The sequence below is a fragment of the Schistocerca cancellata genome, chromosome 9 (assembly GCF_023864275.1).
Source record: "Schistocerca cancellata isolate TAMUIC-IGC-003103 chromosome 9, iqSchCanc2.1, whole genome shotgun sequence".
NCBI classification, from domain to species: domain Eukaryota; kingdom Metazoa; phylum Arthropoda; class Insecta; order Orthoptera; family Acrididae; genus Schistocerca; species Schistocerca cancellata.
This window is the reverse complement of record NC_064634.1, coordinates 260,425,430-260,672,453: the sequence shown is the minus strand read 5'-3', so window position 1 is coordinate 260,672,453 and position 247,024 is coordinate 260,425,430. Positions and strand designations below refer to the sequence as shown.

At 38.6% G+C, this 247,024-nt stretch overlaps 1 protein-coding gene across 3 annotated transcripts; it reads right to left on the bottom strand.

Annotated features, from left to right (window-relative positions):
- Positions 1 to 57,144: 57,144 nt before the first annotated feature.
- On the bottom strand, positions 57,145 to 209,493 carry LOC126100336 (uncharacterized). 3 transcript variants are annotated; one of them, XM_049910947.1, is made up of 12 exons: positions 207,105 to 209,493; positions 184,057 to 184,371; positions 167,912 to 168,092; positions 154,229 to 154,461; positions 134,105 to 134,335; positions 116,822 to 116,954; positions 98,611 to 98,782; positions 98,150 to 98,327; positions 97,778 to 98,017; positions 93,009 to 93,132; positions 82,682 to 82,786; positions 57,145 to 61,050 (listed from the first exon to the last, which is right to left on the bottom strand). In XM_049910947.1, the coding sequence occupies exons 1-12, from the start codon at positions 208,899 to 208,901 to the stop codon at positions 60,893 to 60,895; spliced, it is 3,867 nt and encodes a 1,288-aa protein (XP_049766904.1). In that variant the 5' UTR covers positions 208,902 to 209,493; the 3' UTR covers positions 57,145 to 60,892. The 3 variants fall into 3 exon arrangements, with proteins under 3 accessions (XP_049766904.1, XP_049766905.1, XP_049766906.1); XM_049910948.1 differs by having other exon boundaries at positions 60,912 to 64,585; XM_049910949.1 differs by lacking the exon at positions 57,145 to 61,050 and having other exon boundaries at positions 82,674 to 82,786.
- Positions 209,494 to 247,024: the final 37,531 nt, after the last annotated feature.

Sequence of the window (247,024 nt, the reverse complement as noted above, 5' to 3'; positions counted from 1 at the left end):
ATGAATACATGATTTGCATTTGCGATTGAGATCATCCTTTTCTGTGCTGTGATTACTACAACGTCATCTTGCTGAATATACAGTGTACACCAGAGCAAGCGCCATGGATGTGTGAAGTGATAGTGACAACTGACACAGTGAATAGAGTGAAAACTTTGAACAACCTCAAATTACTAGTGTATCTTACGTTTTGACAATGATGACTTGCAACAATAGTTGTGCTACAGATCCAACAACAGCAGCACTTCATCAGCACTCCTCATATGCATCAATGCAGTGCCCTCACTGTACAGAAAATTTCATGTGATGAATGGCACCTCAACCGATCACCACATTGCCATTGTAGGCCACACAACAACAATGGGCTTTCATCCCCCCATTGTCAACTGGCCTCCTTCTGAAGGTGACTACCACTACTGCTGAACTCAATGGCATAATTTCACCAGTCAACCATGGTGATCATCCAGCATTTTAAACTTCCAAGGACTCACCTGAGGTGGCATTCCATATTAAGACAGAACAACAGCAACTGACAATCATGGCACCATGTAGCCATCACAACCACAGTTGCCACCTGGCAAACAGCACAGCAACTACCATACCACACCATGCAACATGCATGCAAACAGTCAGCATGCCACGCACCCTCACCAGGCCAAACATTAAGCTCCCGCTGTTCTATGCAGATGATGCGGTATTATGGCTTGCTACAGCTGAATACAGTTTTGCACACTGAGACATTAAGGATAATTCAGAAAAATTCATCACTCTACTGTGTCACTTAGGCGAGCATGCCAAACTAGCAAGTGATGTCATTCCATCACTGCTGCTCTCCAGTAAATATGAGATGGTGAAACGAGTGATTCTGAGAAGACTTACAACCCACCAGAACAACAACTACATCAAGCACTGTACAAAGCATTCCTTGATGATGGCATTCTGTCACAGCTATGGCACCACCTCCAGCACTCAACTGACACAGAAGTCATCAACAATCACACACCGTGGACTATCTGGCTTGCAAAGTTGATGACAGTGGTCCAGTCAGCACTGATAGCCCCTGAGCAGCTGATGGAAGACAGACTTACATTGGCTGACAGAATATATGCCCTAGCATGTAGAGATAACTGCCACCCAGATGGACCGCCCCACAACAACACACCACAGCACACTATTGGTTCACCACAATTCACCACAGCATGATGTCTGACCCACACAAGCACTACTGACCAGCCACCATGATGAACAACCATGGCCGAATTGGATAATACTGAAACTGCATGCTGGTACCATCGAACATTCAGTGATATGGCACAAAAATGCTGATCTCTGTGCTGGCATCCAAATGCCACTGACAGGCAGGAATAGATGCACTCTCCTGCCACACCACAAAAGCTGCCTTTCATCCAGGATCAGCCTGAAAGTGGGTGTACACATTTTTGTCACAGATGTCGTGGACAACACCCACTTCCTGATTGACACAGGGTCTGACATCAGTATACTATCGCAGCAACTTGCCTTGGTGTGATCCACCTCAGAACTCTGCACCTCCTGGCTGCTAGTGAGATGTCCATACTGGTATGCAGCAGCATGACCAGAACAGGATGGAATACAATGCACGTGGACCTTCTATGCAGCTGTTGTCATGCAACCAGATCTGGGGTGGACTTCTTGCAACATTTCAAACTTTCTCATGACTTGCAGTGGTCTGAACTGTACCACCACAAAATGCACACCATCATCAGGATCACACCTACTGATATTACAACATCACGATGTACCACCAATGGTCCACCAGTCCATCCCCCACATCAATGCCAGCTAATGTAGCAAACCTTTGCTGCATTTGACAAGCTGAATACAACCCACTTACAGCTCCTGAATGCAAATGAAGAAAACCATTGCTGTACTATGACTTCAGTCACTCATACAGGAGCTCACCATGGCCTGCACTAAAACTGATGCAGTGCACCTGCCAATCTATGAGACCCACAGCCTCCTCATCGGACATGTTAGAACCATGCCCACAGCCAACTTGGGCGGACAAGTCGACATGGATATGAACTTGCTCTGCCTCACCTACCTCTTTGGCCGATGCCTGTGTGCCATATGGAACGGAACAGTCCATGGGATTATCACTACCCTGGGATCAGTGGTGTGACACAAGGTGTGTAGACTAGATCCTCAGAAACTCAATGCTGCAAAAGAAGCAGTCAATCATATGATGTCATGTGGTGTAATTCAAAATCTGACATCCTGTGGGCCTCACAAATAAAAGTGGTTCTGAAGAAAGATGGAGCAGTCCACATACATTGAATGCTCAAACTGTGTGTGATTCCTACCCAGTACCAAACATCCAAGACTAGACCCACAAACTAGCAGGGGCTACTGTGTTTTCCATCACTGATTGTAAGAATGCATACTACCAGATTCCCATGCACCTATACGATATTTGAAATACTGCCATCATCAAGCCTTTCAGTTTGTTCAAGTTCTTGGTAATGCCATATGGACACAAAAATACCATCCAGACATGGCAACATTTCATCGACAGCATGCTTTTTAATGTCCCCAATAGCTATGGCTACACAGATGATATGTTAGTGTTCTTCAAAGACAATGAAGCACTTAACAGACTCCCTAAGACATGTTTTGAGATGCTGTAGACAAAGTTGGGGTCGAAATCAACAAGGACAAACTACAGCTTCACCATAAACAGGTGTTGTTGCTTCAGGAATACTTCTGACAGACAACCAGTTGGCACTCGTACAAAATCTTCCACGACCACAAATGTTCCACAAATTCTGGCAGTATCTTGGCATCTTAAATTTTTACTGAAGAAGCATCTCACATGTAGCAAAACATCGAGGCTCCCCTCACTGACACAGTAAAGGACCAGACACCCACAGACATTGCCAGCTTGCACAGACTGAAGACACACAATTAGCTTTCACACATTCAGTCAACAGTTTGGTTTCAGCAGTTGCTTTAGCCCACCTGGTGATAGGTGTGCCTCTTACAATCATGACCAAAGCCAGTGAGATAGTGATAGGGGAAGTACTCCAACAAATAATCAAAGAGCAAATGCAACTGCTCTTGTTTTTCTCCAAAAAAACTCTCAAAAGCCAAAACACAGTATTCTGCATTTGACCAAGAACTTTTAGCAATCTACGAAGCAGTCCACTATTTCAATGATGATATTGACGGGCAGGTGGTTGTGATTTATGTAGAACATAAACCAGTCACAGATGTGATTTGACATTTGTCAACACAAATTACCCTAAGACAATTTAGATACTTGGACTATATTCCTCAATTTACTATGCATGTCTGCTACTTGTGGGGAGTGGATAACATTGTGGTGGACTACCTTTCATGGGTCAGTACTATATCACTTCAAGTGGACTATCTCAAAATGGCACAGGAACAGACATTGGATCCATCGATTATGGCACTCACTTCTGACCTAGTGACCAGTTAAAATACTGAACAATGTCAGCTACCAGAGACAGACGCAGTTCTCCTCTGTGATGCTTTGCTTGGAAAATGACAGCCATAGGTTCCAGCACCCTTTCGCAACGCCATTTTTTGGTCATTGCACAATCTCTCCCATCCAGGAATACAGCCCACAACAAAGCTTGTCACTGACCACTTTGTACAGCCAAATGTTAAAAGAGACTGCAAAGTATGGACAAGTGCATGCACTGCCTGTCAACAAAGCAGAGTCAGCCATCACTAGGCCACTGCACAGTTCTTCGGGGATGATTTTGTGACATTCATTTGGACCTCAGTGGCCCTTTACTGGAATTTTCAGGACAAAAATATGTCCTCTCCATGGTTGATCATGTGACACAATGGGTTGAGGTGACAACAATGACCAAAGTGATGATGGAAGCCACAGCTTTGTGCACAAATGGACCACCTCATCATGATAATGATGGACCAAAGATAACAGTTTGAGGCCTCGCTGTTTGAAGCATTACGCAACATGAGCGACATCAACCACTGGCATATGACAGCATACCACCCACAGAGTAATGGTCTTGTCGAGAGGCGGCACAGAACAATGAAAGCAGCACTCATGTATCATGGTGGTGAATGAGCAGATGCATACCCTTATGTCTTGAGTGGATCTACAGGAATGCTTGCCAAATTGCTATACAGAGAGATACTGCATATACCGGCAGACCTTTTCATGCCACCCATGGATAGCCAAAAGTCCTGAGTTTGAACCTCAGTTCGGCACACAGTTTTAATCTGCCAGAAGTTTCATATCAGCACACACTCTGCTGCAGAGTGAAAATTTCATTCTACCCACAACCATTACCGGAACTACTACAAGTGGTACAGAATTAATTCAGTGCGTTGCCATCCAATTGCCACAGCCCCACACAGCACCATCTACTTTCATACACATGGCACTCACCATAAAACAATTTGTCATGCTGCATGAGGACACAGCCTGACTTGCACTCACAAGCCCCCCTTACAAGGGCCCATACCAAATCATCGCTCCATAATGACAACACCTTCTGAATTGTGGTCAATGGCAAACTGACAACAGCGGGTGTCAACTATTTGAAGACAGCTTAGATCCCGCAAGATCTCTCCACCAGCTACACATCACTTTGTTGTTGGCACCCAAATTGATGAAATGTGAATGACTGGTGTCACCCATGCAACAGCTGACAACAGTGGATGACAAAATGGCACTTCCCAGCTTGGTGTTCTGGCAATCATGATGCCTCCTGTGACACCTCAGGGATGACGAACTCACAAAAGTGGTGGAAGTCATTCATCACAGTGATAGCACCTCCACTGGTGCTCTGCACTCCACATTGGGTGCCCTATGGGGACTCTGAACAATAATATCATTGACGGACAATGTATATGCTCTTTTGTGGAACCATAGTTAGTACACTTTGTGCTTTCATATCGAATGGGCACTATGTATTGTACTAAGTGGAAATAAAATTGTGTACAGAATGCAGCATGGTTGGTAATAGTTTGCTACCATATGGCCTAAACTGTGAAAACTCACTACACTCTCATATGATGTACATTGTCTTTGCTTTAGAGCATCCAGCAGAAGATTGTTGATCATTATTGTCACTCTTACACTCATTCACAAAACACTGCACAGCTTTTCTATTTATTCTGGTAATGTAACTGAGTAATAGTTCTCAGTGATGGACTACACTCAGGAACCAATTTTAAAGTGACCTGTTTAGTGAGTGAATTTCAACTGCTTCATATTCTTCCAATGAATCTCAGTCTGACACCTCCTTTCCTCACATTTAGACTCCTCGATATTTGACACCTATGGCTAATTAAAGATATTGCTCAGTGTTGATATAGTCAATGGTTAGCCTTCCAGTGAGCCAGGTTGGACTTTTGTGGACTGTATGCCTCCATCTGGCCTTATCAATACAAACTTCTCTTTTTACCTCTTGTAATGTTACTCCTTTCAAAAGTCTTCATTTATTTGGTTTAGACATCTTCTTCTAGGATGTCTAACAGATATCATTCCATGTACTGTTATTTCCAAATAATGTCTAGGAGTTCTAGTCTCTACATCCATTGCACATACCAAAACCATTTCAACTGTGCAGCGCATAATCTTTCCTCTATTGTGCAGGTGACTTGCATGACATCTATAATGCACTCATTTCTAACTTGATCACATCTTTTCTTTTGCATAGCTATCTATAAAAATTTTGTTTTGCATGCTTGTAGTTTCTTTCTGTCTCTTTTCAATAATGTCCAAGTCTTGAAGCCATATATCATAATTGATACAAGGTATGTTTTGAACATTGTCTGTCCAGATTTTACAGGAACTGCTTGATCCCACACTAGGTTGCATACTTGGTAGAAGAATATGGGATCTTTCAACATGGTTTTGACTCCTAAATTAGCAATCCTCTTGTTTGATACACCACTTTCAAGATAACTGAAGCTTTATGCATATTCAATTCTTTCTCTGTGAAGTCTTAGGTTACATTTGTTAGATGTTCTACTCAATTTCATTGCTTCTGTTTTCTTCTTACTCACAGTTAACTTGTACTCATTAAAGTTGTTTAGCCAGCAATCTAATTTGTTCTGAACCTCATTCTCTGTCTCTGCCAGGTGGCAACATCGCCTGCAAAAACTAATAGGTTCAAATCACAAATTTCTACAAGCTATAATTTTGTTAATAATTACATCCATGAGCACAATGAAAAGTAGAGGGGAAGTGCAGTACCTTCTTGTATGCCTCTCTTTGTTCAGAACCATTCTGATATATCATATCCTACTTGTACAGTTTTTCACCGTTTTTGTACAGCAACTGGATCTTTCAAATTAGAGAACTTGGAATCGCTAGTTTATGTACAAATTCCCATTTTTGCTTCTTGGTACTTTGTCAAAGGCTTTTTCTGTATTTAAAAATACTGTCATCACATCTTCCCCTTTTCCCAGTACTTTTCCACTATCTGTCTAATGGCAAAACCTTGGTCAGTTGTTCCTCTGTTGCCTCTAAAAAAAACATGTTGTTCATCTTCAAACTGATGTTTTATCATTATGCTAATATCTTGAGGCAGTGATAGCAGAGTAATCTCTCTATAGTTTGTACACTCTCCCCTGCTCCCTTTTTTGAACACTGGCATGATCAATTCTTTCTTCCTGATCAATTATTTCTTCCTGTCATTTCATACTTATTTTCTTTCCACATTACTCCTAGTGTGTGGTGTAGCCACTGAAGACACTGTATGCCTCTTCCTTTGATCATATCTTCATAAAAATCCATCTATTTATGGTGACTCTCTCCCCTTCATAGCTTTCAAAGCATTTTCTGTTTCTGACTGTGAAACTGGTCTTTCCCCTTCTCTTGGTTTGTTCAGTTAATTGATTTCATTTAACAATATGACAAAATAGTTTCTCATTTTCTCTATTTTTGCACAATCTCCCACTCTTCCTTATTCCATAAATCATTTTTTTAAATTTCTTTAAAGTCATCTTCTAGTTGTTGTGTGAATGTTTCCCAACTATTATCTTTCTCACCCTTTACAAATTATTTGTTATCTCTATATTTTTGTTCATATTGGTTAGTTTTTAAGCATCTCATGGTATAATCCCTTCGATTGGTTTTTCTTTCTCAACATTCTTATCTTTCTTTACTATATTCCAGTCTTTAACAGCTGCTTTTACTTTTTAATTCCACCAGCTGGTTTCTTTCTTGTTTAGTGTTCCTCTCATTTTGCCACACACTCCCACTTCACTTTCCATTAATGTTGTTTCAAACAAAAGTTGCATTCCTCTTCTGCACTTTGTGTTTTATTCCTTGGTAACTTTTGCATTACCAGATCTTCAAAATCTTTCCTATTTGAATCATCTTTTAGTTTCAGTTCTTTTATTCTCAGCACTTGGTGTGTACTTGGTGCTCAGGCAACCTTATAGTTCAACTCAACTACTAGTAGCCTGTGGTCACTATGTAAACATTCACTCTCACACTTTCTCTATTTATTATCACATAGTCAATAATTGTTCTGATCTTCCATTTATGGCTGTCTTGTTTCTTGAAGAAGATCTTATTCACTATCAAGTTATTTCTGGCACAGAAATCTGGGATATCCACACCTTCAGTATTTTTTTCCCTGTATCCAAAAGGTACTATCACCTCTTCATAGCCAGATCTATCAGCTCCAGCCTGGGTCCTTAGACCCCATATTATCATAATACTTGCTTATGTACTTGGTCTTCCAAATTTCCTAGGAAATCTTATTTTTCACTGTCACCGTACATTCTCTTTGTGGAGCATACACTTGAATTGGTCAGTTGGTTGATTTAGGGGAGGGTACCAAACAACGAGGTCATCAGTCCCATTGGATCAGGGAAGGATGGGGAAGGAAGTCAGCCATCCCTTTCAAAGGAAACATCCTGGCATTTGCCTGAAGCACTTTAAGGAAATCACGGAAAACCTAAATCAGGATGGCTGGATGCGGGCTTCAACCATCTTTTATTGAGACTGTTATTGCCTAATTTCACTCTGGCTCTGATGATTCATTTACATGCACAATATCTGTTATGACCTCAATACATTCATGCAGGACAAACACAAGTCCACTCTTTGCTTCCTTCTTGTTACCATTGCAAGTACAGCTTGCAACCATTCCTCAATTTGATTTCATCCATTTCCATTTTGTCTCACTTGCTCCTAATACATGCCTTTTCCTTCTTTCTATCAGGTTGACTATCTCACATGTGCCCATAAATGTAATTATGTTCAATGTTCTTACTCTCAGTTCACTTTCCTGCTAAGGTCCAGTCTTCTTGTTGGGTCTTCAGTTGGTATATCTTCCCACATTCTCAGGATGAGCATTAGGCTCTGTAGGGTCATCATTAATTCCTTAGGTGCTGGAAGTGAAATCTTAAGTTGGTGTGTGTTTGATCTGAGGCTTATGATTGTAGTGAAGCAGCATAACAACTTTTTCTCTACTGGCTTGCTAGGTTTACTCCGTTAGCCTTTTAGGGTCAGTCCTCATCGCACAAGACAGTGGGTTTCATCTGCACTACCGCCAGAGCAATAGATCATCTCCTCTGCCAGTTCCATCATACCAAATCATTTTCTCTGCTTTTGCTGCCATTATGGTCTAAACCCATAAACCTGGGCAGGGATTTTGCGATATACTACAGCCTGTCCTCCAGCGTACTGGAATGTAGGATGCCCATCCCCACAGTGTGGATGCACCAAATGGAAATTACACAAGTAGAGGAACAGGGAAGGTGGCCTTGACCACCTCAAGCTGTGGTAATGGTATGATGACACAACCAATGGTCAGTCAAATAGAAATGAATCTTTGTTCTTTCTTGTGTGCTTAACTTTACTCTTGTTAATCTTCAGAAGCATCTACCACTCTTTACAATAAATGTTGATCATCTTGCAGATCTTTTCATATTTTATATTCTCTAATGATGGAGTCTTGTTACATACAATCATCGCAGGCCAGTGATGAAATTCTCATTGTTAGAATAGAATCAAACAATGGAAACTCCAGGTTGGAATATCAACAGTGTTACAAAAATGATAGATTGCCACTCACCATAAAGGTGACATAAGAAGGAATGGCCACTGCCAACCTGTTGCAAAGAGAAAAGTGGACCAACCTGTGGCACAACATCCAGGTGAACATTACATGCTTGACTTTAATGGCTGTTCACAACCCACGCCATCTGGATCCTCCCCTCCACCATTAGCTTTTCTCAAATGTGCAGATGGTAAGTATCCTAACAACATATTCTCTGCTCCCAAAATTATCTGGGCTCACCCTATGGTAATCTACTGTCCCCACACCTTCCACCCAACTGTTTCCATCCTTGCTGTTCTATCACCTCTTCCCAATTCACATCGCCTCACCCTCATTGTGTGCTGCTCTCTGCCAACACACTCAATGGTCTTTTCCCCTTCTCTGCTTCTTTTCTCTCCTGTTCTTCATCCTCTCCTCCTCCTGCCTCCACAGAGTGACTCCAGGAACTCTCTCCTAATGCTGAGCCTGGCAGCCTTATCCTTCTGCCATCTAGTCCTTCCACTTTCCTCTTCTCCCATTAATAGCCTGCTATTCCTCTGCCTTCCCCACCCCAATCCATATTGCTGGTTTTGTTCAATGTGACAGTTGCACTTTGGCTGGAGATACCAGTGTGCTTACGTGTGTGAATGTGTGTGTTTTCTTTTCTGAAGAAGGCTATGGCCAAATGCTCAACGCATAACAGCCTTTTTGTGGTGCATCTATGCAATTCAACATTGTTAGAACAATAATATAAATATACAAGTATTTACTTAACTTTGATGCAGGACAAACTGGTCCAAGGTTGTTATCACGTGTTAGTAACCAGACGTACTTTTCTGACTGCACTTCTTATACTTTATTCAGGCACAAGACTTACTTACAAATATTTTCATAGTCACATATCATAGCTTATTTCATAGTCACATATCACATTTATCCTGCCAATCAAATATTGCACAACAAAAATGTTGATGACTGGAAACATGTTGACTGGTCAGATGAGTCTCATTTCAAATGGTATTGAGTGGGTGGATGTGTGTGGGTAGGAAATAACCTCATGAATCCCTGGACCCTGCATGTCAGTAGGGGACTCCTAAAGCTGGTGGACATGTGCAGTTGGAGTGATATGGAACCCCTGATGCACACAGATACAACTCTGACAGGTGACACTTATGTAAGCATCCTCTCTGATCACCTGTATCCATTCATGTCCATTGTGCATTCTGATGGACTTGGGCAATTCCAGCATGACAATGTGACACCACACACACCCAGAATTCCTACAGAATGGCTCTAGGAACAATCTTCCAAGTTTAAACACTTTCACTGGCCACCAAACTCCCCAAACCTGAACATTATTGAGCATATCTGGGATGCCTTGCAACGTGCTGTTCAGAAGAGATCTCCACCCCTCATACTATTACAGATTTATGGACAGCCCTGCAGGATTCATGGTGTTAGTTCCCTCCAGCACTAGTTCAGACATTAGTCAAGTCCATGCCACATTGTGTTGTGGCACTTCTGCATGCTCGCAGAGGCCCTACACGATGTTACGCAGGTGTAACAGTTTCCTTGGCTCTTCAGTGTAGAAAACTCTCTAGGTCAGCATCTTACTCTGTGGCAGGACAGTCTTTAGAGTAAGTTCTTTCTGAGCTCTTATAGGATGTGTACATGTTTTGATGTATTGTTGCCAAGGGATAATGCATATTTATTGTACACTAGTGGTATCAACCATTTTACCTGGAGCATCATCAACTGTGTCCTCCACAATTAGTGACCTTGCAATGAATGGCAGCACCTCTACTATCCTGCATACTTTGTATCATCTTCTATGTGACAACAATGGAACTATCTCGAAACTCAAATGCCGGAGAAGTATGATTATGAGGCAGTGACTTATATAGTGTTTGTTCAAATGTATGTGAAATCTTATGGGACTTAACTGCTAAGGTCATCAGTCCCTAAGCTTACATAGTACTTAACCTAAATTATCCTAATGACAAACACACACACCCATGCCTGAGGGAGGACTCGAACCTCCACTGGGACCAGCCGCACAGTCCATGACTGCAGCGCCTCAGACCGCTCGGCTAATCCCGCGTGGCCGTATAGTGTTTATTTTAAGGCTTCACGTCAACAGGAACAACCTTTACCTTCTGTGAAACGTGAAACTGATACTTTATTGTGCAGTGCCAGTGGTATCAACATTGGCCCTCATGTATACAGACAATGTGCACTGACCACCGGCTTTTTGTTGGCTTTGGTATTGAATACAACTCATTTATATATCAACAAGATGTTGTTCAACAAACTGTCCCAGACAGACACAGTAGAATTTTGCTTGATTCTGTGACACCTTCTGTGCTGTGTACAATTATGCCGAACCCATTTGCACCACCATTTGCATGCTTTCCGGTTGGGCTATGCATGAACACTTTCATGGATTTCCTTCCACATTGCAGGCTTCTCATGAGAGCTCATCCATCATTGATCTGTGACCAGCTACGATACCACATGCATACCAATTTCAACAACTTGTAACCTCCCCCCCTTACTAATCGGCCTATCCTGCTTGCAATATAAAATATGACCGGGGATCGCGTGTATGCCTAATGGATTTTTTCTAATTGTATAAGGCTATCTTTCCTGAAGAAGTGATACTGATAAGTAGGAGGAAAGTGTACAACCAACCCTTCTGATGGAAAGTCTACTAAAAATAAAAGTAATTAAACCAAACAGAGCTATAATTTGGAAAATGAAAATTATTTTGTGCATTCACTCACAAACAACACTGGACAGAAAGGCGTACCACTGATCATGAATCCAAATGTTACACTAATGAATGAAAAGGAAGTAATTAATGGTCACCAGCCCACTAGGGCAATTTATATCCAAAATCCTGTACAAGATGATGGGAAAGGAAAACTTGTATTATTACACACTCATGTGGCAACTAAAGGTTGCCATGTTTTTCTTTTTGTTTCTTTTTTCAATTTTTTTTTATTTTGACACTAATTTTAAGTGAGTGTGTAATGATAAAGAAAACTGAGAAGTCCCTCTTACATTATGTTTGGTATTAAATTTTGAAAAAAGGCAATTGAGTAATGATTCGAAAATACGCAATTAAACTGTATGTTAGTACTGAACTTTGTTACGTGAAAATGACTTTCAGTGACCTCAGCATTACGTCATCAAAGAAATTTAGAAAAAAAACAAACAAGCACTTTTTACTTTGCCATTACTTATTTTGCAAATTGGATTTCATGTTATTGTCTGAACAACTGAGCCTTTTTTACTGACTTGAACAGAATTAAAGACTAGAATACGTACCAAACCAAACAGCCATGTGCTCCAAGCTATATGTAAAATAAATAAAACTTCTGCACTCTTAATTTGTGCATTTCTTTAGATTTTGATTTTTTCCAGTGATTGATTCTCAAACTTGAAAACTGAAATTGCTTTACTTTAGTCATATACTGAAGCCTCTGTTGTACAACAGTTAATTGAAAGTAGACTGAGGCTAAAATTCTTAAAAGAGAAATTGTTCATTAACATACTGGTTGTAACTATTCAATTTGTTTCTTATGACACTCAGTTAGCATATTAGGAAAAAAAGGAACAAGGATCCTACTTGGTAACAATGTCTGGGGGCAATGAGGACACAATCACCCGGGTTTAACTGATTATTATTTAAATAAATCTTATCAATCAAATCACATTCAGGTTTGCTGCTGGGTTAGCTGTTAATACTTTCTACCAATGAACAGGCTTACTACAGTGCTGTACATATGAGAAAACTCAGAGCAGACGATGAAACTGTGTTGTGGAACTGCTGCTGTTGTTGAAGACAGTAGCATATTGTGGAGCCATGGCTAATTATAGGAATGGGCAATCGTAATTAATACAGCCTCTTCTGCCCATCCACTGTCCATACTCCTGCTGTAGCCATCTGGCCAGCGCGCGTACTTGATGCTGCCGAACATGGCACTCTCTACTGCAAGAACACTACAAGTGCTGGAACCCACCTCTCCTCTCTCCACGGGCTCTGTGCAACAACCCCCTACCCAAAGATTTTACAACCCACAAGCACTGCTATTATCATTGCTCGTCGATGCAAATAACAATTCCTTTGGATTTTTCCCAGAGCTTATAAGTTTCACAGTAAAACACAGATAAAGACAATGAAACATCAAGAGACTTCTACCTAAATGTACACATACAGTGAAGCAATGTCCTTACTTATTTAAAAAAAGCATTTAAATTACAAATATTTACATACAATTCAGAAAAAAATGTTATATATCGGTAGCAGGTGCGATGCATCCTGCATTTTCAGTGTTACAAACTACATAAAAAATTAGTAGTGTCACATCTCAATGAGAAACTTTGAACTTTCAGTACAGGTCAGGAGCATGTAGAGGAGCTCTTGCTCAAGTTTAAAAGAATAGTTGACCATGCACTGGATAGATACGTACCCAGTAGGACTGTTGAAAATGGGAGGGAATCTCTATGGTATACAGTCACTGTAAAGAAACTTCTAAATAAACAGAGATTCATGCATAATAGGTATAAAGCAAAGCATGGGACTATAGATAAAGAGATGCTGAATGAAATGCATTTAGTTGTCACGAGAGCAATGCATGATGGCTTCAATGGCTACCGTAGCAGAATATTGTCAAATGATATTTCACAAAATCCAAAGAAATTCTGGTTGTATGTAAAGGCTGTCAGTGGCACCAAAATTAGTGTACAGTCCCTGGCAAATGAGACAAGAATTGAAATGGAGGGTAGCAAAGCGAAAGCTGAAATGCTTCACTCCAATTTCAAGTGTTCATTTAAGAAGGAAAACCCAGGAGAATTGCCCCAATTTAATCCTCGTACCACTGAAAAGGTATTGGTGTCAGTGGTGTTGGGAAACAGCTGAAATCCTTAAAATAAAACAGAGCTCCAGTCCCTGATTGAATCCCTGTTAGATTCTATACTGAATTTGCAGTTGAGTTAGCCTCTTTTCCAACAATAATCTATTGTAGATCCCTCAAACCAAAAACTGTGCCCAGTTCTTTGAAAAAGGCACAGGTCACACATGTCTACAAGAAGGGTAGTAGAAGAGATCCATCAAACTACTGTCCAATATTGTCAACATTGAATTGTTGTAGAATCTTAGAACATATTCTGTGCTCAAACATAATGAAGTATTTTGAAGAGAATGATCTCCTCGATGCCAACCAGGTGGTTTTCAAGAACATCAATCATGTGAAATCCAACTCACACTTTTGTTACGTGACATACTGAAAGCTTTGAATCAAGGCAACCAGATGGATGCCCGAGTGTTTCTTGACTGCCGAAAAGCATTTGACTCAGTACTGCACCTATGCTTATTGTCAACAGTACAATCATATGGTGTATCAAGTGATATTTGTGACTGGACTGAAGAATTTTTGACAGGGAGGACACAGTATGTTATCTTGGATGGAGAGTCATCATCAGTTGTGGAAGTAACTTCGGGTGTGCCCCAAGGGAGTGTTCAGGACCCTTGTTGTTCATGTTGTATGTTAATGATCTTGCAGACAATAATGATAGTAAAATCAGACTTTTTTCAGATGATGCAGTTATCTATAATGAAATACTATCTGAAACAAGCTGCATATGTATTCAGTCAGATCTTGATAACATTTCAATGTGGTGCAGAGATTGTTCAGAAATGTAAAATTTTGCACTTCACAAAACTAAAAAATGTAATATCCTATGACTATAGTTCAATGAGTCACTGTTGGAATCTGCCAACTTATACAAAAATATCTGGGTGAAACACTTTGTAGGGATATGAAAAGGAATGATCACATAGGTTCAGTCGTGAATAAAGCAGGTGGTAGACTTTGGTTCATTGGTAGAATAGTGGGGAAGTGCAATCGGTCTACAAAAGAGATTGGTTACAAATCACTTGTGTAACCCATCCTAGAATATTGCTCAAGTACCATATAGGACTAGATTGCCATATTGACCAGATACAAGGAACAGCAGCATGAATGGTCACAGATTTGTTTAATCCATGGGAGAGTGTCACAGAGATACTGAAGGAACTGAACTAGCAGACAAAAACCATACAGAGAAAGTCTAAATTTCAGAACTGGCTGTAAATGATTGCTCTAGAGATATACTACAACCCCCTAGTGCAGTTCATACAGAGATTGTGAGGATAAGACAGGTATTTAAACAATCATTCTTCCCACACTCCATACTTGAATGGAACAAGAAGAAATACTAATAACTGGTACAATGGGATGTACCCTCTGCCAAGCACCTTGCAGTGGTTTGCAGAGTATAGGTGCAGATGTAGATTTAGATCAGTATTGTTAGCCTCATTCCACAATCCAAGCTGTGACCCTTCTGCCCTGGACAACTGGCCGAGTGAACTCTCTACAACCATGGTATTTCTGATGACAGCTCGAAGTTTGGTGCATTACTAAACCAATGAGGTGAGCATGTCAACATTATTAGTGACATTATTTTGAATCCCCAGCTACCAGCAAATACAACAGGGGAAAGACAATGCACCTCTAGTGCCTCTGCAGAATTTTGAAACAGCAGTAACTGCTGTTTCACTCACTTATTTATGATGAATGTTTATGCACCAAAATGCCCTTCCAACTCTGGAGACACCTTCAAACATAAATTAACATCACACTCATGCCACATCACACCCTGTGGACTGAAATTACCTCCTCAGTGGCAACTAGCAATGATCTCGTGTGAGCATAAGTCATTAGAAAAGAAACCAATTTTGGGTGGGGGGGAGGAGGGAGGGAGGGAGGGAGGAGGGGGGGAGGCAGACTTCTAGTTGTGTTACAATATTGACAGTGCATTAATTCAGCAGACAACAATGACCAGCTCTGCCTCAGTCAGGCACCGCTCCTTAACAGGTGATAGCACACAGCCGAGGGGAACTGAGAGAACATGGGCACCACCGAGAATGACGGCACTCACATCTGCCCACTCAGCAATCTCCAACAAGTAAAAACAGACAGGCAGCCAGATGACAGCAACACCTTGAATACTGACAAGAAGGTGCAGCCACACCTTTTTTTGGTTTCAAGCACTTTTCTGCAATAAAGTATGCGACTGCATGACACCTTGTGTTCACCCAAATGAAAGAATGATCTGCAATAGGTGTTCCACATCTTTGCATTGCTACAAGACACCTGCTTCTCAACATGTGAGCCAGTCTAGTTGTACACAGTCTCCCTGTGAGGGCAGTAGACTCTACATCCTAGATTATATTCGCAACCAATATTTTCTTGTCTATACTACATCTGAACTGAGTGCCATGCCATGAGAGCTGCCGCTGCAGGAAAAAACTTTATCTGTCTTCCAACTTCATGCAGTGCATTATTCACATTTTGCAATGTACAAAATCACATCTTGAACCTTGGACTTGGGTTTAAAAAGACATGTTTTCCTGGCAGTTTTCTATCACCAACATCACAGAACCCATTCTGGGCACTGACATTTTAAGACATGAAGAGAACTACTCCATATGTGATAAAAGTTGCATGTCTATGGATGAGCTCACACCTGTATGTGCATACTTGGAGCAGCTGATAGAGAATGAGCTCATTTTCCAACATTATCACAATAAGTGAGTCAACGACCATGGGGCAGCCAGTAACATTCACACACACACACACACACACACACACACACACACACACACACACCATCGGAATAGCCTGCACCATCTTCACCAGCACTAATACAGATCAGACCAGTATATCTTTCATCAGATGCCCGTGCAACTAATGCACAATCTGCATTTTTTCTAATTTACAGTTATCACAAATTCTTTCACATTAACACAGAACCAACTGTGAAGAGGAAAGCAAGGAGTTTTTTTTAAACCTTCTACTCAAATAAAATGAACTGAATGTTCTCCATGCCAAGCTTATGCACATATCTAGATTGTAGTTAAGATGAAAGAATTACGAGAAATGACATTGTGCAATAAGCCATTTTTTAAAATATAAAATTGCACAGTTATCAATACAAAGGTGATTATTATCTGTACTATCAGTGTTATGCTAAATTTAGAAGAATCTTCACGTTTATAATTAAATTGCTAAAACATTTGACACAAAGGAACATGAATATTTTGTAAAACACAGGCTCTACCAGAAATTAAATGTTTAAAATGTATCTCCTGAAAAATCTGTAAAATGTTGATGAGCCCTGATTTCCATTTATCATTCATTTAAGAATAAATGGATTTTCCATTTCAGTTGTCTCACCTCAATAACAACTGGTCAAGGCAGACAATCTGAATCAGCACTTTTTACCAAACTCTGTCATTTGTGTAGTGTTCAGCACTTCCAAACCACACTTACCACCCTCAAAGCAATGGACTAGTGGAGAGCTGGAACCACACATCAACAGCTCTGATGTCTTATGAAAGAGAGTGGATGGAAGCCCTCCCACAGGTGTTTTTATGTGTTCAGCATATTAGGGAGTCCTCTGTATGTCCCTAGTGGAAACTTACTATGGTAAACCACTAACTCCATTGGCGTTTTTCACAGAGCCATATAAACCACCAACTAAGAAAGAGCTTCTTCTGTTGATGTCCAAAGTGAAGCAGTAACACATTACTTATGTAAAGATACAGCCCCCCAACCATATGGTTCACACAAAATCTTCACCAAGCCAGCTCAAGGACTGCAACTATGTAATGCTTAGAGAGGACACTGTTCACTTGGCACTGTAACCACCGTACTTGGGCCCAAATAGTGTGATTAGATGGGAGAATAATATTTTAATGTCTCACTGATGGTGAAACCAATGACTGTTACCATCAATAGACTCAAGCTTATGTGGATCCTACAGGAAACCTCTGACATGACTGTAAACGGCACTGACAACACAGATAAGAATGCTCAGATTGATACAGATGATGATGTAGTTATACTGCGAGTAGGCATGCAACAATTTCAACCTGAAGTGAACTTGGTTAAACTCATAGCTGACATTCTGGTAGTGGAAGGACAGCATGGTGAAAGGCAGAGCAACAATGGCCACCACTGGTGGTATTCTCTCACCATTACAGACTTTCGCAGGATATCGACCCAGTCACCATCTCTTCTCGGTTGTTGGCTGCAGAACCCTCATGGTCATGGCCACTATGAAACAATCACAGCCTCAGCATTAGCAAATTAAACAGCACACACTGGTACCCATGATTTTGCTGCCTCCACCAGTTAAGGCTCCATCTCCTTCCCATGCTGATCAGGAATCCAGTTATGGACAAACACACTGAATTCCCCCTCCCCAGGCACAGTCTCATCTCTTCTGATCAGCAACAGTCATGCCTCACTCCATCCAGTCAATGTTCTGATGAATAGTCCGGCCTTGGCCTGCTTAGGCACCCTCTCGGTCAGCAGTTCAGTTCTACAGCAGGATGATATTTGGAGTCAGTTTGTTCTGAATTTTTGTAGTATACGCACACATTTGGATATACAGCTGCCAAGGAATGAAGTGTAATTATTCTACATTTGTGGCCTCAATCATTTTTCATGGAGCATCCTCAGCTGGATCTTTTCCACAAATACAAAAGCATATTCCATCACCAATTAGTTCAAATTCAACTAAACCTGTCAATTCACAAATGACTATTATCTCCTTGTAAGGTTTTTGTGTGATTAATACAGGGTGTTTATAAATGAATATCAGGGTTTTAACGCTTTATAATATTTATTACATGAAACTTACAGTTATAAATGACATGTCAAATGAAAGAGCAACTCAAACACTTGTGTTTGGCACCAGTGCACATGCACAGCATGCAATGTTTCCGCCACAATACACTAGACATTGGTTGAACTTCACTGTACCCAAGTGCTGGATAGGCCACAAGGGGCCTAATGACAAGACTTGCTTTGCATGGCCTCCACGTTCACCCGACCTAACGCCATGCGATTTTTTCCTTTGGGGCTTCATCAAGGACCGTGTGTACATGCCTCCGCTATCAGCAGACCTCCCTGAATTAAGAAACTGGATTGAAGCAGCTGTTGTTACAATCACTGAAGACACAATTATCAACCTTTGGGAAGAACTTGGCTATAGACTTGATGTGTGCCATGCGACAAATGGTGCTCACATTGAACATTTATAAGGTTCTTGGTAAAACTGTTTGAGTTGCTCTTTCATTTGGCATATCATTTATAACTGTAAGTTTAATATAATAAATATTATAAAGTGTTAAAACTCCAATATTCACTTATAAACACTCTGTATTTAAAAGTACAACTATTTGTAAATATCAAAAAATTACTAATGACAATAAGGAAACAATACATTGCTACTCACCACAGGGAGGAGATGCCGACTCACAGACGGGCACTATGAAAAAGACTGGAAAAATATTGAAAGCTTTTTGATAAAGTTTTCTTCTGCGGTAGAAAACATACACACATTCACAGAAGCACTACTCACACATACACGGTCACTGCTCCAGGCTGCTAGAGCCCAACTGCCCACCAGTCAGGCTCTAGTGCCCTTATCCAATGGCCATGCATGTCAGTTGTGGTGGTGTGTGGGTTTTCTGCTGCAGAAGAAGGGCTTTGTCTGAAAGTTTTTTGCAAACTTTTTCATACTACCTGCCTGTGACTCAGTATCTCCTGCCTGTGGTGAGTAGCAATGTGAATATTTTTTTTGCCACTTGGCCTGTCTGCAATTCAATGCCTCCATTATATGGTGAGTAGTAATCTATCTTTTCCATATTATTATTATTCCAGGGAGTACTTTCTGTTGTTTGAAAAATAACTAATGAAATATATAAATGTTTGTCAACTACAAAATCATTTTTTGTATTCATAATTTTTCATGTAAATTCATTTAAAACCTAGAATTGACTTTTTCACAAGAATTTTATATCTTTCTTTACAGTTCTGTATAAACAATTTCTATAATAACTTCTGACAATATTTTGAAAAGGATAGATTGCTACTCACCATATAGAGGAGATGTTAGGGAACAGACAGAGCAGCAAAAAAACTGCTAAACATGTGAGCTTTGCACCAAAGATCTTTTTCTAAAACACACACACATTCACACAAGTACAATTCATATAAACATATAACCACGAATACTATCTCTGCCCACTGAGGCCAGACTTTACAATACATAACATTTTTATTATTATTGACAGTGTAAAGGACTAGGTATGTCCACATTCCCTCCCCCACCCCCTCCACCCCATGAACCATGGACCTTGCCTTTGGTGGGGAGGCTTGCATGCCTCAGCGATACAGATAGCCGTACCATAGGTGCAACCACAATGGAGGGGTATCTGCTGAGTGGCCAGGCAAACGTATGGTTCCTGAAGAGGGGCAGCAGCCTTTTCAGTAGTTGCAGGGGCAACAGTCTGGATGATTGACTGATCTGGACTTGTAACAGTAACCAAAATGGCCTTGCTGTGCTGGTACTGCGAATGGCTGAAAGCAAGGGGAAACCACAGTCGTAATTTTTCCCGAGGGCATGCAGCTTTACTGTATGGTTAAATGATGATGGCGTCCTCTTGGGTAAAATATTGCAGAAGTAAAATTGTCCCACATTCAGATCTCTGGGTGGGGAATACTCAAGAGGACATCATTATCAGGAGAAAGAAAACTAGCATTCTATGGATCGGAGTGTTGAATGTCAGATCCCTTAATCGGGCAGGTAGGTTAGAAAATTTAAAAAGGGAAATGGATAGGTTAAAATTAGATATAGTGGGAATTAGTGAAGTTCGGTGGCAGGAGAAACAAGACTTTTGGTCAGGTGAATACAGGGTTATAAATACAAAATCAAATAGGGGTAATGCAGGAATAGGTTTAATAATGAATAAAAAAATAGGAGTACGGGTAAGCTCCTAGAAACAGCATAGTGAACGCATTATTGTGGCCAAGATAGACATGAAGCCCATGCCTACTACAGTAATACAAGTTTATATGCCAACTAGCTCTGCAGATGATGAAGAAATTGATGAAATGTATGATGAGATAAAAGAAATTATTCAGATAGTGAAGGGAGACAAAAATTTAATACTCATGGGTGACTGGAATTCGACAGTAGGGAAAGGAAGAGAAGGAAACATAGTATGTGAATATGGATTGGGGGTAAGAAATGAAAGAGGGAGCCACCTGGTAGAATTTTGCACAGAGCATAACTTAATCATAGATAACACTTGGTTCAAGAATCATAAAAGAAGGTTGTATACATGGAAGAAGCCTGGAGATACTAGAAGGTATCAGATAGATTATATAAAGCTAAGACAGAGATTTAGGAACCAGGTTTTAAATTGTAAGAGATTTCCAGGGGCAGATGCGGACTCTGACCACAATCTATTAGTTATGAACTGTAGATTAAAACTGAAGAAACTGCAAAAAGGTGGGAATTTAAGGAGATGGGACCTAGATAAACTGAAAGAATCAGAGGTTGTACAGAGTTTCAGGGAGAGCATAAGGGAACAATTGACAGGAATGGAGGAAAGAAATACAGTAGAAGAAGAATGGGTAGCTTTGAGGGATGAAATAGTGAAGGCAGCAGAGGATCAAGTACGTAAAAAGATGTGGGCTAGTAGAAATTCTTGGGTAACAGAAGAAATATTGAATTTAATTGATGAAAGGAGAAAATGTAAAAATGCAGTAAATGAAGCAGGCAAAAAGGAATACAAACGTCTCAAAAATGAGATCAACAGGAAGTGCAAAATGGCTAAGCAGGGATGGCTAGAGGACAAATATAAGGATGTAGAGGCTTATCTCACTAGGGGTAAGATAGATACTGCCTACAGGAAAATTAAAGAGACTTATGGAGAAAAGAGAACCACTTGTATGAATATCAAGAGCCCAGATGGAAACCCAGTTCTAAGCCAAGAAGGGAAAGCAGAAAGGTGGAAGGATTATATAGTGGGTCTATACAAGGGCGATATACTTGAGGACAATATTAAGGAAATGGAAGAGGATGTAGATGAAGATGAAATGGGAGATATGATACTGCGTGAATAATTTGACAGAGCACTGAAAGACCTAAGTCACAACAAGGCCCCTGGAGTAGACAACATTCCATTAAAACTACTGACAGCCTTGGGAGAGCCAGTCCTGACAAAGCTCTACCATCTGGTGAGCAAGATGTATGAGACTGGCAAAATACCCTCAGACTTCAAGAAGAATATAACAATTCCAACCCCAAAGAAAGCAGGTGTTGACCGATGTGAAAATTGCTGAACTATCAGCTTAATAAGTCACAGCTGCAAAATACTAACATGAATTCTTTACAGACGAATGGAAAAACTGGTAGAAGCTGACCTCGAGGCAGATCAGTTTTGATTCCATAGAAATATTGGAACATATGAGGCAATACTGACCCTAAGACTTATCTTAGAAGATAGATTAAGGAAAGGCAAACCTATGTTTCTAGCATTTGTAGAATTAGAGTAAGCTTTTGACAATGTTGACTGGAATACTCTCTTTCAAATTCTGAAGGTGGCAGGGGTAAAATATTGGAAGTGAAAGGCTATTTACAATTTGTACAGAAAGCAGATGGCAGTTATAAGAGTCGAGGGACATGAAAGGGAAGTAGTGGTTGGGAAGGGAGTGAGACAGGGTTGTAGCCTCTCCCTGATGTTATTCAATCTGTATATTGAGCAAGCAGTAAAGGAAACAAAAGAAAAGTTCGGAGTAGGTATTAAAATCCATGGACAAGAAATAAAAACTCTAAGGTTGACCACAATCTATTGGTTATGAACTGTAGATTAAAATTGAAGAAACTGCAAAAAGGTGGAAATTTAAGGAGATATGACCTGGATAAACTGACTAAACCAGAGGTGAGACAGGGTTGTAGCCTCTCCCCAATGTTATTCAATCTGTATATTGAGCAAGCAGTAAAGGAAACAAAAGAAAAGTTCAGAGTAGGTATTAAAATCCATGGACAAGAAATAAAAACTCTGAGGTTTGCCAATGACATTGTAGCAAAGGACTTGGAAGAGCAGTTGAACAGAATGGACAGTGTCTTGAAAGGAGGATATAAGATGAACATCAACAAAAGCAAAACGAGGATAACAGTATTTAATCAAGTTAACTCAGGTGATGCTGAGGGAATTAGATTAGGAAGTGAGACACTTAAAGTAGTAAAGGAGTTTTGCTATTTGGGGAGCAAAATAACTGATGATGGTCGAAGTAGAGAGGATATAAAATGTAGATTGGCAATGGAAAGGAAAGCGTTTCTGTAGAAGAGAAATTTGTTAACATCAAGTATAGATTCAAGTGTCAGGAAGTCGTTTCTGAAAGTATTTGTATGGAGTGTGGTCATGTATGGAAGTGAAACATGGACAATAAATAGTTTGGACAAGAAGAGAACAGAAGCTTTCGAAATGTGGTGCTACAGAAGAATGCTGAAGATTAGATGGGTAGATCACATAACTAATGAGGAGGTATTGAATGGAATTGGGAAGAAGAGGAGTTTGTGGCACAACTTGACTAGAAGAAAGGATTGGTTGGTAGGACATGTTCTGAGGCATCAAGGTATCACCAATTTAGTATTGGAGGGCAGCGTGGAGGGTACAAATCGTAGAGGGAGAGCTAGAGATGGATACAGTAAGCAGATTCAGAAGGATGTAGGTTGCAGTAGGTACTAGGAGATTAAGAAGCTTGCCCAGGATAGAGTAGCATGAAGAGCTGCATCAAACCAGTCTCAAGACTGAAGACCACAACAACAATAACATGTCCACTTTGATGTAAATCCCGCTGCTGCTGAACAAGACTAATACAGGTGCCCTGGTAGGTAGGATGCATGAGTTCTAGGGCAGCACACATGTAATAAAAGCAATACAGAAGAGTGAATAGTAAAACATATTACTCAACTTTGGTAATTCAGGTTACAGAAAATGTAGAAGGCAGATTTTTCCTGCATTGATTACAGTTCCACAAGCACAAACTAAATAATGTTCACTGAACTAAGGTCATAAGAAAACTAATCTTCTGTCTTGATGTACTATTTGAAGAACAGTTCCAAACTAACACTACTCAGAATAAAATTTTCATACTCTGCAGCAGAGTGTGTGCTGATAGTAAACTTCCTGGCAGATAAAAACTGTGTGCCAGACTGAGACTTGATCTTGGGACCTTTGCGTTTTGTGAGCAAGTGCTCTACCATCTGAGTTACCCAGGAATGACTCACCAAGTCATTGCTCTTTTCTTTACCTGAAGTCTATTACACCATTTCCTTCACTGAAGTCTATTATGTGGATTGCCTAGTAAGTTTTTACAAAAACAATGAACGAAACATATTTTTTGCACAAATCATTTTATTGTTTCACAAAATATTTTTCTTTAAAATCTACACACATCTGCATGTGTTCAAAACAATTCCAATTTTTCCACTCCAATTTCGGTACCTCAAAAACATGGTTTTGAAAAGATTCTGCAGCTTCCTGATGTGATGACACTTGCTGTCACATATTTCTATTGATCATAAGGGATTAAAAAGAAGTCATTGGCCTATAAATCAGGTAAATACAGGGAATGAGACATTACTAAGATGATTCTCTCTGCCAAACAATCAACTCTTCCTTGAAATTCTGGGCAAACTTGCTGCCACTATATTTTGGCAGAGAGTTTTCTGGGTGACTTAATGTGTGCAGTGGCAAAAGTAGGCTCACCACCCCTATTTAAGATCCTGCAGGCACATGCATGGTGTTTACAGTTGTCATTGTGTGTGTGTGTGTGTGTGTGTGTGTGTGTGTGTGTGTCTGTTACTTGAGCACATGTGGTTCTGCTAAAAGTCTTTGCGTTGCTCCACGCATCTTCCTTGGTGAATACTCATCTCATCAATATCAAATCAATCCTCTCTGTAAGTCTGAAGTATGGGCTACAATTTTTGCTTCATTGTATTACTTCAAATGACCAGTAGAAATCTGGTGTTTGGTGGTAGTGAATGTGCTGGCTTGGAGGAACTGAGTATGCCACTGGTGTTCCACGATGTCCTCCTGTAACGACTGCATTGTGCAACCTTTATAACATTTGTAGCACTCATGCAAAATATTATAAACTGTGCCTTGTGCAGCTCATAGTCATATTTCACCAATCCCAGAACTGCTGAGAGTTTAGATATATGGTGAAAGATTACTTGAACCTTATGTTTTCTTAGTACTGTTTTCACTTTTGCATAAACATTTCCAAAATATGGTAAGAAAGCTGTCAGCTTGAAGGCCTCATCCTCATCCTTGTCCTCTCATTTATATATCTGAAGCTCTCTCTGCATCTGCTGAGACAATATCCATTTTGCAGGAACACAGTTCAAAGGTGTTATAATTCTGCTTGCAGCTTATTGGCATCTGAGAGGGTATGTACTTGGTGAATCAAGGTCTTCAGAAAACTCATTGTTCATGCCAGATGCTGGTATCTTTTAGTTTGTAAATGCAGGTATCTATGGGTAGGATTTTGAAGGACTGGACTTCCAAGTGTACCATCACTCTTATATCACACTAAGATAACTAAAAATGACAAACGACTTTACACTGAGAAGAAAAAAATCATGGGATATCTTCTAATATAGTGTTGGACCTCCTTTTCCCTGCCATAGTGCAGCAGCTTGATGTGGAATGGACTCAACAAGTCACTGGGAGCCCCCTGTGGAAATACTGATCCTTGGTGCCTCTATAGCTGGCCATAATTGCGAAAGTGTTGCCGGTGCAAGATTTTGTGCAGAAACTGACCTCTCGATTAATTTTCATAAAGGTTCAATGGGATTCACATTGGACAAATTGGGTGTCCAGATCATTCACTCTAATTGTCCAGAATGTTCTTCAAACCAATTATGAATAATTGTGCCCTGGTGACATGGCACACTGTCACTGATAAAAATTCCATCATTGTTTCAGAACATGAAGTCCAAGAATGGCTGCAAATGGTATCCACGTTGCCAAACATAACCACTTACAGTCAATGATTGGTTAATGTGGACCAGACAATCCAGTCCATTCCATGTAAAGACAGCCCACACCATTTTGGAACCACCACTAGCTTGCACATTGCTTTGTTGACAAGATGGATCGATGGCTTTGGGGGGTCTTCGCCACACCTGAACCCTACCATCAGCTCTTTCCAGTTGAAATTGGGACTTGTCTGACCAGCCCACAGTTTCCCAGTTGTCTACAGTACAACTGATATGGTCATGAGCCAAGAAGAATTGCTGCAGGCAGTTTCATGCTGTTAGCAAATGCACTTGTGACTGTCATCTGCTGCCATAGCCCATTAACATCAAATTTCGTGACAATGTCCTAATGAATACATTCATTGTATATCCCACCATAATTTCTGTGGTTATTTCAGTTAGCACTGATAACTCTATACTGCTCTCAATTTTTAAGTTAAAGCTGTCACCCACTGCACCGTCTGTGGCAAGAGGTAATGCATAAAATTTTGTATTCTTGGCACACTTTTGACACTATGGATCTTGGTATATCGAATTTCCTAATGATTTCCAAAAGGGAATGTCCTAGCGTCTAGTTCCAACTACTGTGTTGTGCTCAAAGTCTGTTCATTCCCGTCGTGCAACCGTAATCAGGTGAATCACCTGAGTACAAATGACAATCCAACTGCTGCACTGCTCTTTTATACCTTGTGTATGCAGGAATATCGCCATCTGTATATGTGGATATCACTGTTCCATGACTTTTGACACCTCAGTGTATCTATCCATCTTCGTAGAAAATTTTACGTTTTCTCATTTGTAGTTAAGATGATGAAGCAATTCTCAGAGACTGTCCAACCCATGAGACTAAGCTGTAATCATTTCCATTATTACATTAATACATGTAAAATTGGTTTTGTATTTAGATAGATTAAATCACTCCACCTTTCTGGCTCTGTTGCCAATTGTAACCTAAATTAATAAACTCTTCATAAAAATTAAGAGACACTGTGTAGCATTATTGATGACCATGTTCTTAATTCAACAGTCACTTATATGCTGGGGAAACAACGAGAGTGTAAGAAGTGGAAGGAAATAAATATACATTCCAAAATGCCTAAAGTAACACAAAATAAAATATTATAGAACAGAAGAGTAAGCATTTCATTTATTTGTAAATTTGTTCAACCAAGTAGCCTACCATGAAACAATTTCATTAGTTTCACCCAAAATTTGTTTCAGGAACCACAAAAAAGAAAAAAACTTTCTGGGGCTCAGTTTCATAACCAGATGTGAGAGAAGGAAAGGCAAAAAGAAAATCTGGTAGGTTCTGTTATAAAATTTTTGACCAAATCTGTAAATGATGGCCATGAAACTCTTGCCTCTGCCATCCAGACCACAGAAACTATGGAAGCAAGTGAAGACAAGACATGTTACGCTATTACTGCCTCTGGTGGTCTCAACAAAAGCGTTGACACACATGATGTTGCTCCTGAAGAATCTTCAAGCAGTACAGTGGCAGTTTGTGAGAGGTTGATAATTAGCGAAGACCCAGGGCTGTGACCTCTTAATATTAATGGTGATTTTGTTAATGTTTTAGCTAAACGTGGTCCTGTTCAAGTATATAATCATACTTGTACCAATAACGATGAGCGAAGAAAATCTGCTGACACAGCTTGCACTGTCCGTGCTTGAGCACTGTTCTGCAAAATGATGGCAAGTCCTGCAGAAAGTGTCATCACTTCTGTTTCTATGCTGTTCATTTTTGGAACACAACCTACAACCAGCTTAGAGGCAGAACTGATGACACTCTGTGCAGGACCTGACCATCATTTTGAAGGACAATGCTCAAGCACGTACAGTGCAAGCTGTTACTTATTTGTTTGACTGATGGGGCTGGTAAGTGCTATACCACCCACTACACTCCCCTGACTTAAGCCCTTGTAAGTTCAACTCAATTTCTAAACTGAAGGAAACACTTTGGGGCATTTGCTTCAGAACTGTTACAAATTCATCAGGCAATATACTGCGCAGCTCGAACTGTCCACACAAATAGCACTGCTAAGAGTATCCTACGTCTTCCACATCACTGGCAATGCGTTATACACAATGCTGGTGACTACTTTGAAGGTCAGTACAACTTTGAAACATGTATCTGTTTTGTATGGGCTGTAAATAAATAGTTGCCACTATTAAAGTTTCAACACTCATAGTGTGGGCTCAGTTCTTTGTTTACTTTTTGTTTCATCATGTAAACAATCAGGTTATATAGTTTTTGTTTCTCCAGAAGTTTTAAATTAGTATCCGAACTTTAGGCCACAACTTTCTAAGAAATTTAATATATTAATTGAGTAGTTGGTAAAGCTATTCTTGTTTTACCTTAGACTAAAGCTAAAATTTGTTTGCCACGAGAGAGAAGTGCATGACTTGCTGTAGAATTGTTAGTTCCAGGGTGTGGTGTGAGGGTTGTAGCAGTTTCTTTTATGTGGGTGACTACAGTGGTGTGCGAACTGGAGAAATAAACAAGGCTCATTGGTTGAGTAGGATTTGCTGTAGAGATAGGAAGATAGTGGAACAGGAGGAGAAGATTGCTGCCATTCAGGTGGAACTAGATAAAGTGAAACAAGATCTGGAAAAGTTAAGGGGGGAGGAGGGAAAAGAGAGGTGGGAAGTCATGACAGGTTATAGAAGAAATAGGAATGTGGCGTTCTCAGACAGTGTGGTTGTGAATGTGGGAAACAGGTTTGCTCTGTTGTCACAGTTGGAAACTGATGAAGCACAAATAGATATAGGAGTAGACAGGACACAACACTCTTTCAAAAAGTCTTTGAAAAGTAAGAAGTCAGAAAAAGCTGTGAAGAAGAAGAAAGTTTGTTAGGTAATTCACATGGTAGAGGTGTTGGCCAGCTGCTGCAGGATGAACCAGGGTCAGGTTACCAGGTCACAAGTTTTTTTAACCTAGTGCAAGTCTGGGGCAGGCGACACAGGATGTAGGTTCACTTTGCAAAGATTTCACAAAGGAAGGCACTATGGTAATAATGGGTGGGGTGAGCAACAGGTTAGATAGGAACCCTAATTATTTAATTGAGAGTGACCTGGTAGCTTCTGCAATGAGATGCCACTATCACAAGTGGTAAAGTACCAATGGTTACATGTGACAGATCAGCAGTTTTCTTACAGCAGGGAGGGCAGAAACAAAAGATGTTCAGAGACAGGCTGAAAATGACATTCACATTGATAAAACAGGCAGCCAGAAATAAGTTTTAATGTGCACAATTCATGCAGACAGCCTCTGATTGAAACTAGAGATACTTAAAAATTGGCAGGAAAATTATGTTCATGCTATTGTAATTCAGCCAGGGCACAAAACCAGTTATCATTATTGCATCAGAATATCTGAGGTTATTGCATCAGAATATCCAAGGAATAAGGGGTAAGCTTAATGAGTTGCTTATTTGTGTTGAAGAATTAAGAGTTGAGCAAACCAGTTGATATAATCTGCCTCTCTGAACATCATGTGACCACTGGTATAGATTCGTTAAATGTTACATGATTCAAATTAGCTTCTTATTTCTGGAGAGAAAATATGGAGAAAGGAGGAGTTGCCACATTTGTCAGAAACAGTTTTGATTTCAAGAATATTGATGTTAATAAATTTTGCTCAGAGCAGCACTTAGAAGCTTGTCCAACAGAAGTAGTATTTCATAATAAGTCCTTTATATAGTAGGTATATACAGATCACCTTCATGAAATTTTAACTTCTTCAAAAAAAATCTGGAAGCTCTGCTGGCCCATTCATGGTAAAAAACAAGGAAATAGTGGTTGCTGGCAATTTTAATGTGGGTTTACTGAAAAGCTCTGTCAGTGAACAATTATTGCAGTGAACTTTGCTACTAGGATATGTAAATGTTCTGAGACTGCTACTAGTAATACCTTTGTAGACAAATCTAGGGAAAAAATTCATATCACAAAATCAATAGTAAATGGGCTATATGTTCATGACATGAAGCATCTTATGTTAAATGTTGAAACTTGTTAAAATAAAAAATCTATTGAATATTAGTACAGGAGTGTAATAAATAAGTCAAAAATTGATAAATTCAGGAAATTGCTCAAAGACATGAACTGGACAGATGTTTACAATACTTCTGACTCAAATGGAAAATACAAGGCATTCATCAATAAAGTTACCTCCACTTTTGAAAATAGTTTTCCCATAAAGGTAACGCAAATCACACAGAAGTCAAAAAAATAAACCACGGATTACATAAGGAATAAAGATACCATGTAGGACAAAAAGGAGACTGCATCTACTATCTAGGAACAGCTCTCATGTTAGAATTGTAACGCATTACAAAGAATACTGCAAAATATTGAAGCAAGTAATCCAGAAATCAAAGTAGCTTTATTATGAGAAAAACATAATTACATCAGGCAACAAAATAAAAACTGTATGGGATGTAATGAAGACAGAGAAAGGTGGGGCCACAAAGGAAGAGGAACAGATAGCTCTAAAAATAAATGAGACTTTGGTAACAAGTGCATGTAGTGCTGCAAACTTCTTAAATAAGTACTTCATTTTTGTTACTGACAGCTTGGGTTTATAAAGTTCGGTGAACAGTGTGATGGAGTGTCTGAGACCAGTCTTTAAAAATAACTTCAGTAAAATGGAAATGACACATCTCCCAAAGAAGTAACATCCATCATAAAATCCTTAAAATCTAAGTATTCAAGTGAGTATGATAACTTTTCAATGAAGTTAATCAAAGCGTGCTCATGGGAATTGAGTTCTGTCTTAAGTTATCAAACCCAGCAAAAGTTTTTAGGGTGTAAAAGCGTGTGATAAGAATCATTTATGGTGTAAATTCATGAAAATCTTGTAGAAACCTGTTCAAGGAACTTTGTATTCTAACCACTGCTTCTCAGTATATTTATTCCTTGATGAAATTTGTTGCAAGTAATATATCTCTATTTCCAGTCAATAGCGCAATACATAATATCAATACTAAGAATAAGAACAATCTACATAAAGACCTAAAATCAATTACCTTGGTCCAAAAAGGGGTCCAATATTCAGGAACACACATTTTAAATAAATTACCAGCAACCATTAAAAACTTGGTTTCAGATAAAGCACAGTTTAAACAGAGTTTGAAAGACTTTCTGATATTGGCAACTCCTTCTACTCTATAGATTAATATCTTAACAGAGATTGTTAAGCCAGCAACCACATGAGTCAACCCACCATCAGTCTCACCAGCAGCAATAAACAAGATGACACCTACAGCAGAGAAAACGGTGGTCAACAGAAGAACTGTTGTTCTTCCACCCAGATCCAATGATTTTTTATGGACATGACTGAAGAGGAAAAAGCCACCACCCAGTCAGATGCAGCATGTAAGGTAGAACCAAAAATTTCTCAACAATGTTCAATACTTCCTGACTCTTACAATCAGCAAATTTACTTCCACTATGTACAAGGACTCAGAAACAAAGTGAGTGAAACAGAAATTTTAATAAATAGTAACACTGAATTATCAAATATGCAAATACTATGTATTACTGAGCACTTTATGAGCTGTTCTGAAATTGAATGTGTTATGATACCACAGTTCAAACTGATAAATCATTTCTCAAGGGAAAAATTCAGTGGTGGAGGGAGCTGCATATTTGTAAAAAACAATAGTATTGCTCTACCACTGGACATATGCAACTCCCACAGCAGTGAAAAAGACATAGAATTATCGGGTATAGAACTCATTGAACATTGTATTTACTTTATATCAGTATATAGATCACCCTCAGGCAACCTAAGCTGTTTCTATAATAACTTGGCCTTAGTATTAAAGAAACTAACAAAACAGAAATCCTACAGAATTGTAATCTGTGGCAATTTTAACGTAGATTTCCTAGTAGAAGATAGCAACCATGTAAACTCCTAAAACTTTATGAATCTCTACAATCTGGAACTAAAGGTTAAATCCTCAACCAGAATAAGCAACCATAGTGAATCTTGTCTTGATCAAGTAGCTATTGACACAGAATGCACAGCATGCTCTGTAAAGCTAGGATTCACTGACCACAATGCCCTACTTATACAGATACCACTAAGCAAGCCCCCTCAAAAAACGTTTACAACACAAACTACAAATTTCTGTCAAAGCAATATCCACTCCTTTCCGTCCCACATACAAAAAGAAAACTGGCAGGATATATATCAGTCTCAAAATGTAGATAACAAATTTGAGACTTTTCTAAATACTTTTAGATATTATTTCAACTACCACTTCCTCAGGTATTATCACTTAGCAAAAAGAAAAAGAGAACTCTTCAACCTCATCAAGACCGAATTCGGCAATACTGAAGAATTTAAGAATTACTTTACTAAATATAAAAAAATGTTTAGAAATGTAGTTAATGCAGACAAACAACTGCAAAATGATAACCTGCTCAAATTATCAGCTAACAAAAGTAAATGCATGTGGAAAATCATTAATACACACAGTGGCAGAAATCAACAGCTGACAAGTAATATGAACCCAAAAATAATTGGGAAATCAATCACAAACGAAAAAGAAATAGCAGATGAATTTAACTCATATTTTATTAAAAATGTTGAAATTCTCACAGATCGCCCTAAAAATAATCATTTCCCAAACTTAGAATAAAACACCTGCACCAACACGCTGTTCTTATTACCAACAACAGAGGCAGAAATAGAAAAAATTATTCATACAAAAATTAAGAAAAAATCCTCTGCAGGACAAGACCTGATCCCCTGTTTTCTTCTCCATAATTAAAGCAACCTCATAAGTAAACCACTGTACCACATAATAAACTCTTCATTCCTCAATGGCATATTTCCTAATAAACTCAAGATTGCAAGAATCATACCCATTCATAAAAAAGGAAGTAAAGATGATACCAGCAATTACAGGCCAATAGCAGTATTCTCAGTACTCAGCAAAATATTTGAGTACACTATGGCAGACAGACTAAATTTATTTCTGAAAAAAAGAAATGCCATTATCACCTGCTCAGTTTGGTTTCCAAGGAGGAAAAACCACAACTGATACAATACACCAACTCCTAGCTTACACCTTAACACTAGCAGACAAGAAGCTTCCAGCCATAGGCATTTTTCTTGACCTAAGAAAGGCATTTGATATGGTCAATTACAATATGCTGGTCCAAAAAATGTATTCCCATGGTATAAGGGGCACTGGCCATGACTGGTTTAAAAGCTACTTCAAAGACAGAAACCAATATGTCCAAATGAATGTAACCAATCGACCAGGAATTGCTAATACTGCACAGTCATCTACCTGAATCACAGAACATGGAGTTACACAAGGCTCAGTGTTGGAACCCATATTATTCTTACTTTATGTAAATGACCTCATCTTAAATTTACATAATAACATAACCTTCCTCTTTGTTGATGATACCAAAATTATGATATCCAACTCAAATGAATATCTTCAAGATGCATTAAACAGGAGCACAACACAACTAAACTCATGGCTTAATTCAAACAGACTACTACTAAATATAAAAAAGACAGCTGGTATTACTTTCCACACAGACCAAAATAAAAACCCACCAGTACCAAATATATCACTGAGTGATGATAAAATCAACTATGTAAAAGAAACCAAATTTTTGGGGGTTACCATTACTGACACACTTACATGGAAAAGTTATATTGATATAACCTGCACCAAATTGAGTAAAGTACATTTCCTGATTACACAAATAAGGAATATTGTTAATACCAGCAACCTCACATCAATGTACTTACAGCAGAAAGAATCCTGTAAACCACTGTGCCAGAATCTGAACATATTACCCCTCACATGTCAGTATGTGCTGGACCTACTATGTTTCAGCTATAAACTCAAACTAGCACCAACATGATACAAGGTCAAAGAACTCTCTACGAGTAATTCCCAATTCAACAAAACTATACAATAAAGGTGTCAAATATATGTGAATAAAACTCAACAATCATCTCCCAATAGCAGTGAAGAATATTACACAAGTGAAGGATTTTAAAGTAAAACTACGGTCACTCCTAATTAAACACTGCCTCTACAGCATACAGGAATTCCTCAAAAAAACCTGTTATAAGGAACTGCTCAACAAAAACATCAGATAATGGATTGCAAACCACTGACCTTATGTAACATAACTGAATGTGAGTTTTATTGGTATAAATGCAAAATTCTGGTACAGAATAAATTTAAGGCCTAAGTACATTACACATGTGATATATATATGCAGTCACTTTATAGATTCATAGACATGTACCTCTTCTTATACATGCGTAACATGTATCAAATGACCTGTCTTATATCACGATGTGCATTTCTGTACAATGTATGATTCAGAGGATCAAAACAAATAAATAAATAAATACATAAAAGTGTCTGTCAGATTTCAGTTTTGACAGCACTTGGTCACATCAGTCAAGATTTTGTATATGATAAATTTATTAATAGTTCATAACAATGTTTCATTCTGACAGCATGTTAATTCTGTACATATTAGCTGTTCCAGTTTATTGCATTCTATTCACTTATTTTGACAATCTCCTGACAAATGATTGTTGTTGTTGTTGTGGTCTTCAGTCCTGAGACTTGTTTGATGCAGCTCTCCATGCAACTCTATCCTGTGCAAACTTCTTCATCTCCCAGTACCTACTGCAACCAACATCCTTCTGAATCTGCTTAGTGTACTCATCTCTCGGTCTCCCTCTATAATTTTTACCCTCCACACTGCTATCCAGTACTAAATTGGCAATCCCTCGATGTCTCAGATCATGTCCTACCAACCGATCCCTTCTTCTAGTCAAGTTGTGCCACAAGCTCCTCTTCTCCCCAATATCATTCAATACCTCCTCATTAGTTATGTGATCTACCCATCTAATCTTCAGCATTCTTCTGTAGCACCACATTTTGAAAGCTTCTATTCTCTTCTTGTCCAAACTATTTATCGCCCATGTTTCACTTCCATACATGGCTACACTCCATACAAATACTTTCAGAAACGACTTCCTGACATATGAATCTATACTCGATGTTAACAAATTTTTCTTCTTCAGAAACGCTTTCCTTGCCATTGCCAGTCTAATTTCTATATCCTCTCTTCTTCACCCATCATCAGTTATTTTGCTCCCCAAATAGCAAAACTCCTTTACTACTTTAAGTAACTCATTTCCTAACCTAATTCCCTCAGCATCACCCAACTTAATTCGACCACATTCCATTACCCTCATTTTGCTTTTGTTGATGTTCATCTTATACCCTCCTTTCAAGACACTGTCCATTCTGTTCAACTACTCTTCCAAGTCCTTTGCTGTCTCTGACAGAATTACAATGTCATCAGCAAACCTCAAAGTTTTTATTTCTTCTCCATGGATTTTAATACCTATTTCGAACTTTTCTTTTGTTTCCTTTATTGCTTGCTCAATATACAGATTGAATAACGTTGGGGATAGGCTACAACCCTGTCTCACTCCCTTCCCAACCACTGCTTTCCTTTCATACCCCTCGACTCTTATAACTGCCATCTGCTTTATGTAAAAATTGTAAATAGCCTTTCGCTCTCTGTATTTTACCCCTGCCACCTTCAGAATTTGACAATCAACATTGTCAAAAGCTTTCTCTAAGTCTACAAATGCTAGAAACGTAAGTTTGCCTTTCCTTAACCTTTCTTCTAAGATAAGTCGTAGGGTCAGTATTGCCTCATGTGTTCCAACATTTCTACAGAATCCAAAGTGTTCTTCCCCGAGGTCAGCTTCTACCAGTTTCTCCATTCGTCTGTAAAGAATTCATGTTAGTATTTTGCAGCTGTGACTTATTAAACTGACAGATCGGTAATTTTCACATCTGTCAACACCTGCTTTCTTTGGGATTGGGATTTTTATATTCTTCTTGAAGTCTGAGGGTATTTCGCAAGTCTCATACATTTTGCTCATGGTAGAGTTTTGTCAGGACTGGCTCTCCCAAGGCTGTCAGTAGTTTTAATGGAATGTTGTCTACTCCTGGGGCCTTGTTCCAACTCAGGTCTTTCAGTGCTCTGTCAAACTCTTCACGCAATATCATATCTCCCATTTCATCTTCATCTACATCCTCTTCCATTTCCATAATATTGTCCTCAAGTACATCGCCCTTGTATAGACCTTCTATATACTCCTTCCACCTTTTGCTTTCCCTTCTTTGCTTAGAACTTGGTTTCAATCAAAGCTCTTGATATTCATGCAAGTGGTTCTCCTTTCTCCAAAGGTCTCTTTAATTTTCCTGTAGGCAGTATCTATCTTACCCCTAGTGAGATAAGCCTCTACATCCTTACATTTGTCCTCTATCTATGCTTGCTTAGCCATTTTGCACTTCCTGTCAATCTCATTTTTGAGACATTTGTATTCCTTTTTTGCCTGCTTCATTTACTGCATTTTTACATTTTCTCCTTTCATCAATTAAATTCAATATTTCTTCTGTTACCCAAGAATTTCTACTAGCCCATGTCTTTTTACATACTTGATCCTCTGTGCCTTCACTATTTCATCCCTCAAAGTTACCCATTCTTCTTCTACTGTATTTCTTTCCCCCATTCCTGTCAATTGTTCCCTTATGCTCTCCCTGTAACTCTGTACAACCTCTGGTTTAGTCAGTTTATCCAGGTCCTATCTACTTAAATTCCCACCTTTTTGCAGTTTCTTCAGTTTTAATCTACAGTTCATAACCAATAGATTGTGGTCAGGGTCCACATCTGCCCCTGGAAATGTCTTACAATTTAAAATCTGGTTCCTAAATCTCTGTCTTACCTTTATATAATCTATCTGATACCTTTTAGTATCTCCAGGCTTCTTCCATTACCTTTTAGTATCTCCAGGCTTCTTCCATGTATACAACCCTCTCTCATGATTCTTGAACCAAGTGTTAGCTATGATTAAGTTATGCTCTGTGCAAAATTCTACCAGGTGGCTCCCTCTTTCATTTCTTACCCCCAATCCATATTCACCTACTATGTTTCCTTCTCTTCCTTTCCCTACTGTCGAATTCCAGTCACCCATGAGTATTAAATTTTTGTCTCCCTTCACTACCTGAATAATTTATTTTATCTCATCATACATTTCATCAATTTCTTCATCATCTGCAGAGCTAGTTGGCATATAAACTTGTATTACTGTAGTAGGCATGGGCTTCATGTCTATCTTGGCCACAATAATGCGTTCACTATGCTGTTTCTAGTAGCTTACCCGTACTCCTATTTTTTTTTTATTCATTATTAAACCTATTCCTGCATCACCCCTATTTGATTTTGTATTTATAACCCTGTATTCACCTGACCAAAAGTCTTGTTCCTTCTGCCTCTGAACTTCACTAATTTCCACTATATCTAACTTTAAGCTATCCATTTCCCTTTTAAAATTTTCTAACCTACCTGCCCGATTAAGGGATCTGACATTCCACGCTCCGATCCGTGGAACGCCAGTTTTCTTTCTCCTGATAACAACATCCTCTTGAGTAGTCCCCGCCTGTAGATCTGAATGGGGGGACTATTTTACCTCTGGAATATTTTACCCAAGAGGACGCCATCATAATTTAATCATACAGTAAAGCTTCATGCCCTCGGGAAAAATTACGGCTGTAGTTTCCCCTTGCTTTCAGCCATTCGCAGTACCAGGACAGCAAGGCCATTTTGGTTAGTATTACAAGGTCAGATCTGTCAATCATCCAGACTGTTGCCCCTGCAACTACTGAAAAGGTTGCTGCCCCTCTTCAGGAACCACACGTTTGTCTGTCCTCTCAACAGATACCCCTCCGTTGTGGTTGCACCTACGGTGCGGTTATCTGTATCGTTGAGGCACGCAAACCCCCCACCAATGGCAAGGTCCATGGTTCATGGGGGGGAGGGACAAATGATTAGGGTAGTAAGAATTATTAGGGTAGTAAATCAATAATAGCATTTTGAATGTGATCTCCCAAATAGTGGGCCATACCCATCCGACTTGAGTCAGATTTTGATTCAGTTCTGCAAATATGTTCCCACATAACTGAATCAAAAGTTGCCAGCATCTCCATAGCTTTTAAAAAATTAGGGTAGTAAGAATTATATGTTTTTATGTTATACTTTGTGATATGTTCCACACCCATGAGAAGCATCTCATTTTTTGGGTCTATGCACTGAAAATTGCATCTAATCTAATCTCTAGTTTAGACAATGTCTGGCTTTTCACAGTTCTTCCAAACCAATGTATGAACATGATAATGGAAATTATTTAAAAGCTATAGAGATGCTGGCAACTTTTGATTCAGTTATGTGCAAACATATTTGCAGAACTGAATCAAAATCTGACTCAAGTCGGATGGGTATGGCCCACTATTTGGGAGATCACATTCAAAATGATATTATTGATTTACTAGATACAATGCTAAAAAAATGCCATCATATTAGACTGCATACCAGATGCAAGCCATACAGAACAAATAACAGTAATATTTAGGCATGTTTATCTAAATCAACAAGTGGAGGTATATTAACTTTTCATTGTTTTCTGCCAAATTATCATTCAACTGCTAAGGGTTTGTTAAATTTAGTTTTGAATTTATTTTCTGAATTTAACCTGGACATTCAAAATTTTCACAGACAAGTTTATGATAATGGCTCTGACAAGTGTGGAAAACATAACGGACTGCGGAGAAGAATTTTGGATATTAATAATGGATTTTACGTCCCATATTATAATAATTCCAATCCCAAAGAAAGCAGGTGTTGACAGATGTGAAAATTACCGAACAATCAGTTTAATAAGCCACAGCTGCAAAATACTAACACAAATTCTTTACAGACGAATGGAAAAACTAGTAGAAGCCAACCTCGGGGAAGATCAGTTTGGATTCCGTAGAAATACTGGAACACGTGAGGCAATACTGACCTTACGACTTATCTTAGAAGAAAGATTAAGGAAAGGCAAACCTACATTTCTAGCATTTGTGGACTTAGAGAAAGCTTTTGACAATGTTGACTGGAATACTCTCTTTCAAATTCTAAAGGTGGCAGGGGTAAAATACAGGGAGCGAAAGGCTATTTACAATTTGTACAGAAAGCAGATGGCAGTTATAAGAGTCGAGGGACTTGAAAGGGAAGCAGTGGTTGGGAAGGGAGTAAGACAGGGTTGTAGCCTCTCCCCAATGTTATTCAATCTGTATATTGAGCAAGCAGTAAAGGAAACAAAAGAAAAATTTGGAGTAGGTATTAAAATCCATGGAGAAGAAATAAAAGCTTTGAGGTTCGCTGATGACATTGTAATTCTGTCAGAGACAGCAAAGGACTTGGAAGAGCAGTTGAACGGAATGGATGGTGTCTTGAAGGGAGGATATAAGATGAACATCAACAAAAGCAAAACGAGGATAATGGAATGTAGTCGAATTAAGTCGGGTGATGTTGAGGGTATTAGATTAGGAAATGAGACACTTAAAGTAGTAAAGGAGTTCTGCTATTTGGGGAGCAAAATAACTGATGATGGTCGAAGTAGAGAGGATATAAAATGTAGATTGACATTGGCAAGGAAAGCGTTTCTGAAGAAGAGAAATTTGTTAACATCGAGTATAGATTAGGTGTCAGGAAGTCGTTTCTGAAAGTATTTGTATGGAGTGTAGCCATGTATGGAAGTGAAACATGGACGGTAAATAGTTTGGACAAGAAGAGAATAGAAGGCTTCAAAATGTGGTGCTACAGAAGAATGCTGAAGATTAGATGGGTAGATCACATAACTAATGAGGAAGTATTGAATAGGATTGGGGAGAAGAGAAGTTTGTGGCACAACTTGACCAGAAGAAGGGATCAGTTGGTAGGACATATTCTGAGGCATCAAGGGATCACCAATTTAGTATTGGAGGGCAGTGTGGAGGGTAAAAATCGTAGGGGGAGACCAAGAGATGAATACACTAAGCAGATTCAGAAGGATGTAGGTTGCAGTAGGTACTGGGAGATGAAGAAGCTTGCACAGGATAGAGTAGCATGGAGAGCTGCATCAAACCAGTCTCAGGACTGAAGACCACAACAACAACAACATTCATCTCATAGCTTAAACTTAGTGGTAAAGGATGCTGCAAATATTTCCCACGAGACCATCAGTTTCATCGATGTAATTCCAGAAATTTACTTCTTCTTTTCATCATCAACAATTAGGTGGTCAGTCATTTGCAGACATATAACAGAACTAAAGCTAAAAGCTTTTAAGTGCTATGAGATGGTCTAGCAGAATTGAAGCAATCAAGCCCTTACAGTCCTACACAGAAGACATATTTGATGCTCTGTGGGAAATATCAGGAGCTTCTTCTACTTTGGATTGCACCACCACTCTCAAAGCGAAGTCACTTGCTTTAAAATTTCTAACTGTCATAATCTGGTACAATGTTTTGAGCGAAATTACTTTTTTAAGTACAATGACACAAAACCCGACAATTAATACTCAGATATGCATCAATTTGTTAATGAGCTTGATACACAAATTCACACAATATCGCACAGATGGAAACTTTGAAATAGTTTTAAAAGAAGCTACCAATGTGGCAAACAAACTACATGCTGAAACAGGTTTTCCTCCAGAAAATATATGTCCCCCAAGAAGAAAAACGACTCAGTTTCAGTATGAACATTGTGATGAATTTTGGTTGGACCCCAAAATGAATTTCAAAGTAGAATTTTTTTCTGAATTCTAGATGAGACGTTAATTTCCTTAATATACAGAATGAAGAGTTAAAAAATTTAGACAACATTTTTGGTTTTTTTCAGTAGTACATTATTTAGTTACCCTAATGATGAATTGATGAAACGTTGTAAAGATTTTCATATGAAACTTTTAAAGACAATTCAAGGAATGAAACCGACATGACGTTACTGATTTTTACAACAAAATTAATGCATTATGGTTGCATTTCCAGGAAAATCTGTCTTGCGGTCCATACACGATTCGTCAATATCTTTTCAAAAATGATTTAATATCAACTTTCACCAACAAAGCAACATTGCTAAGAAAATTTCTTACTCTACCAGTCACAGTAGCATCTGGTGAAAGTTTATTTTCGAAATTAAAAATCATACAATTATCTAAGGCCAACAATGCATCAACAGAGACATACAAGTTTTGCTATTATTTCAATAGAACACATGATCATAGGCAGTTAAGATACTAGCATGATAACAGAAGATTTCGCAATTATGAAAAGTTCAATTTGTGTGAGTATATCTAAGTGTCAAAGAAAACTTTAACTCAAGTCAGAAAACAAGCTAGAATTAAAGTATTCTTGGAGTTGCCAACAGTGATTCTCATTTATATGTAACAGCTAGTGATTTAGCATGTAAATGGAATTTCTTTTTGTAAAAATTAGTATTAAAAATATTCTATATCACGAAAATACCAATGACAAGTCTTTAATATGAGTGTGAAAAAAAAAAAAAAAAAAGTTTTATAAGGGGGCGGCAAAATCAGGTTTGCACGCGGCCGCCATGGGGCAAGCAGCGGGCCTGCTAACAGATGTGAATGAATGTCTCTGTGTATGGTGGGTGTTGCTTATAGTATATTTATTTTAAGAAAGGAGATAATAGGAATGCTTAAATAAAATGATTATGGGCAAACGGTATCATTATTCTTACGGAATGCTGACCTTTATGGATAGGAATATATAAAGGTGATTAGTAAAGAGGGATAATGAAGAGGGTACATAGGAATAAATACTCAAAGGTGTGGTCATGTGGGAATTATTATAAGTCCTTAAAGTGTGTGATATGAAGGTAATGTGCAAGGAAGAAAGATTAGTATTTAATGGTTTGTTGACATTGAGCCTGTTAGACATGGAGCACAAACTAACATTGTTTTAAGGAACCATACTGGCATTTGCCTGAAGTGGTTTAAGGGAATCATGAAAAACTTACATCAGGATGGCCAGATGCTGTCATCCTCCCTAATGCTAGTCCAATGTGCTAACTACTCTGGAGCCTCACATGGTGAAGGGCATGTGTCACTGTTGTGTATAATATCAGGCAGCTTTTCCTTGATACTTAAACTGCCAGCATGAAGATAGTGTGTAATATCATGTATGGTTATTAACCCATTAACGCCTCATGTTGCTATATGGCAACAGTGCGCAGGGCTCAACTAAATATTTTACTGTATATTCAAATTTCAAGCTACAATGTTGGGGAGCATTTCGTTTAATTCAGAGAGGAATGCTGCACTCAACAATACAGTCATTATTGGTTTCCGTCTATCTGTTGCTGTGCTGTTATGAAAGTAACAAGATTGTTGACAGATGCTGTAATAAAACATGAGTGTGGGCTTGGAGTAAGTTTATTACTGAGCAAATAAAATTAATTTTTTGGAAATGTATTACTTAGTAGTGTTACAGATGCATTGCTGAACCCTGATATTATAATATTTAGTATTTTGGGTAAATAATGACCAGCATATCTAAGTTCGAACATTGCTGTTGCCATACGGCAACGCTAGGCGTTTGCACTACTGGTATTATTTTCGTGTCCTTATACTTTAGGCCAGGATTTTCACTTGCTGAAGCCTTAGATGTATTACTGGTTGAGGATATGACTGGATGTACTTTCATGGAATCTCCAGATATCATTGTAGAAACAGATGAGGATTCAGGAGATGAAATAGGGGGTGGGTAAATATGTTATTTCCCATATAATTCACAATTTTGCAACTAACATTTTACATATAGCTTACCACAACATATGTCATTACAGGCCTCCTGATAATTTATCGTCTTAGGAGTTCAGGGCTAATGCAGAAGTTGGACTTCCCAATAATGAAAGAATGGTCATTGATTATGACACAGCTACTTAATTGGCAGGACCTTCAGCTTTGCCTGATCCAGCTTCACATTCTATTCTACTTTCAACCAATGATTGTGCTATACCAACCCCTTCATACTCGAAACAGGTCCATCACAGTGTATAAACTAAGCAGTTTTTCGCACTGAATCCTATACTTAACTTCCTGAAGCTGATTACTCTACACAGGGTATTTCTGTAAGAGTGTGCAAAAATTTAACAGGGTGTAGAGGAGGCTCCACTGAACGATTTGAGGTAGGGAACCTGGGGTCGGAGAAGCCAGCTTAAGGAGATAATTGGAATAAAATCACATTACTGTGTACTTTTTTATTTACATTAGTTACAGTTAACTGCAAATATCATCATTGACACTATGAACATACCATTTGTACTGTATCTTACAAAATGTGCTGAAACTGATGGTCATCAACCTCAATACAAGCATGACATCGGCGATCAAGATTCTTACATACCCTGACAAATATTCCTGGTTTGTTATGGTATATTGATAATTTTACTGGTTTGTTTCGAACCACATCACAGGCAGCTACAATTCTGGAAACCAATTCCATCTCTCTATCCACTGAGTTCTCATACACAAGTAACTTTACGTATCCCCACAGGAAATAATCAAGGCGATCCGTGTCAGATGACCTCGAAGGCCATGGAATAGGATCTCCCCTTCCAATCAAGTGACAAGGAAATACAGCATTGAGGTGGTTGTGGACATCCACGCTGAAGTGAGGTGGTGCACCATCATGTTGTATCCACATCCTCTCACGAACAGCAAAGGGAACGTTCTCCAACAACTCAGGCAGAACTCTTTGAATGAACCTCAAGTACTCATGGCCATTCAGATGGCCAGGTAGAAGCTATGGCCCAATGAGATTGTCACCTACAATGCCAGCCCACATGTTCACAGCAAAACTTACTTGACAGTGTAACTCTACCACAGTGTGGAGGTTTTCCTCATCCTACACATGGCTATTCCTGCTGTTTGCAATACCATCACGATCAAATGAGGTCTCGTCACTAAACAGCATGACTTGGAGGAAATCTGGTTGATCAATCTATTGTTGGAGCAACCACTGACACAAAGCGACCATTGGTGCAAAGTCAGTCACAAACATTCAACGGACTTGCTGTGGGTGTAATTGTTGTTTGTGGAGTACTCACCACACACTAGTATGCCCAGCGCCCTTTTCACGTGCAATATGATGAGTACTTGTTGTAGGGTCTGTTGTAACACATTCCAGCATCTCCTCTTCAAAATTAGTCCTCAAGTTTCTTCTTTCCAACGAACCAGTCTCGCATTCGTCCATCGAGAGAAATGAACACTCATCATCGCAGGTGATGCGTGTTAGGAAATCGTACCCTGTACAGTCTTGTTCTCCATGTTTCCATTCAGGAAATGAAGAATCTACATATAAATGAACAGCGCAGTATGTATAAACTTGTAAGCATGTTAGTTGTAAATAAACAGGAAAACAGTAATGCTAGACAAGTTTACTTCCATACCTCCTTTAGCTGGCTTCTCTGCCCGTACGTTCCCTACCTCAAATTGTTCAGTGCGCCATTCTCTATGTCCTGTTACTTTCTGCTTGCTCTTACAGAAACACACTGTATAAACATCTGTCTCCTTTTGAGATTTTTTAAAGGTTTATAGAGAAGGAGATAATTGAGCATTTAGTTTATGAAACAAGATGTTATTGCAATGTTTATTAGCTGTCCAGATCCAAATGCGACAGCTGATGAGATTGAATTTTTTAGTGGGATTTTGTCTGTTAGTGGGTACAATATTTTGGCATCTGAAAGAAATTACTGGGGTAATAATGATGACATGAAGAATCGAGCTGTGTATAACTACATGTGGTGGGATGGATTTCTACAAATCTGTCAATTTACGCACTGTGGTGATAACACCAAAATTGACCCTAATGATAAAGCTTGGAAAATCTGTCCAGTTACGGAAATGCTAAAGAAGTGTGATGTAGATAATTTTGTACCTGAAGAGCAACTGGCAGATGACGAATGCATCGTTAAATATTGTGGCTGCCATGGTTGCAAGCAATTCATAAGAGGTAAACCAATACGATTTGGGTACAAAATATGAAGTCTCACCACTAAGAATGGTTAATTAGTTAAATTTTAACTTTACCAGGAAAAATGGCCAAATGCAAACACAGAGTATGGGAAAGTATTTGACAAGGCAGTGAGACCCTTACTAGCATTACTTGATGAAAGATGGAGTAATATTGCACATTTTTCATAAATTAATTCTTTTCCGGTTCTGTCCCTTTCATTTTTCAAATTATCTGAGTATTCAGCCATTAGAACTATAAGAGAAAGCAGAATTCCAAAAAACTGCCCACATCAAAGTAAAGACTATTTCAAAGAAAGGTTATGGGTACTGTGAAACAGTAATTGAAAGAAATGATGGATTGCTGTATGTCTGTTGGATGGACAATGTGGTAGTCACAATGATCTCCTTCTCATGTGGCAGCCAACCTGTTGGTACGATTAAAAGGTTTTTTCAGAAAACAAAGAGGAATGTTACAATCCTGAGGCCCCAAGTAATTGCAAAGTATAACATGTACCAAAATCTGGGAGGCTACCAAATTGGAATTCAAAGCAAGAAATGATATTGACCCCTGTGCTCATGGATGCTTGATGTAGCTTTGCAGAACAGTTAATTTTCTGTATAAGAAATTAGGTACATCAAAAATTACTCAACCACAATTCAGGGGGAAAACAGTAATCATTTACTGTACACTTATGTAGTATGTTTGTGAATGCTGAACTATAAGGGTTAATTATATAGCTGAATATGGTCAACCATACCTATACTGAGTGCTTACATACAGGCAGAATATTAGCTCCTGTAATCGCCTAGAATTGCCATATGGCAAAAGCATTTATTTTGATAATTAAAAATTTGATAATTATTCTTACCCAGCATTTCATTTATTTAAGTAGCCTTGAGACATAGTAAATCAATAACCATTAAAAAAATCCGTCATTAATGGGTTAATTACTTGTTCTAAGTTGTGACTTGCCCAAGTTGGGTGGTTGGAGTCATGACATATTTTATCATCCAAACTTAGCTATGAACCAACTTTATGTTAAGTTTAACTTAGAACAGCATTGTTGTTATGTACATTTAATTTCCTTTATTGTAATTGCTGTTTGTAATATTTTGTAGAGATAAATGCGCTGAGACTGGTGCAAGTGAATTTGGTGACAAGTAGACATGCTCACAGAAGCTCCATGCCTCCCAAGGAATAAATGAACTGGCGGGTTCAGGATTACTTTTTGGGGCCTGATACCGTGAAGCTGGGGATTAATGTTCTGTAGGGTCAGCAGTCATGTTTATCCTCCGTCCCCTGCGAAGAATGGTCCAGGAAGGAAATCCTGTGGTGGGGGAAGGGATGGAAATCTTCTTTGGGCAACTATAAACTTTGCTTCGGCTCTGATCTCCTCTTTTTTTATATTTCATTTCTTTCTTTCTTCCTCTATTTTAAGAGGGATGAGACAGAATTACCAACTTTCCATTTCGTGACGTGTCACGAAGACATCCTTCTTACTCTCATCTATTAAGAAATTTCATAGTGAAGCTAATTAAAGAAGGTCCAGCAAATATTTCTTCTGAAAGGATGAAATATTATTGGGAGATGTTAGTACAAATTTTGCATTGTGCAATGACTGAATTCATCACACACTTATGACCATTAATAAGGAAGACTGCAGTGAGGAACATTACAGTGAAGTAGTTCCATGTTACTAACTATTATTAACATTCAGACTTATTTACCATATGTGAATCAGCAGTCAAGACTATTTTGTTGCTCTCAAGAACATTACTCTAATTGTAAATAATTCAGCATCACAGAAGAACCTGCAGCATTCAAAGTTATGTACAGTTCAATCATTGTGTGCGCATAGTGTAAATAAACTTATTAATGTGTTACCTTCATGTAGGTGTCTACTTGTATTTACTGGCCATCTCACTACCGATCGCAATATATTTTATTGCCCAAAACTAGTTACGAATCATGTTAAAACAGAGTTGGTGCTGTGCAAATTTATTTTCCTACGTTGTAATTGCTATGTGTAATATAAGCAGTGTGAGAAAAGTAATGAGACTATTTTTTTACCTACCAAAGTTTTTACTTTTTTCAAACAACAATATCGTCCACCTCGAATCAGTTCCCTTTGACAGCTATACACTGATAAGAGTCATTGTTGCCAGTCTGGAATGCTCTTTTCCAAAACGACGTCCTTTTGAGACATTTTTCAATTCTGGGAAAAGAACAAGAATGCCTTTTGGGGTCAACAATTCCATGATGGAAGTGGCTGTGTGACAAGGGGCACTGTCATGATGCAGCATCCACTTGTCTGGAATGTCCGGTCTCACTCAATTCACCCGTTTACTGAGTCTTCCAAGGAATCTGTGTAAAACACGTGTCATCCTTATTGTTAAATGTCAATCTGATATCACAAGAGCACGCACACATTCAGTATTTACATCAGTTTTTGAAGTTGAAAGTCTCCGAGAACTATGGTCATCTTCAAGATGTTCTCAGCCTTCCAAAAATGCTTTATGCCAGTGAAAAACTTGAATGGTTCCTACAGGCCTGTTTCGAGCCTTCACAGGTCACACTTGCAAATTCTCCAAGTTCAATATAAAACTTGATGGCATAACATTGCTCTAAATTCCGTTGTTCCATATTTGTAACACATGATAAAAACATAACTTCACTGATGGCACTCTCAAAAATCATGTGACGTATGCATGGAGCTGAAACTCAGACTGAGCATCTTGAAAGAATGAACACCCCAGTCTAGAAAAGTAGAACACAGCATTGTCAGATCACTTGCAGTGTTGTCAGTCTCATTACTTTTGTCAACCACCTCATATGTTGTAGAGAAAGGAGAACTGAGAACGGTGCGAGTGAACACTGCAGCAAGAAGGACAATCCACAGGAGCTCCATGTCACCCACAGAGTAAAGGAACTGAAGCTAGCAATGGAGAAAAACACAAAGACCAATTTTTACAATTTGAATATTGTTAAAGTACTAACAGCAGTCCGTTTGTCAAAGTTTAACAGTTATCTTTCAGGTTTCAACATGGAGGAAGAGGAGGAGATTAGTGTTTAACGTCCCATCTACAAAGAGGTCATTAGAGATGGAGCACAAGCTCATATTATGGAATGATGGGGAAGGAAATCACCATGCCCTTTCAAAGGAACTGTCCCAGCATTTGCCTGAAGCGATGTAGGAAAATCATGGGAAACCTAAATCAGGATGGCTGAACCATTGTCCTCCCGAATGTGAGTCCATTGTACTAACAACTGTGCCACCTAGTGCACTAACAACTGTGCTACCTTGCTCAGTGTTTCAACATGGATCAAATGTGGATTGTGTATCTGATGCCCAAAAGGGACTTATCACAGCAGCAGTGTAAGGGACGATGACCAAGTCTCCGTTTGAATGCCGTACAGTACAGAATAAGTATTCCAATTAGGCAAAATAACCGTAAGCATTGAGGCACTCTTCCCACTGATGCATCAGGTTGAAGAAACCCATTTGATAAAACACTGTGTCCTGCTATGTGAAGAAATCCAAACTGCCTGCCGCTCATTATCTTCAACAGGAATTGTTGATCCTTCAAGGCCTTTTTGAAGGGGCTGAAGGTATAATAATCACATGGCAAGAGATCAGGGCTATACGGTGTGTGCTGGAGTGTCTTCAACTTGAGTTGGCGTTATGTATGCGGTACATCCCACCACTGTCCAGGGCGTCTCCAGATACATCTTTGCTGGTCATGGGGGCTCAGTTTGAAGAAGGACACGTCACTAAAGATGGTTCATTCTACTTCAGTCAAAGGAATTCCAGGCCAAATGTCCCAACACCACTGCAAACAGGTTTGCTGGTGCACAGAGGTCGATGGTAGCCAGCACAAGGGGTGCCATGAGCTTAGCCTTCTTTCTGTGAGGTACCTATTAATGGTCCTTGGGGTCACTGAAGCACTAGTTTAATGTTGGATCAGTGATGATAAATCTAGGGCTCTGAGTGCCTCTCTGATGATTACTCAGCCTTCACATTCTGTTGTCTCTAGGTTGATTGCTTCCTTCTTAATGCTGTGTTCAGCCATGCTTCACCCATTCCTGCCAACATCGTTGAATAGAGGCATCACTATTAAAATGTAAGCAATTACTCCAACTAGCTTCTTTGACCCCAATTACACATCCTCTCTCAACTGCTGACAATTGCGATTATTGTTCACGTGCCTGTCTGTGAGTCATAGTTACTGTCCAACTGAGTACACAGAATGAAATTCACAAAGGCTAGTATCAACATGTCCCCTGTTCACCATCTTTTGTCAGCTGTGTGGTGCAATTGTGCTGCAGCGTCACACATTCGGCCACAGTTTACAATTGGGCATTTTCTGTCAATAAACGTATTAGTATCAATTTGTGACCAATTTGCTTAACTACTCTGATGCATTATCTTTTTTGTCTTAGAGTGTATATCAACAGAACTAAGTTCCAATTCACACTGAGATGAAACGATATGTGATATGACTGCTGAAATAAAGGGCAAGTGATGTGGCACTCCTCAGTGCGACCCTCTTGTTCCCTCTGGAATGATATTACATACATTATGACATTCAATGTGACTTGCTGTACTTTTGTTTGTGGTTGATTACTGCTTAGTTATTTTGAAGCAGTTTCAAATAACTTTGTCAGAACACACTGACACATTAGAAAGTAAGCTGCCAGTGAAAATCAAGAGAGATATTTTTTATTAATCAGATCATTATTCTTAAATGCCAAACCTTTGGACCTCAGTACATAAATTCATTCTAGCTAGTTTTGATAAGTGTTTAATAATATTACAACCTTGTAAAAATGCATAAGGTAAACACATACTACAGACTACTGTAAGCAATTTTCGAGTAAGCAATAAATACCAGCAGTGATTTCGTATCAGAAACTAGTTAAGCATGAGGACAGGATACAGTAAGGATTTCACTCCATGTATCTTGAAGTTTTAATATGATATGCAAAAGATAAAAGGTTACATGACTGACAAAACATTAAATTAGTATAACTTTTAGAAAATTTATCATTGAAGGGAGAAACTACCCACACATAAAATGTAATTAGCCATGGCCAAAATAGCTACAAAAGAAGACAGAACATGATTAAAAATATTGGAATTTGAATACATCATGAGGTTGATATGTGATATCGAGCAAATAAAAGGGCATATGGGGGGGGGGGGGGGGAACCCAACTTTCCCACACTTTTACCAGTTACTATTCATCACAGTGATGCCAATAATCATTCTCACCAATCAGTGGTTACGGAAATGACATTCAACACCTTCCATCTCACTGAACACTGCATTCTTCAGACTGAATGGTAAGCCCTTATTTGTGCTTCGGTTGTTTCTTACGTTGTTATTATATGTAGTAATAGTTATTTAGTAATGGTTGAAATGGCTTTAAGCACTATGGGACTTAACATCTGAGGTCATCAGTCCCCTAGACTTAAACCTAACTAACCTAAGGACAGCACACACATGCATGCCCGAGGCAGGATTCGAACTTGCGACCGTAGCAGAAGTGCAGTTCCGAACTGAAGCGCCTAGAACCACTTGGCCGCAGCAGCCGGAATTTAGTAATGTGTAAATCTATTTTAAGCCCATGTTCTTCAGAAACTGATTTTTTTCCTTCCTTGATAACAAATGCATGAAATCCACACAATTTGGGAAATCAAAGATTTTTTCAATCACAATCACAATCACCATGTGTTATTTTGTATCAAAAAGTATTGCACATAATGAAACTAACGATAACTCTACATTTTATTCTGCCTTATATATGTCTCTCCTGTTCACATGATCTGTCACTCTCCTATTATTTCCGAATTCAAGAAAATTTCCATTTTCTTTGGTCTTTTTTTGAAAGAATCCTGAACTTCACATGTAATAGACATCATCATATTTCACCAATGATTCGAAGAGCCATTCAGGTTTTCCATTTAATGTCATAATGAATATATAACATTATAACTTTAAATACCAAGAGCTTTATACCTATGATCATCACTGTGGAACATTTCACTGCACTGTTTTTATCTATGCCTGTGGGGCTTCAGTACACAAACTTCTTTGTTGTTCCTGTGCAACACGTAATGGCTCTCATAATAGTTTTTCTTTTCATTCTAAAAATAGCCTGCATGGTGTTTTAATTTACATCACTTTTTTCAGGCATAAAATAATCTGAACAAAAGTGATTGTGAAGAACTTTTATCTTACATACAATGCTAGAATGTAATTCAATTATTTGGGTGTACTCTCAGACAAGGAACAAAAATTCCCGGATTTTTCCTGGTTAAAAATACATTTGCTCCTGGGTGAAAATACACTTTTTCCATATTAAATGGCAGTATACTTTTCCTCGGAACAGTAAAACTTATCAATCTTCTGAATGGTTATGGTTTTATATACTAGCGGTGAATTTCCTGCCACTTTAGAAAACAAAACTCAGGGGAAAAAAACACTTTTAGAAAGATCTTTGATGTGCAACAACATGTACGCTGCATATTTTCATACTATGTAAGTGTAAATTCAAATTCCACCAAACACCAAGTTACGTTCCGAAGCATTGCAATAGAGACTGCAATGTGCTTTTGTGAGCCAGTCATAGCTCATGTCACGTGATCTCACCAGCCGATGACAGCGGGACACATGATGTAGTCAGCCAATAGCAACTTCACTGTTAAGTAGTGCGAACACACAAATAGGAAAAGTAATGTTTTAAATTAATATACATAGTGTTGCTACAAGAAAGGCAAAGCTTTCACGTACAATGCTGAACTTTTTTACGCATGTTGTACTTTAAGATACCTCACACAAATGTGCCAGTAAAATTTTTAATAATGACATAAATGTCTGATCTTCTGGGCTCGAAATTCTTCTAAATGGTCGACCTCAAAGAGTTGATTTTTAAATGAGAGTTAAAAACTCAGTAATTTAAGAAATACGTCGTGCATTCTCCCACATAGTCCATTTGCCTAAAAGGAAATTTAATTTGAAAGTAACACTCTTCAAACAACCCTTCGCAATTTTTTTCCTGCTGTTGTTGTTATTGTTGTTGTGGTCTTCAGTCCTGAGGCTCGTTTGATGCAGCTCTCCATGCTACCCTATCCTGTGCAAGTTTCTTCATCTCCCAGTACCTACTGCAACCTACATCCTTCTGAATCTGCTTAGTGTATTCATCTCTGGGTCTCCCTCTACAATTTTTACCCTCCACGCTGCCCTCCAAAGCTAAATTTGTAATCCTTTGATGCCTCAGAACATATCCTACCAACCGATCCCTTCTTCTAGTCAAGTTGTGCCCACAAACTTATCTTCTCCCCAATCCTATTCAATACCTCCTCATTAGTTATGTGATCTACCCATCTAATCTTCAGCATTCTTCTGTAGCACCACATTTCGAAAGCTTCTATTCTCTTCCTGTCCGAACTATTTATCGTCCATGTTTCACTTCCATACAAGGGTACACTCCATACAAATACTTTCAGAAACGACTTCCTGACACTTAAATCTATACTCGATGTTAACAAATTTCTCTTCTTCAGAAACACTTTCCTTGCCATTGCCAGTCTACATTTTATATCTTCTCTACTTTGACCATCATCAGTTATTTTGATCCCCAAATAGCAAAACTCCTTTACTACTTTAAGTGTCTCATTTCAAAATCTAATTCCCTCAATATCACCTGACTTAATACGACTACATTCCATTATCCTCGTTTTGCTTTTGTTGATGTTCATCTTTTATCCTCCTTTCAAGACACTGTCCATTCCGTTCAATTGCTCTTTCAAGTCCTTTGCTGTCTCTGACAGAATGACAACGTCATCGGCGAACCTCAAAGCTTTTATTTCTTCTCCATGGATTTTAACACCTACTCCGAATTTTTGTTTTGTTTCCTTTACTGCCTGCTCAATATACAGATTGAATAACATCGGGGAGAGGCTACAACCCTGTCTTACTCCCTTCCCAACCACTGCTTCCCTTTCAAGTCCCTCGACTCTAATAACTGCCATCTGGTTTCTGCACAAATTGTAAATAGCCTTTTGCTCCCTGTATTTTACCCCTGCCACCTTTAGCATTTGAAAGAGAGTATTCCAGTCAACATTGTCAAAAGCTTTCTCTAAGTCTACAAATGCTAGAAACATAGGTTTGCCTTTCCTTAATCTTTCTTCTAAGATAAGTCGTAGGGTTAGTATTGCCTCACGTGTTCCAATATTTCTACGGAATCCAAACTGATCTTCCCCGAGGTCGGCTTCTACCAGCTTTTCCATTCGTCTGTAAAGAATTTACGTTAGCATTTTGCAGCTGTGACTTATTAAACTGATAGTTCGGTAATTTTCAAATGTGTCAACACCTGCTTTCTTTGGGATTGGAATTATTATATTCTTCTTGAAGTCTGAGGGTACTTCGCCTGTCTCATACATCTTGCTCACCAGATGGTAGAGTTTTGTCAGGACTGGCTCTCCCAAGGCCGCCAGTAGTTCTAATGGAATGTTGTCTACTCCCGGGGCCTTGTTTCGGCTCAGGTCTTTCAGTGCTCTGTCAAACTCTTCACGCAGTATCGTATCTCCCATTTCATCTTCATCTACATTCTCTTCCATTTCTATAATAATGTCCTCAAGTACATCGCCCTTGTATAGACCCTCTATATACTCCTTCCACCATTCTGCCTTCCCTTCTTTGGTCAGGATTGGGTTTCCATCTGAGCTCTTGATATTCATACAAGTGGTTCTCTTTTCTCCAAAGGTCTCTTTAATTTTCCTGTACGCAGTATCTATCTTACCCCTGGTGAGATAAGCCTCTACATCCTTACATTTGTCCTCTAGCCATCCCTGCAATTTTGCACTTCCTGTCGATCTCATTTTTGAGACGTTTGTATTCCTTTTTGCCTGCTTCATTTACTGCGTTTTTATGTTCCCTCCTTTCATCAATTAAATTCAATATTTCTTCTGTTACCCAAGGATTTCTACTAGCCCTCATCTTTTTACCTACTTGATCCTCTGCTGCCTTCACTACTTCATCCCTCAGAGCTACCCATTCTTCTTCTACTGTACTTCTACTGTACTTCTTTCCCCCACTGCTGTCAATTGTTCCCTTATGCTCTCCCTGAAACTCTGTACAACCTCTGGTTTAGTCAGTTTATCCAGGTCCCATCTCCTTAAATTCCCACCTTTTTGCAGTTTCTTCAATTTTAATCTGCAGTTTTTAACCAATAGATTGTGGTCAGACTCCACATCTGCCCCTGGAAATGTCTTAGAATTTAAAACCTGGTTCCTGGTTCTCTGTCTTACCATTATATAATCTATCTGATACCTTTTAGTATCTCCGGGATTCTTCCATGTGTACAACCTTGTTTTATGATTCTTGAACCAAGTGTTAGCTATGATTAAGTTATGCTCTGTGCAAAATTCTAACAGACGGCTTCCTCTTTCATTTCTTACCCCCAATCCATATTCACCTACTATGTTTCCTTCTCTCCCTTTTCCTACAGTTGAATTCCAGTCACCCATGACTATTAAATTTTCGTCTCCCTTCACTATCTGAATAATTTCTTTTATCTCATCATACATTTCATCAATTTCTTCATCATCTGCAGAGCTAGTTGGCATATAAATTTGTACTACTGTAGTAGGCGTGGGCTTCGTGTCTACCTTGGCCACAATAATGCGTTCACTATGCTGTTTGTAGTAGCTTACCCGCACTACTATTTTTTTATTCATTATTAAACCTACTCCTGCATTACCCCTATTTTATTTTGTATTTATAACCCAGTATTCACCTGACCAAAAGTCTTGTTCCTCCTGCCACCGAACTTCGCTAATTCCCACTATGTCTAACTTTAACCTATCCATTTCCCTTTTTAAATTTTCTAACCTACCTGCCCGATTAAGGGATCTGACATTGCACGCTCCGATCCGTAGAACGCCAGTTTTCTTTCTCCCGATAACGACGTCCTCTTGAGTAGTCCCCGCCCGGAGATCCGAATGGGGGACTATTTTACCTCCGGAATATTTTACCCAAGAGGATGCCATCATCATTTAACCATACAGTAAAGCTGCATGCCCTCGGGAAAAATTACGGCTGTAGTTTCCCCTTGCTTTCAGCCGTTTGCAGTACCAGCACAGCAAGGCCGTTGTGGTTATTGTTACAAGGCCAGATCAGTCAATCATCCAGACTGTTGCCCCTGCAACTACTGAAAAGTCTGCTGCCCCTCTTCAGGAACCACACGTTTGTCTGGCCTCTCAACAGATACCCCTCCATTGTGGTTGGACCTGCGGTATGGCCATCTGTATCGCTGAGGCACGCAAGCCTCCCCACCAGCGGCAAGGTCCATGATCCATGATTCCTGCTGTCTGTTAGAAATAGGTTCATTTCAGTAGTTGCCAGAAAACGCCAGGTAACAGGCGTCACCGCATTTGCACAGCTACGACAACACAGGTAGCCAGTATGTTCGTACGTGTAAAACATTAAAAGATCTTACATTATGTCATAAACAAACAAGACATCAGAGGATACTTCACGAGCACTGGAATTTCGTGAACCACACTAAAATGAATAATTCGGCTTAAAGTGCACATTCATATGTCCGATTCGGATGTAAACTTTCTAGGAGTATCAGTACTGTATTATCTCATGTTTCGTTCTTTATTATGGCATAATATCATACGTGCTAGAAGATGAAAACATGCACTTCAAATGCAGTTAACATTTGAAACTAGCCAATAATGTGGAATTAAACACTTTGTTTCAAATAAATTAACTGCCTCAGCGGAAAATATTAATAAAAGATAAATTTCTTTAGCAAACTGACAAAAATAAATTCATTGTTCTTGAAGGCGATTAATGTTTGATTGCCAGAAACTTGGAAATAAAGTAAAATCTGAAACTAATAATATATTTTAGCCTGCTGTAATAATGTGACTGTGTTTTAATTCACTTGATAGCTCCCGGTCACAGAAATCCATTTTGTTTTCATTTGACGTGGGAGCAATAAACGAAGGGGAAACATTTTAAAAATCGACCTTTCAAAAATACATTCATACACGTCTTTCTGAAGAGTCTGATACATAAGCCACATGTGTTCGAGGAAATGTACATGTTATTTGGTACTAGGTATGCCAAAGCATAGTGCCACCCCCTCTTCATACAGCATCCTTCTATCGCATGTCACTGAATTTCGCTCTGTAGAATTCAAACATGTATATTTTGTAATGGGTGCCATCAAACTATATTGAGGACAGTGCAAATTAAAATGTCCTGTGGTGCCCCTCCTGCTCCCAGATGGCCGGTTTGACACCCTGAACATCATCTTTTTTTTTAAAAAAAAAAAAACTTAGTGTTTTGTGCGACATAAAATTAAATATAGGAAATGTAAAAGCAGTAAAGACAAGAGAGAAGGAAGACAGTACACATTTCTTCAATCCTTAAGTCCTAGCATTTTTTTCTCTCTAACCTTGCTACATCTTTACATGGTGTGCTTTCCTTCTGTGAAAGAATCTATTACCTCACCAAAGTTTGTCAAACATTTTGCTACATGAAAAGACAAAATGTCACTGTCTAATAGTGAAAAATCCTGTTAGTACAAATAGTACCCAAGACTGGAGTGGTTTCTCGATCTGATTGCATGTATTTTGTCACTGTCAGCTAGATAAAACGAAATAGGCCTGTCTAATATCGGAGCAATTGTAACACACACCAAATAAAAGAGACTGTTTTGGCACAAATGGTAATTTTTATAACATGACAGAATATAATTCTTGAAGTACCAATATCAAATGCCAGAATAAATAATAAAGTAATATCAAAAAAGAAATTAGAATTTATAACATTTTGTCTTAATCTTGTCTATGTAAATATGCTCAAGAGCTACTGAAGCTCAGTTTTGTTTCAATTGCTTAACATCTTGATTAATTATAAATGATTTTTTCATGGTGTTTCATATGACATCTGAGTTTTGTAATGTGATTCATAGTAGCTTATGTCTTATGTCTTGTGTACAGATACTGTGTAGTGGAAAAATATTCACTGCAAGCACTAACCAAACATTTGAAATAAATCTTACGAACAGTACAAAAATATTTAACTGATGAGCTGCCAGTGTTTTGAAAAATTAAGGTGGCTTTGTGTTATTTACATCTCACCAACTCCTATTTATTTGCCTCTTTGGTTCTAATATTAAAAAAAAGACACATTAGAAAAAAAGTAGCTTTAATGCCCCATAACATAAATCACAATGTTACTTTACAATAATACAATGTTGTATGCAGCAACAAAAATACTGTGTTTTCTGTTTAAAGCTTTGATTACATTTGTACAAAGAATTATTTTTAATTCTCTTTTAAAGAAAAATATTCTACATTTAAGAATTTTCAATCACAGTATTCACATTAGTATTATAATATTTAAAATCCACAAAAAATAAGGCACTGGTGAGTATGAATACATGTCTATGTTTTCAGTCTCTCTCTGACACTGTTGGAAGTAAAAAGCAAAATAATCTTACATTTATGAAAGCTGTTCAAAGACAACCTCTTTTCAAAGAGAAAATTGCAACATATAATGCCTGTATTTAAACAGAAAATTTTGTTGCTAAGTATTTCTACAGTATTATTTACAACAAATATCTGTTCTGGAAAAGGTAGTCAAAAATAAAACTTAAAATTAAATGATGAGAGGACAATGTCTACTTACTGGTGCAGAAGGTGACAGCAGACCTACACTTATTGTAGCTCATCATATACAAAAGGACTGAAATAACGAATCTGTATTAAATTCCACTCCACTTTATGCGGCGATGCCTCTCTTGCTTCACGGACCTATGTGACCGTCCCATCTGGTCTCTCATAACACATTAGTTTTATAGTTATTCTTCCTGTCTATGCTAGAGGAACCTTGTTTCAAAAGCTCTAGATTCTTTGTCTCTGCACACCTGCTATCACCTTGCATGCCAATAAGGGAGCACTGTATTTATTCCCATTTGGTATGAAACCAATGTAATTAATTACGATGACAAACATGTTACATAAACATGTAAATATTCCAGGAAACAATCACAGTGATGTATCAATAAAAGAAATACAATAGGTCACATTATCATACTGACAATATAATGGAAATTACAACAGTACACCAAACTGAATGCATGAAAATAATTATGTAAGCTGAAAGAATATATATATATATATATATTGCTCTGTTACAATCACTACTACAAATGAATCATGCATATTTGAAAAATACAATCCTGAGCTTTTACAGTGATAACTTCAAACACCAGAGAATGTAGCTCATAGTACTATAATGTATTTGCAGTGCACGTGTGTGTGTGTGTGTGTGTGTGTGTGTGTGTGTGTGTGTGTGTGTGTGCGTGTGTGTGGGCGCGCACGCATAAAGTGAGGGAGCACAACGAAAATTTTGTCAACGCCATGCTGCTTGGCTCTTACTAGTCTGATGTTATATTCTTTGGAAATGAGGGAAAAAATTGCTGCTTGTACATAGTTGGCATTTTATTTTTCCCTATAATGCAACTCAACATTTTTCTGTGGTTTCACGTTTGATGTGTTACTGTTGATGAGAGAGAGAGAGAGAGAGAGAGAGAGAGAGAGAGAGAGAGAGAGAGAGACATAGTGTTACAATGCAATGCTAAAGGCAACAGCTACACAATTTTGATGAAACAGAGATGCCTGGGATGATGATTATTTTACCTCCAGTCATTTATGCACTATAATTTGTAACCCAATTATGAAACCCTTATGGTGGTGTATCTAATTCACCAATATATTGCAGTTGATGGGATGTTCTTAAATTTTGCTTGATTTTATTTGTAGGTTAGCCGTGAATAAAATTTTCAAAGTGCCACTCACATTTGGAAGTAAGATTACTAAATGAAAATAACTTAAATAAAATCTACAATATGATAAGCGAAATTGGAGATATGCATTGGACTACCATTAATAAAAATGTTTCATGAAAAAAATGGGGGGGGGGGGGGAGGGGGGAGAGATAGGAAGATCAAGAATAAAGGTAGACAGACAATTACACAGTTCACTACAGTACACATGCAAACTTTGTTTGTTTACTCACACATATTTTTTGCTTAATTTAAATTCTGTACATCATTTTGTAAAACTGTTGCAACTACCATAATTGGGTGTACAATACTCCTACAAAATATAAACTTTTTCTGACATTGTACATGTTATACGAGCATTAATGAATAATTTACTAAAATCAAAACTAAATTTAACAAATTAGTTGCATTTTGATCTGCATAATACACTATCGTATCAGAAACCACAGTCTTTAGGGAAGACTGGACAGTACACAAAAAATAGACAATCTTCCACAACTGTGTTTAGACACAAGGGAAAAATTAGAAATCATATGAAAATGAGAACCTCCAATCTCAATTACAATACAGAAAAACCACTGACAGATGTATGCATAGGAGTTGTCTCAGGCACTTAAAAATTAAAATATGCTATTTCTTTAGTACTTCTGCAGCATTGAAATATGTAATATTCAATATACTTTTTAAATATTGGATATTCATGTAAATATTATGAAAAAGACAGACTGCTACTCACCACGTAGACAAGACAGGGAGCCACAGACTGGCACAACAAAAGGACTGCTATACATTTAAACTTTTGGAGAAAAAAGTCCTCCTTTTTGTTGTGCCTGTTTGTGACTCAACATCTTCTCTATATGATGCATAGCAATTTATCCTTCCGTAATACTGTTGTTATTCCATCCTTAATTTTCCACAGTTTGATATTCATTTCAGTGATAACCTTCACACATAAAAAAAGGCATAAATTCTAGTCCATGTATGCCTTCCTCAGTTTAAGAATATATGCTGTAAAAATATGCTGAGCATTTTAATACAGTCGGAAATAAGAGAGATATGCTAGGGAACTTTACTTATGGTTTCTGTATGTGCAATAGGTAGAGTACATGAATAATGTGCAATAGGTAGAGTACACGAATAAAAATATTTTAACAATAATGGACATTCCTGGATGGACCAATACATAAAATAATGGCCTGGAAACCACCTTCCTACAATAGATTGATGTATGGAATACAGTAACACACAACAGAAAACAGTATCCTCTATAGCTTTCAAGCACTAGCTCTTTTTCCAGTAATAGTACACACATTCTCACACACAACCATGAAGGCTCCCAAATGCACACTTCTGTGGCCATGAAAAGATTTGTCGTGGTCTCAGTAATGTGCATTTGGATGTCTGTGTGAGTGTGTGTACTACTGCTGGAAAAAGGACTAGTGCTCAAAAGCTAGTGTGAATGCTGTTTTCTGTTACGTATTACCGTGGTCCACGCACCAATCTGCAATAGGTGAGTGGTTGCCTTTTCCTTATTTTATATATGAACATAAAAATTGTTGAGTATTTCTAGCACTCTATATTACTTTATGTGGGAGTAAATTACTTTCAAGTAGCAGACATGAGCAAATGTCTCGCCTATACGATAAGGCAAAATGACCACCACATCTTTCTCTCTTGGATATGCAAGATAATTCCTTGTCTCTTCTGCTCGATTTTTAACCATGTATGAGCAGTCTTTAAGAGGAGCTAAGTCTAACAGACTATCCCCTGATGGCAGATCTGACTGACTGCTGTAGTGTATTTTATAAGCTACATGAAGAAATGAAGTGGCTAACAAGTAAAGCAGATGCACAAAAAATTATGTACTTTGACAGGAACCGCAACTTAGGGGAAAAGAGTAATGAAGAATGAATGGATTCCCTTGTAAAAGGAGCTATGATGGACCACTAAGAGAAATGCAGTTCATAAAAAGTGATCAGTCCTCATGACGGTGAAAATAAATAAAATTCAGGAGCTAAGATTTTCAACCACGCAGCAAGCCAGATTTTTTTTTCTTTTTTTAATGCTGCACAGAAATTCAGTAAAGCTCATCTATGACTTTTTGTTGCTATTGAGAGAAAGTTGGTGGTTCAAAAGTGTTCCTAACTTCCACCCACTTTTTCTTCGACATTGTCTCCCACTTTTTCAATTTTCTTGCCCTGCGAAGAGTCATGTGCTGTTCTTTCGTGAGGTTTGATTTTTCCATGGCATGCACAATGTCTACAACTGCAGAAATATAAAAAGAAAAAACAATAAAAATCAGAACACAAAAAGGAAACACACTAGGAAGAAACATGATAAAAGGTTGGCTTAAAGAAATTACTGCTTGAACTGCGTACAGTTCATCTGTTCAAGAAAAAATACATTTTAAAGAGATTACTGATGATGAACCAAAATTTTAATCACTAGTTTATGCCTGGTAACAGAAAAGTATTTAGTAAATGGAGTTATCAGTAACTGACAGCAAAGTTATTACATCCTCTGGTAATTCAATAGTGAGCAATTTTCAGGTCATGTGGGGACACAATGTTCTTGAATTGATTAGTTGAGGCAATTTAATTTATCTGAGTAACTCTTTCAAGCTATTTATGACTGTTAAAATTCTGCACATTTTACAGTTTGGTTGGTAACAAATTCAAAGCATGGACATACCAATCTATAGGGCATTGTGCAAGTCTTCTCAATAGCTTGCTTAATAGACATCTCAAGAGAAATCCCATCAAAGATATTAAATGTAATCAAGAAAATAAATGTATATTAGACTGAAATATTAAGTGGGGGGAATTAATTGCCACTATGGTAAATGTACTTATCCAATACATTTTTAGATATTAAGAGTTAGTATGTTAATCAACTATTTGAGGAAACTGCACTTGTGACAATGATATATATGCATGACATTTTTCTTTGGACCATTTGTGGATATCTGTAAGTTAAGGATATTGAAATTAAATAATTCTTAAATTACAATTACATTCAAATGGTCCAAAATGACTGGGATTCTGGAATGGATACCTGTAATAGAAATCCTATAATAACTAAATTTTTTTGCACTTAAAAGAGTGTGTCTCCTTCCTTCTTTCACTATATAAAATGTATAAACACATCACTTACACTTGAAATGAAGCAGGATACGAACAAGAATGTATATTACAATTGATACTAGTAAAAAGTATAAATGTTTGACATACTGTGAATATTGTCATTTAAGTACTACACGAACCCACCAGAGCACCAAACAAAGACCTTTTAGCCCGACAATAAGCACAACAGCATATTTTACAGTAAACATAATAAAGATAGTAAGTCAATCTCCACTATATTACACAAGTAACATATACATAAAATTATAACTAGACACAACAATACTTTTACTATATAAATAAACTTCCTCTATGCAGATGACCTAATATCAGTACAAATTCGTTAATAACTGTAACATGAATACTATAACAATGATGGATATGTATAATGTGATGCCTTAAAAAGGAGTCTTCAGATCTATATGGAATAACATTTGCTACCTATGTACATAACAGTTGGAAGATCTCTTCCAAATATCAAAGTATGGCTACTATGACTAGTAAACTGGTTTATAATGACAGCAGTCTCCTCTGATACTACCTCTGCCTGCAGAGAAATAAGTAAGCTGCACACTACATTTGTAAAAAGGTTGTCCACTCTGTATGTAAAAAGGCTGCCCGCTCCATATGCAAGTAAGTTGTCCATTCATAAATAAGAAATCTGTCCACTATTTTCATATGAGTGAGCTGCTCACTACATGTATAAGTAAGTTGCCTCTCACATCAAATCCCCCTCCGTTACCCCCCACACCAACCATTTATAATCCAATTGTCCTTGTGCAAGTACACATTACACTTGCTGTGCAGTACCAACCTTTGTTATGATGTAATTTCATAATTACTACTGCAAGATTTAAGTTTGCCAAGAGTTCTTCAAACACATGCATTTTTGTGAAAATCTTTACCCGTGACCATAACCCTAACCAGTATATGAAAGAATAATGTTTGTTTTAAAGCTTTGCTGAGTCTTTATATGTATAGTAATAGCTAAAGTACGACACTTAGGCTTTCTCAAACACACATATCAAATGACAGGACACAACAGTTTAATATAAGGCTTTAGTCATGTTAAATGGATTTTTACAGAAAAGAAGTGAAAATTTCATAATAATTTCCTAGTTCAACATAGCTCTATACTGTCAAATATTCTTTATTCACTGGAGTAATACTGTTCCCTGCTGCAGCTAACTAAAGTACACTTTAGAATTTTAGCATTGCATTGACTTACGTTTATTGCTCAAGTCACTCTGTAAGCACTTAAGTTTTATTAATGTAAAGGTTATAAAGTTCTATGTCTCCCTTTACATTTTAATAGCAAATAAATTTTTGAGAGCATACAGCATTTATATAACAGGAACTTCACTAGTGAAGCACATGTAATCAACAAAACACTATTTACCAGAGAGAGCCAAAGTAAACAATTATGTGGTGTACACTGCACTACACGTCACACATTATCAGAAAAAAAGATCCCAAAATAGTGCAGATACTGGGGTTAACTATTACCATGGAAAGTGTTTCCAAATTTTGCAACAAATGTAAAACATACACCCAAATTCTCTTGAGAAAATTATAAAATTACAAGGAGACAGAATGGCCTGCCACTATTTAGCATTATCAGGTGAAATTATTATTACTATTATTGCCAATAGATAGGTGGGTCACTTTTATCCTGGGACTTGAGGGGTCTGTCCCTCCTTTCTAACTTTCACCATCCTATCCCTCTTCCCCCCTCTTCCTCCCCCCATTCCCCAGAGACAAGCAATAATTGGCTCAAAAGCTAAGTCTTTTTTTCTATCAGGAGTGTTCTGAATTTCATCACCGGTGAAAGTTCAATGCTGGACTGCCCTTCGGTCTTCTCTTAATTTTATAAACACTCAAATCAATCAGTAAAACATATTAAATCAGCACCAGACAGGAACATATGCTACTGATCTAACAAACAGGTACCTTTAATAACTTGGATTCTAAGCAGTGCACTCTTTTGAGACATGATTTCAAAATAAATTAAATATAAGAAGGGCCTCTGACATGTGACGGTTTAAATTAACACTCAACAGTATGCGCTAAGTTGCACAACAACTTTTTATGTGAAACTTTGAGATTTTCATAATAGAATTAAATAGAACTGAAACACTATAAAATATTGAAAAATTAACCATTTACAGTATTCCAAGAAATACTAAAATACACACAAGTTTACAACTAATGCCATTTATCCACATTATATTTGAGTCAATGACAACGTCAACAACAACACACTAACCAGACAGATCTCCACATAAATAAACTTCATGGCATACATCTGCTACATCATATATCCCTATCAACACAAATAAGATAAAAAAAAATGTTGTCTGATAAATGTAACATGCCAAAAAGAAAAAACATAGTAATATTATAGATTACATGTAAAATGAGACAGAGCACATAAAGCTACATGATGGGTAAGCAGGGGTGGTGGCAGATGGCACTAATGTTTTGGTATAACCAAAACTACATTTTGTACTGCACTTTAGAGGGAAAATAAAACTCAAACAATTTATGAGATTCAGTCAGTTTTCTTGCAGAATAGAATGCCACATGGCACTTTTCTTCAATCAGCCAAACACTCAGGCACAGCTTCTAAAATCTTTGGTCTGTTTATGAGAAGGGCGTCCAGTCTTTGAGGCGATCTCCTGAAAAATAGAACATTTTCTTCCCCATATTATATACCCTTTTGCTTTCCTGCATGAGAGGTATTTAATGTAAACCAACAGGTCTGTTAGTTCTTTTTAACTGAACACCAATAATGCAAATTATACTAACACTATGCAAACTTGTGAAGATGATTAAATAACTATATTAGTGCAATATGTTAACATGCAGTGGAGAGCACAAAATGATGTTGGACAGCAAAAGCTTCAGTGAAAAAAAAGGGGGAAAGAAAGTCCATCAATACAACAGCAAGAGATTCCATTTTACTGCATTTTATATTAGCAAAATGGTGCCAACATGGTGACAACTGTAAATAAAGGACAGAGGAAAAGATGAAGCAGCGGGGAGGGGGGAAGATGGATTGGGGAAAGAGGAGTATACATTATTTAGCCACTGGGAAAGAAAGAAACTGAAGACTTGCAGTGGCAGAATGTGGATAAAATTAACACAACTATAATAAGGGGAAGTTGGCGAATAGTGGAAGGCGGGAATGAGAGAGGACACAAGCATTTGTGTATGTGTCAAGGCTTATGTCAACAAACACAGTAGGTAAGTACTGGTTTTGTATGCTGGGGTTAGGCTAAGGTCTAGTGACTGTCTGTGCATTCACATTGTCTAACAATGGAAAATCCAGTATGGGATAGTGATAATACATTTCAAATTGATAGACTGCTACTCACCATATAACGGAGATGGCGAGTCGCAGAAATGCCCGACAAAAAGACTGTCACACATGTAAGTTTTCGGCCAAAAGGCCTTCATTGGAATCAAACAAAACACACACACACACACACACACGACCACAACCTCTGGCTGCCGAGGCCACATTTTCTGTTTGACTCTGTTCAAAAATATCAAGTGTCTTTGACATGTTCAACTCAGTGATGAAGAAAGTAAGGCATAAGAAAAACCTGTAGACAGAGATCTGAAAGAGTGTATGATGTACATATATTCTCAAATAATGAAGCTAATATAAACTGGCAAACTAGTGTGATAAAAAGTCCAATTGTATGTTGCAGACCCCACGAGTGTATCCACAAGAAACTTAAAACTCACTGTGATTTACTGTTTTAGGGTTGACAAGAAAGGTTGATCTGATAATTCTGATAAATGTAGCAAACAAGATAGAATAAATGAATTCCTTAAGACAAATGATGAATGCCTCATGGTGAGAACAATGCTCCCCATTTTAAAAGTGAAGCTACACTTTTCCATCATCTCTAGACACTCTACAAAGTTTAAGGAGTTAGATAGACAACAAAAGCAAATTACCATAAATCATTAACAGAAAAAGAGGAAATTGGTAAAAGAAAAGTAGTTACAACTGGCATTCTCGAAACAGTGGATTGCCTATTTTATATGTGGACAGTGTGTAAAATAAGGAAAAGGAAACCACTCACCTTAGATGGATCGATGTGTGAGGCACAGTAGTACATAACAGAAAATAGCATCCACACTAGTTTTTGAGCACTAATTCTTTCTTGAGCAATAGTAGACCTACACACACACACACACACACACACACACACAAACAAACAAACAAACAAACAAACAAACACTCTGTGTGATACTCAATTATTGAAGGCAGTTGCCTGAGCTGTTGGAGGGAGTGTTGGTGAGAGGATGCAAGGAGAGAGTAGGATGCAAGGAGAAAGTATTGGGAAAGAGACAGGTCTTTGCACACATGACTTTGCGGTCGCACAACAACATGAAAAAAGTACAGAGTGTACAACAAAAAGTGATGTAGGAAGAGGGAGAGGGGGAAACTGAGCTGGAAAAGGAGAGAAAGGTAAAGGTAAAGATTAAAGAGAGAAAGAGAGAGAGAGAGAGAGAGAGAGAGAGAGAGAGGTGGGTACGGGAGGGGGGGTGTTGAAGAGGGCAGTGCATGATCTGGACAGATAAGTAGTAGAATGGAGAGAAGAAAGAAGGGAACAGGTATTGTGAGGCTTTGGGAACAGGTCAGCTGAGGTTTAGGCTGGGGGGATTTCGAAAGTGCAATGTGTTGGAGAGACTCCCATCTGCATGGTTCAGAGAAACTTATCCTGGAAGCAAGTATGCAATCTCTGTTCTCTCTCCCCTCACTCTCTCCCTCTTTATCTTCAACTTTCTAAGCCCCCCCCCCACTCACCATTTCTCCCACCCTCTTTCTACAACTCTTTTTGTTGTTGTTGTTGTCATTGTGGCTGCGCCCACCCGTAATGTTTTGTGGTTTGGAGTTGAGTGGAGAATCTAAATCAGAGCCTACGTCAACTCTGTGACGAAAATGGTTGTAGATTCCTTGACCTACGCTACGGGGTGGAAGGTTGTAGGACGCCCCTCGATAGATCAGGAGTGCACTAAACACAGGAAGCAGCTACATGGGTAGCACAGTAGTTGTGGTGCGCATGTGGTTTTTTTTTTAGATTAGGTTCCTCCCCACGGGAAACAAACTGTTGGCCTGAACAATTACCAGTTTATGTCACAGATGTGGGTGTGCCAACTGTAAAAATTGTTAATTCACCTGAACAGGTCATTCCAAAGGATTTAAATATGGTTAATCTCATGTTAGTAAATTGTCGAAGTGTCTATAGCAAGATCCCCGAGTTACTCTCCAAAATAATCAGTAGCACTACCAACATTGTATTAGGTACCGAAAGCTGGTTGAAACCAGACATAAAAAACAGTGAAATTTTGAACTTGGATTGGACAATGTTTAGGAAGGATACGACTGATGCTATGGGAGGTGGTGTGTTCATTGCAGTTAAATGCTGTTTAAACACTGTTGAGATCGATACTGGGTCGGACTGTGGAATAGTCTGGATAAAGCTGTCAATCAGACAAGGACTGACCATTGTATTAGGATGTTTTTATAGACCACCAGCATCCGCAACAAACGTCGCAGGATGTTTCAGGGAAAGTCTTGAGTACATTGGAAGTTAATATCCAAATTATCCATTAGTTGTAGGTGGAGACTTTAATCTGGCATCCATTGACTGGGAAAATTACATGTTTATCACAGGGGGCAGAAGCAAAGATTTGTGTGAAGTTATTCTAGGAGCGCTCTCAACATACAACCTTGAGCAATTGGTTAGAAAACAACTTGAGATGGGAACATATTAGATATCCTGGCGACAAACAGACCTGGTCTTCTTGAGGAAGTTACTCTAGAAGAAGATATTAGCGACCATAATGTTGTTGTGGCTTCTATGTCTGTAGAAATTGCAAAACAACCAAAGAAACAGCGTAGAGTTTTCTTGTTTGGGAAAGCAAATAAAAGTGTCATTAATGAATATCTTCATAGTCAGCTCCAAGCATTCACCGCAGGACACAAAGATATTGAGGATCTTTGGTCAGAATTTAAAGGCATTGTCCACCATGTGCTAGAGAAGTATGTTCCTAGCAAAAATATATGGGAGGGAAAGGATCCACCTCGGTACAACAAACATATTAGGTCTGTGTATGTGTGGTTGGATATGGGTGTGTGTGCGAGAGTATACCTTTCCTTTTTTCCCCCTAAGGTAAGTCTTTCCGCTCCCGGGATTGGAATGACTCCTTACCCTCTCCCTTAAAACCCACATCATTTCGTCTTTCCCTCTCCTCCCCTCTTTCCTGATGAAGCAACCGTTGGTTGCGAAAGCTTGAATTTTGTGTGTATGTTTGTGTTTGTTTGTGTGTCTATCGACCTGTCAGCGCTTTCGTTTGGTAAATCACATCATCTTTGTTTTTAGATATATTTTTCCCACGTGGAATGTTTCCCTCTATTATATCCATATTAGGAAGTTACTGAGAAAGCAGAGAATTTTGCACAGTTATTTTAAATGTAGTCACTGCCCCACTGACAAACAGAAATTATGCGAAATGAAAGCAGCTGTCAGAAGGACAATGAGAGATTCTTTTAACAAATTTGAAAGCAATATTTTATCTGCAGATTCTAAAAATAGCCCCAAAAAATTTTGGTCGTACGTAAAATCTATGAACTCTACAAATAATTCAATACCTTCTCTTGCTGACAGTATGGATAATGTAACATGATGATAGACAGAAGGCCGAAATTCTAAACCTAGCTTTCAAAAACTCGTTTACAGTAGAGGACTGCAGCACCATTCTCCCTTTCAATTATCGAACAAACGCAAGGATAGCTGACATAGTGTTTCGTGTATCTGAGATTGCAAAACAGTTAAGATCCTTAAGACGCCAGGAAGGCATCTGGCCCAGACGGTATCCCCATAAGATTGTATGTTGACTATGCTATAAATATAGCACCATTCTTATCCATCATCTATCAGAGACCATTGGAACAGCGGAAAGTTCCATGGGACTGGAAGAAGGCCCAGGTCATAGCTACCTATATAAAGGGTAGAAAATCGGATGCACATAAATACCGGCCAATTTCAGTGACATCAATTTGTTGTAGAATCATGGAACATATTTTGTGTTCAGACATAATGACCTTTCTAGACGCTGAGAAGCTTATCTGCAGAAACCAGCACTGTTTTAGGAAATAGCGGTCATGCGAGACACAGGTGGCCCTCTTTGTGCATGATGTACAACAGGCTCTAGATACCAGCTCCCAGGTTGATGCCATATTTTTCGACTTTTGAAAGGCGTTCGACTCAGTTCCACACTGTCGCTTGCTCCAAAAAGTGCATGCTTACAGTCTATACAATGACATATGCGGTTGGATGGAAAGTGTTGTAACAGACATGGAGCAGTATGTCCTCCTGAACAGAGTGACTTCAACAGTAACAAGCGTAACTTCAGGTGTGCTCCAGGGCAGCGTAATAGGTCTGCTGCTTTTTATGATTTACATAAATGATCTGGTTGATGGTACTGACAGCGGCATTAGACTGTTTGCCAATGATGCTGTAGTCTACAGGAAAGTAGTATCACACGAAAGTTGTGAACAAATCAATGAGGATTTGCAGAAAATAAATGTGTGGTTTAATGACTGGCAGTTATCTCTCAATATTAGTAAATGTAACCTTCTGCATATAACAAGGCAAAAATCCCCATTAGTATACAAGTACAAAATAAATGCTCAGACTTGAGAAGAGGTAAAATCTATCAAGTATCTGGGTGTGACTATTAGAAATGATCTCAAATGGAGTGATAAGATTACATAAGTAACAGGTGAGGCGAACTCTAGATTGCGGTTTATTGGTAGAATCCTGAAGTGATGCAGTCCTTCAACAAAGGAAATAGCTTACTATATGTTAGTTCGTCCAGTCTTAGAGTATTGTTCGTCTGTATGGGATCCTTACCAGTTGGGTCTGATTCAAGAGACTGAGAAGGTCCCAAAAAGAGCGACAAGATCTGTGACTGGTACATTTAGCCATCACGGGAGCGTTACAACTCTCATAGAAAGTTTGAAGCGAGACACGCTTGCAGACAGACGGTGCACTAAACGGAAGGGGCTGCTCATTAAATTCTGAAATCCGATCTTCACCGAGGATGTAGAGCACGTATTATTACCACCAAATTTCAAATCGCGCAATCATCACCATTCAAAGATAAGGGAAATTAGAGAGCTTGTATCGAGGTGTTCAGACAGTCATTTTTCCTTCGCCCAATCGGTGAGTGGAACAGAGAGGGGGAAATATGACTTTGGTGCGAACTGTGCCCTCCACCACACACTGCTTGGTGGCTGGCAGAGTATATACGTAGATGTAGATGTGGTTCCTGGATGGATGAGGAGAGGGTGATATGATAGGTGGGTGGCCTGTTTCCTCTCACTACAACACAAAATGCACACATGGTTAAAATACGCTTTATTACAGGAACCAATTGAGTACTTAACTTCAAGGACAATCCTGTTCGTGTCCGTATCACAACTATATAAAACAACATTCCCTTACAGCTAGCTAAGGTGGGAGGCAACACCTATCACTGTGGGAAGATTAGAGCACAGTGGGAAGATTAGAGCACAGTGCAATGTATTGAGGTGCAATGCAAACTGAGTCCCGAAGCAATGTACTAAGGTACAGAGAAATTGAGACAGCTCAGTCAGCAGTGATGGCTTATATGCATGCTGCCAACGGGGGTATTATCAGTGCTAGCCTGGGGGCATGTCTTCGTCTTTTCTTATCATAGGTGCACCTTGTTCAGCGCCTGCTTGACAGTTTCGTAGTGCCGAATGGTGTGCTGGCGGAGGCATACACCAGCACATTTGTAGCCTCTGCGCTTTTCTTTGTCTTGCTGAGTGGCTGCAAAGCCATCTGTCCAAAGACCTGCCACATTTCCCTTCATCCCCTCCTTGGTCCTTCGCTTCCCCCTCCCTCCTCCACCATCTCGGGCAACTGCTATCATCATCATCATCAGTAATTAGTGTTGCAATGGCCACTGGAGTGTGCAATTTTGTGTGTGTGTGGGGGGGGGGGGGGGGGGGGGGCCACGCGCGAATGTATGTATTACTGCTAGAAATTGAGCTTGTGCTCGAAAGCTCGGATAAATGCTGTTTCCTGTTATGTAAGGGTGTACTTAAAGTCCAGGAACACTTTCAATTATTTATTGCACAAGAACTAAACACAGCACAGATGTCATAAATATTGCATTTTGAAGAGAAACTCTGAAAGTTTTTTTTTAACAACATTCGATATGAGAACCATGAGTGACCAGGCAGCCGTCAGTACGGTATATCGAATTCTTGCCATACCCGTCATAGCATGGCATCGTTGACTGTCGCAGTCGCTTCCTGTATTCTCTCCTGGAGCTCTGCTACATCACGTAGTAGAGGCAGTACATACACCATATCTTTAATGTGTCCCCACAGAAAAAAGTCACACAGAGTGAAATCTGGTTATCAGGGAGGCCGTTTCACGTAACACCTGTCCCCTTCTGTAGCACGGCCGATCCATCGATGCGGCAGCTCCATGTTCAGGTACCCACTAAATTCTTGCTGAAAAAGGGGTGGAGCCCCATCCTGCTGAAAGATGAACGGAGAGTCTGATTGCACTTGAAGTATCAGCAATTGCTGCAACATGTCCAAGTAGGAATATCCACTGACAGTGCTCTCGGTGAAGAAGAATGGCCCGTACAGTTTTAGACGTGACAATTCACAAAAAAACATTTTTCTTTGAGGAATCGCCCTCAAATTTAATGCATTCTTGTGGATGCTTTGTACCCCAGATTCGACAATTATGCCTGTTCACTTTCCCATTAGTGTGAAAAATAATTGAAAGTGTTCCCAGACTTTATGTAAGCCCTGTATTACTGTGCTTCACACATCAATCTGCTACAGGTGGTTAGTTGTCTTTGCTTACTTTACATATTGCATTTTCCATTACTGTTAAACATTTTTGATTCAGCTCCTTTCCATACCCTTTTACTTTTGTTACTGTCTCTCTTTGCTTATCTACCACTCACTGTCCATTCTTTATTCCTTAACAATTCTATGCTTCTTCGTCCTCTACAGCACCTGCCTTCAATACACAACCCGGCCACCCTCTGCTGTACAATTTGAGTGCCCACTGTTGTCGCTGCTCATCACACTAAATAATGTTGCTCTCGCCGTGACACCCCTTGTTCAAACATTTAATTCTAGTTTGATGTTTAACATCTTCTCTTCTATTGACTTGTGCTGCCCAACTTAAATGTTAACAGATCGTGTGAGTTTGTTTATGATGTCGTGAGTATTTTATTGTCACCTGTATCAATTTGCAATTGTACTTATTCATTTATGAGTGCCCCCCTATTTCCTACTTCTTTAAAGCATTTTATGAACTTCCTACATAGCTCTCTATGTAGCACCTATCATTTATTTCCCTCACAACACTTTGACCATGAATTTTCACATTACTATTTTCCATCTTTTTTAACAAATTTCCATTTACCCCTTTAGTCCCCTGACCATCCAATCATATCCCTGCCCATTCCACCTTCACTAATTCCGAAAACTCACCTTTTCCCTTGCAAAACTTCAATCACACATCCTCTTTCTAAAATCCTGTCTGGCACACAGTATCCCACCTTATGGGCTTGACCATTAAAATTGGCATCTCAGGCTGTCATCAATCCTACTGCAAGAAACTTCACCTTTTGCCAATCAATCAGTCCCTCATCCTCACCATTCTGGTCCTTCAAAATCATACAATCCAAGTTCAAACCATACTTGACAACCTGTACCCTTTCGAAAAATCCTTTAACCCTGTGACCCCAACTTTCTGAATATCATCATTGCAATAGTAGCTCTTGCCATGCAACAGATGGAACAGCATTCCCAGCTACTCTTGTCTTATACCTGCATGGGACTACTTACTGCAATGAAAAGGCCCCCCACTCTGCTCCAACCCCCCCTCCCCCCCCCTCACCCTGGCCAACCCCTCACAGCTCCCTGACTATGCCTTGTTGGCTTACTCTGTATTCCACACCCAAAAACCTCCTCTGTTCTCAATGAAACATTCTGCTCCTGAACACCCATCCTGTAACACTGTTGTCAATAAACTCTGACCACTGTAGAAGTCTCAGTACTTTCTAAAGGCCTCACCTTTAGCCCCAAACCTAATTTCAACTAGGTTGCCCTCCATGGGGTGGGTGCACGCAATGACTGTGGTTATATTGGGTTAGATAGAGCAGCAATCAGTCGTAGAATTAAGTTGCTTTAATATGACATTTATAGTCACAACACAGATCAGATTTCGACCTGTGTCAGGTCATTATCAATGCTAAAACAAATACAAGAGTATATATTACAATGTGATTTACAAAAGTTATCAGTCCATCACATCGTTGTTTTTTAATGTTAACATTACATACCAGTGCGGAATTGTAGCAGTTGTTCGTGCTCAAGTGAATGCTTACACAATTCAACCATTACTGTCGTAATATTATATGTTGGTTTCGCAGTACACATCGCTTTTGCGTATGACGCCTGAAGTTTACAGTTTCGACGACATTTTTTGTAATTTTTATGTTGTATAGTAACTAAGTAGTAACATGAAATTATTATGAGTAAAACTATGTAAAATTACAATTCTTACTTTTTCACATGTCTGTAATGTGCAAACAAGGTTGCACATTACAGACATGAGAAAAAGTAAGAGGTTGCACATTTCATCATCTGCAGAGCTAGTTGGCATACAAACTTGTATTACTGTAGCAGGCATGGGCTTTGTGTCTATCTTGGCCACAATAATGCATTCACTATACTGTTTGTAGTAGCTTACCCTCACTCCTATTTTTTAGTTCATTATTAAACCTAATCCTGCATTACCCCTATTTGATTTTGTATTTATAACCCTGTATTCACCTCACCAAAAGTCTTGTTCCTCCTGCCACCGAACTTCACTAATTCCCACTATATCTAACTTTAACCTATCCATTTCCCTTTTTAAATTTTCTAACCTACCTGCCTGATTAAGGGATCTGACATTCCATGCTCCAATCCGTAGAACACCAGTTTTCTTTCTCCTGATAACGACATCCTCCTGAGTAGTCCCCGCCTGGAGATCCGAATGGGGGACTATTTTACCTCCGGAATATTTTACCCAAGAGGATGCCATCATCATTTAGTCATACAGTAAAGCTGCATGCCCTCGGGAAAAATTATGGCTGTAGTTTCCCCTTGCTTTCAGCCGTTATGTAATATATAAATGGAATATGTAAATGATATATATATGTAAATGTAATATATAAATGGAAAAAATCTTTAAAAGTTCTTCACCGATTTACTTCAAATTTCTACATGATCCCCAAATGAACATTTGGACGGACACAGGCTATATATTTTTTAATGTACACAATATACATAGGAGAAACTTTGCTATCAAATATCTCAAGTACTTGATTGATTTATTTCAAAGTTCTAGGCCAATTTACTTCAAATTTCTAAATTAAGACGAAACAATAAAGAAAATTAAATGCCTAACAAACTAAATATATCATGATAAACTGAATGTAATTCCTACTGTGAGAATAAATTAAAGTGGCAATACCCTTCTTAGCGATAGTATCATTAGATGTCCTAGATTACAAGCCAAGCAATAGCTCGAGAATTTACAGAAACATGATTACAAACCTATTTGTTATTTGCTATTGTTGCATATGACAAATACCCTAGAAGATATTTTAGTCTGTGTTTCGCATTTAATCTTGTTTTAAAAATTTACAGTGCAATGTAGGGCCAATCACTTTGTGTAACAGATATGAAACATCCTGGGCAATACTGGCCACTGCAACTAGATCAGATGTTGACTCATAGGATACCAAGTATGCTATCAGAGTGAGTGGATTAGGAAATCTTAACCAGCACAAACACAAACACAGTTGCACAAATCATGCGCAGGAAAGTGGGGCTCTGTCTGGATGGACACTTTATTTTCATATCTAATTGTAAGTTGTCCATGAAACCTGCACCCAATTCAAACACTTCCAGTGGTTTGTGGAGGATGGCAGTCGTAACACCCAAAATCCAAAGAGACCTCACATGACTGGTCTTATCTGAGAAAGCACTGATAGTAACAGAACACAACCTACACTAAATAATATTTTTATTATCATTAAATGTGGGAGCATTCATTTGACAAATTGTTATCTTACTGGATACATATAGGTTTAGGTGGACTTGAACGGTAACTTAACTATCAAAAGGCTATGTAGCAGCACACTCCTGTCGAAGCAATGAAATATACCAAGTAAAGAAGTTGTTAAATACCAAATCACTTGGAGAGCATGCCATGAATAGAGAGTTCCACATGGTGTTAAACTACTGTATGTAAGTTGTAACCTTCTGGGGAATCATGAACACTGACACCAAAGAACTGCAACAGGAACAAATCTTACCAAATACAACAGTGGGAAACATTGTCTTGACAGTTTTACAGACAACCAATCTGGAAGCACTACTTTCACGTAGTCCTCATCCTGGATACTCCTTCCATTGGTCTCCTCCATATTAAGATCGAGATATACCCCTTTTATGAACTCTTGAAATAGGCGAGTAGATATTTTCTTCAGTATGGGCAGTGCAAAGTGTTACTTCCTACAGTTTCATATTTTTCCCTCTCTGTCTCATTTTCACATACTGATGGAAAGGGAGAACGCCGGTTTGCCTAGATGCAAACACTTCCTTTCTTGTCCCCAAATAGGTTTGTTTAGTTATGTTCAAGTCATGGGGTTGAACTTGTTTATGGTGAATGTTTTGTATCCATTCTCAGTTGGAACTGAGATACAAAAAAGATGCCATCAACAAACACAACCACGAAACACAAATGAAAGGAAACCTAAGAGGTCACATACATAATCACCCACATACAGAACTTAACAGTGCAGAGGAGGGATACACAAACAGAACACAAAGCAAAACACAGCATGAAACACATAACAACAAAATGGTATAATGAAGAAAGGCAAAACACCATGTGTTTAATCGGAATACCAGTTATGACAACTGTTACAGATAATCTTTAGATCAATACCTGCCAAATTGTGATTCACAGTAATCAGATATGGACCTCAAGAAAACATACAGTAGAAACTAATAGTCCAATGACTCAGACAGTGTCTTTCTTCCTTTATTATGTTAAAACTGATCAGTGGCTATGGATATCTTGTCTTTAATTATGTAACAATGCTGTACATGGAACTAGCGACACAATAACCTCCACCACACAGGTTACAGTTCAACGACGAGAATCCACCACAATCAAGCACCAGTATTCGAGTTTAGGTATCAAACAGGATGGAGTCATAATGGTGTAACAGTTAAATTATTACAAGTAATTTATTTATCATGAAATAAAGTAACGTTGCAATTATAAGTCAATTAATTTTATGCAATCCTTCTGTAGTTGTTAAATCTTCATAATAATACAAACATAGCAAATTCTTTCCACATTGAACAATGGAAAATCGAGAATGGAATGTAACAATATTATGAAAAGGGAAGTTGCCACTCACCATGTATCAGAGATGATGAGTCACAGATAGGCACAACAAAAAGATTGTCACAAATACACTCCTGGAAAATGAAAAAAGAACATTGACGCAAGTGAATAAGACCTGTTATACGGGACATTATGAGAGAGCAGTGCATGCGATGATGAAATGCGTCAAATTGTGGACACACCAGGAACTGCGTTATCAGCTGTGGAATGTTGCAAGCTGCTCAGTGGTTGTACACCACCAGAGCACGTGGTAGCCAGTTTGCCGTGGTATATGGAGCTCCTTGTGTGTATTCAACATTGTCAGCATAACTGTTTGTGCAACTGACGGAGTTTGAGTAAGGACGTATAGTAGGCCAGATGGACATACCACAAAATTGTGCAACACGCGGGGCGAGATCCCTCCACAGTGCATTGATGTTGTTGCCAGTGGTCAGCAGAAAGTGCACATGCCTGGCGACCTGGGTCTGGACAGCGGTGACGCACAAATGCACGCCAAGACCGTAGCATCTTACGAAGTGCCGTACAGGACCGCACCATCACTTCACAACAAATTAGGGCCACTGTTGCTCTGGGGGTATCATTGAGGACCATTCGCAACCGTCTCCGTGAAGCAGGGCTATGATCCTGCATGCCATTAGGGCGTCTTCCTCACACCCCTACATCGCTCAGCCTGCCGCCAGTGGTGTCACGATAGGCGTTTATGGAAGGACGAATGAGACATGTCATCTTCAGTGATGAGTGTCACTTCTGCCTTGGTGCCAATGACGGTCGAACGCATGTGTGGCGTCGTGCAGGGGAGTGCCAAAATCTGGAGTATGTACGACAGAGGCACACAGGACCAACACCCGGAATCATGGTGTGGGCACCATATCCTACAATGGCCATTTTCCACTGGTGATAGTAGAGGGAACGTTGAACAGTGAATGGTACACTGAAACCATTATTCAACCGGTCTTGCTACCGTTCATGCACCAAGAGGACATGCTTTTCCAACAGGACAATGCACATCCACATGTCTCCCATGCCACCCAATGTGCTCTTGAAGGTGTACGCCAAGTATCCTGGCCAGCATGATCTCCAGATCTGTCCCCCATTGAACATGTTTGGGATCGGATGAAACGTAATCTTGCGCAGTCTGCACAATCAGCACGGAATCTGGCCCAGCTGAGGCACCTCTACGATCGTCTTCATGGGAGAATTGCAGCCTGCATTGCTGCAAAAGGAGGGTATACACAGTACGAGCTGACACTGCGCACACTCTGTTGACTTTACTCATGTGGGTATGGCTCTGTTTCATGATCGTATGTTCTATACATCCCCAAGAGTGTGTCAATAAAATTACTCTCCGTCGGGTCAATGAATTCATGGTGCTCTTTTTTCATTTTCCTGGAATGTGATTATGGAACGCTATTTGTGACAGTCTTTTTGTTGTGCCTAACTGTGACTCAGCATCTCTGCTATATGGTGAGTGCCAACTTTCCTTTTCATAATATTGTTTCTTTCCACATTGGTATTATGATCATGACAAATGTGTGTAAAATCTTATGGGACTTAACCTAAATTATTCTAAGGACAAACACACACACACACACACCCATGCCCGAGGGACGACTCGAACCTCCGCCGGGACCAGCCGCACAGTCCACGACTGCAGCGCCTTAGACTGCTCAGCTAATACCGCGCAGCTCATGACAAATGAAATGAAGACTAATTACTAAGCTCTGGAGGTGGTAAATAAAAAGCGTAACTTTAAAAAGGCTCCACCTAATATAGGACTGCAGACTTAACTGCCAATGAAACTGATAGAATATGCAATAATCCACACGCCTCAACATATTAAACCCAAAAATACATGCTAGAATAATAGCTTTCTGGGATATGGCAATGGAGGCGTACGCTTTCATGCCATTAATGAACTGTAAGAGAAAGTGACTGCATTGGCAATCATTCATGACAAGTCTCTATTTACCACGTTAATTCAGAACATAAATCATGGCATCACACCATCTGCTGGTTTCACTGCAAATGATTGATATCTACTAATCAAATTAGATTGACAATACACGACACACACTTCATTACAGCACTGACATATGAATAAGTTAACCACCAAAATCATTTCCAATGATATGATCTCACTGTCTTTCCCGCCAAGTCAATTAATATAAATTTCTTGGGTTCCCAGCAGGGTGATTCCTGTCTTCCCCAGGAAATGATGGCAGTGACACTCATCAAAATGTCAAACCATTTCCTGAACTTAGCCTAGTTTGTAATCTGAGAGCTTTATATTTTGTTTTTAATAGATCAATGAAGAGATTTATAGTTATGACAAGAAAGAAGTTACAGCTAAAATCAACCAATGAAATAGAACTTCTTTATGTAAAGCAAAGGAGCCCCCCCCCCCCCCCCCCGCCCCGCCCCCTACAGTCCCAATGTGACCCCCACCAGACTTTTTTTTGTTCCCCAAACTAAAAACTTCCCCGAAAGGACACCATCATGGGACCCTGGAGGAGGTCCAAGCTGCCATGACAAGGGCTTTGAAGGTCATTCCAGACTCAGCGTTTGGGGCAGCGTTTGAAGTGTGGAAATCTCACATGCAGCGGGTTGCTGACTCTCAAGTGTCATACGCTGAAGATTACTAAGTGGTTGTAGCGATATCTACAATAAATTTTGATTCAAAACCTCAGTCTCCTTACTTTTTATAAAAGCCCTGTATTGTAAACAGACCTATGTTGGCTCTTTGAAAACTACCAGTGTAGAACTGTAAATATTAATACACAGCAGCTATATAAAATGAGAAAGCAGTAAATGATTTCAATGTGGCGGATTTTCTGCTAATTTATTACGTTACAAAAATGAAAATATTAATAAGCAGTGCACTGAGAGTTTCGTGTTTCTCTTTTTGAAATGTCTATCTTGACTCATGGCACCTCGCTGCAAGTTTCCTTCTTGATAAGATGTAGAGAAGAATGAACAAGCAAATGGAAGAATTGTTGTAGGTTTGCAATGTGTACAAATAGTTTGTGGGATATCTTTACACTCTATGTGTACTGTCTAGCCTATGAGAACCACTACTAGCTCAATATAAGTGACTATCATGATCTTTTAATATGTGGAAAGTTCTGGTTGACAATTACGAATTATTTAGGAATAAAGGAGACGACTCACCAAAAGGCAGAAGCACTGCATCATCAATAGGTACATAAATAAAAAGTACAGAGCTTTGCTAGCTTTTGGAGTAAACTTCCTTTTTCAAGCTTGTAGAACGCACAGGCACAGGCACAGGCACGTGCCCCCCCCCCCCCCCCCCCCCCCCCTCCCACACACACACAAGGTTAAGTCAAGGGGGACAGCAAGTTACCTCAGGTTTAGTTTTAGGCCAGGTAGGTTACGGGAGTGAAGGATATGCTGTAAGGATAGCAGCTATTGAAATCTCAAATGTTGTGCCTTGCTGCATATTGTGCCACTGCGTGGTCCACCTTGTTTTCGGCAACAGTTTGACAGTGGCCACTGGTGTTTGCAGCTGAGCTAGTATATAACAGGGTCGCTTTCACATGTGGCCTGGCCTTTGATCGAGTAGGATAAGCCTGTGATTGGACTGGAGTAGGTGATGCTGGGTGGGTGGATGGGGCAGGTCCTGCATCTGGGTCTTCTATTGAGGTATGATCCCTGTAACAGGAGAGTAGGGGTAGGAGTGGCACAAGGATGGTCTAGGATGTTGTGGAGGTTGGGCGTTGGGCGGGCAGCAGAACACCAATTTGGGAGGGGATGGAAGTACCTTGGGTAGGATGTCCCTCATTTCAGTGCATGATGACACGACATGGTCCAGTCGTTCTGGCCCCAGGTGGTATTGGGGGACAAGAGGGGCTCTTTTTTTGTGATTGGTTGGTTGGCTGGGAGAGGTAGTGTTCAATTGTGGCAAGGCCATGGGCATGAAAGATGTTGGTGTATATGGATGTTGCATCAAGAGTGATGAGTGGGGACCAGGGAGGTAAGGGTGTGGGGAAGTGGAGAGTCGGTGCTGGAAGTGGTTGGTGTCTTTAATGTGGGAGGCTAGGTTTTGGACTATTGGTTGCAGATGTTAGTTAACAAGAGCCATAGATTCTATTGATGGGGCCACTGTAACTAGCCACAACAGGGCACTTAGGATTGTTGCTGTGCAGGTTCCAAACCCACCACTTCATTTCTCATACACCTAACCAACTACATACTACACCATAACTACTTCACCTTTGAAGGGAAGGTATACAAACAAATTCGTGGCACAGCCATGAGCACCTGCATGGCATTCTCTTATGCCAAACTCTTCGTGGGCCACCTAAAGGAAACATTCCTAGCTTCACAAAACCCCAAACCTTTGGTCTGATGCAGGTTTATTGATGAAATCTTTATTATCTGGAGGCAGAATGGCTGGCCAGTGTTTATCTTCTCTTTGAAGGGAAGGTATACAAACAAATTTGTGGCACCCCTGGTCTGGTTCATGTTTATTGATGACATCTTTATAATCTGGACCCATGACCAGGACATCTTATCCTCATTCCTCCATAACTGGAACACCTTCTCTCCCATCCACTTCGCCTGGTCCTCCTCCACCCACCATGCCTAGACATCAATCTCCTTCACTCCATCCACACCTCGGTCCACATAAAACCCACAAATCAGCAACAATACCTGCACTTCGACAGCTGCCACCTCTTCCACACCAAAACATCCCTCCCATAGAGCCTGGCTACCCACGGTAGATACATCTGCAGTGATGAGAACTCCCTTGCTCAGTATACTGAAGGCCTCACAAAGGCCTTCACAGACAGGCAATACCCCCCCCCCCCCCCCCCCCCCAAGAGATAATTCACAAACAGATCTCCAACTACTTCCTTCTCCAGGGCTTTGATTATCTATCATCATGCCCTGAAATGAGGGACATCCTACCCAGATACTTTCATCCCCTCCTAAAGAGCTGTTCAGTCACCCACCCAATCTCCGCAACATTCTAGTTCATTCCTACATCACTCGCACCCCAATCCCTTGCCACAGGGAGCACCCCGATCCCTTGCCACAGGGATCATACCCTTGTAGAAGACCCAGATGCAAGACTTGCCCAATCCACCCACCCAGCACCACCTACTTCAGTCTTGTCACAGGCTTATCCTACTCCATCAGAGGCCAGGCCACTTGTGAAAGCAGCCATGTCATGTACCAGCTCTGCTGCAACCACCAATGGCCACTGTCAAACTGTTGCCAAAAACAAGGTGGACCACCCAGTGGTACAATATGCAGCAGAGCGCAACACGTGAGATTTCAATGTCTGCTTCACAACCCTTGCTGTCTGGATCCTCCCCACCACCATCACTCCTGTAACCCCTGGCCTAAACATAAGGCAACTCGCTGTTCTCCACTTCTTACCCTGTAGTGTATCTCTCTCTCTCTCTCTCTCTCTCTCTCTCTCTCTCTCTCTCTCTGTGTGTGTGTGTGTGTGTGTGTGTGTATGTTTTTCCTACAAGCTTGAAAAAGGAAGCTCAATCCAAAAGCCAGCGAAGACCTGTACCTTTTATCTGTGTACCTATTGACAACAGAGGGCTTATGCCTTTTGGTTAGTCATCTCCTTTGTTCCCAAATATCACAGTCTTTTGTGTTACTTTACCTGAAATGTCTATATGACGTCCATCAGGTATAATACTTCTAGTTTTGTACATAATTGTCACAGCACAATGCATTGCATTTGAGTGAAATGTTCACATCGGCTGCTCTAAATCGGTGTTTTTACATTATTTGGTTCAGTTGTATATGCTTGCAAACAATGTTCTTAACATTATTCCCCTCCCCAACAAAAAGAAGCTACTGGTATCAGCACGAGTCCTCTTTTGTTCTCTGCTTCATAACCAAACTTTTTCACAGGAGATAAACGGTTTTGGTCTGCTATAACCTTCATATTTAAGATATTTCTCAAAAATCTTTCAATAAATTGGCTGTGCCTTCCTTAAGGGACCCATCCCAGCACTTGCCATAGTCAGTTTTGGAAAATCATAGAAAACCTACTCCTGGATGGTTGAAAAGGTACTTGAGTTCTTTTGTCTTAAATAAAAATACAGTGCCTTACCCACTTTGTGTCTTTATGTGGTGTTATTCTACTATTAATTATCACTAAAATCATAGGAACACAAAATGGAGAGTGAAATAACTGCAGTCAACTGAAACTCAATAGGAGAAAAAACTACTCACCAAATGTTTTTACTTTCTTGTTGATTCCTTTGTAATTTCGAAGGAACAGTACAGTGTTTTTTTCCATTTCCTCAATGTGTTCGGATACTCGCTGTTCAAACATACCTGCAGCATTGAAAGTTTTCCTTCATTAAAACAGAGCAATATGGCAAAAATTCGTTCAGTCTTTACGAAATACGTAAATATGGAAGTGAACTATGAAATCAAAGCAGGTCAAGAGGAGGCACCACAAATAAGAGAACAGCACACTCAGTCCAGCATGAGGATTTTTTGTGGGTCCTGACAACATGTGAGTCACTAAAAATTCTCTTAAAAATAAGCATTTTACAGGCAACATGCACAGAGTAGTTCTTCAAAAAATAAATAAATAATAAAGGCCATTCGTAGACATTTTAAACCATATGGATGTTAGTTTGTGTACATCCACATATTCATACAGTTTTTTGTTACATGTAGTTAAACATTGTGAGACATAAGTTATTTACAATCATTTTTACTACGGAATTCATTTATAGTGTAAAAACACTGTTCCTGCAAATACAATTTAAGATTTTTCCTAAAGCAGTGTATGTTATCTGTTGCTTTTATTTTCTGCAGTGGTTTATTATACTATTTTACACCTTCATACAAGGAACTATTTTGAGTCTTATGTTTATTTTTCCTGACGAGGTGAAGACAGTGACTTGTTCTTGTACTATAGTTATGAAAACTGCTATCTGTACTATAATTTTCTGTATTTTTCTTGATATACACTATGATTTGGAAAAGAAATTCACAAGGAACAATTAGAATTTCTAACATTTTGAAAAGTTCTTTGCGGTGGTCCCACTTGCTGCTTTTCATTACAGCTCTTACTGCACTGTTTTGCATTTTAAATATTGTTTGTAAATTCTGAGCACTGTTTCCCCAGAAAATTATACCATAACTGATTACCGTACTGAATGAATAACGTAAGTATACAGTTCTCAAACATCCATCACTGCATGCAGATACAAGGACTCTATAAGTGCATAACATGTTGTGGATATTTCTTTTTCGAGAGTGCCGTACCACTTCATTTGACTGTCAACGTGCAACCCCAAGAATTTTGTTGTACGTACATCATCTATGGACATGTTATCTAGTTTTAAATTTAAGGGACTCTGTTTCCTAGTCATTCTCAAGCATACAGTATTTGTTTTCTTTATGTTGAGAGTGCTTCTAACACTGTTTTTGTGAATTGTGCTACAGCAGATTCTGTGCCTCTGCCAGGCCTGAAACCATGCTGGTCATTGCAGAGGAGGTTGTATTTGCTTAGATTGCTTGTAAGCCTGTATTTAATTATTGCCTCAGCCTGTTTTTCATTATTGTCTCTATCACTTTGGAAAAGAATGACAATTGGGTTATTGGTCTGTAGTTCTCAATGTTTTCTACATCACTTTTCTTGTGAACTGGTGAAATTTTTGCATGCTTTGGATAATCAGGGAAGCAACCAGTTTTGAAGGATTCATTTACGATTTCTGTCAGTGGATCTTTGTTACCATTTATGCATATTTTTCAGCATACACACTGGGATTTCATCTAAACCTGCTGAGTTTTTGTTCTTTAACTGCCTTACAGCATTCCATACTGCCTTCTCAGTAGTAGGAAGCAATACCATTGAGTTAGCTAAATGCTTCTCTGTGGGTTGATTAACACTTTTCAGGTTCCCCCCCCCCCCCCCCCCCCCCCAATCTGCTAAAGAAGGTATTCACATAATTTGCTAAGTCTTCTGGGTTACTTGCTAAGTGTTCCTTGTTCTTGACTTGTGTGTTTGTACACCTCTGCTTCACATTTCCTTGTTTCTGGTTTCACTACAGCCCAGGTAGCTTTACTTTTATTACTGACTAAATTTATCAACCTATCATCGGTTCATTCCCCCCTCCCCCCAGGATTGAGTACCTTCCTGTAGATCCTTCTGCAGTTTTTGTATTAGTGCAAAATATTGGGATCACTATTGTGCTTTTTAATGAAATTTAGGTATTTCCAAGTTTGAGCAGATTTTCTATTTTCTTTAGTAGTCCATTTACTTTTGGCGTTGTGTTCCAATAGGAATTAATGCTTTGGAGAATGTTTCTTCAAATTCTTCTTCTGTATAAACTACTTCCCAACTTTTGTGTGTTAACTGTAAGGAAAATTCTTGCAAAGCTAATGGAGAGTAGACTCTTTTATATACATGCAGTTTGGATTCTTTTAGTTAGTTACTTAGTTGTTTGCGTGTTCCATTGATCAGTCGCATGGTATGGTAGCCATTATGATGTGGAACGTGTCAGGTGCACAAGAAATGCACATATGAAACAAGATTTTTTAATTTTTCAATTTATTTTTGAAGCTATTACTGCTGTCTGTCAGACATTTTATTTCATATGGTAATTTGTCAAATATTTTTATAGCAGCACATTTTACCCCTTTCTGTGCCAAAGATAGGTGGAGTAAACGATAGTGTAAGTCTTTCTTTTTTCTGGTATTATAATCATGAATGTCACTCTTGTTTATAAACGGGTTCATGTTGTTGAGAACAAATTTCATTAGTGAGTAAATGTACTGTGAGGCTGTTGTAAGAATTCCTAATATTTTAAAAAGATGCCTACGAGATGTGCGACTATGAAACCCACACATTATTCTAACCACTTTCTTTTGAGCAGTGAATACCTTTTGTCTGAGTGTTGAGTTACCCCAAAATATTATTCCATATGACATTATAGAATGAAAATATGCAAAGTACGTTAGCTTACTAATTTCTATATCCTCAAAATTGGCAATTTTTCTGATTGCAAAAGTTGCTGAACCTAGTTGCTTTAGAAGATCCAAATATGAATTTTCCAATTATAGGGTGTATATGAAGACAAGGAAAAAAAAATCCCTGATTTTTCTCGGTTAAAAATACTCTTTCTCCCGGGTGAAAATACACTTTTTCCGTGCTAAGTGACAGTATACTCTTCCTCGGCACCGTAAAACTCAATTTTTTGAATGTTTATGGTTTTATATACGGACGCAGAATTTCCCGACACTTTAGAAAATGAAACTCAGGGGGTAAAAACATGTTTTGAAAGACCTTTGATGTGCAGCAACATGTACACTGCATATTTCTGTATTACAAAGATATAAATTTGAATTCCACCACACACCGCATGTCACTTTCCGAAAACATTGAAATCGAGATTGCGATGCGCTTTTGTAAACCAGTCATAGCTCGTGTCACATGATCTCGCCAGCTGATGACAGCATAGGACACGTGATGTAGTCAGCCAATAGCAGCAAGATCACTCTTAAGTACCGCGAACACACAAACAAGAAAAATTAATGGTTTAAATTAATATACATAGCGTTCACGTATAATATTGGTCTCAAAGATTAATAAGCTGGAAGAGAAGCTAAGCTTCCACATATAATGTTGATCTTTTTTGCGCGTGTACACTTTTTTTTTTTTAAGATACATCACACAAACGTGCCAGTAAAATTTTTAATAATGACGTAAATGTCTGATCTTCTGGGTTCGAAATTCTTCTAAATGGCCGTCCTCAAAGAGTTGATTTTTAAATGAGAGTCAAACACTCTTTGTGATTTAAGAAATTCATCGTACATTCTCGCACACAGTTCATCTTGTGTAAAAGAAATTTGGTTTGAATGTAACGCTTTTCAAACTACCATTCACAATATTTTCTTGCGACCTGTTAGAAATAGGTTCGTTTCAGCAGTTGGAAGATAGCATCAGATAACAGGCATCACTGCGCTTACGCAGCTACGACGACGTAGGATGCCCATATGTTCGTATGTGTAAAACATTAAAAGATCTTACATCATGTCATAAAACAAACAAGACATCAGAGGATACCTCAAGAGCATCAGAATTTCGTGAACCATACTAAAATGCATAATTTGGCTTAAAATGCACATTTTTATGACCATATTCGTATGTAAATTTTCTTGGAGTACCAGTATTGTATTATCTCATGTTTGGCTCTTTATTATAGTATAATGCCGTACGTGCACTTGAAATGCAGCGAGCAGTTGAAACTAGCCAATAGTGTGAAATTAAACACTTTGTTTCAATTAAATTGACTGCCTCAGCAGAAAAGGTTAATGAAAGCCAAATCTCTTTAGAAAACCAACAAAAATAACTTCATTGTTCTGCACGGTGATTAATGCTTGACTGTCAGGAAGGTGGAAATAAAATCTAAAACTAATAACATATTTTAGCCTTCCGTAATTCATCTGATAGCTCCCGGATGCAAAAATCCGTTGTTATCATTTAACGTGAGAGCAATAAACGAAGAGGAAGCAACAAAATCACTGAATGTAAACACAGGTCATGTGGTGACGACCCATCTTCCCACCACAACTCAAGACTACTCTGGGCATCAGCCCCAGATTTACTATATTTCCGAACCGGGGCAGTATTAAGTAGTGGCGCACAGCCATACTTCCTGTAACCAGAAGCGAAAGAAGGTACTACTCATACGCGATTCAACTGTGAATCTAATTTAAACAGTTGTCACGTCACGCTCATCGGAGGCAATTTGTTGTTATGAAGCATTGCATCGTCTTCCTAAAGCCTTTGACACACTTTGCTGTCAGCAGAAGCTTGTATGAACACTGTGTTATGTTGTTGTATACGGCGCATTTCCTTTGCAACTTAAGTTTTATCCCCCCCCCCCCCCCACCCCGTTCATCTTTTGTTGCTGCAGTATTATTCTGCAATAGTGGGTACAGTAATATCCTTTATTAGAGTATTGGTTCTTACCAGTCAAAATCACAAAAAATTAACTGAAAACTTAAACAATGAAAAATTCTCGGGTTTCTACCAGTTGTCTGGGTCATATACACCCTGAATTAAGATTCTCATCTATATGTACACCCAAAAACTTAGTATGCTATACCCTGTCAACTGACTTTTTTGATGTGTTATATTTATCGAAGCAACTGTACTTTTTGCAGCAGAAAATTGGATGTACTGTGTTTTTTCAAAGTTTAAAGCAAGCCCATTTGCACAAAACCAATCTGTATCAACTATCTCTATTGCTGACACTTCAAAGTCCTTGTCTACACCAAACAGGATAATATCATTTCTGACTTTAAATTCAATACTGTTCTTAATATAAATACATGATCCTCCACCTTTCATTGTGTTTCTGCAGTAAGAACATGCTTGGACATATGAGGGTAAATTAATATATAAGATTTCATTTTCTTTGCACCAGTGCTCTGTGATGCAGATAACCGAGTTGTCTAAGAATTGTAACTCAACTTCCAGCTCTTGTACTTTGTTTTTTACACACTGAATATTTTGGCGGAGTACTGTCAGAGATTTACTCCCTTGAAAAAGCACATAGCTCTGTTCTGTATCATTTTCAACTGGAGTTTCTTTTTCTGGATTAATAATGATGTTTGTATCATCAGCAGTGTCAGTTCAGCTTCTTGTTTCAGATAAGAAGGGAGGTCGTTCACATGTATGAAGAACAGAAGGGGACCCATGACTGAATCCTGTGGAACACCCAATGTAATTTCACCACAGTTAGATGAAGTGGCAAACTTATTTAAATCACTTGATCCATATAAAGAAACTTTTTGTTTCCTGTTCTGTAGGTATGACTTAAACCACTCATATGCTATTCCATTTATACCATAGAATTGTAATTTCTGTAACATGTCATGGTTCACACAATCAAATGCTTTGGACAAGTCACAGAAAATTCCTATTGGTGACATTTTACTATTTAAAGAATCTATTATGTGGACAGTAAAATTGTACATTGCTGTCTCAGTGGAACAGCATTTTTGAAATCCGAATTGTGATCTACTAAGTATCCCATTACTGTTGAGATGGCTAACCACTCTTGAGTACATTACTTTCTCGAAGGTTTTTGAAAATGCTGTACACAAGCTTTTACTTTTGTAATCTGACATAGATGGTCTGCCAGTCCCAGATTTTTGACAAGTAGGTCACAATTTTCTCTGCCTGCACCTGAAGCTACATGGTCAATGGTAGAAGATGAAAGAATGGTTATTCTTGTTGCACAGCTGACTAGTGATGATATGGCAAAACAACGTAGGGTATTCGTAAATGTGTTACTCACGTCATCTATTTTTGCTGTATTTATGTTAAAGTCCCCACACAAAAGGATATTATGTTTCAGAGTCAATGCCAGTTCTAGGCTTTGTATAAGTTTTGAAAAGAATATCTCTAAATTACCACTGGAAAAATAATGCCCACATAATATATTTAGTTTCTTGGGCATAACCGCAGCAACTATCTCTATTGCTGACACTTCAAAGTCCTTGTCTACACTAAACAAGGTAATATCATTTCTGACCTTAAATTTAATACTGTTATTAATATAAATACATGATCCTCCACCTTCCATTTTGTTTCGGCAATAAGAACATGCTTGGACATATGAGGGTAAATTAATATATTACATTTCATTTTCTGTGCACCAGTACTCTGATGCAGATAACCGAGTTGTCTAAGAATGGTAACCCAACTTCAAGCTGTTGCACTTCGTTTTTTATACACTGAATATTTTGGTGGAGTACTGTCAGAGATTTACTTCCTTAAAGGAAGCACATAGTTCTGTTTTTGTAAGTTTCAAGACTCCCCTGTACTAATAGAATAGTGCTGAGCCACAGTGGTGCTGTATTTTTTGAAAGAATAAACTGCCATTTGACTGTATATTACTGTAACTTGTCTTTTGCACTATCTCAATTTTGGATTTTACACGATATTGAGTACAATGCTAAAAGTTCTTAGACCATTAACATGTCACATCTGGTAAAGTCAGTCCAAAGTAGGTAAACAACAGTCTTGTTTGCACATTATTGTTCAGTCTCTTAATCATAAGAGAACGAACTTCAATATTGACTGGGAAGCTTAAGAAATGCAGTGTTCCATCCAGGAAAATGGCTTGGAATTTGAAGAAAAGCCAGGTAAATTTTAGTTGAAATTACAGAGACATCAGCAATGAATCTGCACCAATCTGTGGCTGGTCCAGGGATTTCAAGAATGTCTCATCCATGCAACTTAGAAAAGGTCGGCATATGACAGCATCTTACTTGTTTCACAGATGCCTCCTGATTAACATGAAGGTCTAATGCTTAAACATGAAATTTAAGTAATTCTATTATAGTGCACTTAAATAAAATATGCATCTGTGACTAACTCATCTGTGGCTGACACATGACAACCAAACACATGCCCATGATTTCATGAAATCCTTCCCACTCCACCAAGAGTGTCTTTCCGCCGTCCACCTAACCTTCGTAACCTCTTAGTTCATCCCTATGAAATCCCCAAACCACCATCCCTACCCTCTGGCTCCTACCCCTGTAACCGCCCCCGGTGTAAAACCTGTCCCATGCACCCTCCCACCACCACCTATTCCAGTCCTGTAACCCGGAAGGTTTACACGATCAAAGGCAGAGCCACGTGTGAAAGCACCCACGTGATTTACCAACTGACCTGCCTACACTGTGAAGCGTTCTAAGTGGGAATGACCAGCAACAAACTGTCCATTCGCATGAATGGACACAGGCAGACAGTGTTTGTTGGTAATGAGGATCACCCTGTGGCTAAACATGCCTTGGTGCACGGCCAGCACATCTTGGCACAGTGTTACACCGTCCGGGTTATCTGGATACTTCCCACTAGCACCAACCTGTCAGAACTCCGGAGATGGGAACTTGCCCTTCAGCATATCCTCTCTTCTCGCTATCCGCCAGGCCTCAATCTCCGCTAATTTCAATCTGCCGCCGCTCATACCTCACCTGTCTTTCAACATCATCTTTGCCTCTGTACTTCCGTCCCGACTGACATCTCTGCCCAAACTCTTTGCCTTTACAAATGTCTGCTTGTGTCTGTGTATGTGTGGATGGATATGTGTGTGTGTGCGAGTGTAAACTTGTCCTTTTTTCCCCCTAAGGTAAGTCTTTCCGCTCCCGGGATTGGAATGACTCCTTACCCTCTCCCTTAAAACCCAATCCTTTTGTCTTTCCTTCTCCTTCCCTCTTTCCTGACGAGGCAACCGTTGGTTGCGAAAGCTATATATATATATATATATATATATATATATATATATATATATATATATATATATATATATATAAAAAAAGAAAGATGATGAGACTTACCCAACAAAAGCGCTGGCAGGTCGATAGACACACAAACATACACACAAAATTCAAGCTTCCACAACCAACGGTTGCTTCATCAGGAAAGAGGGAAGGAGAGGGAAAGACGAAAGGATGTGGGTTTTAAGGGAGAGGGTAAGGAGTCATTCCAATCCTGGGAGCGGAAAGACTTACCTTAGGGGGAAAAAAGGACAGGTATACACTCGCACACACACACATATCCATCCGCATATACACAGACACAAGCAGACATTTGTAAAGGCAAAGAGTTTGGGCAGAGATGTCAGTCGGGACGGAAGTACAGAGGCAAAGATGATGTTGAAAGACAGGTGAGGTATGAGCGGCAGCAAATTGAAATTAGAAATTAGCGGAGATTGAGGCCTGGCGGATAGCGAGAAGAGAGGATATGCTGAAGGGCAAGTTCCCATCTACGGAGTTCTGACAGGTTGGTGTTAGTGGGAAGTATCCAGATAACCCGGACGGTGTAACATTGTGCCAAGATGTGCTGGCCGTGCACCAAAGCATGTTTAGCCACAGGGTGATCCTCATTACCAACAAACACTGTCTGCCTGTGTTCATTCATGCGAATGGACAGTTTGTTGCTGGTCATTCCCACATAGAACGCTTCACAGTGTAGGCAGGTCAGTTGGTAAATCACGTGGGTGCTTTCACACGTGGCTCTGCCTTGATCGTGTACACCTTCCAGGTTACAGGACTGGAATAGGTGGTGGTGGGAGGGTGCATGGGACAGGTTTTACACCGGGGGTGGTTACAGGGGTAGGAGCCAGAGGGTAGGGAAGGTGGTTTGGGGATTTCATAGGGATGAGCTAAGAGGTTACGAAGGTTAGGTGGACGGCGGAAAGACACTCTTGGTGGAGTGGGGAGGATTTCATGAAGGATGGATCTCATTTCAGGGCAGGATTTGAGGAAGTCGTATCCCTGCTGGAGAGCCACATTCAGAATCTGATCCAGTCCCGGAAAGTATCCTGTCACAAGTGGGGCACTTTTGGGGTTCTTCTGTGGAAGGTTCCGGGTTTGAGGAGATGAGGAAGTGGCTCTGGTTATTTGCTTCTGTACCAGGTCGGGAGGCAAGTGCAGAGGCAAAGATGTTGTTGAATGACAGGTGAGGTATGAGTGGTGGCAACTTGAAATTAGCGGAGATTGAGGCCTTCTTCCCGTTATCCACCAGGCCTCAATCTCCGCTAATTTCAAGTTGCCGCCACTCATACCTCACCTGTCATTCAACATCATCTTTGCCTCTGCACTTCTGCCTCGACTGACATCTCTGCCCAAACTCTTTGTCTTTAAATATGTCTGCTTGTGTCTGTATATGTGTGGATGGATATGTGTGTGTGTGCGAGTGTATACCCGTCCTTTTTCCCCCTAAGGTAAGTCTTTCCGCTCCCGGGACTGGAATGACTCCTTACCCTCTCCCTTAAAACCCACATCCTTTCGTCTTTCCCTCTCCTTCCCTCTTTCCTGATGAGGCAACAGTTTGTTGCGAAAGCTTGAATTTTGTGTGTATGTTTGTGTTCGTTTGTGTGTCTGTTGACCTGCCAGCACTTTCATTTGGTAAGTCACATCATCTTTGTTTTTAGGTATATTTTTCCTACGTGGAATATTTCCTTCTATTACAACTATATATATATATATATATATAAACCATGCTTGTTAACTTCAGTGACAGCAGATAAGAGAGCTACAAAAGATAAGAGTTCTACCATTACTAAATAAAGAGTTGTGGTTACTGACTCTCTCTCTCTCTCTCTCTCTCTCTCTCTCTCTCTCTCTGTGTGTGTGTGTGTGTGTGTGTGTGTGTGTGTGTGTGTGTGTTAATCAACTGATGGCTCTCTGTGTCCACAAGGGTGTTCAAAAGGAGAATACAACAACAGGAGATATGGAGACCACAAAAAAGCACAATGATATTGAGGTTGACTCCACAGACATACCAAAAGAACAGAAGAAAGAAAAACAGAAAGACAATACAATGAACAATTCAGATACATAAAATATTGGATTCAAGAAAAGTGTTATGAAGATTGTTATGACAGAGACAAAATACTTGCTGGAAAATGCTGTTGGTCTACTGTTAAGAGTAACATAGATACTGAAAGAAAATACTCAGTTTTACAGGCAAACAAAGTACATCTCGACCTGAAATATGTATTTTTCAACATCTTACCTTTTGCCTCAGACTGTTGTTCAACACGTGTAGTAATGAACTCTGAGAACATCGCTGTCTCTGTGAACCATTCTAAAAACATCTGTACACTTCGTGACTGGACAGCTTTTATGAAAGACTCTCGCTGGAAAGTGCAAAACAAAATTATGAGATGGCAAGAGACTATGTGTTGCCATGAAACAGTTCACCTAAATAACTATGAATTAAAGCACTCAAAGGAAAATATTTTTACATGACATAAATGATCGATGACTAATGTTGGTCACATACAATGATGATATTCAGAGCTAAAAGAAAAATAAAATAAAAATACCTTTTTAAATAGATGAACAAAATGAGCAATCATAAAACTCTGAAATTTTAATGTCACCTAATCATTCACCATTTGTAATTGATCAAAATTTTTAGGTAAAAGCATACAGCATCAAATCCTTCACAAAAAATTATATTGGTATGTAATGTATTACTGAAGACAATTTGTAATGGACAAGACAGGGATGACAGGCAGAAGCGTTAGAATTATGCAATGGGAGGAAAGAGGTGAAAGACGGTGTCCGGAGAATGTCGTGTGATATGGCATAAAGTAGATCTTTTTCAAATGGAGATAATTAAAATTAACTTTAAAAGTAAGGATCTAGCTTTGATCAGTAAACAATGACACTGATGAATAACATATGTATCTTGGAAATACATTAATAGGTGCAGTGTGTTAAGTGTTAAATTAGCAGATTTCAGAAGGAAGGGGGTTGGGCGGGGGGGCAGAGGAGGGAGGAAGCCTGGTCCTCACATAGACCATCATGGGAAATGAGGAGCTGTATGTGTGGGGGGGGGGGGGAGAGGGTGGAAAGAGGGGGGGGGTGGAACATGCTAGGCCTGGCCCTTGCAGTGCTGGCACCATAAACTGCACTTCACACTTCTGTGAAAGCAGAAGTCACGTATAGAAGTAAAAAATAGCTTAAATGATGTTCGTAAATGAAATTGAAATTGTGAAATGTACTAACATGTTTAATAAAGATCCTAACTGCAACAATGATGTACACTTATCACAAGGAAAGGAATAAGTGCTAAACACAGTGAAGTGCAGCAAAGTAACACAGCCAACAACAATAGTTACCTAAAAAGCACTGTCAGCTAACTGGTGTTGGTTGCAGTCAAAAATGAATGACTATCAGCCGAAGCCATCTGACTTTTACCGATTCAAGACCAGGGAGTGGTCTGCCGACTTAAAATTAATACACACTAGTTCTTGAACTGTTACGTACACATTCCTTCACAATTATCAATTTCACAACTATTGGCTTCTTACTTTGAGCTTCTATCCTGGATACATTGCATGGAGAACATCAGTGTGTTGTACCTTGCTGGAGCAGTGGCGATGTTCACTACATTATATTTTTGTTGTAAACGGGACAACATATGGGGTAATACTTAAGAGAAAGGGTCATATCACAGTCACATTGGATAATTTAAAGATACAACCATTCATTATCTACAAGCAGTTTCCATTGTTTTCTCATTACTTGTTTACTACCAATATTGTCAAATCCAAAAGGCTGTGGTTGAGTTTGCGGTCATAGCTATTGCAGCAGAGAAAACGTGTGTGGAACATGAACTTTTGTTGGTCTCATCATGAATCATTACCTAACGAAGAGCTTCATTTTGTCAGCAAACAGTGTGTAAAGCAGTTTTGTTAGTAGGGCTGCAACCCTTGCGAGGCTGTGGTAGAGCACGTTACATACCAATGTGCTACCACTGTTGTACCATCAGTGATGAGGGACAACTTTGTTTTCGTGTTCTAATACATTATTACCACTTGAAGTGGAAATTACATGTAGAAAGCAAGAATCTGGCTTTTCAGAAGCAGTAAAATTGAACACTGCTTACAAATACTTGATACACAAGCAGCTTTCAATAAATAAATGATGAAATGAGCGATACATTTGTAACAGTAAATGAAAATGCAATCTATGATTGACAGCAATAAGCTGGAATAAATTTTCCAGGACAGAGAGGGCAAATTTGAGTCAGAAACCTATTTTAATTACTCTCAATGAGCAATGGTTCTGTTACCATGTCAATGTCTTTTTTGTGCATATCTGCGTACATGAATAACTCAATGAAGTCCTCCAGACAATTTAAGAAATTCTTTGTAGAGAGAATTGGCACAGCTGTAGAGCATCTTTAATCTTAATAGTCTTGTCATATCTTATCTTTGACGAAGGCCCGTAAAAGTTAAATGCAGTTGAATTTGCAGCGCGCATTAGGTGACCACAGAAGTTTAATTTCTTAGCCCACTGAGAGACATGCACTTCCCAAAAGAAATTCTTGTAATTTTAAGTGCATTTGCATGTGTTCTTGTAGGACTCTAAATTCCTTTAAGATGTGTCATGAGCTGAAAGGTTCACATTATTGTATTACAGTAATGCTACAATAAAATTCTTTTCCCATTTCACAGATGGATTTCATTACACTGGATTTATTGTGACATGGAGCCTGATTGATAAACTTCAAGAATACTCCTGAACTGGAAAGTCACTCTCTACCCACTTTTTTGAAATTGTTTAGCTACTACATCAGTCATTTGTGCTTAATGTTCCACAGGCACATAAATGACTTTTTGCACCTGATGTCTGCCATTTAATATAACAGTGTGTGTTCATGCTGCCTGCTGTGATTTAACTTCCTGTCAGAATTTTGTGACTATATCTGCATGCTAACCATTATTTATGGCAACCTGTTTGGAGAATGACAAGTTCTTTGTCTCCCAACTTAAGTCTTGAGGTTGAATTCAGGAATTCCGTATGTTTTACGAATTTTGATGATGTGCTTGGATGCCCCACCCAGTAGCAACTCTCCAAGTTAGTAGTAGCCCCACTCAGTGCAAGATGACACTAGCAATGTGCACTGCTTTCAAACATCTCAGACATCCTCTAGTGAAGGAGCCATAAAAAAATTCAAGAGCTACCTAGTAATTTATTCAAAAGGTATTTTATGCATCAGTGTCATTATTTAATTACCAAAACTAGGCTATGCTTCACAGTTAATTTTAATTATCTCCTCTGAACCAAAAATCACTTTGTGCCATTCACTACCACATACTCCTGTTCTCAGCTTCCATGCCCTTCCTCATATTATACATTCCTCCCCCACCCTTCAACTAATCATCCCTGAATCATATGTCTGTCCAGTTTGAATTGACTTTAGTTGTATGTTGTGTAAGAAAAAAGTAAGGCACACACACACACACACACACACTACTTTATTTTTATTTTAGATAAGAAGAAAGTCACATTATACATTCGAAAACTAATCATCATTCATTAATCTAAAGCAACTGATGACATAAATATAAGCTTTCCTTAAAATAAAAAGTTGCAGCATCTCTCACGACTAAATGTCCTCCATTATACAAGGTGTAATCAAAAAGAATATCTGATTTTAAAAAATCATAACTATTATGTTATTTGAGATATGTGTGTGAACAATGTACTGTTGGAAAGAGGAAACCCTCGAGTTTTACATGGTTCCTGCTACGTAGCAACAGTGTGCCCCCACATCAGTTCTAGTAAAAATGGTGTTGGGACAACAGAAAGTGTTTTGTGTTCTACGTTTTGTGCAGCGCGGGTCAGTAATAACTGTTCAGTGTGACTTTCGTAGTAGGTATGGTGTGGATCCTCCTACAGCACAGAGCATTAGACGATGGCATGAACAACTGTGAGAAACAGGTTTTATGCGTAAAGGCAAATCATCGGGCTGTCCCTGAGTGTCTGAGACATGTGTTGAATGCATCCACCATAGTTCCACAAGGAGTCTGCCGAAATCCATTTTGTCGTGCAGCTTGACAGCTCAACATGCCCCAATGTCCAGCTTGTGTGTGTTGCATTGACATTTACACATGAAACCACACAAAATTCAGCAACTCCAAGCTCTTCATGAAGGTGAAAAACAATAATGGGTGGAGTTCTGTAATTTCATTCTTGGCAAGATGGAGGATGACAGTTTTCTACCATGCTTATTGTTTAGTGACAAGGCAACATTCCATTTAAATGGAAAGGTGAACCGTCATAATGTGAGAATATGGAGTAAGGAACAACATGAAGTTGTACAACATGAGAGGTACCCTCCAAAATTTAATGTATTTTGTGCAGTTTTGCAGGAAAAGGTGTACTGTACATTTTTCTTTGCTGAGAACACTGTTACAGGAAGCACATATGTCGATATGCTTCAGAACTTTCGTTTCCCACAGTTGGAGGCCGATTCAAACAACTTCATTTACCAACAGGATGGGGCACTGCCATAATGGCATCTGTAGATGCGGGAATTTTTAAATCAAAGGATTACTGAATGGTGGATGGTCACACAGGACCAAATGATTCAGCCTTACATTACTGGCCTCCGAAGACACCGGACCTGACATTATGTGATTATTTCTTGTTGGGGTTTATAAAATACTCTGTTTGTATACCTCCGTTACCAACAACGATGAATGAACTGAGACATCGCATAACGACAGTGGTGGAAGCTGTAACTCAAGACACGCTCGCTGCAGTGTGGGAACAATTTGAATGCGGCATTGACACATGTCATGGACCTCAAGGGGAGCATATTGAACACCTATTTGGGGGAGGGTGCCTTTTTGAGTTTCCCATTCATCAAAAAACAAAGTTCATTGTGTCAGATGATTCTTTTTGATACGCCCTGTACAAAGCAATCCAGTTCATTTAAATTTGAAGGTTCAGAAGACATCCATCAAAATATGAAATGCAAACCTCAAACATTCGTCTGCCGTCCTGTTGTGTAACAATATATGTTTGGTAGTGTCCACAGACTTCAACAAACATGCGAAGAAATGCTTCAGAGATAAGTACATTGCGTGAAGCATCACTTTCTTGTGCTGTTACAAGCTGAAGTGCCACTTTTAAGCAGCGGCGCAGTCGGGTTGGTAGAATAGTGCTTTCATCTCCAACACTGCAGCACAATCGCCCTTCATCCAGATCCACAATGACACCCTTCACAAGGGGGAGAAAAAATATAACAGTCTATGGTGATACATGTCATGTCAGAACATATTAGTACCACATGGTAGAAAAAGCACATCTGTTTTCTAATTAATTCATAAAATATTTTAAAATAAAATATACCTCATCCATTTTTATATCTGGTTTAGACCCTTCTTTTCCTTTCAAAACACCTATTATATAAGGTGTTGGAGCTTCACAGACTTCCAGTTTTGAGGATGGCAGTATTGTTATGAAAGTGTACTGCCATGAGAAGGGATACAACATTGCTTCCAGTGCTTCAATGCACGCCGATAATTTACTACAAAAGATATTTATTTGTCAGGCTAAACACTAATTAAGCGAATACAATGAAATAATACTCACAAGCAAGCAATCACTTTTCATTACTATGTCGTAGTATTACGTTCTAGAAAAACAGCAATAAAGAAAATAAACGTTCCTTCAACTTAAAAAATATGTGCTGCTATTTTCCTATGAGCACATCTTCCCCTGAATAGCTATCACTTACTTACAGCTGATTACTGACCTTAAGAAAAATAGTGTTTGAAGCAGTCTCAATTAAGAAGCATGTCAAAGCAAACCTGAGTGAGCTGCTGAGAAAAATGATCTTCCTCTCCAGCAATGCAGTTCCAAACACTTGTAGTACAATATGAATGGGCAGGGCTGAGAAAAGGTGACAAAGATCATGATCTTCCATGCGAGTATCTGCCGGCCGACGAAGATTTGATGCTACAGTGCTGACCAATCCAGTATCTAAGAAAGATTGAAACATTACTTATAGATATGTAGACCAGAATTAATAACATTTTTAATTATCTTTCTAGTCACTTAAAGAGTATACACATGGGTAGTTTTAAAGTTTAAATTGATTTTACAGACGTAGAGTTTAAGGTGTAATACAGTTTAATGTGTAATAGCTGTTTTTAGGAGGTAAAGAAAATATGCACAGGAGCAGGTGAAGACCGAATGCAGGATCTGGAAGTTGGAAGGGGGGGGGGGGGGAGGCTGGCTGGCTCTGAACTGCTGAAATGGCTTCATCAGTTGAAACCTATCAACAGATGAAATGAAACCTATCAACAGATAATAGATTCGTTTTAGAGGAAAGGCATGTGTTAGATTAATTTAATATTACTTTTATTGTTTCAAACATTTATCCTTATTTACAAATGGAGAAGTTTCACCACTGAAAAATTTATGTGTATACCAAATCACAAAAAAACAGTGCAAAAAGCGCCACTGAAACATCAAAAAAGTTTGTATGATTCACACTGTACCATGACTGGCTTCACTAGCCATGCCATGCATGACAGCTAGGCATTATTTAAATCTGAGCTGATTAGTGGTTTAATGAGTCATATAAGATAGTCAGCCACTGCCTTGGCTACATGTGAGAACACATTCACTATGTATTCTTGAAAATAAGGGTAGGTAGAGTGTTCGTGCAAGATGTATTAATTTTTGTGGGCTTCATTATTATTACATCACTGAGAGATAAGGTGCTGTTACTTGATATGTCCTGAATGCTTTCATATTTATATTTATGTAATTTAGGTAATACACTTGTGTAGCAGTGCATTTATGACCATTATTGGCATCTAAATGCAACTATGCTTCGAGCAGGTAGACAGTCTATGAGAAACTCTCCAAATGAATGACAACACATCACCATGAATCTAAATGTGTTACTGCTTAACTCTAGAAGCTGCGATATAAGAGGATGATTAAGAGAAACTGCTTTAGTAATGTGTTATGTGCAGTGTGTTGCAATTTTAATAGTAACGAATTTGAACATTTAAAGATGCTTGTAAAGATGTGTCACGTGGCATATATTAACCACGATCTTTGTGAATATTTTTGCTCAGTGAGATAAAGAACTGAGTGATCAGCAGTAAACTTTTGTGTTTCTTGGATGCAATAAAAGAATGTGACATTCCATGTACTATGTTATTTCATGAACCTGGCACTCACTGTAATAACTTGCTTTACATGCACTCCATTAACTTAAGATCACTGGAATGCAGAAATAGGGATGACATCTTTAGAAGACAACAGGTGAGTTTATGCTTTTGGTTCTGCTAGTTTATTGACTCAGAAAGATGGGAGGGTACACATTTTGTAGGCCAAATAATGCAAGCAGAATTACATCTGTCAAGAACTGATTCAACTATGGACAAATGAGTGTGGAACACGTTAGGAACAAGCATACACTTTAGCAAGACACTTCAAGATATCATTCAACTCAAAACTAGACTTTAACTTACAAAAGCCATAACTGTATGATAATACAGAGTATCAGTGGAAGGCAGAAAGTTGTCTAATCAGCAACTGCAATGAAACATTAGTCCTCATTACATACATCCACGAAAAGGCCATGAGATATATTGATGTGGACACACACGGCAGCAAGCAGCAGTTTCTCATCTCAGCTTACATATGGGTATCTTGTGTGGCAATATGATAAATTGGCTAAATCTGTTAGACAGGATGAGTAGAAGAAAGTCCTCAAATTATGCCTGAAATGGAAGAGCAATCAACTCCGTATGGTGCACTCCAAGTAGTATAACTAAGTAGGAAAGCTTTTTTCGTAATTTTGTTCTAGGATTCCTCAAAGCAAAGGCTATTTGGTTGTGAATTTTATTTTATTTATAAAAAACTAGCTTATCGCATACAGCTCGCATAGCCTGTATGGTCTGCACAGATTATTTTTTGCTTTTCTTAAACTGAATTTTTATTGTTTACAAATTGCAACATTATCCAAACTTTTTATGCTAATTAAGTGCATAAAAGCATGATTTTTTTCCAAATGTACTTCTGAATAAAAAGTGATACTAATAGTTGGTGTCTGAGATCTCTGTTCAACCCATCTTTTGAGTTCTTGTGGTGGTACTTCCATAGAAATTTTCTCCCATGAACACACATTTCTTTAGAAGACACATACCAATTTTCATAGATTTGGATTTAAAAAGTTTTAAAATAACAAAATTTTTCATCCCCTATCTCACCCCCTTAGGGGATGGAAAAAAAATTCTAACCGAGAAACAAAATACAGATTATCTTAGAATCAGCTTAAAAATGCTTTCATAATGAAATATATTTATCCCACATTTCATCCCCTTAGAGGCTGAATTTCCAAAAACACTGAAAAAGAAAACCTTCCCTCCACTTCTTCACCCTCATAGGGGTTAAACATCCAAAATACCGTATCAGTAACATAATTTCAAAAAATCCTTTCACACCCTATTTCATCACCTTAGGGCTGAAATTAAAAAAAAAATCCCTCCTTCAGTGATGCCTACAGGATAAGATCAACACCCTATCCAAATTTCATGTTTCTATCCTTCGCAGTTCCGGCTGGGTGCTGACGAGTCAGTCAGTCACGGCATTTCCTTTCAAATATAGAGATTCCAAATGGTTCTCCACCCTTCGACTTCTGGTAAATGATTAATTTGTTGAGTACAGTGTTCCATTAAACTGATGTTCTTATTGTAGTTAGGAGCCTGGTTAATCAATGTTTTGTGGGCTAGAAACTGCTCTGTTGGCTCAGTTTCAGCTTCACTTCAATGAATTTTTAAGAACCAAGATTAGCAAAAGTTCGTTAAGAATTCATTCAACTTGTTTTGTTTACATCTCATAAATTATTAAAATTGATCAAAACTGAAAGTTACTGATATCTGTTCTTACAATAAAATAAGAACATTACTGAAATGTTTTCTGAATAGTCAAGGCACAAATAAAGCTCAGACTACAACAAAAAATACAAGCAGTTTTGGTTAACTGCAAGTTACGTGATTTTAAAAGTTTGAAAGGATGGGCAGTCTCTCATCCTGGTAGACCACAGGATTTGAGATCCCCCTCAACCTGAGGTCTGAGTCAACCTGAGGTCTGAGTGATCTGTCAATCTTCTAGAGAAAACTTTATTCAGATATTGATAGGGAATAAGATGCCACTTAACCAGAATAAATCTAAAACACATGGCCAGTCGAAGTGTGATAGGATGTCTGGTGCTTACCATACCAGGAACTCGTGTGTGCAGCCCTGTGAACACAGCTGCTGTCTTCTTGGAAGATGAGAGTGCCCACAGCATACTCATCGAGAAGATGTACAAGGAAGAACAACACTTGGGCACCAAGGATGTGGAAATAATTGTCCTGGCTTATATTCAAGGTAACTTGAATGAGTGGGCCCAAGTTATGGGCAACGTTGCAGACTCACTTTTGGACTGAACTAGACCCTCGTACCTCCAAGTCATTTCCTGCATTGTTTGGCCTGCTGAAGAAATGCAGCTTCAAGTGCCACTCTGAGAAAGACAAGACACAATGTCCATTGTATGCAGCTCCTTCCCATCACAATGTTTATTGAAAAACTGGTCAAGATAGACCTGAAGACACTGATGACAGCAATTATTATCAGGTTTGAAAGAGACTGTCATCGACATGGCACAACATTCATCTCTGTTTCCTGTGAGTTAGGGCCTTTTAACAAACACCGTTCTTACGTCATGTTACAAGGCAGTGAGTGGTTTACCACTACTTGTAGACAAATTGGACAGTCTGCTCTGATGCACTAACAAATCAACAACTTCATTAATGGTGTGGTCATGGGCAGGTCCAAAAACAATAGCTCCTGAATGAATTTTTCACTTTGCAGTGGTGTGTGCCCTGTTGTGGAAAATCCGAGCTTGGCAACAGTTTAAAGTTAAGTGCCAACTCGTGAACTGGCCGATGGCTATCAAAACAACCAGGTTGGCATCCCACTATTAAAACTTGATAACATTGGTAATACAACTAACCCTGACGTCTCTTTTATGACAATCGATGACACAATATCTCAGTTCTCACCGGGAAACATTTTTTCAAATAGTGAAACTGAAGCGTGTGACAGTGAATATTCCTTTGATTATTTGCTCATGACGTAGCGAACGCAAGAACGGGAAACAGTCCATAAAAGCAATGCAAATACTAGTGACACACACCATTTGACACAACTCATGCAACTAATAACACAACAGTTTACACAGCAAAACCAAGCATTTAATGATTTCAAGAATAGTATTAGTCAACAGTTCAGTGAGGTCAGCTAAACTATACATACTGAATTATCTGACGAATTATCCGAGAAGTTCACAGAGCTTGGTAAACAACTAAAACAAACAACTTGCAGGCGAGTTACAAAACCTAAGTGAAGCATATTCTCAAATTCAGGAGATGCAATCCCAAGTGGATGCATCGGTAAAATATGTGATGAACGCAGTCAGCAAGCTGCAAAACATATGCAAAAACCTACCTAAAGAAATACACACAAGTTGTGCCTAAGAATGTATCAGTTAAGTTAAAAAAATAAGAATAAAATAAAAAAATTTAAAAAACCACCAGAGAGATAAGTTATGTGCAGATGTAAAGGATATAACTGAAGCCGGGATGATGGATAAGGGCAGCACCATTGCTGAAAAGGTAATGTCAGAGTGCAAAATTTTTGTAGATACTGTAGAAGAAGCTCTAAAAGAGAAAGAAAGTGAACTTTTAGCTAAAATAGATTCAGGTTTGAAGGAAGCAGAGGAAAGGTTACGAGGCAGAGTTGCTAAAACTACTGACATTCCAAAACAACATATGACAGAAAACAAGCCCATGCTTTAAAGAAGTTAGATGCTTTCACTGGTTACCCACAATACGGGGCTAGCCCATCGAAGAAAAATAGCGAAGGTTGCACAATGCAACAACATCTGCTGGCAGTTGCATCTGTCGAGCAAGCGCAGTTGCCATGCGCTACACCACAAGCGAACATAAACACACCTGTTACTGACAGCACAGCGTGTTTGTCAACATTACTTGCAGATGAGGAATTACTTAGGCATCGGCAATTTCTGATATCTATCTATGAAGGGAAAAGAACCCTGTGGTCTTCATTCGAGCATTTCGAAATGTTTTACTTTATACCTGGACTGAAGCCCAGAAAATTACATTTGTTGTTGGATATACACACAGGGTGACATTCTGCTATGGGCTAAGGACATGGCTGAACGTTGCCACTATTACGAACAATTTGAGAGAGCATTTCTGGATAAGTATTGGTCTGAGGCTGTACAAGAGAGGCTCAGACATGAAGTATTCAACCCAGAACCATTCAATAGCAGGTATGGAAGCTTAATTTGAATAAAAGCGGACACTGGACGAACCCGGTATTGCAAATAGACGAGCTGAAAATTTTTAAAGAGCCGTCTTCCTGCCCACATTAAGGAAAAAGTCATTACCATTCCGGAACACAACAGTGAATACTTTTTATCTGTACTGGACACAATAGATTTGATATGCGAAGATAGACCAGTAAAACCCAGGCCTGTTAATTTAATATGCCATAAGCGCCACAGAGTTTTATGGACCAACAAGTAAGCAATGGATTCGTAGTACAACACGGATGGAAACCTTACCGCACACAGACCTATGGTAATGGTAACGGTTATCATAACAGCAATGGAGAAAGCCATAAATTCAAAGGTGGATATAAAAGAAATGGGCAAAAATTTAGGAAAAACAACTACAACAGGCGAGTAGCATATGGCCAGCCTGTACAATATGTATAGACACAAGATACTGGCAATAACCAGCTGATGGCTTGGCAAATGCAAAACGACAACAGACAACCAAATAACCCACAGACAGTGGAATTTGGCCAGCAAAGTAACACACATATGCCAAATAATGAGCAGAGGCAAAGAGAATTTCAGTCATGAGCCTCACAGGATACTAACTGCCGTAAGTCATGGTATCCCACCATTCTGTGACCTTGGAGGAGAGTGGGGACACGAGCTTGATCGAGACTTGCTTTATCACATACAATCATTGTAATAATGTGAGAGATGATCTGCATCAAGGTAATGAGGGTACACAGAAAAACCTGAAAGAGAGCAAGGTACAAACTACTATTAAAGCCGAAATATTTGACCTTGAAGTACCCATTGTGCTTGACACAGGCGCCATGACTAATTTGATGTCTCAGGGATTCTTTCAAGACTCGAAGAAATGTGGGCGCATACCCACATTGCCAGTGCAAAATTGCAAGGTACAAAATGCCTCTGGTCAGAAATCAAAATGAGTCAAGATACAAGCCTTAATTCCTGTACAAGTAGGACAATTTTCTGTACCATGCGATTTTTTGATAATAGAGAAATGAATAGCTGATTGTCATTTCACTGTAAATAACCACTTATTTGTAATAGACCTAATCAGAGAAGTACTACTAGATGTAAAACTGAAGTTACTCATGACTGTGAAGTTGAGTTGGTAAATCCCATAGTTATGGTTGTCAACACTGCATAACGAACAGTCGGCAGCAGAAGAAGTAAACATCGACACAATAAGCACAAAGGTAGGTGAATCAAAGAGCTTGTCTCAAGAACAGCAAGCGGAACTTAGGGAACTCATACTTGCTTTTATACATATATTTGAAAAAATACCAGGTATTATTAAGGATTTTGTGTACAAAATGGAAGTGTATCCTCATGAAACTTTTTGTTCTACCTCATACCCTATACCAAGGACAAAGAGGGAAGCAGTATGAAAAGAGATTAACAGGATGCTTGAATAGGGCATAATACAACCATTATTTTCACCTTATTGTAGTCCTATTTTGGTCGTGAGTAAGCCACTTGGCATGGTGGGCTTGGTCCTCAATGCACGTAACATTAATAAGATTAATGTACCGGTTCGAACAGGTCCAGACAATTTAGAGGAACAGCTTATGAAATTCCATGATGCTAAATTTCTTACTATAATCAACTTCCAGTCTTCAGATTGGCAAATAAAACTACATGAAGAAATTCGGAATTATACCGCCCTCATAAGTGGGGGCAGGAGCTTTGAATTTCAAGTATTACCGTTTGAATTGAATGTAAGTGCTGGTGTATTTATCTCTGCACTTGACAGAGTGCTAGGGCCTGAACTTTTGAGTAAGGTACCAGTATACACGGGCGACCTTTTAGTCACTACGCCCTCTTGGGTAGAACATTTAAGATTAATTAAACAAATATTGACCCACTTTTCCAAATATGGAGTAACACCAAAACTCAAGAAATCTAATTTCGGACAAGGTAAAATTCTTAGGACACATAATTTCTTCGGAAGGCATATTGCCAGATCCTAAAAAACTTGATGCCATTAGGAACTGCCCTGTTCTTCAAAACACGAGACAATTAAAGGCATACTCAGTACTAAGTGTCATTTTTCAGGAAATTCATCCCTAAACAGCTTACGAACAGTGATGCTTTACTTAATCTTCTCTGGAAAAACAGACTTTGGTTATGCGACAAGCAATGTCAAACCGATTTCGAGAACATCAAGCAAGACTTATTAAATGCTAATATTTTATTTGAATCTGACATGAAGAAAGATTTTTGTTTATGCACCGATGCGTCTTCTCACGGTTTGGGTGTGTGCCTTTTTCAAATGGTAGAAGAAGAGGGAAATCTCATGCCTAAAGTAATTAGCTTTACCAGTCGCTCCTTATCCAAAGCTGAATGTTCATATTCAGTCAGGGAGTTGGAGGGTTTGGCTGTAATTTGGCCCTTTAAAAAGTTTGAATATTTCCTTTGGGGTAAACACACAAAAGTATACTGTGATCAACAGTCCCTATTGTTTCGGATAACTTGTAAATTGCTACACTGATGGATAGCCAGATGGTGGTGTATGTATCTTCAAGAATTCGATTTTGAAATAGTGTATATAAAAGGAAACCAAACTTAATAGCTGATGCTCTTTTTCAACTACCACAAGGCTCAGAGGAATTCAACAATCTTTTAGAGCAGGAAGGTGAAATAAGAGCCTTGTTGATGGCAGACAAAACACTCCGACCTCACTAAGTCCACATGTGCGAACACATGGAGCAATTACATCAGGAAGACACACGCTGGAGCAAGGTAAGATCAAAACTTACACATAACAGTGATGAAAAGTTAAAAAGATACTTCACTATTCACAAAGATGTTCTGTTCCATAGGAACCCTCCTGAACTAGAAGAATGGCACATGTGTTTGCCAGAGCATTATGTGGATTATATTATCTTTACACACAAAATACTTGGGGACAGTATGGCACCGCAAAATGCACTGACAAAATAGGTAAATATTGTTATTTCCCCAACCTTAGATGAGGAGTGCTACAGGCGGTAAGAAAGTGTGTGGACCTACATACCTCGCAAACATATCAAGTGGATTGAATATGTCACTCCTTTCTTACAAGTTGTTAATAACCTTCCCCATACATCACCAGGATTTGCACCAAATGAGCTGATGTTCGATGCAAAAAGGTAGATGAATGGGAGAAACCTTTGCCCAAGATACCGATACCAGAATTATCGTTGGACGATAAAATACGACAAGCAGTGATCAACCTTGAAACCTGGACTAAATACAGGAAAGGAATTTACGACAGAAAGTGAAACATACAACACAGTTTTATATAGGACAAAAGATGTTACTTAGAACACATCCCAAATCCACAAAAATGGGAAAACTGAACTGTAAGTGGCAATTACTATAGACCAGACATAATTACTAAAAATCCCCTACACAGGAGCATACTGACTGGACACACGAAGACAAGGGCCTTTACCCACACAAAGACTTGTGAACGTTTATATACTGAAGAACGGCTGTACACCCTGTAAGTTGTATATATGTATAATGATATTAGATTTAGGAGGCTGGAAAAATCACTTTCCACAATTTATGTTGTTAGTTGATAAGGAAAATTTCTGTTTGTGTTTTTTTCTTATATGTCAGATGTGTAAATGATAAGGTAACTGGGTGTAACAATGAAGAATTTTACTTTTATGTGTCTAGAGATGACGATACCTTAAATACAATGCTTCGCCTTGTGGGTAGCCCACTCGTAAATGAATAAACAAACTTGTGAAATGCACGGTAGCGCGCAATACAATACACAACTAGCAGCGACGTTAGTGGTATCAGAGCGACACAACACATGTGCATTGGGGGGAAAGCTAGTCAGCAAATTGGAGCGCATGTGCACCAGACAGACACAGCTGAAAGTGTTGGAGCACCCAAAACAAACAAATCCTATGAGCTACAGACAGTACTAACATTAGTAAAGCATACTGCATAAACAGGGACACAGAAAATTAAGGGGGAGTCTATACTACACCTACGACTATCTACACAGTACACAAAAACAAAGATAAGCTAAGGGATTATACACACGGAAAGGGATCCTAAACTACGAAATATTTACTGAAGTTAGCCCACTATATATATCATATCTATATATTTACAAATTTAAGTACTGGAAGTAGACACACTAATTATATTGAGACACCAGAAAACTCTTGCTGCAGGTAAATAAGTGAGTACAATATAAGCGGCAAACTGAATAAGAGGTCGCAGCACGCCTATAATACACTTTATCTTTCAGATTTATAAGGTAAGTAGAGAGGCACACATGACGTTAAATGAGTTGGTGATAGCACGATTGCACATTGAAGTAAATGAATACAGGGTTGAATATATGGAAGAGGTATTACTAGTCATCAAGCCACTGTACAGTTATTTATGAAGATTTAGTTTAAGTTAGTATTAAGATTCTCTTCCAGGGAAAGATGCAGTGACATGTCCTAAAGTGAAGAAAGATAAATTCTTGTACACTGTTAGGTACCATATAAAAATAAGAAGGACTGCACAGCAGGACAAATATAGTTATAAGTTTATGATACTACCAAATAATCAAGGGGTCGAAAACAAACTACTGTGAGTGTTGACTACCCTTGAACGTGTTAAACACCTGATTTATATCGATTTTTTTTTTTTTTGTTACTTATGTAAACACTGTTTTATGCTCATTGCACATGACATACAGTATTGATGATTCAAATCTTATTCCTCAGCATATGAAAAGGTTATCCTTTATACAATGAATATACCAAGTAAATACTAAGCTGCACTTTAAACACTGAATAAGTATTCAATACAACTGGTATCATCAGATTTAAGTTGTGTTTATAAACAGCAAACTATTTTGTTCTTGGGATCACAGTTAAGACCAGTAATGAGATGTAACTGAGCACGTAAATGCCTTTCCGTGAAATTTCCTCAACCACGTAGTATGTATATCCTTCCTGGAGAATGCTAGAGAGGTGAGGCCACACACAATTATTTGAGCAGCACATAGACTCTGTTGTAGCGACTATTGTATATTTTCTTAATTCTTTGAAACTGATAAATATGCTCCAACAAGAAGTCACTGTCATTTGAAATGAAATGAATGTCAATTTATGCCATAAAGGAAAACAGAATCTATTATTATATGAATGTTATGTAAAGAATGTAAAACCAAACGAGAGCAAAAAACGTACTCATATAATTGGAATCCCCCCCCATGAACCATGGACCTTGCCGTTGGTGGGGAGGCTTGCGTGCCTCAGCGATACATATGGCCGTACCGTAGGTACAACCACAACGGAGGGGTATCTGTTTTGAGGCCAGACAAACGTGTGGTTCCTGAAGAGGGGCAGCAGCCTTTTCAGTAGTTGCAAGGGCAACAGTCTGGATGATTGACTGATCTGGCCTTGTAACAATAACCAAAACGGCATTGCTGTGCTGGTACTGCGAACGGCTGAAAGCAAGGGGAAACTACGGCCGTAATTTTTCCTGAGGGCATGCAACTTTACTGTATGATTAAATGATGATGGCGTCCTCTTGGGTAAAATATTCTGGAGGTAAAATAGTCCCCCATTCGGATCTCCGGGCGGGGACTACTCAAGAGGATGTCGTTATCAGAAGAAAGAAAACTGGCGTCCTACGGATCGGAGCGTGGAATGTCAGATCCCTTAATCGGGCAGGTAGGTTAGAAAATTTAAAAAGTGAAATGGCTAGGTTAAAGTTAGATGTAGTGGGAATTAGTGAAGTTCGGTGGCAGGAGGAACAAGACTTCTGGTCAGGTGACTATAGGGTTATAAACACAAAGTCAAATAGGGGTAATGCAGGAGTAGGTTTAATAATGAATAGGAAAATAGGAATGCTGGTAAGCTACTACAAACAGCATAGTGAACGCATTATTGTGGCCAAGATAGACACGAAGCCCACGCCTACTACAGTAGTACAAGTTTATATGCCAACTAGCTCTGCAGATAACGAAGAAATTGAAGAAATGTATGATGATATAAAAGAAATTATTCAGATAGTGAAGGGAGACGAATATTTAATAGTCATGGGTGACTGGAATTCGAGTGTAGGAAAAGGGAGAGAAGGAAACGTAGTAGGTGAATATGGATTGGGGCTAAGAAATGAAAGAGGAAGCCGCCTGGTAGAATTTTGCATAGAGCACAACTTAATTATAGCTAACACTTGGTTTAAGAATCATGATAGAAGGTTGTATACATGGAAGAACCCTGGAGATACTAAAAGGTATCAGATAGATTATATAATGGTAAGACAGAGATTTAGGAACCAGGTTTTAAATTGTAAGACATTTCCAGGGGCAGATGTGGACTCTGACCACAATCTATTGGTTATGACCTGTAGATTAAAACTGAAGAAACTGCAAAAAGGTGGGAATTTAAGAAGATGGGACCTGGATAAACTGAAAGAACCAGAGGTTGTACAGAGTTTTAGGGAGAGCATAAGGGAACAATTGACAGGAATGGGGGAAAGAAATACAGTAGAAGAAGAATGGGTAGCTTTGAGGGATGAAGTAGTGAAGGCAGCAGAGGATCAAGTAGGTAAAAAGACCAGGGCTCTTAGAAGTCCTTGGGTAACAGAAGAAATGTTGAATTTAATTGATGAAATGAGAAAATATAAAAATGCAGTTAATGAAGCAGGCAAAAAGGAATACAAACGTCTCAAAAATGAGATCGACAGGAAGTGCAAAATGGGTAAGCAGGGATGGCTAGAGGACAAATGTAAGGATGTAGAGGCTTATCTCACTAGGGGTAAGATAGATACTGCCTACAGGAAAATTAAAGAGACCTTTGGAGATAAGAGAACCACTTGTATGAACATCAAGAGCTCAGATGGAAACCCAGTTCTAAGCAAAGAAGGGAAAGCAGAAAGGTGGAAAGAGTATATAGAGGGTCTATACAAGGGCGATGTACTTGAGGACAATATTATGGAAATGGAAGAGGATGTAGATGAAGATGAAATGGGAGATACAATACTGCGTGAAGAGTTTGACAGAGCACTGAAAGACCTGAGTTGAAACAAGGCCTCCGGAGTAGACAACATTCCATTGGAACTACTGACGGCCTTGGGAGAGCCAGTCCTGACAAAACTCTACCATCTGGTGAGCAAGATGTATGAAACAGGCGAAATACCCTCAGACTTCAAGAAGAATATAATAATTCCAATCCCAAAGAAAGCAGGTGTTGACAGATGTGAAAATTACCGAACAATCAGTTTAATAAGCCACAGCTGCAAAATACTAACACGAATTCTTTACAGACGAATGGAAAAACTAGTAGAAGCCGACCTCGGGGAAGATCAGTTTGGATTCCGTAGAAATACTGGAACACGTGAGGCAATACTGACCTTACGACTTATCTTAGAAGAAAGATTAAGGAAAGGCAAACCTACGTTTCTAGCATTTGTAGACTTAGAGAAAGCTTTTGACAATGTTGACTGGAATACTCTCTTTCAAATTCTAAAGGTGGCAGGGGTAAAATACAGGGAGCGAAAGGCTATTTACAATTTGTACAGAAACCAGATGGCAGTTATAAGAGTCGAGGGACATGAAAGGGAAGTAGTGGTTGGGAAGGGAGTAAGACAGGGTTGTAGCCTCTTCCCGATGTTATTCAATCTGTATATTGAGCAAGCAGTAAAGGAAACAAAAGAAAAATTCGGAGTAGGTATTAAAATCCATGGAGAAGAAATAAAAACCTTGAGGTTTGCCGATGACATTGTAATTCTGTCAGAGACAGCAAAGGACCTGGAAGAGCAGTTGAACGGAATGGACAGTGTCTTGAAAGGAGGATATAAGATGAACATCAACAAAAGCAAAACGAGGATAATGGAATGTAGTCGAATTAAGTCGGGTGATGCTGAGGGAATTAGATTAGGAAATGAGACACTTAAAGTAGTAAAGAAGTTCTGCTATAACTGATGATGGTATGTAGATTGGCAATGGCAAGGAAAGCGTTTCTGAAGAAGAGAAATTTGTTAACATCGAGTATAGATTTAAGAGTCAGGAAGTCGTTTCTGAAAGTATTTGTATGGAGTGTAGCCATGTATGGAAGTGAAACATGGACGGTAAATAGTTTGGACAAGAAGAGAATAGAAGCTTTCAAAATGTGGTGCTACTGAAGAATGCTGAAGATTAGATGGATAGATCACATAACTAATGAGGAAGTATTGAATAGGATTGGGGAGAAGAGAAGTTTGTGGCACAACTTGACCAGAAGAAGGGATCGGTTGGTAGGACATGTTCTGAGGCATCAAGGGATCACCAATTTAATACTGGAGGGCAGCGTGGAGGGTAAAAATCGTAGGGGGAGACCAAGAGATGAATACACTAAGCAGATTCAGAAGGATGTAGGTTGCAGTAGGTACTGGGAGATGAAGAAGCTTGCACAGGATAGAGTAGCATGGAGAGCTGCATCAAACCAGTCTCAGGACTGAAGACCACAACAACAACAACATAATTGGAATTGAACAATGTAATGAAATTATAATTTAACAAAATGTATTAAAACAAAATGACAATCAGACTATAAGGTATACGTTGTTGTGGTCTTCAGTCCAGAGACTGGTTTAATGCAACTCTCCATGCTACACTATCCTGTGCAAGCTGCTTCTTCTCCAAGTATCTACTGCAACCTACATTCTTCTGAATCTGCTTAGTGTATTCATCTCTTGGTTTCCCTCTATGATTTTTGCCCTCCAATACTAAATTGGTGATCTCTTGATGCCTCAGAACATGTCCTACCAACTGTTCCCTTTTTCTAGTCAAGCTGTGCCAAAAATCCTCTTCTCCCCAATTCTATTAGTACCACCTCATTAGTTATGTGATCTATCCACCTAATCTTCAGCATTCTTCTGTAGCACGACATTTTAAAAGCATCTATTCTCTTCTCGTCTAAACTGTTTATTGACAATGTTTCACTGCCATACATGGCTACACTCCATACAAATACTTTGAGAAAAGACTTCCTGACACTTAAATCTATACTTGATGTTTACAAATTTCTCTTCTTCAGAAACGGTTTCCCTGCCATTACCAGTTCTTATATTCTCTCTACTTTGACAACCGTCAATTATTTTGGTTCCCAAACATCAAAATTAATCTATTACTTTAAGAGTCTCGTTTCCTAATCTAATCCCCTCAGCATCAACTGATTTAATTAGACTGCATTCCATTATACTCGTTTTGTTTTTGTTGATGTTCATCTTATATCCTCCTTTCAAGACACTGTCCATTCCATTCAACTGCTCTTCCAGGTCCTTTGCTGCCTCTGACAGAATTACAATGCCATTAGTAAACCTCAAATTTTTTATTTCTTCTCCATGGATTTTAATTCCTACTCCAAATTTTTCTTTTGTTTCCTTTACTGCTTGCTCAATATACAGATTGAATAACATCAGGGACAGCCTACAACCCTGTCTCACTCCCTTCCCAACCACTACTTCCCTTTCACGCCCCTTGACTCTTATAACTGCCCTCTGGTTTCTGTACAAATTGTAAATAGCCTTTCGTTCCCTGTATTTGACCCCTACCCCTACCACCAGTCAGTAACTTATATAAGCAACGATAATGGCATGTCAGCAAATGAATAGGATAAGTTTATTTTTGTAGTTGTATTCGTATTTTTTTATTTTTTTTAATTTTTTTAATGTGTATAGTATGTGGAAAGGGCACTTCAGAAACTTTGTGTAATGCAACGGTATGAAAGACGCTTAAAAACAGAGCGAAAAAACATACAAAACTTGCCTGCAACATGTTAAGTGTGTGTATGAGATACATGGGTGTGCGCGTGATAAACTGAAGATGACAATATTTCATGCAACTTGAATTTTCTGTGCTCGACAATGTTGTAAGAGCAGCAAGAAACATACCTTGTTGACAGAACAAAGGATCACGCCGCTGAACACGAGCTTCACGTTTTTGTGCAGTGAAGGCTACTTTGAACGCACGATACGGACACTCTGACTTTGTATTAAACGTGTGAGTGTGAGCTAGGACGGTAACGGGCATCGAGCTGTGAGCGCATGCTTTGCAAGCTGAACACTGGGCAGATACTAACTGACAGTAACGAGATTAAGTGTTCACAGCAAGCACTTTGCCGTGAAATAAAACTTATGTATGTATGTGTTAAGGGAAGCTGACATGCCCATATGAATTGATAACTATATAGGATAACTGAAATGGCCGAAAAATAAAGTCTATGCCCGTACCAGCCAGGGTACGGGGATTGTAATGATTGTAATGATTGTAATGAATCATAATATCATTATTTTTTTCACTTCTTCTAAAAAAGATATTTTGTACCAGTGATAATCTTGTGATACAAATAAAACAAGTAGAGATACGCTCTTCAATTGATTAATTTCTCTATCACCACCTGTTTGTAGCAGGCAGACATTAATATTGTTCAAAAATGTGTATTCTAACTGCACATTAAAGAAGCATTATAAAAGTTATTAGGGAAATGAAGTTTATTAATAACCACATCTGTTCATCATTTTGCCCATGCCGAGACTCTTGCATCACAAGGATTGAAGCAGAAAAGTAGAAGTTGTGTGAGCAGAGGAGAGACGATCCGAAACCAGTATTGTCATTCTAAGCTCTACACATGAAAGTGGTAGCAGGAATAAGAAGTACATAAATTTAGTAATGTTAATCAAAAAATGTATTGACTTCAAAGGTCTGTTGATATTAGTGGCAGTTAAAGTTCACTCACGTTATGTGTACCTTCCAATTTCTTTCAATTATTCTTTCCAATTTTTTTGATTGTTCAAGCAGCAATTATTAATCAGTTCCCATTACATATTATATATTATGCCCCCCCCTTTTTTCTTGCCACTATTCAAGATCCAAGTGACCCTTGACATGCACCAAAAATGAAGATGCTTTCCTTAGCACTTTTGCTCATCCTTAGATAATGAAGGAACTATGTCTTTATTATTCAACTTCTGGCAATAAATAAGCAGAATATTACTTCTATGGAATACGCTGTAGTCTTCACGTGATAATTAAACAATGGAAAGTCTTGGCTGGAATAGCAGCAATATAATGAAAAGGATGGGTTGCTGCTCACCATACAGAGGAATTGCTGAGTCACAGACAGGCACAATGAAAAGACTACTGTACTTTTAAGCTTTCGGCCAAAACACCTTCTTCCAAATTTGAAAATGCAGACATTCACACAAGCACAACCCACACACACACACACACACACACGACACTGTCTCTGGCTGGACTGCAGACAGAAACTGTGCCTGATGGGAATAGCAATTAGGCATGGGTGGTGGGTGTAAGAGAAGGCATGGGACAGGGAGAGGAAGGGGCAGCAGGGTGTGGGTGAGGAAAGTATAGTGCCGCTTGTGGGAGCATGCAGGGTCATGGTGGGAACAGGGCAGGGTTGCTGGGTGCAGTTGGAAAAGGTTGGGGGAGGGGAATGGAAAAGGAGAGAATAAATAAGGAGAATAAAACTATGTTAGTGGAATAGAATGTTGTGTCATGCTACAGTGGGAGCAGGGAAGGGGATATGTAAGTGAAAGACATGGACTCTTGAAGGTTGAGGAGGCCAGGGGGGATACAGGATTGTAGGATAAATTGAACAGAGAGTTCTCATCTGTGCAATTCAAAAAAAGCTCTTGTTGGTACAAAGGATCCAGATGGTGCAGGATGTGAAGCAATCACTGAAGTGAAAATGTGTTGGGCAAGCATGTTCAGAAACTAGCTGGTACAGCTGTCTATGGATCACAGTTTCTTGTCTGCCATTCATGCGGACAGATAACTCGCTAATCACATTACTGCTTTTGTAGCCCTGCCTTTGATGGGACAAGACACACCTGTGACTGGAATGAAGTAGTTGATGGTGGAAGGATGATGGACAGGTCTTGCATCAAGGTATATGCCCAGGGGCAAGGAAATAGGAGCAGAGGAGGGGTAAGGATGGACAACAATACAGTGTAGGTTCAATGAACAGCAGAATATACCGCTGTGGAAAGGGTGGGAAGGAAATTGAGAAGGATATTCCTCATTTCAGGGCACAACGAGAGATAGTCGAAACCCTGGCGGAGAATGTGATTCAATTGCTCTAGTCCTGGGTGGTACTGAGTCATGAGAGGAGTGGCTGTATGGTATGTATGTAGGAAGTGGTAGGTGACTGGAGAGACAAGGCATGGAAGATCTGTTTCTGTACAAGGTTGGGAGAGAAATTTCAATCCATGAAGGCTTCAGTGAGACCCTTGATATATTTGGAGAGGGACTGCTCGTCACTACACATGTGATGATCACATGTAGCTGTGCTCTATGGCAGGGGCTTCTTGGTATGGAATGGGTGGCAATTGTGACATTATTGATGGTTGGTAGGTACCTATTCTTGAGATGGAGGTCAACATCGAGGAAGATGGCTTGTTGGAGTGAGGAACAGCAGTGAAGCGGATGGGGGAGAAGGTGTTGAGGTTCTAGAGGAATGTGGATAGGGTGTCCTCATCCTCAGTAAAGATCATATGATAGAAATATGTGACTGAGTTTTAAAGTGTTTTACCAAACTAAAATTTAAAACTTTGCAAATCCTAGAACAAAATTTTTTTGCAGCAGTAAACCTTTGTTTAACTGGAAATTAACTTACCTGTTGCTTTACCGGTACTGTGGCAACGCAAACCCTGTCCAGGTAAAGGGAACTCACAGGTAAATAGTTCCTTTATAAAAGCCGTTTGGAGCCATTCTGGCTGGCCATGACGAGACTCAAGTTCCTGCAACACCTGTTCATACAAGCTGATTAAAAAATACTGACATAGAGTCAACAGTGGAATCATGAAAACAGAATATCTCTTCCATTGCAGGGAACAATGAAATACAATTAGTGTTTCACTGTCTATGAAACCATATCATAATTTAATATACCAAAATATGTAAGTATTTCATAGAACAAGTATATTGTTGGAGTGTAGTAAAGAAATGATTTTTTTCCCTTTGATAACACATGCAACAAAAAGTAATAAACAGAACTCTAATAAATTTCCAGAGTGTCACAGTCATTGTGTGCTCATAATTTTCAGAAAAATACTGTGTTTTAGAGCTAACTAATACACAAAATACAGGGGTGAATCAAATATAAACCGGAATTTATGTTTTATGCGCCTTTTTGTAAACAGAGAGCAGCATGATCTCTGCACTTTGTTGCTTTCTTTTCCAGTGATTGTTCTCCACAGTTAGAACATTTTTTCATTAATCAGAATCACAATGTCAGAGCAATAGGTACCATCACCCATCACGCAACACGCTGTAATCAAGTTTCTCAAAACAGAGGGTGTAAAACTACCTGAAATTTTGAAAGACTTGTGGTACTGTTCGAGATCAATACCCTGAGAAAGACTCTGGCACAAACAGTTTTTCGAGTACAAGAAGCATTTGAGAATTTAGCTCATCAACACCCAAGGACCAGCATGACTGAGAAAAATATTCACACTGTTAGCCAGTTTGTTGAAGACAATCACTGAGTAACAGTTGCTGTAATTGCTACTGACGTTGGCATAAGCCGCAGTAGTGCTCAATGATCATTACTGACAACCTCGGATTTCTGAAAGTGTCCACAATATAGGTGCCTCGTCTTCTCACCACAGAGCACAAATTTCATCATCTCGAAGAGTGCAAACGGCTACTGAAACCCAATTAACTGCAGGGAACATTTTTTGCACCGGACTGTGATCTGCAATGAAACATGATAGCACCATTAAACCCTGGAATAAAAAAAGCAGTATGAAATGGCACAAAAATGCCGAATCTGCACCCGCCAAATCCAAAAGCAGTCTCTCCACAGGGAAGGTTCCCACAACAGTTTTTTTTATTTATTTTAATTTTAAAGGAGGTCTTCTAATTGATCTTCTCCACAAATATCATACTGGGACTGCTGTATACTACTGCCAAATTGTGGACCAAACAAAATGTGCATATCATACGAAAAGACGTACATTTTCAGTCTAGGATGTGATAGTGCTTTATTACAATGTCCGACACCACACAGCTGCCTGAACTCAAGAAAAAGTTCAAGAATTGTTCTGTACCATACTAGAACATCCTCCCTACAGCCGGACTTATCACCTTGCGATTTTCATTTGTGTGGAGCACCAACGGAAGCAGCTGGAGGACACAAATTTGATGGCAATGGCACTGTCAAAGTGTCAGTGTGCAACTGGCTGCTGTCACAGCCCTGTTCATTTTACAAAAATAAGACCAAGAAAATGCTCATCTGCTGCAAAAAACATGCTTCCCACTTAAAAGACTATAAAGAAAATTAAGTTCGCATGGATGAATTTTTCTGAAGCTTTAACAAACTTCTAAAATAATTCTTGTTTATATATGATTTATCCTCATACATACTTATACTGCAAAATATATCATTAACCTAAGCAATTGGTATGGTTTTCAGCCCAAGAGAAACACCACAGTTATGGTAAACTGTTTAATTGAGAATTAGGCAAATTATTAGCTAAGAGCAATAATGCTGCAGTAATCTTCTGTGACCTCGCAAAGTATCATGCTTTTAGTATTTTTCTCATTTACTTTCACTCCAAGTGCTTCGCATTTGCTGCTTCCATCTTCTATCATTTCATTAAGCACTTTCTTGTATTCCAATTCCACCAACACCAGCTGGCAGCAAACTGTATTAACCCCACTCTATTTCCTGCAACACATACGGCTCTTATTCTATCCAAACAGTCTCCTAGATCTTTTCCAGATAGATGTTAAACAGTGCAGGTGACATGTGACATTCTTGTCTGACTCCTCATCCTATTCCATCTGCTATTCTCCATCAATTCTGACTCTGGATTTTTGCTTTATCTCCAGCTGATGCTAATAAGCATCTATCCCATCAGTTTTCCAAATCAATAAAAAAAGAGTATAAATCTTCCTATTCTTTTCAATTTACAACTCACATAGGAGTCTTAGTACACCAGTAGCATTTCTCATGCTTAAACCTCTTCTGAAACATACAGCTCTTCTCCTATGATGCTGTTCAGCTTGATATACAGTGTGTCTGAGAAGTCCCCAAGTCTGGAGATCAAAACAGTATACTGGAGCAATTACAATGTATTCTGAGGATATGTGTATATACCATCATACTTTGCACATATACCTATGTGTCCCCATGTCCTCCTTGACATTTTGCAGAGCACATTAGGAATTGCGCTTTGAAAGGTTTCTTCAAAACTTTTGCACGTTTCTTCATTGGTCTTGTACTGATGTTGAGCCATGTGGGACTTAATTATTCCCTATAATGAGTAATCTGGTATTATAATGTCCAGGCTCCAAGGTGGCCACTTCATTAGGGCTGGAGATGATGTTGAACCATACCCAATACAGTGACTTCAAAATTGTTTGTCATGTAATTTGTGCACCTGAACAGCGAAGTGTGCTGGAGGTCACCACCTGCGTAAATCACACATCATGGATGTTTCCCTTGTCTTCTAGGTGAGGTTTAATCACATTTTTCATGTGTCAAAATAAGAACTTCCACTCAGGTTCTCTTCAAAAGACTACGGTCTGAACAAAAATTATCATAATATCTTGGCTCATATCTCAACATGAAATGGATTCCTTTCCAACTCTTGCACAGAAAGACGATTTCCCTTAGTCAAGAAAACCATTATTTCTATGTAAACTGTGACGTATTTTACATTCATCATGATATAACACTCTTGAGCAAGACACACTGTTTGGAAATTGGGCAAACACAACATGACAGGCTGTTAATGTGCTAGTTTGTGTCCTCGGAAGATAATTCGGTCACAAACATCAGTCTACATTCTTACATTTCCCACTCTTTTTTAATGTGTACAGACACTGTTGACTGCTGCACTTGAAGCACAGCTGCTCCTTCACAAACTGATTCCATTGGAGACTGCCCAACTGATTCAGCAATGGTGGCACTTATATCCCTCCAATTTTCTTACGTTCATGACGTGGCCTGTCTTCCTCGAAAAAATATTTTGCCTTCTACCTACTTCTTCCCTCGTATAATCGCTCAGTTATTCTCTCCACTTCTCCTTTACTTTGTTGACCATCCTACTATCTGAAGTTTCGTTCTCCTTGACACTCTCCTGATGTTCATACATTTCTCCTCAACTCACTTCTGTCTGGCTGAATCAATCTCTTCTCATAATTAATTATTTAAATTTATGTGCATTCTCTTTCATGTTTATATTTTTCCAATTCTTTCTTTCTTCGATTTTACTTATTATTTCATTCGTCATTCAAAAATTCTTTGTTATTCAAAAAATTCCTTATTCTCTGTCTCTCCAATCTTTAGTCCTATCACTTGTTTCACTGCCCCTTTTACAGTAATTAAATGTAGCATGTATTATTTAAAGTTTTGCATCATTCTCCCTTTGAATATATTTTCTTGTATGTTCCTAATAGCTCTTCCTTCCCTTTTCCACCCACACTTTTTAATCTTTCATTGATGTTACCTTGTTTACCACCTCTAATTTCTCCTATAAATGGTTTTCTGCTTCATTAGATTTTCCCCTTTTTCCCTGATGTTTCTAAATTGAAAAGCCCCCCACCCCCCAAGCCTTCTTTAGTCTCACACACAACTCTTGAAAATCTAGATTGTGATCCAAGCAGACATCTGCTCTTGGGTAACTTCTTGCATTTCTCAAGCTATATGCCTTTATCTCTTTGTTGGATGAAATAAATAGGTGCTCTGGTAACACATACAAAAGTGAATCAAATATAAATGGGATTTTATTTTTAAAAAAATTATTTGCAGAAAAAAGGTAGTTATAGTTTATTTTTCTACAAAGTTTCCTGCTTAAAAAATAAGTTTTGTCCAGTGAAGAGGTTTTCTTATTGCAGCATTGTAGACTGAAGCTGGTAGCATCAGGAGCCAATGGAGCACGAATTCCCCGATGTCCTCATCATCTCCAAATTCGGTGCCATACTAGAGCTGCTTCAAGCGGTCCAAACAAATGGAAATTGCAGGGTGACAAGTCCAGGCAATAACCAGGATGACCAAGTTGAGTCTAGTGCATTTCCTGCAGTTTGGAGACAATTAGAGGTGCAATATGGGGCTTGGCATCGTCATAGAGGAGAATGACATTTGAATGGACTGGTCTCACCCTCCCATACAGCTGGCAGTGGTAAGCAGCACTGATTGTGCATTGCTCATGCAAAAAAATCAATGAGCAAAATGCCTTGCTGATCGAAAAAAAATGCCTTGCCAGCCAGCTGACAAGTCATCTTGACTTTTGCTGGGGCTCCCTTGCCCTTTTTCCACCACTCCTTACTGGCTTGTTTGGATTAGGCAATGTAATAATGTACCCACATTTTGTTGCAGGTGATGATCCCAACTAAAAAATACATCACCTTCTTTTGCAAACCTTGCTGTAAGCCTCTGACAAGTCTCCAACTGCCCCAGTTTCTGATTTTCTTTCATAAGGCATGGGATGCATCTGGAATACGCTTTACAGAACTGCAGGTCATTTGTGATGATTACTTGACAGTTCTCACAGTTCTCATAACTTATTCTGATCTGTTCTGCAATTTCTGATACTCTCACCTGTCGACCGTTTTCAAGAATGACTCGAACTACACAAATGTTTTCGTCTGTAATGCTGGTCTGAGGACAGTGATCATGTTGCTGATTTTCAACACATTCTTGTCATTCCTTGAATTCTTTATGCCAGGCAAACACATGCACCCTTGACAATGTTTTATCACCAAACTGTGCAGTCAATCTCTACAAAATTTTCATCACTTGAACTCTTTCACAAGCAAGAAATTTTTAACTATGTGTTGCACAGTGGAGGGGTGGACCTGTTGCTCCAACATAATAAGTGTTACTGTCGAAGGTGTTGGAAGTATGTAACTGCAGCTCCCCCCACTCCTAATCGACCCATCCAACAATACTAGAAGTGCGGGTCTAGTCCTACCAACTTTTTATGCTCAGAAACAAAAATCCCATTTATATTTAATTCACCTTCGTATAACCCATTCTAGATTTTCAGGTGTATCTAATTCTTTTATGAGATTCAAACAAGACGGTTCTCAACATGATGTTGTTCCAACAGAAGTTTACTAACATCAGCCCTATCTCAATTGTTCTTCCGACACATTTATCCCCCCCCCCCCCCCTTCCAACACCTCAATTTTATAACTACAAAGTTAATATTTATACAACTTACAAATAATTTCCTAGCTTATAAGATAGATACAGGCACTGTTTGCTCGAAATTTAATTCATAATATGGTTCATGGTGTGGGTTCCTGTAGTCATGTCCTAGTTCATGAACCACGGGCAACGTATGAGTGGCCAAGTAAGTGGTCCCGACAGTCGGGATACTAGTTACTTTGGAATAAGGCTGGGCATCTCGGACATATTCTGAGTCGTGGTCACCTTTGTGCTCATATGGCAAAGACTACCAAATCCACCGGTTAGTCCCTCAGCTGTTAGGGGTAAAACCCAATGGGACTCGGGGCAAGTAAGGCTAGCAACCTGCTTCCCTGATACTTTAAACATGATGCTGGCAACAATCAGAGCAAAGTGCCTCGGACCTTTGGAGGTGATGGAGTCCCACCTCTAACTGACAAACCAGGGACTCGTAAGATACGACTTGGCAAACAAATGGTAATGAGATGGGGAGCTATTAATATCAATGGGGACTACTCTGGGAAGAAGGTAGTGCTGGCAGAGGCTGCAAGTAAGATGGGACTGGACATTTTACCTGTTAGTGACATTCGGGTAAGGGGTGAGAAAGAAGAGGAAGTGGGAGAATACAAGGCCTACCTGTCAGGAGCCAAAGCAGGAATAGCACAATGGGGTGTAGGGCTTTACATCAGGAAAGAAATGGAACCCAGCGTAGTTGCCATAAGGTATGTAAACGAACGACTGATGTGGATAGAATTGACAGTGTCTTGCAAGTAAATTAGGATTGTGTCAGTATATTCGCATTGTGAAGGGTCAGATCAAGATAAGATGGATAGTTTTTATGAGGCACTCAGTGATGTAGTTGTTAGAGTAAAGGACAAGGACAGTGTTCTGCTCATGGGTGATTTTAACGCCAGGATTGGAAATCGAACAGAAGGGTATGAAAAGGTTATGGGTATATTTGGAGAGGATATGGAGGCCAACAGGAACGGGAAACAACTCTTGGATTTCTGTGCCAGTATGGGCTTAGCAATCACAAACTCCTTTTTTAAACATAAGAACATTCACCGGTATACTTGGGAAGACAGGGGAACCAGATCTGTCATTGACTATATAATAACAGATCAGGAATTCAGGAAGGCTGTGAGGGACACATGTATTCAGGGGATTCTTTGATGACACTGATCATTATTTAATCTGCAGTGAAATTGGGATTGTGAGGCCGAAAGTGCAGGAGGTCAGGTCCATATGTAGGAGAATAAGAGTGGAGAAACTTCAGGATAAGGAAATCAGGCACAAGTACATAACAGCGATCTCAGAAAGGTACCAGTTAGTTGAATGTAGTCAATTAGAGTCATTGGAAAAGGAATGGACAAGGTACAGGGACACAGTACTAGAAGTGGCTAAAGAATGTCTTGGAACAGTAGTGTGTAAAAGTAGGATGAAGCAAACAGCTTGGTGGAATGACACAGTCAAGGCAGCGTGTAAAAGGAAAAAGAAGGCGTATCAAAAATGGCTACATACTAGAACTCATGTAGACAGAGAAAGTTATGTTGAAGAAAGAAACAAAGCCAAGCAGATGATTGCAGCATCCAAGAAGAAATCTTGGGAAGACTTTGGAAACAGATTGGAGACTAAGGGTCACGCTGCTGGAAAACCATTCTGGAGTATAATTAGCAGTCTTCGAAAGGGAGGTAAGAAGGAAATGACAAGTATTTTGGACAGGTCAGGAAAACTGCTGGTGAATCCTGTGGATGCCTTGGGCAGATGGAGGGAATATTTTGAAGAGTTGCTCAATGTAGGTGAAAATGCGATCAGTAATGTTTCAGATTTCGAGATAGAATGGGATAGGAATGATGAAGGAAATAGGATCACATTTGAGGAAGTGGAGAAAATGGTCAATAGATTGCAGTGCAATAAAGCAGCTGGGGTGGATGAAATTAAGTCGGAACTCATCAAATACAGTGGAATGTCAGGTCTTAAATGGCTACACAGGATAATTGAAATGGCCTGGGAGTCGGAACAGGTTCCATCAGACTGGACAAAAGCAGTAATCACACCAATCTTTAAACATGGAAACAGAAAAGATTGTAACAACTACAGAGGTATCTCTTTAATCAGCGTTGTGGGTAAAATCTTCTCAGGTATTGTTGAAAGGAAAATGCGAGTATTAGTTGAGGACCAATTGGATGAAAATCATTGTGGGTTTAGGCCTCTTAGAGGTTGTCAGGACCAGATCTTTAGCTTACGGCAAATAATGGAGAAGTGTTATGAGTGGAACAGGCAATTGTATCTATGCTTTATAGATCTAGAAAAAGCATATGACCGGGTTCCTAGGAGCACGTTATTGTCTGTTCTAGGAGATTATGGAATAGGAGGCAAACTTTTGCAAGCAATTAAAGGTCTTTACATGGATAGTCAGGCAGCAGTTAGAGTTGACGGTAAATTGAGTTCATGGTTCAGAGTAGTTTCAGGGATGAGACAAGGCTGCAACCTGTCTCCACTGTTGTTCATATTATTTATGGATCATATGTTGAAAACAATATACTGGCTGGGTGAGATTAAGATATGTGAACACAAAATAAGCAGTCTTGCATATGCGGATGACTTAGTTGTGATGGCAGATTCGATTGAAAGTTTGCAAAGTAATATTTCAGAGCTAGATCAGAAATGTAAGGACTATGGTATGAAGATTAGCATCTCCAAAACGAAAGTAATGTCATTGGGAAAGCAATATAAACCGGTTGAGTGTCAAATAGGAGGAACAAAGTTAGAACAGGTGTTTCCAGAATGAGATTTTCACTCTGCAGCGGAGTGTGCGCTGATATGAAACTTCCTGGCAGAATAAAACTGTGTGCCCGACCGAGACTCGAACTCGGGACCTTTGCCTTTCGCGGGCAAGTGCTCTACCATCTGAGCTACTGAAGCACGACTCACGCCCTGTCTCACAGCTGTACTTCTGCCAGTATCTCATCTCCTAGAACAGGTGGACGGTTTCAAGTACTTAGGATGCATATTCTCATAGGATGGCAACATAGTGAAAGAACTGGAAGAGAGGTGTAGCAAAGCTAATGCAGCGAGCACTCAGCTATGATCTACTCTCTTCTGCAAGAAGGAAGTCAGTACCAAGACTAAGTTATCTGTGCACCGTTCAATCTTTCGATCAACTTTGCTGTATGGGAGCGAAAGCTGGGTGGATTCAGGTTACCTTATCAACAAGGTTGAGGTTACGGATATGAAAGTAGCTAGGATGATTGCAGGTACTAGTAGATGGGAACAATGGCAGGAGGGTGTCCACAATGAGGAAATCAAAGAAAAACTGGGAATGAACTCTATAGATGTAGCAGTCAGGGCGAACAGGCTTAGATGGTGAGGTCATGTTACACGCATGGGAGAAGCAAGGTTACCCAAGAGACTCATGGGTTCAGCAGTAGAGGGTAGGAGGAGTCGGGGCAGACCAAGGAGAAGGTACCTGGATTCGGTTAAGAACGATTTTGAAGTAATAGGTTTAACATCAGAAGAGGCACCAATGTTAGCACTGAATAGGGGATCATGGAGGAATTTTATAAGGGGGGCTATGCTCCAGACTGAACGCAGAAAGGTATAATCAGTCTTAAATGATGATGATGATGATGATGATGATGATATGTGAAGATACATTCTGTTAAGGGCACAGAGTACTTTTGAATCTTGGAAAAAATGAACTTTTTAAATTAAACAATGGAAACTTCAGGTACGAATAACCACAATGTACGAAAAGACAGACTGCTACTTACCATAAAGATAACACGTTAAGCTGCAGACAGGCACAATTAAAGACACTTACACATCAGCTTTTGGTCACAACTTTTGTCAGAGAAAGAGAAACACACACCATTCATTCACGCAAGTAAGCACACCATATGCACACATGATGGCTACTCTGGCAGCTAGTGCCAGAAAGCAACTATCATGTAGGATAGAATCTGGAGGTTGTAGGGAAGGGATAGCAATGTACGGGTGGGAGAGAAAGGAGTGCTGTCGAGTGGAGTGTGCAGGGACTAGACTGCCAACAGGTGCAGTGTCAGGAAGTTGTGGGGCAGGCACGAGAGGAAAACTGATCTTTTAATTTTGCTTATTTGCAAAGAGCAGTGTAGCAGTGTATCTTTTCTTAATTCTTAATTTTTTAATTATCTTGTTAAATTTTATAGTCTTTTATGATTACACTGATATGTACTTTATAATGCATAGAATGAAAAATGATCACTATGCACTAAATTTTAAAGTCATGGTTGTGTATGCTGCCATGCTCCCATTACTTAAATTACAGAAAACCATTAGTATTTCACTAAAAAACTGTACACTCATTGGTAATAGTGACAGTTTCCAGAATCTGTAAATGATCATCTTTGTTCCTGTTTATTGCCGCTTGTTTGAAGTGTGTTGCTTACGTCCTACTGAAGTTTGTTGCCCAAGTCTACAGTTATTTGTAATTTTAGGTGTTCATTATTGTAAAAATACAGGGGGGTACTAAGTTTACAAACAAAGCAGTCCACACTTTAGAGAAAATCTGTTTATCAGGTCTTCAGAAATGATTCAGATCTCTGAGTTATCAGTGATACTGTTTCTAGTGGATCCTAAAACCTTCCTGTAAGAGTTCCTCATTCAGTTACTTTCAGGCAATCTACACCATCACACTGTTTACATTTCGCCAGTTCCTTTATCAAAGAAGTTGCTTAGATGATCAACAACTGATTATGAAATTACATCACAATACCACCTCCTCCTCCTCCCCCAAATTTAGCCCATTAGATGGTTTAAATGTAGAATTCTACTGTAGACAGATATAATTTATTTTAAGCAATTGTATATTCAGTTACCAATGAAGTAATAAGTACTAAAAATATGAAAAGAAGCAGCTTGAAGCTGAACACTTCAGAAATATTATGAGACACATTTTAATATGACTCAAATCTTAATTCACAACTTCTTGCAAGTTGTACTTTTCAGAAATTAGGTACACACATTTCCTTAAGTTTATAGAGCACTGCACTACATTTTTCTGTAACTTACAATTGTCTATATATATCTAGTAGCCCTAAACATTACAGCAGGTTTGATTTTATTACAGAGAAATAAAATTTTTAATTAGCAAAAATATTCTAAAAATTAAATGATACAATGTAATTATTTTTATTTTGTTAAATATACTTAATGTGCAGAATTAAATAGGTCTAGCATCTCAGCCAATATGGTATACATACACAGTAAAAATTTGGTATCCTTCACATGTATATTATTGGATTAAATGGGACCTTAATTTGGAAAACGCATTTTAAATAATCAGTTTTAATTACCATTTGCATAATTACCAAAGGTGTTATATTGTTCAAAATACTCGCAGACTGCTTAGAAAGTATTCTGCACAAACTGTGATACAGTACAAAACTGTAAAACATATACAAAAGAAGAAACTATGAGGCCGAAAAAGGATGCTGTGTCCTTAACTGAAGGGGGACAATTTAATGATAAACACCATCAACCATAATAAGAAGCAAAATTCTGAGAAAGTTTAAATCAAGGCAAACAGGAGAGTCATTTCAAACTGTTGGTGTTCTGTCAGGGACAGACTACATTTATAATACTTTGAAATTACTTGACATATAGACAGCTTGTTGACACAGTAAATAATGCTAATAAATGAATTGCTGTGCTATGATGTATTTGAGCAGATGATGGTTGAATGTTGAAGGCAAAGACAAAAAGTGAAAATTGTTTTTGCCCAAACACTTATTTTAATACTTTACAATGATTTTTTTTATAGTGTAGTAGTTTGTTATACCCCTGAAGACTTTTTCAAACAACTTGCCAACATTTCTGGGCATAAGGAATGGAATGTAAATAGGCTAAACAATTATGGAAAGTACAGATTGCTACTCACCGTGAAGGTGACACTTTGAGTTGCAGACAGGCACAACAAAAAGACTACTACATAGTGAGCTTTTGGAGAGAGCAGTCCTCAGAAAAGAAAGGCTCACACACGCACAAGAAGGCAGGCACGCATCACACACACATGACCACAGGGTATGGGTGGGGGAAGAGGTGAGTGCTGACTGGCGTAGCAAGCAGGGTCTAGAAAGTGACAGGACAAAGCTGTGTCAGGTGCAGTGTTGGGAGGCTGTGTGTGTGTGTGTGTGTATGTGTGTGTGTGTGTGTGTGTGTGTGTGTGTGTGTGCGTGTGTGTGCGTGCGCAGGGGAAAAGACTGATGGGCGCTTGGCAGAGACTAGAACACAATGAGGGTGATGGGCCATGAATTGGGACATGATAGGACAGAGAGGGCGGAAACTGTTGGGTGCTCGGGTGTGGGCTGAGACCGGGATAATTTTGGGAGTGAAGAATGTGTTGTTTGGATAACTCGTATCTGCACAGTTCAAAAAATCTGGTGGCGGAGGGGAGGATCCAGATAGCTTAGGCTGCACAGAAGCCACTGAAGTCAAGTACATTTTGTTCAGCTGCATGTTACACCGCAGGGCACCCCACTTCGTCATCGGTCACAGTTTGGCAGTGTCACTTAATCATGTTGGACAGCTGGCTGGTAGTCACATCAATATAAGAAGTTGTGCAATGATTGCAGCAAAGCTGGTATTTTTGATACAACTGCTTTCACAAGTGTTCCACCCTCAAAGGGGGGAGGGAGGGGAGGATTAGCCTGCGACATGAATGGAATAGGAAATGTGAGGTGGGTGGATTAGGCAGGTTTTTCACCTAGTTCTTCCACAGGGATATGAGTCCTGTGGGAATGGACTGGGACTGGCATAGGGATGGACTAGGATGTTGTGGAGGTTGGGTGGATGACGGACAGTACTTTAGGAGGGCTGGAAAGAATGTTGGATATGATATCTCTCATTTCAGGTCACGATGAAAGATAATCAAAGCCTTGACGAAGGATGTGGTTCATTTGTTCCACCCAGGTGGTACTGGGTAATGAACGGGGCACTCCTTTGTAGCTGGTTCTTGGGGTGATGATGGGAGGATTGGGGGTGCGTGGAAATGTGGCATGAAAAATCTTTTTGTGGACTAGGTCTGGGAGGTGGCACATTTCTATGATGGCCTCTGTGAGACCTTCAGCATACTGGGCAATGGTGTTCTTGTCACTGCAGATATGCCATCCCCAGGTGACCAGGCTGTAAGGGATGGATTTTTTGGTGTGGAAGGGATGGCAGTTGTCAAAATACAGGTAATGTTGGTGGTTGCTGCATTTAATTTGGACAGATGTCTGGATGGAACCATCAGAGAGGAGGAGGTCAACATCCAGGAAACTGGAATCCTAGGTTCAAAAGGACCAGGTGAAGCAGATGGGAGAGAAGGTATTGAAGTTGTGAAGGAACGAGGTAGTGTCTTGGCCCTGAGTCCAGGTCATAAAGGTATCATCAATGAAGCTAAACCAGACCAGGGATTTGGGGTTGTGAGAGGCTGTGAAGGCTTCCCCTAGAGGACTCATAAAGAGACTGGCATAAGAGGGTGCCTTTTGGGTGCCCATGGCTGTGCTGTGAATTTGTTTCTATACCATCCCTTCAAAGGGGGAGTAGTTGTGTATTACAGTAAAATTAACAAGGTGTGTGAGGAATGAGGACGTAGGTTTGGAGTCTGAAGGATGCTGTGAAAGATAGAGTTCAATAGCGGCAAGAATATGAGCACGAGGGATTTTTGTGTATAAGGAAGTTGTGTCAAGCAGGGATATAGGAAGTAAAGGGGTGGGATGTAGTTGAGTATTTGAAGGAAGTGGTTAGTATCTTTGATGTGGGATGCCACACATTGGGCAATTGGTAGGAGGTGTTGGTCAATGAGGGCCGAAATTCTTTTACTGGGAGCACACAGCTGCCAACCTTGAGAAGTGGCTGTCAGTAATCAAATGGCAAATATGGAAGCAGGCCCGTGGGAACTCGCTCGGAAAATTTTAGTGGGGGGGACTTAGATTTTAAAGTCCCATCGAAATAAAGGTCATTTAGAGACAGAGCCAAAGCTTGGATTGTATCCAGGATGGGGAAGGCGATCGGAAACAGCCGTACTCTTTTGAAGAAACCATCTCGGTATTTGTCAGGAGTGATTTAGTGGTAAAATTTTAAAATTATAACTGTGTTTTAAGCCTTTAAACTCTGAATTTCAGACACTTACTGGTCCTAAATGAAGAAGATTTTCCAGCAATTAAAACTACTGTAAATGAAAAAAACCAGGTTAAACAGAAAAAGTTAGAACATAAGGGTGTTTTAGAAACATTTCTGTAATTTAAAAATACTACAAAATCATCACAAACACATCTTTCAAATTATTAATTAAAAGGAAAGTAAAACATGTAAACAAAATCCACTTACATCATGAAATGAGAAGCCTATCTTCTGTGTTTTATACAAAAATATTTACAAGTCTTTCTATCCACAGCTTCTTCTTCCTGGATCTACCTCTACTTGTATAATACAGAGTCTTCACAGCTGACAAGATAACTTTCTCTTGAATGATAATCTTGTTGCACTCTTCACAGCCTACCTGATTCTTTGAAAAATTAATTTGGTAACACGCTCTTTCTGAAGATAAATGGTTCATTTTACTGATAATCAAAGCACTCAAGGTTCCTGTATTGATACTAGATTGAAATTCAGTATTGTACAGTTTCTTAACAACACTAAAAACTCTCTCACAGGCAGCACTACTATGAGGTTCAAAATGCTTCAAATGGCTCTGAGCACTATGGGACTTAACTTCTAAGGTCATCAGTCCCCTAGAACTTAGAACTAATTAAACCTTACTAACCTAAGGACATCACACACATCCATGCCCGAGGCAGGATTCAAACCTGCGACCGTAGCGGTCACGCGGTTCCAGACTGTAGCGCCTAGAACCGCTCGGCCACCCGGCCGGCTTACTATGAGGAATAAGCAGTAATGCAAGCATAAGCTTGCTCAGTGATGGATACTTTTTAATGCCTGATGCATCACATGCAGCAGATACCTTGTACCAAGCAGTATCAGCTCTCTTCTTCCCCCATCCCAAACTCATCAAACAGGTATCTTGAAAAGTCCAATTCTAATATGTGTTTTTTGCAGTTACTTAGCACATCAGGAAATAGCTCATTCAGATTTACAACTATGATAAAGATTTCTTTTTCTAGGTCCAATACCGGCAACTTCTAAGATTATTAAGAAGTCATTGCGCAGAGGGAATTTTCCTTTGATGTACACACATTAGTTGGTGAAAAATCTTCTGACATCATAAAATTTTGTAACAACAGATTTTTCAAGCTTGGTATGAAGAATGTAGCTTCTAGTGTTTGCGTCAATGACAATATCTTCATCCCCTTTGTGATATTTAATTAATTAATTAATTTTTTTGAAAGTTCAATTGCAGCAGACTACCAGAAGTAGGTACTGCAGAAGGATTAATAAATCTCTCAATCAAAGCTGTAAATAAGTTATTTAGGATACTATGAAGTCTGTGAATTACTGGACCTTCCTTCCGAAGGAATAAATTTGCTTTGGTAAACAACAAAGAGGATTTACTCTAGAAAAGAAGATACAGCTTAGTTACAGTATCATCTATAATACGGAGCACTCTAGATAAGTGGGAATTGTTCACACTTTTTGAAGCTTCCTGTTGAAAAATTTTACAAGAGCCACTGTTCAATTATGATTTCTATTGATTGGAGCAGAGAGAGCCACCTTGTACAAATACACTTTGGTACTTTATGGGGTTTAGTGTCATATATATTTTGACAAAGTTTAAAAGTAGACTCTCTTTTCAAACTCTTTTGGAGAAAGTCCATTACAAATTCTTCAACATCAAAATATTGTAGGATTTTTGCACTTTTTGTGCAGCTAAATGAAGCAGGTAGCAGGAACAAGACTGAATTCTTATGTGTGGTTGAACTTTCTTCAAAAAAGCAGAAACTCCTTTTTTATGTCCCACTGTTGTATCTGCATTATCACGTGCACATGAAATGGAATTTTTCCAGGGAACTCCTTTTCTTAGCAGTTTGACACTCAAGAGATTAAAAATTTTTTCGCCATTACATCTTAAGAAAAGACAACTATACACAGCCTCAAAACAGATCCTCACCAAAATCAACCGACCTGCAGACAAAGGTTTCACCAGTGTCGTTATGAATTGCAGTGGCTACCTGGCGGAAGGTGTAACAAGAATTCATGTTTTAAATGTTAGTATAATGATTAAGTCTTTGTCTATAAATGTTTGTATAATGTTTAAAATAAAAAAAATATACATCTTGTAATGATAAATACATTTCTGACACAATTGCACAGCCAAAATTACATTTTAACCAGTTAACTGAATAAAAATAATGATCAAAGGCATTTCAATAAAGCTTGGAGGACAATAAATTTTAGAGCACCTGACAAAATTCGAACTCACAACATTCTGTACATCAGGTACCTAACTTAAATCACAATGCCACAACACTGCCCTGTGTACTTTCATCATTGTAGGGCACTAGAATATCACATGAAATTCCGAATTTTTTTTTCATCAGTTACAGGGGCCCACCAAGTTAAATTTGCCACAGGTTGTGATACCGGAGACCTTAACCCTTTCGTGGTTGATGGGTCATATATGTCCCACTAACTTTGAGCGCCAGTTCGAGTGTCGGGATATATGTTACCCAGCTCTGCACAGTGCTGCCATCTAGGGACGACTGTACTGAACCTAAGAAAAAAATCGGGACTGCACAGCAAAGGCTATAGAGAAGCGGTGACTACTTTTGTTGACTGGCGTGTATATATGGCTGCTGCAACGCCACTTATTTGTGTCATTCTTCAGTTTTCATCATTTCTCACTTTCCAGCGATGTCTGACGTAAGTAATTCATCTTATTCTTAACTTAATAATCATCTTTTAGTACAAATACAGTGTGAAATGTATTTCTCAGCGACTGTACTATCTTATAATCAAAATAAAATTAGTGGGACACATGTGTCCCAGCAGACATTATTTGTAAAGTTATTTAACAGTTTGAAATAGGAAGAGGGGATCAATGCCCACTTTCTTCCCAGATGACGTCAGGCTCGTGAACGTAGGCAAACATGTACCGAAAGACAGTGGCACTAGGAATCGATGCAGATTCTGCAGCACAAACTCTAAAGAGAAGAGAACAAAAGTTGTTTGCACTGCTTGTGGTGTACCACTCTGTGCCACACCATGTTTTTCCCTCTGTGCCACACCATGTTTTTCCAAGTTTCATGGCATGAAAAGTTTTGTAAGTATTGATCATGTATCATGAAACCTGAAATGCAATCAATATTTTTTACACTGGCTCTACACAAATAAAAAGATTACATGCGTGTATAATTTGTAGTTATTTTATTCTCTGCAAAATCCTGTTTATGGCTAAAAACAATAAAATTACAAAATCAGTCAGTCAGCAGAAAAGGTATCTTGTGTTGGTTCATGGGACATGTGTGGCCCACTTCCTGTTGTGAAAAAATGGAGAACTTAAAAAATATTTTGGTGGTGAAAATATAATAATGGGACTGAAAGAAACTGTTATCACCTTAATATTTTAAAAATCTGTAAAAAATGAATTTTATCCATGAAAGGGTTAACCCACATCACCACATAGGTGGTTTCACAAATGCGATCCCACTCCTTGGGACCTCTCTTTGTTAGTAATAAATAGTATCTGTTACATAGTAAAAAATGTTAAAGACAGAAACAGTGACAAAGATACCACATAGTGCTACAGTAAAATTCGTAATAATTTACTATGGCATTAATCACCTTAGAGAAGAAGCCACGTGCTCTGTGTGTGCTGAGGAGGCAGTATGCAAGTGGAAGACAGATTGGTGCTCCCTCTGGCATGACACGTCGACAGTAGCCAAATGTTCTTGATCCATCCTCTGCTGTAATAACCAAAGAGTACATCTGATCCTCATTCTGAGAGGCTGGTGCTGGGGGCCACTCAAGAGCATCAGGGAAACATAAATGCTCCAGCATAGGTGGTACTTCAACCTGCACAGAAAAAGTTGCGTTGCCTTTATATTCATGACTTCTTATACCTTAAAATAGGTCTAGGACAGCACATACAGGATTACAAGGAAACAAAGAGCAATCTGATACAAAACAGAAAAGACTTATTGTTGGGATTTTGTAACAACTACCAATGTAAACACAAATGTAATTGCTGTAATCTGTACGAGGATTGTTTCCTGTCAAATCAACACAGGGTCTAAACCTCAATACCTCAGATTTTCCTGAAACTTGGCACAGTTGTACTATTGATATAGGCTTGGAAATATGAAATTTTACCGAGATATGTCAAACTTGTTTCTGAATTACAGAGCTGTAAAGTTATCATAAATGGGCCCAAAAACAGGGAACAGCAGTTTTTAGAATTGCTGTAGAAGCTTTCCTAGTTGAGCTACAGACCTTGAACAAATACCATTTAACATTATTTCTCTCATCCTTTCCTATGGTACACAATGATACATAGGTTAATTTAATTTTCTTACTTTAATTTTCTCAAAAAATACTTATTTTAAAATTACAAAATTTATTCTATGTGTAGCTAATATTGTTGTAAATCCCAGGCCAAAATACATATTTAGGATGACAATTTCTTCATAAAAAAAGAGGAAGGAAGAAGAAGAGTGAAGCTCTACTTCCAACAATTCATCTGTGTACCCATGTTCCTGAGTGTATGTATTCTGAGTTGGATGCATGTAACACACTGATCAGCCAGAATATTATGACCATCTATCTAACAGCCAGTATGTCCACCTTTGGCTTGGGTAACAGCAGTGATGCGTCATGGCACGGAAGCAATGAGGCCTTGGTAGGTCACTGGAGGAAGTTGGCACCAACCTTCATACACAAGTTGCCTAGTTCCCATAAATTCCAGGGAAGGGGGCGATGAGCTCTGACGCCATGTTCAATCACATCCCAGATATGTTCAAACAGGTTCAGATCTGGCGAGTTGGGGGTTGGGGGGCAGCACATCAATTGGAAATCGCCACTGTGTTCCTTGAACCACTTCATCACAATAATACTCCTGGCCTTGTAATATGGCGTAGTATCTTGTTGAAAAATGCCGCTGCCATTGGGAAACAGGGTTGTCATGAAGGGGTGTACGAGGTCTGCAACCAGTGTTTGATACTCCTTAGCCACCTCGGTGCCTTGCATGAACTCCACTTGACCCATGGACGCCCATGTGAAAGTTCCACAGAGCAAAAAAGAGCTGCCACCAGCTGTCTGAGCATAAAGGAGCCACTGCCAGCTGTCTCCCTCCTACAGTATAGGTGTCAAGGAGCTTTCCCCCGGAAGTCAGTGGATTAGCGACATCCCATTGGCATGATGAAAAAGATGTCAGGATTCATCAGACCACGCAATGCTCTGTCACTGCATCAATGTACAGTACCAATGGTCACGTGACCATTTCAGTCATAGTTGCTGATGTCGTGGTGTTAACACTGGCACATGGAGGGGTTGTTGGCTGCGGAGGCCCACTGATATGAGGGTTCAGTGCATTGTGTGTTCACACACTTGTACTCTGCCCAGTATTAACGTCTGATGTCAGTTCCACCAGAGTTTGCTGCCTGTCCTGTTTTACCAGTCTGCACAGCCAACAATGTCCAACATCTATAATAAAGGGTGGCCACCCAATCCCGACCTTGTCTGGATGTGGTTCCACCCTGATTTCACCATGTATTGAAGACACTCATCACAGCACTCCTCGAACATCTGACAAGTCGTGTAGTTTGCGAAATGCTCATTCCAAGCCTCGGGGCCATCACAATCTGCCCTCGGTCAAACTAAGACAGATCGTGTCTCTTTCAGATTCTACACACAGACAGCATGCTCACTGACACAGCGTGCGGCACAGGAACTTCCTTATTTGAAACGCACAGCACACGGCGACTGTTACTCATTGTTGCGCGGGTTTCAGTGCAATCAAAAGAGCAAGACTTAACCTTTTTTTAAAGGTTAATTTATTAGCGATCATGCAGTGGACAAATGGGGAGCGCACATTTGGTCTGCTTTTCGAATGGACATTAGGTCATCAGAACTCAGTGTGCATTCAGGAAACAGTTCAACATCTAACCTGCAGGTCGTGTTCCTGATGGGAAATCAATTTTTATGTGTCTAGACATCTTTATGGATACTGGAAGTATGCAGAAAAAGAAACCAGGACCTTCAACAACCACCAGAATGCCTGAAAACATCAAGAGGGTAAGGATGTAGATTTTGAATTCCCCCAAGCGATCTGCATGCAAACATGCGGCTGCCCTTGCAATTTCTGAATGTACAGTGAGACGAATTCTTCATGAAGAGTTGAAATTTCATCCGTATAAACTGTCAGTGGTGCACACAATTCATCCATGTGATTGTGTTTCACGAAAAAAATGTGTGTGAAGCCTTGATCGATGAACTGCCTCATGACGCGTTGGTGTTCTTCAGCGACGAGGCACATTTTCATTTGTCTGGCTGCGTGAATACACAAAATATGTGTTATTGGAGTGGCACGAATCCCCGAGAACTTCATAAGTAGCCCCTGCATACAGAATGTGTGACTGTATGGTGTGCACTATCGTAAGTCGGCATTATTGGCCCTTTGTTTTTCGAAGAGAACAATAAGGCACTCATGGTCACTTCTGAGTGTTATGTTCAGATGACTGAACAGCTTTTTCTTCCATAACTTCAAGAAATGGATGTGGATGAGGTCTGGTTCCAACAAGATGTTGCCACAGCTCACACGGTACGAACATCGATGGCCAGGTAGCGCGAGATCGTCTCAGCTGTTTGAGGAGCGATCTCCAGTGGCCCGTACACTCGCCAGATTTAGCACAATGTGACTTTTTCTGACGGGGCTATCTCAAATCCTTGGTGTATACCAATCATCTGCAGACCCAGGCCGAGCTATGGAACAATATTTGTGTTGTTATTGCCAACATCAACAGAAACATATAGGAAAAAGTGGACCGAAGCTTCTGATTTCGACTCTCCAAATGCGCTGAACAAGAACGGAGGCCACCTTCAAGATATCATTTTCAAAACTTAATGGAACAAAAATTTAGGTGTTACTCTTTGTAAAGAAAAAAGAATAAAATTGATGTCTCTAATACTTCCTGATTTATGATTTATTTAAACAGGGAAGTTCCCATGCCGCACCCTGTATTAGATGCACCGTGTGTGTGTGTAACAGTCTTTCCACGCCAGGTGATGCTGCTATCACCTGAATGGGTTTATATCAATAATGTTCTGTCTGATAAGTGTAAGTTAAATACTTGTGAACTGGTATTAAAGATTACTAATTGTTAAGACCAAATACTTATTGCTTCAGTAAATCAAGATGTTATTGGAAGCTATAAACTGACTCAAAATCAATCATAAAAATGTAAAAGTTACTGGTTAATTTTTAACATGTGATTTTCTACTTTAACATTGCATTTAAGTGGTGTCCCCCCCCCCCCCCCCCCCTGAACGTGCAAACTGACACATCGTCCCGCAAGATGGAAACAGAAACATTAAGAATACACTGTTGAAATCTGTTACAGAAAACGTAGTGAAGAAACAGCAGAAAGGTCAGAAATGTCACACCATGGATACCTGAACTGTATCTTAAAATCTGTGATAAATGTAGGGAGGAAATTATTATATTAAAAAATGCACAGTCCCTACGAGACAAAAATGTTGAAGATGATTATTTTCACTCAGAAACATTATTGCACAATGACACAGAATTTATTACTAATTCAGAGGTTGTTCAGTCACTTAATACATCGCTTGAATGGGCAAGTCTCCCGTTGCTAAGAGAAAAATGAAATACAAAAGTATTGCACATTAAAAGTAAGAAAAGTTTCCACAGCTATGAAACACAAAACTTTTTTCTGCTTCTGCTGAAAGTTTGTCATCAAATAGCGATAGTGATGTTGAGAAATGTGAAGTTATATTCTAACACGTTTACCAGGTAATTGGAGCATTATAATGATAATATGTGAAGTTAATGTGCCGAACTACATGACTGGACAGTCAAAAAGAGTTCTTAAAGAAAAAAATGCTTTTTGGACAATACAAATTTAAAACCATGGAAAACCTTGCCAATAGACACAGTGGGAATTATATGTTCATTTATGAAGATGGTGTAGTTAGTAGGGCAATGCAAGGTATTAAACACTGTGTGATAGTTACTTAATCAAGTAAATCGAAGATTTTGAAGACTCATTTTGTGTAATCTTAAAGAAGCACGCAAAAATTTTAAAAAGAAGAGTTCCAGCATAAAAATAGCTGTCTCTAAATTTGCTGAACTGAGACCTAAACATTGTATGTTAGCTGCAGTGGTACAAATGCTGTTCGTGTGTGCACAAATCACCAAAGCATAAAACTAAGCTAGACAACACTAAATTAAGACCTGTAACAAAAAGTAAAATTCAAAATTACAAGCAATGCCTCACAAAAGTGTTTGGTAACACATTGTCTATCAATTTCAACATTGGGATATGTGTTTTTGGAAGAATCCTTCGCTGAAAATTCAACTGAAAAAGTACACTTTCACCAGTGGGTTTCAGTTGACCACTGTAATCTAGAGACTTTGGAGAAAGTTCACAGAAGTTTATTGATTTATTCTGCTCCAAGTTGTCCTCTTTGTTCAGCATCACTTCATTGACAAGAAGCAGGGATATTTTCTTAATTTCACAAAAGAAAATCTGAAAGAATCAGAATTCATTGTCACATGTGATTTTTCTGAAAATTACAGCATAGTTCTACAAGATGAAGCTCAAGAGTTACCACTGGACAAGTCAACAGGTCACAATCCATCCCTTTGTTATATATTTCAAAGAGGAAAACATAGATGAACATTTTAGTTAAGTTTCTTATTCACTAGAGCACAACACAGTTACTGTATATACTAGAAAAAAACTCAAAACTTTTCTGAAACCCGAATTTCAAAACCCTTCCAAAAAAGTTGTTATATTTTTCAGATGGGTCTGCCGCCCAATACAAAGACAAAAAGAACACACCTCTGATTCCTTGAGGAAGATTTTAAAGTATAGGCAGAGAAGTATTTTTTTGCCACAGCCCATAATTATCCCGGCCTCAACCTACAGTAACATACTGTCCCCACACACTCCATCCAACAGTTTCCACCCCTTCTGTCCTGTCATCTCCTACCCGTTCTCGTCTCCCACCATGTTTATTTGCAGCCATTTGCCAACCTATCCGCCTGTCTTTCCCTTCTCGTCTCCTTTTTCGTTCTTTTTCCCCACCTCTCTGTCCCACAATCTCCTGACACTGCGCCTGTCAGCATTCCAGTCCCTGTACACTCCACCAGACAGCGTTCGTCTCTATCTCTCTCCACCCGTCCACTAATATCCCTTCCCCTTCCCCCTCTCTACCCCCTCCAGATTGCTGCTTGCATCCCACGTGATGTTGCATTCCGGCCTGTGATGCTGGAGATGGCAGTCATGTCTGCATGATGTGTGTGTGTGTGTGTGTGTGTGTGTGTGTGTGTGTGTGTGTGTGTGTGTCCTCTTTACTGACAAAGGCTGTAGCCAAAAACTATATGAGAGTGTCTTTTAATCATGCCTGTCTGCAACTTGACGAGTCTTCTTTAAGGTAAGTAGCAATCTATCTTTTCCAAATTGTTGATTTTCTTATATTAAGCTATATATTATTGTATACCATAAGAAAGGGGGAGAAAAATATTGTAAAATGGTGCATATCCCAGGTCTGCAACTCAATTAGGAAAGCTTCTCCAGCAATTCTAAAACTGCCATTCCCTGTCTTTGGGCCCATTTATGGTAACTTTTCAGCTCTGTAATTCAGAAACGAGTTGACTTATCTCAGTACAATTTCTAAGTCTATACCGAGAGTACACCTGTGCAAATTTTCGAGAAAATCCGAGACAGTGAGGTAGAAAATGGTCTTTTTCTGTGTTAATTTGACATGAAATGACCCAAGAGAGACTACAAATGATGAATTTCCAATGGGGAAATGGGCCCATCTATGAATATTTTCAATTATATAAGCTACTTTTCAGAGTTCTATGCATGTCATGGACGGACACTTCTGAGACTGAGGGTGGCTCAGAATTTATGGAGACATACTCATATCTAAATGCACTCCCTCATCAACAGCGACTTGACAGTTGCATGGGCTGGGTAAATCCCAAGGCTGTGGTCGAATAGTGATTCTTGGCCACTTTCCTGCTGATTTCTGAAATGCTCTAGTCTCTGCCAGAATAAATTGCCATTAAGCATATTTGATCTTTACATCTGCATAGTTGGTGATGACCTGGTACTCACCCACAGACTCCTTTTGGTATTTTCTAAAGGAGGGTGGCAACAAGAGAATAATGACTTCTGAGTGTGAGAGATATTATAAAACATGTATCTGATTGGCTGAAGTTCACGGGACAACTGGGAAACACTCAACAAATGGCAACTACAGATGATGACCCAATTAACATAATAATAAACAGAACAGCAGAAGTAAATGTAAATGTTGTGTAACTAGGGCCTCCCGTCAGGTAGACCGTTCACCGGGTGCAAGTCTTTCGATTTGACGCCACTTCGGCAACTTGTGCATCGATGGGGATGAAAGGATGATGATTAGGACAAACAACACCCAGTCCCAGAGAGGAGAAAATCTCCAACCCAGTTGGGAATCGAATCCGGGCCCTCAGGATTAACATTCTGGCGCGCTGACCACTCAGCTACCGGGGGTGGACAACAGCACAAGTAGCAAGAGGAAAATCAATTTGTTCCTGCCTGTATTCCATTCATTCAACAAGATCAACAAGAACAGGGACTTGTACATTCATTGAATGGCAGTACTTCATGTGATTTCAGGTAACCAACCATGATCTCCAGAGGCCAACTGTCCATTTTATATTGGTTGGAAGTGACATTATTTTAATTACTCCACATACTTTCCCATTGGGCAGATTCAGGAGACTTGAAATTCTCTTAAATCTGTAGCCTGCTAGAGAATTATTTTCTTGAACATTGGAATTGTAGTGTCACCTCATCTCCAGTTAGGAAAAAATTAACCATGCATTCATATTCTGCACAGAAAATTTGTTTCCACTGTGATTTCATATGTCAAAACTGTGGTGTCACCGCCAGACACCACACTTGCTAGGTGGTAGCCTTTAAATCGGCCGCGGTCCGTTAGTATACGTCGGACCCGCGTGTCGCCACTGTCAGTGATTGCGGACCGAGCGCCGTCACACAGCAGGTCTAGAGCGTCTTCCTAGCACTCGCCCAGTTGTACAGCCGACTTTGCTAGCGATGGTTCACTGACAAAATTTAGCTCTCATTTGCCGAGACGATAGTTAGCATAGCCTTCAGCTACATCATTTGCTACGACGTAGCAAGGCGCCATTATTGTTTGCTATTTATCTTGTGATGCATGTACCGTCAGACCGATGTTCACCAATTATGAATTAAAGTTAAGTATTCTAGTAGTTACTTACATTCTTTGCTACTATAAATTCCCTTAACTGCTCCAGACCTCACTCCAGCCTGCGTGAGCTTAAACGCGTGCCTTTCGGCTACCGGTCATAGTGGCTTGGCTGTCTTGCCAAGTCACAACAAAAACCCTCAGCATATGCAACAGTATTTTTCTTCAATGCATAAAGTGAGTTACTTGAGACTACCTTCTATTTTTTCCTTTCCTTGTATTTTACAGTGTTCAATGTAGAGGTATTCATCACACAAGAAAAATAGTAATTGAAATTATAAATTTTATAATTTTAGTTTGCACTTCAATGTTGAGAACATGGTGCTGATAATAATAGATTGAAAAATCGGCCAACCAGTTGCAAATAAAGGTTTATTATTCCTTGATCACAGTTTCGATATTTGTAAAAATATCTTCTTCAGAAGTATTGGCCCTAAAAATGTATACACCAGTTACAAATTATTTTTTTTAAACATAATAAAATATCAACAGAGAAATATTTGTGCAGTTAACGTACTCACATATTACATCACGATGCAACAAGCATCACAAGGTAAAATATTTGTGTAAGTTACATGTACCTTATGTCAGAGACTAAGGCCAATTGCTACAAATATACAAACTTAGGCGATAAGTAAAAATTGGGCTGCAGAGGGCGCTAAATACATGCGCATAAGAACCATGCCTTGGTTGTATTTAACAACAGCATTTTATAATAAAATAAGTATGAAAATTCCTCTACAATGCTATTAAAAATATAAAAATTTAAAAGGCTATTAAAAATATAAAAAATTACAGATATACATTCCATATAAAATTATCACTACATTTGCTGACAGAGTAATATTGTACAAAAATTCAGCCAGCTGAACATAAGAGTTCTGTTTACAAAAGATCACCGTCACAAATGCAATGGAGAAAGAAGAGCAAATATAAGCTAAAACCACCTCACTATAGGAAAAAAACTTCCGCTTAACACTGCGGAAGCTTAACTTATATGAGAAGAATGGGACACAGTAGGCGCTATATACATGTGTGTAAGCACTGCGTCTTCCTGCTGTTAAGTAGCGTAATTTTACATTTAAGCAATATGACAATTTCTTATAGAAGGTCACTAACAAATGCTACAATTTAGAGGTTTACATTAAATATAAATGTATTACATAATGTATAAATATAAATATATCAATTTTTTTTTCCTATAGTGAGGTTGTTTTAACTTATGTTTGTTCTTCTTTCCCCAGTGCATTTGTAACATTGATCTTTTGTAAATAGAACTCTACCTTCTGCATGCTGAATTTTTGTACAATATAACTCTGTCAGGAAAAGTATTGATAATTTTATTCGGAATGTACATCTGTAAATTTTTATATTTTTAATAGCCTTGTAGAGGAATTTCCGTACTTACTTTACAATAAGAAGCTGTTGTTCAACACAACCAAGGAGCGGTTCTTACGCGCATGTATTTAGTAACCTCTGTAGCCCAGTTTTTCCTGGTCACCTGAGTCTGTATATTTGTAACAGTTGGCCTTAGTCTCTGATATAATGTACATGTAACTGTCACAAATATTTTATCTTGTGACACCTATTGCATCATGTGACGTAATAAGTGACTGCATTTACTTCACAAATATTTTTCTACTGATATTTTATTATGTTTAAAAAAATTAATTTGTAACTGGTGTATACATTTTTAGGGCCAATACTTCTGAAGAAGATATTTTTACAAATATGGAAACCATGGTTAAATGATAATAAACCTTTATTTGCAACTGGTTGGCTGATTTTTCAATCTATTCTGAATTACACAGTTGCTGTTTCTCAGCCATGTTTAAGATTTTGAAATGGTGCTGATATTCACAGGGGATTTTCATTTTCATGAAATACACAATAAGTCAAGCAACCACCAACTGATTCTATGAATTTAGCCTAGTAGTGAGATCAGTTACAGGAGTTTGCGTTACTGAGAAAGAGAAACAATATTTTGTACAAAACTGCACTACAGCAATGGTTACAGAATAGCTGGAATAAAGGATTGCCAACCAGTTGCAAAAAATTGTGGTTTTCAAATGACCTTGACCAAGTTTTTGGCAGATCTATACCTGTCTTCTTCAGAAGGACAAACAGTTTCACATTAGCAATTCATTCAGTAAAAGCTGTCTCCATATACATTTATCAGCAATGGCCTGTATGTCCATATGTAAAAATAAAGGCCACTAGAATCAAGGGTTTGTCACATCAGGAAAAACAATCACTTAGAATAACAGAATATGTTAGTACCCACATGCCATCTCATGAGTAGGTATGTAGCTACTACTAACATGGTCTGTTATTCAAGTGATTGTTACTACTGATGTGACAACCCTTGATTCTATGGACTGTAATTTTTACATATTGAGATACGGATAACTGCCGATAAATGTCACGTGTAGGCAGCTTTTAATGAGTTAATTGCTAATGTGACGCTGCCTGTACTTCTGCAGAAGACCTGTATGGATCCATTGAAAACATGGTCAAAGTTATTTGAAAACCACCTTTTTTGCAGCTGGTTGGCTCCTCATGTTCTTTATTCCTGCAGGAAAAGAGAGAGAAAGAGAAAGAGAGAGAAAAACAAAAATAAATATTTGCGTGTGTAACTGTGGCCATTTGATGGATCAATTTCTGTGTTCTGTTCAGACAGGAAAGGACTCTTGAGTTTTTTATGTTAAGAAATTACACAAAGTCTATGGACCTGTATTTGAAAGAAAAAACACAATCTCTCTCTTTCACTCATTATTGCCATTAGACGTATCAAGTATTGTTCCATATCTCATTTCTGTCTCCCTCTTCCTCTCATCCTGAGGTGTGAGTGACCTCCTTTTTAACATTTCTCAACCTACCCTTCTCTGCTCTTTGAGGAAATAACAGTTAGTTCTGAAAGCTAGTATAGTGTATATACTTTTACATACATTTATCGGCAGTACTGAAATGTTGACCCCAGTAAATAAGTTACTGCCTAGCAGTTCTGTCCCATAATTTCACAACTCTGCATAATGACTTGCATTCTAAAAAGGCAAGCATTGCTTACGTAATGGAACAAGATATTGAGCGTTTCCACGTAATTAGTAATTGTGAAGAAGATGACAACTGCATAAATAGTGACTGTTTAATGAAGTGATGTGTTTTAAGGCCTAGAATGACTGTAAATAATTTAGGAGTAAAGGTAAAAATTCACCAAATACTACAATGATGCGTCACCATTGTCACCTGAGGAAAGGCGGTTCTGCTTGTCAACAGAAAGGTGTGTGTAATCCAGTGACTCAGTGTGTGTTACACGAAGAGTAGAAGGATTTGATCTCAGTGAAAACTTGAATGCTTTGTAGACACCTAAACATTACCTTATGTCCACACTACTTGAGATGATAGCCTTCTAATACTGTGTAATGCCCTCTGCAGTTGGACGAAAGGATGTGAAGTTTGTGAGAAACTGAAATTTTTATTTGGCTCATGAGACATGTTCAGATAGCGTAACAATAATGAGTTGTATCCAGTTCTATATTAAACTAGCTTAACGCCCGCTGCTTCACTCGCACAGACTGTATGCCCTGCAGAGATTTTTTTTTTTGTTTTGTTTTTATTTAATAGAATTGCAGCAGCTTCTAAGCTTTTCATGCTAATTAATGTGATAAAAGCAAGCACAGTCTTTTCCGAAAGTACTTCTGACCAAAAACTGATTCTGGCAGCTGAAGTTGTTAATCATGTCTTTTGTGTTCTTGTAGAGATATTTCCACAGCAACTTTCATCCCTAACAAAAATTTCTTTATATCTAACCGAAAAGTGAAATGTCAATTTTCGTAAATTTAGCTTTTTTTTTAATGTAACGACACATTTTCTTAAAAATTCTCAGCCCCTCTTGCATTGCCTTAGGAGTTGAATTTCCACAAACACTGTAACATGTATTTATTTTTTTATGTCTAATTGAGAAGTCAAACACCAATTTTCATACATGTACCCTTAAAAATCCTTTGGTTGCTCTTTAGTAATTATTTATTTTTAAAAAAACTTGCACCCACTATTTTACCTGCTGAGTGGTTGAATTTCCAAAAATGCTGAAACACATATTTTTTTATTTTCTGCCTGGGAAATCCAATACCAGTTTTCATAGTTCTAGCTTCAAAATTCCTTTAATAGTGACTTACTTTCAAAAAGCCTTTCATCTGCTATTTCACCCTCTTGGGAGTGAAGTTTCGGATAACTCCTTAAATGATGCCAACAGTATAAGATCCACACCCTCTACAAACCTCATGTTTCTATCCTCGGTGGTTTAGGCTGGACAATGACGAGTCATTGAATCAACAACCTGACCCTATTTCACCTCCTTTGGGGTTGAACTTCTAAAAACAGTGAAACACACATTTTTTAATTTCTAACCGAGAAGCCAAACACCAATTTTCAGAGATTTAGCTTTAAAAATGCTTTCACAATGAAATATTTTCATAAAACCTCTATTTCACCCCCATAGGGATTGAATTTCCAAAAGCAGTGACTTGTGCATATTTTATTTCTAACAGAGAAGCCAAACACAAATTTTCAAAGATTTAGCTTCAAAAAATATTGCACAACTACATATTTCCAGAAAAACTTTCATCCCCCATTTCATCCCTTCTTCAAATTTCAAGTTTTTATCCTTATAGGTTTGGGCAGGGCGATGATAAATGAGTCAGTCAGTCAGAACATAGCCTTCTATACACTGATGCGCCAAAGAAACTGGTATAGGCATGCATATTCAAATACAGTGATATGTAAACAGGCAGAATATGGCGCTGCAGTCGACAATGCCTATATAAGACAAGAAGTATGTGGCACAGTTATTAGATCGGTTACTGCGGCTACAATGGCAGGTTATCAAGATTTAAGTCAGTTTGCCCAACATGGTGTTATAGTCAGTGTTATAGTCAGTGAATGAGCAATGGGACATAGCATCACCGAGGTAGCGATGAAGTGGGGATTTTCCCATATGACCATTTCACGAGTGTGCTGTGAATATTAGGAATCCGGTAGAATATCAAATCTCTGAAATCGCTGTGGCTGGAAAAAGATCCTGGAAGATCGGGACCAACAATGGCTGAAGAGAATTGTTCAATGTGATGGAAGTGCAACCCTTTCGCAAATTGCTGCAGATATCAATGCTGGGCCATCAACAAGTGCCAATGTGTGAACCATTCAACAAAACATCATCGATATGTGCTTTTGGAGCCGAAGGCCCACTTGTGTACCCTTGATGACTTCCTCTGGCCACCAAACTCCTCAGACATGAACATTAATGGGCATATCTGGGATGCCTAGCAAAGTGCTGTTCAGAAGAGACCTTCACCTCCTCGTACTCCTATGGATTTAGGGCAGCCCTGCAGGATTCATGCTACTTCAGACATTAATCGAGTCCATGCCACATAGTGTTGTGGCACTTCTGTGTGCTCGCAGGGACGCTACACGATATTAGGCAGGTGTACCAGTTCTTTCTTTAATTTCAGTTACCTTTGATCCTGAATGTAAATTACAAATGGAACATGGTGGTTGGAAAGTTACAGACTTGTGCCACCTTTGGTCGCAAATGAGACAGTCATTTCGTACTGTCGTACTGTTGTAAAGTTATTTTATTGATTGGGTTTTAACAGTTAATATTGTCTATATTAGGTAAAAAAGATGTGTTAGCGTCTGTTCGAGTTCATAACACTAAAGTTTCACATTTCCTCTTATATTACACATTACAAAGTGAAAACTTTGTAAAAGGGTAATTGCGCACTCAGCTTCAAATCTGTTTACAACAAACACAAAATAAACCTCACCTAAATTTATTTGTTTGTATTTTTATTTCATGTTAAAGGTTAAGTACTAGAGTACTTTTTGTGTAAATATGTAATGTAACAGAGGTTGGATTTTGCTGAAGTTTATATCTACATACACATCTACAGCTACACTAAACAAAACATGTGAGGTGCAAGGCAGAGGGTAAATCCCACTGTACCAGTTATTAGGGTTTCCTCCCATTCTATCCACGTATGGAGTGTCGGAAAAATGATATTTTGAATGCCTCCGTGCATGTAGTAATTATGCTAATCTTATCCTCATGATTCCTCTGTGAGTGAGGGTTGTAGTATAGACTTTCTCAGAAAGTTTATGTCTCTCTTCAAGAGTCTTCCAGTTCAGTTCCTTCAGTACCTCTGTGACACTCTCCCATGGATCGAACACACCTGTAAACATTTGTGCTGCACTTCTCTGTATATGTTCCATATCCCGTGTTAGTCCTACCTGATACAGGTCCCACACACTTGAGCAATATTCTAGATCCAGTTGCAAGAGTTATTTGTAACCAATCTTCTTTGTAGACTGACTGCACTTCCCCAGCGTTCTACCAATAAACCAAAGTCTATCACCTGCTTTACCCAAGGCTGAGCCTATGTGATCATTCCATTTCACATCCTTACACAGTGTCACACCCAGGTATTTGTATGAGTTGGCTGATTCCGGCAGTGACTCATTAATACTACAATCATAGTTTTGTGAAGTGCACAATTTTACACATTTCTGGACATTTAAAGCATGCTGCCAATCTTTGCATCACTTTGAAATCTTATCAATATCTGACTGAATATTTATGCAGCTTCTGTCAGATAATACTTCATTACAGATAACTGCATCATCTGCAAAAAGCCTGATGTAAGTGTTAATATTGTCTGCAAAGTCATAAATATACAAAATGAACAGCAAGGGTCCCAACACACTTCCCTGGGGTACTTCCGAAGTTACTTCTACATCTGGCAATGACTGTCCATTCAAGGTAACATACGTCCTTCCTACCAAAAAGTCTCAAACCCAATCAGAAATTTCACTTGATACTCCATATGATCGTACTTTTTACAGTAAACATAGGTGTGGTACTGAGTCAAATGCTTTTGTGAAAATCAAGAAATACTCCGTCCAGCTGACTGCCCTGATCTAAAGCTTTCAGTATGTCATGTGAAAAAAGTGCGAGATGGGTTTCACATTATCAATGTTTTCAAAATCCATGCTGGTTGGAATTGGGGAGGTCATCTACATCTACACTCGGCAAGCCACCTGACAGTGTGTGGCAGAGGGTACCTTGAGTACCTCTATCGGTTCTCCCTTCTATTCCAGTCTCGTATTGTTCGTGGAAAGGATTGTCGGTATGCCTCTGTGTGGGCTCTAATCTCTCTGACTTTGTCCTCAAGGTCTCTTCATGAGATATACGTAGGAGGGAGCAATATACTGCTAGACTCCTCGGTGAAGGTATGTTCTCGAAACTTCAACAAAAGCCCATACCGAGCTACTGAGCGTCTCTCTTGCAGAGTCTTCCACTGAAGTCTGTCTATCATCTCTGTAACACTTTCGCGATTACTAAATGATTCTGTAACGAAGCGTGCTGCTCTCCGTTGGATCTTCTCTATCTCTTCTATCAACCCTATCTGGTAAGGATCCCACACTGGTGAGTAGTATTCAAGCAGTGGGCGAACAAGTGTACTGTAACCTACTTTCTTTGTTTTCGGACTGCATTTCTGTTTAAGATACCTTATTATGTTTGAGCTCAGAATATGTTTTAAGATTCTACGACAAATAGATGTCAAGGATATTGGATGATAGTTTTGTGGATCACTTCTAATAACCTTCTTGTAGACGGGTGTGACCTGTGCTTTTTTCCAAGACCTGGGCATGGCTCTTTGTTCAAAGGATCTATGATAGATTATACAAATTATTCAGTGTTAGAAGTCACAACTGGTAGATCTAATTTGTCTACGCCTATTTGGGAGTGTAAACAAAACTGTAACTAGTCACTAATATGTATGAATACATACAGGTGTAGTTATTAATAACACCACAGCGGTCTGTGATAAATCTGCATGCTGCTGCTGGTTAGTTAAAAGTTTAGGATCGGTGTGTGGGGATTGTGAAGTGTGGTTTCACTGGTGCAAATACAGTGGGGCAAAGAACGAATTCCTAGAGAGCCTCTCCCATGGAACACAGGTTATGTGTAAAAGACAGAAGATCACGAACCAGAGGTTAAAATCTGTGCCTTCCAGGGGAGACTGAGACCACAAAATTGTATTAGAGCAGCTGAGAAGGAAATAAGGAAATGGGATGTGGGAAAAGATAACAGGAAATGGGCAAAGAGGGTATAGTTCAGATAGTTCTACTACCGTTGCGCTAAAGAACAGATATAGCTTGTTAACTGTTCAAGACGAGCCTCATTCAGCAGTAGAAGAAAGGAGAAAACCACAAACCATTAATAAAAACTTAAAGAGGTAGGTTAGAAACTAAGCTGACAAGAAAAAGAAATGGCTTGATGCAAGATAGCAGTCATGGCAATGGTGGAAGCCAGCACCAGCAGAAAAACTAGGATCTGGGTACCTGGTCACCAGTACTGTCATATCTAGAGACAGCCTTGGCCATATAATAGAGGGTACTGAGGCACCAACAATTTAACTGAAGAAGATTAGGTGTTGATAGTTGGAAGAGCAGTCAACAGCCTGACCAAGAATAGAGAATACAGTATCAGAAGTGATCTGAGAAGCTAGGTGCAGGACTTCTAACACAAGTGTGGCTTTTCTGAGGATCTACAGTGGCATGATGCACTATCAACCATGGATGAACAAAGCTGTTAGGTGAGGTAATCGGAAATTGACCAAGTTGCTGCTCACAGTATTAGTAGAAGATAGAGATACCGGCTATTTTGGATTTTAAAAGTCACCTAAGACTTTTTCCCCTCAGTGATAAGCATCTAACTGAAACAGCACAGCCCCCCCCCCCTCCCACAATAAAAAGGCTTCTCAATTGTACAAGTTCCATTAAGGAAACAAACAGAATTTCAGTAAAGGGAAATACACAAATATTTTACTAAGGCTAAAGAATATGCTTATTCCTAATGCAGAATTATACTGGATAACAGCAGTTTGGCTGCTTAGATCTGCAATTTGTTTTTGATTAATTTTTCGCCTCTGAGTCCAAAAACAACCCCAGATTTTTGTCTGTCACGTCAACTTTTTCAACTATAGGATACTCTCTTTTGTCTCAAAAAAGCATACAAAACTTGCATATAAAGAGAAAACTTACCAAATATACACTTCACAAAGAATAGTTTGATTCATACAAAAGCTATATACAGTTACTCTAAGTGAAATTGTGTTCATACACAGAGTAAAGTTTTTTTTTACCAAATAGTAAACATATATATTACAATAAAAACTCTCACTTATAGCTTCTTATGGAGTTTTTAATCTGTCAGCATTCTCACTTACGCTCCATCTGTTGTCAGCCATCATATGTACACCCATCTACCTTGATATAGCACCTCCATGGCCAAACCTCCACGAAATTGCTCATCACTGACTGCACTAAGATTTTCCAGGAAGTCAGCGAGGAGGCTATATAAAAAAAAATGCATTTCATGCTCATTTTGCAATCAAGCATTTTGAAGCTCTCCCAGAGTTGCTGGACAATTTTGGTGTAATACTGTGCTCATGTATTTCCAAGAAAGCCTTTGACAATGTTTTTGAATGCCAACCAAGCATTCTTCTCAAGTTCCGTAACTGTTCCAATGAAATGTTTATCTTTAGCGAGCTGCCGAATCTGTAGACCATCAAACACTCCGGCCTTTATCTTTTCCGATGACAGGCCAGGAAATGCTGAAATGAAATACTAGAAAGTCACCTTCAACTGAAAAAGCTTTAACAAATTGCTTCATGAGGCCCAGTTTTATAAGCAGAGGGGGAAATATAATGTTCTTTCTGTATGTTTGGATCACCACGTTTCAGGTCATATTTCGTCCGCCCCGGTAGCTGAGTGGTCAGCGTGACAGACTGTCAATCCTAAGGGCCCGGGTTCGATTCCCGGCTGGGTCGGAGATTTTCTCCGCTCAGGGACTGGGTGTTGTGTTGTCCTAATCATCATCATTTCATCCCCATCGACGCGCAGGTCGCCGAAGTGGCGTCAAATCGAAAGACTTGCACCAGGCAAGCGATTTAGGTCATATTTCGGCAGCCAATTCGATTTCACCCAATGCTTCTCACAAGACCTGCTGTCCCACATACATAAATAACAAGGATACAAGGTATATCATGTTGCTGGCCAAGGATGAAGCAGACCATTTTAAGGTCAACACAAATGATCCACTGTTTCATGTGATATAGCAAAAAATCAATGACTGTATATCTACATCTATACTCTGAAAACCACCATGAGGTACACGGCAGAGAGTACGTCCCTTTGGACCAGTCAGGAGCATTTCTTCCTGTTCCATTCACATATGGACCACGGGAAAAATGACTGTTTGAATGTCTCTGTGTGTGCAGTAATTATTCTAATCTTATCTTCATGATCCCTGTGTGAGCAATATATAGGGGGTTGTGGTATATTCCAAGAGTAATCATTTACAGCCAGTTCTTGAAACATTGTTAATAGACTTTCTTGGGATGGTTTAAAAATGGTTCAAATGGCTCTGAGCACTATGGGACTTAACATCTATGGTCATCAGTCCCCTAGAACTTAGAACTACTTAAACCTAACTAACCTAAGGACATCACACAACACCCAGTCATCACGAGGCAGAGAAAATCCCTGACCCCCGCCTGGGATGGTTTACATCTATATTCAAGAGTCTTCCAGTTCAGTTCCTTTTCAGTATCTCTGGGACACACTCCCACAGATTAAACAAACCTGTGACCATTCGTACTGCCCTTTTCTGTACACATTCAATATCCCTTGTTAGTCCTATCTGGTATGGATCCCACACACTTGAGCAATATTCTAGAACCGGACACACCAGTTATTTGCAAGCAATCTCCTTTGTAGACAGATTGCACTTCCCCAGGATTCTACCAATAAACCAAAGTCTACCACTAGCTTTACCCACAAATGAACCTATGTGATCATTCCATTTCATATCCCTACAAAGTGTTACACCCAGGTACTTGTATGAGGTGACAGATTCCAACAGTGACTCATTGATATTATAGTCATAGCATATTACATTTTTTTGTTTTGTGAAGTGGAAAATTTTACATTTCTGAAAATTTAAAACAAGTTGCCAACCTCTGCAACACACTGAAATCTCTCTCTGTCTTCATATTCTTTACCCAGTCAAACTGAATGGCCTGTTGGGATTGCATCAATTAAATTTCTAGTGTGGAAGAAAATACACTTCAAGCTTCGCTTTGAGCTATCGATTAATTATCACCAATCAGTAGTGTTATAGTCTGGAACTCTTAACTCCTACACTGAATCACGTACATTATGGCAATATACTAATCCATCATCAATTCAAAAATAGTGCAGAAATGCACTTTCTGCTAATTGAATGTAGGATACCTCAGCTTCTTTTTGAAGCAAGTTTTTTTCATGCTGTCTTGATGCTAACAGTTCTGAAGTGTTTTTGGCTAGTCCCACACACTGTTTTGAATAATTCAACTCGTGCTGCTGAAATCTCACACAAGCAGTATCATCTTCAAAGGCAAAAATCTTCATTATTGGGGTCATGTTGATCTTTACCAGACTCGTACTCCTATATTTCCAAAGAGCGTAATTCTTTGAAAATTGGCACTGGGATTTCAGTTGATGGACACAGCAGGCATACAGCTGATGGGGAAACTAGGATTATTTTACATTTGTTTTTCTTGTTGTATCCTGGAGTTTTCACTATATGGAAGTAACAATTAACTGAGTGATCTTAAGGCTTTCACCTAATTATAGGTGTACAAAAATGGAAGTTTATCACATTTCTTTGGATGACATATGTAAACTCCCAATATTATGCTTGCAAACTTTTACAAGAGACCCATGATTTATCTTAACCCCAAATTCCATTTTAAAATAGGCACAATAGGCTTGCCTTAAAAATGTAACAATGTTTGTTCTCTGACTGGGAATGGTAAAACTGCCACTTATAAACAGAATGAATCATAGCTGTTTAAGCACTTACAACATGAACTACTAAAGGCAGACGTAAGGAAAGGTTTTTATTCATACATAAATAAAAACTAAACCCTGCTAATCCAGGTATATAAACAAGAGCTCGGACTCAACATCAGAATGCGCTTCACTGTATCAGAGTGACACAGAATGTCTCACTACAGTATTGCAAGCATAACTGAACTGATATAAATAATATGAACCTGTTGCTAGTTTGCTACGGCATCGTTCATCCCTCTCCTTGTCTGTTCGAGAAGGTTTATGTCAGCCAATAGGAGAGCAATAGTGCTTGTTGTGTTCCACGGTAGTCACATTCACATACAGAGTACAGAAAAAACTTGATGTGGTAGAAGAAACCTGGCCACAGTTTTGAAATAAACAAGCCTATTTAACTCTAAAACGGATCAAAAATAGAATTCAACAGAAATTGTGTTACAAAATGTTCCCCAGTGTTATAAATACAATTAATGTCATTTTGAACCTCACCTGAGGGGGATATTTGGACTTGATATAAGGAACCTTTACCCTCTTCTCACAATCAAGGTTGAGACCAATAAGCAGAGCACAGTCAAAGAGATGTGTGTAGTGACTGTCTCTGTAGCGATTTGCAGCTCTCCGAGTCAATTGTGACACATGACTTGATACTCGCCGCACATATACTTTTCGTTCCTCTGTCAGTCTTGATAAATCCGTATTTGGCAATGGGGTTTCTTCAGGATCTGCAAAATAAAAATGGAGCACACAAATTAAACTGTTATCATGAAACAATATTACTACTAATGGCCATACAAATAAAGAATGTTTCTAAACCCCTTCTTGTAGACGGGTGTGACCTGTGCTTTTTTCCAAGACCTGGGTTTGATTATTCAGACTAGTTAGCAGTATTAAAAGAAGAAAAGAGAAGGAACATTCCTAATTTCCCTATTGACAATGAGTAACAAAAGTTACCATAGGATGAAAGATTTATTACTACCTTAAGATCACAACACTCAAAATATTGGATACGAGTGACATCACTGATACAGCAGATATCAAAACAATACATCAGTTGTTCCCTATCAAATGCTTGCAAATCTATTGTAAGGAAGCAGAGCTAGAAAGGGTGGAAGGGGTGGGAAGGTGGGGAGTCAGTTACAACTCATCTGTGAGATGTATAAGAATAGTACATGTATGCTTTCATTGCCTGAATATACTCTAATGGTCTCAATGCTCTCTTTTTGCCTTACAGCTTGATCATGTAAACAGAAAATGTGATAACAGAGTGAAGAGTGTCAACCTAAGGAACGTTTAACTTGTTTTCCTACTTGCAAAAGTATGTTCTCCATAAAATGAACAATAAAGTGTCGCACAAGTGAAAGTGTATATTCAATATGGAGGTGTTAAGAGTGTTTACCATGGGATAACTTCAGAAATTTTAGCTGCAACCCAATGATCTCACCACTTGTCAGCACAACAAAATTAATTACTTTAGACAGTCAAACATACAAATGGACAACTGATACATCCACAGGACTTTAGGCATCTACTCCTTGTCACACTAATCTATATATGGATGCTCAGCAACTGCTTTCTTGGGGTCCTATGATTACAACATCTTAGTTTGGTTCAGAGTCACCGGTGACTGTTTCACTGTATGGATCCACTGTGGATATGTTAGCTCTCAGTTTACTCCAATAGATTAACTGCTTTCCTGTTTAAGTTTTCTGTAGTTTCAGTCAATCAATTTACATGATTTTCTGGGCAGTTCTTTTGATAACTACCATAGTTGATCACTTTCCCCATCCTTGTCCAGCTGAGTTAACATTAGATTATAATGGCCTTGACTTCAACAATATCTTGTTTATTTGATTTTAAGACAAAAGTCTTCTCTTCAAATTTGTCATTCGAAAAATACAGGGTCACCTTGTAGGCACAGATTAAACTATTGCTGCTGCAATTAACATTTTTAGGTTGTTTAATAGAGTATACAAGGGCTGTTCAAAAAGTGACTTTTCAAATTGTGTGGGCACGTACATTTGATTATCAATCTTTTTTTCCTTTGTTATGTTGGTACACATGTCCCAAACATATGTTCACGGTTTCAAGTACACATAAAACTTCCGAGATGACTGGGTGTTTGTGTTGTCCTCATCATTTCATCATCATCCAGGAAAGTGGCGAAATTGGACTGAGCAAAGATTGGGTACTTGTACGGGCGCTGATAACCACGCAGTTGAGCGCCCCACAAACCAAACATCATCATCATCATCATCATCATAAAACTTCGTTTGTTTCTGACAGATAGAAAGGTTAGACATGTTTTTGTGCACTCGGCTATTTTCGATTATTATAAAAAAAAATGGAGCAAAGAATTTGCATCAAATTTTATGTGAAAAATGGAATCAAATGCTCTAAAACACTTGAAATGTTGACAGTGGCATATGGTGAGTAAGTAAAAAAATTGTTTACAAGTGGTATAAGCACTTTCAAGATGGCCGCGAAGTTGCCAATGACGAACTTCACTCTGGACATCCCAGCACAACAACAGATGATAACGTTGAAGCTATGAAGAAAACTGTTTTGGGAAATTGTCGAATTACAGTAAGAGAAGTTGCTGAGGATGTTGGCATATTGGTTAGTTCATGTCACAAAATTTTTTCAGGTGTTTTGAGCATGAGGCGTGTGTCAGCGAAGTTTGCTCCAAAACTTCTCAATTTTGATCGGAAGAACCATCCCATGAGCATCACTCAGGAGTTCTTGGATGACATCAATGACGATCCTGATTTGCACAAAAGGGTCATAACTGGTGATGAAACATGGGTTCACAGTTATGATGTCTAAACCAAAGCCCAATCGTTCCAACGGAAGCATCCTGGAGAGCCAAGAGCGAAAAAAGTACAAGTTCAATCAAACTTCAAAGTTTTCTGCACTGTTTCTTTTTTTTCCAATTACCGTGACGTACTGCATCAAGAATTTTTGCCTCAAGGTCATACGGTCAATAAGGATTATTGCCTTGATATTACACACCATTTGTGAGAAGCAATACTTGAAAAACAGCTGGAATTGTGGAAAAACAATTCATGACTTTTGTATCACGACAATGCACCTCCTCATTCATCGTTGCTTGAGAGAGATTTTATGGCCAAAAACATGACAATCATGCCTAAGCCACCAGATTTGGCCCTCTGCAACTTTTTCCTGGTTCCAAAACTGAAGAGACCTGTGGAAGGATGAAGATTTTCAATGATTAAGGAAATAAAAACTGCATCGCTGGAAGTACTCAAGGCTGTACCAAAAAGTACTTATGAGAGCTTCAAGGATCGGAAGAAGCATTGGCTCAAGTGTATTGTATCTGAGAGGGAGTACTTTGAAGGGGACAACATGAAAGATGATGAATAAATAAATATTTTTTGATACAAATATAAAATCACTTTACTTTTTGAACACACCTCTTACATTTACAGATGAAGCTATGGGTATTGAGGTCATGTGAAGATAAATTTTGAAGATTTCATCAGAAGAGCTGGGTTGACCAAATAATACTTGCACTCACACAGGCTCGAGATTTCCCGATACGCTGAAGTGCTTGATGCAGTATTGATGTTGCTCAAACAATCACGTGACCTTTACTCATGCACACTAGAGAAACTATGAACTACCCACTACAACAATCTATCGCTCTGCTTAAAATCTGACAATTTTTTAAGCACATATGGAAACAGCACTACATTCTATTATCTTAAGAACTCCTGTTGTATTTGAACAGGTCTGCAATACAATTTCTTGTACAAACATTGATGCTGCTTTTTAAGTAAAGATAACATTAAAAAGCAGAAATGTTGTCCTTCAGAAAACATTACTCGCTTCTCAACCAAGCTAAATACTTTATTTGATTATGAGAGGCTGTAATGATTTACCAAGTGGATTGCAAATGACAGATTCAGTTGCTGTTCACGCATTAGAATACTGGGTAAAGGTGAAACTGGTACTGGCTTTTAAGCAGTTTTAGAACATGAAACAAGGACAATTAATCCAGAACAAAATGTCTAACACATGATATAAATCATATTAAACTGATGTAACTGTTTACAAAATAATATAACTGGATAGATAAAATCTACTCACCAATAAGCGGCAGAACACACTCATCAAAGTGTGCAGAGAGAATGAATTACAGTGGCAAGATGTTTGTGGAGAGATTACCAACAGAACTCAGTAAATCGCAGGATGAATGAAATTTGGAGAATTGGAATGAACTGTGAATGCAATCTTTTATTTATGTATTAACTGCTGTTGATACGTATGACCTGTATCCTAGAAGATATTGCAGTCTGTGTTTCAAATTTGCTCTAGCGCATCACTACCAAAGGGTTGGAGGGAGACAGTGATTACAGCTTGGCTGAGAACTAGATGAGTACGGGGAGGGAAGTAGTGAGCGGGCAGCAAATTATGTCACGCTGGCGACCATGGGAATCTATACCGTGTGCTTTGGCTTTTTAGGAACATCTACCTCATTTAAACTTCAATTTGCCTGAATCCATTTGTAGTCAGAATTCTGAATTGACTTTAAAATTGGACATATACTCAACAATAGTATTCATTTCTGCAGGATATGGTAAAAGTCTAGATAGGGCTTGTGGTATATTTATGTTTTGTGCTGCAATGTTGTCGATATTCACTATGATCTATGGCAGGAACAAAAGGGGTTGTGTGAGCCGCTGGTTCTATGCAGAAAATCAGAGAGTAACGAGTAGACAACATGTTTGGAAGCAAAAATCTGTGTAACATTCTTACATCAATATAGAATCTGATATGTATTTGGATAAAATCAGCTGTGTTTCCTGGTCCCATGGTGACCACAACCACAAAATTGCAACATATTTGGAATTACTACCCATATGTTTGTGTCAACAAAGATATAAATTTCACAGCTGTGTTATTAGGATGATAATGATTAAAAATAATGATGCCACAGATGAAAGGGTTAGTAAGTGAAAATGTAGAAAATGAAATGGTCCACAAATTAATACAAACTAATTCCTCTCATTTATTTTATTTCTCCTTGTATTATCAAAATGTTGACAATCAATAAATGCCATAAATTAAAAATAGGTATAATTTTTACTTTTTAGGCAGGTACTTTATGTCGGTAAAACAGTTTGTAATTCTGATTAAGTCAGAGTATGTTAAAATAAATTTTTCTTAAGAAGCCTCTTGAAGAAAATGGGGGTCATCTCATAGTCAGGGTCATCTTATCCTCCAGTAAATATGGTGTGTTACATTTACTGAAGGTAATTTACATATATTTGTTATGGCATAATCTGCTAGTAAACAGCAGTAACATTTTAATATGTTTGTTAACTTTAATATCAGAGATTCTCTGACTCACAGCATTCATGTTTGAGGATACAGATGGAGCTTATTCAAATAAGTTTCTGTCCAGATGATTATTCAAATAAATAAAAAATTCAAAAAGTTTTATTCACAAACAAACTATTGCTAATTCAAATAATTACTGTTTACATTCTTTAAGTAATGAATATTATAGACTAGCACTGCATTTTCTTTATAAAATTAATACTGTATCTGCAGTCATGATTCCTCAGCTGTTAATTGTAGCTATTACTTGCCAGCAAGTGATACTGTTGAGGTGGGGGGGGGGGGGTCTTGTGAAAGAAAAACTGAATCATAATTGGTTATATTAGTTTGTAGAATGATTTTTATACATAAGAGCATCTGTAAGACAATAAACTGCTGATGATTTATAAACGAGAGCATCTTTAACTATTACTATCTTTTGCAACTGAACTTTGATTATTACTTCTAACCAAACATGTTTCGTCTAACAACTTTAGGCATCTTCAGTGGTTCTTATGCCGCCTAAGTGTTATGTGGTTCTAGAAGTAGTTACATAGGAGCCATTGGGTACACATAAACATTAGAGATATAAAAAGGAGGTGGCATTTTCTAGTCTAATGTAATAATAACAAAAGAAAATTCAGTATGCAAATCTGGATTTTTTTTGGAAAGCAATCAGAAATCATCTATACAATAAAATGAAATTTAAAATTTAATCTTAATCCGCTATATACTATTATATTAATTTTTATATCTTATTTTATTTTCCATACTATTTTCTTAACTTTCCTCAAATACATGCATAAATATACAGTCATAGTATTTGACACAGGCTAACATAAGAATCATGACTGTCTGATTCATTTCTGTTAACTACTGTGATAGCATTGTGCCAAGTGGCCAGCAATTGATACTGTTGAGTTCAGTGTGAAAGCGAAATTGGATAGTAATTGCTTATGTTGGTTTGTAGAATGACTTTTACAAACGCGAGCATCTTTAATGCAAAAACTGCAGCAACAACTAGGAGACACCACATTTGTCTTTCTTTAGTTTCCTAAGCATAATGACAGGTATGAAACAGTACATTATAAGGCAGTTTATTTATTATCCTCTTGAATTGATTATTATAAATATTTACCAAAAAATGTTGTTTTCTTTTAAGGACAAAAAAAAGGCTACTAAACAGCAGAATACTTTTAGCAGAAAGACATTGTATATCTGCCCAACAACGTGAAGTTTTGTTCACTACACTTCCATTCAAATCTGTGAGCATGAAATGTAGGAAACTTGTATAAAATGCAATACTTACTTTATTTAACATAATAAATAAGCCACTATGACTGCAGCTGAAAGAAAACCATGCAGAAATGATTGTACTTCTTCAAAGCAATAAAACTGTTTCTCAATAAAAAAAAATCAAAATGGTTCAAATGGCTCTGAGCACTATGGGACTTAACAACTGAGGTCATCAGTCCCCTAGAACTTAGAACTACTTAAACCTAGCTAACCTAAGGACATCACACACATCCATGCCCGAGGCAGGATTCGAACCTGCGACCGTAGCAGTCACACGGTTCCGGACTGAAGCGCCTAGAACCGCTTGGCCACCGCAGCCGGCTTTCTCAATACACAAGAAACCAATCGCTCAATTGCTGCTAAATCTGAGTCACAAATGGCAAGAATCTCAAACACATCCGCTTACTACATTACACAACTTTTTATGTAGTAACAGAAAGTCGAATGAAGTGTAAGAATGTGCCCATTGTTAGACTCCATCAAAATTGCTACATGTCACGGACGCGCCTGTCATAATAATGACAACAACATAACGTAACTGGATAATAAAAAAAATCTACTCACCAAGTGCTCAGAACCCTGGGTCAGGGGTAACTTAACAGATGGAATGAGAAGGAACCTTTCTTCTCATCCTCTCTATTAAGTTTCGCCTGATCAAGGCTTCTGGCTGACTTTTCCAAACACTCCCCATTTCCTAAACTACACCAGTTGTTCTCCCTCATCCCACTTCCTTACCCTTCAGCCCTTTTGCCAGGAGGAGGAGCCACTGGCTCTAAATGCTTGCATGCCTAATACCATTTGTGTGCATGTTCTCCTGTTGTCAGTTGGTGAATAGATTTTTCTTGTCTATCCAATTACATTGGAAAAACTAGTAGAAGCCGACCTAGGGGAAGATCAGTTTGGATTCCGTAGAAATATTGGAACACATGAGGCAATACTGATCCTACGACTTATCTTAGAAGCTAGATTAAGGAAAGGCAAACCTACGTTTCTAGCATTTGTAGACTTAGAGAAAGTTTTTGACAATGTTGACTGGGATACTCTCTTTCAAATTCTGAAGGTGGCAGGGGTAAAATATAGAGAATGAAAGGCTATTTACAATTTGTACAGAAACCAGATGGCAGTTATAAGAGTTGAGGGGCATGAAAGGGAAGCAGTGGTTGGGACGGGAGTGAGACAGGGTTGTAGCCTATCCCCGATGTCATTCAATCTGTGTATTGAGCAAGCAGTAAAGGAAACAAAAGAAAAATTCAGAGTAGGAATTAAAATCCATAGAGAAGAAATAAAAACTTTGAGGTTTGCCGATGACACTGTAATTCTGTCAGAGACAGCAAAGGACTTCCAAGAGCAGTTGAACGGAATGGACAGTGTCTTGAAAGGAGCATAAACAAAAGCAAAACGAGTATAATGGAATGTAGTCGAATTAAGTCGGGTGATGCGGAGGGAATTAGATTAGGAAATGAGATGCTTAAAGTAGTAAATGAGTTTTGCTATTTGGGGAGCAAAATAACTTATGATGGTCGAAGTAGAAAGGATATAAAATGTAGACTGGCAATGGAAAGGACAGCGTTTCTGAAGAAGAGAAATTTGTTAACATCGAGTATAAATTTAAGTGTAAGGAAGTCGTTTCTGAAAGTATTTCTATGGAGTGTAGCCATGTATGGAAGTGAAGCATGAACGATAAATAGTTTGGACAAGAAGAGAATAGAAACTTTTGAAATGTGGTGCTACAGAAGAATGCTGAAGATTAGATGGGTAGATCACATAACTAATGAGGTGGCGTTGAATAGGATTGTGGAGAAGAGAAGTGTGTGGCACAACTTGACTAGGAGAAGGGATCGGTTGGTGGGACATGTTCTGAGGCATCAAGGGATCACCAATTTAGTATTGGAGGGCAGCGTGGAGGGTAAAAATCGTAGGGGGAGACCAAGAGATGAATACACCAAGCAGATTCAGAAGGATGTAGGTTGCAGTAGGTACTGGGAGATGAAGCAGCTTGCACAGGATAGAGTAGCATGGAGAGCTGCATCAAACCAGTCTCAGAACTGAAGACAACAACAACAACAACAACAACAACATAAGGATAACAACAGGATGGATGCTTCTCATGCATACATCATGTGTGTTCATATTCTTTTGTTTTCACCAGAGTAAGCTGCAATTTTATACGTATTCAAAAGTATTTCTTCATGAATAAATTGTAGCTTATGTCACTGAATAAGGGAGATTCGGCTATTTTTACTTCTAGTTTGGCAACATTATGTCTTTTGATAATTTACTAATGCTTGGAATGCAAAAATGTAACAACTGTTTCTTAAATCACGTAGAAAAGGGATGAAAAACAGATACTGTCCTTATCAGGTGTGTGACAGACTGCTTTCTCACTGCTTGGAATGTAAGTGTTGCTCCAGCTATCACACAGTAACAACTTTTGCAACAGATAGTGTCGTGAACAGTGTTGTGACTGATTGTACTAGACTGTGGTATTTAAAATTATTATTCCATTTATTTCAAGTTTAGCTTTCCTCTTGGATTAATAAGATAGTATTTGTAAACCAACATGAGTAGAACTCCATTTGTAAGACGTAGTTTTTATTGCAGGTACGTGTATTTGACATAAATTTACATTCACATCATTACATTTCTATTCATGGAGGTAATACAACATATTCTATTTCACACAGAACCACAAAGTCACTTGGACAATGGACTGAAAGGCTGAAACTAGCTGTGAAACACGAAAGTTTAACACTTTCAATGTTATGAAAAGGACAGACTGCTAGTTATCATGTACAGGAGACACTGTGTCGCAGACAGGCACAAAAAACGACTGCTATACATTTTAGCTTCCAGCTAAAAGTCAATCTTCTGAAGTAGAAACCACACACACACATTCTCAAATGCACAACTCACACACACATGATCACTGTCTCTGGCCGCTGTCCTTTCTGGACTTACCTTTGTTTGAAGATTCATGTTTTCAGTCGTATAACTCAGTAGAGAGAGAAAAATGCATAAGAAGGGAAAATCTATGCCTAAGTTTAAATTTGTTTATGATAAACACAGAATAAACTTAATTCTGATTTATTTGTTTGAATTTCCAAGATTAAGAGTGGTGGGGGGGGGGGGGGAGTGGGGAACAGTTCTATTATCACTGAGCTAAAGTACAGATATATCCTCCTGTTACCTGTTCAAGGGGAGGGGCTCCATCCAGCTGTAAAAGAAATTAGGGGATGCCACACACCATTTAATAATAATTTAAGAGAGAAGTCAGGAACAGAGCTGCATAGAAGACAAAAGGTCTTCCTGGTAGGTAGCAGTCACGGGAGGAATGTAAGCCATCACTTGCAGGAAAAACTAGGATCATTGTGCCAGGTCACCAGTGTTCTAAAATCTAATTACAGCCTCGGCCATGTAACAGAGGATACTGAAGCACTGACAAAGGATCTGAGTCAAGAGGACTAGGTAATGATGACTGGAGGAGCAGGCAACAGCTTGGCCAAGAATAGACAATACTGTATCAAGAGTGTCCCGGAGAAGTTACGTGTAGAAACATCATGCACAAGTGTGGGCTTTGTTGAGGTTCCGCAGCGACATGGTCCACGATAAACCTTAGGCAAACAAAGCCACCCGATGCCGATGAGTTAATTGGGAACTACTCGAGTTACTGCTAACTTCAAGTGGAGCTACATTGGTGCTGTGCCAGTTTTTGCTTTTGGGAGATGAGGATACACAATATATGCCCTACATCCTAACAGGAGTGGGAAAGATAAATCATCTGAGCTGATAGCTGAAACTATAGCACAAGGGACGCGAGAGAGGCAAAGGAGTAAACTGGGGCATGCCACCATCAATGGTAAAATTCTTGTGTTGACAGATGGGAAAGGTACGAATTTTTTAGATTAAATACCTCATTCAGACAGACGGCCTTGAAAGGTTTCTCCACTGAGAAACTTTCAAATATTCTTACAAAAAATTGAGTCATTATTATACCTCCTACAAAACAAAACACAGGGTAGTCTTGCAGATCACAATATTAATTTTCTGAATGACTCAGATAAAAAGAATGATTTGGAAATACTATTCATCACTTACAACATGTATTGTGCGGTTAATTTTCCCATCAGAGTAACACAGGAAAGCAATACATTAATAGATAACATTTTTGCTGGCAAACACTTAATAAGTGATACAAATTATAGTAAATATATCTAAAAACAAAGATGCTGTAACTTACCAAATGAAAGCGTTGGTACGTTGATAGAGACAATAACAATAAATTATAGTAAATAATTACAGGAAATGAATTGCCTCTCTGACCATGATGCACAACCAGCCAATCTCAACACCTTAACTGATTGCTGTAAAGTGCTATGATGGAAAGCAGAATAATTAATGAACATATGACAGAATGTTTCAAGGTAGCCTTACAGGAAGAGAACAGGTGAAATAAATTCCATGGATGATGTGGTGGACATTGGGTCACACGTTCCTGCAGCCACCAACAATGACCCTGTTTTAGAATCCTAAGACACATTGGGCTCAAACATAATGAGTTATCTCCTAAGAGTGACCTCCTCCAGGTCAACCAGCATGGATGAAAGATAACTTGCATTCTACAGATCAGAGCGTGCAATATCAGGATCCCTTAATCAGGCAGGTAGGTTAGAAAATTTAAAAAGGGAAATGGATAAGTTAAAGTTAGATATAGAGGAAATTAGTGAAGTTCGGTGGCAGGAGGAACAAGATTTCTGGTCAGGTGAATACAGGGTTATAAATACAAAATCAAATTGCGGTAATGCAGGAGTAGGTTTAATAATGAATAAAAAAATAGGAGTGAGGGTAAGCTACTACAAACAGCATAGTGAATGCATTATTGTGGCCAAGATAGACACGAAGCCCATGCCTACTACAGTAGTACAAGTTTATATGCCAACTAGCTCTGCTGACGATGAAGAAATTGATGAAAAGTATGATGAGTTAAAAGAAATTATTCAGGTAGTGAAGGGAGACAAAAATTTAATAGGCATGGGTGAATGGAATTCGAGAGTAGGAAATGGGATAGAAGGAAACATAGAAGTTGAATATGGATTGGGGGTAAGAAATGAAAGAGGAAGCCATCTGGTAGAATTTTGCACAGGCCATAACTTAACCATAGCTAAACTTGGTTCAAGAATCATGAAAGAAGGTTGTATACATGGAAGAGGCCTGGAGATACTGGAAGGTTTCAGACATATTATATAACGGTAAGACACAGATTTAGGAACCAGGTTTTAAATTGTAAGACATTTCCAGGGGTAGATGTGGACTGTGCCCACGATCTATTGGTTATGAACTGTAGATTGAAATTGAAGAAACTGCAAAAAGGTGAGAATTTAAGGAAATGAGACCTGGATAAACTGACAGAACCAGAGGTTGTACAGAGTTTCAGGGAGAGCATTAGGGAACGATTGACAGGAGTGGGGGAAAGAAATACATCAGAAGAAAAATGGGTAGCTTTGAGGCATGTTATAGTGAAGGCAGCAGAGGATCAAGTAGGTAAAAAGACAAGGGCTAGTAGAAATCCTTAGGTAATAGAAGATATATTCAATTTAATTGATGGAAGGAGAAAATATAAAAATGCAATAAATGACACAGGCAAAAAGGAATACAAACGTCTCAAAAATGAGATTGACAGGAAGTGCAAAACGGCTAAGCAGGGATGGCTAGAGGACAAATGTAAGGATGCAAAGGCATATATCACTAGGGGTAAGATAGATACTGCCAACAGGAAAATTAAAGAGACCTTTGGAGAAAAGAGAACCAATTGCATGAATATCAAGAGCTCAGATGGAAACCCAGTTGTAAGCAAAGAAGGGAAAGCAGGATGGTGGAAGGAGTGTACAGAGGGTCTATACAAGGGTGATGTACTTGAGGACAATACTATGGAAATGGAAGAGGATGTAGATGAAGATGAAATGGGAGATATGATACTGCTTGAAGAGTTTGACAGAGCACTGAAAGACCTAAGTCGAAACAAGGCCCCGGGAGTAGATGACATTCCATTAGAACTACTGACAGCCTTGGGAGAGCCAGCCCTGACAAAACACTATCATCTGCTGAGCAAGACATATGAGACAGATGAAATACCCCCAGACTTCAAGAAGAATATTATAATTCCAGGTGTTGACAGATGTGAAAATTACCAAACTATCAGTTTAATAAGTCACGGCTGCAAAATACTAACGTGGATTCTTTACAGACAATTGGAAAAATTGGTAGAAGCCGACCTTGGGGAAGGTCAGTTTGGATTTCGTAGAAATGTTGGAACACGTGAGGCAATACTGACACTATGTCCCATCTTAGAGTATAGATTAAGGAAAGGCAAACCTACGTTTCCAGCATTTGTAGACTTAGAGAAAGCTTTTGAAAATGTTGACTGGAATACTCTCTTTCAAATTCTGAAAATGGCAGGGGTAAAATACAGGGAGCGAAAGGCTATTTACAATTTGTACAGAAACCAGATGGCAGTTATAAGAGTTGAGGGGCATGAAAGGGAAGCAGTGGTTGGGAAGGGAGTGAGACAGGGTTGTAGCCTATCCCCGATGTCATTCAATCTGTGTATTGAGCAAGCAGTAAAGGAAACAAAAGAAAAATTCAGAGTAGGAATTAAAATCCATAGAGAAGAAATAAAAACTTTGAGGTTTGCCGATGACACTGTAATTCTGTCAGAGACAGAAAAGGACTTCCAAGAGCAGTTGAACGGAATGGACAGTGTCTTGAAAGGAGCATAAACAAAAGCAAAACGAGTATAATGGAATGTAGTCGAATTAAGTCGGGTGATGCGGAGGGAATTAGATTAGGAAATGAGACGCTTAAAGTAGTAAATGAGTTTTGCTATTTAGGGAGCAAAATAACTTATGATGGTCGAAGTAGAAAGGATATAAAATGTAGACTGGCAATGGAAAGGACAGCGTTTCTGAAGAAGAGAAATTTGTTAACATCGAGTATAAATTTAAGTGTCAGGAAGTCGTTTCTGAAAGTATTTCTATGGAGTGTAGCCATGTATGGAAGTGAAGCATGAACGATAAATAGTTTGGACAAGAAGAGAATAGAAGCTTTCGAACTGTGGTGCTACAGAAGAATGCTGAAGATTAGATGGGTAGATCACATAATTAATGAGGAGGCATTGTATAGAATTGGGGAGAAGATCAGTTGGTAGCAAGGGTGCAGCATGTTATTCTGGGTGGCAAGTCATAGAGGGACATAATAATTGATGGGTTCACCATTTTAATTATTGCAGTGAACTGAACTTAAGGCTCTGTAATGTACTACTTCTACTCACATTCCAATTAAGCCTAATATACAACTACAGTTTCTTGATTATTTTACGTTTCAGCCTTGTAAACAACTGAATCAGTTGACTAATACTAACAACCTGTAAGACTGTACAAAATTTTAGGCATCTAGGACAGGATAGAGATAGATCTAGCAGCTTAATTCCAATGTCTGAATAAATTTCAGATTAAAATATGAGCAGCCTTTAATTTAATTTACCTTCTGTTGGAATTTTTAATCTATGTTCTCCTTTCTCATCATTATTATCAGCAGAGCTGCTGCTTACTGTGCCAAGGGGTGGCATCTCTTTTTCAAATAGGTCACCATCATCATCTTCAACAGGTGTTGTTGGAACTCCTTGCAGTGGAGAACCAAAGGCCTGGTTCATAACTAGTTGTATCTGCCATAGAGAAGAATACAAAGATAGCAGTATAAATTTATTTATGTTAGTTACTAACATGGTGTTCAATATAGTTTATTCACAATGTCCTAAATGAATTCTCAGGGAGGTGTGCAGATCAGAGGAAGCAAGCTCAGCTCACCAACTCCCAGCACATGGGCAGCTGAGGGAAAAGGGGGGCGGCATTGCAGGGAGAATAAGCTGTTTTCGTCAGGCACTGATGGCACTACACACGTTCTTACTGGTTTGGCACAGCATGTTACAAGAACAAAATTGTAATGGCTGCAGTACACAAGGGTACTGTATTATTAGATCACCAATGATGGCAAAGGCAGGACACAAAACATTAGTGAGCCGAAGTCGACCCACTTCAACAGCCTTCTGTGCTGGTCCAGAAATAGGGATCCCAGTTCAGGACATTGTGAACAAACAGCATTTCAACATCAAATTCTGAGATGAATTGTTCTTTAACAAATTTAAAAAAGAATGCTGTACAGTAAATTCCTGAACCTTCAACGAACTGAACTCCCACATACAAATCAGCTTCAAACACCTAACTGCTTTGCATGTAACTGAAAAAATGTTTTGGAAAGGCCTTAAATTACGCTTAAAGGTTCTTGGAAATCACTAAGTGCTCTCATTATCAAACACTGGATGAACATAGTCTGGTTAATTTATACTACATTTTAAGCACAAGCCAGTTTTTCAAGCAGCTCAATGATCATGATATCATACCTCCTGAACTATGTGTCAGACAATGAAACATTCAGTGATATATGTGGATACTGTCTGCACACTGTGCTGTGAATAGTCTGACACAACAATACAGTGTCTAATAAATTTTTCACATAATTAGTTCTGTAATCGTAATGAAGTTCTGATTTAATTTCTGTCATATGTACATTTTATTATTTTATTATTGTTGTCATATAGTTAAATGTCAAAAAATTAATTCAAATGAACTAATTAATTAGGATGTAGTAAAAATACTGGCCTAGTTAGGAATGTTGACAAAGTATTACTTCAGAATAATATATTTCACGTTTTTTGTATGAATTCCAAACTCTGCCCATATTTGCAAATTATGTAATACTGTAATGTAAAATCACTTATTCTTAGCTAAATGAAACATTATGAACTTTCCAGAAGTAATTTACTATAATAGGAAACAAGTGTTTATGAACATTTCCATTTCTAATATCAGTAAGAGTTAGCCATTACAGTGAGTAACGCAAAGCTATTTGTTAAGTGAACAGTTTTTCAAACAATTAACATTTACATGCATGTGTTCAGTACAAATTGGTTTTCTGATGAAGTCATGATATTACTGTGTTTTTAGATCTGAGCTTGAGTCAGTGCTTTTGTTTCCGTTCTTGCCTGAAAACAATTCAGTGATTAGCTTGTAATTACAGCCTATACACAATTAATACTCACTACAGCAATTTTTGCTCACACAGTGAACTGGTGACTGTTCTTACGTAATTTGAAATCTAAAATTATATCAAATTCAGTTTACTTACTCCAAATTTCAAAATTACTTAATTTTACTTTTTATGTCAAAATTTATTTCAACCATTATTGTGCAATGTGCAAAAGTAGTGACTCTTATCTGCACATTCATTATTCTTTGGAATACTTGCCTTTCCCATACAACAGCGAGCAGGTATCATTTAAAAATACTAACCGGAAGTGAAGGTCCATTATAAGTTGGCAGTAAAGAAATTGTAAATTAAAACCTTATGTCTGATGCTGAGATTTTACTATATGAACAGCAAAAATTTAATAAGTGATAAACATTTTTCCTTTCATTGTGTGTGTGTGTGTGTGTGTGTGTGTGTGTGTGTGTGTGTGTGTGTGTGTGGTGGTGTTGTAGTGGTGGTGGCAGTGGTGGTGATCGGTCAGTGAGTAAAAGTTTTGTAAAGGTTTGAAATTACTTGTTAAGTTTGTTGGAAGAAATCACTAAGTGAACTCATTCTCAAATACTGAGTGAGTAAAGCCCAGGTATTAGGGTGCTGTCATTTATGCTGCATCAAGACAAACACACAGTTATTAACTGTAATTTGCATGTTATTGTGTTAAACTTTTAGTGTAAGAAAATAGCTCTTAGAGATGAGCAATTTTGACAGCATTTTAAATTTTTAAATTTAATCAATAACTATGCTAAATATTTAAAACCAAATTCTTGCTTCCCCCTGAATGCCATTGTATAGGCACACAGGTTACACAGAGTTAAGTTCTTAGGCCAATAACAGAAGGTAACGGGACTTCACCAGATCCGTAGAAAGCAAAAGCAATACAGTGCTACACAGCACCATGAACTAAATGATGATTGAGGCATTTTCTTAAAGGAGGATCCATAGGTCTATGTGCCTTTTTCTGGGAAATTGTTTAAAATTGATCAGTGGGTTATGCAGAATATTCAACTGAAGTTTTGTTTTATCATCTCAATGTTAGAGGTCAGGGCACTGTTTCCTCGATGTGTGAGTGCGCAGCACTACTCACTCAATTTAATGTAACAAGTGCTTGTATGCAGGTCAGCTTACTTGGAGCATCTGCAGTTAATGTTGTGTTTACATTAAGAAGAAATCTGTTGAGGCTGTGCAACAGTAAACAGTAGTAATGGGTAGGAAACGACAACAGCCTTATATATTTATAGTATTACACACACACACACACACACACACACACACACACACACACACACACAGTGGGCAGTGACGGTGGCCACCTCATGTACTACGTCAACACAGCTCATTGTAAGAATACACTGCAGCAGTAGCAAGCTCTGGACGATTTGTTCGTTTCACTAGAAGAGATACCCTCCAGAATGGGTGTTCTGCCCCAGTAGCAGTATAATCTTCATACACAGTCAATTCGTTGCTGTGCAATCGCTTCTTACTAACCATACAACTTTCTATGACTCAAAATATGATAAGATCATGGCCTATATTGCTTGAGATCTCGACTCATTTCAAAATCTTGCCAACATACAATGATGATTGTTAATGTGAACTGTTGTTTATTCATCGAGATGAGATTGTGAACCATAATTACTGATCCTTGCAAACTACAGCATCATTTATGGAATAAATTCTAGGTATTGCAACTGATAGCTTTAATTCCAAAGCTATTAATCCCAAGTCAAAGCAACAAGCTAGAGAAGATTTTGAGCTCCTACTCAGGATACGTTGGTTAGAGCCCTTTACACCAAATCATGTTGTCCTAAATCCACTGTGTAACTTTTTTAATTAGCTTTGTTAAAATGAAGCATACATAATTACTATAGACAAAATTGATGTCATTACCACATTTAAATGAAATAGCTTAAAATAACTTGGGAAGAATCCAGAAATGCTGGGTTAATTCCTGTATAACAAATTACCAAAGAGAACAATAAGCAGAGAAAAGATGGAATCATTTAGAAATCAAATAAATAGTTACTTAATAACAGTCTCTCTACATAATACAATATTTTGGAACAAGTTCTTAGAGGAAGGACATCTTCCCAACAAGTGCATCTACACTGATAAAGTATGTAGGCAATGTGTTTATTGTTCAAGTTGAATAAAATCCACTGCATTTGTAATTTCAAAGTTCCTGTGTTTGGATAAAGGCATTTACACTACCAGGACTTAAGAATACTAATCTCCTCCTCAACAGCTACTGTAATAATTAATGGCAACTAAGTAGAATACTATACATCAGAAGGGTCATTAAAACTGTAAACCATCAGCAGAACATACCTTAATTGCATACAACAAAACTGTACAAGTCACATAGAAAAATTAACAATTTTTTTATCCAGTATTATGAGTGAGCCTGGGTGGGTGAGGCATGAAAAATGTTGGGTCAAGCAGAAGAATTGAGGTAAACAGGACCTGACCAAAAAGTGTGACTGTATCCGTAAATATGCACTCAGAGACGGAAAAATAATAACCTGACGATCTACAGTGTACAGCCAGAGATGTGGCATAGACTTGAGAAAGCCACAACATCAGGGCATAAGTATCATTACAAACAACCACAATGCCAATTGCTGAACTGCAAAAGGTAACTTACAATAAAAGCGCTCAGGTAGCAGCATGTCTAGTACATACAGTATGACCTACAAAACTAACTGCTGCCACGGAGTACAAGGGGATGCACCAGTACACACACACAAAACCATAGAGTTGCCACAGCAAGAAACAGTGCCAACGGGAGGTGAGGAAAACCAAGCAAATTCAGTTGCTAACATCCACACCTCATCCCCACAGTATCTCACACAGCAATCTGATACAGATAATGCTAAATCTACATTACTAAAAGAAAGGCACACACCTAAGATAAGACACGTGAAGCACAATACAATAAATGCAATTGTCAGGAAATAATAATTACACACTGGTACAGGATATATTACACAGAAAACAACAATCCCATAAATGAATAACTATGAGGCTGAAGATAATGTGCTCTACCACAATAGGATGGATACGTACAAAACCAAAAATTGAGCACAGCTTGCTTAATCATGGCGTATGAAATCAAACTAATGGTGAAGTCAGTGCAACTAGTAGACACCGTATGAAGCATGCCTTAAAGAAATGCCTAAAGACTTACATATCAGGTATGTGGCCTGTAGCTGAAAAGTGTCATGATGATTTCTCCACTGGCAAAAGTTTCTGGATTAGTCCCACATTTGGATCTCAGGGAGGAGACTGCCAAGGGGGAGGTGACCATGAGAAAAATGATGGAATAACCAACAACTGAATAACTTTTTACAGGTTACACAGCATGGAATGTCACAATTCTGAAAGTAGTAGGAAAGCCAGAAAATCTGAAAACGAAAATGCATACACTCAATCCAGATGTTGTAGGGATCAGTGGAGTGAAACAGAAAGAAGATAAGGATTTCTGGTCAGACGAATATATGTTTGTATCAATAGCAGCAGAAAATGATATAACAGGAGTACAACTTTTTATGAATAGGTAAGGAGGTGACAGAATTAATTACTGTGAACAGTACTGTGATAGGTTTCTCGTCATCAGATTCGACAGCAAACCAATGCCAACAGCAACAGTCCAGGTATACTGCAAATGTAGCAAGCAGCAGATGAAGAGATAAAGTGTATGAGGATATCAAATGGGTAATTCAGTATGTAAAGGTACATGAAAATCTAATAATCATGCGAGATTGGAATATGGTTGTAGGGCATGGAATAGAAGAAAGGGTTATGGAATAATATGGGCTTGGCAGTAGGAATGAGAGAGGAGAAAGACTAATTGAGTCCTACAATAAATTTCAGATGGTAATAGCAAATACTCTTGTTCAAGAAACACAAGAGAAGGAGGTGTGGATGAAAAAAAAACTCAGAGACAAGGGTAAGTTCCAGCTGGATTACATAATGGTTGGACACAGATTCTGAAATCAGATATTAGGTTGTAAGGCTGACCCAGGTGCAGATATAGACTCAAGCAAAAATTTAATAATGATGAAGAGTAAATTGAAGTTCAAGAGAATCTTCCAAAAGAATCAGTGTAGAAGGAAATGGGTTACTGAAGTACTGTGGAATTATGAGAAGCATTTGAAGTTTGCTAAAGATGTAAGTGCAATAAGTAACACCAATGTAGAAAGTTCAGTCAAAGAGTAGTGGAAATCTCAAAGAGATGCTAGACAGTAGACATAGGTAGAAGGAAAGTAACTATGAAGAAACCTTGTGTAAGAGATACATATTTCAACTGAAGATGAAAGAAGGAAGTACAAAACTGTTTGGGAAAAAATACAGGAATACACAAATATAAATCCCTTAGAAATGAAATAAGTAGGAAGTGCAGGGCAGCCAAGGTCAAATGGCTGCAGGAAAGATCAGAAGAAATTGAAAAAGATATGATCATTTGGAGGACTGACTCACATGGTAATGTTCCAATCTGACTTGTTGAAACCAACACTGAAATTTTTTATGCAGGAGGAATACAACGAAAGAAATGCTAAGACACATCACAGCATTTTATAAAAATTGTTGAAGTTACTCATTTTTGTCACACAATGCTAAGCTTATCACAGCAGTTTGTACAGCCCTTCCTGGCTAGCACACAATTGGCTGTGACAAGAGAGCAGAGCGTTGTATAGTGGAAATATCTGGAGTGACACCTGTGAAATTGAAGCACCTGAACCATAAAAAAATGTCTTGTATCATTAATGTTTCAAATAATGAGCAGTTAATATAGACAGCTAAATTATTTCATATGTTATTCTTACAAAGGTGACTTGCAGAGGAAAATAAAATCAAGACAGTGTTTGGTATTACATTACACAACACTTCCATCAATCATTACTTTCATGTATTGAAATGAAATATTTCTTACGCTATTCCTGCAGCACAATTCTTATGACAATTTTTAATATCATATATTTCAGTGACAACGTGTACTTTGTTTATTCCTCATAGTCGTCACAATGAAGGAAGAGTGTCATTTGATTGTTGAAAATAAACATTTTTCTTACACCATGCACACCTGACAAACGAAAATATAATGTTTTCAGGCACCTCAGAATAATTACTGGTTTTATTTAGACAGATATGTAATGATACTGGCCGTAACCCTGATTATTATACTGCATGCCGGGAACATTTAAAGAAACTCGTAAAACATGCCAATGCACAGTGATTTTGCACAAATGACTGCAATTTAAGAATAATGTTCTCCTGATAAACCTCAAATGGTAAGGAGCTACAGGATATTATACTGTCTGGCAATGTTCTCCTGATAAATCTCAAATGGCAAAGAGCTGTAGGATATTACACTGTCTGACAATTTCCTTTAAAATATTTTTCACAGTCGAAAAAATTCTTTATGGAGAGTCACTTTGGTTGTTCTTGGTTGAATCTGAATTATATTAACAGTCCTTTCATTGTCCTCCTTAAAAGACGGAGGTTTCGTTACAGACCAAGAGTCAAACAAAAATAATGAATTAATTTCTGAAACTGGCTGCAAACCATTTCAAATGAAATGTTAAAAAATTATTCTTTCCTTGTTTTTGAGATTTTGATAGGCTGATTATAAGATTTTTCCTACTAAACAATTATCTTTTTATTTTTGGTCTTAATATGTTTCAAGGTCCCTGAAGGCAGATACAAAGCTGCAGAAACAGTATTCCCCTCACACTTATCACTGTCATTGTTGTACATGAATGTTTCATAGCATTAACAGATTGCACGCAGACCTGATTTCAGAAATAACCTCAAAAAAAGTAGGCCTCTTGAAAAAGTGTATGAGGTGAGAAAGGATTGTGTAAACCAACACTGCAGATAACCACCAATAAAATGTTGGTTCTACTACATTTGTTATTGTTAGTAATCACCCACTGTGTTATATCCTTGTTTTACAGGTACTGTGTGATTTTTCTTTCGCGAAATATATGATTATATAGCAAGCAGCTCTACGTGGTTAATATCTCAATAAAACTCCTCTGAATAAACTGTTGCTCATCTTATTTGTGTAAGCTTAGGGTTTTCTGTTGGTTATTTGTTGGTTGTTTGCTCGCAGTTCTTTCACAAAACCTGACTGATCGGCATTAGACACAACAGATATGGGGACAACAGCAAACTTCATCTTCACATCAGCTATGAATTAATGGTATCTCCTCGACACTTTTACTTGAAGTAACCTTTGTTGTTTTGGGACTCCCCATACTATTATGATTCTTTTTAATCTGCTCAAACATGTCGAAGAAGACTCAAAATCAGCAATGTTCATCTTACCTGAATTTCAGAGGGCCTAGTCTTGTAGATCTCCATTTGTAGCAGTGCATTGTACCCCAAGTTTCCCCAAGTGAAATTCCCTGATTTCGAGACAAATTTTAACAGTTTTCCCTGACAAATTTTGAGATTTCAAGGGTACATTAAGACATAAGTTGACAATCTGTCTTTGCATCTACAGTACAAGAAACAATAGTGCAAATGAGGAAATATTTAAAAAGCTTGCAATCAGATGACGTTTCCTGATGTGAACAAAAATCTTAAGTACAAACATCAACATCTTTTGTAATGAACTGTTTTTATATGGAGAAAGCAAGCAAAGTGGTATATGTGTTTCATTAAGACCGCTGATGTTATTTTATTTCAATAAAACGAAACACATTTTGTGATAAAAATATGCATTTCCTTGGAGTCGCAAGACAGATTAAAAATACCTTCATTGATTTCAGAAATAACCTCAAAAAAAGTAGGCCTCTTGAAAAAGTGTATGAGGTGAGAAAGGATTGTGTAAACCAACACTGCAGATAACCACCAATAAAATGTTGGTTCGACTACATTTGTTATTGTTAGTAATCACCCACTGTGTTATATCCTTGTTTTACAGGTACTGTGTGATTTTTCTTTCGCGAAATATATGATTATATAGCAAGCAGCTCTACGTGGTTAATATCTCAATAAAACTCCTCTGAATAAACTGTTGCTCACCTTATTTGTGTAAGCTTAGGGTTTTATGTTGGTTATTAATGGGGAGTAATGGGACTTTTGGCTACCCTGTACGGTGAATCTTACGAGTAGTTTTTCTTTCACAATTTTGCAAGTTTCATTTTGGCATGTATTTATTACTTCGTTTAGATCTTTCTTCCATTTATGTACTTTATGATCAGATTATATGAAGGGGAAATGGATTTGCACACAGCTTCACAGCAAATGTAAACATGATGAATATTAATTCAGTTTCACCTACATTGTTAACACTTACGCTACCGCAAAAGCAACTGATAATTATTTTGGATATTAAATGAGTTGTAAATTTGAGTTAATGGTAACTGCAGACCATTGCTTCAGAAAAACTACAGATCTGCTTTACAAATTACGATCATGCCTAGTCATGTTATCTGTTCACCGATGCATTGTTCACAAAGGATATGCACTTGCCGTGTTGCGCAGGTACAGTCTACTACAGCTCCTGTACGAATGTGCATATATCAAGCCACCTGATGAGCAACAAATTTGGCAATTTTCAATTAAAAAAAAATTACTTTCTGAAAAATACCATCCACACAATTCCAAAGATATCAAGGGGAAATAAGTGCGAAAACTATTGCACAATCAGTTTCACAGCTCACGCATTCCAGCTGCTGAAGAGAATAACACAGAAAAGAATGGCAGAGAAAATTAAGCATCAGTTATATGATCAGTTTGGCTTTAAGAAAGGTAAAGGCACCAGAAAGGCAGTTCTCACATTGTGTTTGATAAAGGTAGCAAGGCTGAAGAAAAATCAAGAACACTTACACGATTCGTCAACCCAGAAAAAGTGTTCCACAATGTAAAATGATGCAAGTTGTTTGAAATTCTGAGAAAAACAGGAATAAGTTACAATGAAAGATGGATTATATGCAATATGTACCACAACCAAGAGAGAACAAAACAGTTGGAAGATGCAGAACAAAGAGCTTGGATTAAAAAGGGTGTATGGCAGGGATACAGTCTTTTGCCCCTATTGTTCAATCTATAAATTGAAGAAGCAATGATGGAAATATAAGAAAGATTCAAGAGTGGAATTAAAATTCAGAGTGAAAGGATATCAATGATACAATTCACTAATGACATTGCTATTCTCAGTGAAAGTGAAGAACTACGTGAGCTACGGTATGGAATGAAGTCTAATGAATATGGACTGAGAGTAAATCGTAGGAAGACGAAAGTGATGAGATGTAGCAGAAATGAGAACAGTGAGAAACTTAACATCAAAATTGGTGGTCATGAAGCAGACAAAGTGAAGGAATTCTGCTACCTTGGAAGCACAGTTACACAATGGACGAAGCAAGGAGGTCATAGAAAGCAGACTAGCATTGGCAAAGAAGGCAGTCCTGGCCAAGATAAGTCTACTAGTATCACACATATGCCTTAACTTGAGGAAGAAATTTCTGAGAACATATATTTGTAGCACAGAATTGTATGGTAGTGAATCATGGACAGTGGGAAAACTGAAACAGAAGAGAATCAAAGCAACTGAGGTGAGGTGCTATAAACGAATGTTGAAAATTAAGTGGACTTACAAGATAAAAAATGAGAAGGTTCTTAACAGAATCGGCAAAATAAGGAACACATGCGAAGTAAGGAACATATGGAAAACACTGACAAAAAGAAAGTACAGAATGGTAGGACATGTGTGAAGAAATCAGGAAATAACCTCCATGCTACTAGATGGAGCTGCAGAGGTTAAAATCTGTTCGAGGAAACAATGATTTGAATATGTCCAACCAACACATGGTCCAGTCACATTAATGTGGCCACTGCGTAAGTTCAATGTCAATGCACATAGCCACTCTCATATACCGTATTTACTCAAATCTAAGCCGCACTCGAATCTAAGCTACACGTGAAAAATGACACTCGAAATCAAGGGAAAAAAATTTTCCCAAATCTAAGCCGCTCCTGAAATTTGAGACTCGAAATTCAAGGTGAGAGAAAAGTTTTAGACCACCCCTCCAAATCGAAACAAAGTTGGTTCATTGTAACGTGAAACACAATTGAGGTCGAATGGATGAAGATACAGCTACAGTAGTTTGGTTAGAGTTGTAAGCTTAACAGTTAAGCTTTACCAAGTAGCCATTGCTATGTGTCAGGCACTCCATCCGTATTTATACGGGTACCCTTCCTTTTTCGCATGCTTCGTCTGGTTTGAATCGATTGCTTATTTTGCTTTGATCTGATAAGTGCCGTTCTCTTTGTCATAGGGGTTTACGTCACTCTAAGCTGAAAATGCATTATTGTACTGTGTCATGCATTGTTTGTCACATTCTGATAATGAGTGTTTACGACCTGTCACCGCTCGCAGCATGGCTTGATTTTGTGCGGGCTACCGCGGCTTGCAATAAAATAAAAAAATAAATAAATAAATAAAAAATAAAAAAAAATAATAAAAAAAGGGAATTGTCTCATAAGCGAAACAATGGCAAGAGACTGCTATTTGTTTTTACTTACACTGCTGCTTTTTTTGATAATGATCAACAAGAACCAAATAATAGACTGCGTATGATAGATGATGTTCTGAATGAGAGTGTAGCGAAAATTTTTCTCCGTTTGAAAATCTTTGCAGACGCCTCTTTAGTATATTACATTCTGTACAGACATTAGAGTCATCTTAGATTTTAAAATCTAGTCAGTTGCCGTGCTTCATTTCTGACTGTATCACTATTCAGCATAAGAATAAAATGGAAATAAACATGACATGATATGTATATTCTTCCGCGTTTGCTGTTGTCTCACTCTAGTTTCATAGTTTTTTAGGCAGACAGGATTTAAATGAGATAGCAGCAAACACGAAAGAATACATGGCATAATGTTTACATTCTTCTATCTTTTCTTTTAATTTATATACTGACGCATAGGTTTTGGCACCAGTATTTATCTTTGTGCCTGCAAAGCATACCTGTGTAGGGCTACATATATTTGATAGCAGAAGTTAGTTGTGGCGACACCTACCAACATTTTTCAGAACTTTCGCTTACTTTGCACTTGATTCGAAGCCACGGGCAGTTTTTGGATTACAAAAACCGGAAAAAAAGTGCAGCTTAGATTCAAGTAAATACGGTAGCAGGTAGCAGCACTGTCAGTGGAAGGTATATAAAGTGTGCAAGGGGGGTGTGGGAAACCAGCCAGTCTTCACTGTAATGTGGAAACAGAGTGATTTATCTGATGTCCCAGAGGGTACGATCATTGGCTTTCAGGCCAAGGGTCGAAGCCTTTCTGAAATGGCTAAGTATGTAAACTATTTGTGTGTTGCCATGGTTAAAGTATGCCTGCAAGGTGAAATGACACTATCCAAACACGGCACAGGGGCAACTGCGGTACACCACAGGCCATAGATGACAGCAGTCAAAGACAGCTGCAGATATGTGTACAAGTGAATAGACATGCAAATGCTGAGCAGCTGACTTTCCACATGAGCCACGGGGCTACCAACAGTGTCTTCTCAATTACTGTTCTGCGAAAGTTGCTCCACATGGGCCTCTGCAGCAGGCACCTGGTTCATGGATCCATGCTGATGTTGTTCATCTGCAACAAAGGCTGGAATTTGCACACCAATACTGCAACTGGACGTCCACTGAGTGGTGACAGGTGGCCTTTTCAGATGAATCATGTTTAATGCTCCATTGGCCAGATGGCCGTTGGCACAAACAATGTGAAACATCTAGAAGCAAACACTCTGCAACAATTGTTGGAAGAGTCCAGGCCGGAGGCATTCCATGGGTGATCTCTACTTACTGAAGGCACAATGGATCAATACAAATGTTCATCTGCCCTTGGGGACCACGTCCACTTATCCACAGGGAACTATGGATGTAAACTGTTCTCATCAATTATAGACATACAGCACCAGCAAGATTAGGACATAAGTACTGGATTTAAATTTCACAACAGGATAACATCCATATCATGACATTGTGGTACAAATTAGTGTTATTTTGCTTTTAATATTTTATTGCATTGGGGACTGTTTTATTCTGTATTTTCTTACATTTAATATTGTATGCTGTTTATAGTTTTTAGATTTTTTACATTGTGACTCTTATTTAAGAAGAAACAAAAATTCTGTACATAGGGGTATCATCTATTGCTGCTGGCCACAACACGCATCCATTGAAAGAATAGCACTGACGTTTACTTTTAGTATAGGAAACACTTAGGCGGAAAACATGATTGCACAGCAAGGGTAAGGAACTGCCTATACGGGTTGATACTTATCAATGTTTAAAAACCCTCGAAGTGACATAGACGATACCGAGACAAGTAATTTAATGTAGGAGACATGGAACCACCAATGAGGAAATACCCCACAAGTGGATGACAAATGTTAAACATGCGATGTCCCCAGATGAGGTATCTCGCCACACATGCAACATTGGAGCCATCTGTCTGTCGCACCTGACCCGTCTCAAGTCAAGTATTCATGTCAGTGTGGCTCTGGGCCTCAGTGCATGTCTTTAGCATGTGGGTTTGATTCTTCATCTGGCAGGCAGTGCTTTATTTGATTGTCTTAGACAGTTGTGTGTTTACAGTGAACTAAGATTTATTATTTTATTTACCAGTCTCACAGTCTCTACTAGTTGACTGCAAAGTATAGTACAACAAAAATCTGCTGTATTGCGTCACAAGCAAATAAGTACAAGCTTCCCAACTGCATCGTTACCAGTAAATGATCTACGTGTTCTTTACTAAATAATGCCCGTAGACACAAAAAGAAGCAAAGAAACACAAAATAAGAACAGGTTTTGCTAGTTTACAGAGAGGAGAATAACTATAACTTCTATATTTACAACAGATCATATTTACAAAAGCTGTTCAAAAACAGAATAGCCTAGCGCAACGATGTTTAGAACTGTCCCCTACTAGCAAGGGTAAGATCATCAAGCCCAATCACTGCACGTGCGGCGAGGTACATCACCTGATGAAATCATATGTTTGACATTTGTCATCCACTTCTGGAACATTTACATACATTTGCAGCTCCAGGTGCCTCATATTAAATTACTTGCCTAGCATCATCTACATCACTTGGTTTTTTTTAAAATGTTAATAACAATCACTCTGTATTTTAAAGTTGCATTCTATATCAAACATTTGGGGAAAATATTTAGTGTGAGTTTATTACTGAAGTATTTTTAACTATGTATTGCATTATTATTATTATTATTATTATTATTATTATTACTTATCATAGGATGGCCTGATGGTGGAACATGGGACCAGTAGGCACAATAAAAACTGCATCCACAGACTAAAGCAAATAATTTTTTCTTACTTTATCATTCACTGTTCCAAATGACAGTATTTCAGGTGTACATTTACTATTTTGATGGTGAAGTACGACAACTGTTAAATGTGACTTCACTGATGAAATAAGAAAGTCTGCTTTGTTCAGGGCATGGATGTGCAAAGTAAAATTATAATCAAAACAAACACAATTCTGGAAAGGGATATTTTCTCAATAGTCAATTATAGCCATTTTTCTGCTAGTTCTAATGAATTATTTACGCGTTATTACTAATCTATGAAGAGCAAAGTGTGGCTTCAGCTGCCAGAGGCTGCAGTCTGTGTCTGTGTACACGCACATGTGAGCATCTGTCATCTATTTTCAACAAAGGCCTTGTCGGCCAAAAGCTTATATTGTGACAGTCTTTCTGTTGTGTCTATCTGTGACTCAGCATCTCCGCTACATCATGAGTAGCAACTTTCATTTTCATACTATTGTTAAATTCTGTCCTGTATCAAACACAGTATATGTTTCAAAATCCTGCTGCAAACTGAAGACAATGATGGGAGCCTGTAATTCATCAGATTACTCTTTACTCCTATTTACTCCCTTGAGTATTGGTGTGACATGTGCAACTTTCCATTCTTTAGGTAAGGGTCTTTTGTCAAGATAGTGGTTGGATATGATTGCTAAGCATGAATGAACATTACCACAGAAGTGGAATGTCATTGCTATAATGCAGTGAAGGTATTCATCGTGTCTTGCCACTGGTCTTTTTGAATTTTCTGCCAGATTTCAAGGTACAATTTCACTGTTAAAGTATGTCACATTAAAGCCTGCACCAAATTTTGAGCTTCCGTAAAATATTGCCAATCTTGGAGACTTTGTTTTCTTTTAAACTTGGGACACTTTTTCGTTGCTTCTGCACCAGTGTTCTGATCTGTTTTGTGTACCATGGGGGATCAGTTCCATCTCTTATTAATTTACTTAGTATAAATACCTCAATTGGTGCCAAATTATTTCTTTGAATTTAAGCCGTATCTGCTGTACGCTTACGTAGTTAGTTTGGGAAGAGTGGAGATTGTGTATTAGGAAGGTGTCAAGGGAATTTTTAGCTGCTTTTTTAAAGTAGATTGTCAGTAGTCCACCTCCCTATATTCACGATACTAATTAGTTCCTCTACCATCTTTCCTCAGACTTGTCCAATTACCAACAGACTCGCTGCTTATCATTGTGGTTGCTGTATCAGCACACCTTCCCCCAAAACTATGACCATGCTGTCAAGGAACCAATTGTCATTGTAACATCAAAACAGCATCTCTTTTCAATACCTTTGACCAACAACATTCTGATCCATAATAATTTCTCTTTTGAAGGTCAAATATACAAATAAATTGATAGAACTGCCATGAATACTTGAATTGTACCATTTTGTACCTATCTAGTTTATTGAGGCCAACTAGAGGAACAACAAACTTAAAATCTGACTCTGACTAACATAGTAGTATTCTATCACATATCCCAGCTAAACACCATATGACTTCTTTGGATGCCACCCCTGCTCCAAATCATCCAACCCATGGGGCCCTCCTCTATGGATGACCTATTAGCACCACTTGTCCATTACTCTCCCCACGCTCTCCATCACCTCCTACTATTACAATTCAGTCACAGGCATTCCCTAATCTTATCTCAGCAGCCACATTTGTGTTATATTGCAATTACTGTGCAGTGTTCCATGTGAGTATATCAACTAACCATCTGTTTATTAACATAGACTGCAACCACCAAGCATCATAAGCTGTGACTATGTTTAAGAAAATAGTGCACATCACAACAGCAACGATTTCAACAGCTATTTCAATGTCCAAATTGAACAAGAGGCATCAGTGGTAAGGCACTGGACTCTCACTCAGGACTAGTAATCAATTTCTCATTCAGTTTTATGTGCTTTCCATAAACTGCTTAAGGTAAATGTCAGAAACGTTTCACTGAAAAAGAGGTAGCTGAATTATTCCCACTTCTGAACTTAATTTTAGCTTGTGCCCTGTGTCTAATGAGCTCACAAAAATTTGAAGCAATATAATATTGTTTACTGCTAGCTCAGAACACACACTGCACTGTTAAACTTTTATTGAAAACTGTAAACTGTTATTTTACAGATTCCTCGCCCTGTTGTACACACTCTACAGTTGTATTTACACAAACATATCCTGATTCTTAAATAAAGTCATCAACACACCTTAAATCTGTCAGGTGGCCGTAGGATGTTGCTGACGCTGGCAGGCGTCGGACTAGCAGTGTTTCTGACAATAGTTGCTAGGCGAAGCAGGGGTTGCTTTCGGCTGAAAGTACCAGTTTCTCCTTTCCCCGCTACTGTATCCCTCTCTGTATCCTCCAATTTAACAAGAAGTTCTTCAGTGTTATGCTCTTGAACAAGAACACGGTTCCGTTTTGATAGTGATCCAGCACCAGTTTTAATGGTCTGGGACAGCAAGTCTTTGTTAATGGCTTCAAATACTGCTGGAGGTGGCACATCTGTGGCAATAGGTGTACACTGGAACAGAAAAATCCAAGTCTCCATTACTTCATTATACTTGTGTGTCTGATATTTTAACATCCATTAGTTATACAAATACAGAGTGCTCTATACTTGAAAATTTGTTGCAGACACCAAAAAAGTGCAGACTTTGCTGTCCACCAAACCAACAGATTGCAATGAAAATTTATAATGATTGTTTTACATACAAATTTCAATAAAGCTGGTGCAGGAGGTAAAAAAGAACGAAAGACTAAGGGATGGCTGGAATTGTTTATCCTGACAACATCAGGTAATTCAGTGGTGCAGCACTATATCAACTGGGCAAGAGCAGGGTATGAAATCCTACATGTATTGCTGAATCTACTGGCCAAACATTCATTGAAGTGATGTAGGGAATTCCAAACCAAGATGATTATTGTATTGTTGGGGCTTAAATCTATACAAATATTTTATTTGTATTTGAAATACAAAACATAATGTAGGTCTTGAAGTATGTTGCCACTAAAAGAAAGCAAACATGTAACTACCAGTCTGTAGATTTTTGACATTTAGGAATCATTTGAGCTTGGATGCCTGATCTAACAATGACCAGAATCAACAGATAAAATATGTTGCATTGATATTTCATTTTTTGTTTTGTTTATTTAGATGGCACTTACATTCAAAACCCACTTTCCAACTGATGTGTTAATCATGATTGCTTTGCCTCTGCCCCCTCCCACACTAGAACAATACAGAGTCACTATTGTTTATAAGATGGCATAAACAATTATTAATCCAAAGATCCTATGTTTACTCTTAGCCAATGCTAAAACTTTAAATAAATCTAATGCGCTGTGTGCTGTAACTTCCAATGATGATCTTGTCTGGGGAGAAAGAATAAGATGAAATCAATGTTGTTCTAGATCTATGGTTCCCTACGACTTACCCTAAGATAATCTGTACTTTACACCACAGGTGTTAGACAATTGAAATTTTGGAACAATCAGTGCAGAATTTGTAGCTGTCAGGGTATGAACATGCCTTTGTTTTTGAAGCTCAAAAATCAACACAAGTTCCAGTCAAGGATATAATTTTGATCTAGCTGATGAGTTGTCAATAGTGAACACTAGTGAGTGCAACATATTTTGAAATTGTTATGAATAGGAAAGAGAAGCACAGAACAAATTACAAATTAATGGTACAGTGACAGAGTAAATATGCCCAAAAATCAACATGAACAACTTAAATGATAAAATTGTAGCTTCACAGGCTGCATGATGACAGAGATAATATATAGGGAAACAGAATAGTTAGTATCATACACAAGTAGATGACAATATGATAAACACGAGTGAATGGAATGAGATAGCATAGCAAAGGAAAGCAAGTTATCTGCAAATCTACTGTTTGACCAATTCTTGAATTCTGATCTTCTGCTTGGAAATCCTTCCTAGTAGGATTCATACACAAAATCCAAAGAAGAGTACTGCAGTGCATCATGTACATGTTTAAGTGTGGGAGTATCATGGAGATGCTCATCCAAACCCTAGTGGTCAGTTGGTTGGTTGATTTGGGGGTGGGGACCAAACAGAAAAGTCATCAGTCCCATCGGATGAGGGAAGGAAATCGGCCATGCCCTCTCAATCGAATCATCACAGCATTTGCCTGAACTGATTTAGGGAAATAACGGAAAACCTAAATCAGGATAGCTGGACATGAGTTTGAACCATCCTCCAGAATGCAAATACTGTGTGCTAACCACTGAGCCATCTTGCTCGGTGTGTGTGTGTGTGTGTGTGTGTGTGTGTGGAAGGGGGAGGGGGCGGTGGTTGTTGGCAGTGTATGAAGGTCACTTTTTAGGTATTTCTTAAACATCTTGAAAACTATGGCATCTAGTAAAAATGTTTCCCAACACAAAATTAAGCTACATTAAATTTCTTGTAAAAATTTAGTTTCCCCACTGAAAGGGGGGGGGGGGGACACAGAGTATTATGATCAGTGTTTCAATCACATAAAACTGATGTTTATTGTTAAATGATGTGGGTTAAAAACAATACCAACAATACCAAATGTGTGTACCGCACCTAAGTGCAGTAGAGCTGTATTAAGGGTAAACACTGTTTTGGGGGTGTGACAGGATGTAAAGGTGGGGGTGGAGGTTAGAAGTGTGAGGGAATGTAGGTCACTGGACAGTGGTCATGCACTTGCCTCCTCCTTAAGTCTTCAAAATAGAGATCAACAGGCAATTCCTCATTCTCTCAACCGCACTAAATCACAAAAAAATAGCTACAGATATTTCACGAAGTTACACCAACTCTTTTGCAGCTTGCCTCATGGATCAATGGTGATGCAGTGAGCAGAAGCTCCCTGAAAGGGTGTTTATTTTCCACAAGACATGTTAACACTACACTGAATACAGATGTTAGTTGCTAATAATACACAAGAAAATTATATGGACAGCTTCTATGTACATCTCTGCACACTGCTCTACACTGCTACAGGGGTAATTGATTCCTGGTCATCCCATATGATGGTTGTAGCATTCTTCTGGGGGAGGTGACATCCTTCACAGGTACTGTTCATTTTTCAGTTTAAGACAGACGATACAGGGTGTACGTTAAGTCTGGGAACACTTTCAATTATTTATTGCACAAGAACTAAACACTGTACAGATGTCATACATATTGCATTTTGAAGAGAAACTCTGAATTTTTTTTTTCACAAACATTCGATTTCTTTGGACTCCTTATGTATGAATGTCTCTCGTACACGCTCCACATTCACTTCAGTCACACTGGTACATCTGCTTCTCTTTGCCAGGCACAAGCAACCCGTTGTAACGAATTTGTTGTGCCAGTGGTAAATGGCCTCTCTTGTTGCTGGTTTCTTACCGTACTTGGTTCTAAACATTCGTTGGACAGCTGTAGCACACTTGTTTTTGTCGAACTCCAACACACAGAAAGCTCGCACCTGAACTAGGCATGTTTGTGACTAGTGCTGACTATTGGCAAATTACCAAACTATGCTGTGGTGGTAACGCATGAGGAAAAAAACAAGCTTTCAGGGTTTCTCTTCAAAATGAAATAACATGTGTATGATATCTGTACAATGTTTGGTTCTTGTGCAATAAACAACTGAAAGTGTACCCGGACTTTATGTACACCCTGTATTTAACTAACATTTCTTGTCCACTTCTCTTATGTAAGTAGACAAAATAACATCGCTGCACTCACGTTTTTTTTCTTCAGTTTGTTAAGGTAAGTAATTACTTATTGCTGTTAAGTGAGCTTTTATGTAAAATAAACAGTGGCTGACATTTGCATAACTTGTAAGTGTGATGTTGTCAGTATCCTATGTAGTGTTGGACTGATGAATGGCAACATGCTGCTGTCTATCATTGACACCATGTTGTTAAGCCGTTTAACTGTGTTATTGTCGCTTGGTGGTGAATCAATGAATGACCAGAAAGTTACTGCGTTTCCCTCACCATTAAATGAGTTACTGGTAGACTGCACAAATGGGTCATTCCATGTCAAGTCATCTACGCCATGACACCAATTATCTAGTTGTGAACTGAGATTTTGTGTACTGCTTTTGTATCTAATATCATGAACTTTTGCCAATTTTTATTGCTCTATATACATTCTGTCGGTAGCAATTGCTGAAAGTTTGTGTTACTTCAAAGCAAACTGTAAAAATTTGAAAATTGGCTGCAGTTTTTAAACAAAAAAGTGGCATTAGTGCCATTAATTTACAAAAAAAAAAAAAATTAATTGGACAATTCTAACATGTTATATCCTGGAGGGAATTACAATTACTACCCAAGAGACATTAACAACATAAATACACACAACAATATCCAAATTGAACAAAAATTGCAGTAGATGAAACAAAATTACACATTATAAAATATAGGGCAACTTGTACATTACATGACATATGAACACTTTCTTACCTCTGCCATAACCAAATTAACCCAACGTAAAAATACATAGCATTTTGTCAAAAACCAATATTATCAACACTGCACAAAATGCTGGTGCTACAATTTGCATTCAAGTTGATTTGGAACTACACGTGTGACAAGACACTCTGATGCTTAGATAATATTTTTTTGTATGAGAATCACTTTCTTCCACCAACTTTGAGGACTCTTTGCTCAGAGAATAAGTACGGCCTGCTGCTGTGGTGATATCAACTTCACACAGAATATGAGAGAAAGAAACATCACAAACATCATTATAAGGCCAATAGAAGGACGGGGTGGTTCCATGAGGATGCATGAACCTTACTGTAACATCTCCTTCTTCACAATTCACCTTCTCAACAATTCCCAAATACCAAGAAGAGTCACACGCACATGCCGTTGGGCTGCTCAGTGAATTCTGGCACTAGTGGCGGAGGTGCATCTGAGAAATCATGCACGATACTAAAATCCATATCACAGTTCAGCCTTTTTGCTCCAATCTTGGTTGGTGATATTGGTACAATGTAACGCATAGTTCGTGTTCCAGAAATTGTTTTTGCACTTATGAAGTGCTGAGAAAGATAACGTCTGACTTGTAGCATTTCATCTTTTGAAACAAAGAGAACTGAAATGCCTTGCAAGTTCTCGTGACAGAATTCAAATACATGTGAAGCTGTATGTATTTGATCTTTATAAAGTCTTTGCAAACTTGTTTTTGTGACAAGCCTTTTAATAGTGCCACCAACACCACCACAGGGAGATTTGTCATGGCTGGCAGCAAAAAAAGGACCAGCTGCACTTTATGTTGAAGTTGTGTTCATGGTAGCAGATATTTTTGAAATTATTACAATTTTTATATTGTGCAGCACAACTACCAGTGAAATATTCAACATACGCAAGATGAATTTCTGGAAATTCATGGTTAAAAAAATTCAATACAATCTTCTGAGTCTGGTACAACAAGGCAACATCATGTTCTAGATCATCAGAAACAATACAAATACTTTTTGCATGCAACTGTTTGTCCTTTTTGTAATATATATGGACAGTGTGAAGAGTGCAGCTGCCATTGTTCCAATGGTACTCCTGTACTTCATCTTGAACAACAAAATTGAGATTTTCACTGAAATCCATTAAAATTAACACTGACCCTTCATGAAGTGTTTCCTACTTCATTTTCAGATAATCAGATTGTGATTGAGAAACAAAAGAATGTGGAGTAAGTTTTTCAATTGTCTTAATTAGTGTGTCGCAGAATTCTGATAGAGAAGTGATTTGAACACAAAGTAATTCTATCAGTTGATACCCACTGACTGTACTGAACCATCTCCTTAGGATCATACTCTTTTATTTCGTTTTCTAGGAGGGTTTGAAGCAATGAACTGGTGGCGCATTTTTCACACAGACAAAGCATACAGGCTTGGTTATTTATATAACATGATCTTATTTTAATTAGGTCTTGGTATGTTTCTTTAACAGAAATGGAATTTAGAAGCAATTTAACATTTTAGTGGTAAATGCACACACCTACGGTATGTGTTCCTGACGATCCTACAAGTACACACTGTTTTGGTCGAAGAGAAGCGAATTTTGAGAATCCTACTTTGTCTTCAGGATACTTTTTTTATGAGAGAATACAGTTCAGTTAAATTACTGAAAACCAGACGCTTTTGTTCATACGTATTTTTGCTGGTGCTCACTTTGTCTTTTTTCCCAGGTGTTATTCTTGTGTTTTTGTCATCCAAATAAAAACTCTTTACTTTGTGCACAGTATCATGTTGCAATGTCTTTCCACTTCTCTGCTCAGCCATTGATAAAATGCCCTTCTAAATAAACAAGAGCTCTTGCTTGTCATACCAAATATGCAGAAACCTGAAATTTGGAACTGACTTTCTGCCGAGTTCAAGTTTGGCAGCACAAGAGTAAGTAACTGAATTTTTTCACAATTATTTGCATATTCAATTTTCTGACTGGTTTTTTCCACGAGTTCATCATGATGTTTTGCCTTTTCTTCCAGTTCTATTAAATCACTATCAGAGATAGTGCTTGCATGAGCAGCCAGCTCAACTTGATTATTTATTTATTTGTTTATTTATTTATATGAATTAGCCAACTAAAGACCGCATTACAAATTCTATTTCATGTTCAATTTTTTGTTTATCTTCTCTGGGTCTGCTCTTCCGCCTGCTGTGATTTTTGCCAGATGTTCAGCTGTTACTTTCCTGTTGGTCTTCGGTTTTAGAGCCTCCTAAAAATCCTCGAATTCATGTATTGCCTTACTGTACTTGTCCCTATTCGTTGCTTCCATTTCTGTAAGTCCAAGTTCGCCGAGGTCTTTCTTTATTGCTTGCAACCAACAGTTGGGAGTTTTCCTCTGTTGAATTATACTGAAGATTTTCTTCGTTAATCCGCCATCATCCATTCGCACCAGATGACCAAAGAACATCAGCCTTCTCTTTCTCATTTCCGTTGTGATTGGTTTAATAAATTGGTAGATCTTCTCATTGCTCATCTTTACCAATTTTTTTGTGTCCATTAAGAATCCTCCTCAGAATTACTCTTTCCTTCTTCTCAAGCTCATCTGTTAGTCCTTTGTTCTTGAAGGAGAGTGTTTCTGCTGCATATGCAACTTCTGTTCTCGACCCTGTATTGTAGTATAATGACTTCACATTTCGAGACAGTCATTTTTTGTTGTACAGCTTCTGTATTAAAATGTGTGTCCTCCCAAGTTTAGCTATTCGAAGTTTGATAGCTTCCTTTTCTATGCCAGTATCTGTTATTGTTTCTCCCAAATATTTAAAGTGTATGACCCTTTCCATACATCCAATAACTGTGTGCAATTCTTGGATTTCCTTATATTTGTTAGACATGAATTTAGTTTTTTTTCCTCCTTGTGATATCTGTAAATCAAATTTATCTGCATGCAATGCTAAGATTTCTATTTGTTTAATTGCATCTGCTGTTTTTGTGGATAGGAGAGCAATATCAACTGTAAAAGCTAGTGCATGTATCGTAAGGCCTTTACCTGATCCTCCAAAAGAAATTCCCCTTACTTTTTGTTGTGTGTGTTCCTCCAATGTCTCCCTCATAACCTTTTCCAAAGTGATGCTAAACAGAACTGGGGAGAGTCCATACCCTTGTCTCAAACCGGTTTGGATTTTAAAAGGTTCAGAAATCTTGCCTCAAAATCTGACTTTGGACTTGGTATCTGTTAGTGTTTGCTTTACATCTCTCTAGTTTTTCTGTCAATTCCAAATTCCTCCAGAGGCCTAATGAGGCTTTCTCTGTCTATAGAGTCATATGCTTTCCTAATACCAAGAAACGTTGTAACATGTGGTTGACCAGCACGTGTTTTAATTATGTTCTTAAGGTTAATTAGTTGCTCCAAACAGCACCTCCCTTTTCTAAATCCACCTTGGTAATCTCCTATCTGTGCATCGAGAACTGGTTCAATCCTATTTAGTAATATCTTGGAAAGGACCTTGCATGGAATGGATAGAAGGGAAATCCCCTTGTAATTGTTCACATCTGATCTGTCACCCTTTTTGTGAAGTGGATGTATAAGTGCCATCCTCCAATCTTCTGGGATCTTCTCGGTTCTCCAAATTTCCTTAATTATTGTACTGAGGTGTAGTGATACTTTTTCCCCACCTAGTTTCAAAAGTTCAGCTGTGATTCCACCTTCATCAGAAGATTTGTTGTTCTTGAGGGATTTTATAGCTTGCCTGACCTCATTTAGAGTTGGTAGATATGAGTCTGCAAGGATTTCTTCTGGACTTTTGAATTCCAGTTTCTCTGGAGGCGTTTTACAGTTGAGAAAATCTTTGAAATAGTCTGATAAAATGTTGCAGTTTTCTTGGTCATTTGTACCTAATTTCCCTGTTTTGCCACAAAAATTTAAACTGGGTGGTTCGTAACCTTTCAGGTGTCTTTTGAAATATTGTTAATAGTCTCTGGATTTGTTTTGAGTGAACTACACCTGTATTTGTTGAAGGGATAGTCTTTTATACAGTCTCTTTTTGTTTCTGATTGTGTAGGAGACTATTTTTCTACCTTTTCTGAACTTTTCCTGATCGTTTTGTGTTGGATTCAATTTAAACTTTTGCCATAGCTTTTGTCTATTTTCCAAAGCTTCATTACACTTTTCATTCCATCAGATAGATATTCTCATGTTTAGTTTTGGTTGGAAGAGATTCTTCTGCAGCTTTCATTGTTTGAGATTTCATTTCATCCCATCTCTCACCTTGCAATTTTGATTTGAAATAATTTTGAATATCTGCCTCAATATTCCTGGTTTCAAAATGCTTCCTCATAGGTTTATTATTATTTCCTCCTGAATTTGGGATGAATTTAATTTTAGACTTAACAAGGATCCATATCTATTTTGGCTCCTTTCTGTACCTTAATATTTTGAATTGTAGTAAATTCTCCTCTAGAAATGGCTATGTGGTCAATTTGGAACTTTCCAAGGAGTTGATATGGTGCTTTCCAAGTCTTCATCTTCTTGGGATGTTTCTTGAAGTGTATAGTCATAATTTTGAGGTTGAAGATTTGGCAGAGTTCCACAAGTCTTATTCCGTTGTTGTTTGTCCTCTTATGTGTTGGGTATTCGCCAATGATGTTTTTATATTTCTTCTCCTTGCTGACCTGTACATTAAAATCCCTGAGCAGAATGATTACTTTTTCATTTGGAATCTTCTGAATCATGTCTTCTAGTTCTTCCCAGAAAATCTGTACTTTGTTCAGATGTTTCTTATTTTCAATATTTGTTGGAGCATGAGCATTCACTAGCGTATACATTTTGTTTTTACATTTGATCCTCAGTGTTGAGAGCCTATTGGATGTAGAGCTGAAGTTAGTTATGGACACTGTAGTACCTCACGCCGCGGAAGTCGAACACGCGCCAGAACACATGGACGTGGTCAGCCCATAGAGGGCTCCGCGTCCGCTATTCCGCGCAGCGAGGGCGCCACCGCTACGCCACGTGCAGACAGCGGCCAATAGCCGCTCCCTCCGGTTTCGTATATAGGGACCCGCTCTGCCCTAGTCCAGCCAGTCTGGTACTCGCTCTGGATTGAGTTTCTATCTCGGCAGTACTGCGTTCTTGTCGTTGCTTGTTGTTGACTTTTGCCTGGCTCTGGTTCCGAGTGGATTTACTGTTGGTGTTTGGTGTTGTGGTTTCTACAAACCTCCGTAGTTTATCTCTTCCTTGTTGTGTCGGTCATAGTCGGTCGTGGTCGGTTGTCGTTGGTCTGTCGTCCGACTCGTCCTTGTGTTTACCCGGTGGTGCGTGCTCCACCGTCGGCGGCTTCCCCGCCTGGCGGCTCCGATCTGCAGCCCAAGGCGTTCCCACAGTTGGTTGTGGTTACTACAAACTCTATTATATTTCTTCTAACAATAAAGGCTGTACCTAATAGAGGGCATTTTCCAAAGATATACTCTACTGGTTTTTCTTTATAAATTTTGTAATTGCCCATTTCAAAAGAATTTTCATCAGTATAATGAGTTTCCTGTAATGCCACAATTTGGATATTATGGTGTTCAAGTTCTTGAATCAGTTCTTGATGTTTTCAACTTGATATGTATGTGAAGTTTTAGTTTTCAGAGCTCCAGCTACTGATTCCAATTTTCGTTTGGCTGCTGCATACCAACTACGCTGAGCAACTGAATGCAGCTTTGCAGGAGATACTCCTAAGCTAGTTAAGCTAGTATTAGGCACAGATTTTTCAGGAGTCTGCACCTTCACATTATTGTCATTTATATAGTCTGGTGATGAGTTGTCACTTGCTTGTTTTTCATGAATAAGTCTGATATAGGCTGAGCACATTTCCTCCCTAGTCTGATATAGGCTGAGCACATTTTCTCCCTAAAAATGCTACAGCCTCTCATTTTGGAGGTCTTTACCTTTTCTAAACTAATTTCACACAATCCAGACGAAACAGATCGTTTATGGCATCTGAAGGGATCACAGCAAAGTTTCTTATGTAGAGAGAATCTGCACAAGTACCTGTCTTTGTGTTTAACACACACACTTGAAACACTTAAATCACAGTAAGAATGACCGTTGCTTTGCCATAATAAAAGTTTTTGTTCTTCAGTAGTCAGTTCAGTCACACAAGTCAGGGCATTTTCACATATATCTTGCGGGATACTGCTCACGAAAATACTGGCCACTTGTACTTTCCATACTACTTCAGTCATAAAACCAATATTTGTCGCAAATAATTCAAAAGATGTTTGGTGAAACCTAAAAAGTAAGTAAATAATGAAAAATCATTCTATCTAATTGTTTCATTACAAAAGTATTTCACATTATTATTGTAACATTTGGGGACTTACTTTTGTTTTGGAACAAATAGTTAAAAACTGCAACAACTGAATTTTTAACCAATAATTGACTTTGGGTACAACCCCGTACAAGAGCTCAGAACTGCGTGCTCAGTGAACACGACTCAAAACAACGGAACTGGATGACACAATACATGTGGTGGCAATAAAACAGTGTTCTCAGATATGATTTGTTCCTAGGGAAATACAGTGTAGCCAACTTCAGCAATTTAGTGGTGACATGGTAGTCATGAATTAGCAACTTTAATATTTCTTTTACAATAACATTGTTTGCAAACTTCCCATTATTTCTACAAACTGATTCTTTTGTGTGACATAACGGAATATTTATAATATTATAGTAAATTTTTCAAAGGTATCGATGAGGGGGCAATACCTTAAAAAAATTATACTGTCTATGCATGAATTTTCTTTAAAAGAATTCATTTGCAATTTTTTTCTGAGATGTAGATGATGGATACTCACTACAAGAAGCATGACTATAAAAACAAAAACCTACTCTATAACTAAAAAAAAAAAAAACTTCGACTGCAAAAACTGTAGGAACTATTGCATTTTTAAATTATCTATGAAAGCCTGAATCTATACAACTTCTTTTTATCATAAGTAAAAAAGTAATTGACCTGCAACATTTACATTTTGAAATGTGAATATATCTTTGTAAACTTCCACTACCCACAATTTCAAGGATTTGCGTGATGATGGATGTCACTTCCTAAAATTTCTGGATGATATGATGTGGAATGACCCAAACCTCTTCCACTCAGGAATAGCTGTAGTGTGTGCTGCACTGAGGGAAACCACATACTACACATCCACAGACTGTCTTGAAAGGTGGGTATCAATAAGTCTGATGGAATACGACTGATCATGTTTTAATCTAGAATAGTAATCTGCTGTAATGCATTACCTGACTTGTTGAAATATCTGAAGTAGCACAACACCCAAGTAACCTACTTCTGTTACACAGGGAGCCAACTTAAGCCTCTGCGCCTTTGGTCACCAGTGATTCATAAGGCAAGCTGAGGAAGAGTTAGTATAAATATGTAGATGCTTTTTGTGATGTAGAGAAAATAGGGAATTACTTGTGCTCTCTTCAGTTTTGCAGACCTATGAAGGAGAGAACTCCATGACTACAATCTGGTGACCAATCTTCCCTCACACTTCTAATCTCCAAACCCACTTCTCCACCCTGGTAGACACCCAGAATGCAATTTATCCTTTAATAAGGTTCTACTGCACTTAGACGTGGTATAAACATTTAATATTTGTTCTTAACCCATGTCATCTAACAATGTACATTACTTTTAAACCATTAAAACACTGTTCAATGATTTGTGATTTTTCCATCCTCTGCAATATGAAAACAGTTACTCCTAGAAAAAACAAATTGGTCTTTTTTTTGTAGGAAATTTAATGTAGTTTAATTTTGTATTGGGAAACTTTTGCTAAGCTACAGTTTTCAACACAATCAAAAAAACTTAAAAAGGTAACCTTTACTTGACCCTCTATCGCCATTTTCTTGCTCACACCCCACCAGTCAGGATTTTTAAAATTTTGTCACATTTCCCCCACCACTCTCTATAAATTTGCATTTACACATATTTTCCTCACTAATTTTCCTTTGTTGACTGGAACAATTAGATGTACACCACAAGCTTGGACTGGCAAAGATAGCACCGAAAACAGATTATGTCCTTTTTGAAGGAACCATCCTAGCTTTCAGTGGTTAAGAAGATAATAGAAACCCTTATTGTGGATTGTCAAACAGATATTTGGGCCCCTTACCCTGAATCTGAGTCCCATATATCAGAAACTGACCCACCTCCCGTTGCAACAAATCAAATAAAGCAACAAATAAGAGTTAAAAAATACACCAATACCAATCACAAAGCTTCGTAAATAAACAAAAGAATGTAAATAAAATTCTGTGTTCTTACAGAGACGAATCCTAACATTTACTGAGGAACACGCACAAGTGTAAAAATACATTCCGTAGCTTTTCGCTTTTCGATTAATCAAGGCACTATTTCAACAACAAGCATGAAAGCAACTGGTTATGGGATTATTTTATTTCTTCTTACCTCTAACTAGAATTTTTTTTTAAATTTAATGCTAGGTATACTACAGCCTCTTCCTTTACTGATACACGGTATGTGATCAAAAGTATCCGGACACCTGGCTGAAAATCATTTACAAGTTCGTAGCACCCTCCATCAATAGTGCTGGAATTCGATATGGTTTTGGCCCACCCTTAGCCTTGATGACAGCTTCCACTCTCCCATGCATATGTTCAAACAGGTGCTGGAAGGTTTCTTGGGGAATGGCAGCCCATTCTGCACAGAGTGCTGCACTGTGGAGGCTGTCAATGTTGGTCGGTGAGGCCTGGCACTAAGTCAGCGTTCCAAAACATTACAAAGGTGTTCTATAGAATTCAGGTCAGGACTCTGTGCAGGCCAGTCCATTACAGTGATGTTACTGTCGTGTAACCACTCTGCCACAGACCATGCATTATTTACAGTTGCTTGATCGTGTTGAAAGATGCATTTGCCATCTCCGAATTGCTCTTAAACAGTGGGAAGCAAGAAGGTGCTTAAAACATCAATGTAGGTCTGTGCTGTGATAATTCCATGCACAACAAGGGGCACAAGCCCCCTCCATGGAAAACACGACCGCACCATAACACCACCGCTTCAGAATTTTACTGTTGGCACTACACACACTCGTAGATGACGTTCACAGGGCATCCACCATACTCATACCCTGCCATCAGATCGCCACATTATGTAGCATGAGTCATCACTCCACACAACTTTATTCCACTGTTCAATCGTCCAAGTTACACTCCTTACACCAAGCAAGGCATCATTTGCCATTTACCGGTGTGATGTGTGGCTTACGAGCAGCCGCTCGATGATGAAATCCAGGTTTTCTCACCTCATGCCTAACTGTCATAGTACGTGCAGTGGATCCTGCTGCAGTTTGGAATTCCTGTGTGATGGTCTTGATACATGTCTGCCTATTACACATTACAACCCTCTTCAACTGTCGGTAATCTCTGTCAATCAACAGACAAGGTCGGCCTGCATGCTTTTGTGCTGCACATGTCCACTTCCTGTTTCCACTTCACTGTCACATCAGTAACAGTGGATCCAGGGATGTTTAGAAGCCTGGAAATCTCACGTACAGACATATGACACAAGTGACACCCAACCACCTGTCCACATTCGATGTCCGTCAGTTCCGCAGAGCACCCCATTCTGCTCTCTTGCGATGTCTAATGACTACTGAGGTCGCTGATGTGGAGATCCTGGCAGAACGTAGCAGCACAATGCACCTAATATGAAAAACATATGTTTTTGGGGGTGTCCGGGTACTTTTGATCACACAGTGTATTTTAATGACTTGCTTCTAACAGTAGCAGGTAATTCTAAAGCTGTTATTATTGGTTTCTCCATCTTCAGCTTGCTGCAACTTAATTAAAGAGAATTTTACACCAGCACATTTCCCTTTTATTTATAAAGCATCTTCTGTGATTATTCTGCAAATTGGATGAATATGTTTGAACGTTTGGTTGTTTCAGATAAAAAACAGGGTTCTGTTTATAAAGTTGGAGTGCAAGTCACTTACAGTGTTTCTGCCTCTTATTTGCATAAATAAAAGGGAAACATGCCTGGTGTAAAATTCTCTTTAGTTAAATTGCAGTAAGCTTAAGAAAGAAAAATCAATAACAACTAATTTTAACAGTTGCTGTGGAAGATGGAAATGCAAACAAATATAAAAATTGTAAAGCTATTTTGCCTCAAATACACAAAACTCCCCCCCATGAACCATGGACCTTGCCGCTGGTGGGGAGGCTTGCGTGCCTCAGCGATACAGATGGCCGTGCCGTAGGTGCAACCACAACGGATGGGTATCTGTTGAGAGGCCAGACAAACATGTGGTTCCTGAAGAGGGGCAGCAGCCTTTTCAGTAGTTGCAGGGGCAACAGTCTGGATGATTGACTGATCTGGCCTTGTAACATTAACCAAAACGGCCTTGCTGTGCTGGTACTGCGAACGGCTGAAAGCAAGGGGAAACTACAGCCGTAATTTTTCCCGAGGACATGCAGCTCTACTGTATGATTAAATGATGATGGCGTCCTCTTGGGTAAAATATTCCGGAGGTAAAATAGTCCCCCATTCGGATCTCCGGGCGGGGACTACTCAGGAGGACGTCGTTATCAGGAGAAAGAAAACTGGCGTTCTACGGATCGGAGCGTGGAATGTCAGATCACTTAATCGGGCAGGTAGGTTAGAAAATTTAAAAAGGGAGATGGATAGGTTAAAGTTAGATATAGTGGGAATTAGTGAAGTTCGGTGGCAGGAGGAACAAGACTTTTGGTCAGGTGATTACAGGGTTATAAATACAAAATCAAATAGGGGTAATGCAGGAGTAGGTTTAATAATGAATAAAAAAATAGGAGTGCGGGTAAGCTACTACAAACAGCATAGTGAACGCATTATTGTTGCCAAAATAGACACAAAGCCCATGCCTACTACAGTAGTACAAGTTTATATGCCAACTACCTCTGCAGATGATGAAGAAATAGATGAAATGTATGACGAGATAAAAGAAATTATTCAGGTAGTGAAAGGAGACGAAAATTTAATAGTCATGGGTGACTGGAATTCGTCAGTAGGAAAAGGGAGAGAAGGAAACATAGTAGGTGAATATGGATTGGGGGGAAGGAATGAAAGAGGAAGCCGCCTTGTAGAATTTTGCACAGAGCATAACTTAATCATAGCCAACACTTGGTTCAAGAATCATAAAAGAAGGTTGTATACCTGGAAGAATCCTGGAGATACTAGTAGGTATCAGATAGATTATATAATGGTAAGACAGAGATTTAGGAACCAGGTTTTAAATTGTAAGGCATTTCCTGGGGCAGATGTGGATTCTGACCACAATCTATTGGTTATGAACTGCAGATTGAAACTGAAGAAACTGCAAAAAGGTCGGAATTTAAGGAGATGGGACCTGGATAAACTGAAAGAACCAGAGGTTTTAGAGAGTTTCAGGGAGAGCATAAGGGAACAATTGACAGGAATGGGGGAAAGAAATACAGTAGAAGAAGAATGGGTAGCTCTGAGGGATGAAGTAGTGAAGGCAGCAGAGGATCAAGTAGGTAAAAAGACGAGGGCTAATAGAAATCCTTGGGTAACAGAAGAAATATTGAATTTAATTGATGAAAGGAGAAAATACAAAAATGCAGTAAATGAAGCAGGCAAAAAGGAATACAGACGTCTCAAAAATGATATCGACAGGAAGTGCAAAATGGCTAAGCAGGGATGGCTAGAGGACAAATGTAAGGATGTAGAGGCTTGTCTCACTAGGGGTAAGATAGATACTGCCTACAGGAAAATTAAAGAGACCTTTGGAGAGAAGAGAACCACTTGTATGAATATCAAGAGCTCAGATGGAAACCCAGTTCTAAGCAAAGAAGGGAAGGCAGAAAGGTGGAAGGAGTATATAGAGGGTTTATACAAGGGCGATGTACTTGAGGACAATATTATGGAAATGGAAGAGGATGTAGATGAAGACGAAATGGGAGATAAGATACTGCGTGAAGAGTTTGACAGAGCACTGAAAGACCTGAGTCGAAACAAGGCCCCGGGAGTAGACAACATTCCATTTGAACTACTGATGGCCTCGGGAGAGCCAGTCATGACAAAACTCTACCATCTGGTGAGCACGATGTATGAGACAGGCGAAATACCCTCAGACTTCAAGAAGAATATAATAATTCCAATCCCAAAGAAAGCAGGTGTTGACAGATGTGAAAATTACCGAACTATCAGTTTAATAAGTCACAGCTGCAAAATACTAACGCGAATTCTTTACAGACGAATGGAAAAACTGGTAGAAGCCGACCTCGGGGAAGATCAGTTTGGATTCCGTAGAAATGTTGGAACACGTGAGGCAATACTGACCTTACGACTTATCTTAGAAGAAAGATTAAGAAAAGGCAAACCTACGTTTCTAGCATTTGTAGACTTAGAGAAAGCTTTTGACAATGTTGACTGGAATACTCTCTTTCAAATTCTGAAGGTGGCAGGGGTAAAATACAGGGAACGAAAGGCTATTTACAGTTTGTACAGAAACCAGATGGCAGTTATAAGAGTCGAGGGGCATGAAAGGGAAGCAGTGGTTGGGAAAGGAGTAAGACAGGGTTGTAGCCTCTCCCCGATGTTATTCAATCTGTATATTGAGCAAGCAGTAAAGGAAACAAAAGAAAAATTCGGAGTAGGTATTAAAATTCATGGAGAAGAAGTAAAAACTTTGAGGTTCGCCGATGACATTGTAATTCTGTCAGAGACAGCAAAGGACTTGGAAGAGCAGTTGAACGGAATGGACAGTGTCTTGAAAGGAGGATATAAGATGAACATCAACAAAAGCAAAACGAGGATAATGGAATGTAGTCAAATTAAGTCGGGTGATGCTGAGGGAATTAGATTAGGAAATGAGACACTTAAAGTAGTAAAGGAGTTTTGCTATTTAGGGAGTAAAATAACTGATGATGGTCGAAGTAGAGAGGATATAAAATGTAGACTGGCAATGGCAAGGAAAGCGTTTCTCAAGAAGAGGAATTTGTTAACATCGAGTATAGATTTAAGTGTCAGGAAGTCGTTTCTGAAAGTATTTGTATGGAGTGTAGCCATGTATGGAAGTGAAACATGGACGATAACTAGTTTGGACAAGAAGAGAATAGAAGCTTTCGAAATGTGGTGCTACAGAAGAATGCTGAAGATAAGGTGGGTAGATCACGTAACTAATGAGGAGGTATTGAATAGGATTGGGGAGAAGAGAAGTTTATGGCACAACTTGACTAGAAGAAGGGATCGGTTGGTAGGACATGTTTTGAGGCATCAAGGGATCACAAATTTAGCATTGGAGGGCAGTGTGGAGGGTAAAAATCGTAGAGGGAGACCAAGAGATGAATACACTAAGCAGATTCAGAAGGATGTAGGTTGCAGTAGATACTGGGAGATGAAGAAGCTTGCACAGGATAGAGTAGCATGGAGAGCTGCATCAAACCAGTCTCAGGACTGAAGACCACAACAACAACACACAAAACTGTCATAGATTTAGCCTAATTCAGGAGCTGTATAATGCAGAAAACCAGGTTTTGGAGAGAAGCATTTATTGGTTGATTCTTCATCACAACAAAATTCAGTAAATGCTCTTTCTTACACACAATTATGTTTACATTGTCATTAAACTCTTCACAGTGGTGACACACAATAATTCTCGCATATTGGGTTTATAGTAAGCTTTTCTGTGACATACATATTTATATTGCACTGCGACAGCAAATCCTGTAGGGGAACAATGACCCAGTGAAAATGTAAATAAGTATCTAACCAACCTATCTTTACTATTTGAATATTGTCCAAGACAGCAGAAATACAATTAAACATGTTTATTTGATATACTTCCACTTTCTGTCACATTTGATAATATTTTTGTGCCACTAATCCCAGCAAAGCAGAATGTTTTTTAGGCAAAAAGTGGTTCATTATAAGAAGCATTAACTTATGAAACTTATATAAACATGTTTTTAATGAGCTGGGAATTCTTCTATTGATAACACAGTACATTTATGGCATTTGTTGACAATGTCGTGAACTTGTTTAACAGTAAGCATAACATTTATTAATTGAATCCAAAAGAGATGTGTTGGGAAAAGGCTCACATCTGTAACAACTGTACAAAAAACTGCATGGCATTCTGCCATATACTTTTCAATAAGTTTTCACAAGAACTCAAAAGCTATTAGCAGCAAACTACTGGTGTTCTTCACCAAGTTGATTTGTTTCTCTCCAGGCAAATACCTAATCCTTGAGGGAATATTTATGATCCATGTAATTGTATTTTATTGGGATGTAATCCAATGAAACCAAACAGTAAACAATACTGTTCAGTATGATTACTTCACATTTGCCTGAATATTTATAACAACTGTAAGTAATACACCATATTGTAAGTAAGAAAAAGTGTCCCAGCAAACGCCAGGATAGCTCCTACAAATAGGCACACGTGTGATCCTTTCCTTGCCCATCACTTCAAGATTTGTAATAGGAAGTAAATTCTTGTAGTACTGTTATTATTATTGTAGTAGTAGTAGTAGTAGTAGTAGTAGCTGTTGTTATTTTCATTCTGGTGTTCAATTTTAAGTTCTATTTAACCTACAATATTCCATAATGTAACACTGATACAAGTTTCAGACCAAACAAAACTTAAACAAATATATAACAAATAAACACAGTGTATATCTGCTAGCAACATCCATGACAAAAAATGAAAAATTGTCTGTTTGTAATATGAATCACTGTGTGTATGGACAATGTCAGGACATTTATATACGCAGTACTTGCTCACAAACGTTTAGAATCTGTAAATCAAAAAAGAGGGAAAGTTCTACCACAATTCGAAGATGATTTCATGTCAGTGCCACAGCTTGTTTTTGCACAATGCTCTTAGCTTTGCTTTTCCAGAACTGCTAATTGCCCTCTTACATAATACAATGGTTTGGTAGCCACCATCCCACAACAGAATACAAAAAAATTACAGGGCTGACAGATTGCATGTAAGGGTGTAGGTACAATAACTGTAAGACTTATGAAAGCATGTTATTTATAATTGTCAGATAAATGTCAATAAAATAAAACCCTCACTCACAATCAAAGTCTTGCTTACCATTGCTCCATGCTTGCTCCAAGGTGAGAAGTGATATATCCTATACACCCCACCTCTAAACACATGCATACAAAAAATATGATGCTGCAAAAATAATAACTGCAGGTTATCACAGTTGCAGTTAAATTTAAACAGGTAACGGTCAAAATTGGACTTGTGAGAGCATGAGAGTAACAAATGAGAAACTGAGAACAAGCTGAGCTAAAGAACTATCAGCAAGTACATGGGATAAGAGCTGAACACTGTAACAAAGCAACATCATCTCTTCATTAATGTTATGTAATACAATGAAGTTGATAGAAGAGTTTTCACGCCTACATTACTGATGGAATATGTTCTGCTGCACTTAGGGCAATTTAATGACAGGTATTACGTCTTTTCTTGTCTTGCATTTTCATTTACAGACACAATTAAATAAAACATGAATATGAAGCAGAAGTGGCTGTGAAGTAAATTTCTTATGCCTGAGCATCAGATGAAGCATTGGCCTGTGGTTGTTTTATGTTCATGCGGATCCATTCAACACAATTTCAAAATGAAAACATAGATGAAATTTGAAATACTGATTTTACATTTTTACTAATAACAATAAGACGAAAGAAAGCAAAGCAACAGAAGACTAATTTACCTAAACGCACAGTATCTAGCTAGCATCCACTAAACAAAATATTACAACACACACTTGTTAACATTATAGATTCATACCACTAATGAACAGGTGTGCCTCATTGAAATTAACAGCTGCAGTCACACAGCGGTAATATCACTGCTGTCATGTAGTGCCCAGAATGCAAGTAACTGTTTATTAAACATGCATGTAATGTTCGACAACATTATATTTGCACTTATAAAGAACACCGCACAATATTTAATATGCAACATATTTAAGTAAGGCTTTGATGTCATAAAATAGCATGATGACATAAAGAACTAAACCCACTCTTTCCACGGCTGTAAAAAAGCACTCTATTGGAATGACCTGTTTATTTTAAAAATGTACTTTGCAGGCACTGGGTGGTGTAGTAGAGTTCCAAACTCAATGCAACCATTCGATGGCTAAAGTACCAGAGTTTCTGCTCTGTAAACAAGGAGGGATTAAAAATGATCTCATCTTGTCAATGAAATTTCACTGAACAAAAAAACGAAGCTTGGGTGTGCTACATTAACTACCTACAATGTAGGAAAAGATAGATTACTACTTACTGTAAGGATAACAAACTAAGTTGTAGACAAGCACAATTAAAAAGACACAAAAGCTTTTGGTCACAGCCTTCATCGGAAACAGAGAAATACACAACATTCAATCACACACGCAAGCATACCTCATGCACAAATGACTGCCAACTCCAGCAGCTCAGGCCTTTTGGCATCAATGAATCTTAAATGTAAAAATTTCTGTGAAGGGGATAAAATAACGAGTCTGCTTCACAGAAGAATAAAACTCATGAGCAATGTTGACAAGAATAAAATTAACATTTAATGAAGAGATGAACAGAAGTATAAGGTAATCTAATATAAACGGAGGGGATAGAGGCTTAGCCACCAGAATTCGTACTAGATAGCTCTGAATCAAGTGCAACTTCAGAGGCCTACTTCAGGGAGCTTGACTATGGAGGCAGATAATAAAGAGTATGGGTCAATTGAACCTACCGATACCAGATGTGTGCAATAGAAAGTACTCAAGCACACATTCTGTAGAGAACTCAAAGATTTTGGTATTCTCGCACCCACTCATGATTCTAGTTGATTTTTTAAAATTATAAACAAAACTGTTTCAACTGAATTGTGATTTACACAAACCAAATAAAAGACGTAAAAATAATCCCCCTGCAGACTTTGTTTCTTTAGGGCCTAGAGAGTATTCAAAGTTAGAGTCTGTACTTTGGATCAACAGGTCTTCTAGACACTCCAATCATGCATAAAGCAGGAAACTGAGAATCCCCATAAATTCAAATGACAGTTAAAAACATACATACTTACCATTTTATACTAAATACTAGGGGTCAAGACAAATATTCCATATGGCTTTTGACCACTGGCAATGTTAATGGCTACTCTGACATCACCTTTTGGTGTATAGATTCATACTTTTTTGCTAATTGGGTAAACCATTCAATGTGAGGAAAAGAAAGATGGTAGTGACAGACTCATCTGCAGCATAGCCCAAGATCTGGACTGGTTTGGATGGTAACATTTCGGTTGTAAGCTAGTGAAGTCAACAAATGTGAAAGTAAGAAAACCTTGTTGTGATGACAGACTCATCTGTACTGTATGTTGTTTGAAAAAATTGCCACTGATATCAAGTTGAAGACTCAATGTTGTTTATGGTGTTTGTCACATGTTTCCTATGTCACTGGTTATTGCTGAGGACCCGTATAAAATATTCCTCTTTATCCAAAACTTACAAAAATCAACAAGACATTATCAGCAACTATGTACTGGTGAAGCAGCAACTTTCTTTATAGTAGCAAAAAACTTACGACGTCCAAACAGCTGCTTCACTTTTTTTTTTTTTCTTTTTTTTAAAGTGTACCTTGACTCATTCTGGATCACTGATTGTCATTTAAGATGGTATCTGTGGGACATGAAAGTGTATACAAATCATTTGTTTACATATTTACATTATTCACTGGGGGCGTAGCAATTACCTACAAGCTGCAAGGAATATTCTGAAGAACATGCTGCAAGGAATATCCTGAAGAATATTCACTAGTGTGAACCATGAAACTATGCAATTAAATAGCTAAATGTGAGCTGTGGGCACACTCATCACACTGCATCAGCTTCATTTATAGAAACCATATAAGTTATCTACTACAGGAAAAAATCTGGGATTTGTATGTTCTCCTTGGTGCAAACATGTTATCTTCAAACTAGTTTCAGTGACATGTTCTAAAGGCACATAAAATCTTCAGGATAAAAAACCAGTGACAACAAAATTTGCACTGTAACTAGTTTGGGGGCAATAAACAAAATTTCCACTTCAATGTAACTCAAAAACCACATATTTCTTTTTTTGAAAAAGAGGCCCAACAAAGAGAAAGTACCAATGTGAACAATGATTGTACCACATAAACACTAAAAAATAATAAAAAAAACTATTGTTGCAAGTGTGTTGTCATACAAAATTTTATAGAAATGGATAAAAAAAAAAAAACACCATTTAGTAACCATGCAATTTTTTCTTCTTCATTAAATCACAGTAGTATCAAGGTTAAGTGGGCAGACTTACTTTCAACACTGTTAATATGCTGTTTGAGACTTTCCTTGTGTAATAACTACTTTATTGGTTCACAGGAGTCAAGTCGGATAATGTTGTGGAAGCTTCACGTCATCTTCAGGCACTTCAGTCAGTAAGCACCTGAAGATGACAAGCAGCTGTCCCATTGAAATATTGTGCAACTTCCACAGCGTTATCCAAGCCAATGTCTGTGAACCGATGAAGCACTGTCAATATATAATCAGTGCATAATATTACACTACATAGGTCAAGAGAAAAGCATGAATACACACATGGCATGCTTCTGTTAAATAAGGAATCACTAAACTTTGCCATGCAAAATACAACAAAGAAACACCACATCTGGCACTATTCAACAAGCAATTACTACCTAACCACAGGCTATGTTTGGTCTTCTTAAGGCCTTCAAAGATGAAATACTATGATTCCACATTCAGCTTATGAAACTAATGTTTACGCTGAAGTTCTTACCATGTAGTGTAGAGTGTCATGGGAAGCTGGGGAGTCACTAGAATTCAGATGTTCTGCAGAAGCTGACAAGGTTTTAACTGGTTTTGCCTGCTTCCTTCCAAGGGTTGCACATTTGTCCATCTGAGCCTGTTGAACATTCCTGGTCTGATCTTCACTACATGAAAATGGTTCTGCATAAATATGCTCCTCACTGTATGACTTCTGAATTGTACCATACAGCCCATGTTCACTGTCCAATTTTCTTCGGTTTGTGGCAACATCAACAAAGAATTTGCTCAGTCTTTCAGCTGGTTTCTCATAGAAGTGAGTCTGACAGTACAAGAGATTGGTGTTTGTTGCACAATTTAGAGAACTGAGACAGTTGCTTAGCACAGATGATGTGTCTGCCACAACTGGTGGCGGCTGGACGACAGCTGGTGATTGGGCGACAGACGCACGGCTACCTGAGGTCCCTCTATCCTGATCTGTACTATTGGCTGATGGCACACGTGGGGTAATTACAGCAATACCTTTCTGCTGGTGTGTTATAAGGGCATCTTCTAATTTCTTCAGCATCAGAAGGGGCTCAGTCCTAGAACGCTGTGGCTTGCTTGGGACTGGTCGAGATGCATTGTTTTCCTTCGTTGCACTAAACTGAATGACTTTCTCCTGAACTTTACTTTTTGTTGCTGGAGAATGAGCAAAAGTTCTTGGTGGCTTCTTTGGAGGAGGGCCTTGGGGAAGTGGTGATTTCAAGGCGACTCTCAAACTGTCTGTTAATTCAAGTGCACAATTATTGCTCAAGTCTGACGCATTTCTTTTGTGAACACCACCTTTAAAACATGTGTTATTAACAGTATTCTCTTCCACTTTTTTGCAGCTACTCTCGCTTGCAGTATCACCAACCTGCTTTGTAACTTCTTCACATTCATATTGGCTAAATAGAGGCTCAATAGTATTCTTAGTGTTACTGATACCCTGTAAATTACAATTTGACTGTATATCAATTGATTTTGGCTTGGGCTTTGGTGTGTATGTGTTTATCTTTTGCTGCTTTATGCTGTCATCAAGGTTGTGTCTTTTAAGCTCTGCTACAGACACAGTCCCAGTTTTTTTATCTCTCTGCTGATTTTTAACACCATGTGATGAACTCTGCGTCACTGGATCCCTACCATTAGAAGTTGGCAGTAGGACGTCTCCATTCTTTTTGTTCTCCAGTTCTGCTATTGTTTTAATGACACATTGTACAGCATTAGCCCTACTACGAAAAGTATTTCTTGGTGGGTTAAAACATGTATTTCTAGTATGAACGGATATTTCCTTTGATTTGTTTGTATTTAAGTTTTCTTTCTGCTCTGCTTCGAATATTTTAACTTTTGTATTGAATAAAGCATTGTCTACCTTACCACTGCCACCTGAGAAGTCTTTTGCTACTATATTCTTGTCACAACGAAAAGCTGGCGTTCGTCTGATGTGTGATTTCGTGGACGAATTACTCTGATCCCACTTCTCTCTATTTTTTCCACCACCTTGAGGAGACGCAACCCACTCACGCGATGCGCCGTCTTTTATGTGCAGATTTGAAATTGCTTCTTTCCCAGCAGTTTTCTGCTGTTTCTTGGCGCAGATATCAGGCCGACTAAGAGGTTTCACCGGAGGCAGAGAAATTTCAGTTCCACCTTCAAATTTTTTTCTGATATTTTCAATTCTGCCTCTAAGTTCACGAGGTGGCCTATATGCCATCATCAGATTTGAATCACTGGGATCATTACTGTCATCATTTACACACAAAGTGCTCGCAAGGGCAAAAAATGTCATTTACATTATAAAGCTAAAGTCCAAAACGCTTAAAATGCAACTTGGCTGCTACATTGTCTGTTCCCGGTGTAAACTAAATAGCATCCTTAAAGTGCTGATGGTGGGATGCACAATTTCTACTCAGCTACATCTGCTTCTACGATTATGTCTCACGATATTTAAGAGGCATATTATCTACTGCTGACGGTAACAACAGGTCTTTAACCTGCTTTTACTTTTTATGCGACGCATTGCCTAACGAACTGATTTACGACAAGCCTCAATAGTTGGCTACTGTTTTTTACTACATAAGGGCAATCGTCATATGAAAACTTACATCAATCACTATTTAATGTATTTCGAAACATTCTTGTTAGCACTGTTTACTGTCACTGCCATGACGTAATAACGACGCACACACGAAACACGTTAACGAGTTATTTTGTTTACGTTGCACGAATAAAACACACATTCATCGATGTCGTTGGATGATCAGCAACATAAACTGCTAAAATTATTGTTTGTTATTATACAGAAGAGAACACACCCTGATTTACAGTTCAGACTGCTGACAGCTGATGGCTGGAATGTAACCTCTCTAACGGTAACTATTTTTTTACAAATGTAAATAAAGTACAAAAATATGGACAAAACCTTGCTACAATAAAATAAAAATGCAATGTACATACGCAACAGACAAAGACAATCAAGAATCAATACAATGGCATTTTACAAGTGAATGAAAAAGTTGACTACCTGAAAACGGCGCTCTTTGCAGTGGGTTAAAGAACTTTGCCGGGACAACGCGCTCGATTCAACTTTATGTTCGGAGCTTTCTCACATTTGCTTATTCATTAAAAAGAACTTGCAGTAAGAGAAATCCTTAGGTACGTACAGAGTGCCTTTAAATACGCAAATAACTTGTCAACTGCCAGGGACTAATTAACGTCTCAACTAAATGGATGACAGTCGAGGGCAGCGTTCCTGTATTCGACATGTGTGCTTATTATTGTTTGTGTCTTGCTCCAGTTTGAAATCTAAAAAACAATAACAGTATGATATTTTCGCTTTATACGCTATCTATTGTGAAAATAAATGAAAAATCAGAGAGACGAGAAAATTTCTAAAACGAGTGGCAATGCTGCTGCATCACGACAATGGCAAGCGTAACGAGTTGCCATTATTGTTCCGAGGTACCAGTTTAATGCTTTAAATACTTATTTGAAGTGTATTTTAGTTCGTTATGCACCACAATCAGAACCTCTTAGGCTCAATGCACACCAGATAACAGCAGCCTGTGCTCGCAGCGAGTGCGTGGCGTCAGCAAATGTTTTTAATCCACACACACAGCGGCATGTAGCGATGATCGCGCAGCAGTAATAGGTTAGGAACCACCCAGTATGCTCTTGGAGACAGAAGAAGGCAGGCAGTGTTTGCTTATTTAATTTACGAAAACATTAAGAAACGCAACAAGAGGTTTAGACTCACCCAATGATTAGCTCACTACTGCTGAATGGAGCGCTCTTGACACTGTTTATGGGTTTAAGTGGAGATGAAATTAAGTTGTTTATTTTCGAATGAATGTACAGCCGTTTGATGAATTATAAGTAAAATAACAGTTATATCGTCAACGGTTGATCTTTTGCAGATGTCTTTGTAAATCTGTGTGGCAAGCCTTGCACATACTGAAATTAATAGAAGGTACCTGGCTGAAAAATTCCAAGGGATTTGGAAAGTGTGCTATGTGATCCGGACAATGAAATCTAACCAACTCGAGGAGGAAGTTCAGTTAACAGTAGAAGAAATGTCTTCGCTGATTTTATAGACATCGCAGGTAAAGCACCACGGCGAAATTAACTTATCTGTATCAGGTCGGTAACAATCGTAGTGAACAATGAATCAATTTATCACCGAACGTGAAAGGTTATTGAATTTATATCAATATTGAAATGTGTGCAGTTATGTATTTTGTGGCTCCAGTACAATAAAGCACAGATTACGTTGACCCAGCTGAAGCAACAGAATTTATTTAAAATGTTATTGATAACTGAAGATTTGTTCATTCAGATGAATGGGCTGTCGCCAGGGAGCAAAGCATTTGCTGCTTAGCGCTATGTCAAGTTGTAAATGGCCGCAGTCGAGCAAAACCGCCACCTCTAGAACACAAACACAGAACAGTTTACCTATGTCTCCTCTCTCCCGATTCGGTTTCGCTGCGAAACCCGCACAAAACTTTAAACACAACTTAAACAACGGGCTCTGTTCTTAATCCCATCATGATAGTCTTTGCGGCTTGTGCCCCTTATTTCAGGTATTTTTTTCATGCGTTGAGTTAACAAATACAAATTCAAACCGGCTGCATCCATATTACGCTAACGGCAGCTTTGCCGGAGTTGCGAACGCGTGTGCTCTGCCCCACTTACCTACAATGATTGCTGCTTCGAGGCGATCGGCGAGATCGCTGCGATTGAGCAGTGGCTGGCGAACACATTTATCTCGCGGCGATTTCGCAACGCCACCACTGTAGTGTGCGCGGCATTCACGGCTAAAACGCGCGAAAAATGACGCTGCGACCGCTCGTAATAGTAAATCGCTCTTGTGCATCTTGGGACATGGAATCAAGACCTGTATATAAGGCATGGGCAATATTTAACGTAACTATTATTTAACAATTTCGTGAGGTGTACGTATTAATTTTACTTTACATGCGGCACCTTATTATTTATTTAATAGGGTAGGACTGACCAACAGTAAGAAGAATTTATACCGTTCATCTTGTTTTTCGATAGCAAGGAGAACTATCCAGTTTTTATTGCAAGGCTTTTCTTCTTACTGTTATAATCTTGGTCATTTTAAACAAATCGATGCCATTAGAGTCCTGTCACCGTAAGATGTAACCTGCGAGTTCTGTCTCGCAACCTGTCACGCACAGTTAGGCTGGCTTCACACAACTCCCATCGCGAGGCGCATCTCAGCAACGAACGCATGCTTCACACAGCGCGGCAGTGCACGGCGCCTGCGACGTCTCTCAGCTTGAACAGGAATTTCTACCTGTGACGGGATGTGACTGTGTTTCTCTTGGTTAGCAAACATCGGCACTTGCAGTCTTGGAGGAACGGGGGTTATAATATATAACACGCCAGCCAATCAGTGACCTTGGCAAATAGTTGACGTGTTCAGTGTACTTGTATCAGTATTGTCATACACATACAGCAAAAATGAACGAAACCATTAATGTTTGGAACGTTTTAAATATTGTGGCATCCAAGTTACGAAGGCGTTTTCCAACGGGAGGCGGTGTAGGACAGATGACGACACTTTCGCAATGTTTTTGGTGGACCTGATTATTCAAAAACATGAATATTTATTTGACTGCTCAACTGAAGTTACACTGGATAGAATAGTGGATGAAGAAAACGAGTTTATAGACGAAATGCGAGTAATAGTGTTCAAGATTGAAAGAAATCAAATACTGTTAGTATTTAAAAAAAAATTCATAAGAATGTCTTGAACATATTTATGATATTATCATACACCTCCATGTAAAGTTGCGCCCTGTAGCTCGTTACTGAAGAAACATCAATCGATAAAAAGAGCATCGAACGTCAAAGTAACATCTGATTATGTGGAGAAAAAAAGACGTAGTCAACATCCACTTAACAGAAACAAGGCAGTCGAAGAACTCGAAGAAAAAAAATACATTCCATCCCAATTTTGACAGAGCAAGGGATGGAGGAAACTGTGTTCATTACTGGTACCTGAAATTTTGGGCAATGTACAAACAAAGAGAAATTGGGCATACGAAGTTTAAATGTTCCATAGCTTACATAGCACTTCTCAAGAAAGACTGCAGAATGTGCCGTAGACACATCGTTGGTCCCATGACAGCCAGAGATGTACAGGAAGACCAAGAATTCGCGTCTGGGTCCGTTTCTGTCGAAGACATAAACCAATTTCAGATACAGCCACACTGCATTTGGAAAAATGACCAAAGTGGATTTAATTCTGAACTAACTTCTGGTGCGACACTCTAAAAAAGCAAAAAATCAACAGTTGCCTTCGTTCAGTCTGCACAGCACACAGTACAACTCGCAGTTATACAATAGATGTTGGACTTTCAATGAATGGACACCTAACAAAAAACTGTACATTTGCATCCAGGAAAAATACTTTTGACCCAAAAGTTAAAAAGGTTATTGAAGACTATCTTCCACCATGCATATATTTAAAGGCTAACACTAGTGGGTCAATGTCAAAAGACCATTTTTAAATCCTTTTATGTGAACGTGTTAATGCCAATGTCGGGGTAAATATGTAGAGGTGTTTACCACTTTGTGATTCTTCGAGTACTCACAAGGACACCACAGTAGTAAATGATTCATTTGCGTGTAAAGACACTGAATCCATGATCATTCCGCCAAAAACAATAAAATACATACAGCCTTTGGATGTGTATTTCTTCCGATAATATAAAGCATATACGAGAAGGATAACCGACTTTATAAGGAATCTCTGCAGCGACTTCAACAGTAAATTAGGAAATAGAATTATGATGAAAATGCATTATATTATTCATAACCAGCTGTCTGCTCCAGTGTACCAGCCAATACGCCTGGCAAGCGATTGGATACAATATTCCTGCACATGTTGCTGAATGTAAGAATGATTCAAGTGGCAACTGATTTTGCAGCTCGAGAATGTGATTCTGAGGAATGTCTAGAAATTGCTTTCGCCAAATGTGCCTACTGCGATTCTGCATATTGTTTCATGCATTTTGTTGAGGAACTGCATGTACATTTTTAAAGTCTGAGAGCAGGCAAACTAAGAGTAACGCAAGTGAATGCTTTCACCATCTTAATGACAATTATGAATAAAGCTTCTAAATACAACTGGAACACCGAATTCCTGTCCGAGCCAGGTCCTCCCCCTGTGAGAACAGGCACAGCTGTACAGTATGTGATCAAAAGTATCCGGACACCTGGCTGAAAATGACTTACAAGCTCGTGGTACCCTCCATCGGTAATGGTGGAATTCAATATGGTCCACCCTTAGCCTTGATGACAGCTTCCACTCTCGCAGGCATATGTTCAAACAGGTGCTGGAAGGTTTCTTGGGGAATGTGCATGGGGGCTTAATTAAATATTTAAATATTATGCAAATAATTTTTACTGTCTGTCCGGTTACGCAGTCTTGTAACCGGTTGGCCCTGACCATTAATAGTACGCAATCTGACTGCATAGAATAACAACAAGGAATGAAACAAAACTTCCGTTAACACAATTAATTAATTAAGTCCCCAGCAACTATAAAAGCTACGAAACAACAAAACACAAGTGTAGCTGTTCTGTGTGTTGAAGTGTGATTCAACGTACTCATCTGGCACGGTTCTTCCTCAATAAGACAAGATATTTCAAATATCATTTACACTGAATTAATTAAATATAACTGAAATACTGTAATTGCACATAGAAGCCAGAAATACAGTCTAATACAAGAACACGAGCCAGATGCTTTGTTGACTGAACCTGTGACCAAGAGGCATTATTGTTTAAGACATTGAAATAATAATAAAAAGGAATTTTTTACCTTCATATATATTGACGAAAAGCACATTACAGCATCCATAATCCAACAACATCTGGTGTCTAGCCCATCAAAACAATATGATAACATCTGAACAAACACTTTCAATGGGAACTTCTCAACAACGACAAGCTACTGCAACATCTCCACAAGCACTCTCTACCACTGCTTCTCGACAAGAAGTCTCCACTACGACTTCACGACAAGAACTGCTATCACCGCTTCTCGACAAGAACTCTCCACTATGACTTCACGACAAGCACTGCCTACCACCGCTTCTGAACAACGCGGCTGAATAATACTCTTTGGCGCAATCTCTGGCGCTGTGACTCAGTGTAGCCACCGTTCATATGCCCCTCCTCCACGGGCTAGAATTTGATGGTATTTTTGCCAGCATTGGTGGTGAAAATACCACCAAATTCGTCCAAAAGATACAAACAAAAATTAAAAAGTAATATTAATAAGTAAATATCACATAACTAAATAAATTTGGGCTTTGCACTGACCGTTCAATAACCTAATATATAAAATACAGCAAGGAATACAAATGCTTGCATACATGTGATTTTACATAATAGTTTACAAAAGTATTATTCAATCAATGGCACCAGAAATGACGAACAGGTGCAGGTAAGAATCTCATAATATTTCATAAACAGTAAACACACAAAAAATCTGTTTTTTACAAATATTCACATAAAACCCTTTCAATAGTTCAATAAACAAGTAGAACTCCTCAGAGTAGTTGACAGTTCCAACAGTAGCACCCAGCAATGATCAACAGGTGCAAATAGCAGTCTCATAACATTTCATCAGCAGTATTTAAACAGCTTCAACAGTGGCACCCAGGAATGTTGAATAGATGCAGACACCAACAAGTGACATCATTTCATTAGAAGCAGTTCCATCAGTGGCACCCAGCATTGTTGAACAGGTGCAGACACCAACAAGTGACATCATTTCAGTAGAATCAGTTCATCAGTGACACCCAGTAATGTTGAGCAGGTGCAGACACCAACAAGTGACATTATCTCAGTAGAAGCAGTCCATCAATGGCACCCAGTAATGTTGAACAGGTGCAGACACCAACAAGTGATATTATTTCAATAGATGCAGTCCATCAGTGGCACCCAGTAATGTTGAACAGGTGCAGCCACCAACAAGTGACATCACTTCAATAGATGCAGTCCATCAGTGGCACCCAGTAATGTTGAACAGGTGCAGACACCAACAAGTCACATTATTTCAGTAGAAGCAGTTCCATCAGTGGCACCCAGTAATGTTGAGCAGGTGCAGACACCAACAACTGACTTTATTTCAGTAGAAGCAGTCCATCAGTGGCACCCAGTAATGTTGAACAGGTGCAGACACCAACAAGTGACATCATTTCAGTAGAAGCAGTCCATCATTGGCACCCAGTAATGTTGAGCGGGTGCAAGTACGAACAACAGTTTGAATGCACACACAATTGCTTTTACAAAATCATTATCAATGCTCTTACACTAAACATGCAAATTATAACAAACACACAAATGATACCAGAGAATTGTCATATTAACTATTACAAATACACAAATATCAGTAAACCTATAATATTTATGGGTGTCAGTGCAAGCCACAACAAACAAACAAAATAATATTTAGGAGATACGTCGGTACCAATTATTTGGGATTAGGCAAGGAAAACACACAAAACACACTCACTCATCTTTCATCCACATTAAGAACTACTGTGTAATTGAATAGTGTTAACTGTGTAAATGCAATTCTGTCCAAAATTTTATGTTCAACTTGTGTATCAAGTAATAGTGGCAGCAATGTATAACAGTCAATAACAGTTAGTCAACGTCATAGTCATCATGTCAAGACCAATGTTTGCCAAGCCAAATCAAAATGTACAGTTGCTGAACAACTGTCAGTGTGCCAAGATATGCAATTACTTCCTCTCTCCAAAAAAAAGTATATACTGCTTATTGATTTAACAAAGTGTGTGTGTAGACAATCTTCTTTCCACTTAAGTGTTCTAGTCTGCCATCTTCATCCTCCTTGTTCCATATAGACCAACAAAAAAAAATATGCTCCTCACTTACTTTACCTCTCATCCACCAAAACTCCAATAATCATTATCATCACATAATCTTAATACTTCAATGTCCGCCCCAGTAGCTGAGTGGTCAGCGTGTCGGATTGCCGTCCTCCGGGCCCGGGTTCGATTCCCGGCTGGGTCGGAGATTTTCTCCGCTCAGGGACTGGGTGTTGTGTTGTGTTCATCATCATTTCATCCCCATCCGGCGTGTAGGTCGCCCAATGTGGCGCCGAATGTAATAAGACCTGCGCCAAGGCGGCCGGACCTGCCCCGCGAGGGGCCTCCCGGCCAATGACGCCAAACGCTCATCATCATCATCAATACTTCAATAATACCTCTTATGTCGATACATGTAAACCTTATCATCAATATCATTTACCTTACCTCTTGCCCACCAAAACTCCAATAATCATCAACTTCACACAATCTCAGTACCTCAATAACACCTCTTCAATACGTCGATACATATAAACCTTATTACCAATATCATTTCACTTCCATAACAACTCTTTCCTCTAGTCAGTCTCCTCGAACAAGTACAGACAAAATCCTAGTGCAAACTTCAATTTATCATCCCATGCAATCTGAAGACACAATGTCCACACACAACCTCTGTGTAGTCCACCCGAGCCAAATCTTCTACTCATTATGAATTATAAAATACATTTGGTTACCTTGTCCATCATTAAATAAAAGAAATGCATACATGACCTCTAACAGCCTTCAGTTTGAATAACTTTCAGTAAGTAGGTGCGAGTACGTAGTATGAAAGATCATATAAGACTTTGAATGAATAAATCGTAATATTTCACAGTGAGTACACCACTTCAAGAATCATGGCAAAACAGAAGCAAACATGAAGTATTCCTTGCGTCAAGTGTCACTAATTCAATTGCTCACGAAGAATGCAGTGTAATAACTGTCAATGGTCTAAACCTAGTGTTGGTATGTCATGTCGTTAGCTTCCTTCCTATTAGCATAAATTTATACGGGTTCCATAAAACCTCCAGCTCATGTGACTTCAATGAAGTTTCTTGTACAAACGTCGTTCGTAGAATTATAGCAGTTCATTTTCTTATCTTAAATTTTAAGGCACTGAGCGTAAGCAAAACATGCAATAGCAAGCAAATATACCAGTAGAGAACACAATGTCAACAAGTGGATGCAGCACAATCCCTACAAGGAGGCTCTGCCAAGCGAACAACCTATAATTAATACCATAGTGTGACCTAAACTCAATGTTCGTACACAGTATATCAGCATTTCTATATACCAAATAAAGAGTAGTTATGACAACAAAACAGAAATGTATAAATGTGCAATCCACACGCAAAGCAGCAAGTATATATCTTACATAATAAACAGGTCATTAGCATCATATCAGCATAAGCAAATAAATTTTCATATGTAATCTTAATAAGTAAACATGAAGGTGCAAGCAGATAAATCACAAAGTATAACTTACATAAATAACCATGTCAGCACAACTAATCAGGTGACAATTATAATTTAAATAAATAAGCACAGCAGGGACATAATAAAAAAAATGTGACATCAGTGAAAAAGCATAGCAGCCAAGCGATGCATGATATACATAATTAACAACCCTGTTCATTAATCAATCATTGTCAAAATCAGTTAACACAAAGTATAAATCACGTAATCGCGAGCAGCAAATTACATCTAATGTACGTTCCTAAGTGGAAATATGTTACCGGAAAAATAAACTCAATTAATAGTTACCTTTTTAGTTTATTACTTTCTTCTTCGAAATTACTTTCTTCCTGAAAATTTTCTCGATAGCAAGTCCTCTTAACGTCGGACACACACAGAATTTACCTGAAGGTCTTAAATACAGGGTGATTCAAAAAGAATACCACAACTTTAAAAATGTGTATTTAATGAAAGAAACATAATATAACCTTCTGTTATACATCATTACAAAGAGTATTTAAAAAGGTTTTTTTTCACTCAAAAACAAGTTCAGAGATGTTCAATATGGCCCCCTCCAGACACTCGAGCAATATCAACCCGATACTCCAACTCGTTCCACACTCTCTGTAGCATATCAGGCGTAACAGTTTGGATAACTGCTGTTATTTCTCGTTTCAAATCATCAATGGTGGCTGGGAGAGGTGGCTGAAACACCATATCCTTAACATACCCCCATAAGAAAAAATCGCAGGGGGTAAGATCAGGGCTTCTTGGAGGCCAGTGATGAAGTGCTCTGTCACGGGCTGCCTGGCGGCCGATCCATCGCCTCGGGTAGTTGACGTTCAGGTTTCATAACTAACCTTTTTCGTAGGACTCTCCATATAGTTGATTGTGGAATTTGCAGCTCTCTGCTAGCTCTGCAAGTCGATTTTCCTGGGCTGCAAACAAATGCTTGCTGGATGCGTGCTACATTTTTATCACTCGTTCTCGGCCGTCCAGAACTTTTCCTTTTGCACAAACACCCATTCTCTGTAAACTGTTTATACCAACGTTTAATACACCACCTATCAGAAGGTTTAACACCATACTTCGTTCGAAATGCACGCTGAACAACTGTCGTCGATTCACTTCTGCCGTACTCAATAACACAAAAAGCTTTCTGTTGAGCGGTCGCCATCTTAGCATCAACTGACACTGACGCCTAGTGAACAGCATCTCAAGCGAACAAATGTACAACTAAACGAAACTTTATAGCTCTCTTAATTCGCCGACAGATTGTGCTTAGCTCTGCCTTTTGTCGTTGCAGAGTTTTAAATTCCTAAAGTTGTGGTATTCTTTTTGAATCACCCTGTATTTTATACAACCGTATCCTGAAAAATACTGAACGTTAATAACATAATTTATCAAGTCACTATAGCTTTATACTGAATTTAATCAGAGAAATTAGACTGTGTATGTGTTTACGGTTGTCAGTGCATCGATCAGCTGTAGGTACGCGTGACTTAGGAAGTAATAGTTTGCGGTCAACGACTGCCTTGTGCGGCGCGCAGACTTGACTGTTGCTTTGAGTATGTGCCGCCGCCGGAACACGGCTCGGTATCCTTGTACTCTCCGTGTGTTTACGTATAACTGTTAGCTTCTCTAAAGTATGTCATTCCACAAAAATTTTAACGTTTGATATATGATGTATTCCCTTAGAGCGCCGAGATTTAAGAGTTTCTACTTCGACAGTGTTATCATGAATAATTTTGGGAATCCTATAAGGACCGTTATAAAGCAGAAAAAATTTGCGACACAAGCCTTTTCCTTCGTGAGACAAACGATGAGACTTAATTAACACCTTTTGACCAACTGACAAGGTTTTCAAACGACCAGTACATTTAGCTGATTTCTCTCTTCTAGCAGCCGCAGATGCAATATTTTGTAGAGCCAGGTTGACAACTTCAGAATGCCGCAGTTTCCGTGTAGGCGGAAAAGGAACGATTTCAGAAATGCGATTTGTCGGTGCTTTATTTTTTAATATCAGTATAGGCGATAAAGAAGTTGAATCATTAGGGAGTTCATTCAGAATGTTTTGAAAACTATGAAGATACTGATCCCATGTTCTGTGATTCTGATGACAATAAAGTCGACGCAATTTATTGATTTCCTTCATCCATCTCTCTGAAGCATTAGATTGAGGGTGAAAAAGTGAAATAAAACTGGTTTAATCTTACGATGCCGTAGAGTACGAAGCCAAATTTTAGAGCGAAGCTGTGCTCCATTATGTGATATAACTTTATCAACATGACCCACTTCTTTAAGAAAATGTTTTATGAAAGCATTAGATACTGAACAAGCTGTTGCTTTGCGTAAAGGTGTAAAACACACATATTTTGATGTCAATTCCACTGCTACCAAAATCTACGCAAAACCATTAGTAGAACGAACCACTGGACCGAACAAATCGACTGCAGTCATGTCCTTTAATTTCGCTGGAATGATAGGAAACAACGGTGCTCTGTGAGAAATAGTTGGCGGCTTAGCCTTTTGACATAATTTGCATTTGGCAAGAACAGATCGAATACGTCTTTCCATATTACTGAAGTAGCAGTTTTCTCGTAATTTATGAAAGCATTTTCTGGGACCAAAGTGTGCATAACTGAAATGTGTGTACCAAATCAATTTATTAAACCACTCATCAGGAATACAAACTAACCAAACAGAGTTGTCGACCGATTTTCGTTTAAAAAGAATATCATTGCGAACTAAATAATACTGTCTAATCGCTACGCTTTCCTTTCTCCTCCACTTCTCCTTAATGTCCTTCCAGATTGGATCTTTATTTTGCTCCTTAGCGATGTCCTGGAGCGAAGACGAAATAAAATTCTCAAACACAACACCTTGAATATACATTAAACAATAATTTTTTTCTTTGCAGTCCTCTTCAGCACTTTGTTTCAAACCCATAGGTGCACGTGATAAAGCATCAGCAATAATATTCGAAGAACCCTGTATGTAAACAATACTAAAGTCAAAGTCCTGTAGATACAGCGCCCATCGTGACAATCTTCCATGTGTTAATTTTGTTGACATAAGAAATTCCAGAGCTCGATGTTCGGTGTAAACCTTAGTATGTCTGCCATACAAAAATATGCGAAATTTTGTGAAAGCCCATACAACAGCCAAAGCTTCAAGTTCCGTAATCGAATAATTCTTTTCTGATATAGAGAGAACACGACTTCCAAATGCAATAGTTTTCTGTACTACAACGCCGTTTTCTTCTATCTCTTGAAATAAGTGTGCACCTAGGCCTTTGTATGATGAGTCCGTCGCCAAACAAAAATCTTCAGATAAATCCGGATGTGAAAGAAGTGGAGCAGCAACATCATGAACTTGTTCAAATTCTGATTGAGCTTCCTCATCCCAACACCAATTAGATTTCTTTCCAGATAGTTCACATAAACGAGGTGTGGTCAAATCGTCCAATTTAACAAAGCGTCTAAGAAAATTACAGACACCAAGGAAACTACGAACATCACGTTTTGTGGTAGGAACAGCATAATTACGAATAGCGTCTAGTTTCTCTGGATCAGGAAGAATACCTTCTGTCGAAATAATATGACCAAGAAATTTCACTTGAGAACGACCAAATTCAGATTTTTTCAAGTTGACTGTAATGCCAACTCTTGCAAAAATACTTAATAATGAATCCAAAATTTTGTTATGCTCACTCCAAGAACGTTTAGCAATAAAAATATCGTCAACATATGAAGTAATATTGTCACGAAGATAAACAGGTAAAATTTCGTTTAAACTACAAATGAATGCTGCTGAAAATACAGTAAGTCCAAAGGGTAATTTCCGAAACTGATAACAGTTACCAAAGGCTAAAACGGCAGTGTATTTTCTACAATCAGGGTGGAGTTCTATTTGCCAAAAACTTGTGCGCATATCAATCGTGGATAAGACTTTAATTCCATGGAAATGATGAAGAAGTTCATCTAAATTTTGTGGACGGTCAGTTTCAGGAATGATGATATTATTTATCTGCCTGGAATCCAGAACCAAACGAATTGACCCATCCTTTTTAAGAACGACGTGTAATGGGCTGGTATAAGGACTGACTGCTGGCTCAATAATGCCTTGATCTAACATGAATTGATGTTCACTCTTAACCTTGTCTCTGTAAGCCAAAGGAATAGCGTACGTTTTCCCCCGAAATGGTGTGTGTTCTTTTACTTTAAATAAACATTGTAGGCCTTGTATAGTTCCTGTGTGTTGACTAAATACTGTAGCATGTGAAGTCAAAATTTGGTGCAGTTCTTCTCTTGCAACGTCATCTGGCACTACAGCTTTCTTAACCTTTTCATTAATTAATTCTTCGCTATTAATTATATCATCCATCCCGTCTCTGTATCTATTGTCATTGTCATGAATGAACACATTGTCGTCATAATGCTCTAAATACTGTAGCATGTGAAGTCAAAATTTGGTGCAGTTCTTCTCTTGCAACGTCATCTGGCACTACAGCTTTCTTAACCTTTTCATTAATTAATTCTTCGCTATTAATTATATCATCCATCCCGTCTCTGTATCTATTGTCATTGTCATGAATGAACACATTGTCGTCATAATGCTCAGCGAAAACATCAGAAGTAACAAACCTTAAACATTTTGTGTCTGATACAGATTTTGTTAAACACTCGAAAAATTTCAAACTTTTCGGCATTCCGGCAACAGTCAAATTCACACTTCCTTCTTTAAAGTTTAAAATTGCCTTGTGTGCGTTAAGAAACTCCATACCTAATATAATTTGTGTACTGAGTAATGGAACAATAATAAAATTAGCAGAAAATTAGTATCCTTGACAAATGAAATTTAAATTGGTCTGTTGTTTGACTTCCACACTTTTTTCCAGAAATAGCCCTTCGAATTGTAGTTTTAGAAACAGGTAACACAGGACAGGCAATAGTTCCTACACATATACGAAAAACTGATTCACTAATGACATTCAATGGGCTCCCAGAATCTAAAACTGCAGTAAACTTTTTCTCACCCACACATACTTCAATAACAGGATGTAAAAATGCGTCTACATTATTTTCCTTTTCGTCTAGCAAAATGTCTCTCATGTCTTCCAGGCGTACGTAGTGTAAAGTAGTAGTGTTATTACTTTCTGAACCGTCTATATTGCTGCCAGAAGCCGAAGCTACAAGTCATTGTCGATTGTTCGCGTCACGTCTTTGATTATTTCCGTCATTTCGCGGATCAATTTCTACGATTTGCACTTGTCTCTCTGAATTTCTGTCACGCGGAGGATGCCAATTAGGTCCCTCCTGTCTGTTACATGAAAATTCTTGGTTGTGTCTGTTATTAAAATTTCTGTTTTCCTGACTATCTGCACGACTATTTCTTGTGTAATTTCGACTGTCACTTCTGAAATTATTGTTATATCTACTACCCTGGTTATTTCTGTAGTAAGAATTCCTATTATTGTATGAATAATTTCTGTCTTGATGATACCGATTACCGTTTCCGTATGATTGATCATTCCGGTAGGAGTTTCCGTTATTATAACTGTCTGTGTAATTTCTGTTAGACCGTCTGTTATAGTCATAAGGCTGGTATCTATTGTCCTGTCTGTTTCGTTTGTCATTCTCAAAATTACCCATATAACGTCCGTTCCGATCATTATCCCTTTTCTCTGAAAATCTATTGTAATTACTGTTACTGAAAAAATTACAAGAAGTTCCGTCGTAGTTGTCATACTCAAGTTCTTGTAGCAACGTCTTAAAAGTCTCAATGTCGTCTTTACATCTTCCGGCTAAAGCAATTTGTCTTATGGATTGTGGCAGCTTAGTTAAACAAATGCGAATTAATTCAGTCGGGCTATAAGGGTTGGACAGAAATTGATTCTTTCGAATCATGTCTTCAAAGTATTCTGCCAGCGTGCGGAACTCAGACTGTTTAAAATTACGCTGCATAATAAGACTATGTTTGACTCTGTCTTGCGTGTTTTCGGACCAATATGCCGATAGAAATGCATGATAAAAATCATTTAGATAATTACACTCTCTAATAAGTGCACGCATGCGCGTCGCCGGTTCGTTTTCTAAATATCCACACATAAATTCCAGTTTGTGACTTAGTGGCCAATTTGGTGGAAGTGTGTACATAAATTGATCTAACCATAAACATGGATGTATGTCGTTCTTAGAATTGCGAAAGATCTTAAATTTCCGAACAGTTAAGAAATGTTTATAGTCAAAGTTTTCTCCTCGTGGCGACAAAGACCTACCGCGTCTGTCCCAGTCCCAATGTCGATTATTGTCAAGTTCGAGCGCCTGGCGCTCTCTTGTTGCATCCCGTAAATGAAATAAATTATTGTCTTCAAAGCCCTCTGCTATCTGTGATTCTAAATTTCTTCTGCTGTCTTTTCCTACGATTTCGCCTTCAATTTGTTTGACTTGCTTTTGTAATGCCTCAAATTCCCTTTTAACACGTTCATTAAATTTTCCCTGATTTTCAACATGTTTATTTATGCTCTGGTACTCTTCGGTTTCTGAAAATGGCAATGGAGCTGTATCATCTGAATCTCTGTCCCCATTTAAACTAAGATTTGTCAATTTATCTGAAATCTCCTCCACTCTTTCCGATAAGTCACCTATTTGTTCTTTCTGTTTATTTACGTCTTCCGTAAGTGTCGCGACTCGGGTTTCAGTATTAACACATTTAGTAGTTAACTGTTCGTACTGTTGTGTTAGGTTATTTATTCTGTCATTTGGTACGGATTCCTCGATTCTCTCAAATATTTCTTCCTTATCGTGTGCACGTTGTAAATTTAACTCTGAAATTTTTTGTACTATCGCGCGATCTCTTTCTTCCTGTTCTCTATCCTGTTCCTTTTGTCTGATTTCTATTGAAATTAATCTATTATTGTGAGCATTCAAAATCGGTTGTACTTCTTCTCTAATTTCTTTCTTTAATTCATCTTTCATGTTTTCGAAACATGTCCCTATTCGTGAGTCTAACCGTGTTTCAATTGTTTCCATCTCCTTTTTAATTATTCCTATATCTGTTTTTAATTCAGATCGTAACTGTGATCCCACTGTTTTTAATTCAGATTCTAACTGTGTTCCCAGTGAGTCTAACCGTGTTTCCATTGTTCCCATCTCCGTTTTAATTGTTCCTATATCTGTTTTTAATTCAGATCGTAACCGTGATCCCATTGTTCCCATATCAATTTTAATTGTTCCTATCTCTGTTTTAATTGTTCCTATTTGTGATCCCAGTGAGTCTAACCGTGTTTCCATTATTCCCCTATCTGTTTTTAATTCAGATCGTAAATTTAATATTGCACTCATCAACTGCTCCATATCTTCTGTCATTAATCTCGTATTCTGAAAATTTTTTGATTGTGAAAAATTTTGAACTGGTTCTGGACTACTTTCCCGACTTATTAAATTGTTTTCTACTTCATTATTCATCATACTGTCCTCCTGTGTTGGCGTGTTCGCCATGTTAACAATTTCGTCATTCTCACTATCCATCATTTTAGCCTTTTTCATCGATCACGTAATCATTTACAAAACATACAAAACTCGTCACTATACGAAAATTACACAGAATGACACTTTATCTCCAACAATACCATTCACACGAAATACTTCCCGACAAACACGCCTAACGAACAATAGAAATCTTCATATTTGCACAAATTGTCAAATCCATATACGAGTCATCAAAAATTAAATTCTGCAAAATACCATTAGAAGAAAGACAAGACAACTACAAATGTTCATTACCAAATCTACACATGCAATATAGATTACAATTACTAAACTACAAATTACTTCAACAATACTACTGTCTGCTATTTTTACTATCAGAAGATTTCCAAGGGACGATCCGAAGCAGCGGTCGCCATGTGCATGGGGGCTTAATTAAATTTTTTTTTTTGAGTATGCAAATAATTTTGCTGTCTCTTCAGCTACGCAGCCTCGTAACCGGTTGGCCCTGACCAGTAGTAGTACGCAATCTGACTGCATAGAATAACAACAAGGAATGAAACAAAACTTCCGTTAACACAATTAATTAATTAAGTCCCCAGCAACTATAAAAGCTACGAAACAACAAAACACAAGTGTAGCTGTTCTGTGTGTTGAAGTGTGATTCAACGTACTCATCTGGCACGGTTCTTCCTCAATAAGACAAGATATTTTAAATACCATTTACACTGAATTAATTAAATAAAACTGAAATACTGTAATTGCACATAGAAGCCAGAAATACAGTTTAATATAAGAACACGAGCCAGATGCTTTGTTGACTGAACCTGTGACCAAGAGGCATTATTGTTTAAGACATTGAAATAATAAAAAAAGGAAGTTTTTACCTTCATATATATTGACGAAAAACACATTACCGCATCCGTAATCCAACAACATCTGGTGTCTAGCCCATTAAAACAATATGACAACATCTGAACAAACACTTTCCATGGGAACTTCTCAACAACGACATGCTACTGCAACATCTCCACAAGCACTCTCTACCACCGCTTCTCGACAAGAAATCTCCACTACGACTTCACGACAAGAACTGCTATCACCGCTTCTCGACAAGAACTCTCCACTACGACTTCACGACAAGCACTGCCTACCACCGCTTCTGAACAACTACTGCCTGTGGAGGCGGCTGAATAATACTCTTTGGCGCAATCTCTGGCGCTGTGACTCAGTGTAGCCACCTTTCAAATGGCAGCCCATTCTTCATGGAGTGCCGCACTGAGGAAAGGTATCGATGTCGGTCGGTGAGACTTGACACGAAGTCGGCGTTCCAAAGCATCCGAAAGGTGTTCTATAGGATTCAGGCCAGGCAATTACAGGGATGTTATGGTCGCGTAACCACTCCGCCACAGACCGTGAATTATGAACAGTTACTCGATCGTGTTGAAAGACGCAATCCCCATCCCTGAATTGCTCTTCAACATTGGGAAGCAAGAAGTTGCTTAAAACATTAATGTAGGCCTGTGCTGTGATAATTGCCACGCAAAACAACTAGGTGTGCAAGCCCCCTCCATGAAAAACACGACCACACCATAACACCACCGCTTCCAAATTTTACTGTTGGCACTATACACGCTGGCAGATGACATTCACTGGCCATCGCCATAACCACACTCTGCCATCGGATCGCCACATTGTGTACCGTGATTCGTCACTCCACACAACGTTTTTCCACTGTTCAATCGTCCAATGTTTACGCTCCTTACAGCAAGAGAGGTGTCGTTTGGCATTTACCGGCGTGATGTGTGGCTTATGAGCAGCCGTTGTTGTGCTGTCCCTTGACGTTTCCACTTCACTATCACATCGGAAACAGTGGATCTAGGGATGTTTAGGAGTGTGGAAATCTCGCGTAGAGACGTATGACACAAGTGACACCCAGTCACTTGGCCACGTTCGAAGTCCATGAATTCCGCGGAGTGCCCCATTCTGCTCTCTCACGATGTCTAAAGACTACTGAGGTCGCTGGTGTGGAGTATCCGGCAGTAGGTGGCAGCACAATGTGCCTAATATGAAAAACATATATTTTTGGGGGTAGTGCCAGGTTTTTATGAGAAAGTTATATAATCTATAATTTTCACTCATCAATCTAAGCTTCTTCTTCCTCCCCGTCAAATTTGTAAATCTCATTAGTCATCAAGCGTAGAAATTTCGTGCTAACAGCAAAATCATAACAGGTCACAATTACAGTATTCATTTTGGAATGGAAAAGCCCAGTTATCGTTATAGTGCTCGGTTGTTTCTTATTTTAGTTTTAATTCTGTTAATTGCAGAAATTACTCTTTCCACACTAGCTGACGAACGAGGTAAGCACAACAGTGATATCATCACGGCTGGTAACTTGGGGAACAACTCACTGTTTCAGCTTACGGACAGCATCTGGATCTGTACTCTTCGTTCCTACTTCTGTATTTCTCAATAGCCTCAGGCCAGGGGCGATTCTAGAAGTCGGTGAAAGGGGGGGGGGGGGAGGCGCTAATGGTGGCAGAAGGGTTCGGGGGATTGAAATATCTCTTAACAAAAGGAGAGTTGGAGTCCTCGACGAACAAATTGGTAAAAATTGGTTTTGCTTAAAGTATGTGTATTAAAAATAATAAGTCGCCCATTTTAAGTTAAATGATATTTATTGGTTTAGATAGTAAGCTATTTGCCGCTCTTATTCTTTTGTTAAAACGTGTTTGAAATACATTGCAACCTACATTGCTACATAATTATTAAAAAGTGACTGAATCTGTTGGAGTAATATGTTCGCTGATTTCTGAAGTAATTTTATCCAGTGTAATATGATACTCCATTGGGGCGGGGGCCTATGCCCCCCCCCCCCCATCTGCCTCCATCCAGTATCTATTTCCTGAACGTTATTTTTATTTAAACTCGTTAGAACCTTATCACTGAAAGGGAACCATTTGAATATCTGTTGAGTACTCTCAAACAAAAAGTCGAAGCACCGAAATTTAAAGTTCTTCATGTTACTTAAAATCCGTCTTGATTGCAAAAAAATTTTTTTATTGTTCATATGACCGATTTCGGTTCATTCAGAACCATCTTCAGATCTGTAAAAATAATTATACTAATTTACTACTTCACGGAAGCAAATGTTTTTCATCCTATCTAATCAACATCAAATGTACCAGAACGTACCTGATATTTCAGTTACAGGAGTAACCCGTCCAAATCCAGCAACTTTCACATGCTACGTCACATAAAATTGGTTGGCAGAGTGCACGTCATTTATATTAATTATAACACTATTACAGACAGGTGGCGTCTGGTACATTTGTTACATTCCATTTGTACATACTGTATTCAGTAGATCTTTTTTATATTAAAAATATTTGGTTAAAATATGTAGATGTCAAAGTTAAAATCTGTACTTGTCAGGATTAAAAAACAGTAAAATTATCATTTTTATACGATCTAAAAGCATAGGGCGATTTATATATCTATGGTGCTGGTGTGAACTTGTTTTCCTCTACGGTCTGCTTCCGTGGTTCCCGCCATTTTGGTGTTGTGCCGCGGTGTGCTCAGTCGTCTGATGTCCATTGCCGCCGGCAAGAGGGCCCCGTCAACGACGCCAGTGCTGCACGTGTCTTCCGGCTTCTCCACCGCGCACCATCTCTCATCCCTCGGCCTGGATTTCCAAACGCAACAGTACAGATTTTAACTTTGACATCTACATCTTTTAACCAAATATTTTTAATATAAAAAAGATCTACTGAATACAGTATGTACAAATGGAATGTAACAAATGTACCAGACGCCACCTGTCGGTAATAGTGTTATAATTAATATAAATGACGTGCACTCTGCCAACCAATTTTATGTGACGTAGCATGTGAAAGTTGCTGGATTTGGACAGGTTACTCCTGTAACTGAAATATCAGGTACGTTCTGGTACATTTGATGTTGATTAGATAGGATGAAAAACATTTGCTTCCGTGAAGTAGTAAATGAGTATAATTATTTTTACAGATCTGAAGATGGTTCTGAATGAACCGAAACCGGTCATATGAATAATAAAAAAAATTTTTTGCAATCAAGACGGATTTTAAGTAACATTATAAAATCACTGATTGCTGTTATCCCATAAGACATTATGTCTGTTTTTGCAAAGTTTGTGCCACGTCAGGCTTCGGGTTTGTAAAGTTCTTCAATTGGCCAATAGTCAGTCCTGTATTTTTATCAATGTTCAACGAAGCTTCTACTCCTAAATACAATTCATCAAGAGATTTAAAACGAGTGGAATTTCGATACTGAACCTTCAGGGGGGTTGATTCTAAATGATTTTCCTTCAGGTAACATTCTGTCACCATTTTCAATGTTCTTGAAAGTCAGGACACTTAGTACGGATTGTAAGAGACTCCAATCCCATCTTAAGATTAAGGCATTAGATATTGCCCCTTGATGGGCAATAGCGTCACATGAATATTTCCATTCTGTGCGCATCCTCGGCCATGGAGGCTATTTCATTATATTATATAATTCAGAAATAATCATAGAGAAACTAAATTCTTTTGTGTACTCAAAAACACTCGGTATTACATAGGGTCTGTATGCTTTGGTGATTTTGATAAATAAAATGGTTTAAAGTGATAATCAGAAAATTATGAAAATGTGATGTTTGCTTTGTTTCTCGCAGTCAGTTTCAACAGAAAATCTTTAAAAAGCAACAGCTTGTGATCAGTCAATAACGTCGAATGAAACTGCCTGCGTTGTTTAGTTGTGATATTCTTGCAAAGATGATGACGCATCTCCCAACAACTGATCTTGCTTTTGATCACTGCTAGGTCATCAACTGATCTTGCATTAGTTCACTGCCAGGTCATCATAGACATTCTGCAAGCGCGCTTGAATATCTGTGATGTTCCGGTCCCCTCTACCCGCCCCCCCCCCAAACAAAAAGAAAATCAATAACAGCTCCCTGCCACCTCCCATGAACTTCATGAAGCTATAGGGCAGTAGCAATAATATTCCACAATGTCCCACAACAAATTCCGCATGTTTTCAGCCAAAACTGCTCGAAAAAATGTTGCGATACTTACTGAAAGCCCCTCATACAAAATACAACCTCCAGTTTTTCACTGATTAGCATTTTGAAACTTCTGCTGTAGTAGTGGAACTGATAGGGAGATTCATAGTAATAGTCACAATAAAGTGGGTTCCATCTGATGATTTCAGTTATTTATGACGTAGTTACTCTGATTATTAAAGTTTTTAACTTCTGAACAATGTGACATAAGTTCCATAATGTTAAGAACAGATTTTAATTTAAGGGGATTTACAGGCAAAAATTCGAAAATTTTGACTTTTCACAAAACATGCCATAAAATATTCTTTATTCTTTCCTGCTCAAAATAGTGTATAAATTATCTGCATGTGACATTTAGAAGTGTTTTATTTTTAATTTTCTGGTCTTACATGTGTATCTCTGAAATCACCAAACTTCAGACGTGCGTTGGTTTATATGTGAATATCTCGGAAGCTACACTTTATAGAAAGCTGTGATTTTCATCTATGGACTCTTAGCACCATTTCACTGTCTGATGGCTAGCCACTTAGAGTCAACTGACTAATAAAACAATAATTCAGCTTCAGCAGTATTATGGAATGGCAATCAGAAATAAGAAAAATGATTTTGAAAGCGCAAGGAAAGCAGTCTGGGCCTCATACTTCCACAACTTTCAACTGACAAAAAACTGACACATTCACTCTGCCCACCTGGACCTGCATCATGGTGTAAAATCCAGAAGTGTGAAGTTTCAGGAGTGTCTTTTGAATACACGAACTCTATTCCAGAAGTTATTATGGAAGCAATCAAACCAATTTATAGGGACATAGCTCACCCAGACCCCTCTGAAAGTGCTTACATGGACGAACACAGAGTTCTAATGAGTGATTCAATAACATTATCTGGATATGAGTTCCAAAAAATGTTTTTAAACAGCTCAATATACTAAAATATGGAATAAGTGATGCTATATTAACATTTAACAATGGAAACATGGGAAGAATACGTGTTCTAAAACATCTTAACATCGCTCCAGGCTACAATACTGTAAATGGCTTGAAGTTGTTGGACAAGTTGAGACTTGCCAAGACACAGGGTGCAGCTGAGTTCACCACCAAAGAGGCAAGGTCAGTCAGAAGAAGGAAGCTTTCTGAGAAGGACGCTGGCAAAGATGATGATGCTGATTATGCTGCTGGGTGTTTTTGAGACTTAATTTAAAATTACAGAACAAATTTTATCATTTTAAACTTTAAATGTGATTTTTACAAAATTACATTTCTTATGCTTATTATTTCTTATGTTCCTTTATATCAAAAACTACTTTTGATAGCTATATGAAACTTTGGCATCTATTTAATTTTAACATACTACACCTACTGAAGCATAACCATAGCAATAGTTTTAATAGATAGACATCTAGGGCATTATATGTACAATTATTTGTAATAAAAAATAGCATAATTGAAAATACATACATATATATATATATATATATATATATATATATCTCCTTCTTTTGTAGCTCATCTCTTAATTCGGGTTCAGTAGACATAAATAACACAGATAAGATACCTGCAAAAATTTTCGAGTGGTATGTTCATTGGTTCCAGAGGTATGGTACATAAAGTAGGCTAATTTAACGTTACCTGCATAGACCCTGTATGTATTCACACTGCAGCAGAATCATGTGTCAGCTTTGCAAAGAAGTATTACCGTCGAAATTTCATAACCCCCACCCTCACTTTTAAGCATTTTGTTCGGTGATTCTTGCATAACATGTTGGAAAGGAGCAAACGCAAGATTCTGACATAATGAAATTGAGAAAAATAGCATCAGATGTTTTACAAAAGTGGTAGAATACATAAATATAAGTGTAAGATTACATAAGTTATCTACATAATAGGAAATTGGTAAACTGTACAACATAGTCAAGAAAAAAAACATACAAGTATTATCTTGTGCATGTAAGCACTCAGTTCCAGCTGACATTGATAGTGCTTAATTTTAAAGGATAGCAAAATAGTTTTTATAGTTCTCCAGTAATGTAAAAATGTCTTTCAGCCGTGTAGATACAAAATATTACATAGAATTGCCAATAGTGCAAAAAGAGAGAAAATAAATATACAAGCATCATTGTGCAGGTGAGCACTCATTCTACATGACATTGGTGGTAGTTCATTTGACAAGACAAAAAAATGTTATTTACAGTTCTTCAACTGAGTAAAAATCATCTGACAATACAAAATCAGGTAAGGAAACACATGTTTCAGGTGCAGCATACCCAGGAACAAATCGCACCATGCCCACTGACAATCACACCAAAATGTTTTAGTGTGTCACTCCTTTTCTTATTTGGATGAAGATATAGTACAGAATCAGTAGTAATAGTACAAGGCACAAGTATACCTTGTTGAGAGCAAGGAATTCATGAAGATCATAAAAGCATTGATGTTCTATCCCTTTGAGAAAGCAGGTTCTCATAATTGACATAGGAGATCAAAAGTCTCACATATGAGACAATACAGGAACGAGTCATATATGTGAATAGGCACCTAAGCCCAGTGATCAGTAAATGACTCAAATTGTATGGCTAAGTGTGACAAGTTCCTGGAAGTACAGCTGTAAATATGAAGTTTAGGCCAATCACATAGAGGCAAACGTTTACTATATAAATTCATTTTCTGATGGCACGGTACACAGCATACCATGAGGTAATGTTTTGACCCTGAACATGCACAAGACATTAATAGTGACATGTTTAAAAAATGTTGTAATTAATCATAGATCCCAGAGTTGATATGTATGTATGGTAGTTACATGTCATTTAAATTATCATACAATAGAAAATAACCATTACTCGAAGATACATTTACATACACAATAAAATTACAGGTAAAAATCACAATATGAAATTTATATAATCAAGTTTCTGTGGTAGATAATTAAGAAAAAATACATGCAATTGCTTTGTAAACAGTGTAAGTGACTTGAGCTGCAGTTAATAAGGAATGTCGTTTATTATAGCTGCTTATTCAATTTTGTTCACATAACTTATTACATATTAAATCAGTGAGTAATGGGTCTGTGATTATCACAAGACTTCCTTATTATTACAACATACATTGTTAAGGACAACAGAAAAATAAATACAGCATTCAAAAGACATATCTTATAAAGCAACTAATAATGACATAACTCATTCAAAGATGCAACACAAGAAACATTTATCATCGAACTGTTCAGTAGCAGCTGACAGAAATGGTTTATTAACCGAAAATGAAACAAATAACTTCTCTTGAGCTTCAGTAATGCTTAATGACAAGAGAAAAATTCATCATCTTTCAATCATTAACTTAGCGTGATAGAATCGGCACTACATCACTGCTGTGGCAGAAAAGAAAGTCAGAAATAAAAATGTTTCAATAGAAAGACACTAAAGTATTAAAGTAACTTATTTTACGGAATTATTTACAACATGCATAAAAATGTAGCTGATAAATGTGTATAAATGCTACACACTGAAAAGAAAAGCTTCTCAAAATGCCTAGCATATTTATATACAGGTCATGGATGAATATTTTTAGCATGACTGGGTACTTCTGGAATGTCTAGTTCTCCATAACAGACCACTGAAACATTCGTATTGTTGAAATAAAACTCGCTCGCTAAATATGTGATACTATGATCTGAAAAAAATATTGTTTAGTTCCTACAAATCCATAAATTCTGTGTTCTTTTTATTACTTCTGGAATGGAGGAAAAATCAGTTATGATCATGTCACACACAAAAAATAAAGCTTAATGAGTACAAACAGTGATAAGTAGAAAAAACATTTCTTTTTAATGAGACAATTTCATTCCACAACTTCTCAAGGCAAGAAAATTCATTTCACGCATACCTCACATAATTCAGCAGTAGAGAAACAATCTTTGTAAAACTATCCATGCTTATTACTTTACAGACAATCCACATATGCACTCTTACCTCCAAATAGGTGAAAAGAAAATGTTTTATCTGCAAGCGCTGGTGCTTCCTATAGGTAAAAGTTTCGTGTTTTCTCGAGTATACAAATGTTTATAGTAGGTCTGATTGGTATCTGAAACTGAAATTCCTTTTCTTTCCATAGTCGTCAATACATCTCGTCAGTAGCAGCAAAAGTTCAATAGTACTGTCCTCTCAGAAATCCCTTCATGAAAAAATAAATCTCCTTTGAAGGTATCATTGTGACACTACCTTCGAATGAAGTGTGCACAAATAGAACCTCTACGTATCTAGTACAGCTGTGGGTTGCTTTGTTTAAAGAGTGTACATTCCTAACCTTGTTTTGTTCCATAAATACCTCCAAAAATGCTTCCTCACTAAATTGTATATAAAGCCTTGACTGTGTTCCTCAGAACAACGATTTCATTAACCTTCAGCAAAATATCCTATGAATCATGATCCACTTCACATAATATACCATAATGGCACCATAATATAGAATAGTTGCATCATAATAACCCAATAGTTGCACCATAATAACATCATAATCCTCACATGGGTAATCCTAACGCAAAGTTCCTTATCATGTTCCATATCTATCGCACTGTATTGCCTAGATTCATCATGTGTATGCATACAACTCTGAAATTATCACTCTTCAAAATACTTCATAAATAGCAGAACAAGAGCAGAACAAGCACCAGTCAGAAATGTTCCTAGTTAAACTACTGCTTGTCAGGAATACCTTTCTCAATTTAGGACCACTCATACACAGTCTCTCATTCAAAATAAAGTCAGCATTTAGACCTTTGAAATTCGTGACCAACATCACAAAATATATACTTACAGAAAAAGACATCTCATGCAATTTTCTCAAAAAATAATGTAGTATTCTGTCTGATAAAGGTAAAGCAAAATGTAGGTCACGAGTTAACACAAGATGCAAGAAACTTAGTTACATGTGCAAATTAGCTTCATGAAGAAAAAAATGAGTCTCTTAGAACCTTAAAACCAAGTCTCTTCTGCTATACTAAGAGCTCAAAAGAAAAATTCGAAACTCATGAAATAAGATAACAGTATCACATTTCAATCAGATATTTCACCAGTGAACTCAGAATAATAGCATCTGAATTCAAATAGTTCACAGATGGCTAACACATCCATATTTTCATAGTGCAAATATAAGTGTAAAAAGAAAATTGTCTGTTTCCATTTTATTATCAGCTTGTCAGGCTATGCTCACCAAATACAAAGTACTTTTCTTCATACAACACAAATCATAGATGATCACTATTCTTTAAAATTCCTTCATAAGTGGATTGACAATAAGAGATACATTAACAGATACACAGATTAGCTGAAGAGTATGAAGCAGTGCTGACAGCTAAAATAAGAAAATGCACTGTAAGAGCTGAGACACCTGTTCTCGCCACTCCATGTGTTTACCAAGGTACAGTAAAGCCTCTAAGGTACTGTTCTTTGTACACTTTGATGTTCGTTACATGACGAAGACCTCGTGATTTATGTGAGCATATGGATTCAAGTTCCACAGTATTTGGATGTGTGATTAGCAGTATGCGAAAAGGGTTTTCACACACCAAGAAAAACTTGCTACTTAAAGACTTACCCTTATGAGATCAACGATGCGATCTGAGCAACAATTTCTGACCTACCAGTGAACTCTTGATGTTCACTCGTGGATTCTGTAGCTTCTTCCTTTTCGCTGTGGCTTTCTTGATGTTTACCAATGCTAAATTAGTTATTTCACAGTGTCTTAAAAGTCGTTGTGTCGGGAAGGCTACTAAATGTTTTATACGATGTGGTGGTGGTGGATTATTATTTAATATAAGGAATGTTGGTAAAGTTGTAGAATCATTCGGTAGGTCGCTAATGATATTTTCAACATCAGATATGAGTGAATCCCAATTTCTGTGTTGACGATACGAATACAAATACCAAAGTTTACCTAATTCTTCCATAATGCTTTCTGAGCGGTTACAAGATGGCATAAAACGTGATACAAATATTGGTCTAATTCTTCTATGTCTCAGAGTTTTTAACCGTATATTACAACGAAATTGTTGGCCATTATTAGAAACTACTTTGTCAACATGCCCTACTTCTTCCAGAAAATTCTTTACGAAAGCTATAGAAACAGATTTTTGCAGTAGCTTTCCCTAAATGGGTGAATGACACAAATTTACAGGTCCGCTCAACAGGTACAAAAACAAATGAATGACCATATTTAGATCTCGTAATAAGACCGAAAATGTCAACAGGAGCTAATTCTCTCAGTTTCTCAGGAATGATCTGAAACAGTGGTGTTCTGTGCGAAACGGCAGATGTTTTTTGCCTTGTGGCACAGTTTGCATTTTGCTAAGACATTACGAATTCGCTTTTCCGTATTGTTGAAGTAACATGTATCCTGTAATTTCTGAAAACATTTCTTAGCACCTAAGTGTGCGTAACTGAGTTGCGTGTATCATAAGAGTTTGTTGAAGACTTCGTCTGGGATGCACAATGTCCAAATAGGACTGTCAGGACATCTACGTCTGAATAAAATGTTGTTATGTACAAGGTAAAACTGTCTTATCGCAATGTTTGATTTGTTTTGCCATTTCTCTTTTATCTCTTTCCAGACTGGATCTTTCTCCTATTCATGAGCAATATCACAAACGAGGACGAAATGAAGTTTTCAGAGGCTACTTTTTGCATTTATAACAAACTAAAATTATTTTCTTTGCAATCTTCTTCATTACTCTGGACTAAAACAACAGGTGCACATGAAAGTGCATCAGCAATAACGTTTTCTGAACTCCGAATGTAAATCACAGTGAAACTGAATTCATGAAGGAACGAAGCCCAACGTCTTAAACTATCATGACTCAGTTTAGTTGTCATAAGAAACTGAAGTACCCGATGATCGGTGTGTACCTTAGTGTGTTTACCTTGTAGAAAGTACTGAAATTTATCAAATGCCCAAGCTATGACTAATACTTCGAGCTCAATGACAGAATAGTTACGTTTGGCTTTGGTTAAGACTCGACTAGCAAAAGCTATACTTTTCCATGTAAGAATTCCATTTTCTACAATTTCTTGAAACAAGTGACCAAGACCAGATTTTGAATTATCCGTCGAAAGGCAAAAATCAAGAGATAAATCAGGATATGGTAATATGGGTGGATTAAACAATTCAGTTTTCAGACCAATATATTCGGTCTGGGCGACATACCCCAGTCCCAAACTATATTTTTACCTGTGAGTTGACATAGTCTAGGTGTAAATAAGCTCTCTAAGCCGTTGAAACGTTTCTTTATAGGTACAGGCACTTCTTCAGTTGCTTTCATCTTTTCTGGATCGGGCGATATACCTTTCGGTCAAGAAATTTAATCTGCGTTTTACCAAATTCTGATTTTTCTAAATTGACTGTAAAATGCGGTGCTCACGAAATGTCTGTAATAGTTCGCTCACTACCTGGTTGTGTTCTGTCCACGAATTTTCCGCAACCAGAATGTCGTCAACATAGGTGGTGATCCTATCTTCCAAATGCTTAGGTACGATAGTAATCAGACCTCAGATAAATACAGCAGATGAAACATTGAGACCAAATGCTAATTTTCGAAATTGGTAGCAGTTTCCATAACAGAGAAAGGATGCATATTTTCTTCATTCAGGGTGTACTCCCATTTGCCAAAAACTATATCGTAAATCAAGAGAAGACATTACCTTTAAACTATGGAATTTCTGTGGTAATTCGTCTAGAGTTTGTGGTAGACCTGTTTCTGGTTGTATTATAGTGTTGATCTCTCTTGAATCAAGAATAAGTCTAACAGAACAGTCTTTCTTTTTAACACGCCGTTGTATGAACTCACAACATGCTCCATAATTCCCTGATCTAGCATCGATTGTATTTTCTGCTTAACCGCTTCTCTGTATGTCAACGGAGTATCATAAGATGGTACAAAAGATTTATTATGTTCTTTAACACTTAATTCGTAATGAAAATTTCGCGTAGTTCCTGTATTGTGAGAAAAACTTCAGAATGTGACTGTAAAATTTCTAATAATTCATGTCATCAGAGTCTATTTCATCCTGAGTAATTTCTTTTTAATTAACTGTTTTGTGGTAATAGACTGTTTAGCTTCGCAATGAAATGTTGTTATGTCGTTCATACAATTGTCAGATATAGTCAGTGAGTGTTGTGCCTCAAGTGGAAAGAGAAAATGCAAACAGTTCGCATCTTCATCTCCTTTGTTAATCAACCTTGAAATTCAAGCGTTATAGTACCTGATTTACTTGAAAGATTACCTTAGCATCACAAAAGTTTAACATCGCTTTATATTGAAGTAGAAACTCTATGTCCAAAATTGCTTCTGTTGACAAACGAGCAACTATAAGAAAATTCGCAGTAAACTTGTGTACCAGACAGACGAAAACTAACGAAGTTTGATAATATACATCTATACTCTTTCCTTGAATCACTCCCTTCAATTTGGTTCTTAATAGAGTGGACAAACAGATGATTGAGCTCATTTGCTAAACACTGTCTCACTAATCACATTAACTTGGGTACCAGAATCAAGTACAACAGAAAGTGAAACTTTTCCTATGGAAATTTTTACAATTGGATGTACAAATGTATTTTCACAGTCGTCATTTTCTTGTAATAAATAGTGTGTCCCTAATATCATAAAAACGTACAAAGCTGAAAAATTCGATTGTTCATAACTTTGCATCCCGATAATGTGACGTTTCAAGCAATCTTGAGTTGTTTCGGACCAGTAAGCGGACAAGAATGAGTGATAAAAATCACCGCACGCATGACATTCACAAGCAATCGATTTCATTCTTGTCGCATGTTCGAGATAACTGCAAATGAATTCCAGTTTGTGGCCAATTGGCCATGTGAGTGGTAAAGAATAGTCAAATTGTTGTACACTCTCTTGAGTGAATTTCATTGCTGGCATTGCGAAAAATTTAAATTTCCTTACTATGAGAAAATGTTTGTAATTGAAACCATTGTGAACTGATGGTTTTCTCTTATTCCGTAACTCGCATTCCATTCATTGTGTCCTGCAAGGTTACACGTTCACGAGTGAAGTGATTAGCATTTCCAAAATTAGTGCGTTCATTGTGATTTGCAGTGTGATAATTATTGAAACTACTGGTACCGTTATCGCGACCGATCCTTTCTTCCAGATTGGCAAGCTGTTCCTATATCTTTCTCAGGTCAGGTTTATTTTACTGATTAATCGTCATTTGCCCTTCTTTAAAATGTTGCAGAGACTGAAATTCTTGAGTATCAGTGAATGGAACCGGCTGAGGGTAGTCTTACCTTTTATCTGAGTCATCGATTGTTTTTCATCACTCTCTGGGACAATTCTTCGACGCGTTTTGCGACAGTCATCAACTGATTATGCGTCTTTGAAACTTCAATTAGTCTGCAGCTGTAACGACTCGAACTTTCGTGCTAATGCCCCTATTTGCAGTTGATGTTGAGACGTCTGTTGTCTCAACAATATCAACAGACTCTGCGTGGTCAACTCTGGACTCTAGATTAAAAATATCTGACTTGAGTTCCTCACGTGCCTAAATTTGCAAAAGTTCTGTCATTTTCACGAATTTACGATTTAAATTGTCATTAAACTCATACTTAGCTTCTTTGATGTCTCCACGAAGATCGTCATTAGATTTTTTTAATTTCGCTATTAAATTCTCTAATTTGATTATTGGATTTTCTAATCTCATCCAGTTGAGCCAATATTAATTGTGTAACGTTACTGCTGAAAGAGAGAAAGCCAAAATTATTTTGCTCTGTGGAAGTAGAAGCAACACCTGACTGAATTTCTCGTAACAAAATCGGATTGTGTCACGATATTATCATCTCTTGAATTTCATGTAGTTCCGTGCAGTTCATAGTCAACTAGTCTTAAACGGTGTAAAAAAATGAAGGAAATCATTTTAGACTATAATCTACTATATCTGCAATATATATTATTAATCACTGACGAACTTTACACAGTCTTTTAATTATTCCACAATGTCACATTTCCGGACACAACAACGATACGAATATTACTCTCAATGTAAGCATACACAAATCTGATAAAATCCCTCCAGTGCGCGAACAACTAACAACTACGTGCAGCAAAAAGTCAAAGTACCAAAAAATTCTCAGTTAATACCGAAGTGTCCTTCGGCGCTACTAGCACGATCTTTCATGTCGCACGGCTTCTCTCCACCATTGGTAGCGTGCGACCACTTCAGACTCCTCTCAACAACTATTCGCTCTTGACTACTTGTGATAACAATATCTCAGACTCGGAGTTTGTATATGCACACCACAGCAGATCATTGGTCTACTTTGCAAAGAAGTATTAACGTCCAACTTTCTTAATCTAACTGACCCTCATAGAACGTAAGTAAGAAATATGGCTATTAGCAGTGCCGCTCTTCCCAACATCTCTACAGACACATCGGCAGTCCAAAAAACTGTGTAAATACGTGTAGTTAAACTGTAAGACTAACGAATGAAACAGGAATTGAGGACTAATAAACGAAAAATGAATTGTACTAAAGTCCGCATCATGTTGGAAGGCGGCCCAATTTTCAGCAGTTCTGGGCATCCCCTTCCTCTAGCCACTGGTAACGCAATAATATTCATTCTATTTCCCAGCGACTAGAAGCGAGTTACAGCTAGACAGCGAGAATCTCACTCCTACATGCTGCACTGTTGCCGTATTTCGTGACAACCGAACTATTCATTCAACTGTCCGTTAATTTTGTTTTATTTTTCTTTCTTGTAGCAGTATAGCTGTGAATGTGTATCTGCAGAAGTTTAAGTGTGACTAAAAATCAGTCAGTTGACGGCCATAAATGTGAAGTGTTTCACAAGCAGGCGAGGGGGATTATTTACAGCATTTATAAATTTTTCAAACGTGAATTTCAAATTTCTCCTACTGTTGACGTTTGAAGACACAAGAACGGACTCAAAAATCATATGGCGTCGTCAAGAGAACTGTAAACAGAATTATAAACGAAAGTGTCAGTGCTGTAGGAGCCATAGAAAAAGTTGGTTTCGTGTCGCCTGGAAAGCGTCGAAATCGCAAGGAACATGTAAAACCAACAATGTTGCAAAGTGCTCCATGTGAATAATGAATACCCGACATCACAAAAACATGTTACAGCTATGCAGGAGAAAATAGGCTTCAATGGTAAGCACTTCATCAATGTAAAGAATTTTAAAAGACGTTGGTTCCAGATATGTTAACAAGAGTTTTTAGTTCAAAGAAGTGACATAGGTGCAGCATTAACTACATCCCATATGAAGATTCATGATACAAGAGAAGGAGGTAGTTCAACAGTGTATTACCATGATGAAACATGGATCAATTAGAATAATTCCAGGAAGATCTGCTGGTAAATGAGTGATGGTACTGGCGGTTTAAAGTTTCCTAGGAACAGGTTCTCGGATAATTATTCTGCATGCGGACTCTTCGTCTAGTTTTGTTTCTGAGAATAAACTTGTGTTTACGTGTAAGGAAAACAGCAGTGATTACCATTCGGAAATGAACGCTGTCAATTTCGTGACTTAATTCACAATTCTTGTCATACCTAGCTTCGAAGTCATTAGCAGTTATAATTAAACTGTTTCAGAGAAAACACCAAGTTTAAACATCAGTAAAGCGGATATTTTTCTCTGGCTTAAAAGTAAAAATATTAAGCACGGTATAAACCAGACTTGTGTCGATCTACTGCAGCTCGTTAATTTATACAAGTCACTTGACAGAACGTACAAACTTGACTTCCTTGCACGTGAATGGGGTCACACAGTTTCGCGTTAATCCACGTTTCACTGCCAATGTAGCCCTATGACGTAAATTTGGGTAAAGGATAAGGCAATGTGGGAGGAAAAAAAAGCATTCAAGAAAACATTCACTGAATCGCTTGTGCATGAGGCAATAGACAACATCCCACCAGTAGTGTGGACACAGGCTGTGCGGCATGCTGAAAAGCTACAGAAACAATAATTTGACAGGGAAGTGATGATGGATATAAGTCTTGACCCTATCATCGTAAATTTACGATCAGATTGTTCGAAAACAGATTCAAATACACTCCTGGAAATGGAAAAAAGAACACATTGACACCGGTGTGTCAGACCCACCATACTTGCTCCGGACACTGCGAGAGGGCTGTACAAGCAATGATCACACGCACGGCACAGCGGACACACCAGGAACTGCGGTGTTGGCCGTCGAATGGCGCTAGCTGCGCAGCATTTGTGCACCGCCGCCGTCAGTGTCAGCCAGTTTGCCGTGGCATACGGAGCTCCATCGCAGTCTTTAACACTGGTAGCATGCCGCGACAGCGTGGACGTGAACCGTATGTGCAGTTGACGGACTTTGAGCGAGGGCGTATAGTGGGCATGCGGGAGGCCGGGTGGACGTACCGCCGAATTGCTCAACACGTGGGGCGTGAGGTCTCCACAGTACATCGATGTTGTCGCCAGTGGTTGGCGGAAGGTGCACGTGCCCGTCGACCTGGGACCGGACCGCAGCGACGCACGGATGCACGCCAAGACCGTAGGATCCTACGCAGTGCCGTAGGGGACCGCACCGCCACTTCCCAGCAAATTAGGGACACTGTTGCTCCTGGGGTATCGGCGAGGACCATTCGCAACCGTCTCCATGAAGCTGGGCTACGGTCCGCTCACGCCCCAACATCGTGCAGCCCGCCTCCAGTGGTGTCGCGACAGGCGTGAATGGAGGGACGAATGGAGACGTGTCTTCTTCAGCGATGAGAGTCGCTTCTGCCTTGGTGCCAATGATGGTCGTATGCGTGTTTGGCTCCGTGCAGGTGAGCGCCACAATCAGGACTGCATACGACCGAGGCACACAGGGCCAACACCCGGCATCATGGTGTGGGGAGCGATCTCCTACACTGGCCGTACACCACTGGTGATCGTCGAGGGGACACTGAATAGTGCACGGTACATCCAAACCGTCATCGAACCCATCGTTCTACCATTCCTAGACCGGCAAGGGAACTTGCTGTTCCAACAGGACAATGCACGTCCGCATGTATCCCGTGCCACCCAACGTGCTCTAGAAGGTGTAAGTCAACTACCCTGGCCAGCAAGATCTCCGGATCTGTCCCCCATTGAGCATGTTTGGGACTGGATGAAGCGTCGTCTCACGCGGTCTGCACGTCCAGCACGAACGCTGGTCCAACTGAGGCGCCAGGTGAAAATGGCATGGCAAGCCGTTCCACAGGACTACATCCAGCATCTCTACGATCGTCTCCATGGCAGAATAGCAGCCTGCATTGCTGCGAAAGGTGGATATACACTGTACTAGTGCCGACATTGTGCATGCTCTGTTGCCTGTGTCTATGTGCCTGTGGTTCTGTCAGTGTGATCATGTGATGTATCTGACCCCAGGAATGTGTCAATAAAGTTTCCCCTTCCTGGGACAATGAATTCACGGTGTTCTTATTTCAATTTCCAGGAGTGTAGAAGCGACGGGGTATTGCGATATACACTTTGGAACAAAGTAATAATGTTTCTTAGTTTTAGACTTGTCGTTTAAAAAATGTGTTTGTCAATATATCAGTTGCGTATATAATAATGAGAACTTCCTAGACTTTTTATTAGGACTTTGTATCCTTTGAATTATGCAGACTATAATGTTATGTATATTGCCCAAGGAGAAGTTAAGCTTCTCCACCGTGTTGTATGCTCTAATAACATGCGAGAATGAAGCTGGATAAAATCGTCAAAAGTCTGATATTTCCATATATAAGCCCCTGTCATTTTAAAGGCACGAATTGGGTAAGACCCTAAAACAACAGTAACTGTTACTTGTCGCGATATCAGTCGTTTTCGATGTTATCAGTCATCATTCCTTCAGATGATGGTTAATTGTTTGCTTGTTCAATGGATTATAAATGCGGTCTCTCATTGTTATGTCGAACGAGTTAGTTTACATTCATAATGCTCGTTAACTGCGAAAAATATGAAACTTACTGACCATTTTTACGATAGTCTTTTCATTAGTCTTTTCTTCCACTAATTCATTTTTATGCACACTGATTACACGTAACTATGTTAAACACACTAACGCACACACCTTGTACACATTTTTAAGGAATCTATTGAGTAGAAGCAGTTATCAAGCAAATATACTGATTTCGGTTTGTGCTTGAAGTTAAAAATTGTACTTCATGTCTTCACAATGCTGTGTCAGCTGTTCTCGCCTCCCAGTGTCACGCGGAGTAAATCTGTGGAGCATTGGACCAAAACGAAAATATATTTGTATGGTCTTGTATTGCCATGTCACGGATTTTGACAATGGTTTTCTTTGTGGTGCTCTCAATTGGATGGCGTAAGTGCGCTTCGTCTTTGGTGTTCGTCCGACCACGTTTAAATTAAGTAATCTAACAGTAAATGGTCTTCAATGATGGAACAGAGGACACGTGAACTTTAGCTTATTCTGTTTTAATTTGCGAGGCAGTCCAAACCTCCAAATGAAAATATTTAATAACGGCACGAAACTTGGTTTTCTCCATTTTCAACCACAGCTGACACGCTGACCAATTCAGAATGCTGTTAAGAACGAACTGTACGTTCTGGTCTGTTGAAATTCTTTGCACGATCCTTGGAATAATCAGGCTTACAAACCATGAAGGCGCAACAAAAATATTCTGTTCTTCCATGGAAGTTTACCAGACTTACCAAACCACCCCCTTTGAAGTATTGCTTTGCCTTTTTAGCGGGACCAAAATCGTTACCGCATTCCGTATATGTGTGGCCAGGTTCAAGGACCAAATGATCTATTGTCCCAAAATGATTATTTGCCTCAATTTGTACAATCGGTATTTTAAAATGTAGCCTATTTAAACATGCATGAAATATTACTATAAATACTCTTAAAAGCGTACAACTATGCTATTGCTTTACTTTCAAAAAAATGCATACCTGAATCTTCATTAAAGATAGCAGCAATTCTCCTTCTGCCCGTCATTTCAGTTATACTAGGTGTATTCTAAATGCAGTCCAGTCACTGGCTTAGAGCTTAAAGTTTATCGTCATACAGTGCGTCACTATGCAGGAATTAGCTCACACTTTAACTTTCCAAAGGTGCATTTAGATCATTTGCTTCTGAAATTTAGCTTACATCACTTGTACTCTTAACCCCTCAATTCTGGTCACATCCATTTTCAGAATGAAGAATAATTAACTGATTCTTTTGTACGTTATATGAAGCTCTCCAGTAGGAGAATGAGGCCCTTCAGTGTACTTTTGTCCATGGTTCAGTCTACTACGCAGGGAACAAGTACTGGCACCTTTATCTGACTTTGTATTCCAGCAAATGAGAAGCTTCTTCTCGTATTATGGTACAAACAATTAATACTCATATCCAGTCAAACCTTTATTCTGGATGCGAAGTCTTTAGCGATAGAGTCCTTGGATTAAAAAGTTTTCGGTAAACTTGCCGCGTCAAATTTGATTAAAATTCCGAGCTTTTGATGACTACCTCTGTGATCGTCATCAGGGATTTTCTCTGTCCGTCGTGAAAATTGTTTGGTTCCCCTTTTTTGTTATTTCAATTCCCCACAAATGGGACGGGTTGGTAGCGAATAAAAACCTTTCGTATACATACTAAAAGTTCTGTAAAATACACAAAAATGGAGGACAATAATGATGATTTTTTAAAAACTCAGTAGTGGATAATATTTACGTTTTTTTTACAGGAAAGCAGGTGACAGAATTAAGATTAAAAAAACCACACTGCTGGGCAATATTGAAAATTTTTAAAAATATTTATAGATGATTTCTTATTACATTTAAAATAAAATCACTAGTGATAATGTGAATGATGATCAAGTGTACTGGTGATGCTGGTGATGTATGAAAATGGGCACAGTTGTGAGGAAGGTAGAATGATGAGTAAAACTATGGTGCCCTGTGGCACCATACGAAGTGACTGAAAATCAGCAAAGTGGAAGAAGCGAGAGGGAGAAAAATAGAAAACTAGGATTGGAAAGAGGGGTATATTTCGGAACATATTTCATCCTTCGGGAGTGGGAGTTGGTTGAAATTCAGGCGGAAGAGAATCAATAATGCATGAGGGTGCATGGAAGGTGGAATATAGATGTAATGGCACAGCCAGGTAGATGAATTGGTGATTAGTAGGTCGGAAATTGTGTGCCAGGACTGGGTTTTTGATTAAAGTATTGGATCCGAAGGTGCTCTAGGAAGAGTACAAGAGTTGGGAAGCGGATGAGTTGGTATAGGGCGCGATTTGGAGAGGGTAGGAGAATGCAGAAGGCGAGGTGGAGTGCATGTCTTTCCAGAATTTCAGGGGAAATAGAATTTAAGGGATGTGGAGATCCAGACAATGTTTTTTTAGGTGATGATGGGGCGCATGAGGGATTTATAGGTGAGGATAATGGCTCAGAGATGCAGACCCCAGGTGTGGTCTCTAAGTAGTTTCAATAGTT

Bases quoted from the DNA above. Each gene is read 5' to 3' on its own strand.
- LOC126100336 (XM_049910947.1), bottom strand. From the start codon at position 208,901: ATGACATTTTTTGCCCTTGCGAGCACTTTGTGTGTAAATGATGACAGT. The intron at 134,336-154,228 runs GTGAGGTTCAAA...TTTTCTGTGCAG, and splicing joins AGTCCAAATATCCCCCTCAG to GTTGAAGTACCACCTATGCT. The intron at 98,018-98,149 runs GTATATTTTATT...CCCCTTGTGAAG, and splicing joins CAGATATAAAAATGGATGAG to GGTGTCATTGTGGATCTGGA.